This window comes from Schistocerca nitens, chromosome 4 (assembly GCF_023898315.1).
Source record: "Schistocerca nitens isolate TAMUIC-IGC-003100 chromosome 4, iqSchNite1.1, whole genome shotgun sequence".
NCBI classification, from domain to species: Eukaryota; Metazoa; Arthropoda; class Insecta; order Orthoptera; family Acrididae; genus Schistocerca; species Schistocerca nitens.
The window spans coordinates 68,864,491-69,142,044 of NC_064617.1; the positions used below are offsets into that span (position 1 = coordinate 68,864,491).

Below are 277,554 nucleotides of genomic sequence, written 5' to 3' on the forward strand. Positions count from 1 at the left end.
AGCTGTATACGAGTCGAACGCAGGTTATGTCGCACAACTGACGCATTCTGACAGAACAAAGGAAAAAATCGTCAAACGACCTGCAGCAACATCTCCCTCTCTCTCTCTAGAGTGCATCATCAGTCTACCATTAAATTATACATCGTTAGAACTCCATTTAATTGAACATCCACTCTCGGTCAGCCTTTAACGCAGAGGCAGATGGTTCTCTTTTTGACAGGAAAGCATCAAAGACAACAGTCATTATTACCTCAATGGGCATACAGTAGAATGTTGCCTCGACGAAAAAACAGACTGTTTCCCTGGTTCCCGGTGCTTCCACGTCAACGTTTTCTCGTATTCCTCTTGCTGTCACATATTCGTTCTCATGTACAATAATTGTTCTGCACCAAGCACAGGACATGGAAGTATTCCCTCAATTTCACTGCCTTTCGACGTATTTTCTCTCAATTTATAAGTATTTCCCATCATTTTTCGTAATTTTATCTATTTTAAGTCACTTCTACCCACGCAATCATGACATCACTTCTCATTCCGTATTCTAAAATTGCTTGTAGTACAGTTGCCAACAGGTAGCGCAAATGCACTATTTTTCTGGTCTGGCGGCACAGAATATCACTAGTACCTCTCCGCATTCATTGTGGTGTTTTGAGGCAGTTAGTGAACGAGCAAAACCCCCTGAGAGTTCCCAAAGATTAAGATTGTTGCCATAAATTTTCGTGCCAAATGTGTGACTTTTGCCTTGCGCGACCATTGCCTGACGTTTTGCCTCAGATGTCGAATGATGCACGTAGGTCTCATCCCCAGTGACGAGTCGGTTGAAGAGCAGATCTCCCACTTGTATTCGAATGCATCCATTCTCCTCCAAACACGTATTCTACAATTGCATCGCGTTTGCTCTGTTTTCTGTATGTCTGTGTCGTGGAAGGCTCTCACAACCCGGTCTTTCACAAGAAGTAACTATACTTAAGCTACGTGAAAATGCGTGTATTGTCTGATTTCTTTTATCTTCAAAAGTAATTCGTATATACTGGAGGAATCGTCCGCCCAGATAGATGAGTGGTCAGCGTGACGGATTGCCGTCCTATGTGCCCGGGTTCGATTCCCGGTTGGGTCGAGGATTTTCTCCGCTCAGGGACTGGGTGTTATGTTGTCTTCATCATCATTTCATCCCCATCCGGCGCGCAGGTGGCCCAATGCGGCGTCGAATGTAATAAGACATGCACCAAGGCGGCCGGACCTGCCCCGTAGGGGGCCTCCCGGCCAATGACGGCAAACGCTTTCCATTTTCCACTGGAGGAATCTACATTTCGCTTGAGAAGTTCGAGGCGTATGGTCAACATCATCGCTGCCTCGGATTGGGTAAAGTAGATTTCTATGTGGGTATGGGGTTGATTAGAACTACTATATAAGTCTAAGCTGAAGCTGCTTGTTTCGCAGTGTACTGCAACTGTCTGCAAGGGCGGTCACGAGGAGTTTGCAACCGGAAGTACCGGATTAGCTCAGCCTTTGACGTGTACAAAGAGTGCGCCTACCTGTCTTATCTTGCCGCAGCAACGAGGACTGGCGAAGTGACCATTGTGGTGGGTGATCGCAACAGAAGCAGACGTGTGTGTTATGTGAGAGAAGATTCAAAATGATGTACAGGGTGTCCGAAAAGTCTTTCCCTGATTACATAAATTGATAACTCAGGCTAAAAGTAAGATACAAATATGAAACTGGTGTCTAATTGTTTACAAATTATCAAAGTTTTTTCTTACACATCAGTAAACTTCCACATGAGCACCCTTGGTAGCACGTAGCACATCTAGGCGATATTCAATTTCCGTCCACACATTAGCCAACATCACTGGAGGGATCGATTCAACGACTGTGGTTATCCGTTGCCGCAGTGTTTCAAGATCTGGTACACGTGTTCGGTCGACCTCGTCCTTGACATAACCCCATAAAAAGAAGTCTAATGGGGTTATGTCAGGAGAGCGTGGAGGCCAAACCGTTGGCCCATCACGACCAATCCATCGCCCCGGAAAGGTCATATCGAGATAGGCACGAACGTCCAAACCCCAATGAGGCGGTGCACCGTCTTGCTGAAACAAGACATCGGGGTGATACTGAAGCAGCTGAGGAACAGCATACAGTTGCAACATGTCCAGATACATTGCAGATGTGATGGTAGCCTCAGCGAATAAGAATGGCCCGATAATTCGATCGTGCAATAGCGCGCACCAAACATTCACCTTTGGACTGCCTCTGGTGCACTCCATGACCTCGCCAGGGCGTTCTGAACCCCAAATGCGCACTTTATGGAGATTCACTGCTCCACTGACAAAAAAGGTCGCTTCGTCGGAAAAGGCAATTCGTCTGAGATAACCATTATCGTCCTCAATACGTGATAGCATTTCGACCGCAAAGTCATATTGACGTGTACTGTCATTGGGCAACAAGGCCTGAACGATTTGCACTTTGTATGCACGAAACAATAAACGTTTGTGTAAAATGTCATGGAGAGAGATTTTTGGCCTCTGTAATTCACGTGAGGCCCTGCGCACCGATTTCTTCGGACTTCGCAGAAAAGACTGCCTTACAGCTTCCACCCTGTCTGCTGAGGTTCTTGGTCGACCAGACCTCGGAAGGTGAGCAACGGATCCTGTGTTCTTGAACCTCTCATACCAGGCTTTAATGCTCTTCACATCATCAAACTTTAGTAGTCTTCAACCGGTGTTCTTGGTGTTTTCCGGTGAAATAACTTCAGAAGAAATTTTTGCGAACTGCTTTCAGTTTCGTTACTGTCATTAGACGTTTGATTTTCTTTTTTGTGTTAGTATTTTGTTATATTCTCATTTGTTGTTGATTAATACTGTCAATAATAGTAGTTACTTCCCTTGTAGAGCAAGTTTGTGATTATTGTAGTCAGTTTTTAACATCTTCTTATTGTAGTAGCGGAACTTAGATAAAGATGTTTTCTTGTTTCAATAATTGTAAAATTTTACCATGAGTGAGAAGTGTGGGCTATGCCGTAGGTTCGTGAGTAGTGGATTGCGGTGTGAGACTTGTTCGAAGTTTTTTCACTGGGGGGAATGCAGTGGGGAAGCCAGTGGGAATTCTGGTGAGATCCTCTCCTGGAACTGCAGGTTATGTAGCAAGAGTAAGTTGATAGAGGAGCAGGAGCGTAAGATCTGTGCCCTTCAGGTGCAGTTGAAAAACGCACAGGAGGAGCTAGATAGGATGAGGAGGGAGAAGGGGGTTGGGGAATGGGAGCTGGCTGTTGGCAAGAGATCTGCTAGGAGAAGGAGATTTTCAGATAGTTTTACTATTGGTGTTTGTAATAGATATGACCAACTGTCAGAGTCTAGTGGAGAGGAATCTCTAGTAGCTGTAGATGTAGGAAGTATGCAGCAGACCTCAGCAGTTACGGTGGCTATAACAGTTGCAAAGTCTAAGAGAAAGAAGAAGGTTCTGCTGTTAGGTAGTTCTCATGGCAGAGGTGTAGGCCAGCAGTTGCAGGAAGTGCTAGGGAGTGAGTACCAGGTCACCAGCATTGTGAAGCCTAATGCAGGATTGGCTCAGGTGACTTTTAACATAGGGGGGTTATGTAGGGATTTTACTAAAGAGGATCAGGTAGTGATTGTGGGTGGGGCTGGTAATAGTATTGATAGGGATGGGGAGTATGACATAGATGGTGACCTGGAAAAGATAGCCACTAAGACTGGCAACACAAATGTGCATTTCGTGGAACTGTTTCAGCGTCACGATCGGCCTCATCTTAATACAGCCATCAGGCGTAATAACATGAGACTTGGGGCTGCGCTGATGACAGAAGGCATGAGTCACATTTCAGTGGTGTCGGTGGAGTCTATCAGCAGGACGGGTTTCACTAGACATGGCCTGCACCTCAACAGGTATGGGAAGGGGAGGTTGGCAAAACTTATAGGTGACAGCATAGGTGGGGGTGGTGGGATCACTCATGGGAAAATTCCGGTAGTTGTGGGTGTTAGAGCTGTACCTTTTTTAGATTGAAGTCAGCTGATACGTATTCCTGCTTAAGGGAAGTCTCTCTAACAAAGAAACCACTTTCTACGAAGCTTGTGTATCCGATTAATGAGGGAATTAGTATATTTCATCAAAATATACAAGGTATTAGAGATAAAGTTAGTGAACTGCTTATAGATGTTGACTCTGAAATTATTGGTATATCTGAACACTTCTTAAATAAGGAGATAATTCAGAGGCTTCCTTTACCAGGATACAGGTTGGCTGGCAGCTTTTCTAGGAGCTCTTTGCGGTGTGGGGGAGCAGCCATGTATGTGAAAAACGGCATCCCATTTGAGTCAATTGATGTTTCAAAGTACTGCACTGAAAAGGTGTTTGAATGTTGTGCAGGTGTGATTAAATTTAGTGGAGCTAAACTTCTTACTGTTGTTATTTATAGATCCCCAGACTCCGATTTCACAACATTTTTGCTAAAGCTAGAGGAGGTTCTTGGTTCACTTTATAGGAAATACAAAAAGTTAGTTATATGTGGTGACTTCAATATTAATTGTATAAGTGATCGTGCAAGGAAAAGGATGCTGGTAGACCTCCTTAATTCATATAATCTTATGCAAACCGTATTCTTTCCAACGAGAGTGCAAGGGAACAGTAGAACAACCATAGACAATATTTTTGTTCATTCGTCATTATTAGAAGGGCATTCTGTTAGCAAAAAGGTGAATGGCCTTTCAGATCATGATGCACAAATTTTAAGTCTAAAAGATTTTTGTGCTGCAACACATGTTAAATATAGTTACCAACTTTTTAGGAAAGCTGATCCAGTTGCTGTACAGACTTTTGTAAACCTTATCAAGGAACAAGAGTGGCAAGATGTTTATAGTGCTGATACAGTAGACGATAAATATAATGCTTTCCTCAAGACTTTTCTCGTGCTCTTTGAATGTTGCTTTCCGTTAGAACGTTCAAAACAGGGTACTAGCACAAACAGGCAGCCTGGGTGGCTGACTAATGGGATAAGAATATCTTGTAGAACAAAGTGGCAATTATATCAAAACGTTAGAAACAGTCAAAATCTAAATGCAGCAGCCCATTACAAACAGTATTGTAAGGTGCTTAATAAAGTTATTAGGAAGGCAAAAAGTATGTGGTATGCAGATAGAATAGCTAAGTCTCAGGATAAAATTAAAACCATATGGTCAGTCGTAAAGGAAGTGGCTGGTCTGCAGAGACAGGTCGAGAATATAGAATCAGTGCGTAGTGGGGATGTCCGTGTTACTGATAAGTCGCATATATGTACAGTACTTAATAATCACTTTCTGAATATAGCAGGTGAACTAAATAGAAACCTAGTCCCAACAGGGAATCACATAGCGCTCTTAGAAAAAAGTGTTCCGAGACTGTTACCTGAAGCGCTCCTCCATGATACTGACAAGAGGGAGATTGAGTCACTAAAGACCAAGAACTCTCATGGATATGACGGGGTATCTAGCAGAATACTGAAGTATTGTTCCACGTATGTTAGCTCAGTACTTAGCCATATCTGTAACTTTTCCTTTAGGAGTGGTCGGTTTCCTGACCGATTAAAGTACTCGGTAGTGAAGCCACTTTATAAAAAGGGAGACAGGGATAATGTTGACAATTATAGACCTATTTCTATGCCATCGGTGTTTGCTAAAGTTATCGAGAGGGTTGTATACACAAGGTTACTGCAGCATTTAAATTCACATAATTTGCTGTCAAATGTTCAGTTTGGTTTTAGAAATGGCTTAAAAACTGAAAATGTTATAGTCTCTTTTCTCTGCGAGGTTTTGGACGGATTAAATAAAAGGTTGCGAACGTTAGGTGTTTTCTTTGATTTAACGAAGGCTTTTGACTGTGTTGACCACAAAATATTACTGCAGAATTTGGAACATTATGGAGTAAGGGGAGTAGCTTACAATTGGTTCGCCTCCTACTTTAAGAACAGAAAGCAGAAGGTAATCCTCCGCAATATTGAGAGTGGTAATGATGTTCAGTCCCAATGGGGCACTGTTAAATGGGGCGTTCCCCAGGGGTCGGTGCTGGGGCCACTGCTGTTTCTTGTTTATATAAATGATATGCCTTCTAGTATTACAGGTGATTCAAAAATATTTCTGTTTGCTGATGACACCACCTTGGTAGTGAAGGATCTTGTGTGTAATATTGAAACATTATCAAATAATGTAGTTCATGATATAAGTTCGTGGCTTGTGGAAAATAATTTGATGCTAAATCACAGTAAGACTCAGTTTTTACAGTTTCTAACTCACAATTCAACAAGAACTGACATTTTAATCAGACAGAATGGGCATGTTATAAGCGAGACGGAACAGTTCAAGTTCCTAGGCGAACGGATAGATAGTAAGCTGTTGTGGAAAGCCCATCAGGATCTTGTTCAGAAACTAAATGCCGCTTTATTTACCATTAGAACAGTATCTGAAATAAGTGACATTTCAACACGAAAATTAGTATACTTCGCATATTTTCATACGCTTATGTCATATGGTATTATTTTTTGGGGTAATTCTTCTGATTCAAAAAGGGTATTTTTGGCTCAAAAACGGGCTGTTCGAGCTATGTATGGTGTAAGTTCGAAAACCTCTTGTCGACCCCTATTCAATAGTCTGGGAATTTTGACATTGCCCTCACAGTATGTATTTTCTTTAATGTCGTTTGTTGTTAGCAATATTAGCTTATTCCCAAGAGTTAGCAGCTTTCACTCAGTTAATACTAGACAGAAATCAAATCTGCATGTGGAATGCACTTCCTTGACTCTTGTGCAGAAAGGAGTGCAGTATTCTGCTGCATCCATTTTCAATAAGCTACCACAAGAACTCAAAAATCTTAGCAGTAGCCCAAACACTTTTAAGTCTAAACTGAAGAGTTTCCTCATGGCTCACTCCTTCTATTCTGTCGAGGAGCTCCTGGAAGAGCTAAAAAATTAAGCAAATTCCAGTGTTACATTCTTGATTTTCTTTATTTAAACTAACGACTTGTCGCCTGAATATGTTTCTTATATTTCATTTTATCTGTTTCTACAATCGTGTTATAATTTCATGTATTGACTCGTTCCATGACCATGGAGACTTCTCCTATATGTGGTCCCACGGAACAATAAATAAATAAATAAATAAATCAGGTGGATTCCTTCCAAATGTTGTCTGAAGAGGCTCTGCACTATGGTTGGTGATCGTGTCTCGTGGTACCACAGGACACACTGTGCCTTCTCCTGATTGCTTAACATGGCTTCTTGGGCTCTGCACCTCATCCACTACTTACGTACTGCGAAAGTAAAACAGAAAAAAAACTTTGATAGTTGTAAACAATTCGACACAAGTTTCACATTTGTATCTTTCTTCAAACCTGAGTTATCAATTTATGTATTCAGGGAAAGACTTTACGGACACCCTGTACATTGGCGTTAGACGTATTGATAACATCTGAATTCTACCACTCCAGTCACCCCTGGATGTCCTATAAGGCAGGGGGTGGTGCACTCTGGCATATATGTGCGTCCCCGATTGCTACTGTGGCCGTCGCAGAAATTTTAACGGACCTCCTTACATCAGCGCTGGCGGTGTACATGGGGACAGGTGGCGCCGCGTGTGGACCTTGGGACAGGAGCACGAGGTGATATGCGAGAGTTTCTAGTTGTTTCCGACATCTAGCCCTGACAGCTTATTGCTACAGACTAGATTGTGGTTTAAGTGTGTCCTGTTTATTGCTTCTCAAATCATCGCAGTGGACTCTGTCTTGCCATTATATTTGATTTTGTCTCTATTCTATCCCGCAGTAGAACCTCCCTCCCTCCCTCCTTCCGAATGTAGTGGAGAGAATAAATTTACGCAATCTATAGCAGTTTTAAAAATCCAATCTCGACGTCAAATTCCCGATTGATCAATTTATTGCTTCCCATAGTTGTATTGGGTGCACGCATGCGTTCGGTGCGGGCGAGCATGGCCGGTGCAAGCGTGAGTCTCTCTCTCCCAGCAAGTGCAGACGGGGGCTACCCTGTAGTCAGCTGGCGGAGCGAGGGCGCCTCGCGATCGCTAGCTTGTGTGACCGTCAGGATATATTTAGTGGAAACGTTGTGGTGGAGGAGCGCGCGTGCGAGACTTCGGATGTATTTAGCGCTACGAAAAATGTTGAAAATATAGAAAATGTTCTGTTACGAAGAAGAATCATTATAAGGTGGAAGTGACTGTTTTAAGCGGTCTGTTTGACTACAGTAAATTTTCAAACAGTTAATCTGACAAGGCCGAAGAACGGCGCGTTTCGCCATGGGATCGGTTAGCAGGCAAGAAAGCGTTACGAAGATGCTAAGCAAACTCAGCTGGTAGACGTTACAATAGAGGAATTGTGCCTCACGTAGAGATTTACTATTGAAATTTCGGGACGGCACTTTTCAGGAGGAGTCGGACAACATATAAAATCCCCCCCCCCCCATAAATCTCGCGTATTGACCACGAGGAGAACATTCGAGAAAATAAGAGACAATACAGAGGCTTATCGACAATCATTCGCGAGTGGAATAGGGTTGGATGGATCAGATAGTGATACCGAAAGTACCCTTCGCCACACACCATTAGGTGGCTTGCGGAGCATGATGTAGATGTAGGTAGTGCAAATGGAATTGGTCACTCTATTTTTTATATCGAAATTGCGTCAGCTTTCTCTTTGCCTCCAGCTTTAGCCAGCAGGGATGTGGTATTCTGAGGAGAGATGAAAACTTCCATCTTCGTATTTCCAGACTCTGGTTCACACAGACAAGCATGGAGTGGCTTCTTGGGAGCGACGGGGACAGGAAGCGAGTCTGGAATTTGCCGATTAACAGAATGCTGCCACTTGCTGCTTTCTTTCACAGCCGCGAAATCAAAGGAGGCCGATATCCGGTCCGTGGTAGGTTGTATTTGGTAACCTGAACTGTAAATAGGACGTTCGCCTGTTCTGGCTTTCGTGGCGACGCCCTGGTGATAGGCAGGCACGTGAGAGGGGCCAAACTGTGGCTACTATACCGCACTTCATTCCATTCACTTGTGATTACAGTTATTACATCATGGGGTGCACGGGTAGGAGGGGGGGGGGGAGGTGCATGCTCTCGATGTCTGCCCAAGTTAGGGAACCCCGTCTCCCGCAAAGTGATTAAATAAAGAAAGAGTGTCATATGTTATTGACTGATTTGTCTTTCGTGTCATAAGATCCTTCTTCTCCAGCACAGAGTGAGTCTTTTTCCTACCAATTTTTCCTGTGAGGAGTTGGAGGGAGGGGCTGAGGGGAAAGGGGGATGTCCTCTGGTGGCAACATTGTGCACTAGCTCAGTCGATCCCTGCATGTCAAGGTGAGCACACACAGGAAAATTTTCCAATAAGACGACACCTTCAATCTGCCAAAGTGTAATTACGTAATCATCTTGGGATGTAAGCTCTTTTTTCGGTGTTTGCTTTAGTAATACATATGTTTCTGGATAGGGTCCGCCTTTACCAAACCACAGTTTTGTTTTTTAACCCAAATATGTTTCACTGCAGTTGCAGCTTCTTCAGTGGATTTTTATTTTATGGCTGTCAAAAGATAAAGAATGTTGTTTACTGTTTGTATACATGTAACTATTAGTTTTTAAACCGTAATTAGAGATATTCGAAAAAACACGTAAAATTATGAATTCATACCTTTTTGCAACATGGTGTGGTTTTTCTGATGTATTGTGTTTCTGCAGTGACTGTTTTGTTTCCCAGTTTGTCATCTCCAACCACTTACACCTTAAAGTAGATACATTGTTTAAGCCAAAATTACGATTTGAAAATTGTTATTTCTTTGCCTTAAATTATATATATATATATATATATATATATATATATATATATATGTGTGTGTGTGTGTGTGTGTGTGTGTGTGTGTGTGTGTGTGTGTATTTACATTATGTTTCACTTACGTTTTCTTTTTCCTCATCTTCATCATTGTCAAACACTATATATTGAACTGTCTTTGTCACTGTCTCTGTTTCACTGTTTACCAGCTGTAAAAAACAAACATAGCGGCATAGCGGATAGTGGAACAGATGAAGGTGTAAAAACAAGATGGCTGATGGTGGAAAAGTTGAAGGTGTTCCTGGCGGTTGTTCTGAATCTTTCAGAGATGTCTGTGCATTTTGTCTTTGTGTGTGTATGTGTGTGTGTGTGTGTGTGTGTGTGTGAGAGAGAGAGAGAGAGAGAGAGAGAGAGAGAGAGAGAGAGACAGACAGACAGACAGAGAGAGCAGGTTTATCTACTTTAAGGTGTAAGTGATTGCAGATGACAAACTGGGAAACAAAACAGTCACTGTAGAAACACGATACATCAGAAAAATCACACCATGTGGTAAAAAGGTATGAATACGTAATTTTATGTGTATTTCAAATATCTCTAATTACGATTTAAAAACTAATAGTTACATGTAGACAAACAGTAAACAATATTCTTTATCTTTAACAGCCATAAAATAAAAGCCCACTGAAGATGCTGGAACTGCAGTGAAACATGTTTGGGTTAAAAAACAAAACTGTGTTTTGCTAAAGGCGGACCACATCCAAAAACATATGTAATGTAATTACGTAATTAGGACATGTAGTTGCTGGATGTGAGCTTTTCCCAATTAATAAAAGTCAGACCCAGTCCCTGCAAACTGAATTTTATAAATAAACAGTATACCCTATGCTATATAATTGAATTTGCTATTATGAGATTCTTTTTCTACAATACTCCACACATTGCTTAAATTGTTTAAACAATATTCCGTACATTGAAATCGATTTCCCTCCAAATGCCCTATCAACTGAGTCTTTTTCCTGCCAATTTCCAGGAGGGCTAGGATTGTGGGAGGGCTGTGGGGTTTACCACAGATGGAGGGGTTAATTTATTGACGGATTTAATTAATTAGTCGATCAAATTGATATAAAAAGTGTGTTTGTGGGATTTCCCACAAGAATTGGGGAGGAGGAGGAGGAGGTGGAGGGGAGGAGGAAGAGGGGGGTTGGGAAGAATAGGTTAAGGACCTGTCAATCAAAAGGAGGGTTTATCTCCAGAGGTCATAACTTGTCAGTCAAAAGGAGTTTCCTTGGCTAATCGCGGGTTATACATTCGTGCTACATGGCCTTAAAATTTCACGCTTCTCCTTCATCTAATGTAACTAAATCTCTCAGACTCTGTTATTACATCATCATTAATGGTCAGTATCAGTGACATCGAGAAAAGGCTACGAAAATATTGGGGCAAATATTCGGACTCGACGAATATCGTCTTTTACGTAGAGTCCGAATATTCGCCGTAATATTTTCGTTGCCTTTTCTCGATGTCACTGGTACTGACCATTAATGATGATGTAATAACAGATTCTGAGAGATCGACTGTCTGACAGTGTCGAAGTTTGGCTCTGATGAAAATAGATTTATTTTTAAAGATATTATATGCGACCGTAAGCTCTGAACAATTGTTATGCATTGGTTCTATAGACAACTCCGTCACTTCCAGAGTTTCCGATAATTACACATAAGTACTTGAAGTCGAATGCACAGAAATGTACTATCCGAGTCGTCAGCTTTGATCAGTTACATACGACAAACGCCGTACACCGACATGACGATTATAACTGTCGTTATTGGTGTCTTTTTTTTTTTAATGGGATAAGCTACAGATCAGTCTGTCATCACAACCAAGTCTCTTTTTAGTATCACATCCGTTGGTTTCGCCAACTCACAAACAAACTCTCACCTTCGAACCTAACCAGGACCTCGGACAAAGGTACAGATCTTTATCAATATCAATGAAATTCTCCGACAGCCTTGTAGCTAAGATGTTTCTTAGCACTTGTGAAACGGTTTGAATTTACGAAACCCAGGGATATATCGCACTCTATGGCATTATGGTTTATTTTGAGAGATTTATATGGGGCCTGAAGATGGTATAGTGGAATGCCTAAACTGGTTGTCCTCAAAAAGAAATAAAATAACAGCTTAGCTACACTGCTATTAGAGAATTTCATTGATATTGACAATTAGTTAACCAGCTGATGTCCCCCGTCCGTGATGGATCAACGGAGATTAAAGGTACAGATCAGTCACCTTAACTAGGTATTTTTACTCTGTCCGCGGGTCGTGGTCGTGCGGTAGCGTTCTCGCTTCCCACGCCCGGGTTCGATTCCCGGCGGGGTCAGGGATTTTCTCTGCCTCGTGATGACTGGGTGTTGTGTGATGTCCTTAGCTTAGTTAGGTTTAAGTAGTTCTAAGTTCTAGGGGACTGATGACCATAGATGTTAAGTCCCATAGTGCTCAGAGCCATTTGAACCATTTTATTTTTACTCTCAAATTCGTTGGCTTCGTCAACTCACAAACAGACTGTTACCTTTCAGCATAACTTATACCTCGGGCTAGCCGGCCGGTGTGGCCGTGCGGTTCCAGGCGCTTCAGCCTGGAACCGCGTGACCGCTATGGTCGCAGGTTCGAATCCTGCCTCGGGCATGGATGTGTGTGATGTCCTTAGGTTTAAGTAGTTCTAAGTTCTAGGGGACTGATGACCATAGATGTTAAGTCCCATAGTGCTCAGAGCCATTTGAACCATTTTATACCTCGGGCTAAGCTGCAGATCAATGTGTCACCACAACCTGTTTTTTTTTTCCACAATTCTTGGCTTCTTGGCTTCAACAACTAACAGCAAAACTGAATACATGCCCCAAAAGGTGACTGGCAGTAGCCATTAACACTACGTTGCTGGCCAAAGTCGACGACGCGTATGGAACATCCGAGAGATTTGGAGGCCAGTTTTAACAGCAGCTCATGAATCCTCCATGTGATGTGTATGTCTTCAGTAGTTGTCTTAATGGATAGTACTACTTCATGTTTAAGCATTACATCTTCATCTACATAAATACTCCTCAAGCCACCGTGCGGTGCGTGGCGGAGGGTACCCTGTACCAGTACTTGTCGTTTCCTTTTCTGTTCCACTCGCAAATAGAGTGAGGGAAAGCGACTATCTATATGCCTCCGTATAAGCACTAATTTCTCGTATCTTATCTTCGTGGTCCTTTCGCGCAATGTTTGTAGGCGGCAGTAGAATCGTTCGGCAGTCAGCTTCAAATGCCAGTTCTCCTCATTTTCTCAATAATGTTCCTCGTAAAGAACGTCGCCTTCCCTCCAGGGATTTCCATTTGAGTTCCTGAAGCATCTCCGTAACACTTACGCGTTGTCTGAACTTACCGGTAATAAAACTAGCAGCCCGCCTCTAAATCGCTTCGATGTCTTCCTTGTTTTCTTATATTATGTTCCGTTCAATTGTGTTTCTACTATTTTAGAAAAGGACCTAATAGATTTTGTGCCTCTTAGCGTGATATGCAACGCTTAACGTAAGACCTCCGGCTCTGCCCTGAATATGAGATAAAAAGTATTTGTCCCAAGGGTGCGTACATTAGAGCTACACTTTCCGCTGCGGTAAAGTGTGACTTGTGTAGCTCCATCGTCAGGTATTCTTAGCTTCCAAGAATTTGGCAGCTGCACTTGGTGTATTTTTAACGTTTCACGGATAGTCGGTTTACCTCTTTCTCGCCGACGTAAGTTGCCGTCAATGTCTCTCTTCTTCGAGTCTATACATAAATTTTACTTAACATTGTACTTCTTAATGCTCCTCGACTAAGGTACAGTATACCGAATGAACGGTTTGTGAATTTAGCAGCCAGAACTGTAAGTTAAAGGAAAGACATAATTTTCCTGTAATTTTTAACTTTTGTTACTTCTGTTCTTGTGTATGTGTCTGAAATATTATTGTTATCAGTTATTATTCTCTAAGCGGTAAAGTAACTTATCGAAAAAAGAATCAGTGAAAAAGAGGAAAATGTGAACGAATCTAGGATCGACAAAAAAATTGATCATACAGTGAAGGCTTCCAACGACTGGTTGTTTTATATGCTGATGAGTCTTGCCGACTCAACGGAACTAGACCGTCAGGAACAAAGAGTTTCATGTATCGCGGCCATACAACCCACAAGGTTCACCAGCGAGTAATCAAAATTTGTGTCTTCATATACAGCGGAAAACTACTCCATCCACAGTATTATGATATAGCATGCTACTACTGTACTGCTGTACTGAGCGCCAAAAATGCGGGAAACTGAAATTGCGCTGAGGCATATTGACCAACAATTCTGGAAGTTGAACCCGTGAACAGTGTAAATGATGACGAGAAAGTATTAACAATCGTAATGGAAGAAGTAAAGAGTACAATAGCTGCAGTGAAACATCGGAAAGCAGTATGTGAGGTACAGTACCAGGAGAAATACTAAAATGTTTGAACCAAGAATGAGAAAGAGAAATATTGAGGTTATATAAGAAAATATGATAGTGACGAATGGTCCGAGGACTTTCTAACAACAGTAATGATTCCGATGCCAAAGAAACAAGGAACCAGGAAATGAAGGGAGCACAGGACAGTTACCCTCATTTCACATGCAACCAAAGTTATAAGAACCTGTAATAAAAAAGAGGAGAAGGTAATGGAGGAGAATGTGGCTGAAGAAAAATTTTGTTTTAGACTGGATACAGACACAAGAGATGCAATAGGGATCTTGAGAATTTTGGTAGAGAGGTTAACTGAAAAGGAAAATACCTATATACGTATTTTATACGCCTGAAAAAGGCCTTTCATTATGTGGCTTGGGATGAGCTCGCAGTCATAATGAGGGAAAAAAGAGTAGACTGTAAAACCGGACGACTTATATAACTGGATGTAGGTTGTAAAAGGAGTAAGATAAGGCTGCTTTCTGTTTCCTACCCTTCTCAATCATACTTAGGAAAAATGATTGACCACTGTCCTCTAGATGACAAGGAAAGGAAGAAGAACATGGTGTTCGAAATTTGCGGACGATATGGTCCTTCTAACAGCAGGTGAAACGCAATTACAGAATATACTGCACATCACTGAAGTTAAAGGAAAGACTTATGGAATGAAAATGAATAAAAAATAAAAGTAATGCTACTATGAGGAAATAAAAGGGTGAAGGTAACGCTGTATAGATAAGTATGAGAACGTGTGCAAAGTTTTAAATACCTCAGAAGCAGAGTAGAAACGGATTGGAAGAGTAGCACAGAAATTAAAACCAGCACAGTAATGGCGAAATAAGCAGTTTTGAAGAAAAGGAGAATTTTCTGCTGCAATGTGTGTTTCGTATGGAGCGTCTTCTTGTATGGTGCCGTAAGATGGACACTGAGGAGAAAGATAGAGCAAGGCTGGAGGCTTCTGAAATGTGGACATGGCGGTGCATAGAAAGAATGAACTGGATGGATAGAGTGAAAAATGAAAAGGTGCTGAGGAGAGTGGGAGGGCAAAGACAGCTACTGGACGTAATAAAAAGCAGGAAACGAAACTGGGTTAAGAAAGAAGAAGGGGCTCATAAAAACAGAAGGGTATGTGGAAGGGGAGAGGAGGCGAGAGAGGAAGAGACTTCAGATCGTGGACCATGTAATGGAAGGCAGCACATACAGCGGCATTAACATGAAAGCAATGGATCGCGTGAAATGGAGGTGCAAAGGACCAGATAATACAACAGAAAACTGGTGATGGTGATACTAAATTATTAAATTTTTGTTGTGTGACAGGTTTGATCGTTATCTGTCAAACCGAAAATCACCTCTTCGCTGAAATAAGACTTCAAAAAAATGGGCAATAGATTCGGATAACTGAGAGGTGAACAGGGATAGTCACCTCCAAAATCAGTTTATTAAAACAAGGAAGATACATAGAGTGTTCAGGATCTTAGTGCGCTCTGACTGGGCTGACACGTCTCAACGAATGAGCTGTGCTTCTCAACCACTCCTTCTGTCAGCGGCCGACGGCGGGAAATTGGAGGTTGGCGGGCGTCGGCGACGTGTGTGACGGACAGCCGTCTCAGCTGGTTAGCGCGCAGCGGGTGATTCACTGCTGTCGTCAGCGTAACTCTTTTGTCGTTCTGTGCGAGTAAAGCGGATTGAGAGCATTGTCCGTTGGCCGAGGCTTCTTGACCGGCATTCCTCACCTGATGAACCCGTTCTCTTGTCATTAAGATGCTGCTTTAGGAAAGAGTTGTGAGGTCGTCTTGGAAACAGAAGTGGGACTAGAAAGGTCGACGATGGAATGGAGTGGAACTATGCATGGAGCGGAACTGCACAAGCAGCACCAAAGGAATCGCACTGGAACAGAATGACGGTGCGAATGAGAATGACTTGTTGGCGGCACTGTCAAAACATGAATCAGTACTGGAAAAAAAAAAAAAAAAGGAAATGAGCGGATGGCATCGTTGGCCGGGAGGCCCTATTCGGGGTAGTTCGGCCGCCAAGTGAAAGTCTTATTTCATTCGACGGCACACTGGGCGACTTGCGCGCCGGTGATGAGAATGAAATGATGATTAGGACAACACCCAGTCCACAGGCGGAGAAAATCTCAAAAAAATTTACCAGGAATCGAGCCCGGGCCCGCTGCAGCTTTTTTTTATCTCATTTTGTTCCTTATTGTTCGTTGCATTTATTCGGGGCAGACGTCTCATAACATCCTTTCAATTCCATCGTTGCCGGCCGCTGTGGCCGAGCGGTTCTAGGTGCTTCAGTCCGGAACCGCGCTGCTGCTGCGGTAGCAGGTTCGAATCCTACCTCGGGCGTGGATGCGTGTGATGTTCTTAGGTTAGTTAGGTTTAAGTTTTTCTAACTCAAGGGGACTGATGACCTCAGATGTTAGGTCCCATAGTGCTTAGAGCCATTTTTTTCCATCGTTGATCCATTCACTCAGTTTTTCTTTTTTTTTTATTACAGGGGGTAGCTAACCCTCTGACCCAACACGCTGAGCAGGCGGCCATTCTAACGGGAATTAGTTCAGCAACGGAATAGATTCGAGTGAGTAGCGGATAGGAGCAGCACGAAGTATTGAAGATGATGTGTTTCGAGATAATGTCCCGATACTAACTGCATTTCCACCCTACCTCTCAGGGGTTTTGACCCCCCACCCCAATCTCTTGCTTGCATAACACCGAACTTTTGTCGTCCAATCTTACAATTGCCTGGCGACATATCGCTGTCAGCCAATAGGCCCTTCCTCCCCAGCAGTTCTCTCCATTCCAGGGTGCCAACTTCTTGCTGGTCTGTCTCAAAACTACCTAAAATACAACGTGTTTGAAAAAGAACTCCCTAGTTTTAAGTATAAATTTGATGGGGAAATTAATGAAAAATTACATCAGTGAGTACATATCATGAAACAGAATTCCTTCAAGTTTTGTTTAATGTTAGTAGACTTCAACGTGGGATCAATTTGTTGCCCTGCACACGTTGAGACGATATTCCGCTTCTCGCCATGTATTCACCGACATTTCAGGTGTAACTGTCCCAAACGTCGCGACGATTCTTTCCCGTAAATGATTGATGTCTCTGATCTTTTCACCGTGCACAACATTTTTTACGTGGCCCCAAAAGAAAATTTCCAGTGGGGTTAAGTCTGGACTTGGTGGTGGGCAAGGTATTGGACCAGCCATGCCTATTCACCTGCCTGGAAAGCGAGTGTCAAGAGCCGCATGCACATGGTTACTTTAATGAGGTGGGGCGCCATCTTGTTGGAAAAATACAAGCCCCTTTTTCCGCCTTAATATCGTTCGTTTGGGGAAAGACGTACTCTGTCAACATGTCACAGTAAACGTTCTCGTTTAGTGTTTTTTCTACAAAGATGAAAGGGCCAATCACCAACGTTAACTTTGGGAGAGTCACATTGATGCTGAATGACTTCATGTGGATGCTCTGACCCCCAAATTCTGCAGTTATGACGATTAATTGTTCCACTGACATGAAATGTAGACTCATCAGAAAAGAGAATCTTTTTTAAAAAATTGACATCATTATCAGTTCTGTGTAGAAAGTCGACAGCAGACTCATCTCTTTCGATTTTATCAGTAGGTTTTATTTTATGTAACGTTGCAATTTGTAGGTGCGCAACTGAAGTCTTTTATGAACAACATCATACACAGCACCTTTAGGCACTCCTAATGGTAGATTACGTCTGGCCAATAACTTCTTAGGGTTCCGAACACACGTAACACGGATCTGTTCAACAACGTCTTCAGAAGTTCTCGGCCTACCTGGTGATTTTGCTTCTTAAACACGACTGGTTTCCTTGAAAGACTTTTGCCAATGACGGATAGTTTATGCTGTAGCTGGTATACCACCATATTGTCGTCTAAAATTACGTTGCAATGTTATAACTAACTCAGTTTTCACAAGCCAAATAACACACTGCACTTTCTGTTGCGGAGTACACATTCTTGCTGAGTTACTCTGTACTGCATGCACCCCTGGACTGAATTGATGGAACAGAGGAAAGAAACAGCACTGGTGCCGTCTCACGGTCAAGCAAACCTGCCAACTGCAGGGGACCCAAACCTGGAGAATGTCACTTTTGTACAGATTCTAGGACACATTAAAACTAGGGAGTTCTTTTACAAACACACACTACTGTATTTGTGGTCAGCTGTTCTGGGCTGTCGCTCCTCGTGTCCCACTAACATCCTCGCGGTGTTGCATTTCTGGAAGGGCTGTCCCTCGCCGTCAGGCAGGTGGCTCGTGGCGAGTACCTAGCAAGCTTTCACACCTGAGTGGTATTGAGTGCTTATGGTGTGGCTGAACACATACCCGAAAGTAGCATGCCCCTTGTGTTTCTCAAGAAGGTGCCAACTTAGCAAAAGCACGTATTTCCTAGCATAGAAAGCCTTGAGGCTCTTGAAGTCCAATGGCCAAAGCCCCTCCCCTGCATTGTACTAAGCCGCTGGTGCGTTCCAAGCCTATCACAGGTGGTGGTGGTGGTGGTGGTTAGTGTTTAACGTCCCGCCGACAGCGAGGTCATTAGAGACGGAGCGCAAGCTCGGGTTAGGGAAGGATTGGGAAGGAAATCGGCCGTGCCCTTTCAAAGGAACCATCCCGGCATTTGCCTGAAACGATTTAGGGAAATCACGGAAAACCTAAATCAGGATGGCTGGAGACGGGATTGAACCGTCGTCCTCCAGAATGCGAGTCCAGTGTGCTAACCACTGCGCCACCTCGGTCGGTAAGCCTATCACAGAAAGGTTTGGACAGTGGGGAATGATACGCTGTCAGCACGCCCACCCTGCCTGTTACTCGCCATCAGTAGGGCAAAGAGAGTTCTGTCACACTTTCGATATCAAACTGATGTGCTAATTAATGGGACCTGGATAAACTGAAAAAACCAGAGGTTGTACAGAGTTTCAGGAAGAGCATAAGGGAACAATTGACAGGAATTGGGGAAAGAAATACAGTAGAAGAAGAATGGGTAGCTCTGAGGGATGAAGTAGTGAAGGCAGCAGAGGAGGATCAAGTAGGTAAAAAGACAAGGGCTAATAGAAATCCTTGGGTAACAGAAGAAATATTGAATTTAATTGATGAAAGGAGAAAATATAAAAATGCAGTAAATGAAGCAGGCAAAAAGGAATACAAACGTCTCAAAAATGAGATCGACAGGAAGTGCAAAATGGCTAAGCAGGGATGGCTAGAGGACAAATGTAAGGATGTAGAGGCTTGTCTCACTAGGGGTAAGATAGATACTGCCTACAGGAAAATTAAAGAGACCTTTGGAGAAAAGAGAACCACTTGTATGAATATCAAGTGCTCGGATGGAAACCCAGTTCTAAGCAAAGAGGGGAAAACAGAAAGGTGGAAGGAGTATATAGAGGGTTTATACAAGGGCGATGTACTTGAGGACAATATTATGGAAATGGAAGAGGATGTAGATGAAGATGAAATGGGAGATAAGATACTGCGTGAAGAGTGACAGAGCACTGAAAGACCTGAGTCGAAACAAGGCCCCGGGAGTAGACAACATTCCATTAGAACTACTGATGGCCTTGGGAGAGCCAGTCATGACAAAACTCTACCATCTGGTGAGCAAGATGTATGAGACAGGCGAAATACCCACAGACTTCAAGAAGAATATAATAATTCCAATACCAAAGAAAGCAGGTGTTGCCAGATGTGAAAATTACCGAACTACCAGTTTAATAAGTCACAACTGCAAAATACTAACGCGAATTCTTTACAGACGAATGGAAAAACTGGTAGAAGCGGACCTCGGGGAAGATCAATTTGGATTCCGTAGAAATGTTGGAACACGTGAGGCAATACTAACCTTACGACTTATCTTAGAAGAAAGATTAAGAAAAGGCAAACCTACGTTTCTAGCATTTGTAGACTTAGAGAAAGCTTTTGACAACGTTAACTGGAACACTCTCTTTCAAATTCTGAAGGTGACAAGGGTAAAATACACGGAGCGAAAGGCTATTTACAATTTGTACAGAAACCAGATGGCAGTTATAAGAGTCGAGGGGCATGAAAGGGAAGCAGTGGTTGGGAAAGGAGTGAGACAGGGTTGTAGCCTGTTATTCAATCTGTATATTGAGCAAGCAGTAAAGGAAACAAAAGAAAAATTCGGAGTAGGTATTAAAATTCATGGAGAAGAAGTAAAAACTTTGAGGTTCGCCGATGACATTGTAATTCTGTCAGAGATAGCAAAGGACTTGGAAGAGCAGTTGAACGGAATGGACAGTGTCTTGAAAGGAGGATATAAGATGAACATCAACAAAAGCAAAACGAGGATAATGGAATGTAGTCAAATTAAATCGGGTGATGCTGAGGGCATTAGATTAGGAAATGAGACACTTAAAGTAGTAAAGGAGTTTTGCTATTTAGGGAGTAAAATAACTGATGATGGTCGAAGTAGAGAGGATATAAAATGTAGACTGGCAATGGCAAGGAAATCGTTTCTGAAGAAGAGAAATTTGTTAACATCGAGTATAGATTTAAGTGTCAGGATGTCGTTTCTGAAAGTATTTGTATGGAGTGTAGCCATGTATGGAAGTGAAACATGGACGATAACCAGTTTGGACAAGAAGAGAATAGAAGCTTCCGAAATGTGGTGCTACAGAAGAATGCTGAAGATAAGGTGGGTGGATCACGTAACTAATGAGGAGGTATTGAATAGGATTGGGGAGAAGAGAAGTTTGTGGCACAACTTGACTAGAAGAAGGGATCGGTTGGTAGGACATGTTTTGAGGCATCAAGGGATCACAAATTTATCATTGGAGGGCATCGTGGAGGGTAAAAATCGTAGAGGGAGACCAAGAGATCAATACACTAAGCAGATTCAGAAGGATGTAGGTTGCAGTAAGTACTGGGAGATGAAGAAGCTTGCACAGGGTAGAGTAGCATGGAGAGCTGCATCAAAGCAGTCTCAGGACTGAAGACCACAACAACAACAACAACATCAATTAAATGATCGCTCTCCCCTTAACATATCGTTCTACTAAGTGGTTTATGACTCCTGAGGGTTGATTTGTGATCCTCTGGTGATAGCCCATCTGAGAAACCTCCACTCCTTCACCTCCCCTCCCCCCCCCCCCTCACCTCTGGGGACAGAGACACATTTTCATTTCTCAGCAACTTTTCCTCCTCCTGGGAAATCCCCCAGACCTCCCCTCCCCTCCTCCACGCCCCTCACCCACACCTGCAAATTGGTTTGAAAGAGAGACAGTCTGTGGTGGAGAGGAATGATCTTGTGACACTAAATTCAAATCAATGTCAATAATATATTGCTGCATATTCCCCTAGTGGGGAATAACTCAATTAGGGCACCTGCACTCTTAAGATGCTATCTCACATCCTGTAGTTCAACCATGCCTAGACGGTCAACACAGCGGTTCGATCGCGTCCGTATTGTTACTCTGTGCCAGGAAGGGCTCTCAACAAGAAAAGTGTCCAGACGTCTCAGAGTGAACCAAAGCGATGTTGTTCGGACATGGAGGAGATAGAGAGAGACAGGAACTGTTGATGACATGCCTCGCTGAGGCCGCCCAAGGGCTATTACTGCACTGGATGACAGCTACCCACGGATTATAGTTCGGAGGAACCCTGACAGCAACGCAACCATGTACAAATGGGCCCAACAACATGCCGAATGGACCGCTCAGCATCACGTTCTTTTCACCGATGAGTGTTGCACATGCCTTCAACCAGACAATCGTCGGAGACGTGTTTGGAGGAAACCTGGTCAGGCTGAACATCTTAGGCACGCCACCAGCGAGTGCAGCAAGATGGAGGTACCCTGCTGTTTTGGGATGGCATTATGTAGGGCTGACGTACGCCACTGGTAGTCATGGAAGGCGCCGATATGTGAATGCCATCCTCCGATCTATAGTGCAACCATATCGGCAGCATATTGGCGAGGCATTCGTCTTCATAGACGATAATTCGCGGCCCCGTCGTGCACATCTCGTGAATGACTTCCTTCACGATAACGACATCGCTCGACTAGAGTGGCCAGCATGTTTTCCAGACATGAACCCTATCGAACATGCCTGGGATAGATTGAAAAGGGCTGTAAATGGACGACGTGACCCACCAACCACTCTGATGAATCTACGCCGAATCGTTGTTGAGGAGTGGGACAATCTGGACCAACAGTGCCTTGATGACCTTGTGGATAGTATGCCACGACGAATGCAGGCATGTATCAATGCAAGAGGACGTGCTACTGGGTATTAGAGGTACCGGTGTGTACAGCAATCTAGACCACCACCTCTGAAGGTCTTGCTGTATGGTGATGCAACATGTAATGTGTGGTTTTCATGAGCAATAAAAAGGGCGGAAATGATGTTAATGTCGATTTCCATTCCAATTTTCTGTACAGGTAACGCAACTCTCGGAACCGAGGCGATGCAAAACTTTTTTTGATGTGTGTATATCTGAAGACTTATATGCACCCACGCATGATTACACAAGGACCCTCTTCCATCACCACAACCCATACCCAGGAAAAAGGCTTCCAATCGCATCTTTACACCGACCACAAGGCAAAGGTGACGGGAAACACAGCTGCATCAGCTACCTCACTTATGCCCACGCATTCAGTTCAGGAGACAGGCCTGCATACCAGGGCTGGGCCACTGTGCAGGAGACAACTTTGTCCTATTCCAAGACTGAATGAACCAGAGGTGTTCGTATAAGGTAAGAAACGAGTTTAACTATACTTTTAACTAATTTGTTTCTATACTTTTCAAGGTCATACCCCTCTTAAAAACCGCTCACCCCATCCAGAAGGCACACTCATAGACCCTTGTAAATGGGAAACTTTCTTAGGATATTTGACTGGGTAGAGAATACGAAAACAAATATTCCTGTAAAAAATCTTTATTAATTTCTAAATATACATTTACACACAGAAAACAGTTCTTCCTTTAGTTTTGTTTAGTGTAGTTTTAATAACCATCAGCTTAATTTTTAATTGACAATTTAAGTCTACATCTGAATCGTATATATCATTCGCCAATCAATAATTTAACAAGTGCAAAGAAGATTTGTTCTCGAATTGTAATACATATCTAGTTTCTTTCCTGTAAACTATCTCCTTTGTGACTTTAACAATTAGTTCTTTTCCTTCTTGCAGTTCTTCTACCTGAGTGCACTCAGGGAGTTTAATTTCCCCCCTTATCTCTTGCATAGCACTATGGTTATTGTGGAACTTCCGTATAGATTTTTGAGTTTACAACTTTTCCAAACGAATTAACATTAAATGTTGTTATTCCATTGCTTTTAAGCTCTGCAGGCGGTTATTCTGTCGCTAGGTGTACAATATCTAGACCAGCGCATTTAGATACGATGTAACCATTCTTTTTAAGCAGAAGCAGGTGGAATGAAGCTTTATAAAGAGATTTTTCGTGTGCTCATTAATGTAGTAAACTTTCTCGATGCCGTCATTTTCGGCCAGTACTCCAACATTTGGCCACTTACCACTGCTATTTACAGTAAATGCTGGTATCTTATATTCGCCACTTGTATCCAGGCTTTTCCAGACTCTTTGTTTAAAGCAATATTTTAGTCTTGCCTGCACATCTACAATGGCTTCTTCTTTTTCCAGTAGCAGTTTATACTCCTCCTTTATGACAATTGTTTTCACCGTATACACTAGTTTTCCTTTTTGGCTTTCCAGTCAATTTTCGGGTTTTCTTATTACCTCAGTAGAAAAACCGCAGAATGTTGTTAAATACTACACACCAGCTGCCCTGCAAGCTATTAATTAGCTGACACAACATGAATGTGATTGTCACAGTGTACAGTGGAGCACATTGAAAATACTATTTGCTAGAGTTTAAAACAGCTTGGCACAGGATCAAACACACGATCCATTCTGTAGTTGTATATTGTAGCCCCCAGTCTGGTGACACCATATTGATTAGCCAAGGAGGACATAAAAGTTTCTCGTAGTCGCATGTCTGGACACTTTATAAAATCCATAAGGTGATTACCGATAACTTTGTTCACGCCTGGGCTTGCGATTAGGCATATAAATTAGTTATAAATCTTTACAGTTTATACCAACTGTCTCATCGCTGTCCACAATCACACTGCTGCTTCCCTGGTGGTCTACGTCCTTGCACAAGTCGTGGTTTGATAGTAGTAGTCGCACATCTCGATTTTATCAAAAATCCCAGTGAAATCTCGTAATAGTCTTTTACAAGTAGCGGTTGCATTATTCCGTACAGCTCTTCCATTAGATCCTCCATTTTAATGTCTACTAATTCCTTTTTATATGGTATAGCTAAAGAATTTTTATATTTCTTCGAAATGGTTTCCTGTGCTTCCATGCCGATTTTATCCAGTATTCCTTGTGCTGTCACACTGTCGCTTCTGCATAGGTGAAATGGTAGCTTCTCCTTGATACCACGTCTTACAGTGACGAACTTGGAGAATTTGCTACATAGATAATAGCTAAATAATCCACATATCTCCTTTAACATTACTGATCGTCCCTTCTCTAACTGCTCTTGAAAGTCCATTTGAGCACAGATCTTAACTAGTATAATGTTACCGCAGAACGGTTCTGTAATAGGAGTAAGCACTTTTAAATTCTTCTTGATAAGGACGGTACGATTGTAGGTGTAATTTATGTTGCCAATGTCAGAAACAAGGTTGTCCAGGTTCTCCAGTAGTAAACGTAAACCAAAGCGTTCGTCAGTTGGTTTCATCCTCCTCTAGCCGGACGTTGTTGCCGAGCGGTTCTAGGCGCTTCAGTCCGGAACCGCGCTGCTGCTACGGTCGCAGGTTCGCATCTTGCCTCTGGATGGATGTCTATGACGTCCTTAGGTCAATTAGGTTTCAGTAGTTCTAAATCTAGAGGACTGATGACCTCAGATGTTAAGTGCCATAGTGCTCAGAGCCATCTGAACCATCCTCCTCCCTAATAGCTGAGACATGTTAAGCACTTTGAGGGAATCCTTGTTAACACTTTCATCTACCACAGAAGACTGATCGGTTGCAACTGTCAAGCCTCTTTTTATACTCTAGACATGCAAGATTGTGGCACTTCCAGTAACGCGATCTTCCAGTCATCGACTCTAAATTTGGTTTTATTTGAAATCTTTTGTAAACTCCTATCCCAATTACGCTATTTTGTGTGCAAGTTGTCTGTGATCAGCCTGGAGGAATGCCATGCCAAGGGGCACGGGTTACATTCCTGGCTGGGGCATGCGATGTTCTCTGCTCAGGGTGAAATCAATTACTGTTAGTTATTCAAGAACACACACAACTTCATTCCCCAAACCAATGCACAGCTTTCTCTGTAAAACATTAAAGATCAATTCATGGCTGAGGGCCCAAGTAACTTCTCCAGAATAAGTTGAAATGATTGCTTTTAAAACACCAGGATTTAGAGTAACGGCTGAAGGCCTTACTTAAGTAAAATTACAATATCTTCTCGGCTTAAGGCCGAAATAATATTTCAGATCAGCTAAGAAAATTCTTTAAAAGTCAAGCATTTACAAATTCCGGATAAATATCATATTAAGAAAAATTCAAGTTAATTCTTCAGCTGAAAGCCCAATTAACAAAAATTTTCTTTACATGATAAAACAGAGACTTTAAAGATAAGCCATTACACAGTACAACAGAAAAACATCTTAAGAAAACTTGAAGTATCTTGTCAGCTGAAGGCCCAAGCAATTACTCAAGAATAATTAAAGACAACCTTAAGATAAACATTTACAGAACACTTCTGAAGGTCGTTTCAAAAATTCAAAATACTTGAAGAGAAACCTTATAGACAAGGATTTACATATTAAAGCCACAGATTCCGAAACAAAAGCGGCTGAAGGACTAAATACAGAGCAACACAAAATTTAAATGAAACACTTCTGAAGGCCTAATCTTAACGCTGTTATGAAGTTCGGCTGAAGGTCATATACTAAACGTAAAACACACAATATTAATACACAGCTGAAAGCCTGGCACAGTACCTGCGACCAAATAAAATGACAAACACAAACAACAAACATTGGTGCTCAGAAGTGTTCCAGGGGTTGGCCTGGGGAGGAACCTCTAACCACAGCTTAGGTGAGACAGGCAGCCAAGCATAACACTGAACAATGGGTGGCAACACGGCTTAGGGACGGCTGAGGAACCAACCAACCGCCTAATCAATACCGCTCCACCTGACCAACAGCAAGACAACCAAAGCACCAGCGAAGAGGAGGATCGCAGCAGCATTATGATTTAACAATTGATGTATTAACACAGTCAAGGCACAATAAACACTCAAAGAGAAAAGGAGAACAACACCAAGTTGTCGAACTACACGCTTTTCCGGACATCATCAACACGGAGAGGAAAACACACTGCCACAAAACTACGCTAAAGACCAGGGCAGGTAAACGGTACACTAACGGCCACAACGCAGAAGATACCGCTGGTGTACTTCACTAATAAATTACTGACACACACAGTGGTTACGGTTACTACAAGCCACACCACAAGTTGGGAAACGGGGCCAAATTTCTAATAGTTTACAGTCGAGTTGAGATTTTCACACACAAATGTTTTATTTATATCTTACAGAAACTACCAGGACGGCAATCAACAACCTTTCAAAACACGCCGCTAACGGCAATCAAGTAATTTATAGCAATACCACAATTCAAAAATTTCTTTTAAAGAAACACACAAGCTAGCAGTGCGGCAATAACAGCCTTTCAAAACACGCCTCTAACGGCAATCAAGTAATTTATAGCAATACAACAGTCTTAAAAAATTCAAGAACATTAGTAAACAGGCTACTAAACTAAATACAGAACTTTGTTAATAAAGTACGGTAAGGTAGTGAAGCTACCAACAACGCCATTAAAAAAAAATCAAAAGTCTCAGTTAACACACGATTACTGGCAATAAAGGAATGGAGGAATTTAAAAGTTTTTAAACAAAAGTGTCCTAGAATATCATTAGAACGTAACAGATGTGACGGACGTGTAAGGCAGCCACAAAATCACACACTCAGGTATGCTCAGGATAGGCAGAATACTGACCAATTTAAATACGCCCGTAAACACAATTGCCACTCTCAGTGTGGTCACTGCACCGACTTTTAGCCAGCGAAAACTTGTAATAAGATGGTTTAACTTGCTGACAGAATTAGAGCTAACCTCGTGCAAGGAAACATTACACCACAGAGTTCTGAATGAGCGACCACATGATCAACCAACAAGAAGCAAGAATTTATTCATAACACACGACAGAATAGCGAAACAATTAAACTGCCAAAACTACACCTCCCATCGGGCAGTAACGAGAGGAGGAGGAAAGATCACTGTCTTCAATTACACCGGTGCCGGGGACAGGAAACCCGATCGCCGGAGGCCACAAGGCAGAAGAGACACTGGTTACACAAACTTATTACTTAATGTAAGCGTAGGCTTCCGCGGCCGTTGTCTTCTTCAATAAAATTCTTCAGGGTATCAGACCGCATCGTCATAATTTAAAATGCGCCAACGTTTCGGCCAGCGTTGCAGCTAGCCTTCATCAGGGCCTTACGTTAACTGCTAAATGAACACACTTGGTTCCTTAAATAGCTGCACGAGAAAACCGTGTCGTTACTTGATTGGCTGTGAAAGGATTAGTCTACATAGGTGAGACGGGACGTCCGATTAGCACAAGGCTCTCGGAACATGAAAGATATATCCGCCTGAAACAACACACTAAGTCAGCAGTGGCGGAACACCGAGACGAGTGCGGGAAACCAATATTTTTTCAAGAAGCCCGCGTCCTGGCGAAACAGCCTCTCACTTTCAAAAGAAAGATTAGAGAGGCGATAGAAATAGCCAAAAGACCCGCCAACATGAATAGAGAGGACGGGTACAAGCTTCCGAGGTCTTGGCTGCCTGCAATAGCAGGGCTACGGAGCGGCGGCAGAGCCGTGGCGGCCCATGCAGACACGCGAAGAGCCGCAGTAGTGGTCGCGAGCACACAAAGCAATGGCACGCCGCAGCCGGCTTCTGGACAGCATGGAAACAGTGTGACGTCACAGCCGTCACCTGTTCGCTATTCGTCCGTCTCCTCCAATGGGGTGGATTAATATAAAGACCAATAGAAAACAGCTATTTCAGCCAATGACAGATAATAAAGGAAACACCAATAAAGCATACCTTTCACCCCTTCTCCTCCTCCTTTTACAGCCAAGTAACGACACGGTTTTCTCGTGCAGCTATTTAAGGAACCAAGTGTGTTCATTTAGCAGTTAACGTAAGGCGCTGATGAAGGCTAGCTGCAACGCTGGCCGAAACGTTGGCGCATTTTAAATTATGACGATGCGGTCTGATACCCTGAAGAATTTTATTATTACTTAATGATTAAACCTTCCACTAACTTAATTTGCAGTTATGCTCGAACAGGCAGTACACGAACTCCGATGGCAAGGATCCACACATCCGACCGCGCACGCGTCGCTAGTGTACCCAACACGCCACGGTCACGCGACAACACGCTCTGTCACCGGAGTTCACGTCTTCTCTGCAACGTTGACGGGTACTGACCGCTCCTTCATGTTAGGTGTCTCCTTTTTAAACTCCAGTGCTGAAACGGACCAAGGTGAAATGAACAGCTACTACTCGTGGGGCGATTCTGTATACAACCAACTCGCGGGGAGCTCTTCCGTCAACTCGACTCGCTCGTTACACACAACCGACATACATCACGTGGCGACTCGGTACAACCGACCACGCCTGCTTCGCGCTGGAGAGGCACACTGCCCTCCCGTGTCCATCAGACTCTCTGAGCCCACCCCTACTTCTGCGCCATCACACGAAGTTACCACCGGTCAAAGATCTCGCTTCCTCCATAGCAGTTTCCCGGAAGCAAACGCAGATATCGATAGCAGAGAGAAAAGACAACCAAGCAGTCGCTCAATGACAGACAACATATCAAACAAACATGTCAGGGGAAGAAAAGGAAAGCCAATGCAATCTAAACACAAGGTGTAGCACGAGTCGATACACGGCTCAATTATAATAATTCCAAAGGTTAAACACCATCCAGGGAGATGGCTGCAAAATTATGCCGACTCAAACACACCATCACGTTGCTGCTTGCAGCGGGGACAGCCCAGGATGCAACAACCAGCAATCAACGAAGAGATGTCACAACGGTTGAGCTTTCATGACAGGTTCACTGATTACTCAACTCCAGTATGCAGGTGCGGTGGGCGACGAACTTAGCAGTTCTCGGAGCTAGTGCCACACATCTCCGACCGCACGTGCATGCCATCCACGGCCCCGGCCTGATCACACGACGCAGAGACTTCCTCGCTACTCCGCCGCAACCGACCAGCTGCCCACACACATATAACTGCCACACCAAAGAAGTTACAGCAGTACTAGTATCGATAAACGCTGCCGTTGCCACTGATGGAGGCAAGTGAGCAACTCGTTCACAACGAACTGAGGGAGGAATAAGACGCCACTCGACGGTGACAAAATGCCCAAAAGGAAAAACGGCACTAACGCGAGCCGACCACGGCTAAACCTACCCCTCTCAAACACCAACCTTGGGGGGGGGGGGGGGGGCGTAACTCGATAATCGGGCTAACCAAATTTAACTTGGTTAAGGTGGACGCGGTACTGTTTACTAGTGCAGTTATCCTTAACCAGCAGGTGCACTGGGCCCAAAACACTCACAATGGTGCAAGGCCCGCAAAAACTGGGAGTGAATTTACTAAGATTTCCAACACGCCCCTGCCTCCTGGGAAAATTGCGTATATAGACCTGATCTCCTGGCCTTCCCTTAAAAGCTCACCAATTACGATTATAAGACTCAGCTTGTTTATTAAGGGCCTTGAGTATATTACGCCTTGCACGGTTCCAGTTTTGCCTGACGAGGGGTGATATCGGCCGGAATCAAATCTCGAATTCCCCAAAACTTCGAAAGAGGGGAATTGACACGATAGACAAAAATCAAGGAGCCTGGTTCAAAATGGTTCAAATGGCTCTGAGCACTATGGGACTCAACTGCTGTGGTCATAAGTCCCCTAGAACTTAGAACTACTTAAACCTAACTAACCTAAAGACATCACACACATCCATGCCCGAGGCAGGATTCGAACCTGCGACCGTAGCAGTCGCACGGTTCCGGACTGCGCGCCTAGAACCGCGAGACCACCGCGGCCGGCAAGGGGCCTGGAGTGGCTTTTAAGGCCTCATGGTTGGCGGTATTGAAAGCAAAACTAAGCCAAAAACTACAAGAACACATTGACACCGGTGTGTCAGACCCACCATACTTGCTCCGGACACTGCGAGAGGGCTGTACAAGCAATGATCACACGCACGGCACAGCGGACACACCACGAACCGCGGTGTTGGCCGTCGAATGGCGCTAGCTGCGCAGCATTTGTGCACCGCCGCCGTCAGTGTCAGCCAGTTTGCCGTGGCATACGGAGCTCCATCGCAGTCTTTAACACTGGTAGCATGCCGCGACAGCGTGGACGTGAACCGTATGTGCAGTTGACGGACTTTGAGCGAGGGCGTATAGTGGGCATGCGGGAGGCCGGGTGGACGTACCGCCGAATTGCTCAACACGTGGGGCGTGAGGTCTCCACAGTACATCGATGTTGTCGCCAGTGGTCGGCGGAAGGTGCACGTGCCCGTCGACCTGGGACCGGACCGCAGCGACGCACGGATGCACGCCAGGACCGTAGGATCCTACGCAGTGCCGTAGGGGACCGCACCGCCACTTCCCAGCAAATTAGGGACACTGTTGCTCCTGGGGTATCGGCGAGGACCATTCGCAACCGTCTCCATGAAGCTGGGCTACGGTCCCGCACACCGTTAGGCCGTCTTCCGCTCACGCCCCAACATCGTGCAGCCCACCTCCAGTGGTGTCGCGACAGGCGTGAATGGAGGGACGAATGGAGACGTGTCGTCTTCAGCGATGAGAGTCGCTTCTGCCTTGGTGCCAATGATGGTCGTATGCGTGTTTGGCGCCGTGCAGGTGAGCGCCACAATCAGGACTGCATACGACCGAGGCACACAGGGCCAACACCCGGCATCATGGTGTGGGGAGCGATCTCCTACACTGGCCGTACACCACTGGTGATCGTCGAGGGGACACTGAATAGTGCACGGTACATCCAAACCGTCATCGAACCCATCGTTCTACCATTCCTAGACCGGCAAGGGAACTTGCTGTTCCAACAGGACAATGCACGTCCGCATGTATCCCGCGCCACCCAACGTGCTCTAGAAGGTGTAAGTCAACTACCCTGGCCAGCAAGATCTCCGGATCTGTCCCCCATTGAGCATGTTTGGGACTGGATGAAGCGTCGTCTCACGCGGTCTGCACGTCCAGCACGAACGCTGGTCCAACTGAGGCGCCAGGTGGAAATGGCATGGCAAGCCGTTCCACAGGACTACATCCAGCATCTCTACGATCGTCTCCATGGGAGAATAGCAGCCTGCATTGCTGCGAAAGGTGGATATACACTGTACTAGTGCCGACATTGTGCATGCTCTGTTGCCTGTGTCTATGTGCCTGTGGTTCTGTCAATGTGATCATGTGATGTATCTGACCCCAGGAATGTGTCAATAAAGTTTCCCCTTCCTGGGACAATGAATTCACGGTGTTCTTATTTCAATTTCCAGGAGTGTAGAATCCCACTTACTAGGCGTCTTCTGATGGTAAATAATCAAAGCGGATTTAAGATTTCGATTGACCCTCTCCGCAAAGGATCCCTGCGGATAATACGGCGTAGTACTGATGTGCTTAACACTATTCCAAAAACAGGCCTTAAAGGGAGCCAAAAGGAAAGCGGTCGCATTATCACTAACTATTTGTTTGGGGGGTCCAAAAACACTGAAAAAATTAGTTAAATGCGAAATACTGGTGGTGGCAGTCACGTTACGGCTCTAAAGGAGTGAGGTAAATCTAGAAAACGCATCGGTAACAACCAATACGTACCGATTACCCCTCTTAGTACGAGGTAAGGGCCCTACGTAATCGATATAGAGTTTGTGCATAGGACAGGACTCGCGCTCGGAACTCAACAGACCCCGTTGAAGAGCATTCTTAGGTTTGGCCACATTACACATGCGCCACCGAGAAACCATCTCTCTTCCATCACGGTTCATGGAGGATCAAGTCAGATGCTCTTTAATTTTTTGCACAGTCTTATAAGTTCCTAAGTGGTCACATACCAATGAATCATGAAAGTAACAGAAAACTGGGCGCACCAGAGCTACTGGCAAACAGATTTTAAATTGCTTAGCACGCCCCGCTCTTTTACAGAAAATGCCCTGCTTGATCACATACTCATCCGACTGTTCCCCAGCCAAGAGGCGTTGCTTAACGGGTGCACAAGCGGGGTCATGATCCTGATGCTAAACAACATAATCAAACAGAAGGGGAATCTCAGCTAATACACTGCAACTGAGGCTGCCTGCCTCCGCCTCTGGGATGTGCTCACTAGGTGTAGACTCAGTGAACATGCGGCTGAGGACATCCACAAGGAGATTTTCAGTGCCTTCACATGTTTAACTTCAAATTGAAAAGCAGAAACGCGTACTGCCCACCTGGCAATGCGGCCAGTTTTACGTGGCCTGGCTAACACCAAGCTCAACGCCTGATTGTCGGTTTCCAGCTGAAAAACCCGATGCTCAAGGTAGAAGCGGTACTTCTCCAGTGAGAACAAAACAACCAACGCCTCGCACTCGTAGACGGAATATTTAAGTTCGGCACCAGTTAACCGATGAGACGCGTAGGCTAATGGCTGCCTCTGACCCTCGAACTCCTGGAGGAGCAAAGGTGAAATACCGGCATTAGATGCGTCAGTTTAGACAATAAACTTTTTATTAAAGTCCGGTTCTCTGAAAACGGGAGGGTTGGCTAAAGCTGCCTTAATATGCTCAAACGCGGCCTCCTGGGCGGGTCCCCATTGAAAACGCACTCCTTTACGGCGCAATTCATTTAATGGGGCCGCCAACTGAACAAAATTAGGGACAAAACGCCTAAAATAGTTAGCCAAGCCTATGAACCCACCAGTTCCAGGTTTATCAGTGGACGGAGGCAGAGCTCGTAATGCTTTAGTTCGCTCCTGGTCGATGCGAATACTCTGACACCAGGTGACCTAAGAAGGATACCTGCTGTCTGGCTAACGTCACCTTACTGTTTTAATAGTTAACCCGGCTCCTTGTAATCTCAAAAAAACTTACTGGATATGCTCCAAATGGTCCTGAAACGAACGGCTACAAATAACTAAAGTCGTCAAGATAATTATAGACACACACTAATTTCCATTCCCCAAGAATATTATCCAGCAAACGAGTAAGAACGGCTGCACCGCAGCCAAACCAAAGGGAACCCTGTTAAACTCAAACAGATTCCAATCTGTACAAAATGCAGTAACATGTTTACTTCCTCGGCTAATGGAATCTGATAATAGGCTTGGTTCAAATCAACAACAGTAAAGCAATTAGCATCGGCAAACAACGTAAAGGAGCTATGAAGATCAGGTAGAGAAAGAGACTCGAGGAGAACCTTAGCATTCAGGCGTCGCTAGTTAATAACAGGCCTGAAATCCCGCCCCTGATCCTTAGGGACAAGGAATATGGGTGAAGCATAGGCAGATGTCGAAGGCCTAATAACCCCTTGCTCAAGCATTTTGGATATTTTACTCTCAGTATTTTCACCTTAAGGGATGAGAGGCTATATGGGGACTGCCTAACAGAAATATCGTCAGGTAGACGGATATGGTAATTAAGAACATTAGTAAGCCCCAACCTATCACAAAGAAGCTCAGGGAAACTCTGTAGCAAATTCTGTAACTGAGAGGCCTGATGTGGGGAGAGATGGACGAGATCGAACTCATTAGGCACAGCCTCAACCGCCAGGATCCCGGTATCTCGATGCACAGAACGTTTAGCACATTTACAAAACCCAAACTGCACTTCAGAAACGTGCTTCTTACCATTGTCAGTCTACATTTTATATCTGCTCTCCTTCGGCCATCATCAGTTATTTTTCTGCCCAGATAGCAAAACTCGTCTGCTACTTTAAGTTTCCTAATCTCATTCTCTCAGCATCACCTCATTTCATTCAACTACATTCCATTATCCCTGTTCTGCTTTTTATTTCTCTTCCCTGAACTTTTATTCCTACTGCAAATTTTTCTTTGGTTTCCTTTACTGCTAGCTCAGTACTCAAATTGAATAAGATCGGGCATAGGCTACAGCCCTCTCTCACTCCCTTCTAAACACTGCTTCCCTTTCCAGCCCCTCGACTCTTGTAACTGCTGTCTGGTTTCTGTACCAGCTGTAAGTAGTCTTTCGCTCTCTGTATTTTACGCCTCCTGCCTTCATAATTTCAAAGACAGTATTCAACTAGACACTGTCAAAAGCTTTCTCTAGGTCTACATATGGTCTATAAATGTAGGTTTGCCTTTCCTTATTCTATTTTCTAAGAGAAGTCGCAATATTGTCTCGCCTTTCCCTTTATTTCTCCGAATACAAACCGATCTCCCTCAAGGTCGGCTTCTTTTTCATGGAATTCGTTTTGTTATTTTGTACCAGTACCTTATAAAACTGATAGTTCAGTAACATTTCCACCTATCAGCACCTGCTTTCTTTGGAATTAGCACTATTACATTCTTCTTGAAGTCTGATGGTATTTCGTCTTTCTACTACATCTCGCTCACCAGATGGAAAAGGTTTCTCATGGTGGCTCTCCCAAGACTATCAGTAATTCCCACGGAATCTCGTCTACTGCCGGGGCCTCGTTTTGACTTAACGTCTTAAGTGCTCTGTCCAATTCTTCTCCCAGTAGCATATCGCCCATCTCATCTTCATCTACTTCCTGTTCTGTTTCTATAATGTTGCCTCCAAGTGAACATCCCTTGTATAGGCCCCGTACATACTCCTTCCACCTTTCAGTTTCCTCTTCTTTGCTTAGTTCTGGTTTTCATCTGACCTCAGTTTCTTTAATTTTCCTGTAGACCGCATCTATCTTTCCCCTGGTGAAATATGCTTCTAAACCTTAAATTTGTCGTCTAGTGATTCCTGTTTATCAGCTTGGTACTTCCTGTAAACTCATTGTTTCGTTTACTGCATCTTTACATTTTCTCCTTTCATCAATTAAATTAAATATCTCCTAAGATATCCAAATATTTCTACTAGGCCTTGTCCTTTTATGTAATTAAACCTCTGCTGCCTTCAGTTCTTCGTCTGTCAAAACAACTCATTCGTCTTCTACCGTATTCCTTTCCACTGCGCTACTCAATCGTTGTCTAATGCTCTCTCTGAAATTCTCAACAGTCCTTCGTTCTGTCAATTTATGCATGTCCAACCAACTTAATTTCCTATTCTTTCTCCAATGTCTTCTGTTTTAAACTCTAGTTTATAACCAATAAATTATACTCAGAGTGCACATCTGCTCTGGAAATGTCTTACAATTTAAAATACGGTTTAGAAATCTCTGTCCTACCATTATGTAATCAATCTGGAACCTTCAGGTGTCTCCACGTCTCTTCCGTGTATACAGCCTTCTTTCATGATCCTTTAACCAAGTATTAGCGATGATTAAAATGTCCTGGGCTACATTCTAGCAGACGGCTTTCTCTTTTATTCCTTTCCCCCAGTCCATATTCGACTACGATCATTTATTCTCTTTCTTTACCCACTGTCGAAGACCCGTCCGCTAAGACAATCAATTTTTCGTCTCCCTTAACTATCTGAATAATTTCTTTTATCTCATCGTATGTTTCTTCAATCTCTTCGTTATTTGTGGAGCGAGTCGTCATACAAAATTGTACTACAGTGGTGTGTGTGAGCTTAGTGTCTGTCTTGGCTACGTTGGCGCGTTCACTATGCTGTTCATAGTAGCTTACTCGCATTCCTATTTCCTTATTCATTATTATACCTACTCCTGCATTATCCCTATTCTATTTTGTGTTTGTTGTTGTTGTGGTCTTCAGTCCTGAGACTGGTTTGATGCAGCTCTCCATGCTAATCTATCCTGTGCAAGCTCCTTCATCTCCCAGTACCTACTGCAACATACATCCTTCTGAATCTGCTTAGTGTATTTATCTCTTGGTCTCCCTCTACGATTTTTACCCTCCACGCTGCCCTCCAATGCTAAATTTGTGATCCCTTGATGCCTCAGGACATGTCCTACCAACCGATCCCTTCTTCTAGTCAAGCTGTGCCACAAACTTCTCTTCTCCCCAATCCTATTCAATACCTCCTCATTAGTTACGTGATCTACCCACCTATCTTCAACATTCTTCTGTAGCACCATATTTCGAAAGCTTCTATTCTCTTCTTGTCCAAACTATTTATCGTCCATGCTTCACTTCCATACATGGCTACACTCCATACAAATACTTTCAGAAACGACTTCCTGACACTTAAATCTATATTCGATGTTAACAAATTTCTCTTCTTCAGAAACGCTTTCCTTGCCATTGCCAGTATACATTTTATATCCTCTCTACTTCGACCATCATCAGTTATTGTACTCCCCAAATAGCAAAACACCTTTACTACTTTAAGTGTCTCATTTCCTAATCTAATTCCCTCAGCATCACCCGACTTAATTCGACTACATTCCATTATCCTTGTTTTGCTTTTATTGATGTTCATCTTATATCCTCCTTTCAAGACACTGTCCATTCCGTTCAACTGCTCTTCCAATTCCTTAGCTGTCTCTGACAGAATTACAATGTCATCGGCGAACCTCAAAGGCCGGCCGAAGTGGCCGTGCGGTTAAAGGCGCTGCAGTCTAGAACCACAAGACCGCTACGATCGCAGGTTCGAATCCTGCCTCGGGCATGGATGTTTGTGATGTCCTTAGGTTAGTTAGGTTTAACTAGTTCTAAGTTCTAGGGGACTAATGACCTCAGCAGTTGAGTCCCATAGTGCTCAGAGCCATTTGAACCATTTTGAACCTCAAAGTTTTTATTTCTTCTCCCTGGATTTTAATACCTACTCCAAATTTTTCCTTTGTTTCCTTTACTGCTTGCTCAATATACAGATTCAATAACATCGGGGAGAGGCTACAACCCTGTCTCACTCCCTTCCCAACCACTGCTTCCCTTTCATGCCTCTCGACTCTTATAACTTCCATCTGGTTTCTGTACAAATTGTAAATAGCCTTTCGCTCCCTGTATTTTACCCCTGCCACCTTTAGAATTTGAAAGTGAGTATTCCAGTCAACATTGTCAAAAGCTTTCTCTAAGTCTACAAATGCTAGAAACGTAGGTTTGCCTTTCCTTAATCTTTCTTCTAAGATAAGTCGTTAGGTCAGTATTGCCTCACATGTTCCAACATTTCTACGGAATCCAAACTGACCTTCCCCGAGCTCGGCACCAGTTTTTCCATTCGTCTGTAAATAATTCGTGTTACTCTTCTGCAGTTGTGACTTATTAAACTGATAGTTCGGTAATTGTCACATCTGTCAATACCTGCTTTCTTTGGGATTATAATTATTATATTCTTCTTGAAGTCTGAGGGTATTTCACCTGTCTCGTACATCTTGCTCACCAGATGGTAGAGTTTTGTCAGGACTGGCTCTCCAAAGGCCGTCAGTAGTTCTAATGGAATGTTGTCTACTCCCGGGGCCTTGTTTCGACTCAGGTCTTTCAGTGTTCTGTCAAACTCTTCACGCAGTATCGTATCTCCCATTTCATCTTCATCTACATCCTCTTCCATTCCCATAATATTGTCCTCAAGTACATCGCCCTTGTATACACCCTCTATATACTCCTTCCACCTTTCTGCTTTCCCCTCTTTGCTTAGAACTGGGTTTCCATCCGAGCGCTTGATATTCATACAAGTGGCTCTCTTTTCTTCAAAGGTCTCTTTAATTTTCCTGTAGGCTGTATCTATCTTACCCCTAGTGAGATAAGCCTCCACATCCTTACATTTGTCCTCTAGCCATCCCTGCTTAGCCATTTTGCACTACCTGTCGATCTCATTTTTGAGACGTTTGTATTCCTTTTTGCCTGCTTCATTTACTGCATTTTTATATTTTCTCCTTTCATCAATTAAATTCAATATTTCTTCTAATACCCAAGGATTTCTACTAGCCCTCGTCTTTTTACCTACTTGATCCTCTGCTGCCTTCACTACTTCATCCCTCAGAGCTATCCATTCGTCTTCTACTGTATTTCTTTCCCCCATTCCTGTCAATTGTTCCCTTATGCTCTCCCTGGAACTGTGTGCAACCTCTGGTTTTATCAGTTTATCCAGGTCCCATCTCCTTAAATTCCCACCTTTTTGCAATTTCTTCAGTTTTAATCTACAGTTCATAACCAATAGATTGTGGTCTGAGTCCACATCTGCCCGTGGAAATGTCCTACAATTTAAAACCTGGTTCCTAAATCTCTGTCTTACCATTATATAATCTATCTGATACCTTTTAGCATCTCCAGGATTCTTCCATGTATACAACCTTCTTTTATGATTCTTGAACCAAGTGTTAGCCCAGTATTCCTCTGACAAGAAGCCCTGTTCCTAATGCTACCGAACATCACTAATTCGCACTATATCTAGCTCCAACCTATCCATTTCCATTTTTAAAATTTCAAACCTACTTACCAGATTAAGGTATCTAACATTCCACGCTCCAGCCCGTAGATCGCCAGCTTTTTTTTTTCTGACAATGACATCCTCCTGAGTAGCCCCCGCCAGGAGATCCGAATGGGGGGACTATTTCACATCCGAAATATTTTACCCAAGATGATGTTATTATCATACAGTACATACAGAAGAGCTGCATTCCCTCTGGAAAAATAACGACTGTAGTTTTCCCTTGCTTCAGGCGTCCGCCGTACCAGCTTAGCAAGGCCATTAAACTGATGTTTTTTCTTACAACTACGGAAAAGGCTGCCGCCCCTCTTTAGAAACCACACGTTTGTCTGGTCTCTCAACAGGTTACCCCCCCCCCCCCCCCCCCCACATTGTGGTTGTATCTACGGTACGGCTACCTGCTACTCTATCCTGTGCAAGCCTCTTCATCTCTGCATAACTACTTTACTGCAACGTACCTCTATTTGAACCTGCTTACTGTGCTCAAGCCTTTGTCTCCCCCGTAGTTTTTACGCCCACGCTTCGTTGCATTACCAGATTCACAATTCCTTAAATCTTAAGACGTGTGTTATCAACTGATCCCTTCTTTTAGGCAAGATGTGCCACAAATGTTTTGTCTCCTATTCTACCCAATACCTCCTCATTACTTACTGGTTGTGCCCATCCAATCTCTATCATTCACTGCAGCACTACAGTTAAAAAGCTTCTGTTGTCTTATTTTCTGCGCGCTTTATCGTCCACGTTTCACTTCCATTCAAGGCTATGTCCCAGACAAATGCCTTGAGAAAGGATTGTCTAACACTTCAGTTTATATTCTATACTGACAAATCTCTCTTTTTTAGAAGCGATTTTCTTATTATTGCCATTATGCATTTTGTATCCTCTCAATTTTACTTTTCGTCAGTTATCTTGCTGCCTAAATAGCCAAACTTCCCAGCTAGTTTTAGTGTCTCATTTCCTAATCTAATTGTATCAGCACACCAGATTTAATTCGCCTACATTCCACTATTTTCGTTTTACTTTTGTTGATTTTGATTTTGAAACCTCTTTTCAAGACACTATCCATTCCATTCAAGCGTTCTTCCAAGACCTTTTCCATCTCCGAAAGAACTGCAATGTCATCGGCAAACCTCAAAGTTTTTATTTTCTCTCCCTGAAATTTAATCCTCTTTCAAAATTTCTGCTTGGTTCTTTTCTCCTTGCTCAATGTACAGACTGAATAGTATCGAGGAGAGACTACAACCCTGTCTTACTCCCTTCTCAAGCCTTCTTCCCTGTCGTATCATTCGACTCTTATAACAGCAATCTGGTTTCTGTACAAGTTGTAGATATTTTATCCCCGTCACTGTCAGAACCTCAAAGAGTGTTCCAGTCAAGATCGTCAAATGCTTTCCCTAAATCTGGAAATGTTATAAACGTAGGTTTGAAGAGAAACATCCACTAACTTTCTTCCACAACGTTAAAGGTACACCATTTTAATCTGCCGTAGACAATTTTGCTGCTTCGGTGACACCGAGACATAATTCCCGTTCCCTCAGCCCGGTCCCAACAGTTTAATTCGCAGCCGGACTATGTGAGCCCGAATAACAGCGTGATGGATGCGGCACCGTTCTAGGTAGTAAGCACGAGTATTTATAGACTCTCAACGCCATTGTACGGCAGTCAACTGGCGCGCTCATACCACAGCGCCTGCGCATTTTATAGAGGAAGCCAGAGTCACTTTCGAAGGACAACCGTGCCAGACGTGTGCACGGCGAACTGCGCAGTTCTTTTAATAGTGGATCCAAGCCAGGGCACCCACCACAGCGGAAGAGAGAGCGCGGCGTCTCTAAACTTAAACTGTCGCTTGCGAACCTCGTTTTACAAGAGATCAGGACATCCAGATTGGCTACAAAGGAGGCTTTCGAGAATGAAGGAAATATAGCATTTCCGTTTCCAAATTCTGTGGTACCTCTTCGTTGGTCCGTATATTGTCGCGAGTAACGGTTGACGTTAAATTCTGGTGCAATAGAAACGGTCTGACTGTCTGCATTAGGCGTCGAATGAATTCTTTGCAGAACCGAAAGTTACTTAATGTATAGCTGCCCCTACCGATGCCAGTTATACAACGCGAAATATTACATCTGGCGTTTATAAACTGTGTGCGAGATTTTCCTTTTCTCTCGCTCGCTAAGCGCTAACTATTAGTTCTTCAGAAAAAATGAACGGAACCTTTTTGTAGGAAATTCAGTCTAGTTAATTTTTGTACCGCTTTATACAGGGTGAAAAGTATTTAAGCCTACAAACTCTGGGAGGTTGTAGGGGACATCAAGACAAATATTTTTCCCTAATGTCACTTTTTCCTATGAGGATTATTTAAACCGGTAGAGGCCGTATTACGCTCTTCAGTTGTTGGAGGTCTATTACGATCTTCAGTTGTAGGCAACTGCTATCCACCAGTGTAGTAGTGTATTGTCTCTGTTTACTAATGGAGCGATACACCTGGAGTGAGTACACTGATATGGTTGGTGCGTACTACGTAGCGCACCACAACGGACGAGCACCACAGCGGGTTTATCAACAACAATATCCTAATCGCCGTATCCTACATCATACGACCATCGCTGCTGTGTCCAAACGTCTGCGTGAGACCGGGTCATTTTGCAGATTACCTGGACAAGTTTATATGCCAACTAGCTCTGCAGATGACGAAGAAATTGAAGAAATGCATGATGAGATAAAAGAAATTATTCAGACAGTGAAGGGGGACGAAAATTTAATAGTCATGGGTGACTGGAACTCGATAGTAGGAAAAGGAAGAGAAGGAAACGTAGTAGGTGAATATGGACCGGGAGTAAGAAATGAAAGAGGAAGCCGCCTAGTAGAATTTTGCACAGAGCATAACTTAATCATAGCTAACACTTGGTTCAAGAATCATAAAAGAAGGTTGTATACATGGAAGAAGCCTGGAGATACTGACAGGTTTCAGATAGATTATATAATACAAAATTGTTGAGGCTTTCGTGGCCACTTGTTGACAAACTGCCTGTTGGCTTCTGTCTCGGGTTCTTCGGCCGACGTTCATCTAATGATTTTTCTGACGTTTCGCCAGCACGAGCGACTGGCATTGTCAAAGCTTCACCCTCCATTGCCGGTGGTGAACTGGAGCCGAGCTCGCGGGCGCAGACTATATGTACCTGGCGCGCCAACGTCCGAGGGCTTCTCCGCGGTCATTTCCGGTGCGGTTCTCCTCTTGCTACCTGCGACGGTCGTTCGCTGCAGTACGGGAAGCCAGGATCCGTTTACCTTAAGGCTTTCCTCTTTCTTGTTCAAACTGTAAACGGATCCTGGCTTCCCGTACTGCAGCGAACGACCGTCGCAGGTAGCAAGAGGAGAACCGCACCGGAAATGACCGCGGAGAAGCCCTCGGACGTTGGCGCGCCAGGTACATATAGTTTGCGCCCGCGAGCTCGGCTCCAGTTCACCACCGGCAATAGAGGGTGAAGCTTTGACAATGCCAGCGAAACGTCAGAAAAATCATGAGATGAACGTCGGCCGAAGAACCCGAGACAGAAGCCAACAGGCAGTTTGTCAGATTATATAATGGTAAGACATAGATTTAGGAACCAGGTTTTAAATTGTAAGACATTTCCACGGGCAGATGTGGACTCTGACCACAATCTATTGGTTATGAACTGTAGATTAAAACTGAAGAAACTGCAAAAAAGTGGGAATATAAGGAGATGGGACCTGGATAAACTGACTAAACCAGAGGTTTTACAGAGTTTCCGGGAGAGCATAAGGGAACAATTGACAGGAAAGAAAAAGAAGAAGAAGAATGGATAGCTTTGAGGGATGAAGTAGTGGAGGCAGCAGAGAATCAAGTAGGTAAAAAGACGAGGGCTAGTAGAAATCCTTGGGTAACAGAAAAAATATTGAATTTAATTGATGAAAGGAGAGAATATAAAAATGCAGATAATGGAGCAGGCAAAAAGGAACACAAACGTCTCAAAAATGAGATCGTGGGAAGTGCAAAATGGCTAAGCAGGGATGGCTAGAGGACAAATGTAAGGATATAGAGGCTTATCTCACTAGGGGTAAGATAGATACCGCCTACAGAAAAATTAAAAAGACCTTCGGAGAAAAGATAACCACTTGTATGAATATCAAGAGCTCAGATGGAAACCAAATTCTAAGCAAAGAAGGGAAAGCAGAAAGGTGGAAGGAGTATATAGAGGGCCTATACAAGGGCGATGTACTTGAGGACAATATTATGGAAATGGAAGAGGATGTAGATGAAGATGAAATGGGAGATAAGATACTGCGTGAAGAGTTTGACAGAGCACTGAAAGATCTGAGTCGAAACAAGGCCCCGGGACTAGATAACATTCCATTAGAACTACTGACAGCCTTGGGAGAGCCAGTCCTGACACAACTCTACCATCTGGTGAGCAAGATGTATGAGGCAGGCGAAATACCCTCAGACTTCAAGGAGAATATAATAATTCCAAACCCAAACAAAGCAGGTGTTTACAGATGTGAAAATTACCGTACTATCAGTTTAATAAGTCACAGCTACAAAGTACTAACGCGAATTCTTTACAGACGAATGGAAAAACTAGTAGAAGCCGACCTTGGGGAAGATCAGTTTTGATTTCGTAGAAATATTGGAACACGTGAGGCAATACTGACCCTACGACTTATCTTAGAAGATAGATTAAAGAAAGGAAAACCTACGTTTTTAGAATTTGTAGACTTAGAGAAAGCTTTTGACAATGTTGACTGGAATACTCTCTTTAAAATTCTGAAGGTGGCAGGGATAAAATACAGGGAGCGAAAGGCTATTTACAATTTGTACAGAAACCAGATGGCAGTTATAAGAGTCGGGAGACATGAAAGGGAAGCAGTGGTTGGGAAGGGAGTGAGACAGGGTTGTAGCCTCAATCTGTATATTGAGTAAACAGTGAAGGAAACAAAAGAAAAATTCGGAGTAGGTATTAAAATCCATGGAGAAGAAATAAAAACTTTGAGGTTCGCCGATGACATTGTAATTCTGTCAGAGCAGCAAAGGACTTGTAAGAGCAGTTGAATGGAATGGATAGTGTCTTGAAAGGAGGATATAAGATGAACATCAACAAAAGCAAAACAAGTATAATGGAATCTATTCGAATTAAGTCGGGTGATGCTGAGGGAATTAGATTAGGAAATGAGACACTTAAAGTAGTAAAGGAGTTTTGCTATTTGGGGAGTACAATAACTGATGATGGTCGAAGTAGAGAGGATATAAAATGTGTACTGGCAATGGCAAGGAAAGCGTTTCTGAAGAAGAGAAATTTGTTAACATAGAGTATAGATTTAAGTGTCAGGAAGTCGTTTCTGAAAGTATTTGTTTGGAGTGTAGCTATGTATGGAAGTGAAACATGGACGATAAATAGTTTGGACAAGAAGAGAATAGAAGCTTTCGAAATGTGGTGCTACAGAAGAATGCTGAAGATTAGATGGGTAGATCACATAACTAATGAGGAGGTATTGAATACGATTGGGGAGAAGAGGAGTTTGTGGCACAGCTTGACTACAAGAAGGGATTGGTTGGTAGGACACATTCTGAGGCATCAAGGGATCACCAATTTAGTACTGGAGGGCAGCGTTGGGGGTAAAAATCGTAGAGGGAGACCAAGAGATGAATACACTAAGCAAATTCAGAAGGATGTAGGTTGCAGTAGGTACTGGGAGATGAAGAAGCTTGCACAGGATAGAATGGCATTGAGAGCTGCATCAAACCAGTCTCAGGACTGAAGACCACAACAACAACAACAACAGCAACAATAACTTGGTCGGGGACGCCGTCGCACGGTAAGAACGCTGCAATTTGAGGAAGCTGTCTTGCAGCATGTGGAGCGGGATCCTTCAATCAGCACTTGTGCAATTGTACGTAACATGGGGACGAATCAGACGAATGTAAGAACAATCCTTCGAGAGCAATTGTTACATCCATTTCACATACAGCGTGTCCACAACTTGGAACCAGTTGATTATCCACCCGGAGCACAGTTTTCGCAATGGTACCTGGAACAGTGTGAAATGCATCCTACATTTCCATCCTCTGTATTATTTACCGATGAAGCAACGTTCGGGCGTGATGGAGCCTTCAACATGCACAATTCTCATGTTTGGAGTGAGGATAACACACATGCCACAGTTACTAGCGCCCATCAAGTGCGGTTCTTCGTTAATGTGTGGGTCGGTGTTGTTGGGAACTGTTTAATTGGGCCGTATCTGCTACCTAGGCCATAAATGGCAGGCACTATTACAATTTTCTCGCCAGCGCATTGCCAGAATTGCCGGAAGACGTCCCGCTCCCTACAAGATAACGCATGTGGTTCCAACATGACGGTGCGCCGGCACATTTCAGTCGTCGTGTGCGTCGATTCCTGGGCCAACGGTTCCCAGAAATGTGGGTTGGCAGACGTGGTCCTGTACAATGGCCTTTTCTATCCCCAGACATGTCCCCTCTGGACTTTTTGTGTGGGAAGAGATGCGCAACCTTGTTTACGCAACTCCTGTTGCATCAGAAGAGGATCTAGTTGCCTGGATAGTAGTAACAGCAGCAGCAGCAGCAGCAGGAACAATTCAGGGTACTCCTGAGGTTTTTGCCCGTGTCAGACAGAACATGATCCAACGGTGTAACCTTTGCTTACGTGTCAATGGAGTTATTTTTGAAAATCTACTCTAATTGAAATTGGGTTGTGTTAATGTGTTGTCTCTTGGTCATAAAAAAATGGAAAAGTGTTTATTGGTTCAATTAATTTGCGCCAAAGAAATCTTCCTCTACCGGTTTAAATACTCCTCATAGGGAAAAATGACATTAGGGAAAAATATTTGTTTTGATGTTTCCTACAACATCGCAGAGTTTGTCGGTTTAAATACTTTTCACCCTGTATTTTCGTTAGAGGCCGTAGTTTTCGAGTTATTCAAAAAAAAAAATTACCTTCACACACACACTTCCACCTCCCACACTCGTCCCTCACCAGCCAACATTTGTAGTTCGCTGTTCGCGGCGCTCCCTCCTAACACTGTACAAAAATTTCCGACTTCACGGACTGTTTCCGACATTCGATCTTGTTTGGTCTCTATTGTTGGGGCTGTTACACCACCTTCACAATTGACTATTTTGTTGACATTATTAACTTAAACATGCCCGTAAGAGTAATGAAAGAAACGATTTTTGTAAACGTTACGCTAAAACAAATTACGTTGATAGTTCGATCCAAACTTAACCATTATAAGCACAGTAAAAAAATGGCTGTGAGCACTATGGGACTTAATTTCTGAGGTCATCAGTCCCCTAGAACTTAGAACTGCTTAAACCTAACTAACCTAAGGACATCACACACATCCATGCCCGAGGTAGGATTCGAACTTGCGACCGTAGCGGCCGTGAGGTTCCAGACTGTAGCGCCTAGAACCGCTCGGCCATATAAGCACAGTAGTTTTTAGTGGGCAGAAGACTTGACGAATACAACGATGTAATTGTTTATTTTATACTGTTTGTAGTGGGCTGACAAGGCAGCCAGTCCACAGTGACGGGTAGCCGAGAGGGCACAAGTACACACACGCCGACTGGCGCGAAGTCTGGAACAGGATTCGTAATGAATGTGATAAAGAAAAGAACGTAGCTACTAGAACACTTAACTTTTATATCGTCCTTTGGTATACAGCATTCTTGATGATACAAGTGAGACTATCTTGAGATACATGCAATGGTACAAATGGCGCCTTGCTAGGTTGTAGCCATTAACTTAGCTGAAGGCTATTCTAACTGTCTCTCGGCAAATGAGAGAAAGGCTTCGTACGTGTAGTCGCTAGCAATGTCGTCCGTACAACTGGGGCGAGTGCTCGTACGTCTCTCTAGACCTGCCATGTGGTGGCGCTCGGTCTGCGATCACACAGTGGCGACACGCGGGTCCGACATGTACTAATGGACCGCGGCCGATTTAAAGCTACCACCTAGCAAGTGTGGTGACTAGCGGTGACACCACATTCCTCCCCCGCAAATCGGCGAACGGTCGTGTTATAAGGCTTCCGCCCGCCGTGGGGAGGACCCCATGTTGACGTATGCGATGAGGTGGGGAGCCGAACAACAGGCGAGGCTGTGCCACCCGCACCCGGCCATTCGGTCCGAGGGGAGCTAGGAAACGCCTGAAAACCTAGTCCAGGGTGCACGTCAACATGCGGTGTATGCGCCCGTAATGAGACAGAAGGGGCCGAAGGGTCGACCTCCATTGCGTCGGGGTATCCGACGCGCGAAGACGCCATGTGGTCCGGAGCGGGCAAGAGTTCCATGGCGGAGGACAGCTGGTCACGGGAAGCGAGCGGCGGCGCGTGACCCAGGGAGGCGCTTGGCGGCTGCAGCGAAGCGTCCACTGCGGGCGGCGCCGGCGGGAGAACAGGCGGCGGCGGCGGCGGCGGCGGCGGCGGCATATCGCCATGAGGCAATAGGGAAGGCAGCGTCGGTAACACCTGGGGATGAGGCGAGCCAGTAGATGGGTCCCCAGGGCGCTGACCGGACGGCACCGTCGCTGAAAGCAGACGGGGAGCAGCAGAACCCAGGCGACGACAGAGGCGCAGCTGATTGAGATGCCGACGCACCTCACCAGAGGCCCCCAAAACCAAATACATCGCGCGGCCGAGGCAGCGAAGAATGCGCCCTGCGAGCCAATGCCGTGAACCGCGAAAGTTGCGATAGAAGACAACGTCGCCAGGAGCAAAAGCAGGAGTCTGCCGCTGCACACGAACCTGATGCGGCGGATGCAGCAAAGACATCAAGGTTCGATGAGGACGACCGTGTAGCAACTCAGCTGGCGAGCGACCATCGCGGGGCTGAGAGCGATACGAGGATAAAAAGAGCAATAACGCGTCCTCCCGAGAATGCAACTCTTTCAACTTCAACATCTGTGACTTGAAAGTCCGGACCAATCGTTCAGCGGCACCGTGTGACTGAGGCGAAAACGGCGCGGATGTCAGATGTTGAATACCATTGGCCTTGCAGAATGACTGAAATTCTGCAGACATGAATTGTGGGCCATTGTCTGAAACAATAGTCTGTGGAAGACCTTCAATGCAAAAAATAGATAACGCTTGGATGGTGGCAGATGGCGTCGTGGAAGACATCCGGACAACGAAAGGAAAATTACTGAAAGAACCGACCACAACCAACCACCGAGCATTCCAGAATGGGCCAGCAAAATCGATGTGCAAGCGTTGCCAAGGAGAAGTGGCTTGCGGCCATGCAAAGAATTTCCGCGGCGGCGCGGATTGTTGTTCGGCACACGCCATGCAAGAAGAGCACATAGTCGTAATCGCAGCATCGATTCCGAACCAAGTACAGTGCCGATGAGCAAGTTGTTTCATGTGCACTATACCCCAATGCCCTTGGTGAAGGAGCCGTAAAACAGAGGACTGTAACGAACGTGGGACCACGACTCTGGACTGATCATTATCAGAACGCAACAACAAAACACCACGTCGTACAAAAAGTCTCTCCTTGTGAGCAAAAAATCGGCGAACCAACGGATCCTCGATCCGTGACGTCGACAAGGGCCATTGCGTAGCAACAAAACGCAAAACAGTAGCAAGGACAGGGTCGGCAGCTGTGGCTGTAGCTACACAACGAAAATCAATCGGAAACGATTCGACCACGTTATCGGTTTCGGCATCAATGAACATGCAAGCAAGTTCGGAAGAATCGAATGCTTTATCCTCAGCAACAGGCAAACGGGACAAAGCATCAGCGTTGCCGTGCTTAGCAGTGGACCGATACAAGATATCGTAGCGGTTGGCGACCTCATAACACAATGCGTGGGGAACATTGCACGCTCTGAAAAATTTCGGTTGCGCGTTTACGTTCAGGTCCAATTGTGCTTCCTAGTTCTTAGCGCAACCAAGGCCCGGTGCGAAAATGTCTGCAAATGCGTCACATAGACTAGAAACACTGGCTGAAGGCACAGTCTGATTCACTGATAGGACCTGATTGACGATAGACAGGTTAAACAACTGAAATAAATCTAAACCAAACAAGTTCACTGCCGAAGAAGAACGAAGAACATAAAAAGAAACAAGTTTTTTTTGTCCCTTGTATGTTGCAAGAAGAGTGCACTGTCCTAATACAGGGATAGCTTGTCCGGAATAACTATTTAACTTAACAATTGCGGCACGCAACGGAGGTGCGCCCAGTTGTTTGTACGTGGCGTGATTGAGCAATGAAACTGCAGCTCCGGTATCGAGCTGGAACGGTATCACTTGTCCGGCAAAGTCCAAATCGACGAAAAGTTTATTGTCCTGCTGACGACAAGAGCGACTGTTTTGTGCAACTTGAACAGACACTGGAACAGAATCACGCGCGACGTGACGGGACTTCCATCGACGTCGACGCACACTTTTTGTGGGACGAACACAGTCACTGTTAGCGAGAGGAACACTGGACGGGGTGGAATTAACTACATGAATGTCCATGGGCGAAGGTTCACGAGCCCGATTGTCCTTTGTTCGATTCCAGCGCGAAGCAAAGGGCCGGGAATGGTTGTGAGTGTCTGATCTGAGCTTTTTCTGGCAAACACTTTGAACATGCCCTTTCTTATTACAGAAAAAGCAAATAGCTTGGCGTGACGGGCAATTCTCACGCGAATGTCTAGTTGCACACTGCGGGCATGATTTCACTGCATTTGCTTGCTTGCGCGGGGCACGTGGCTGCGCGGACGTGCACGAGGGCAGGTTAGCGTTCCATGCAGCGGGCCCAGTGGACCGGTTAATGTGACACACCGCTGGCGAAGGTGCAAATGAGTCCTGAGCAAAGTCAAGTGTGTCTTGCCTATCCAATATGTCTATCACTTGTTGAAGGGAGGGATTGACGACTTTCAAAATCTGTTCCCGTATGCGAACATCAGAAACGTTCTGTGCTATTGCATCACGCACCATAGTATCTGAATAAGAGAGTCCACAGTCACATTCAAATGCACAATCCCTAGTAAGTCCTTGCAAAGTTGCAACCCACTCCCTATTAGTCTGACCGGCCGTACGTTTTGTACGAAAGAACGTATACCTTTTTGCAACGCATTTACTGTTTCTTTGAAATAGGCATCTAAAGCTGACAAAATTTCTTCGGAGGACAGAGTTGCTACGTCGCGTCGGGGAAACAATTTCACTATCACACGGTAGGTGGACACACCTACACACGAAAGCAAAAACGGCTGCCGCTCATTACCTTGAATTCTGTAGGCGGCGAGATGAAATCCAAATTGCCGGGACCATTCTGTCCAGCTTTCGTCGTCGGGACGAAAAGCACGGAACGGCGGTGCAACTGCGGGTTGTGGCTGCGGTAGCGATGAAGCGGCGGCGGCCGCATCGTTGTGCAGCGCACATTGACCCTGGACGAGCTGTCCAAGGGCATCCAATAACGCCTGCGTCTGCTGATTCTGCAAGCGATAAAATTCGGACAGCACATCTGGAGAGTGTGGCGAAGCCATGACACAAGCAAATTAATACAATACGAACGCTAAAGTCCCTTTTGAGACTCGTCGCCAATGTAGTGGGCTGACAAGGCAGCCAGTCCACAGTGACGGGTAGCCGAGAGGGCACAAGTACACACACGCCGACTGGCGCGAAGTCTGGAACAGGATTCGTAATGAATGTGATAAAGAAAAGAACGTAGCTACTAGAACACTTAACTTTTATATCGTCCTTTGGTATACAGCATTCTTGATGATACAAGTGAGACTATCTTGAGATACATGCAATGGTACAAATGGCGCCTTGCTAGGTTGTAGCCATTAACTTAGCTGAAGGCTATTCTAACTGTCTCTCGGCAAATGAGAGAAAGGCTTCGTACGTGTAGTCGCTAGCAATGTCGTCCGTACAACTGGGGCGAGTGCTCGTACGTCTCTCTAGACCTGCCATGTGGTGGCGCTCGGTCTGCGATCACACAGTGGCGACACGCGGGTCCGACATGTACTAATGGACCGCGGCCGATTTAAAGCTACCACCTAGCAAGTGTGGTGTCTAGCGGTGACACCACACTGTTAAAATCCACAAAATTACTAGGTAAAATTTACCGATCTTGTAAGTGCTCGACTAAGCCGGTGGCCTTATTAGGCCATAAATGCAGTGCCTGCCGTCAGACCCTACACCCCTTTCGAAACAAAAAGGCGTGTTGTGCAGCGGTATTGCACTTCTTCGCGAAAACGCTCACCTGCGTCGACAAAAGGTTAGCTACTGCTGTTTAAGTGGAAAGTTTTTGAACATCCGCTTTATAACCGACATTTGGTGCAAAGTGATTACCATCTTGTTCCCAAACTTAATAATTTTTCAGACGGAAAACACTTTAGAATTGACAGTGAACTGAAAGAGGGAGCTAGTGACTGGTTAAACAACTCCGCCGGGAACTGAGGATGGAGAAGGCGTAGGGAAGGTTTTGGAGCGCTGCAATAAATGTCTAAATCTGAATGGCGAGTACGTAGAAAAGTAGCTAGGATTTCAAAATATTTTGTAAAATAAGTTCCGTTTCATTGTCTTGAATAAAAATGTCGGGAGAAAGTAACGTTTCTAACTTTTACATTGTTTATTGTATAAATAAATGATGTAGTGGACACCATCAGAAAACCCCTGAGGCTGCTCGCATATAATTCTGTTGTTTAGGGGAAGGTTGTAGCGCCAGAACACTGTATCGAAATGTAGAAAGACCTTCAGAGGACCAGAGGTATTGGCATTTGATTCTGAACATAAATAAGTGTAACAATGTTCTTAAATAGGCGAAGCGATCAGTTGCTGTTCGATTAAGGTGTTGACGGTAAATCACTGGAAACACCAACAACAGTAAACTATCTACAAGCAGCGCACTAATCACTGGAACGAATCACTTTTATCTTTTCGTTCTGTGTTGGGAAAAACATGACTGCCGTCGTCGTCGCGTTAGGCAGAGATATTACGCACATGCCTGCTCCGTCTTCACAAAGTTGTTGTACATCGCTCCCTTGGTCGACCTGTGTCGCTACTTCATTTCGTGTCGTAATTCATCATTTTCTCGGGTAGACTGTCATCTTTCCTCATATTCTCATCTTTGTTTCCAGTTCTCTCTGTATTGAGTTTTTCCTCATTAACGGCTTTTGTATTCAACTCATTTCCGACGTCTTCATTCCAATTAAATCTCCTGTCGTGCAGCCCTTCACTCTCTTCAAGAGTCTCATCTCTGCTTCTTGAATTTTGCTGTCTCTCTTTTTGTTTATCTAACTCTCGCTTTCGAACATGGCCTTTGTATCGCCATAATTTTATAAAATAATTTTTTTTGTATCATATCCGGTTTTGCAGTTAACTGTTGTGTTTATTGTTCCACATGCTGCTTGAAGTCGGTTTAGTTTGTCGTCTACTGCATTATGATAATCAAAACTCGCGTCGCAGCCGAAATACGGAGTGTTTATAATTAAGCTTTCGCAACTTGAAAGAGCCCCCATGAAAATCAGATGATCAAAAAAGGAGAATGGGATTTAGTGGAAATATTTGTAAGGACAGGTGGAATAAACCACTGGTGGAAACACATTTTAATTTCAACGTGAAAAGGTAACATTTATTAATTGCGTACCATGTTTACATTCCAGGTTACAAATGTTTCCCAGTGTGACGACCAGCTGCATCGACGATACACTGGAATCGAACTAGAGATTCCTCTACTGCTGCCCGAAACATGTCAGGAGGGATGTTGGCTACCTCCCTCACTATGTTTATTTTCAGACGCCACCGTGCGCTAGTGTTCCGTTGATAAACCCTTTCCTTGAGGTAACCGCACAGACAAAAATCACACGTGTTCAAATCTGACGATCTTGGTGGGCACGCAGTTTGGAACGATCGTACAATGATTCTGTTTCCTCCAAATGTGTGACGTAGTAACTGAGTGAGCTCATGAGCAATGGGCATCAAAACCGTTGAGCCCGAAGCACCTCTCACTCATAGAACACGGGTCACGGGTTGGTAAAACAGTTCACTGTAACGTGTGATGTTCACGCTACATGTCCTTGATCCTTGGGATCCGAGTTCCTCCTACGTCGCCGTACCAATACCGGCTCCTAATGGTAAGTCATGACATCAATACTACTAGCAATGCAAACCCTACAGCTCACCATCTGAACATCATTCCTATAAAGTTGGGTACCCATACGGTAAGTAGTTTTCCGTCTACACTAGCTCAAGTAGCGAAAGTTTAATTATAACAACCCTGTATTTAAAATGCGACCCCCGTTCAATTATTTTGTTGTTAACCACTACTTTCGGCAGAACTGGGTATTAGTCTTGGAGCTTCATAACATTCATCGTATGTAATGACGTTTTTGTACTCCACTCTGTACATATTCGGTGTAGCCAGTGTTCTTCAAATTGGTGCTTGTCTTCACTTTCTTGTATTATTACTTTATCATCTGCGAACAGTAAAGCACTTAATTCCAGATGTCCAGTTTTTAAGAATTTTGTCAATATAAATGTTAAAAAAGAGCTCCAAAACTTAGTTACAGACCTTGCATCGGAATGTCAGCTGGTTGGCTTGAACATGAACCTTTCCAAAACAAAAGTAATATCCAACAAATGGGTCCCAGCTGGAGATGTGAAAGTCAAGGACAGTCTACTAGAAGAGGTCAGTGAATATATCTACCTTGGCCAGATTATAAATATGAAGGGAGACATAAGGCCAGAAATCTATCGACGCATCAAGCTTGGCTGGCAAGCATTTGGGAAGAATTCAAAAGTATTCAGATAAAAAATGCCAGTAAATCTGAAGAAAGCAGTATTTGATCAATGCATTCTTCCTGTGATGTATGGCTGCGAGACATGGACACTGAACTCATTCACAAAAGGGAAACTTAGGACAGCACAGAGAGCCATGGAGAGATCAATGCTGGGCTATACAAGAAAGGATACGAAAAGGGCAGATGACATCCGGTCTGTGACGAAGGTTAATGACATCTTAGAGAGAGTAGGTTCGTTGAAATGGCAGTGGGCTGGCCACGTTGCAAGAAGAAAAGACAACAGATGGACGAAGCTACTACTGGAGTGGAGTCAGAGAGAGCACCGGAGGCCTAGAGGAAGACCACCAGACAGATGGGACAAAGACATCAAGAAGATCGCTGGTAACACCTGGCAGAGAACTCACAAGACCGTCCCACTTGGAGAAGACTTCTGAAAGCCTACCTGAATCCACAACTCGAAGAGGCCACATCATCTAATGATTGAATTGGCTGATGATGATGATGATGATGATGATGAAATGTTAAAAACTGTGTATGAAACACGCTCGTCTCACTTCTTGATTGGCTTTATCTCATTTGTCTTTCTACCATCTCTATTTATTACCATTTTTGTTTTACGTAAAAAATTTGACACCCTTGTGAAGTTTGGTGAATAGTCACTGTCATTCATTATTGATCCATAATTTAGTTCGATCAATTAGGTTTTTCAAAACCTGTAAAAGCTCGTCATGTTTCAAGATTAAATTCTCTTTGTTGTTCGTGTACAACGGCCGTGCTCGAGATAAAAATCGCTTCCGAGCTCGAGTATACCTAGTGTACGTAGCGTACAAGCTCTCAGGCGACCATGATGTGCTGGATGCAACGCAGGCGACGCTAACACAGAAACACAAATATTATTGCGCAATTTTGTTTGCCCTGTAGAACGATCAGTGAGCTCCAGCGAACGTTGCAGACGAAATAAATACTCCAGAACTCCAATCAAGAAAACCACCAACATGACTAACTTACAAGCATATATTCGCGGCATAGCGAAGCAGCTTCTTAAATCTCTTATTAAAGACAAGGCCTCCGGTCCAGACTGTATACCAGTCACGTTTCTTTCAGAGTGTGTTGATACAATATCTCATACACAACCATTCGCTCGTCCAAAGATCCGTACCTAAAGAATCGACAGTTGTTCAAGTCACACCAATACCCAAGAAAGGAATAGAAATAATTCGTTGTATTACTAACGCAAATCACTAACATCGATTTGCAGTAGATTTGTGGAACTTATACTATGTTCGAACATTATCAATTACCTCGAAGAAAATGATTTATTGAAAAAAAAGCCAACACGAACTCAGGAAATATCATTCTTCTTTATTCTCGAGAAGTAATGAGTGCTATCGACAGGGGATGTCAAACTGATACCACATTTCGTAGGAGCCTTTTGACACCATTCCCCGTAAGCGACTTCTAATCAAATTACGTGCCTATGATGTATCGTTTCAGTCGTGATTTTCCCTCTGAAAGATCAAGTACATAGCAATTTTCGGGAAGTGATCGACTAAAACAGCAGTAATATCTGGCGTTCTCTAAGGGAGAGTTGTAAACCCTCTGCTCTTCCTGATCCACATAAACGATTTAGGGGACAATCTGAGCAGGGCAGCCGCGGGCAACAGCTAGTGTCCTTTACTGGAGTTGCTGGCATCCATAGCGAAGTATACAGTGTCTGAAATGGAGGAATTACGAGGGGGCGCTGAAAAGTAATGCCTCCGAGTATTTTTATGTGAAAACTATCAAAGCTTTTTAAATAAAACAGACTTTATTAACATTCTACATCTTTATTCTTCATGTCTACACATTTATTTCTCGACATAGCCACCCTCGCGACGAACGCATTGCTCCCAACGAGAGACTAGTTTTTTGATATAGTCAGTGTAGAACTTTTGACTTTGTTGACTGAGCCACAACCTCACCTCTGCTTGCACCGCCGCATCACTATCAAACTGAAGTCCTCCAAGTGTTCTTTAAGTTTTGTAAACAGGTTAAAATCGGATAGTGCCAAATCGTGACAGTATGGAGGATGTCGCAGCGTTCGTGTGCAGTCTGGCGTTGTCATTCTGAAGGAGATTGATTACAGCACATTGTTTCTCAAGTACCGACATATTTATGCTACACACTGCCATATTACATTCTGCATTTAGGATCCGTGACAAAGGCTGCAAATACGTGTATATAGACATGAAAAATAGAGATTTAGAATGTTAGTAACTTTTCTTTTATTTAAAAAGCTTTAAGAGCTTTCACGTAAGAAATTCGGAGGTATTTATTTTTAGCACGCCCGCGTGGATTCACCTTTAGCACTAAATGAATAGAGGGGTAAAAGTAACACTCTACGGCTCACATTAGTTCGTACAATACTATTACAACACATCGAATGTAAAAGTACTGGAATTTTCGTAGCATTTAAGAGATGCGCCTATAGCGCGTCTTCTACAGTTTGACAAATCGTATTACACACCCTCTACTCTTTGCGTCGAGACGAAGTCGTTTCTTTCTATAAAAGAGAATTGTTCGTGTCGTTCATATATGGAGCAAGTATTTATACTTAATACCAGCTTTGAATGGGAGAAAAATAACTCAGTCTGCTTAAAAATTGATACATATTCTGAAAATGGAAGAGCAAGTGCGTGTATGTGTGTGTGTGTGTGTGTGTGTGTGTGTGTGTGTGTGTGTGTGTGTGTGTTCCACATATCTTAAACTACTGGGCCGACTTCAAGAAAATTTGGCACACTATCCTTTACTGTCATGCAACAATTCTTGTGGGGGTAAGAATCATCTACCTATCACAGTTCAGAAGATAATAAGGTCATAAACTACGAGATGCATGAAAAACTGCCGCATTGCGCACGACGTTTCAATTTATTACTTATTTTCCATTTACTCTGTTCACAAGTTATTTCGCTAACAGTATTCACGCACGCCGCTGAATGTACCTACACAGATATATCGTTTTAAGACAAATATTTCAATACATACTACGTCATAAACACTGAGATCATGAAAAAATGCCGCATCATACGTGAAGTTTTAATACATTTATCCTTTACTGCTAGACACTCCTACAGTCAAGTCAGCTTAAGGAAATCCCCGATACCAGGCAACGCTCTTGACAGCTTTCCATTGCGGAGCTTTAGGCGAAAAGCATAGCCGTCTATAGAGCTCTGAAGGGGCGTTGCCATAGAGACGTTTACAAAAATGCTTTGTAGACACGCGAATAGCTATGTCCAGCGTACAGATACTGTTCGCAGTCGTGTTTCTTAATTTGGATACTGTACTTATAGATTTGTACATTACACATATTTCTTTGTACCACTGTTTAATAATTACGAAGTTGTTTTCATGAATACATGAAAATGAAATTTTTCGATACTTCTCTACAAATACAGTTCAGTTTTTGTTTTCTTTTCCAACAGAAAACTGGCAAAAGGTATACCGGGAAGTGCTGCTTTTGTAAGGTAGTATCTTTATAAAATGGTGAATATGGACTAAGATTTGGCAAGATAGTAGTAATGAGTCGTCTCGAAAAATTATCTTAAAATGCAAGTGGACAGTCCGCAGCTCGTGGTCTCGCGGTAGCGTTCTCGCTTCCCGAGCACGGGGTCCCGGGTTCGATTCCCGGCGGGATCAGGGATTTTCTCTGCCTCGTGATGACTGGGTGTTGTGTGTTGTCCTTAGGTTAGTTAGGTTTAAGTAGTTCTAAGTTCTAGGGGACTGATGGCCATAGCTGTTAAGTCCCATAGTGCTCAGAGCCATTTGAACCATTTTTTGCAAGTGGACAATTGGAAAGCACTAAAACAAGATGTCAATACAAATGATCTGTCTTAGACAGTGCAATATGTTCCACACAATTTAAGAATAGGAGAGGGGATATATATATATATATATATATATATATATATATATATATATATATATATATTTAAAGGGTAATGCCCTGTCGATGGCCACGCGGGCCAGCCGCGCCGTCTTGGGCACATCGCCACGGTTCGCGCGGCTCCCCCCATCGGAGATTCGAGTCCTCCCTAGGGCATGGGTGTGTGTGTTGTCCTCAGCGTAAGTTTAAGTTAGATTAAGTAGTGTGTAAGCCAAGGGACTGATGACCTCAGCAGTTTGGTCCCATAGGAACTTACCACCACCACCTTGTCGATGCAGCCAATCTCTTCTGTCCATAGCTTTCTTTCTTTATCATATAAGACGTAAAATGTCATTATTTACATTATTTTTCTCGTCACCTTTCTCAAAATACTGTCTGCAACTTCAGTAGAGAGTCCGTTGCGATAAGCAGTTTCTTTTAAAATTTATAATTCATCAACTCACGTTAGAAAAAAATTCTTATTTATACTTTCGAAGGTGGTTCGAATCAATGACAATGATGACATCAGTAGTATCAGGTTTTGTCAATATCGCAGATACTACATGTCTGCCTCGCTTCTTACAAGTCTACTGCGATATGCCAGGAGGTCATAGTTCGCTTTCTAGGTGGCTGTGAAGAACTGTGTTGAATATGCAGAAGTGAAGGAACACGGCATTGGCCCAGTCGCCGTTCTGCGTGTCATAGCGACCAGAAACCACAGACTGCAATGTCAGTGACAGATTTATAATGGAACCTGGATATTTCACGGTTCTTTCACATTAATGTAGTCACCATCTATGTTCGACGTCAGTGTGCAATAAATACTCATATACGGCCAGCGGCAGCAATAGCAGAAGACGGTATATTAAGCGTGTCAGGGGACACGAACAACAAGCCGCGCGGGATCAGGCGAGCGGTCTTAGGCGCTGCAGTCATGGACTGTGCGGCTGGTCCCGGCGGAGGTTCGAGTCCTCCCTCGGGCATGGGTGTGTGTGTTTGTCCTTAGGATAATTTAGGTTAAGTAGTGTGTAAGCTTAGGGACTGATGACCTTAGCAATTAAATCCCATAAGATTTCACACATTTCTCGAACAACAATGCAATAACTGTCGTAATGCGGTAACGGAGCGATTTATCTGACGTCCCAAAAGAGCATGATCATTGCATTTCAGGCTGAGGGTGGAAGCATTTCCGAAACGGCTAGGTTTGTGAACTATTCGCTTGCCGCCGTGGGTCAGTATACCACAGTCCGCTCCCTGTAGCTGAGTGGTCAGCGCGACAGATGTCAATCCTAAGGGCCCGGGTTTGATTCCCGGCTGGGTCGGAGATTTTATCCGCTCAGGGACTGGGTGTTGTGTTGTCCTAATCATCATCATTTCATCCCCATCGGCACGCAAGTCGCCCAAGTGGCGTTAAATCGACTTGCACCCGACGGACTGTCTACCTGACGAGAGGCCCTAGTCACACGCCATTAGAAATTAGTATACGACGCAAGGCAAAACGACGCTATCTAAAACTGGCGGAGCTGTGGTGCATCACGAGACATGGATAACAGGGGTGGATGACGTCTGCGCAGATGTGTGCAGGCGAATAGACGTGCAACTGTTGAGCAACTGACTGTCCAGATCAACCAATGGGCTACCAACAGTGTCTTCCCAAGAGCCGTTCAGGGAACGCTGCTGTGTGTGGGCCTCCGCAACCGGTACCTGGTCCATGTACCTGTGCTGACTGCTGTTCGTCGATGACGAAGACCGGAATCTGGACGCCAGTACCGTAATTGGACGTCCGCTGAGTGATGACAGGTGGCCTTTTCGGATGACAGTTGACTGTTGGTGTGTGTGCCGTGGTAAAAATTGCTGTTTTGAAGAGCGCGCCGCAGCGCGTAGTGTGAAGCAGTCGCCCTCCGTTTCTGGCGGTGGCGCCGGTGTAGCAATCGCAGCTTTGGTGTCTCCCTCTGGTGGGAAAGGGGAAAAGTTGCTTGTTCACGTGCATTTAAGGGGCGCTGTGAGCTCGACGAATGGTCACTCTGTCAGTCTGGGCGAGTCTGGTCAGTTGGTCAGCCAAGTTAGTCTGGGTCTGCCTCTCGTCCACATTGGTGAGGCAGTTAGTGTCTGTCTGTCGTCCGGAGTGCTAGTATGTGATAGGCCGCCAGTCTGCTCGAATTTGCTCAGGCGATGGTCATTGGCGGTTGGATCGATCGGTTGGTCGCGCACTGAGACACAAGATGACTTGCCCGTCTTGAGCGTCGGCGCACGTGAGGTCGCCACGTGAGTCCAGTGGGCCGCGGCGTATAGCGAGGAGTAGTGGCTTCGCGGCCGACACGCGAGCAACAGGAGTCAACCCACGACATCGGTCTGGCCGGGGCGAGCTGCGACGCCGTGAGACGGGAGATCGGCGCGCCTTCCTGCGTCCGTTGAAGAGTCTGGCAGCGGACGGTTCGGGAGAGCGTTTTTGGGGTGCTGCGCCCGGTTTTGCCAGAAATCGCAGTTTATTAGAAGTTAAGTGATTCGTAATATGTTGTTTCATTTACTTGTTAAATTCTATTTGTGTTTTTTTGGTCAGTCTCTCGTACCCAGCTTGCCCGTCTGTCTTTCGTCCGTTAGGCAGTTAGTGTCTGTCTGTCGGTCTGCCGTACGTTAATGGCTGCCTCTGTCATGTTTGTCGGATTCGGTGTTCACGAATTTATTGCTTGAGGTGTAAAGGCCAAATTCATGAAATATGTTTTTATCTTGCCTATCATCTTTAGAGGTGGTATATGTGTAATGTAGAGCATGTTTGTACATTTTATGCAAGATTGAATTTCGTGGGTTTTTATTTAAATGGTCATTTTAGTATATAAAGTTGCCACCCTTCCACCGTAAGAGGTCTTTTAAAAACAAGTTGCACATTCGGTGGCAAATAAATTTTAATGTGAGTGTTTTGTACCATTTCCATCTCTCTTATAGGGTGCATAGTTTATGTGTTTGTGTGAGTTGTTAAAATTTTTAGTTTAAAGTAATCTGGTGTGTTGAAGATTTGCACCAGTGTAGTCTTTCAGAGGTTGTTGTGAGCGGTCGTGACTACGGCCGTGTTAAAAGGGAGCGGCAAGGTTCTCAGGCCGAAAGCACATACCATCAAAAAAAAAAAAAAAAAATCTGCCTCTAAATAAACTGTAACTTGATATTTACAAGGTGCTTTCTGATTATAATTTTAAATCTGTTTTACAAAAAAGGGCTTTTAGGAATAAAATTTCCATTTATTGAAAAAAAATTAATTTATTTTCATCAGTTACCCACTGGCAACTACTTCCACGCTCACACAGTGTGATTAAATTTGTTAATGTTCTTGATGAATCGCTAGTAAATAAATTCTTTAAGAAAAGATTTTGCAAGTAAATTCATGGTTCAGTGTATGCTTCGTGAAACGTCTGAAAGCCAACACTGTTCACAATAGTCAGAAAGGTGCAGGCCAGAGGAGGGAGTCTTATGGTCTGGGGAATTTTTCTGTGGTATTCTCTGGGTGATCTTTTCATTCTGGAAGGCACAATGGACCAATACAAGTATACATATATCCTCGGGGACCATGTGCACTGTTTTGTGCTGTTTGTTCATCCTTGGAACTGAGACATCTACCAGCAGGACAATGCAACGTGTCACACAGCTCCCAGTGTTCGTCAGTAGTTCGAAGACCAACAGGATGAGTTTACCAAACTCTCCTGACTTCAAATTCCCTGTGTTAAAACGCAATAGAGAATCTCAAGGACCACTCTGATTGGGCTGATTGCACCATGGATCTTCAATTGAGAAACCAAGAACAGCTGACAACGGTACTGACATTCCTGTCAGCACCTCCAAGAACCTCACTAACTCATTTCCTGTATGTATCACAGCGGTATACGCTGCAAATGGTGATTATTCAGGGTTTTTGGCCTTGGGTTACACAAGGTGTGTCAGTATGGCTATCGACTTCTTAAAGAGTTAAGTATCATTGGATGATCAGAATGTGTTACACAGTAGCTTGTTGAGTGAATAACCAATGAGCTGCTAAATAGTTGAAATCAATAATAACAAGAACACTGGCCAAAAAAACTAGTCATCCTCCAGGAGACATCATGCTAATACAGCATGACACCATCTCTAGCCGATATAATTGCTTAATTTCGGCGAGATGCTATGCCCAGACAAATCCTCTCACGGATGATTAGATTCTGTAGAGCTATCGAATTGCGCAAATCTTCATTCTTACAGTCTACTCACAGTTTCAAATGTTCCCAGACAGTTTTTAAGCAACTGAGATCGGGTATTTCAGCTGGCCACGAACAGTTCCTGGAGCCCTTTGAATACGACTGTTGTCATCTTGGAAACAGAAATGTGGAAGCATACTCATTGCAAAAATGTAGAAGGAAAGGAAACACTTTAAATTTTCCATACTGCTTTGTCACCCATAAATTGTTTAAATAAACGGTATTCTGTAAAGAGCATTCAATTTCCTAACAAGTTCTTTAACTAAATAAATAAACTATATTGCAAACATTGCCATGTATCCTATAAATTGTTTAAAAAAGCACTATTTCACAAATTTCCTTGTGTACCAGAAATTGTTTGAACAATATTCCTTACACTGGAATCGATTTCAGTCCAAGTTCTTCAAATACATAAATGAATAAATAAACTATAGTCCATACACTGGAATAGATATTCCGCCAAATGACCAATAAAGTGAGTCTTTCTCCCTCCAATTTCCAGGTGAGAGAGGGAAGAGGGAGGGTGAGTTAGTATTGCAGAGAAGGAGGGGTTAATTAATTGATCGATTTAATTAATTAGTCAATCAAACTGATCTCAAAAGTGTTCTTGTATTGGGGAGAGGAGTTCTCAGAGGGGTGGAGGAGGAGGAGGGGGATGGGTTGGTGTTTCTTGGATGGATGGATTATCCCCAGGGTGTCATAATCCACTTAGCTGAACAATAAGTTAAAGACCTGTCAATCAAAAGAGAACAATAGGTTTGCCTCTGAATGTAAGCTTGCCCCTGATGTAGGCAAACTGCACTAACAAATCGCGCTGATTCTCTCTTTACCCTACTACTGCACAGGGAATACTGAAATAAATATTTCAGTTCATGTTCACATGCAGGTTTAGCACCTAATTGATCCGTCACTGCACTTGACACCTTTCATCATATTGTACTGGCACTACCCAGTATTTTAGGTAAAAATATTAAATCTTTAGTGTGACTGAAAGTACCATGGAGGCTGCTGTGAAGTATTGCGGTAACAGCGCTGGCTGCCAGCCACACTATGTCACCACATAGGGCAGCCGGCCGCAGTGGCCATGCGGTTCTAGGCGCTACAGTCTGGAGCCGCGCGACCATTATGGTCTCAGGTTCGAATCCTACCTCGGGCATGGATATGTGTGATGTCCTTAGGTTAGTTAGGTTTCAGTAGTTCTAAGTTCTAGGGGACTGATGACCAGAGAAGTTAAGTCCCATAGTGCTCAGAGCCATTTGAACCATTTGAACCACATAGGGCACAATAACAGATGCGCAAATGAGTTGCGAAGCGAGGATAGCTGGGTGCAGCAGTAAACTGTCCCACACAGCTAAGAACAATATATTAAGTAGGTCATTGCCACTACACTCAACCAAGTCTCTTTGTTATTGGCGAGGTGACTAGACACTAGGTTTTAAAGAAACAAATAGGCAGTAGCGGAGTATAAATGAGCCTCAGTTTATGGACAGGATGTCGTTCGATTCAGGGGCTTAGTCATCAATGAGCTGCCGCACCAGGACACAGGAGCACCAATGGACCACTGGACGACTGGGCAGCGCTGGCAGCAGCCTCCAGTTCGAAACCAGGCTGTGTCTGCTGCCGCAATGGGTCCTCCACGGCACCTCGTGCCACAGCCCCGCCGGCTTGCTATCCGGGCCCAGAGAGGGACTTGGCGTCCAAGGGACGTGGGTCGAGACCGTCGCCTAACTGCCTCCGCCATTGCGGAGCGAAGAGCAGCGGGGCAGCCGAGCTGCCCAGCGTGTCGGTCCACCAGGAAGCACCGCTGTCACAGCTGGCCGTGGCCTGGCCTTCGACGCCGGGCCGGAGTCCTGATGCAGCACCGCCAGGCGCCGTCCTAACAGCCAACACCAGTGGCACCATCCAGATCTCACGAGGAGAGGTGTGACTGCCTCATGCAGAATATTGAAGATATAACGAAGTTGTATTGTTATATTGTCCACAGCATTTCCACTGGCTCTCCACCACCACCAGAATCACCACACAGGCACCATCCACTACAGAGGTGCCACTACAGAGTGGTCTGTGCAATACGAAAAGAGACAAAATTACGGTTGGATATGCCACACTACACACTTACAGCCATATACTGTCCAATTTATGAGATGCTTGATCCACTGAAGATGTACTGGTTTGTGTACCATTGTTCCCTTTTATGATGTGCCTTAGATCAAATTTCCAGTGCATTATTCGCCTGGAAACTGTCTGAAATGAACCTGCATGCCAGATGGGATTGGAATTGGCTGCCATTCATAACCGTGACACTCCTGTCCCTGTCAGTTTGGATCTTTTTACGACCACTGCTCGTGCGCCATGTTACAGGGCTGTGAGCGGTACGCTGCTCCTTCTAGACACGTTGAAGAGTCCGCAGTTATGCACCAACGCGTACTTCAGGTGTTCCATAATCTTCTATAACACTAGTCTGCTAAGTATCAGATGATCGAAAACTAATATGTGACACTGCCTCGACTTTTTATGATGATGCCAAATCTCTTTTCAGTTATTTTCCTATCACGTACAGGTTTTGCGCAATCTGACTTCAAGGATATATTGCTGTGCCAGTGGGTTATGCGTATTGTTGGAGGGAAATTTCTCCATATGGCCCTGCAAATCTTTATGTCGTTATACCTGTAGGCGTTAGTTGCTGCTGTATGACCATGAAAGTGTTGTTTATCTCACAGGCGTGCGTTACCAATGCTATATTGTTATTATTTAAGAAAGTATTAATATAATAGTCCACCTATTGTTTGTCAGCACACAAGTGTGTGAGCAACCCAGTTATTTCCTGATGCATTTGTGGAAATTATACAGTGGCAAAGGAGAGAACGGTTGTAACAGACTTTGTGAAAAAGCTTACCATCCTCATTTTAAAATGAAACTTGGTGACCCATCCAAGGAACTGGCGCCAAAGGCAGTTTACCAGTACTGAGTTGAGAGGTTAGGGTTGTTGACAAAAATAAGGAAAACATGCATGCCATTTGCGATTTGAAGGAGACTAAAAAACACGTTAAGCGCTGTTACCTCTGTTTAGTTAATGTTCAGTGGTGAAATTCGAAAAATAAGAACCAAATTGGGTATCCAAGGATTGATTCAACCATTAGGCCATATAGATCTGACTGCTCCACTTCTTTCAGCTGTTTTAGAGAACATGGCAGAAGACGATGATGAAAATGAATTTGATGCAATTACCGAAGAGACAGTGATGTCCGCCAGCCTGAATGCGACTGTTGTGTCAGAGTAAACTTAATTATCTCGTACGAGATTTGAAGTTGCCTAAGGAATCTGCGGAACTGCTTGGCTCCTGGTTTAAAAGTAAGAATCTTCTATGATCAGCAACACAGTATTAATGGCACAGACTTAGAGAAAAAGAACTGTTTCTTTTATTCTCACTGAACGAGTCCTTGGTTTACTGCAATAGCATAAACGAGTTAATACACTTCTATGGCACTGAAAATGACCCTGCTCAGTGGAGACTTTTTCTAGACTCGGCAAAGAGGAGCCTGCAAGGCTTGTTGTTGCATAATGGGGAACATGTATGGGTCAATTTCTATGGCGCATTCAGTTCAAATGAAAGAGACGTATGAGAACATCAAAATACTCTTAACAGGTATCCAGTCTGAGGAAAACAAAAGGCCTATCTGCGGTGACTTCAAAGTCTTCCAAATATCATTATGACAACAAGCTGGGTTTACAAAAATGCCTTGTTCTCTATGCGAATGGGAGTGCAGGGCATGGAAAAGACAATGGACTGTGAGAGTCTGGCCAGAGCGGAGATATTTTGTGCCACTAACTAAAAATATCCAGCACCAACCGCTCTTAGAACAAAAAAGAAAACATCTTGCCTCCACCACTACACATAAAATTGGACTTGATGGAACAATTTGTAAATGCTCTACCACAGGATGGATCCTGATCCAAGAACCTTTCCAAGAAATTTCCCTTCATCATACAAGATAAACTGAAAGCTACAATTTTTGTCAGTTTTGAAATAAAGAAATTGATAAAGTATGAAGATTTTGATAAGATGAAGACCAAGAGAGAAAAAGACGCATGGACCGCCTTCCGGTCAGTTACTGAGAACTTTTTAGGGAACAATTTCAGGAAGACGGGTCCTAACATGAGTGTGAAAGTCCACATTCTGCACTCCCTTATCGACTACTTTCCGGAAAATTTGGGACATTCTAGTGAAGCGAATGGTCAACGTTTGCACCGAGATATTAAGGAGATCTAGAGGAGCTGTCAGAGTAACTGGAACGGAACTGTGATGGCCGATTACAGTTGGACGTTGAGGAGGGACTGTCATCAAAGATCTGCAAGGAAGTCAAAGAGGAGAAATTTTAAAAATTAATGGAGCTCTGTTGACTACTAGTTTTTACACAAGGTAGTCACAAAACAGATTCAGGGAGTTCTGGAGAGTATTTTTAAACGTATTTTATTTTTAAATGTGTTTTGATAAAAAAAAAACTCACCTGAGAAGTGGTGTTTGAATATACTTATGCCTCAGAAGCTAAAATCGTCAAACTATTACTTCTTATTTCGTGTAAAAACATGACGTGGTAGACAAAAACGAAAGCTGTTTCTACAATCAGCATAAAAACTGATTCAAGAACATCTACTTTCAACAAATCATCTGACAAAACGTTTTAAAATGCAGGCTAGTGTAATCTGAAATAGACATGATGCAAGACCTGGAAATTAAGCGTCGGTGGCAATGCAAGAGTCCTTGCTCATGTCCGGAAGTGTAATATTTTTGAGTGGACAGAGGCATCCTTAATTTTATTGACTGCTACCTGACATTCCGTCCAATAACAGCCAGAATTCTTTCCTAATAACTTCAGTAAATTATTGCCGTTCAATAGCTGCTGGGACGTGAATATTGAAAAGAACAGGACGAGAGCCAGAAGAGCTTCCGGTTGCTTTCATGTTGTTGGTGGTGGAAAATCGTTGATTGCATTGATCTTATTTGGGTCCTGTACAATGCCTTCTGGTGATATGACCTAGAAATTTGAGCTGGTCTCTTCCCTAGGTTTACCTTTACTCCGGAGTGCAAAAATTTATGCAGTACATTTTCTGTTATCTGCAATTGCTCTTCGCATGTATATGTAGCTAGTAAAAAAGTCATCTACGTAGAGCGTCACCTTATCCAGCAATTCTGGTCCTAATATCGTGTCCATTGCTCTAATAAGCACTCTGACACTAACATTTAGGACAAATGGAAGTACGCTAAATTGATAGTTTGGTCACCAAGAACTGCAAAAACAGGAATTTACCTTGGTGGAACAATAATCTTGAATGAACCAAGGGAGCAGGTCAGCAGACTGTTCAGTTTTCAAGAAGGGAAGGACAATGAGCAAGATATCGGGAGGCCATACCCAAATACAATCTTGCTATTAAGCATGCGCAGCGGTCACCCAGGAAGGTATTCTGTGAGGAGGTGAAACGTACAGTTTTCGGGGCCAGTCTTCACAAAATTCTCACAATAATATCAACCAACCCTGGAGGCACACTAAGGAAGGAGAGTGTTGAGTATACAAGGAAAGCGAATGAGATGCTGGAGGTGTTGCTCAAGACTCACTTCCCTCAATGCACTCTGGCAGATGATGCAGACCAAGATTCAGTCCCGGTGACGTATTGGTTCACATGTAACTTGTGAGAATTGGGAATTTGCTGGAGAATGTGTTGACTTCAAGAAAATTCAGAAGGCAGTGAGACGATATCAAACGTTCAGGTCAACAGGCCCAGATAAAATTTTTCCGACTGTTCAGCAACAAGCAGAAAATTGATTCCTCTGACTTCTGTGCAGACTGTATGGAGTCTGTCTAGCAGCAGGAGTCGTTCCTATTGCTTGAAGCACACTGGAGGTTAAATATCTTCAACATTTCGCGGCCCTGTCAACAACTGTATAAGTATTAATTTTAATTTTAATAATCAACAGCCTCAGTTGCACTGTTTACCTAGAATTTACCCAGGTTTCAGTCGGGATAACCCAACCTTCTTCAGAATAACAGTAACTACCGTTTGTCCCGTAATGCACTCGTAGCTGCCGCATCGCGGTCGCGAAGTGGGGCCGAGGCAGTTTCTACAGTCTGACGATAATTTATGGATTTGTAGTTTTAACTTGACGATGTCCACTGTGGACAAACGGTAGGTACTGTTATTCTAAAGAAGGTTGGGTTATCCCGACTGAACCCTAGGTAAATTCTAGGTAAACGGTGTAACTGCGGCTGTTAATTATTAAAATTAACATTAACATTGGAGGTTGTCTTCATTCCAAACCAGGGTGAACTGATGATACCAAGGCTAAGGTTACGAAATCAATCAGTCTTTCCTCCTCCCTCTCTTTTAAAGACATTACAAAAACTGGTTAATAAGCATGTCAGAGAAATGTTTACGATCATGATCAGGCCAGCTGTAACGCAGGGTTATGTGCAAAATCTCTGGAGCAGTTCAGGATACAAGTGGTTTCTGGAGATCTAGAACGGACGCTGAGTTGGGCTGCGTCATAGAAGGAGCTGACATTGTAAGATTAATACAATGTAGGAGAACAGCCTGGCTTGGACATGTCCATGGAATGAATTTTGAAAAGCGAAAGCAGTGGATAGATAGTGTGGGAGAAAATATAAAATCTCAGAGACAAGACAGCGGAGAACAGCGCTGTAGGTGGACATAATGGAGGAAACTTGCTGTAGAGGCGAAGATTCTGTGACGTATCAAAGGATTTTATTGCGTTTGGTGTCAGGGTAATAGTATTCCCTTAACTTGACGACTGGATATAAACCGTCATAAGGAAGGGTGTTCATTCATGTGCCATTATAAATATCTGCTTATATGTTGTTGTTCAAATATATACTGTAGCTACAAAAGGAACGAGGGCCGCTGCAAAATCGATTGCCTACAACTCGAGAGCACCTCAAGCGGCAACGACGTTACAGCACGCGTAATAATATACTACTTGTCAAAAGTGCTGATAGCACTGTACATTGGGTGCTCATTGGATCAGAATAGGCACTGATCATACATTGAAGTGACAGAAGTCACAGGATACCTCCTAATATCGTGTCGGATCGCCGGCCACTGTGGCCGAGCGGTTCTAGGCGCTTCGGTCCGGAACTGCGCTGCTGCTACGGTTGCAGATTCGAATCCTGCCTCGGGCATGGATGTGTGTGATGTCCTTAGGTTAGTTAGGTCTAAGTAGTTCTAAGTTCTAGGGGACTGATGACCTCAGATATTAAGTCCGATAGTGCTCAGAGCCATTTGAAGCATTTTTTGTCGGACCTCCTTTTGTCCGGTGTAGTGCAGCAGCTCGACGTGTCAAGGACTCAACAAGTCGCTGGAAGTCCCATGCAGAAATATTGAGAAATGCTGCCTCTACAGACGACAATAACTGCGTAAGGGTTGCCGGTGCATGATTTTGTACACGAACTGACGTAACGATTATGTCCTATAAATGTTCGATGGGATTCATCTCGGCCGGCCAGATCATTCGCTCGAACTGTCCAGAATGTTCTTCAAACCAATCGCGAACAATTGTAGCGCGTTGACATGACACATGGTCATCCATAAAAATTCCGTCATTTCTGCGGTTGTTTCACCCATTATTGCTTGTCTATTAGCACTAACAACTTTATGCAAATGCTGTTGCATCTCTCGAGACCTGGTCACTGCCAGCCGCTTCGCACTACCCCAGTTCTGGGATATACGAACACTACTGCTTATGATGCCATAAACATCAAATAGGAAAAAAAAGGTGGCTATTGAACTCAGTTCACGAACTGAGATAACTACTTTAGTGCAAACGAGTGGTTCGATGTCAGCTGTAACTAGCATTTTAAGGGAATATATATATAACAATTTCAGGCTAAAGATAAATTTACGAATATATGCCCTAAAATGTATGCATGATAAAGGGCTAAGTTGCCACATTTATTTAAATTTTGTTGACCAAAAAGTACCGTGCTAGAAGACAATAATAAACAAACAAAAAAGGAGGAAGCTAATATTATACCTCTGACCAGGAAGGTAATTTGATCTTTGCTTAGCACAACTTATACAACAAAAGAATGAATGTATGAAGTTCGTAGGCATACTTGGTAAACTATAAGCAAAATAATATATGTTATCGCGAGATTTGCACCAACATTTAACCGTAGATAAGCCGCGATACCGAATCTTTCGTGAGTAGTAAAGAAAATGAATTGCATTATCCGTGCAGTTCAGGGATATAGTTAATGTCCAATTCCGCTTTCAGCCTTACATCAATTATTGTTGCATTTCCTGTGTTAGGATATCCCCCCTCCCTCCACACACACACACACACACACACACACACACACACACACATACACGATGGGCCTTGCTGTTGGTGGGGAGGCTTGCGTGCCTCAACGATATAGATAGCCGTAACGTAGGTGCAACCACAACGGAAGGGTATCTCTTGAGAGGCCAGACATATGTGTGGTTCCTGAAGAGGGACAGCAGTCTTTTCAGTAGTTTCAGGGGCAACAGTCTGGATGATTGACTAATCTGGCCTTGTAACATTAATCAAAATGGCCATACTGTATTGGTACTACGAACGCCTGAAAGCAAGGGGAAACTACAAAATCAAATGTGTGTGAAATCTTTTGGGACTTAACTGCTAAGGTCATCAGTCCCTAAGCTTACACACTACTTAACCTAAATTATCCCAAGGACAAATACACACACCCATGCCCGAGGGAGGACTCGAACCTCCGCCGGGAAGCTACAATCGTAATATTTTCCAAGGACATGCAGCTTTACTGTGTGGTTAAATGATGATGCCATCCACTTGGGCCAAATATTCCGGAAATAAAATAGTGCCTCATTCGGGCAGGGACTAGTCAGGAGAATGTCTTCACCATGAGAAGCAAAACTGGCGTTCTACGGACGGGAGGGCGGAATATCAGATCCCTTAATCGGGCAGGTAAGTTAGAAAATTTAAAAAGGGAGATGGATAGGTTAAACTTATAGTGGGAATTAATAAAGTTCGTGGCAGGAGAAACAGGACTTCTGGTGGTCAGGCGAATACAGAGTTATAAATACAAAATCAAATAGGGGAAATGCAGGAGTAGGTTTAATAACGAGTAATAAAATAGCAACGTGGATAAACTACTACGAACAGCATAGCGAACGCATTATTGTAGCCAAGATACACATGAATCCACTCCCACCACAGTAGTACAAGTTTATACGCCAACTAGCTCTGCAGACGAAGAAGAGATTAAGGAAATATATGATGAGATACAAGAAATAATTCATATCGTTCAGGGAGCTGAAAATTTAACAGTCGTGGTGTACTGGAACCCGACAGTAGCAAAAGGAAGAGAAGGAAAAGTAGCAGGTGAATATGGACTGGGGGAAAGGAATGAAAGAGGAAGCCGCCTGATGGAATTTGCACAGAGCGTAATTTAATCATGAGACAAGATTGTATATGTGGAAGATACCTGGAGACACCGGAAGGTTTCAGATTGATTGTATAATGGTTAGACGGAGATTTAGGAACCAGTTTTTAAATTGTAAAACATTTCCAGGAGCAGATGTGGACTCTCACCGCAATTTTTTAGTTATGAACTGCACAAAAAAGGAAGAAACTGCAAAAAGGCGGGAATTTAAGGTGATGGGACCTAGACAAACTGAAAGAACCAGTGGTTTTAGAGGGTTTCAGAGGGAGCTTTAGGGAACAATTGACAAGAACAAGGGAAAGGAATACAGTAGAAGAAGAATGGGTAGCTCTAAGAGATGAAATAGTGAAGGCAACAGAGGATCAAGTAGGTAAAAAGATGAGGGTTGGTAATAATCCGGTATTTAATTTAACCGTTGAAAGGAGAAAATATAAAAATGCAGTAAATGAAGCAGGCGAAAGAGAGTAAAAACGTCTAAAAGTGAGATCGACAGGAAGTACAAAATGGCTAAACAGGGATGGTTAGGGGACAAATGTAAGGATGTAGACGCATATTTAACTATGGGTAAGACGGATACTGACTACAGGAAAATCAAAGAGACCTCTGGAGAGAGCTCAGAAAAGAAGGGAAAGCAGAAAGGTGAAAGGCGTATATAGAGGGTCTATACAAGGGACATGTACTTGAGAGCAATATTTTGGAAACACAAGAGGACATAAGGAAGATGAGCAGAGAGATACGATACTGCGTACAGATTTTGACAAAACACTGAAAGACTTAGGTCTAAACAAGGCCCCGGGAGGAGACAACATTCGGTTAGAGCTGCTGATAGCCTTTGAAGAGCCAGCCATGACAAAACTCTTACATCTGGTGAGCAATATGTATGAGACAGGCGAAATACCCACGGACTGCAAGAAGAATGTAATAATTCCAATTCCAAAGAAAGCAGGTGCTGATAGGTGTGAAAATTACGGAACTATCAGTTTAATAAGTCACGGCTGCAAAATACTAACACGAATCCTATACAGATGAATGGAAAAACTATTAGAAGCGGACCTCGTGGAAGATCAGTTTGGATTCCGGAGAGATGTAGGAATACTCGTGGCACTACTGACCCTATGACTTCTCATAGAAGATAAGTTAAGGAAAGGCAAACCTATGTTTATAGCATTTGTAGACTTAGAGAAAACTTTTGACAATGTTGACTGTAATACTCTCTTTCAAATTCGAAATATGGCAAGAGTAAAATTTAGGGAGCGAAAGACTATTTACAATTTGTACAGAAACCAGATGGCAGTTATAAGCGTCGCGTGCACGAAAGGAAAGAGGTGGTTGAGAAGGGAGTTAGACAGGGTTTACCCTGTTCAATGTGTTTATTCAACACAGGGAAAGAAAGAAAAAATTGGAGTAGGAATTAAAGTCCATGGGGAAGAAATAAAAACTTTGACGTTTGCGATTACCGTAATTCTAGCAGAGACAGCAAAGGACTTGGAAGAGCAGTTCAACGGAAGGGCAGTATCTTGAAAGGATGATATACGATGAACATCAACAAAAGCAAGACGAGGATAATGGAATGTAGTCGAACTAAATCTGGTGATACTGAAGGAATTAGATTAGGAAATGAGACGCTTAAAGTAGTAAATGAATTTTGCTATTTGGGAAGCAAAGTAACTGATGATGGTCGAAGTAGGTAGGATATCAAATGTAACCTGGCAATGGCAAGAAAAACGTTTCTGAAGAAGAGAAATTTGTTAACGTCGAGTGTAGATTTAAGTGTCAGGAAGTCCTTTCTGAAAGCATTTGTATGCAGTGTAGCCATGTATGCAAGAGAAACATGGACGATAAGTAGTTTAGACAAGAATAGAATAGAAGATTTTGAAATTTAGTGCTACAGAAGAATGCTGAGGATTATATGGGTAGACCACGTAACTAATGAGGAGATACTGAATGGAACTGGGGAGAAGAGAACTTTGTGGTACAGCCTGACTAAACGAGGGAATCGGTTGGTAGAGCAGATTATGAGGAAACAAGGGTTCACCAATTTAGTACTGTAGGCAAGCGGGAGAGGGGGGGGGGGGAGGTGAAATCGTTGAGGGAGACCAAGAGATGAATACAGTAAGGAGATTCAGAGGGATGTAGGTTGCAGTAGGTACTCAGAGATTAAGAGGCTTGCACAGGATGGAGTAGCACGGAGATCTGCATGAAACCAGTCTTTGGACTGAAGTCCACAACATCAACAACAACAATAAGAATACTTGATAAAGAAAGAATCAACGCTCTTAATAATATTGTAATGACGCTAAGCGTTAGTAAGACGTGAATTACGGTGTAATAATGAATTATATCGGTAGCTAATGATATGCTATGTATTTTTGCGCTATGAAGGACACCAAGATATATTAACTGCTCAGCATTGTTTTGCGGGAATGTTGACAATTTCTTTTGAGTATTAACAAAAGGATACAATATAGGTGTTACCGTAAGTATAAAAAAGGAGATGTATTAGTTTTAGTACTTTGGTCTGCATAGAATGAAATTCTAGACTTCATTTTAGAAATTTAAACATATTCACGCAACCCTTTAACGATACCTGCCTCTTCATATATTATATATAGTTAGTCAAATGAGAGACTGCGTAATGTTGCATGTAGGTACTGGAAAGGAGTAATATTGTCACGCATAATAAGGTGTAGCTAGATGAATGACGAACATTAACTTCACTTAACGAAGGTTTATTCAGCACTTGCACATACAAGAGCGCCGAGCGAACATTCTCCGGCCAGAACACATGCTGTATATATACAGGTACTGAACATTCCAGTACAATGATTCTTGACAGTTGTGGATGCTTCTAGAATGTACTCGAACCGAATATAGAAATTAAAATAGTACACGCCAGGCGAGTTTTGAACTCACGACACTCCGTGCAACAATTTAGTAGCATAGCCACTTCACCACAATGCTACTCAGCTTTTCCTGCGACATTGCTCCCTCCTTAAGAGAACAGCGTCTCGGTGTTACGTCCTCCTAGTCCGAGAACGAGTTACCGGTCCTGCATTCCCGATGACTGATGCTCGCCCTGGCGGTGATCTTCTTGGAACTTCTTTCGCCGCTACGCTCTTCGCCACCTTTCCTCTTGTTGCCTGTCGCTAGAGCTTCGAATTTACCCTGGGTTGCAGGATCCTTATAGGGCTTCATTCGAAGGACGTGGACCGTATCTCTGATCTTTCGTCGTCTTGTGTCGGGGTCGAAAGCTTCGGCTTCATAAGTAACATCAGACAACTGTCTTACAAACTTATAAGGTCCAAAGTGGAGCTTCTCAGAGAATCCAACCTTCCGAACAAGAGTGAAGATCCAGACGAGGTCACCAGGCTGGTAGACAACAGGGCGGTGGCTCGCGTCATACCTTCGGTGATCGTTTTCTTGAGCCTACAGCGTGCGGAGTCGAGCTAACAGCCGAGCTTCCTCAGCTCTGGTTAAACCTGGCCGATGTAGTCGTCGTCCACGTCATCCGGATGTATCCATCGTCGTAGTCGCCTCATGCCCATGCACCAGGAAAAATGGTAAAAATCCTGTGGTGTCTTGTTTGGTGGTGTTGTGGGCAAACGTGACGAAAGGTAGCACCTCATCTAAGTTGCTCTGCTCAACATTGATAGCATGTCGGCCAAGGTTTTATTAAGGCGTTCAGTAAGCCCGTTAGTATGTGGATGGTAGGCAGTCGTCATGTGATGAGTAATGTTGCACCGACGGGTTATCTCTGTCACAAGATTCGACTGAAAAACTTCCCTCGATCCGCGATTAACGACGTTGGGGCACCGTGTTTTAATACAATGTCTTCCACGGCATTTGTAATGGCATAGCGTGTCAGATAATCAGTGCAAACAATAATCCATCTATTGCCACTAACAGACGTTGGAAATCGTCCGAAGAGGTCAATCCCAACACGCTGCAAAGGCGTTTCGGCTGGTGGAATTTGTATGAGTCGGCCAGGTGGTTTCTGAGGAACTGCCTTTCTCCTCTGGTTCAAATGGCTCTGAGCACTATGGGACTTAATTTCTGAGGTCATCAGTCCCCTAGAACTTAGAACTACTTAAACCTAACTAACCTAAGGAGATCACACACATCCATGCCCGAGGCAGGATTCGAACCTGCGACCGTAGCGGCGGCGCGGTTCCAGACTGTAGCGCCTAGAACCGCTCTGCAACCACGGCCGGCTTTCTCCTCTGGAACTCTCGACAGTGCGACACATAGTGACGGACACTCCTAAATAAACCTGGCCAGAAAAATGTCTTGCAGATCCTATTGTATGTCTTAATAAATCCTAAATGTCCGGCCTCAGGTGTGTCATGGATTTTCTGTAGAATATCTAAGCACATATGTTTAGAAATCACGAGAAGCCACCTCTTTCCAAATGGATCAAAGTTTTTCTTGTAAAGTAATCCATTAACTACCTTAAATTTTCCTTTCACATCCTCTGACCGATTTAAGGCAAGCATAATTTGAGATATCTTGGCACCCTTCTTCTGCTCAGCAGAGAGATCCTGGAGTGCAGCGGGACAGTTACTATCTTCACAAAGTCTTGATGGTCTTGCACAACGTTTCTTGAGAGACAGTCGGCATCTTCGCGTTTTCTTCCACTTCTGGACACTGTGGTAATGTCATACTCTTGAAGACATAGTGCCCACCTGGTGAGTCGTCCTGTTGGATCCTTAAGACCTCTTAACCAACAAAGTGAATGATGAATAACTGTGAATGGCCTTGCATAGAGATACTGTCGAAATTTGCACATGGCCCAGATCACAGCAAGATGTTCTCTTTCTATAGTTGCTAGTTTCTCTCGGCTTTTGTAAGTGTCCTAGAAGCACCTTCTCTTTTCCATCCTAAATTTGCATCAGAACAGCATCGATCCCATTCCCACTGGCATCTGTGTGTATTTCTGTAGGTGCTCTCTCATCATACAGACCACGTACGCGGTCAGTCGTCAGAGCTTTTTACAGCACATCGAAAGAATCTCGATGTGTACCACCCCAGATAAATTTAGCATCAGCTTGTAACAACTCTTGGAGTGGCCTGGCTTTGATACAAAAGTCTTTGATGAAACAACGGTAATAAGAACATAATCCGAGGAAGCTTCTCACATCTCTAATACTTTTAGGAATAGGAAATTCTGTTATAGATCTCACCTTTTCTGGGTCTGGCCACACACCTTCGTTTGACACAACGTGTCCAAGTATTTTGATTTCTTTTGCTCCAAAGAGACTCTTTCTTGGATTAAGTTTCAGACCGCCTTATTGGAGACACTTAAGAATGGCCCTCAGTCTTTTTATTATCATCATCATTTAAGACTGATTATACCTTTCAGCGTTCAGTCTGGAGCATAGTCCCCCTTACATCTTTTTATATGTTCATCAAATGTCTCTGAGAACACTATAATGTCATCTAAATAACAAAGACACATCGTCCACTTCAGCTGACTTAGAGGATTATTCATCATCCGTTCAAAAGTTGCTAGTGCATTACACAAACCAAATGGCATTACCTTACTCATACAGGCCCTCAGGGGTGATGAATGCCGTTTTCTCACGACCAGCCTCATCTACTACGATTTGCTAGTATCCTGAGTACATGTCCATGGCTGAGAAAAACTTAGCCCCTTCAGACAATCTAGTGTATCGTCAATTCGTGGAAGAGGGTAAACATCCTTTTTAGTTATCTTTCTAAGCTCCCTGTAATCAACACAAAAGCGCCAACTGCCATCCTTCTTCCTGACGAGGACGACTGGTGACGACCATGGGCTCTGCGAAGGCTGAATGATGTCATTCTTCATCATTTTCTCTTCCTCGTCGTGAATTATTCGACGTTCCGTTGCTGACACAAGGTATGCTCTGTGGCTTATTGGTTGATGGTCTCCAGTGCTAATCCGGTGCTTCACCGCCGATTTGTCTAATTGCTCTTCACCTGTGGATTGAAGCATTCAGAGAACTCTTGAAGAATGGCAAGTAGCTTCTTCTGTTGTTCCTTACTGAGATCTGGTGATAGTCGAGCTAGAAAATCATGTAGTGGTAGCGCCAATTTCGCCCACAGACTCGGCATGGGATGTTTCTATGACGCTCAGCTGTTCGGCACTTAACGGCTCATCTTTTGCTATGCACATGCGTCCTGGAAGCATCTGCGGTTCTCAGTGACACTTAACTATCCACAATTCACCGAATCCGTTCTTAAATGAGACGACAGAGGCCGGGATAACCAAGCGGTATGCTTCTCTTACATTCCACTACAAGATCCATGGATTGATGGATGGCGTGACACATGACAGTTACCTTCCTAGCGCTGACTGCAGGAATGATCACTTCATCCAGCACACGTAGTCTGCTGTCCACAATATCTCATCTCGTCTAGCATAATCGTGGAACGACCACAATCTATAATTGCCTGAGAAGCTTTCAAAAAGTCCCATCCGAGAATGACGTCATGACTACACTCTTGTAAGACGATGAATTCTAAGGGCCACTTATACCCACACGAATGACACATCCTCCTGTAGGTTTTACATATTTCCCATTAGCCAGCTTCGGCAGAGATGTTTTGCTGTCGACGAATACGGTTTTCTGCATCTGGTGACGGTATTTCTCCGAAATGAGTGAATATGATGCTCCAGAGTCCACAAGAGCTTGGGCTGGTCGGCCATCCATTAGGATATCGACTTAGTTTCCCATAATTTCTGTAGTAATCGACGGTGGAGGCTTTTCTCTTCGGCGGCCTCACCTCCAAGGAAGGTCGCACCCTTTAGTTTTCCAGGTTGCGGCGGCTAGGTGACTGGCTGGAGCTTCTAAGCGGCGATGGAGACCTTGATCGGCGTGTTGGGGAGCGTCCTCTCGAGCGGCTAGCTTGCGGCGTTGGTGACCTACGTCGTCCTGCACCCGCATCTTTGTGTTCATCTTCGTCGTCCCAGAGTTGGCGACGGCTAAGAACAGTCTGCTGTCTTCTGGCGTGGGCGTCATCAAATATCCGCCGCCTTTCTCGACAATAGCGCACCACATGTCCCGGTCGTCCGCAGTGTAAACATACTGGTTGGTTATCCTGGATCCTCCAGACATCATTCTTCCTTGGTTCCCAAACAGGTCCCTCATGCGGCATTATAGGAACGTAACTCCCTCTCGGTCTCGACGTTTTTACTGTTTTTAATGGAAATGAAGACCGAGAGATTGGGTTCAATGTCTGTTCCACTTCCTCCCTCATGACCTCTTGGAGCGTTTCGGTTTTTTGCTCGCCGTGCAATCCAAGTGCCTTCTGAAATTCCTCTCTCACTATCTGACGAAGAATACTTGTGAAATCAGTTTCTTCCTTCATCACAGACATCAATACGACGTTTGGAAGCCGTTCAAAATTCTTTCGTGTAATTCTTTTTTGATGCATTGTCTCGATATACTGGCACCATTTTATGAAGTTGTCTGCTGTCGAAACCTCCTTCAGGAGTAGGGCTTGATACATATCCTCAGCAACACCCTTCATGAGATGTGCAACCTTATTTCCTCCTTCATTCTAGGAGCCACTATTTTACACAGCTCCAAGACGTCTTGAATGTAGGATGCTGTAGTTTCTCCTGGACACTGTGCCTTGCACTTTAATTTATCTTCAGCCTTGCGCTTCTGTCGCCGAAATACTTGCGCAGTTCCGCCTGGAACACTTCCCAGCTTCTGAACTTCTCCTGGTTGTTCTCATACCATTGCTTGGCAGTGCCCTCCGAGTAGAAAAATATGTTAGCCAAACACACGCTGCCATTCCATTTGTTAAATTTGGCTGTAAGCTCATATACCTCTAGCCATTTGTTTGGATCTTGGTCATCGTGAGCAAAGAACCCGGAAGGATGTCTCATGTGGTGGCACACCGCTTCTGTCATCATAACGTCTTTCTCCTCTTCTGTCTCCGATCGTTGGCGGTCTGTTGAATACGGCTCGAACTCGGGCTTCTCGCCACGTAAACATCGGTTCTGTCGTGGCCTGATGGGAGCCACGGTGTCGTGGTTAATGTGCGCTATCACAAGTTCCAATACCCAGCGTCTCCGCCAAAATAATGTCACGTAGAAGACGGTGAAACTAGATGAATGACGAACACTAACTTCACTTACTGAAGGTTTATTCAGCACTTGCACATACAAGAGCGCATAGCGAAATGCCTCCAGCCAGAACACATACAGTATTTATACAGCTATAGAACATTCCAGTACAATGATTCTTGTAGATACTTCTAGAATGTTCTCGAACCGAATATAGAAATTAAAATTGTGCAGTCCAGGTGAGAGTCGAACTCACGACACTCCACGCAACACTTCAGTATCACAACAACTACACCACGGTGTTGCTCGGCTTCTTATGCGAAAATTTAAATGGGACAGAAACAGGGCATTTAATCACAATTTACGTACGTAATCGGTGATTGCTTACGAAATATTTCTTGACAAATTACGTGTACAAATACTACTCATACTATACCGCAGCTGTACAACTCACGCAGGGTTGCAATGCCATGGTAAAAATAAGAAGAAGAATAACAAGAAAAGCGTTTGTGAAAAAGAGACATTTGTAGACATCGAATATAAATTTAAATGTTACAGAGTCTTTTCTAAAAGTATTTATCTGAAGCGAAGCCTAGTACGGAAGTGAAACGTTAACGATTAGCATTTCAGATGAGAACAGAACAGAAGCTTTCGAAATGTGGTGCTGCAGATGATTGGTGAAGATTATCCAAGGAGATACCAAACTGTATTTGGGGAAAAAAGGGAATTTATGGGAAGCTTGAATAAAGGTGTGTATCTTCATATTTTCGCGGCGCAAATACTGATGCATAAAATTTAGGGCGTGCAGCCGCATAAATTTGACTTCTTCTTCTAATATTTCGGGTGAATACCAGCCATCTTCAGAGTGAGCCGAGGTGACTGACACTCCAGCACTTGCTCCGTCCTTTTATGAAGATACACGTCAAGTACCTCTTCGGGCAGGAAATGGTTTTAAGTGTTCGCCGATTTGCATAAGTTAAAACACTTGAGAGCGAGGTTACTGAGCTTTTTAAGTTTATTATTAAGATGCCGTGACCATGGCATAGTTCCAAAGTTTGCCAGGTTAGTACATTTTATAAAGTCGACTGTCATGAATAAGATTTTAAGGAAAGTTGGTACTGCTACTGTTAGGGAGAGGATCCGTTTTACCCCCAGAAAATTGGACCTGGTTTCGGAACAACTCTATCGCCTACATCTAAAGATACATGTGGAGATACCCTACAATTCATGGAACTGGATCGATGGTATAACGTGGGCCAAGTCAGACTGGATTCGTGAGGCAACCACATCGAGACAGACGGCAAAGTTTAGCTGGCTTGAGACGTCTTCGCAGCAAGAAACTGTTATTCGACGCTCCGTCATTTATATGACGGATAAAGATTTGGACGACGCTAAGAGGATGGTTTTAGCTAAAGGACTGAACTTTTCACACACGCCGTAGGTTTTACCAATACCAGCTTTCATCAGCGCCGTGGAAGAAGCTGTTCGTCCTCTTTGTACAGAATCAGCAGAAGAAATAAGATGCGAAACTTGTCGAGCAGTTATGAAGGCTCGGCCACAAAGGAGTAACATATCTGTGGCCGAGAGGGCTGCACTACGTAAACTTCGCCAGGATACCGAGATGGTGGTTCTTCTAGCTGATAAGGGTAATGCCACTGTTTTAATGTCTCAAAATGTACAATTTACTGAGTTACAGCACATACCGGAAAATCAGTAAAGACACTACCAACCAGGTGGTTAGGAAGGCTGCTTCGCTTCTGAACGCCTCCCCCCTTCCACCAGAAGTTGTGCGAAGATTGAAACCAAGTGGTGCGGTGCCTCCAAGGCTTTGTGGACTTCCAAAGATCCACAAGAATGGTGTTCCTCTGCGTCCGATAGTGAGTAACATCGGCTCTCGAACCTATGATTGTGCCAAACACTTAGCATTGTAATAAGTTTCCTTTAATTTATGTCTATGGTCACAATCTTTTCTGTTTAACAGTTTGCCGGTTTCGGTCTTTAATGACGGTCTTGATGATGGTCATTAAAGACCGAAACCGGTAATCTGTTAAACAGAAAAGATTGTGACCATAGACGTAAATTAAAGGAAACTTATTACATATACGGGTCACTGTGTTTTTTCGCGACGATGTCGCAGCTTGTGGGACTTAGCATCGTTATTAAGGCCTCTGGTGGGGAAATTCGCTCATCATATACGTAGCTCTGTGGACTTCATTGGCAAACTGAAATCACTCAGACTGAGCAATTCTGATATGTTAGTTTCAATGTAGTGTCGTTGTTCCTCTTTCGGAATCTTTGTTTCTCATTGGAAAAAGTTTCGATAAAAAGATTTCAGCTTTGTTTGAACATGTTTTGACCTCGATATATTTTTTATTCAATAACGAATTTTATGGACAGACTGGCGGTGTCGCCATGGGTAGTCCTTTGTCGTCTTTGGTGGCCAACTTGTTTTGTGGAGGGCTTCGAGGAGAAGGCGCTGGAATCTGCAAGCTTGAAGTCGACAGTGTTTTGGAGGTATGTTGACGACACGTTTGTAGTGTGGCCCCATGGTGAAGACAAGTTAAAAGGATTTTTAGATCATCTGAACTCCATCCACAGACAAATTCAGTTCACGATGGAAATCGAAAAAGATGGATGCCTTCCATTTTTGGATGTGCTAGTACGGTGTAAAGATAATGGCACCTCGGGACACGCGCTTTATCGAAAACCGACACATACGGATTTATATTTACGCGCAAATAGCTGCCACCATCCTTCACAGAGGATGAGTGTACTCAGAACTCTAGTACACAGAGCACATGTCACTGCGGACGAGAGCAGTCTGGAGAACGAGCTTTTACACCTGAGAAGAGTTTTTCAAGCCAACGGGTACTCACAACAGCAGATACAAATGAAACCAACTGGGGGTTTAAGAAAAGTAGAAGAAGACAAGGAAAGTTTTAAATCGATGGCTTTTCTGCCATACATGGGAAGCCTATGGTCAAAAATAGGACGGATCCTCAGTAAGCATGAAGCGAAAGTCGTTTTTCGCCCTCCACCAAAGACAGCAGCACTTCTGGGTTCCGTTAAGGATGATTTTGTGCTTCGTAAGCCTGGGGTTTACAAGATCCCCCGTGAGTGCGGCCGTTCATACATCGGACAGACGACACGTACTATCCTTGAGAGATGCACAGAGCACCCAGGTACACCCAGCTCTTACAACCTAATAAATCTGCGGTGGCCGATCACAGTATTGATACTGGGCACTCTATGGACTATGATAACGTCAAAATATTAGCCTTGACTTCATCCTTCTGGGACTCAGTAGGGAAGGAAGCAATTGAAATTCGCTTGGCGGCGAATTTAATTAATAGAGATAGCGGTTTCAGCTTGGACAAATCTTGGGATCCGGCAATTTCTGTAATGTAATCACGAAGACGTCGCGACGGTGCATCTCGCTGTGATACATCGATATCGCCGTGTGGATCGACTGCGCAGCCACAGATCTATTTCCACGCATATGCCATACGTCTTTGCCGCCGATTAACGTCTCTGTTGCCTTGTGTATCTGTGGCCGCATGTGCAGCGGTTCGGGCCACGGCTTCAAAAGGACGGAGCAAGTGCTGGAGCGACAGTCACTCGGCCCACTCTGGAGATGGCTGCACGGTATTCAGCCGAAATATTAGAAGAAGAAGTCAAATTTATGCGGCTGCGTGCCCGAAATTTTATGGATTTGAATAAAGGGTCAGTCGGTGTGAGACATGAAGGAACCGTCAGTTGAGTATTGGTGGGAAGCGGTGGGGTGGGGGGGGGGGGGGGCATTTGTAGTGCGAGTACGAGGGATGAAAACAGTAAAAAATGACAGTCAAATGACATTGTCGGCTGGAATATCCCATGGGGTGGGTTCAGCCGCCTATCGGAAAGGAAGTTCTTCCTCCTCACAACTGGTCTCTTTGAGCCGCGCGGACCGAGCGAGGTGGCGCAGTGGTTAGACACTGGACTCGCATTCGGGAGGACGACGGTTCAATCCCGCGTCCGGCCATCCTGATTTAGGTTTTCCGTGATTTCCCTAAATCGCTGCAGGCAAATGCCGGGATGGTTCCTTTGAAAGGGCACGGCCGACTTCCTTCCCCATCCTTCCCTAATCCGATGAGACCGATGACCTCGCTGTCTGGTCTCCTTCCCCAAACAACCCAACCCTTGAGCCGCGCGGGATTAACCGAGCGGTCTTAGGCGCTGCAGTCATGGACTGTGCGGCTGATCCCGGCGGAGGTTCGAGTCCTCTCTCGGGCATGGGTGTGTGTGTTTGTCCTTAGGATAATTTAGGTTAAGTAGTGTGTAAGCTTAGGGACTGATGACCTTATCAGTTAAGTACCATAAGATCGCATACACATTTGAACATTTTCTCTGTCGTTGAGGATGTATGATAACTGTGTCGCAATAAGCTGGTGCAGGTGAACGCAGGTGGCCGTCGTTACGTGGAGATGGAGAGGCTCGTACAAGACAGGCTAGAGTGGAGACGTTTCTCTTCTTATTTCGCAGTTAACCCCATTACCGTGTGACTATTCCAGTATGCGCAATCCGTGGATGACGGCTGGCAGTTACGACTAAGGCCGATTTTACGCTCGGTGTGTTTCAGTTCAAAGTCTTGCATCAGATGATGGCTTGAACTCAGACATATAATTTGAAACTTCCAAGCAGGTTAAACCTTGCGAGGGACTAGAAACTAAGACCTTTGTCTTTGCGGGCAAGTGCTTTACCGACTGACCTAACCAAGCACTCATGACATGGTTTTTCAGCTTCCATCGTGCTACTACGTTTTTCTTACTTCCAAACATCAGACTTTCAGATCAGCGCACATTCTGCAATGGCGTGAAAATTCATTCTGGAAACAATCCCCTAGGCATTTCTCCCCAACCCCGAAAACTATGCAGGAGAACTTGTGTGCTGTTCGGAAGGTAGGAGAAGAGATACTGACGGAAGCGACTCTGATAGGGCTGATCGTAGGTCATACTTAGATAGTTCAGTCGGTAGAGCACTTGCCCGCGAATGTTAAAGGTCCCACGTTCCAGTCTCTGTGCAGAACACTGTGTCATTCTACTCGCTGCACGCTCTGCTTCAGAGCGAAAATTCATTGTGGAAGTAACAAATTTGTTTTGCTATCCAAACGGAAAATAGATTTTAATTTTTTATCTCGGGTATTCTGATACAGAATGGACGTTGTCATTGTTCTGCGTACTTCTTGTGCGTTGCTATAGGGCGAGGTGGTTCTCCGATAAGACAATGGACTCGTACTCCGGAAGAGGGCACCTCTAAGCCCCGTCCGCCCTTCCAGATATACACTACTGGCCATTAAAATTGTTACACCACGAAGATGACGTGCTGCAGACGCGAAATTTAACTGTCAGGAAGAAGATGCTGTGATATGCAAACGATTAACTTTTCAGACCAATCACACAACGTGCTGATCTGATGAAGGTTTCCAACCGATTTCTCATACACAAACGGCAGTTGACAGGCATTGCCTGGTGAAACGTTGTTGTGATGCCTTGTGTAAGGAGGAGAAATGCGTACCATCACGCTCCCGACTTTGATAAAGGTCGGATTGTAGCCTATCGCGATTGCGGTTTATCGTATCGCGACATTGCTGCTCGCGTTGGTCGAGATTCAATGACTGTTAGCAGAATATGGTGGGTTCAGGAGGGTAATACGGAACGCCGTGCTGGATCCCAATGGCCTCGTGTCACTAGCAGTCGAGATGACAGGCATCTTATCCGCATGGCTGTAACGAATCGTGCAGCCACGTCTCGATCCCTGAGTCAACAGATGGGGACGTTTGCAAAACAACAACCATCTGCACGAACAGTTCGACGACGTTCGCAGCAGCATGGACTATCAGCTAGGAGACTATAGCTGCGGTTACACTTGACGCTGCATCATAGACAGGAGCGCCTGCGATGGTGTACTCAACGACGAACCTGGGTACACGAATGGCAAAACGTCATTTTTTCGGATGAATTCAGGTTTGTTTACAGCATCATGATGGTCGCATCCGTGTTCGGCGACATCGCGGTGAACACTCATTGGAAGCGTGTATTCGTCATCGCCATACTGGCGTATCACCCGGCGTGATGGTATGGGGTGCCATTGGTTACACGTCTCGGTCACCTCTTGTTCGCATTGACGGCACTTTGAACAGTGGACGTTACATTTCAGATGCGTTACGACCCGTGGCTCTACCCTTCATTCGATCCTGTGAAACCCTACATTTCAGCAGAATAATGCACGACCGCATGTTGTAGGTCCTGTACAGGCCTTTCTGTTCGATCGCTGTCCTGGCCAGCATATTTTTGCTTGTTTGGCTTCCTTGGGATGGTTACTGCACTGTAGTGTTCATTCCAAGTTCACCAGAAGCTCTGTTATCGAATTAGAAGGCGATTTGTGATAAAGTGTCTCCGAAACCGATTCACAGAGGGATGAAAACTATCGACATCGCGGCCAATGTGGTAGAATGTAATGTCTAAGACGTCCTCATGAAACTTATGAAAGTGCTCGAATTTGAGACTGGACTAGCTTCTTACAACTTCTGCACAAAAACGGGACGTAAATCGCATCGAGAGAGCTGAGCAGCGGATGACAGAAGCTGCGGAAAAAGACCCGCAGGATCGCCATTGCCACGAAGAATGTAGAGGAGGACCTCCTTTTGGTTTTGGAATTTCTGACTAGAGGTACTATATGAAAAAAAATTGTCATAACTTCTGAACGGTTTGAGTTAGGACGTTCAAACGGCACTGTTGGCCGCGAGGCATGGTGGGAAATTGTATGCGCGTGCGCGACGAAGCCCTCTTTCATTTGGACGGGTCCGTCAGTAAGCGAAATTGGCGCATTTGGGGGAAAAATGGTTTAAATGGCTCTGAGCACTATGGGTCTTAACTGCTGAGGTCATCAGTCCCCTAGAACTTAGAACTACATAAACCTAACTAACCTAAGGACATCACACACATCCATGCCCGAGGCAGGATTCGAACCTGCGACCGTACCGTTCGCACGGCTCCAGACTGTAGCGCCTAGAACCGCTCGGCCGTTCTGGCCGGCCATTTGGGGGACTGAGAATCCGCATCTCGCGATCGAGAAGTCTCTTCACCCTCAACGGCTGACTGTGTGGTGTGCAATGTCCAGTCACGGAATAATCGCTGCGATATTCGTTTATGGCACGGTGACTACCGAGCGGTATATGAAGCTTTCGGAAGATGATTTCGTCCCCATTGTCCAAAGTGAGCGGTTAATGCAAGACGGAGCTCGACCCCATCGAAGCTGGAGAGTGTTTGATGTCCTGGAGGAGCACTTTGTGGACCACATTCTGGCATGGGCCTCGATTGGTCGCCATATTCTCCGGATCTGAACACGTGCGACTCCTTTTTGTGGGGCTACATTAAAGATAAGGTGTACACCAATAACCTCAAAATCATTGCTGAGCTGAAAGCAGCCATTCAGGTCATCGACAGTATCGATGTTTCGACACTTCAACGGGTCGTGCAGAATTTCGCTATTCGTCTGCGCCACATCGTCACTAATGATGGCAGGCACATCGAACATGTCATAACCTGCATTCGAATGTCTGTAGTGACGTTTACAAGTCGAATAAAGTGTTGGCGCGCGCCCTAGTTTGTAACTAATTTACTTTTTTCCCATATAGTTCAATAATTGTCACGCTGCATGCTTAACTGCGAAAAATGTAACCCAAAACTTTAAACGCGTTTTTTTTTATACGGTATTTCTCAGATTGGCGGGAAACGTACGATTTGATGCTGGCAGTCTAAATTGAACTCTCTATCAACGTAAGTAGCAGTTATTAAGATATCTTCAAAATTCTATTTTCGATCCATGCTTTTGTCTTGATTTTTTGGGCGAAAAACATGACATTCATTTCAAAAGGTCACCATTTTGTTAGGACTCGGTATTTTTCAGTTATTATATGTGCACTGTCAGAAAATATATTGAGAATGACATACAAAACTATTGTGTTGCAGGTCCAGTAGGAGGGACTTCGGAATTTTTGCCGATGACCAATGTTCCGGATGCGTGCAGTCCGGCTACAGGGGCCTCCAATGCGGACACAAAAATGATTTTTAAAGATAAAAATGTAAGAAATAAAATTACTTCATCATATTTAGCATTCATTTTTATTTTACTTGAAAAAAATCACTAAACTCGCCAATTTTTCGAGCGTTCAAAGAGGATTAGGCTCTCGAAGCGAATTCCGGGAGGATTCCCTTAAAGATACAGGGTACTTTTCCGGCTCAATGTTATGTAAAAATCACCACCTATTTCTTTCAGTCACTGTTTATAATGTATATGTTTTACAGATTTTTTGTTGGTATCAGGTAATGTAGCACACTTTCTAAACAATCAGAAGTATTTTGAATATTTTTGGACCTGCTTAGGGTTATTAAAAAAATTACAAAGAAATTGATGCATTTTTTTTCCAAAATGCTTCCTTAAGTTGAGGTACCATTCAATCCAATGTTATACATTTTAAGCATACCAATTTTTTACCAGATATGCATGACATGGTGACAGTTTAATTCCACCTATTATGTATATTACAAGGATAAAAAAAATATCACATCTTACATTTTAATTTTTATAACTTTCTTCCTAATAAAAATTTCATGTTTTCTATAATTCAGTTGATTCTGCAATAAAGCTATGGTCTACTACATAAGTACGGACTACCGCAAGTTACAGAAAAAAATTAGAGCAATGCTTTATAAACTTTAGGAAATATTTGTACCTGAATTCTGAAAAATACAGCGTGTGGGAAAATGGGAATGAACTGTGCTTCAGAACATTCTTGAAGCATAGCCTTCATCCTGCAGCATTTCTTCATCTTCAAGCTTCCTCTTGGCATTCCTTTTAGCACTTATTGCTTCTTTGGTAACTTGAAGAGCGAATCTTTCACCTTCATGTACCCGTTGTCTCTCACACGCAAGCAGTTGAGCCTCCGTATTAGAGCCACATTTTATGCCTACATTTCTCATAACTTCCAATCTTCCTATCACTCCATCATTGAAACATATCACTGCATCTAGTACACCAACTTCTAATGTATTTAGTCCTATAAAAACATTCTTGGATAATCTTTCCCATATGCAATGGTTGAAACTTTCATTTGTATTCTGAGTGCCCCCATGAAGACATTTACTAAGCAAAACAGAGTCACTCAGGTCTCTAAAAATTGGTTTCATTTCATTCATAACAGGCTTAAGTAGAGAATGCTCATGATGGTATATTTGACCACTTTCTTTTGCTTTTTGGTAACCACACCAAGAATATGCTCCTTTACGGCAAAGTCCGTGAACAGGGTGGTCATCTGTGGACAACTTATGAAAGCAGGTGTCCATACAGCTTTTATCATTGCTGTAACATCATTCAAAGGTGCAGTTTGTCTAACGGCCAGTCCATAATAACTCTGAAGAAGGTCTATTTCAGTTTCTGTCATTCTGCCTCGGTCAAAAAGAGATTTTCCGTCAGATAGCAACTTTCATTTCTCTTCGTAGCTTCCTCAATCGAGCACCCATCCTCTTTTGCACATGTCCACAACACTCCAGTTTTGTTACCAGGGTATCACCATAAACATTGAACTCATTAATTTTACTGAAAGCTTTAGAGTCCCCATCGCCTAGGTACTTCGTATATCTAACGTTATAAACGGGCACCGACAACTGAAATATTTTTAGATCTCCATCACACACCATACCTCCACTGTAACCATCATAATTCTTAGAACACTGATGTTCAATATGTCCTTCAGTGTTACCAAAACAGGTGTGGCAGTACTCAGATAAGCACTCAACATCAATAAATTTTCCATTCTGCAGAGAAGTAGCACTTACACCATGCAAGGAACAATGGTCTCGACGTTGCCATATCCCATCTAGTGCAACAGTAATGTCCCTGGTTCCACTAATATTTGCAATTTCTTCTACTGCACTTTCATAGATGCTTTAGACACAACCGTCAAGGCACCTAAAAATATTTTTATGTATTTACTGAACCTACTGGGAGGAGGAGGAAGGTCCATCAAACCACAAACCAATTGCACGCAGTGCATACACAAACTTCAAATTCAGGTCATATGAATTATGCCCAACGTTCGAAGTCAGTTTCGAGGTAGATTTATTGCAGGATCTACACAGAACAACTAACTTTGACGCTAAATCTTTCGTGCTACTTTGTTGATCAGTTATTTCCAGACAGCCTACACCATCACATTGTTTACATATCGCCACTTCCTTTATCAAAGAAGATAAGATGCCCACATTAACAACAACAAGTCCACTACAAACAGCGTCATTGTTAACACAAAAGTTTGAATCACCAGGAGGCGTGCCATGTGGGAGTTTCTTCCCTGAAGAACTGATCACAGGTTACCTTCAACAGTGTGGCTTGCTTTGTTTGTGAACCGGTTACTACGGAATTTCCTTTTATTGAATTTCTTGATGTGTGGCATAGTTCGTATTTATTGCACACTAAAGGATATGTACTTCCACAAATATATGTAGCACTTGGGCAACAAACATTCAGTAACACGTGAACAAACCGCTTCAGCGAAACAAAAGTAAATACTAGCAAAGATAATATTTTACAGACACTAGAAACCTGTACTGTTACCAACATATACAATGTAACATACGTACAATCATTGGAAACAGAAAGTTGACAGTTCTTTTCGAAATAATACTGGTTTCTGTAACAGAAATAAAGGGGCATGGCGGCATACATGACTGTAGCTTTAAAATTTGGTATATAGAGGTCATTTTTCATTTGAAAGCCTATAATATATACATCAATGTAATCAGGAAAGACTACAGAATTTAATAAAGTCATAAAAAGTTTCGATTTTTCCACCATTTATAAGTACCCTGTATCCTAAAAGGGCACGGCCGATTTCCGTAGCAGACCCTTCCCAGCGCAAGATCGCTGGGAAAGGTATGTACCCTAATGGTCGTTCCTCGCCTATTACTCCGTATTACCTCAAAGAAAACGTTGTAGTGACACGCAGACAAGACGGATTTAGAAAACATCACTCCTGTGAAACACAACTAACTCTTTACTCGCATGAAGTGCTGAGTGCTATTGACAGGAGACTTCAAATTCCGTGTTTCTGGATTTCCAGAAGGCTTTTGACACTGTACCACACAAGCGGCTATGGAATATCGTCTGAGTTATATGACTGGATTCGTGATTTCCTGTGAGAGAGGTCGAAGTTCGTAGTAATAGACGCAAAGTCATCAAGTAAAACAGAAGTGATTTCTGGCTTTCCTCGAGGTAGTGTTATAGGCCTTTTGCTGTTTCTTATCTATATAATTGATCTGGGAGACAATCTGAGCAGCCGCAGATGACGCTGTCGTTTATCGACTAGTATAATCATCAGAAGATCAAAACAAATTGCAAAATGATTTAGAAAAGATGTCTGTATGGTGTGGAAATTGTCAGTTGACCCTAAATAACAAAAATTGTGAGGTCATCCACATGAGTGCTAAAAGGAACCCGTTAAACTATGGTTACACGATAAATCTGTCAAATCAAAAGGCCGTAAATTCAACTAAATACCTAGGAATTACAATTACAAACAACTTAAACTGGAAGGAACACAAAGAAAATGTTCTGTAGAGGGCTAACCGAAGACTGCGTTGTATTGGCAGGACACTTAGAAAATGTAACAGATCTACTAAGGAGACTGCCTACACTACGCTTGTCCGTCCTCTTTTAGAATTCTGCTACGCGGTGTGGACTACTTAGCAGATAGGACTGACGGAGTACATCGAAAAAGTTCAAAGAAGGGCAGCACGTTTTGTACTATCGCGAAATAGGGGAGAGAGTGTCACAGAAATGATACAGGGTTTGGGGTGGACATCATTAAAACAAAGGCGTTTTTCGTTGCGGCGGAATCTTCCTCACGAAAATCCAATCACCAGATTTCTCCTCCGAATGCGAAAATATTTTGTTGACGCCGACATGGGTAGGGAGAAACGATCACCACTATAAAATAAGGGAAATCAGAGCTCGTACGGAAAGATATACAGGGTGGCCCATTGATCGTGATCGGGCCAAATATCTCACGAAATAAGCGTCAAACGAAGAAACTACAAAGTACGAAACTTGTCTAGCTTGAAGGGGGAAACCAGATGACGCTATGGTTGGCCCGTTAGATGGCGCTGCCATAGATCAAACGGATATCAACAGCGTTTCTTTAAACAGGAACCGCCATTTTTTATTACATATTCGTGTAGTACGTAAAGAAATATGAATGTTTTAGTTGGACCACTTTTTTCGCTTTGTGATAGATGGCGCTGTAATAGTCACAAACATATGACTCACAATTTTAGACGAACAGCTGGTAAGAGGTAGGTTTTTTAAATTAAAATACAGAACGTAGGTACGTTTGAACATTTTATTTCGGTTGTTCCAATGTGATACATGTACTTTGCGAACTTATCATTTCTGATAACGCATACTGTTACAGCGTGATTACCTGTAAATACCACATTAATGCAATAAATGCTCAAAATGATGTTCGTCAACCTCAATGCATTTGGCAATACGTGTAACGACATTCCTCTCAACAGAGAGTAGTTCGCCTTCTGTATGTTCGCACATGCGTTGACAATGCGCTGTCGCATGTTTTCAGGCGTTGTCGGCGGATCACGATAGCAAATATCCTTCAAGTTTCCCCACAGAAAGAAATCCGGGGACGTCAGATCCGGTGAACGTGCGGGCCATGGTACGGTGCTTCGACGACCAATCCACCTGTCATATGCTATTCAATACCAATTCAACCGCACGCGAGCTATGTGCCGGACATCCATCACGTTAGAAGTACATCGCCATTCTGTCATGTAGTGAAACATCTTGCAGTAACATCGGTAGAACGTTACGTAGGAAATCAGCATACATTGCACCATTTAGATTGCCATCGATAAAATGCGGACCAGTTATCCTTCCTCCCATAATGCCGCACCGTACGTTAACACGGCAAGGTCGTTGATGTTCCCCTTGTCGCAGCCATCGTAGATTTTCCGTTGCCCAATAGTGCATATTAATGCCGGTTTACGTTACCGCTGTTGGTGAATGAAGCTTCGTCGCTAAATAGCACGCGTGCAAAAAATCTGTCATCGTCCCGTAATTTCTCTTGTGGCCAGTGGCAGAACTGTACACGACGTTCAAAGTCGTCGCCATGCAATTCCAGGTACATAGAAATATGGTACGGGTGCAGCCGATGTTAATGTAGCATTCTCAACACCGACGTTTTTGAGACTCCCGATTCCCGCGCACTGGTGTGTGGATTAGCCGCGACAGCAGCTAAAACATCTACATGAGCATCATCATTTGTTGCAGGTCATGGTTGACGTTTCACATGTGGCCGAACACGTCCTGTTTTCTTAAATGACGTAACCATCCAGCGAACGGTTCGGACACTTGGATGATGATGTCGTCCAGGATACCGAGGAGCATACATAGCACACGCCCGTTGGGCATTTTGATCACAATAGTGATACATCAACACGATATCGACCTTTTCCGCAATTGGTAAACGGTCCATTTTATCACGGGTAATGTATCACGAAGCAAACACCGTCCACACTGGCGCAATGTTACGTGATACCACGTACTTATACGTTTGTGACTATTACAGCGCCATCTATCACAAAGCGAAAGAAGTGGTCCAACTAAAACATTCGTATTTCTTTACTTACTACACGAATATGTAATAAAAAATGGGGGGTTCCTATTTTAAAAAACGCAGTTGATATCCTTTTGACCTACGGCAGCGCCATCTAGCGGGCCAACCATAGCGCCATCTGGTTTCCCCCTTCAAGCTAGACGAGTTTCGTTCTTTGTAGTTTTTTCGTTTGATGCTTATTTCGTGAGATATTTGGCCCGGTCACTATCAATGGAGCACCATGTAGATGCTCGTTCTTTACGCGCGCTATACGAGATTGGAATAATAGAGAATTGTGAAGGTGGTTCGAGAAATACTCACGTGGTTTAAATATTAGGACGCACTACCCGAAAAATCCCGGGAAAAATCGATCCAAAGTTTCTTACGTGCCGTATAAGAATAAAATTTTAGGCCGTTGCCGACCGGCTGTCTGGCGTAGTTGTTTAGGGCTCGGACTCTTACGCCAGAGGTCTCGGGTTCGATTCCTCCTCTGGCACCTTTTTTTTTCTTTTGTTATTGCACCAATTATTCATAAAGTTTCCCAAACCTACATTATCTTTAACAAATTAGTTACGTTATTGAATAAAAGTTATTTTCTTTTTGTCCAACAACACAATTCATGGCCGTGAGTTTTCCATTTTTCATTGTAAAGTATGTGAGGAGAAACATTGGGTTTTTAATCAGAATAACAAAGTCGATTGGGAAACATTCAATTTTTATACATGTAATAATTATAAACAAGAACCGCAGAGATAATTATCGTAAAAACAAAGCAATAATTTTTGCGACATCTTGCGCAACATATAAAAGCGAATTTTTTACAATCACAGGGCGTTTGCAATAAATCTGTACAAAAACATGCTCCATTAACATTTACGAAAATGTTTTGAGTTTCTGATAATTTTGAGGCAAACCAGGCATATTGAATCATGTCTCGGAATATTGGTGATGATAGTTGATGGTGAATTATAGAATGAATTTTTATAGAATCTTCCCGGGAATTAATTTCACGATTCTCCTGTAACAGTGCGCTGCAATTTTGCAAGCACTACAAGAAAAAAAAAAGAAGTGCCGGCGGAGGAATCGAACCCGAGACTTCTGGCGCAATGGTCCGAGCCCTAAACAACCCCGCGCCGGCTGCAACTAGGCCAGACAGCCAGTCTGAAAAGTGCTAACATTTTATACTCATAAGGCGCCTAAGAAACTTTGGATCGATTTTTCTCGGGATTTTCCTAGTAGTGCGTCCTAATATGTTAACCACGTGAGGTGTTACGGGTCCTCTTTCACCACACAAAATTGCGGACAAATCCCCGACCGCACGGTCGTGCCGTCTCCTCGTTAGATGTGATTTGCAGAGCATCCGTGTAGATGTGGATGCGGCGCGCGCGGAGGTGCGGCCGGTGCAGCTGCCGCAGCTGGGGCGGCGCCTTGTGCAACGGGCAGCGCGCCGAGAAACCAGATCCAGGGGGCTGCCGCGTCCTCCTACACCCCGGTCGCGTTTCGGCGCCGGGTATTTCGGCCGGCCAATGGGGAGCCGGCGCGGGGCTCGCGTCGCCGCGCGGCGCCTCCGCCGCCGCCAGTCGGGCTCCAACCCACCTCCTGGCAGGTCACTCGTGCTCTGTCTGCGGCCGACTCCCCTCATCCTCAAGAGCAGGTGAGTGCCGCTGCCGAGCACGCCCGTACAGTCCACACAGTCAGTGGGGACGCAATAACGTATCACTGCGAACAGCTAAGATACCTCAACACTCGATTTAACGAAAATGCAGTGACAATGAAAAATTTGTTCTGAGGCGGGACGCGAGCTCATATTTCCTGTTCATTGCGAGCCGTCGTCTTAATCATTAGGCTACCTGACAACTCCTCGTTCAATGACGTTACATCTTTATCGCTCCATTCATTCCACTTCACACATATTCCTTGTGGGGCGGTAGAACTCCGCCCACCACCGACTCCGTTTCTCGACTGGTGCTGATCGCACATATCCCGCGAGAACCTCCAGGTAGCAGTGTTCTTTCTGATATCGTATGTAAAAACACCAGTAACAATGAAAGTTCGACTGTCGACGACCATCTGAAAGAACGCATCCCATACAACTACGGCCGGCCGGGGTGGCCGAGCGGTTCTAGCCGCTACAGTCTGGAACAGCGCGTCCGCTACCGCCGCAGGTTCGAATCCTGCCTCGGGCATGGATGTGTGTGGTGTCCTTAGGTTAGTTAGGTTTAAGTATTTCTGAGTTCTAGGGGACTGATGACCTCAGAAGTTGAGTTCCATAGTGCTCAGAGCCATTTTTTTGAACCAGACAACTACTGTCTATTGTGACAGTGAAAGCAATTTAATGCCGACAGTCTGACGAGTGAAAGGAAATCTGGGCTAAAACTCTGCACCTCGCCGCTGGAAAAAAAAAAAAAAAAAAAAAAAAAAAAAAAAAAAAAAAAAACCTCCTGCTGCTAAGGGGAACGGGCCCTTAACTATAGCTGTGTTTTCGTCTCGTCCCTTAAAAAGTTGATTTGACATCAATCAGAAAACATATTTGTGCTGTATGAGCCATCTTACGATGGCTCTGTGCGGTTTCCTGAACGTTAGCAGTAAAGGTACGTCTTGTAAATCCACTGTACATAATCGCGCGCCTAGAAACTACTGCACGAATGAGAATTGAATCGTGCTGTTAAAACGCACAAATTATACGCATGAGCAGGTGTTGATAGGTATTCATACGCTACTGTGCAGTCGCTTCTATTCAGCCAAGACGTCGGATAGTACAGTGTTGAATGACTTCAAATCCTAATAGTGGCCCACACCGTAAAATTTCCTTCTCAAAGACGACGTTGTTCTCCTTAGTTCCAATGGTTCAAATGGCTCTGAGCACTATGGGACAACATCTGAGATCATCAGTTCCCTAGAACTACTCAAACCTAACTAACCTAAGGACATCACACACATCCATGCCCGAGGCAGGATTCGAACCTGCGACCGTAGCGGTCTCGCGGTTCCAGACTGAAGCGCCTAGAACCGCTCGGCCACACCGGCCGGCGTTCTCCTTAGTGCCTGATACTGTCGTAAGATGCTCACCAAGACGTCAGGTACTGTTAGTAATGTAAAATCTTTCTGCCTTGCTCGAAAAGTATTTTTGTTTATATATGAGCAGTTCCAATGGCTCACACACTACCATCATCAGATGTAAAATACCTGACTACAAACCGCGTGTCAGTGTCATAAGAAGCATACGAATTGAGTCTGCCGCTTATAATAATGCAGTTCATAGTGATATGCTCTTCGCAACCACGTATTATATATCTGGTGGTTGTTAATAAGGCATTGAAACCAGACATATGTTAACAAAAATATGTTGCGAGCTGAACACGACATTTTTGTATCACTAAAAGTATTAAAATCGCTACAATCCACTGACGATGCTACCATTTGAGATATTCTTGTTGACTGAAAAATTTCGGAAGAAATATTTCAGGGCAGCATATAGCTAAAACCATGACTAGTGAAATAAGCCAAGGAATCGTTGCAGCGACGTGCGAAAAATGGGGTTTTCTTCCCAACTTATAGCCTGATACACATAGTATTAGCCTCTAGCTCATCTTCACATTTCTTTTATTTTCAAAACGATACGAAGCGTTAAATGTGTTAGTTTACTTAATGATGCACCAAAACTTTAAAACGCATTCTCTGTTTCGTGTATGACAAGCAAATATTTCATTCTGTTGTACGACTATAAATTTTTGGAAGGAGTTTTCAGTTGTGGAAAGCAGTGTTCACTGAAGACGTCTCTATTGCTCGATTTCCCTCACACAGTTTCTCGAAGACTCGTGCAAAACACAACGGAAGGACTGATACTAGTTTCTTTCCGGATAGTGATTACAAGAAGGTTTAAAGAGCTGATGTCGCAAAATCCAACTTCCCGTCTTACAATAGTAAGCCCAGTTGCCTGAAACTAAAGAGTCCTGCGGAAATATAGTTTTACTACACTTGGTCTTAATTTTGCACCGAATTCACACAAGAGTTTTCTTGCTATGAATGTCATATGGTCCGACGAAAATATTTACTTTCTGGGCTGCGAGTGAGCAACAATCGGTTCTGCAGCCTCCCCACGGTTAAGATTAGTTATGAGTGTATTCTGTGCCGGTGTGTTGTGCCAACATGTGTGTGAAAAAAGATAGAGGGCTATGGTTTTTCCTTATAAGCGTAGCTGTTGGTCGCCGTAGCAGTCCATTAGGCGGTAGTGTTGATGGCAGCCGAGTATTTCTAGATACAGGCTCGTCACACATTGCACACCTTTGCACATAACTTCCGTCCACTTCTTTACCGCTGTGAATTGCGATGGATTTCGCATCTGACCGTTTCCTGCTGCAAGTCCAATACGTATATGTCTTTCTTTGAAACGGTTACGTATATGCGGATCTTTTTCTTTGACTGTCTCAAACATATTTGTGGACGTTTGACGAGGTACTAACAAGCAGTACTCATTGTTGCTCCTTTACCTATAACCTATGGTTCTCTCTGTACAATCAGCATTTGTTACTGATTTTTCTCTCCAGATGCCGATGGTAGTAGACAGACAACGAGTTGTCACTGAGATAACGCCAGCTTTGTTGTGCTTTCAGTTTGCCGTAAAGAACAAAGATCTTGTGTCCACTGCAGAGAGAAAGCGACCTGCAGAGAGTCATCGCCGAATACCACAGTGGTGCTTCAAAAATTCAAATCTCATTAGAGCGTCGTCGTTCTAGGTAGTTATTTTCTTTCACATGGACCGTAATATGTTCTCAGATGGCTGAGTGGTACAGAGCTGCTCGATAAAGGCAACAGTCAGCATCAAATGCTGGTCAGATGCACGCGCTTAATCATATCAGGGTAGGCTCCACCGAAGCGAACAGCCTCCTCTCAAACGTCCACTCTTGTGTTGCTTTCGCTAATTACTCATGTTTGTAAAAAAAAAAAAAAAGATTCTCCGACAGTGAAGAGGGACGAACCATTTGGGCTATTACCTGATGAGAGATGACAGCTAAATCACCTTCTCTAACGAACTCGTTACAAAAGCAACGTACATTTTAAATGCGGTCTTCTGTTCTCTAGCACTATCATTATACTGTTCCTAACAATACGCTACAGTGCAAAGGAAATGAGCATGGTAAAATTCGCTGAAGAAAAAAGAAACGAAGTGGCTTTCTTCCATCATCGAAATGTCTGCTGTTGATTACAGAAGATCTACAGGGTGTTTCAAAAATGACCGGTATATTTGAAACGGCAATAAAAACTAAACGAGCAGCGATAGAAATACACCGTTTGTTGCAATATGCTTGGGACAACAGTACATTTTCAGGCAGACAAACTTTCGAAATTACAGTAGTTACAATTTTCAACAACAGATGGCGCTGCGGTCTGGGAAACTCTACAGTACGATATTTTCCACATATCCACCATGCGTAGCAATAATATGGCGTAGTCTCTGAATGAAATTACCCGAAACCTTTGACAACGTGTCTGGCGGAATGGCTTCACATGCAGATGAGATGTACTGCTTCAGCTGTTCAATTGTTTCTGGATTCTGGCGGTACACCTGGTCTTTCAAGTGTCCCCACAGAAAGAAGGCACAGGGGTTCATGTCTGGCGAATAGGGAGGCCAATCCACGCCGCCTCCTGTATGTTTCGGATAGCCCAAAGCAATCACACGATCATCGAAATATTCATTCAGGAAATTAAAGACGTCGGCCGTGCGATGTGGCCGGGCACCATCTTGCATAAACCACGAGGTGTTCGCAGTGTCGTCTAAGGCAGTTTGTACCGCCACAAATTCACGAAGAATGTCCAGATAGCGTGATGCAGTAATCGTTTAGGATCTGAAAAATGGACCAACGATTCCTTTGGAAAACATGGCGGCCCAGACCAGTACTTTTTGAGGATGCAGGGACGATGGGACTGCAACATGGGGCTTTTCGGTTCCCCATATGCGCCAGTTCTGTTTATTGACGAAGCCGTCCAGGTAAAAATAAGCTTCGTTAGTAAACCAAATGCTGCCCACATGCATATCGCCGTCATCAATCCTGTGCACTATATCGTTAGCGAATGTCTCTCGTGCAGCAATGGTAGCGGCGCTGAGGGGTTGCCGCGTTTGAATTTTGTACGGATAGAGGTGTAAACTCTGGCGCACGAGACGATACGTGGACGTTGGCGTCATTTGGACCGCAGCTGCAACACGGCGAACGGAAACCCGAGGCCGCTGTTGGATCACCTGCTGCACTAGCTGCGTGTTGCCCTCTGTGGTTGCCGTACGCGGTCGCCCTACCTTTCCAGCACGTTCATCCGTCACGTTCCCAGTCCGTTGAAATTTTTCAAACAGATCCTTTATTGTATCGCTTTTCGGTCCTTTGGTTACATTAAACCTCCGTTGAAAACTTCGTTTTGTTGCAACAACACTGTGTTCTAGGCGGTGGAATTCCAACACCAGAAAAATCCTCTGTTCTAAGGAATAAACTATGTTGTCTACAGCACACTTGCACGTTGTGAACAGCACACGCTTAGAGCAGAAAGACGACGTACAGAATGGCGCACCCACAGACTGCGTTGTCTTCTATATCTTTCACATCACTTGCAGCACCATCTGTTGTTGAAAAGTGTAACTACTGTAATTTCGAAAGTTTGTCCGCCTGAAAATGTACTGTTGTCCCAAGCATATTGCAACAAACGGTGTATTTCTATCGCTGCTCGTTTAGTTTTTATTGCCGTTTCAAATATACCGGTCATTTTTGAAACACCCTGTACATCCACATCTTCTTCCATACTCTGCACACCACTGTGAATTACGTGCAGAAGGTACCTCACATTATGTCCCCAGTACGTTGTCCTCGATGGTGAGTGTTCATCGGAGATGAGTGCCCCAGGGAAGTGTAGTAGGCCCGCTGTTGTTTTCTATCTACATAAATGATCTTCTGGATAGGGTGGATAGCAATGTGCGGCTGTTTGCTGATGATGCTGTGGTGTACGGGAAGGTGTCGTCGTTGAGTGACTGTCGGAGGATACAAGATGACGTGGACAGGATTTGTGATTGGTGTAAAGAATGGCAGCTAACTCTAATTATAGATAAATGTAAATTCACGCAGATGAATAGGAAAAAGAATCCCGTAATGTTTGAATACTCCATTAGTAGTGTAGCACTTGACACAGCCACGTCGATTAAATATTTGGGGGTAGCATTGCAGAGCGATATGAAGTGGGGCAAGCATGTAATGGCAGTTGTGGGGAAGGCGGATAGTCGTCTTCGGTTCATTGGTAGAATTCTGGGAAGATGTGGTTCATCTGTAAAGGAGACCGCTTATAGAACGCTGGTGCGACCTATTCTTGAGTACTGCTCGAGCGTTTGGGATCCCTATCTGGTCGGATTGAGGGAGGACATAGAAGCAATTCAGAGGCGGGCCGCTAGATTTGTTACTGGTAGGTTCGATCATCACGCGAGTGTTACGGAAATGCTTCAGGAACCCGGGTCGGAGTCTCTGGAGGAAAGGAGGCGTTCTTTTCGTGAAACACCAATGAGGAAATTTAGAGAACCAGCATTTGAGCCTGACTGCAGTACAATTTTACTGCCGCCAACTTATATTTCACGGAAAGAGCGCAAAGATAAGATAAGACATAGAGGGCCATAGACACGGGTTCACAGGTAGATGCCGTGTTTCTTGACTTCCGCAAGGCGTTCGATACAGTTCCCCACAGTCGTTTAATGAACAAAGTAAGAGCATATGGACTATCAGACCAATTGTGTGATTGGATTGAAGAGTTCCTACATAACAGAACGCAGCATGTCATTCTCAATGGAGAGAAGTCTTCCGAAGTAAGATTGATTTCAGGTGTGCCGCAGGGGAGTGTCGTAGGATCGTTGCTATTCACAATGTACATAAATGACCTTGTGGATGACATCGGAAATTCAATGAGACTTTTTGCGGATGATGCTGTGGTATATCTAGAGGTTTTAACAATGGAAAATTGTACTGAAATGCAGGAGGATCTGCAGCGAATTGACGCATGGTGCAGGGAATGGCAATTCAATCTCAATGTAGACAAGTGTAATGTACTGCGAATACATAGAAAGAAAGATGCCATATCATTTAGCTACAATATAGCAGGTCAGCAACTGAAAGCAGTTAATTCCATAAATTATCTGGGAGTACGCATTAGGAGTGATTTAAAATGGAATGATCATATAAAGTTGATCGTCGGTAAAGCAGATGCCAGACTGAGATTCATTGGAAGAATCCTAAGGAAATGCAGTCCGAAAACAAAGGAAGTAGGTTACAGTATACTTGTTCGCCCACTGCTTGAATACTGCTCAGCAGTGTGGGATCCGTACCAGATAGGGTTGATAGAAGAGATAGAGAAGATCCAACGGAGAGCAGCGCGCTTCGTTACAGGATCATTTAGTAATCGCGAAAGCGTTACGGAGATTGTGGTGTCACCGCCAGACACCACACTTGCTAGGTGGTAGCTTTAAATCGGCCGCGGTCCATTAGTACATGTCGGACCCGCGTGTCGCCACTGACAGTGATCGCAGACCGAGCGCCACCACACGGCAGGTCTCGAGAGACTTACTAGCACTCGCCCCAGTTGTACGGACGACGTAGCTAGCGATGCACACTGACGAAGCCTCGCTCATTTGCAGAGCCGATAGTTAGAATAGCCTTCAGCTAAGTCAATGGCTACGACCTAGCAAGGCACCATTAGCATTACATAGCTTGTATCTAAAGAGTCTCACTTGTATCGTCAAGAGCGATGTACCACAAGGATGGATTAAAGTTAAGTATTCCAGGAGCTACGTACTTTTCTTTATAGCATTCATTACGTATCCTGTTTCAGACCTATCTATTAGCCTGCGTGAGTTATCGCGTGCCTTTCGGGTACTTCCGAGTGGCGTGGCTGTCTTGTTACGCCACAACAGAGATGATAGATAAAGTCCAGTGGAAGACTCTAGAGGAGAGACGCTCAGTAGCTCGGTACGAGCTTTTGTTGAAGTTTCGAGAACATACCTTCACCGAGGAGTCAAGCAGTATATTGCTCCCTCCTACGTATATCTCGCGAAGAGACCATGAGGATAAAATCAGAGACATTAGAGCCCACACAGAGGCATACCGACAATCCTTCTGTCCACGAACAATACGAGACTGGAATAGAAGGGAGAACCGATAGAGTTACTCAAGATACCCTCCGCCACACACCGTCAGGTGGCTTGCGGAGTATGGATGTAGATGTAGATGTAGATGTACAGAGGCATATAGGCAGTCATTTTTCCCTCGTTCTGTTTGGGAGTGGAACAGGGAGAGAAGATGGTAGTTGTGGTACGAGGTATCCTCCGCCACGCACCGTATGGTGGATTGCGGAGTATGTATGTAGATGTAGATGTCACATATAGGGTATGAAGCGCGCGAAGGTTGTCGTGGTATACGTAGCGTCTGCCAGTTCACATTTTTGCCATATCCGTGGGGCATGCTGCCGGTGGTCCAACTGACGTGTCACCATTCGTGCTGCCCCCTTTTGTGAAAGTCCAATAACCCCTGTTGGATCTGTTTCTTACGGATCCCACACAAGCGGACAAAATTCCAACATGCATCGCACGAGTGTTTTTGTAAGTAATCTCCTTTGTGGACTGCGTTTTCGCTTTATTCTGTCAAGCTGTGCGCCTGCTTCACCTACGAATGAGGCTATGTGACAAGTTCGTTTCATATCGCCACAAACTGACAGATCGAGGTATTTGTATGGGCTGACTGATTCGAATGGTGACTCACTGAAATTGCAATCCCCGTGCCAACTTCGAAATCTTATCAAGATCTGAATGGATTTTGAGCAGATTCGTCCAGATAGTACTTCATCATAGATAACTGCACCATCTGCATGAAAGGTGAGGTATTAATATTGTCTGCCGTGTCAGTGGTACGCGACGCGAACAGCAGGGGTGCCGACACGCTTCCCGCGGGCCGCGGGCACTCCTCGAGCTGCTTCCACATCTGTCGATGACTCGCCGTCCGAGGTCGGCTATCGCGGGTTGGGTTGGCCACCTCCGGCGCCCGCTGGCCGTCCGACGCGCAGCCTGGACGGCGCGCCGTGCCGATTGCTAAAGTTAGCGCCAACAGAAATATATCGCGGCCGCGAGTCAAAAATGGCGGCCGCCCGCGCCTGCGGCTGGAGAACCGGGGAAGGGAGACGGTGACGATCGCCGCCCGCCACCCACCGCCCACGCACAACCGCTGGAGACACTCCCGCCGCCGCCCCGCGTAACAAGCCGGCTCCAGGCCGACTGCGAGGAATCAAACTTCTGGCGACAGCATGTGTCCGCTGCGGAACCGCCGTTGGCTTTGAGTCCAGAGACACTACGTCACGCGGACTTCTCTCTCATTTCAAGATTATTTTCTTATATTTACATGTTTTGACGGTGCCATTATGGCCTTATCACTTTAGGACATGGTGTAAAAAAGATCTGAGGATCGTCATTACGGACTGAAACCGGTCATCGTCTAAAGAATTCATATAGTGATCAAAGACTGGAATAAAAAACATTTGACAGTATTAGATCACTGTTTGTATACGCGACCATGTCGCAGTTGGTGAGATTAGTTTCTTCTTCCTCTTATTCTTCTTTCGTATACATATATTACGGCAGGTATCGGGTGGATGTTCTCCATTTTCGTCTGCCCTGTGCCTCTTCCTTAACCTCCCAATAACTTGGTCGTTTAAGAGCAGTAGTTAAAATTACTAGTCTTTTTCTTCCCTCTCCATTCTCTTCTTCGCAATCTTTCCATTAACGACTATTCCTTCGCAATGTGTATGCCAGCCATGACGATTTCCTCATTATAACCATTGCATTAGTTTCGTTTCCTCTCATATTCTTAGAAGTGTCCGCCCCCGGTAGCTGAGTGGTCAGCGTGACAGACTGTCAATCCAAAGGGTCCGGGTTCGATTCCCGGCTGGGTCGGAGATTTTCTCCGCTCAGGGACTGGGTGTTGTGTTGTCCTAACCATCATCACTTCATTCCTATCGATGCACAAGTCGCCGAAGTGGCGTCAAATCGAAAGACTTGCACCAGGCGAGCGGTCTACCAGACGGGAAGCCCTCGTCACACGACATTATCATTATCTTAGAAGTACTCCTCATCCGCTATTCTATCAGCCAGCTCCATTTTCAGCACGTTTCTTCACAAACACATTTCAAAACGATCCAAGCCTGTCATAGTTTTTCCTAATTTTAGAAGTCAGTCGTCTAGAAATGTCTAAATGATAAAACCTCCTATGTTTAACCGATTTTCTATTTAGGCCGTAAAGCCATTCTCAAGTGATTCATTATTGTCCTATGGCACTAAACTCACATTCGAGGGCGCCCATACCCGAGGAAGGGAAAAAATATAGTGTATTTTTTTTTCTTTTTTTTCACATGGCTGTACGTTCAGAGACCGTGGATAGTTACAATTGAAAGATAAACAGCCCTCGGTCAATATATTTTGAACAAATTAACCTGGTTTCAACACTGCTAGGAGTGTCTTCTTCAGAATTTAAAACAAAGAATGATCTTTGTTCTCTAACATGGTCACAGAATAATGACTAAAAACGTATGATAGGGTATATGTACGGAATCATCGTAAAAGACTGACAGTACTTATATGTCATTTATAAAATAATAAATATGCCAAAAGGGCATTAGTCACAAAGCTATTTAAGATAAAGAAAACTGTAATGGCGAGCCACTAAGGGCTGCTCAAAAAATGGTGCAAATGGCTCTGAGCACTATGGGACTTAACTTCTAAGGTCATCAGTCCCCTAGAACTTAGAACTACTTAAACCTAACTAACCTAAGGACATCACACACATCCATGCCCGAGGCAGGTTTCGAACCTGCGACCGTAGCGGTCACGCGGTTCCAGACTGTAGCGCCTTCAACCGCTTGGCCACCCCGGCCGGCAAGGGCTGCTCGTTACTTGCGTGGTGCAGGTTGCAAAACGGACTTATGCGCTTTTGGCATATTTATTATTTTATAAATGACATATAAGTACTGTCAGTCTTTTACGATGTTTCCGTACTTATACCCTATCATACGTTTTCAGTCATTATTCTGTGACCATGTTATAGAATATAGATCATTCTTTGTTTTAAATTCTGAAGAAGGCACTCCAAGCAGTGTTGAAACCAGGTTAATTTGTTAAAAATATATTGACTGAGGGCTGTTTCTCTTTTAATTGGAAATATAGTGTAGTCAGGTGTTTTTCTTTCAGTATTGCACACGTTTTCAACTGTGTCGGAACTCGAACTTTTTTGTGGCTACTTACAAGTCGCCATTCGTTTTGCTGTGTAATAGAAATACTCCATACCCCCATGTCTAGGAACTCTCCCCCCCCCCCCCCCCCTACAAACTATCTTATAGGCGCCCTTGGCCACACTGCATGCCGCAGCACATGTCACGAGTATTGCATGTGATGTTCTTGAACTCTACTACGATGTACAATGTGACGCCTCAGTACCCTATGACAATAATGAATCACTTGAAAATGGCTGCAGACCCAGAATTACAATACTCTCCAAGAGGAGACGAAACAACAGATGCAGAATGTTTTGTCATTTTTACTGTCAAATATCGTCCCTGCCGGCCGGTGTGTCCGAGCGGTTCTAGGCGCTTCAGTCTGGAACCAATCGACCGCTATGGTCGCAGGTTCGAATCCTGCCTCGGGCATGGATGTGTGTGATGTCCTTAGGTTACTTACGTTTAAGTAGCTCTAAGTTCTAGGGGACTGATGACCTCAGATGTTAAGTCCCATAGCGCTCAGAGCCATTTGGACCATTTCTTGCGTTTTGCCTGTCCATGATTCGCTGCCGTACGATATTGCACTCCAGACAGAACATTTCGCGAATCTCTTCCTTATTTTCATCGGAACTATTGTTGCTGTCAACAGGCCTATCATCTTTTCAAATGCTGTTTTACTCATAGACATTCCATTTCTTATTTCCTCCACATAGCTTCCATTTTCTACCGCCAAACTTTCTAAGTTTCTAAAACACTCTACTTGTTTTTGGGGTCGTTCCTACGAATGACATTTTGACGGGACCTTCATGTCTGATGATTCTGATCATTCTTCCCACAATTACAAACCTCTCCATCATAAATTGATAAATTGTACCTCTGCCTCTGCTTCAGCCAATACTGATTGATCATCGCCATACCTAATTGTCTTTATCCTTTTTCGATGCGGATACAGATGAGACTCGTGTTAGAAGAGGCGTTAAACAACGACGTTGTTTACCATCAACGCTTTCCAATATTTCTGCTGAGAAACTAACGGATAAGGTATTATAAACGGCAGAGGTATAATAGTAGGACGAACATAAGCATCGGTCATATATTCTGTCTGTTTCTCATCCTTGAAAGATATTACTCCTGCCGTCCGCAATTAGCTCGATACCGTACCACGACTTTTGTGGACTAGCGGTGTTTCTCGTCTCGCCCCAGGTTTCCACATCGATTTTTTTCCGCTGTAGTTGCTGGGAATTTCAGTCCAGTCCCGTTTTGCGATACGTGTACAAACTTTTTCTGGCTCAGGCGTAGGGTTTTGTGTTACACCATACCTATCCATAATTACATAGCTTTCGTCGTAATTTCAGTTATATTTACGTTTCTAGGTACGTCAGTAGTTTTTACACCATATGCTCAAAAGGGAGGGAAGAACGCAGTACTAGAATTTCGCGTCTCATTGAGAAGGGGCTCATTCGAGTTAAGCCACTAGTTAAGTTGGACAGAGACGCGTCAGGCGCCAGCGATGGTGATCCTCAAGCAATTTTCCCCGGCTGTTTCCGTGAAACTTACAAAAACACCTAGATTAGGACAGCCGGAAGACGGATGGTTTGACCCCCTCTCCCCACAACGTCTTACTCAGTTTGCTACTTTTCTTTTCCCTCCAATAGTCGTCTGTGAGATCTCACTGGAAGGGCACGTTCCATCATTCCACGCAGACTAAAACTTTTTCGGCTCGCCGGCAGCTTGGCACATTTCGTTTTTCCACAGGTTATCCATCCAAAACATTTTTCGTTATATTTCAAACTCTTTTTCCTTTTTGTCATTGTTGTTTATTGTGCTAAAAATACGTCTCCATTTTTGCCGAATATCCATCTATTTCTGTTGTATATATGTTAGTTATGAGGGTCTTTTTGGATATCTATACTTTTATTTTCTTTGCTTATAACTGCCGTTCTCACAGCATAATGGTCGAAAATATTTGCGTACTGAATAATGTAGAGAATAGTACAGACCAGGATGGACCTATTGACAAAAGAAGCCACATCTTGAGGATACTAAGACACTGAAGTAACTGCCGTTTTCACTCAGCTGTGCCGACTTGAGAGACCATGAACGGAACTAACTATCGCTCCTAGAGGTTGTGGTGAGCCATTGTCAGTAGATAGGCCCGAGAAGGAATACTCCGTCTGCGACAGAAATTTGGTTGCCTTCTCTTCGGGGCTGAAACTCCCTCCAGGTCACCCGATTTTACGTCTATACAGTTGTCATAAGCCGTTCAGCGTGAATGCAGGGATAGTTCGTGAAACAAAGACCACAATCCATTCCCGTGTCTATTCTTGTCCAAGAGACATCGAAATCATCTGGAAGCCAGACTCTGCTATTACTTCCACCCTTCGTTTCGTTTCCTCCCCTAGTTTCTTCGTGCTGAAGAAGTGTGTGCCTTTGCAACAGTTATAGCCTGCACGCCAGAAGAGTAACAGAGCTTTCTCGAGAAGGCATATTAGCGCGAGATGATACCCACTAAGTGGATAGCGTATAGTAGCGACTAATAAATAATAAATGTCGTGTGACTAGGGCCTCCCGTCGGGTAGACAGTTCGCCGAGTGCAAGTCTTTCGATTTGACGTCACTTCGGCGACTTGCGCGGCGATAGGGATAATATGATGATCATTAGGACAACACAACACCCAGTCCCTGAGCGGAGAAAATCTCCGACCCAGCCGGGAATCGAACCCGGACCCTTGGGATTGACATTCTGTCGCGCCGCCCACTCAGCTACCGGGGGCGGACATAGTAGCGACTGAAAAGGAGAAATTGCAGAGTCAAGTGAGCAAGAGAAAGGCTTGCATTAGCAGCAGCATCATCATATTGTACTAATAAGATTCTAGTTTTTTCGTTTTGTGAAGTTTTCTGGGAATTTAAAGCCTTATCAAGATCTGCCTGAGTATTTGTGCAGCTTTATTCAGATAATACTTCAGTTTGTCATCATGTTCTAAGGTTGTGAGAATAGTTTTGTGCCTTGATGTAAACTTAACTTAAAGACCGTTAGAATACGTACAATAAAATGAGACACTGGTCACTAATAACTACTAGACAACGAGCCATATATCGCGCTCTAAAATAGCCGCACCGTTTCTATCGCTCGAAGAACTGTGCCACGTAACAGCACTTACTCTGATGGCTTTACGCGTAACTTGTCCAATACCAGATATACACCAAGATATACCCAGGTACTGTTGCATACACAAAAGTATACGTAAGTGCTGTGCGTTTGCTGATCCGTGTTTGCTAGTCTCGTATCACAACTGCAGGTTGATAAATGCTTTCTTTCCAGCGAATAAGAATATATAATCACGAATATTATAAAAGAGCGAACATTAAAACTCATGGGAAACTAAATTTGTGTTATCATCCCTGCTCAAACAACGCTGGTATAATATAAAACAGTTCACTGCCCCTGAGTTGCTTGAAGTTTCGACAGTGGATATTCCCCAATACATGTGCTTCCAAAATGACTAGACATTATCATGTTTCCACCTCGTTTTTATAGTTTGCCAAGAGAGGCATTCCTGTGGTAAAACATTGGACCTGGCAGGACCGTTGTTCGTCCTGGTTTGGGTTTCCTGTGGTTTCCCTAAACCGCTTAAGGGGAATGCCAGGATGATTCTTGAGAACAGCATAGCCAGTTTCCTTCACCATTCTTCATCAAGCAGAGCTAGTGCTCCGTGTCTAACGCGGCGTTAAATCCTAATCTTCCTTCCGTTCAGCTTTCTACAGCTGTGTGTATATTCCACAATACACCATACAGTGCATGTTCAAGGCTACTTTCCACTAGTATTAGCCACTTCACGTAACATTCGCGAAAAGAGTAAGGGTAAAAGAAACTGTATACAAGCCTCGGCAAGTGCGCCAATCTCTCTTGTATCATGATCCCAACATATGATAGAATCATTAAATGCCGTAATCTCTCTTATGTCATGATCCTGACATACGATAGAACCAGAAAAATTATTGAAAATTCCTCCTCGCACACCGATTCTCTAAATTAGTCAACATGATATAACGAGAACAACGTCGCGTTTCTTCAGAGATCCTCATCTAAATTTCTTAGGTGCTTCTGATAGACTTTCGTGTGTCTTTAACCGAGCTGTTACGATCCTAGTTCCTTCAACGTCTTCTGACGGGCCCACTTCATGACTCCAAATACTGGGGAAGCGATGCAGAATAAATCGCACGAACTTCTTCCGTGCTGTTTCCATTAAGGAAGCGCTACACTTCGCCATAATTCTCCCAACAATCTGTCTCAGATTAGCTATTCCTGCTAGAAGCTTTTTGCCCTCGTTTCATTTCATACCACTTCATAGTAACACTCCAAAGATACCACAATAAGTATTTGGAACAGTAGAAATATCATGTAGGTTGTGTTATATTTTCTAGGATCTCTCAATCTAGTTTCTCTATTATCATTCTCATATGTCTCCTGAGAGCGATATTCCCTTTGAAACTTGTAAATTACGACATAATTATGGTTCTAATTCTGTTTGCAATTCAAGAAACATCTAATGTATCCTATATTTCGCAGACGATATTATCAGCTTTTCTTAAACAGGTTCTGCAATGAGATCATTACAGATGAAACATAAGATCATTTTTGTGAGTTTTAAGACGGCGGAAATTCAATTTATTGACATATTACAGTCCACGGTTCAGATGCGTGCTACAGAAAAGAGGGCACTTGCATATATGTATCGATAGTTGTGTCCTTCACTGCCTCTAACAAATTCTAAGAAACCTATCACAGAAGTTAATCTTTACATCTTACAGTAATGGGCCTGAAAACTGGTACATACTAGAACTGACTCTAATAATATATGACACTCAAAATTGTGAGAAAGCGTTTCAAAAGCGCTGTTGTGATTATCGGTTCAGGCATGCGTGTTATCTTTCAATGTGGAACGAAGAATGTACTATGGAGCTCTGTTTCAGTTTGGGAAAACAGTACATTTCTTGTTCTACTTTCCGCAGAGAAATCTCAGGTAAATGTCAAAAACTGTTCCGCATCCATCTGTTCGGGAGAACACGTCTAGATCACGATTAATAAAAGTACCGCAGGGTTAATCTGGCTACTACTGAGCGCAAAGCTTGCCAACGAAAACGCAGTCTTCTTTTTCATGTCTGATCTGACGTACATTCAGAACACGGGAAGACCATTCTGCAGTTCCTGCTGGCCCTTATTACTACAGTCCCTTGCGTTCAGTTAAAAACTCTGTCTCTACACTCGTTGTGTCCTTGACATGCCAGTCTCTGCATGGTGATCACATTCTATGACTAATCGAGAGAATGATGACCATTCGCCTATGAGCCGCTGACATCGTGTGAAAGCGTTTAATCTATTCGGCCTTACTCAGACGATGACACAAAATGGTCCAAGCAGCGCATTACCGTACGCTCAGATATGCAGACATGGTGAAGCACCAGTATTTCACTTTTTTTTTAGTGTAATACTTTTTGAAGGACCCGTGACTCAACGTTATTCAAGCAAGAGTGTCGCACATTTGGTCTATCCGGTACCACCCAAAGACCACATGCCGGGCCAATATACTGTAAGAAAGAATTAGCTTAACAGACTTGTGAATATACTTACCAAAACTCGCGATAAACACAGTGAAATCATTATTCTTAAAAATTTAAGGCATGTCCCTAGATTCCGCCTAAAAAGGGGTGGTGTTGCTGTGGCCTTCAGTCCCGAGATTGCTCTAATGCAACGCTCCACACTGGTCTATCCTGCGCAAGAGTTAGTCTCCCTCTACATGCATTACTTGCTCCCCCTCCCTGCATTGTCAAATATACCAATCCTCGATGACTCTGGACGTGTCCTATAATTCTATCCCTTCTTTTACTCACCTTGCGCCTTTTCTCCCCATATTCGACTCAAGCACCTCTTCATTGATTAGCCGATCTAGCTGTCTAACTTTCAACATTCTTCATAACACCTTTTCTCAAAAGGCTTCTGTTCTCTGCTTCTCTGAACTGTTTATCGTCCACGTTTCACTTCCTTACAAGGTTACACTCCAAACAAATAACCTCGACTTCGGCCATAGACGGGTTTCTACTGTCCAAGTGGCAAAACTCATCCGTTACTTTCAGTGTCTCATTTCCTAATCGAATGTTCTTACCATCCTCCTAGTTAATTAGATAACGTTCCATTTTCCCTGCTTTGCTTTTGTTTATGCTCATCGTACAACATGCTTTAAGGCTGTATCCGTGGTGCTGAAGGAAGCTCCCCAGTTATTTGCCGTCTCTGACAGAATTGCAAACAAAGTGTTTCATTTCTTCTCCACCGACGTTAATTCCTTTTCAGAATTTCTCTTTGGTTTCCGTTACTGTTTGTGCTACATAGTTCTATATAAAGGTTGAAAAACGTGAGGTTTCTCTCTTCTGAACTACTGCCTGCCTATCATGCCCTCAACTGATACAACTGGTTTCTGATTTCTGTTCAGGCTGTACATAATCTAAGTGTAGAATATAAGGGACGTGATTTTTGTACTATGTATACTTACTTTATTTACTGTCTGAATAACTGTCTCCGCAGCCGAAGCAGCTGGTGTGTACTGTTACTGCGGCCTGATGATACCGGTTCAAATTCTACTGAACAGATGAGAGAAAGAACGATTTCTGAGTGCCACACTATTCTTCAGTGTCTCATGTAGTAACGTCATTTTATATAACTGAAATTTATCCGTCAGTCGGATGGAGACGTTTAGCGCGGAGATGCCGCTGGTGCTATCGAAGTGCAATGTGTTGGCGCCGTTCGCCTTCGACATCACACCCACCACACTTCAGCGAGCTCTTCACAGACTTCTACATAGGTCCGCTAGAGACACAACACATACACACCGAGAAGAAAATGTGCCAATGTGAGTGACGGAGAAATCGTTTCTACTGAGACAGTTCAACAATCCCTCATGAGTCTTCCATTCACCTTAAGCGACTTAGGGAAACCACGAAAAACCGAAATCAGGACGGCCTAACGGGGATTACAAACGCCATTCTCCTAAATCCCGTTATATTGATCTAGCAGCATTTAATGACGTGATGGTGTGGTAGACAATAGACATATGATTCGAGTTTTGGCAGTGCGAGTGCATCATCAGACTATCAGTCTAAAACGAGGTGACGTTGCTGTCCAGCTCTCAGGAAAAGACAATATTTACTGTGGTCAGCTAAATCCACTGTCTACCCATAAGAATAATATTCGCACTTGTTTGGCACGGTTTATAGTTTTATCTACTGTCGTTATCTGTTCGTAAATGCGATAGCTCTCACACAAATTTAAGAAATCATCAGAGTCACCTCACTTAAGAGGAACGGTGTACAAAAACAAACGAGTAACATATCTAGAGTAAAAGAGATTTCACAGGAAAATAATTTTGAGGAAACAGACTACTGTAGAATTTGATCAGCTAAATATAATTTTGAAGTGATAGATTGTTGCAACACGACTTCATACTTCTGACATATGTCCTATAGTACGAGGGCAGTTCAATAAGTAATGCAACACATTTTTTTTCTGAAACAGGGGTTGTTTTATTCAGCATTGAAATACACCAGGTTATTCCCCAATCTTTTAGCTACACAACACTATTTTTCAACGTAATCTCCATTTAATGCTACGGCCTTACGCCACCTTGAAATGAGGGCCTGTATGCCTGCACGGTACCATTCCACTGGTCGATGTCGGAGCCAACGTCGTACTGCATCAATAACTTCTTCATCATCCGCGTAGTGCCTCCCACGGATTGCGTCCTTCATTGGGCCAAACATATGGAAATCCGACGGTGCGAGATCGGGGCTGTAGGGTGCATGAGGAAGAACAGTCCACTGAAGTTTTGTGAGCTCCTCTCGGGTGCGAAGACTTGTGTGAGGTCTTGCGTTGTCATGAAGAAGGAGAAGTTCGTTCAGATTTTTGTGCCTACGAACACGCTGAAGTCGTTTCTTCAATTTCTGAAGAGTAGCACAATACACTTCAGAGTTGATCGTTTGACCATGGGGAAGGACATCGAACAGAATAACCCCTTCAGCGTCCCAGAAGACTGTAACCATGACTTTACCGGCTGAGGGTATGGCTTTAAACTTTTTCTTGGTAGGGGAGTGGGTGTCGCGTTACTCCATTGATTGCCGTTTTGCTTCAGGTTCGAAGTGATGAACCCATGTTTCATCGCCTGTAACAATCTTTGACAAGAAATTGTCACCCTCAGCCACATGACGAGCAAGCAATTCCGCACAGATGGTTCTCCTTTGCTCTTTATGGTGTTCGGTTAGACAACGAGGGACCCAGCGGGAAGAAACCTTTGAATATCCCAACTGGTGAACAATTGTGACAGCACTACGCACTGAGATGTCAAGTTGAGCACTGAGTTGTTTGATGGTGATCCGTCGATCATCTCGAACGAGTGTGTTCGCACGCTCCGCCATTGCAGGAGTCACAGCTGTGCACGGCCGGCCCGCACGCGGGACATCAGACAGTCTTGCTTGACCTTGCGGCGATGATGACACACGCTTTGCCCAACGACTCACCGTGCTTTTGTCCACTGCCAGATCACCGCAGACATTCTGCAAGCGCCTATGAATATCTGAGATGCCCTGGTTTTCCGCCGAAAGAAACTCGATCACTGCCCGTTGTTTGCAACGCACATCCGTTACAGACGCAATTTTAACAGCTCCGTACAGCGCTGCCATTGTCGGAAGTCAATGAAACTATACGAGAAGAAGCGGGAATGTTTGAAAATATTCCACAAGAAATTTCCGGTTTTTTCAACGAAAATTGGCCGAGAAAAAAAATGTGTTGCATTACTTATTGAACTGCCCTCGTAAACTAGTATTCGTTTCGCTCAAACCGTGCTTGTCATCGAAATGCAACAAATACAGAACACTTATTTTATTAAAGCTATTGTGGGAATCAGACCAATTGCCTCGATTCATATACGAGGGCTGTATTAGTTGGAAACGGTTTATTTACAACATTTAGCTACGCCTTCCAACAAATCCTCCACATAGTCACCGCTTCAACTTAGACATTTGTCGTAGCGAGGTACCAACTTTCCAATACCCTCTGACAAAAGGTATCTGCCTGTGACTTCCGCCAGTTCCCTACGCTAGTCTGCAGCTCGTAGTCCGTGCCAAAATATTGTGCTCATAGCCAGCGGTTCACGTGAGCGAAGAGGTGAAAATCCGAAGGGGCCAAGTCCGGGCTGTATGGTAGTTGATCAAACGCTTCTCATCGAAAACGCTGCAGGAGCGTCTTCATTGCCCCTACGAAATGCTGCCGAGCATTGTCCTGAAGAAGGAAACCCATGACAGTTACGCAATGTGCGCCGCGTGAAATCAGATGGAATCCCTCAGCAGGCACAGCATTCTTAGCGGAAGACTCTGTTGTTGCAACCATCTTTACGTCTCACTGTGCTCTCAGAACTGAAAAGTACGACGTGACGCGATTGATGGGCTTACTAGAGATACTGTTCAACTCATCTGCGCCAGCCCTCATCAGATTTTCAGTGTGGTTTTAATTTCGCGATTGATCAGAAGTTGGAAAGAAATAGTCCTCGTAATTTTATGAATTATGAGTGCTAAAATTCCAAAGTACGTCTTTTGGTTTTGCCAACTGTAGTGTAATTTGCCTCGTTCATTTCTCAGGAGACCTTCCTTCGAGTGGGGTTTATGGAACACGGTCAGCGAATGTTGGCATGTGATCTGGTTAATGTGGTTATTGAAACTGTTGATCTGGTGGAGTGCTGAAATTTTTCTGGAAAATGAGGTATTAAGAAGCATGAGTTGCAATATTATTCTGGAGACACATTGCACGAGTGTAGAAGTCAGCCAATACAGAAAAAATGGCTCTGAGCACTATGGGACTTAACATCTATGGTCATCAGTCCCCTAGAACTTAGAACTACTTAAACCTAACTAACCTAAGGACAGCACACAACACCCAGCCATCACGAGGCAGAGAAAATCCCCGACCCCGCCGGGAATCGAACCCGGGAACCCGGGCGTGGGAAGCGAGAACGCTACCGCACGACCACGAGATGCGGGCAGCCAATACAGAGCCAAAGCAAAACTGTAGGACTTCTTCACTCACAAAATACCTTTATTTTCAATCAAGCAACTCGGTATCCATCTGCATATACTTCTGTGTCTAAAACGTGTATATCCATTTCAGTATTATTTATTTATAGTACTCACTAGGGACACAGTATAAGCCTTGTGGCTTAGATATTTCGGTGGGAAAAATCAGTCTGCATATCCAAACGTTCTGGGTTCGAGTTATAATCTGTAGGAAGGTCTTGCTTGTGCTAATAGTTTCCGTATGTGGGAAGACCAAGATGCAATATGGTTCATATTCTGCATTAAACTGTATGTCCGGTTGAAGGAAAGTAGCATCCTTCTTCTAGTTGACGACTGTTTGGAACTTTCCGTAAAACCTTCAATTTGTTAATCTCTGCAGCCTCTGTACTATATACAAACTGCTTTTTATTGCCAAGCATAAGGACTCATATATCAGAAGACGCAAAGACAACGTCTTGTTAGGAGACAAAATATTAACTCAATTTGTTTCTCCGTAGCATTCATCAGAAAGAGGGCAATATGCTAACCTCTTAGACTCGCAACTGGTACAGTGTAGACCAGAGGGCATTACATAACTAATGCAGGCGAACTAGTGTCGTGTTTTGCCGAAACTATAAACGAATCTTAAATGTGCTCGAAAATCGTAAAAGAGGGTACTTCTGTGTTAGCTGTATCAGCCAATTTTTTGACGTTATGGACGATGCTACTAAATTAAAAGGTTGTTAAATATTGAATGAGACTTTTATTCTGTCTCGTTTCTGGGTCTCGCAGAGCGAAACACAAATGTACGTATTTAGTGCCGTTTCAGAAACATTCACAACGGGACCGTCAATACAGAAGTAGTAAAATTAGGAGGCAACTTACAGGTTTATTGAAATCAAATTATCGGTCAGTTCTTTATGAATGGGTTGCACCGCTATCGCGTCTCTAGAAGATTTAAAGACGATAAGAAGGGTATACTAAGACTCTCTTGCTACAAGTAAGCAAATGAGGTAGGGAAAGAACATGTGGGAGAAGAAGCGAGAGGAAAGTGAACATATAAGAAAGGCAAAGGGCAAAGGACGCAAGAGGTTGAATGATATACGTATGTTTCCCTGTGCAACCTTCAGATTGCCTGCTATTAAAGATCGTGTAGTCAGTGTAGCGGGTGAAAAGCTTTGAAATCTTTTGCCTGCCGTACACCCCCTGACAAATGTTAAAACAGCGTCTTTTGGAAGAATTGAAAATCTGAATCAGTTGTCAATATTGACAAAATGCCGGTCTTCCAAGCTCGTGCGCAAACGTCTCATTATTTTGTTTTCGTTTCTGAAAGGTCCCAACTGTCTACGAAGCTCTATTCGAGTAATCTTTTACTGAAAAACCATCAGTCGGGAATGTCACAATGGATTCGAAGACACTAATTTCGCAGTTTTCTCTCTTATTATGTATCATGCCCTTCCTAGTCCCCCTAATAACAACACTGTTCTTTACACAGTGATGTAGTGAAGTCACTTCTAAAGAGGTGTACAGCACGCATAATGTAGAAGTATTACATGGAAGCAAATTTGTGTCTTAGTTATTTATTTAATACGATGTGGAAGTATTACATGGAAGCAAATTTGTTTCTTAGTTATAGTTAGTTAGATCCCAATTCTTCCACATATTTCATCATTTCTAGACTCTCTCTCTCTCTCTCTCTCTCTCTCTCTCTCTCTCTCTCTCTCACACACACACACACACACACACACACACACACACAACACACTCACACACACGACATTATCCCACTCACAGCAATTCACTCACTTAGCTTCACATGCAAAATCATTGATGCTTTTCGCCGACTTCACTTCAACAGCAGTTAGGTAATCGACTGCACTGAAACAACGACAACACGGAAGCAGCAACAGATTTTTCTTTATACGAAAGACGTAGTATATACACCACACATACCTTTTCACAAAATGATTGACCTGTGTCAATGTGAGTAATATATTAAGATTGGTAAGCAGTTGTTGTGGTAGGGTGTTCCATTCCTCCACAACCCAGCTGGATGACCGCTGGTGCATACGGGCGTGTTTCGAAACGTCTTCCCAATACATCCCACGCGTGGTCGCTGGGATTTAAGTTGGATGAACTGGTAGGCCAGTCCATCTCTCGCTACGACAGCTCCTCCACTTGCGCAGTTCGATGCAGTCGCGCACTGCGATCCACAAGAAATGAAGTCATGGCCGAGTGCACTCCTGAAAAGGCGCCCTTGGGGAAAGACTATTGAATGTACCGTGTATAAAGATCTGGATGTCAGTGCGACCATGCAACATTACGCCTCCCCACACCGTAACATCTAACCACCAAAACGGCCATGTTGACTATGATCCTGGATGCATTACGCGTTCTCACATCTACCCATATGAGGGTATATCCATTTTGCTGGTCCAGGTATTGTTGTGTGGGAAGGCATAATGTTATTTGGGCGTACTGAATCTTCGATCACGGTACAGTCAGTAGTCGTCGTTATTATGGCACTGTACTGCTTCCCTGTGAGCGTCGTTTCGGCGGTGCAGTCGTGCCTGATTTCATTTTTTATGAATGACAATGCACGACCGCATCTAACTGCGCAGATTCAGGAGTTCTTGGAACGAGAGGATATTCGGCGAATGGACTGACCTCTTCGTTTCTCATCTGCTTCGCATGGGATGCGTTGGGCAGACATATTGCAGCACGTCCACGTGCGCGAACGACCATCCAGCAGTTGTCAACCGCCCTGGTGGAGGACTGGAACGCCCTACCTGATGATGATGATGGTGATGTTTGGTTTGTGGGGCGCTCAACTGCGCGGTCATCAGCGCCCGTACAGAGTCCCAATTTTTACAAAGTCCAATCCAGCCACTGTCACGAATGATGATGGTGATGAAATGAGGAGGACAGAGAAAATCCCCAACCGGCCGGGAATCGAACGCGGGATCCCGTGGTCCACAGGTAGCAACGCTAGCCACTAGACCACGAGCTGCAGACACGCCCTACCTCAAGAACTCCGTACCAACCTTGTAGCCCAGCAGGTGGGCACGTCGCAGAGTGTGCAGTGCAGTCCGTGGTAATCACACACGTTATTAAGAACCACGGCTTGCCTTTTGTAACCTGCAGGGGACAACTATGAATCGCGGTGCCTTCAGGGTAATTCTTCTCTTTGAATAAAACTGTCATTTCTGTTCGTCTCATTGCGATTTCGTTCAGTTACCTTCTGTATTGTACTGTAGCAGTCCTGTGTATCTGCGGCCCAAGTTTCATCGACCTACGAGGTGCGGCTAGAAAAAAACCGGACTGATGCTGGAAAAAACATTTACTTACAATTATTTACAATTTCATGTTATCTCCTTCAATGTACTCTCCTCCTCGGTCTCTACACCGCTCCATACGAATTTTCCACTGTTCATAGCAATGCTGCAGATCATTTTCGGTAAGTCCATACATTACTTCCGTCGCTTTTTCTTTTACTGCTTCAACAGTCTCAAATCTAGTTCCTTTCATAGCTGACTTGACTTTAGGGAAAAGAAAAAAGTCACAGGGGGCCAAATCAGGTGAGTAGGGTGGATGATCTAAGATGGGAATGTTGTGTTTTGCAAAAACGTCTTCACTGACAACGCACTGTGAGCTGGGGCATTGTCTTGGTGAAGGATCCATGACTTTTTTCTCCACAAATCGTTCCGTTTTCTCCGTACTCGCTCACCTAGGGTAGCCAGGACGCTAATGTAGTAATGCTGATTCACTGTTTGTCCCTCTGGTACCCAATTAATGTGCACAATCCCTTTGATGTCAAAAAAAACAATCATCATTGCCTTGAATTTCGATTTTGACATTCGTGCTTTTTTTTGTCGTGGAGAACCAGGAGTTTTCCAATGCATCGATTGGCGTTTAGTTTCGGGATCGTAAGTAAAAAACCACGATTCATCGCAAGTAATAACATTTTGTAAGAAGGTGGGATCACTTTCAATGTTTTCCAGGATGTCAGAACAAATCATTCTTCGGCGTTCCTTCTGTTCAATTGTGAGACACTTTGGAACCATTTTTGAACACACTTTGTTCATGTTGAAACTTTCATGAAGAATCTGCCTAACACTTTCCTTGTCAACTCCTGTTAACTCAGACACTGCTCTGATTGTTAAACGGCGATCTTGTCGAACAAGTTTACCGATTTTTTCAATGTTTGCATCAGTTTTTGCTGACAATGGTCTGCCAGTGCGAGTGTCATCACTGTAGTCTTCGCGGCCATCTTTAAATCGTTTAAACCACTCAAACACTTGTGTTCGCGATAAACAATCATCGCCGTACACTTGTAACATTACAAACGTTTCACTTGCAGATTTTCCTAGTTTGAAACAAAATTTGATGTTAACACGCTGTTCTTTCTGTACACTCAACATTTTCCGACGCACAGACAAAACGTCAACTACTTAAAACAGACGCCACGGGCAGACTGAGTGCAGGAGGCAGATGAAACTCGAGCAGTAGGCGGAGCGAGAGTCACGTGACAGGCCACGCGACTTTCAGCCTTATTGCATTCGTTTTATTGTTTCACCAGTACTAGTCCGGTTTTTTTCTAGCCACACCTCGTATGTTACATAGCAATGACACATCATGTGAAAGTTACTTTCGTCCTTCAGTTTTGCTCACCATTGCATGTTTCCGACTACGATCCGTCTGTCGGAGGGGACGTTACATTACGCCGTCTTGAGTCTGTGGATTGGAGTAGACTTCGTGCCCTATTCCGTTTCTTTCCGTAATCATTCATGACAGTTCTTGATTCAACTGCATGCCACAGAATGTCTGTTATGTCCCAAGATCACTCGAATAAATGAGGAACTACACTAAAACATAAATCTAGGATGAGAAAGAAATGTGTGAGGAAGACGTCCAGCCGGCCGCTGTGACCGAGCGGCTCTAGGCGCTTCCGTCCGGAACCACGCGGCTGCTGCAGTCACAGGTTCGAACCCTGCCTCGGGCATGGATGTGTTTGATGTCCTTAGGTTAGACTGATGACCTCAGATGTTAAGTCCCATAGTGCTTAGAGCCATTTGAACCATTTTTCCAAGACCTCCACTACATATCTCAGCAGCACAGTTATTACCGCTAGGTAATCTACAACGGATTCAAATAACAACAACAACAACAACAATAAATAATAATAATAATAGTAGTAGTATGAATAATAATAATAATAATCACATTCATAAGAATGTTGTGACAATGTGACGTGCCAGTTCTATAAACGACACCCATGTGCTGGCTCCAGGTGACAATAATGCACCGCATATACGAGGTGCGGCTAGAAAAAAACCGGACTGATGCTGGAAAAAACATTTACTTACAATTATTTACAATTTCATGTTATCTCCTTCAATGTACTCTCCTCCTCGGTCTCTACACCGCTCCATACGAATTTTCCACTGTTCATAGCAATGCTGCAGATCATTTTCGGTAAGTCCATACATTACTTCCGTCGCTTTTTCTTTTACTGCTTCAACAGTCTCAAATCTAGTTCCTTTCAAAGCTGACTTGACTTTAGGGAAAAGAAAAAAGTCACAGGGGGCCAAATCAGGTGAGTAGGGTGGATGATCTAAGATGGGAATGTTGTGTTTTGCCAAAAACGTCTTCACTGACAACGCACTGTGAGCTGGGGCATTGTCTTGGTGAAGGATCCATGACTTTTTTCTCCACAAATCGTTCCGTTTTCTCCGTACTCGCTCACCTAGGGTAGCCAGGACGCTAATGTAGTAATGCTGATTCACTGTTTGTCCCTCTGGTACCCAATCAATGTGCACAATCCCTTTGACGTCAAAAAAACAATCATCATTGCCTTGAATTTCGATTTTGACATTCGTGCTTTTTTTTGTCGTGGAGAACCAGGAGTTTTCCAATGCATCGATTGGCGTTTAGTTTCGGGATCGTAAGTAAAAAACCACGATTCATCGCAAGTAATAACATTTTGTAAGCAGGTGGGATCACTTTCAACGTTTTCCAGTATGTCAGAACAAATCATTCTTCGGCGTTCCTTCTGTTCAATTGTGAGACACTTTGGAACCATTTTTGAACACACTTTGTTCATGTTGAAACTTTCATGAAGAATCTGCCTAACACTTTCCTTGTCAACTCCTGTTAACTCAGACACTGCTCTGATTGTTAAACGGCGATCTTGTCGAACAAGTTTACCGATTTTTTCAATGTTTGCATCAGCTTTTGCTGACAATGGTCTGCCAGTGCGAGTGTCATCACTGGTGTCTTCGCGGCCATCTTTAAATCGTTTAAACCACTCAAACACTTGTGTTCGCGATAAACAATCATCGCCGTACACTTGTTGTAACATTACAAACGTTTCACTTGCAGATTTTCCTACTTTGAAACAAAATTTGATGTTAACACGCTGTTCTTTCTGTACACTCAACATTTTCCGACGCACAGACAAAACGTCAACTACTTAAAACAGACGCCACGGGCAGACTGAGTGCAGGAGGCAGATGAAACTCGAGCAGTAGGCGGAGCGAGAGTCACGTGACAGGCCACGCGACTTTCAGCCTCATTGCATTCGTTTTATTGTTTCACCAGTACTAGTCCGGTTTTTTTCTAGCCACACCTCGTACAACCAAACTACGAGTGAAGTACGATGTAGCAAAAGCACATGTCAGGCTAAGGCTCATAGGAAGAAACCTAAGTAAATGTAAGTTATCTATGGAAGTAGTAGTTTACGGAAGATTTGATCTACCGATTCTTGAGTATTGCTCATCAGTTTGCGAGACTGACCAGGTTTTTCCAAAAGAATATAAGAAATATCCAACGAATAGCGGCGTGTATCATCACAGCCTCATTTATTAAATGCGGCAGTTGCTAAGATACTCAGAATCTTCAGAGATGGACGCTACGAAAGAGGTATTGTGCATCAGGAAGAAGTTTGAAATTCCGAGAGCGTACGTTATAAGAAGAGTTGACCAACATATTACAAAGGAGGACACGTTTTAAATTTACGGGCTTCCAGCCGCGTCAAGTGGTTAATATGCCACGAGCTTTCGAGCCAGTACTCCTTGGCCGTTGTCAAGTGGAATGACTGCTGATGGGCCAATGGTAAGTCCTTAAATAGTCTCGCTGCCCGCTGTGACGTCACTGGTGTTCGCAAAATCGTCATATATGGGAATACGTACACACTGCGTTTGACGTGACCACTTCAAGATCGCGATCCATGGATCCCACGCTGCGATAAGCTGCAGACCGCCATATCTATTAAGGCTGTTGTCAGTGATTTTTATTTCGGTATCTTCTTTAATTAGATAGTCCCAGAAGCCCTGAGATTTCGTCAAATTTGAGCCGGTGGCAGTTTTCTAGAGCAAGCTCAGCTAAAACGGATTTTTCGGAGTAGCGTAGAAGATAAAATCTCTCGTGGTCCTTCTTCCGTTGTTCCACAGGGCACACTCTTTGTCTGACGCAAGACTGGCAACACTAGCAAGGTATATTGTAGACTGCAGATGTTCCGAGACCTACCGCATGTTTAACTGGTCTCAATAATCGCTAGGTTCTCGACGAAGGTCTGAAGATCGATAGGATTTTGTGTCGTTGCAGCAGACGGCTTATCTCGTGCGACACGGAGAAACGGAACGGCAAAAAAGGAAATTTCTGCTCCTGTTTCTCGTCGTTGGTCTTATTGTCATCTTTACTTAAGATTACTTCACTAAAAATGGCCAAGGAGTGCTTGGTTCGAAGATCGTTGTGTTTTAATCACTTGACGCGTCTGGAAGGTCGGGAACATTCAGTCGATGTTACTGCCGCGAGAAACTACTTTCTTAGGATATGACTCTCTCCTCACAAGCAGTCGCAGACGTACGAAAATAAAAGGGCATGCACAAAAATTTGTGGAAAGAACTCTTGTACGCGGCAATGTTCTCGTGTCCACAAGTTTCCTCATTGCGCAAGTAGTCTGCTGTGGATCTCCTTCTTTGACAGGGAGCTTGCGGTGCGTTTATTATGATGAGATGGTGACAGGAAAAGAAAACGCAAAAGCGACTACAGGTAAAGAAGTATCTACACTCCTGGAAATTGAAATAAGAACACCGTGAATTCATTGTCCCAGGAAGGGGAAACTTTATTGACACATTCCTGGGGTCAGATACATCACATGATCACACTGACAGAACCACAGGCACATAGACACAGGCAGCAGAGCATGCACAATGTCGGCACTAGTACAGTGTATATCCACCTTTCGCAGCAATGCAGGCTGCTATTCTCCCATGGAGACGATCGTAGAGATGCTGGATGTAGTCCTGTGGAACGGCTTGCCATGCCATTTCCACCTGGCGCCTCAGTTGGACCAGCGTTCGTGCTGGACGTGCAGACCGCGTGAGACGACGCTTCATCCAGTCCCAAACATGCTCAATGGGGGACAGATCCGGAGATCTTGCTGGCCAGGGTAGTTGACTTACACCTTCTAGAGCACGTTGGGTGGCACGGGATACATGCGGACGTGCATTGTCCTGTTGGAACAGCAAGTTCCCTTGCCGGTCTAGGAATGGTAGAACGATGGGTTCGATGACGGTTTGGATGTACCGTGCACTATTCAGTGTCCCCTCGACGATCACCAGTGGTGTACGGCCAGTGTAGGAGATCGCTCCCCACACCATGATGCCGGGTGTTGGCCCTGTGTGCCTCGGTCGTATGCAGTCCTGATTGTGGCACTCACCTGTACGGCGCCAAGGCATCAAGGCACCAAGGCACCAAGGCAGAAGCGACTCTCATCGCTGAAGACGACACGTCTCCATTCGTCCCTCCATTCATGCCTGTCGCGACACCACTGGAGGCGGGCTGCACGATGTTGGGGCGTGAGCGGAAGACGGCCTAACGGTGTGCGGGACGTAGCCCAGCTTCATGGAGACGGTTGCGAATGGTCCTCGCCGATACCCCAGGAGCAACAGTGTCGCTAATTTGCTGGGAAGTGGCGGTGCGGTCCCCTACGGCACTGCGTAGGATCCTACGGTCTTGGCGTGCATCCGTGCGTCGCTGCGGTCCGGTCCCAGGTCGACGGGCACGTGCACCTTCCGCCCACCACTGGCGACAACATCGATGTACTGTGGAGACCTCACGCCCCACGTGTTGAGCAATTCGGCGGTACGTCCACCCCGCCTCCCTCATGCCCACTATACGCCCTCGCTCAAAGTCCGTCAACTGCACATACGGTTCACGTCCACGCTGTCGCGGCATGCTACCAGTGTTAAAGACTGCGATGGAGCTCCGTATGCCACGGCAAACTGGCTGACACTGACGGCGGCGGTGCACAAATGCTGCGCAGCTAGCGCCATTCGACGGCCAACACCGCGGTTCCTGGTGTGTCCGCTGTGCCGTGCGTGTGATCATTGCTTGTACAGCCCTCTCGCAGTGTCCGGAGCAAGTATGGTGGGTCTGACACACCGGTGTCAATGTGTTCTTTTTTCCATTTCCAGGAGTGTAAATAACAGAGGTACGAGAAACAGAAAGTGACTGCAACATTTTGTTTGCAAATTTCAGATGGAGGTCACACCAAGAATTTAGATTTTCTGCTTGGGAAACTGCAGCGATAAGGCAGGAAATAACATTTCATTAGCTGGTAACCGCCTATTTATATACGAGTTTCAACTATTTATTTCGCATTTAAAAATGAAGCATTTCTGTTATTATTCCTGAAACTGAGAAATTCTTAGGGGATGTTCTTAATCTTTATATGAAGATTAATTAACGTCCAGTGCGTTATACAACTTTAATCATGGAAGATTAGGCTACATGTAGGTTCACATCTTCAGACTCGACTAATTTTGGAAATTCATGGACCCCAGAATCTAGTAGAACAAAGGTTGTGTTTTTCAATTTTGTAGTTTTTGTATCATCAATGTCCTTCGTTTCTGTTTTAGCAGTTTGTTGACGAGTTATACATATATCATCATTTCTATTGCACAAATGTCACGCTTCTTAGTTGTTGCGCAATTAAGCCGCATACCATGAATATTCGTCCACAGTTTTCATATACAGTTTTTAAAAATTTCTGGTTTATTTTTCTCCGTTTTCCTACTTCCAATCTTATGATATCTCTGTCTGTATAGTAAGATAATCGGAGACTTTTTGTCTGATATCTGACACTCAGGACATCGCGCCTCAAATTTTTACTCCAATAGTCTTTAAAAGTGGCATTCCATACGACTTTTCTTTGTCGATAATCATCTATAGATTTAAGTGCGCTTCATTAGCAGCACAACAGACATATTTGCTCACAAATCGCTTCACAGATTAATCTCAACACACTGTAAATCGTACACGGGCCCCTTCTTCCTATCGTCTGCGAAAAAGCGCGAACATTCCCACCGAAGGTGGAAAGCAATGCACTTTACGCACGGCCTCAATTTCCGGGGAGTTACGCAAATATAAATGCGTATGTTCTGTTGCACTGCTGGGAATTTATGCGCATGCGCAAAGTTGAACACAGAGGCATCGCACCTTTACAGAGAGACTGCAGCTCACACTGAGGCTTGTTGCTCCTGCTTCATGAAACAGGGAAGGGGCGAATGATACCGCCCGCCACACACCGTGTTTTGCGGAGTGCAGACGTAGAATGCTGTAGGCGCAGTCCCAGGACCCAGCAGCCAGCACCCGACACTGTAGACCGGCGCGGCTGGCGGCCAGCGCCCCAAATTTGGCCGCGTCTATTTCCGTCCCCAGCGGCGCTTCCCAGCCCTGCCTAGCCACAGCACACCTCGCCGCCGTTCCTTTTGTCATCTCGCAATCGCCACCCTGCTTTTATATCTAATTCTGTTGGCAGAAATCAAAGGTCGTCTTCGCATCAAACGGTTTTTAAAGTGTATGCGTTGCTGAGATACGTAGTCACTACAGTTCTTTTCCGTTCGATTGGCAACGTGTTGATCTATTAATGAACCATACTATTAGATCAGATTAAGTGTCTCCTTTCTCCTCATAACTCTTACTTGTTTCTCCTCTCATATTGCTACTCATAAACCTCCATCTGCACTTTCATCAACCTCTACAGTCACTTGTCCTCGATCAGACTGACAGTTCTAGTCCTCAGAATTCATCTTGCTCTTAGATACCTTTCTCATATTCCTCCTCCTTCTTCCCCTGTTATGTCTTACATTTCTCCTTCTTCTTCCTCCTCCCCTTCTCCTCCTTCCCTTTTATCCCAACCACACTTCAACGCCAGTGGTGCGAGCGCGAGTTTCCGCAGTCGTTGTCACCTACAGTGTAACTTTCCCGTTGTGTGACCTCGTCGACATCTTGTTTCCCGGACGAACGTTTCGACTATTGTCGCAAGTGGCCTTCAGCAGGTTGCTGAATTTACTATTAGGCCAGTGCCGCGTTCCGATTTATATGGTGTAATTTCGTGCCACTTGCAGAGCCAGTTTGTCAAAAACTGCAAGCAATATAAAACGCCGCGCCTCCGTACTTCTACAATCCGACCCAACGACCTTTTTGACAAACCGACTTTACATTGTATAAGAGGTGAACGTGGTACTTGCCAGGTAGTAAATACGTCACCCCGATTAAGTATACTTGAATCAGTGGCCGAAACGTTGTTCCGTAAGGCAATAGGGTAATTAGATCACATTGACGGAAAAGTTTTACTAAATGTCATTGCCAGTTTTTTGCGAGTGACACTTTTCTCCCAAATCTTCGTTTGTTGGTGTTCCTACAGTTCGCACTTCTGCTTTAGTTTAGCAACCAGAAGGAGAGAAATACTCCCATACTCCCACTGCTTCCGTACGCTATCATTTAAGATTAGGCTACATCAAGCTCTGTGACAGAGCAGTGAACATGTATAACAGCCTTGTGACATGTATGAATTTTCGACGTCAGGTCCCATCAAGAGTCACCGTCTTCTGGGTGGGAATCACAGCCTCGAAAAATTTGAAGAAAGACACCGTTCCATCGGGCTGTATTATAAAACAGTACTTTATTAAGCACTATTAGTTTCGAGCGTAGCTAGTCGTGCTTAGAGTACTGTTTTACAATATAGCCCGATGGGACGTTGTCTTTCTTCAAATCCCATCATGACATTTTTCTTGGCGAGACGGCAGTTATATGGTCCATTCAGAGACATGGGAACGCAAGTAGCGCCTTTTATTTCTAAATGAGATATTAATGGCCAGGAGAGAGATGTGATAACAACATGCTACCTCCCACCCTTTCCCCACTTTCGAATGACGCTTCCTTAGGAAAAGGATGAAGCAAACTATTGGTGGTGGTGGTGGTGGTTAGTGTTTAACGTCCCGTCGACAACGAGGTCATTAGAGACGGAGCGCAAGCTCTGGTTAGGGAAGGATTGGGAAGGAAATCGGCCGTGCCCTTTCAAAGGAACCATCCCGGCATTTGCCTGAAACGATTTAGGGAAATCACGGAAAACCTAAATCAGGATGGCTGGAGACGGGATTGAACCGTCGTCCTCCCGAATGCGAGTCCAGTGTGCTAACCACTGCGCCACCTCGCTCGGTGAAGCAAACTATTGGTCAGGTTACATTAGATGAACTCTTTGTTCCGTACACCCACATTGAGGAGATCCTCCTGGATGTGGGACACCTCAGCAGAATGCCCTGTATAGGGTTAACGAAAAGGTACGGTCAAAATTTCAGGAAACGCATAGAAACCGAATGTACCAGCAGTACATTAAACGTTTTCTAACGCAAAATATTCAAAATACGCTCTTGGTTACATCTGGTTAGAGTGCACAGTAAGTAATAGTTCTTAGGCTCATCGCCAGTGTTTGGTGTTCCAGTTGAACGCAGGAAGTGCTGACATGTGCCTCACTTCATTGCTTGTGTTGACATGCTACTGCTACCCACCACAATATTATTGCACTTGGCCTACCATGGCCGTTATCTGAATCATACGGTGTTGCTACAGTAAACAAGTACAGCGGTGATTAAGAAAATTGCGTCGCACTGTGAGTGCTTACAGGACACTTGTGCATATACTACCAAGTGGTTCATCGTGTACTCGTTAAATACCACGATGAAAACCCACGATTAACGAACCGAGGCGCCCTTACTGCCAGGTTTAAGAATATTGTGGTCAACTAATAACTTCCTCGCTCTACTAGTATCAACCACGTAGCAACGGCTGTTTAGTGTTCATCACGGACTTGGTTTCCTGTAGAGTGGAATGGAAGTGCACTCAAATGCAAAGATGGCGTATGCCCATTTGCTGTACCGATTAGTAGATAATAATGACATGGGGTCAGCGTTGGTACCGGGAGAGATTTCTAGAATGATGGTGTCCCGAAAGGAAATGGTTTCAAGCGATTGATTGTAGTCTTAGGGAGCATTCAGTGCGAAGGCGTGTTGAAGCTAGTATGCTTGCTAATGGATGGCATTTTTAACATTTCATTTACGAATGAGTTTCATACTGTGCGGATACGCTCTTTCCCTGTACGTTTTCCACTATAAATTTGTAGAAACTTCGCTGTAACATGGAAATTGAGGATTTCTCGACCCACATCCATACAACGTATTTTCTTCCTCTGCGCCTGCGGAATGTTTTCTTAAAGTTTGGTCGTACCTTTTTATTACACCCTGTTGAATGACAGCATCGGGGAATTACTCTCTTCAGATAGCTGACTGCGTAGCACCTAATAAGTATGAGAACACAGGCTTTCTCGACTAATGCAGTACAGCTACCACTGAAATAACCATGAAAACAATTCAAATGATAATTTGAGAGCTTTCGATGCACTCACATTTATCTTCCAGTAAAGTTCCACTCGTATATATTTCACTGCCCTGATTTATACGTTTTAAGTTGCTGTGATAACTCAAAGAGGTGGCTTAGCAGCTGAGGCATCAGACATATTCGTGTAGACAGAAATTGCCGTCCTCGTTTAGGTTTCCATTGGTTTCTGCAAGTCATTCCAGGCGAAAGCCGCGATGGTTCCGTTAAACCGACCGCGGCAGACTCATGCCGTTGCACTTCGTCTCTAATGATTTAGTTCTCCATGACATGTTGAACTGGAACTACCGGTATCCTCAATACAATGATTTACAGTTGAAACAGCCAACATGGCACTGCAATGTCTATCTGTATATTTACCAATAATGCACTTCACTCCGCCATTTATTTATCTTGTTATGAAGAGCTTTTCAGGAGGGACAGTAAATATTTGGGTGCGTAACAATATGGAAAAAACATGAGATATCAAACTCCCTCGGAGGACTTGCAAGTATATGTACTGCCACCTCTTGTGATATCAAACTTTATAGGCCTGCTGCCTGTAAGTAAACTTCTCTCGAAGCCCTTTATTTAGAGGGAACCTTGACATAAAAGTGTAGATATTCGCTCAGTCCACTCTTCACAAAGTAACATTGCTTTACAAAATTTTCAGAGTAATTTAATTTCTTGAAAATCTAATAATAGTCACTGAAAAAATGAGAGACTAGCAGAAATACAATGCCAGGAAAAAAATAGTACATCCTTTTAGAGGTTTCCAGTTAGCTCAAGATTTATTGTTGCAACAAGTAATATAGAGTACATGAAATGATTACATTTTCATTTCAATAGCACAAGCGGTTCTGAGGTACCAGGTATCGACCCATGCTGAAACATCCATATTACTATGTGGTGTTGCATCCACAGGCGGCAACGCTGGTGCTGACTATGGCATCCAGTCGATTGTACTGATGGCGAATACTGTCCTGAGATACGTTATGCCACGCCTGCTCGAACTGTTCACGTAGTTCTGTAAAACTTGGTTGACGAGTCGCACAAGTCACTTATCATCCCATCATGTGCTCGATTGGAAACGAGTCTCGAGATCATGCTGGCTAGGAAAGTCGGTACGCAACTTGCAGAGCACGTTGACTTTCATTTCACGAGCAGTGCTTTGGCGAGCATTCTCCTGTTAGAATAATCCATCACCTTCCTGTTGCAAGGGCAGCAAAAGAACGGGTCTAACAACATCCTGCGTGTGCCGAGCGCCGGCTAGAGTCCCCTCCAGAAAAAAACAAAGATGAACGAGAGCTGTAGTTATCGCACCCCAAGGTCTCCGGTGGGGCCAGTGTGTCCGAGTGCACTCTTCCATCTTCCAAGTGATCCTCTGGCAGCATCAGTCGAACCACAAACGTTAATGATGTGGCGTGAGTGGGAAACGGGCTAGAGGTGTGCTTAACCATAGTCCCACTGCTAATCACTGGTTCGCAACAGCTCATGTTGACATGTTTGGGCTCACCTGTGCTGTGCTAGCTGTACGATCTGCGACTGCCGCCTTTACATTACAACGATCCTGGCAGGCGTCTATGCTACGTGGACGTCCAGAATCTCGTCTGTGGGTCTATGTCCACGGGACCACTGATAACTTGTGTGGTAATTCTCCGAAGGCACCATCCCGCATTATTGCACAATTGCCTGGTTGCTTCACACATTTGCACCACACTAAGCCTTCTGCGAGCATTCCCTAGTAATGGATAGACACAGATAGAGCTCTGGTGATTATCCCGCTACGCTATCCATCGGAGGGCGACGTTGAAACCATGATAAGTACGTCAGCTATCCCTCAAGTGGCAAGTGCTGCCACCGAATCAAAATCGATGTAGTATTTCCAAGTGTACTAATCTCCTGGCAGTGTAGTTAAGACAACTAAGAAAATTATTGTTGGTAGACAGTTTCAAACCCATGACAGTTAGTAATTAAATCTGTCCTTTCCCAGAGCCATGGTCGATTTGCTGGCAATAGTCTAAATTAAAACTTTGGTATTTACGATGTTTTTGATAGTATCATCTCCATTAGAAATGTAAACAGTTGCAAACAAGGTCTAACTTGCGAAAGAAGCTGGGGGTTGTCTATACTACAACATATTTCATTGTCACTAAATTCTGTGTTCACAAGCTTCGTAGTATATGTTTGAGTGTTCCTTAATTAGAATCAAAGGAAGCAACTGCATAACATTTTAATGGCAGGTTGGTAGAAAAGTGCACACCAATTGAAAACATATGTTATTAACAAGGAGTGCAAATCGCCATATTCCAGTAAATTCATTTAAACGTGACATATCATAACACAGTCGTTACACCTGGTCGTAATTTTTTTCATAGACTACTCAACTATGATCTGCATTCAGTAAAACAGAAACTTTCCCTTTGAATATTGAATAAGTTTCCGGTGAAGTCCCAAAAAGTTCCAACCCTCTATGCAGACATGTGTAGTCCTATGGCATGTCGGTAATTGGAATGAGACACAATTCATCAACCACCTTTTGATAGGCTTTTAAGGGCGCCAGACTTAATTTTACCTGAGAAGATAATGACCCCACCTAGCAGTAAACAGAAAAGAGAAAACACAAGTCAAAGAACAAGGAAAATGATGACATACCCACCACTCATCACATCAGTTATAGCTGTGGAAGGAATAAAAGTGCTTGGATTCAGCACTGTGCTTGTATGTGACTGTTCCACGAAACTTGGCAGTCCATCGATTCAGCTGATGATATCGTATTTATGTGCAATATTTAAGCATATGTTGGTGACAATGACGCAAATGCTGAAAAGTGTGCTAGTTGAAGTGTAACTACCGTAGATATGACGGTATAAAGCACATTATCGCGAAGTTAAGCACACAGGTCACAGACTTAGGTATGCTATAACCAAATTTGGTAGCTCGACCACATCGTTCGCAGAATTTCAACTTCAACCTTTTTGAAATTCTTAGACATTCTTCATCATTGGTTAGTTGAACAATGTATAGATTTCTTACATGCGTGTTATGTTTTTGATAGAGCACCGTTTTGTTTGGATTACTCATTCACAAGCATTAATATCGGTACCACAAAGTTAGATAAGTGTACCGTACTCATTCTGTTCCAGATTCTGAGTGCTGAATTTTATGGTTCATGGTGTACTTGTACTCTGTTATCAGTGTCTACTGTAACTCATTAGTGCATGACACTTGTTCCCTTGATCCATGTACCCAGTGGCAGTTTTCCTGTGTCCATGCTGCTGTCTCTGCCATATGATGTATGATAAGCAGAGGTATATGTATGGGCAGTGGTGTCTGCACAGTGAGTAAGTGGTTCTGGATGCTTGGTTGTCACCAACCGTTGCTGTGCAGCATTAATTTGGTAAGTGATCTGCTCCACAGTGGTTGTCTATCAGCTGTCATAATGCAGCCTTTCATCAACACACTGTTGACTGTGGCAGTGAATTGAGATAACCACAGTACACTATTGGCACAAAGATACAGAAAAAGCACTTAGCCTGCACAACCGTTGAGATTGCTTGCCCATGCATCAAGAACCTACACTCTGATTGCAATCATGTTCACGAAACAGGTATCACATATCTTGCCCATCCTGTTGTTAACTGTCATGTTGGTATGTATGAGGCTTGACAACAGCTCACTCACATGATACACGATTACTTCACATTCCATTGTGATGTGAGAGCTCTCTCTACAGCACTGCAGCTGTCTGTAATTCATTTGTTTATGAGTACATATGAGGGAGAGGTGAGGGCTGCCACTAGTTACAGTACATAAATCAGATGCAAACTCATTTCCTGGTATCTTTCAGTGTAAATCCACATTCTAATCCCTATGACTTAAAAAAAGAGTGAAACCAGCTGTATGTTATTAGGAAACATTGATATATGTAAATTTCACTCTGTTCTTAAAGCTTGTTGGAAATTGTTACGTTACAATAGTTATTATTGTCCTCAATAACTTAAAGATTGACCAGCAGGCTTTCTTATGACAGTCATGGTCCCATACCAAAGAACACAAATGTAAACGAATGCAAGATGCGGAACACAGGCCTCTCATACTGCCAAAGCCTTGACTGATATAATGCTGGGACGAATGGAAAGAAAAGAAATCATATAAAATGATTTAAATGCAGTGAAATACCATAATCTGATCACTGTGGATGAAATCCACGAAAGGTAATGATATCAGTGCAAACTGTTTATGTATGCTGAACCTGCAGTGTAACAAATATGTTGAAAAAAGTATATTCATGCCATCAACTGTACTATTGTTTGATTGTTCTCCACTGGTTTTAGTTACTACAACCATCTCCACAGGTTAAAAACATTGTATACATCAAGAGATCAAAAATACATTTTCATCAAATGTGATACAACCAAATGTAAAACACAGGTTACTGTCATAATAGTCTTCCTGAATATAGACCACATAAGCATGTTGTGCATTGGCACAATTACAGTTATGAACAATTGTTGATAACTCCACAAGTATTTTCTCACACATCATATTCAAGAAAGGACCAATGAAGGTAGCATGCTAGTATGGCACTTAACTTTTATTCAGGAGGATGGTGATTCAAAACCGCATCCAGCTGTCAAGATTTATTTTTTTTTTTTTTTAATCTCTTGAGGTGAATATTGGGATGCTTCCTTTGATTTCCTTCCTCATGCTTCCCCAGTCTGAGCTTGTGCTCACTACTAACACTTTTGTCAACAGGGCATTAAAGCCTAATCTTCTGTCTTCCTGTTTATGAAAGACAATGCACTAAATTCTGTAATGTTGCTGAAATTCAGCAAATTCTTATATCTAATGCACAGCAATTTGATTTATACATTAATGTACTTGTGGATTGTATTTTCAGGAATAGGATGATTGACACTATACAAAGACCACCCATAGCATACTGTCACTGATGAGTCAATACAAAGTTTCCATCTTCATATTAATTATTATCTTTTGAAAAGGTAATGTTAATCAGTTAGTGCACATCGTACATGATTTCCAAAACTTCAGCACTGATTTAGTAGACTTTATTAACATGTACACAGAAAAACTAGAAAGAACAGTGATCATAATGTCTTAGTTATCTTATTATTAGAACATGGTTCAAATGAGCATCATCTGAAACCACTGTAACAGAAATTCTGTGGTAGAAATGGTGATTTTTGTCATTTATTATACTGGTGACGAAAATTAAAGCAACAAACAGAAATTTTGCAAGTTTGTGTTTATTTTTACCACAAAAAATATAAACAGGTGATAGTAAAGCAGAAAAAATGTAAAGAATACAGAACATAATCAACTGCAGGATGCATAATGGTAGATAAAAATGCTCTTAATTTTTTTCAAACATAACAGATTTGCCCACACATTCTGACAACTGGTTAATGTGCTCAGTATGGGATGTGACTACCTCTGGCCCCAATACAGGCCTGAAACAATGGCACATGCTGTAAATGATGTCCTCAATCTCATGTTGAGGTAATAACACCCATTCATCCTACATAGCTGCTCACAAGTCTTGGAGAGTGGTTGGTGGATGCTGACATGATGCAACCCATCTCCCTAGTGCATACCAGACATGCTCTATGGGATTCAAATTGGGAGAGCGAGCAGGCCACGCCATGTGTGCAGTGTCTTCTGTTTCCAAAAAAACATCAACCACCTGTGTTCTATGAGGTCAAGCATTATTGTCCATCAATACAAAGTCTGGGCCCACAGCATATCACAACCACCATGCATGAGATCCCAATATCTCATGGTACTTGACAGCAGTTAAATTTTGCTGATTCACCCATACAAGTGGTCTACATAATCCCTGCCTGCACCATTAGAGATCCTCCTTGATATCAGTCTCTTTCTACAATGTTTGTATCCCAGAACCATGTTTCACATCACTCCAGATGTGAATCCATGAAGAATCATTCTCCGGACCAAATTGGGACTCATCTGTGAAAAGAACATTGGCCTGCTGTTCAACTGTCGAGGTTGCGTGTTGACTGCTCCAATCTATAGACACTTCCTTCTGTGAAGACATGCCAGAGGTAAACAGACAGCAGGTCTCCAACAATAAAGGCCAGTCTGCTGAAGCCTTCTATATACCATTTGCCTCAATACATCAACTCCATGGGATGCTGTGAGGACAGATGCCAGTTGCAGTGCAGTACTAAGGCGGTACCCTCATGCCCTTACAGCCAAATAACAGTCCACTCCTTCTGATATCACTCCTGGTCTCCGAGATACAGTTTCAGTCTCTATAAACCGTCTCCTCATCTGAGGAACAACAGAACGATTCACATTAAGTCATCGGGCCACATCAGTTTACAACTCTCCTGCTTCTATTCTTCCTGCAGCCCTCCACAGCAGAGTGTCTGTAGGCATCTTGCCTGTGCCATACTGCACAGCTGTGCCCATGTGCAAAGTGATTGTGGATGTGGGACTACACTGCAAACACTATCCCACTTGGTATGTGCCCTGACATCATTGCTGGAATGGTTGTCCATTGATTGGAATGCCATCTTACATGCAGAACACTAATGTAATGATATCTATTGACATTTTGAATGATTATATCATGAATTGGACACAGGATGGGGAAATAGCAGTTTGTTGCTTTAATTTTGGACACAAGTGTATACCAGACACAATAATTCAGCATTAGATCTCTCAATTCTTTCAGACATACTAACTTTTTTAACCAAATATGTATTTTCTATTAACCACTATGCTAGAAGATAATTGTTTATTTCATTCAGCATGTTAATTTATAATGTAAATTTCTCTTCTTTAATCAATGTTGTTGCAATTGTTTTAGGTTTAGGAAGAAAAGTCACGTGATCAAACATGGCGGACGATGAGGTGAGGTGAGTTACAAACAATTCTTGTATTCCCAAAGGACTTGCAGGCCATGGGTAATAAAATCAGTTTTTGTTTATTTTTGTTAGCAAGTACAAACTCCAATGGGCCCTACTTTACAAATTGAAACCTTTCTTGCTAATTTCTTCTATGAGGCATACATATTTGTGTCTTATGTGTGTTAACAATAGTTGTGCATATGTACAGATCCATATAATTCAACTTCATTAAGTTTTATATAATGAAATATAGGAGCTTCTATTTTCCAATAATTACATGTTTTCATCAAACAAAAATAAATTGGTTCTCTAATCTTTTTTTTTTCATGGTATCATCTGCTGTGTACAACAAAATTAATGATGGACATCGTCTCGTTGGTGCATTCATCTGTGCAGTGAAACAAGATACAAAATGAAACAAAGGTACAGTATTTGTGTGCCCTTTGCATGTTGCCTTTACTAAACTACACTTATGACAACTACCAGTATTGGTGAAAGCAAAGAATTTACTGTTATTTCACCATTAGGCCTATTTCTTTTCATAAATTTCAGTTATTGTCAGCAATACACAATGAAACATTTTAAAGAAATAGCTTCTTTCAGATTTCACCTTTCAACAACAAAATCATATATTAACAACATAAATTATTACATATGGCATATCAGAGCCAAAAAATGGTAGATGTAACATCATGTTACATAGCTCTTCAATGATGATTTCTCTATAATCATAATTCCTGTTGTTTGAAACATAATGTTTTTCACAACACTCTTGTAAATCTGAAATGATTTACTATTTCTCAATATGTTTTTCCCATAATATCAGACAACAATAGTGGATTTTCACAGATCAGAAATTTTTGTCAAGTATGTGTAAAATATATTCATGCTACTGATAGCAATCTTATAGGTCCTACAGAACCACATGAAGAACTGGTGAACTTTCAAGAAAGACAGTAAGCCACATTATGAAACATATACGTAACAAAATAACACACTACATGTTTGCCATGTAACTGTTTTTGTCTTTCAGATATGCAAAATGTAACTGTTCATTTATTAAAGACAATGTGTAGAGACACATGATGCAGCTTTTAGTAAATTTCAGGTCACATATTTCAATTTAGTTTGGTATACAAAGAAATTGTAAGGTAATGTGTTATAATGCCACTAGAGGTTCTGCCATTTTTGAAGAAAAATGTGAGAGCTTTGCTTGTAAGTTTGTGAAGACTTTCATCATATATTATTCATCCAGTGAATTTTCTGTTAATAAGAAAATACAGGCATGCATCATGTGACTCAGGGTTAATTTTTCTTTTGAAATGTTTATTTTGATTCATTTAAGTACACTCACTCCTCTTAAGTATGCTCTCCAATTTTGCATTGCTAATTTTGCTAAAACAGTAAAGAAATATTAAATTAAATTTATATCTTGCATATAAATTGGCTCATCTGCCAGTCCAGTCTTTAAATAAGATAAGGCTTGCTGTGATGTATTATAAACACAACATAAGCTAAATTACTGTACATTAAAATATATGTGTCTCACTCCTTTTTATCTTTCCTGACATCCATTTCAATCTAAGAACTTTTGTAAATAGTTCTTCTTTATTTATTATGCTCTGTCATGAACTGACAATTTAACTAACTATTTTCTCACGTGATATATTAAATTCTTTGGTAATGGAAAGGACCTCTTAAATACAGTAACTGAAATATGTTTGCATTTGTTGGTAATACCTAACTGCATCAGTTAATCTTTTGTATGCACGAAGACTTGTTAACTGAAAAGCAATATTTTCAAATTTCTATCAGATAATTATCATTGGAATCAAACTTCAAATCTTCTAATTTTTTGTATATGTTGAAATGATTGGAGAACAGAACTCATTTCAGAAATTTCAGTTGTGTTGTCTTTGTATCTTATAATGCAAACCACCTTTACTGACTAGCTTTTCTTTTTCCTTTCAGAGAAAGCGTCTCGAGGAGGCATGTACAGAATTTGGGACCATGAGGATGAAGCTTTTCCTTTGGATCTTACTATCATTACTAACAAACGAAATACCAGAACAAAATATGAATAATCCATTTGATAAGTCAATCAAAAGCTTCCTAGCCTAAGTACTTTTAGAAACTCCAGCACTATTAGTCCAGCAACTAAAAATTATTCTACAACATATCAATAGCATGCAGAATGCTCAAAGATGGAACAAATAAATAAATTTTATGTTAGATCCTTCATATTAATAATTTTCCTTATGTGCCGGTAGTGCATATACTTTTCATGGATCCTTTATCTTCTGCCATTGTGGTAACATATCCCACAATGTAACTGCAGAAGCAATTATATTCCTGAAAATAAGTATGAAGTGAATGTGACCAAAATATTTAAAAGTATATCCACTGCTGTGAGTAATGCATCTGTGGAAAATTGCTTATAAAGAAGTAATATAGGTTATATTCCATCTTTTGCAGCTGTACCAAGTCTTTTTTAGACCATAAGTGCTTCACTGTATTCCAAAGCATCTTCAGTGGTCAGATTTTTTGCTTCCTGCTGCATTCTTAATGTATGTTCTTCCATACACTAAGAAGCAAAACATCTGATCACTGAAGATAATTTGAAATAAAGCGAAACATGTATGGTATAAAAAAGACTTTTATTACAGCCACTAAGGATGAAATATATACAACCATATAGCTTGTGTGAATGCAATTCCAAAAAAGATACTTAAAAACAAAAAGAAAACTTTTAATGAGCATCAAAAGCCAGGAACTTTAGTATTACAGCCATTAGTTGAACAATAAGTTTTATTCTCTTACTTTCTGTGCTGAGGAAGTGTACCTGAACGGATCTTTTTTTATACAAATAGAAATGCATTTTTCTCAAATTCTTAGTTCTAAAAAAACTTAGAACTGTATCAACTTCAATTTTAATTTATGAATGCTGAATTTTGATATAATATTTCAGCCAGAACTATGCTTAATGTATATTGACCAGCCATTGTTATACAGTCCTGAAAATAGTAAATGAAAAAAAAAATTTTGATTCTTGACTAAAGTTATCTCATCATAAAGAAATGAACATAAAGAACAATTAAGTGAAGAAAATTCAGAAGTATAACACTCATGTAAATGTCAACAGAATGCTCAGGAACACTGTTGCACAAAAGTAAGAGCAAAATGTCAGAATAAATTGCTGAAAATTGATGCATGCTCCAGCCATTTTGAAACACATCTCCCTTAAGACTAGTATAATGTAATTGTAGCTGTAACATTCAAATGTGTACAGTTCTTAACTCGTGTTTTCTTGTTCCCTATGTACTGTATAAACATCCTTCTGTTGCCCCTTTGGTATACCTACTACTCATTGACCAGTGTCAATATAACATGTCTATAGCACACAACACAGTTTCTCTTGCCTTGTATTTAAGGAAGTACATTTCATGTGACATTGGGTACGTCTACTGCCGTCTCACTTGACACAGTGTTCATTATCATTATCACGTCTAACCACTGCTAAAATATTAGAAATTTGCACAAGGTAATCTGTTAATCACCATTCCCATCTGAGTATAAATCATAAAGATTGTTGTTATGAACTGGTCACTACTGGAAAATAACAGCTGCATGCACAAACATAATCCAAAGGAAGAAGATGGCTTCCATTTTTTAGAAATTAAATGGTCATCATGTTCACTGAGAAAATTTGCAACATTCCTACAGAACTCATAATCATAATGAAACACATCAACAAACAGATATGCCTATTGGCCACCTTATCTAAGGCATGGAAATAATTGGCTGAAACTAAGTATCTAAGTCCCATTTGCCATCTTGAACACTTAAATTGACAGCTAGGTTTACAAAACAATTCTGTGTGCCCTAAAAAACATGTCCTTGAGTACCTACCACCATTTACATTTTCCATCTGTTCTATATTAAGCAGTAACTAGCCCATACAAACCTTCCAATGCAATGTATATAAGCTTATATTCCACCAGCTTCAACTAATGTTATATTTTCCAATTAACATCATCTGTGTTACTGATCAAATTTGTTTGTACCAAAAAGACAAAAATATTCATCCAAGGTTGATGAATAATTAATTTAGTGATAAGTACATCACAGAGCTATATCTTTAATACGACTTAGAATAATTTAAAGCAAAATATAATCAGTCAACAATCATTACAAATAGTTTTATGTTCTTTCTGTAATCCAAACTAGAATGTTTGTTATGTGTACCTAAACTGAGTAATTTTTATTTCCCAATAGGCAAAGAAAGCCAAACAGGCTGAAATCGACCGCAAGCGCGCAGAAGTGCGCAAGCGGCTCGAGGAGGCATCTAAAGCCAAGAAGGCTAAGAAAGGTTTCATGACTCCAGAGAGGAAGAAGAAACTGAGGGTAAGTATCAGTTTTATGTTCTACACACACACACACACACACACACACACACACACATATGTCTTTTCTTATGAAATTAGAGCATGTTCACATTTGAGTTCCAGAGTAGGTAATTTTTTGTTTTCCTATCTTTTTTGTAAAGATATATATATTTACATTAACATCTGTTTAAAATATAAATCAAGAGAAATTGTCCACCTCAAGACATGATGTACCCATCTCAATCATGTAAATTGTGCTTTCAATGGCTTGTTTTACTGTTGACAACAGTTACTGCTGAGAAAGAAAGCAGCTGAAGAACTGAAGAAAGAACAAGAAAGGAAAGCAGCTGAGAGGAGGAGAATCATTGAGGAGCGGTGTGGCAAACCAAAGAACGTTGATGAAGCCAATGAAGGTATGAAAGTATACTGTCATAATGTACATACGCATTTCTCTGGTGCACATTAGAGTCAATAGGTCATTTGTGTTGCCAATATTTTCCCATTATTGGCATAATTAAACAATTCTGAAATCTCCAGTGACATGGCTCCTTTAGCATATATGTTACATGAATTTATGCACCCAGATAGCAAAAAATTAGAGCACAGCCATCACTTGAAAAACTTTTGTTAGTCAGATGTCAATGAGTTATTCTGCAGAAGATTGTGTGCTGAGTGAATCTTCACAGCTGTTAAAAACTGTGTATAGTGCCTGCATTTGAAACTGGATCTTTAACTTTTTTAATTGTTGGAACACAGTAACACATTTAAACCTTTGAGTCCATATTTGTATTGTGTACAAGAAGTTTGAAATAGTACAGCATAACAAATGAAATAAAAAGATCCTGGTTCAAATTTCTAATTAACGTATAGATTCAGTCGGCACAAACATCATGATGTGAAAATTCTTATATTTCAAGATTCCATTCAACATACATTAAAATATTCTTGTTGCTGATGTGTTGTTTAAACTCTATGTTGGTGTCAAACATGGCATCTAAATCTGCAGTATTCAGAGTTCTTTGATTTACTGCTTGAGAGGAAAATTGAGTCAATACAAATTTACAGGACAATATGTCAATGATTCAACTACCTGAAAAAGATCACTGTGTTACAAGATCTTATGTTCATATGCACAGAAGTTTTATATAATATCAAATTTTTTTCTGGATATGAACTTTGTGAAAATGCCCATAAAATTAAGTTAATAACCTTATTTTTACATATATTGATTTGTAATGTGTTGAAAAGTTTTCTTTCCAGTATTTAAATTAAACTAAGAAGTCATCCAGTCATCACTGAAACCAGTAAATATTTTGGAAGTTTCTCTGTGTGTACACATTTCAGTTTCCCAGCAGTACATTTGAATGTATGCTTATACTGGGTCCAGTACACTAGTGGTGCTGGGTCTCAAAGAAGGTGAATGTTTCTCAGTATTCATGTTCACAGTTAAATCAGTGTATCAAAATTATTAAGAGAAAAAGATCATTTCAAAAATTCATTTTAGCATGTATTTTTTAACTATTCGGGCACAAGTGTGGTTGAGTGTTCTTCAGGTATTCACACCTACACTAAACATTTATATATATGAATAAAGATTGTAAATGGCTCTCATTCCCTTAGGTAACATCTCTTCTGTTTCAATTATGATTTACTTTCCTCACTGGGAGGAGTACGGCAGTCGTGCTGTATGCATATATATCTCTACAACAGTTTTCTTTCTCCTAGTCAATTTAAACATTTGGTACTCCATTTGTTACTCAACTTTGATGGTCTAGACCATTAATTGACTATTTCATTATCTCCCACAAGACATTTGTTTTCAGATTTTGCATGGAACACTCCACCTTTTTACTGTTTGTTTACAATTTTCAGTGATCAAAGTGATCATGTAAGTCTTTCTCACCACAAAGACCAATGTCTCTAGAGGTAACATCAGTATCTTAACACCATACAACTCATTTGTTTCTTCATGTTCCTACAGATACAGTTAAGCGTGTGCTCAAGGATTATCACGCTAGAATCCAGAAGCTGGAAGATGAAAAGTTTGATCTGGAGTATGCAGTTAAAAAGAAAGACTTTGAGGTAGTGAAAAATAACAAAAACACAGGCAAAAGTTATTCAGTTTCCATCATTCAGTTATTCATCTTCCAACACTGACTTCCTTAATATTAGTCTTTGTGTTAATACTTTCATTTAATGTGTTTTAACAAAACTTTTTTCTTCATGTCCCCCAAAAAATATTGCTCCATTTTACATCCTGCTCTTTTCTAGTATTTCACAGAATTTTCATTTCTTAGGAGTGCTCGCATTAATGTAAATACTTCTGTAACTATACAACTTATTAATACAAGAATGGTGTAAAATGGCAGTGTAAGCTAGCTTTATACAAATTAAATGCTTTGGTGTTTTGATTCTTAACACAGCAAGGTTTTGATGCTAAAGCTGCATCCTAACATTTACGCTATTGTGTAGTTTTCAGCATCAGTTCTCAGTGTGGAACTCAGAAGTTAAAACTAATTTTGTAAATTCATTTTTCTGCAGATTCTGTAAGTGCATTTCTTCTTCTGTATTTGATTTTGCTTTTTCTGCTGTGCACCCTGTTTTCCTTTTATTTTGTGTTATTACTATTTTTATTTTTAGCCTGAACCTGCAACACATTCAAAATAATGTGCTATAATGTGTTTATTGTTTCATTTTATCATGTATTCCCTTCATTCACAAAGGAGATCCATTCTGTAGAGTGTGTAGTCATAATTCTGTAGAGCATCCAATCATAATAGTTGGCAGCAACTTAACTGACCTTTAAAAATCAGTATTGCTCTAATGTAGCCACATCTCACTGTCACAAAAGGGAAAAAAATAGAAATCTGTAAGTCTCCACATATGAAGACTTAAAATCTAAAATGTGCACTTCCTTGTAGCAAGAATCTATCTTGGTAGAAACAGCTTACCATTTGCAATGTAAATGTTCATCATTAACCCTGTGTCACAACTGCTTTTTTTATTTGCATACTAACAGAGAATATCTAATGAACTATTCTGTTATATACATATATATCTCAACAATCAGATGCCACAATTTGCCAACAGCAGTTATTTGTGTAGTTATAGTTTAATATGTGATTTTGTCATGAGAACAGTATTGGATACCTTGGAAGGAATGGTTGTAATAGAGTGGAACAAATCATGTCTACAGCACGTGAAAAGAAGAGTATGTATGATTATAATATGAGGTACTTGTGTTTCAAAAACACTTGAATGCAATTTTGGGTAACATGTATACAGACCACACAATTAGAACATAATCTTGATTTATTTAACAACAACCATAACTTAGATTTCATGAGAGCCATAAATTAGTACTTCACATTGTCATCATATGCAAGTTAAATATCATAATGAATGCGTTAATGTCCCATGTATGTGATGCAACTGTTGTAAAGACTTGCACAGAAAACTGTAAATCTTTGCCAGTTATATCAGATATTTTGTGTCATAGCAACCCTGAAATCCATCATCAACACTTACCACAAACGCATCGTGAACTTAGAAGGAGAGAAATTAGACCTCGAGTACGAAGTGGCAAAAAAGGACTTAGAGGTGTGTACAGCTCTTATGAAAGCATGAGTGAGATCCAGGAGAAGAATGTTGTGCAGTAGATGATAATGTCAGTTTTGCACTTTAAAGGCAGGAATACACAAAAATAGGATATTAGATGTACATTATTTAACTGAAGACCGAAAAAATACTCAGGGAAACTTTACATAAGGTGAAGAGATTTAATATTTTATTGCAGCTTGCTCGCTGACATTATCATCTTAATTGCTTTTAGGTATGCCTTTCTTTCACACAACAGAACAGTACATGGTGCATTAAACAACAGAAACATATTTTTCTCCTGGATTATACAGATTTTATGCATAAGAGCTGAGCATGGATATCATTAGGTTAAAATGGAATCCATTGCTTCAAATTGTGTATGCAGCACTTTCAGTAGTAAAGATTTGGAGGATCAAAAGGCAAAATCATACCACTTTTTAACAAATTTTGACACCAAGGAAATTCATACTCACATTCTGCTACTAAATTATGTACTAAGCTGTTTTTATTCTAGTGACAGCCTTCTGATGACAGAAAGCATGAATCAGTCTATTAATCCATTCTACGAGTTCAGTTAGGGCTGTGATTCCACACAAAACATCAGAAATTCTCTTTGGGTATTTATTAATAATGTTAGGAAGCCTTTTTCTGGCCAGTTGGAATGTATTGTTCTGTAACATCTCTTTGTACCATTAAGATGTGTGTACTAGATCTCATTGTGCCTATGTTAGCACTCTGTTTCTTTCTTTTATAATTCAATTTTCTTTCCTATATCATCTCAGTACTAATCTCAGATCAACCAATGGATTGTCACAGTGCATGCCAAGAAACTGCTGTTTCCTGACACTTTATATTTTAGACATTCAACATTTTTTTAATTGTATAGTTAGTCAGAGTCCACTAAGTATCATTATAAACAGCACCTACAGTTTTTCAAATTACCCAAGAAAAACAATTTTCCATACATAAGTAATTTGTGACAATTGCTTGGCTTAAACAATTTCATATTTACAGTGAAACTGGAAAGTGATAATACGTCTAAGGGATTTTCAACACAGTTAAATGCTGGGTAGCAGACTCTTATTGAATCAGAGTTAATGCAAAAACCACTGACAGCACTGAAGTCAGTAAGGAGTACCCACACCAGTGAAATATAGGCTATAAAATATACAGAGGCATAGAAGCAAAAATTGGTTATTAAAATACTAATACACCAAAGCTAAATTAAATTCTTCATAAATATTTTATGGAATTAATATTTTTTCAAAAACATTTGCACTTTTCAAATTTAATGCATAAAATTTTTCATGAAAAACATTTACTCTATTTGGCACTAAGTAGAGTATATGCCATTTTTAACTTTTGGTTACCTTTTTTTAATTAAAAACAGAATTTAAGGCTTAAAATTGCAGATTATATTAGTGAAGAACAAAGACAAAAATACATAATTCTGAATGTGGAACACATGAGATATTGTTGACATACGTAAGAAGTATAAGCTACCCTCAGTGCAAAGGTTGGTTTGAACATAACAGTGCTTTATTAAGCATGGTCTTATGGAATGTGGAACATACTTGCTTTAATTAGGCCTTGAACTGACAGCCAGTTACATGTGGGCCTACACATGGACTCAAAATCATGATGCACCTTGGTATTTTTTACATATACAAATTATTGCCATAGCAACATAGTCCATCCTGGACTTTCCATTCTTTAATTATTGCCATAGGGGAGAGGAGTGATAAGTGACAGAAAAGAATCCTAGAACTCGCTGAGTGTTCAATCGTGGACCTTCAGATTTGCGTCTGACACTTATCGACAACGGCATTGAGCCACACAAACTTGCAAAATTATGGATCTTTCTTTGACCCTTTTACTCATATTTCCTGTTCTAGTTCCATTACTTCTCCAGGCATTTGAACTCAAAGTCATAGTGGTGGTGGCGACATTTATTCCAGGATCTCTGGGTTAGTGTCACATACTATATCACATTTTTCCCAATCTTAACTCATCTTTTACAGTTTTGATAACAAGTGTTTTCCTCATTATTCATGAGTCTTCATCAAGTCATAGTGCCTGATTTCTGCTTCTCTCTGACGTTAGCAACAAACAGAGTTAGTCGTATCTACAGTCTGCATTGGTTGTAGTAATCTGGTTGCAATATAATATGTGATTATTACAAACTACTAGGAGAAGCAGATATTAAAAGTGAGACACTTCAAAAAATTTTGTCTTTTGGTCCCACAGTATTCAGCTGTAGGCAAGATTTATAGTATCAGTACAGCTGTTAAAATGCTTAGGCATTAGTGAGCATTACTGACAGATTTGCTTAATGACATAGTTGCAGCTAATGTAAAATAAACTATTTTATAAATGCTTATTTATTGCAGATTATTCTTAAGTTTTAACATAGTAATGGCTACTAGTTACACACTTTGTTTCATTATTTTGATCAGTAATGTGTAGTTTCACATTTATAGTGTATTATTCATTATTTTAAATTTTTGTTGATATTATCACTACATGTTCCAGGCTTTTAAATATTTTGATTTATTCACTATTCAAATAGAGTCAGCCTTTAGAATAGTTATTTTTTATGAGTAACTGACATGTCACACATACCAAAACATATATCATTTTTCTTTTACTCTTATATCACTTTTGAGACATTTTTACTTAATTGTCCCTCAGACCTGTTTGGAATAGAGGTGTACATGAAAAACTGTAATGTGTTAGCACACTAAAAAAGTTACCAGTTGTTAAATGTTCAGTATTTACATGCGGTGTTACATATCAGTGAAGATTTAGGAAGAAATATAAGATTTTGTATTCTGAACATACTCTAAAGGAACAATGCATCTTAATTCACTTTCCAGTAGTGTCTACTCTTTTATAATTGTCCAGTATCCATGCATAGTTTACTATTTCACCTGTTAACGTAGTTCATGTTCCATGGCAGTAAAGAATGGTCTTGTTTTACTTTCATGCATAAATTATGCATTCATAAATGATATTTCTGAGTGCTCTATTTCCATTTCAATATCACTAGGCTATGGTTTCTTTCTCTATTCACTCCTGCTCACATGCTTTCTAAGTATGAAATTTGGTGAAGCAGTTCTCAATTTCATTATAGTTCATTTGCAAAAGTGAAAATAAGTATTCTGACAAACACATATAAAACAAATCTGATCTTGTATTACAATTTTGTGTCTCTTTGCTGCATTGAAATGTATGTTTCATTGTTGGTGAAATGTTATTATGAACTATAGAAACTTCTACCTAAGTTCTGTTTCATTGTCTGACTATAAACTATTATTAATAACGAAGACCATATTTACTTGTAGAAGTAAAAAAAAAGTTTCATTCAAAGTGTGTACACTCTTTTTGGCATTCCATGGCATTAGAAAAGCTTTTTTGTAGAATTATTAATGTAAACAACATGAAAGTGAAACATTGGGCCTTCTTAGGTACAGAAAGTCTACTGTACTTATCTGTGTAGTTATGAATTCAGTAAAAAGTTATGGACTACATAAAAAATTATAACATTTAAAGTCTGAGCATCAAAGACTGAAAAAACACGCACTGTGAAAACATTAGTTTCCTTCAGATTTTGTATAAGTAGCTATGTCTGGTGGAAGTATGAATAAGTTGCAGTAACATAATGTTTCAAAGTCTAAACTAAGGATTATAATCAGTCATTGAGGCATTTGAAAATTTTAAGTGACATTATTCTGTTGTAACTGCTTTACCTGTAGTTTGGTTTCATAATGGATTGTTGACCCATATACTGTGTGCTTGTTTACTTCATAAGTGCATTACTGCAACTGGTGAGTATAGTGATAACCATCCTGTAAAAGACCCTGGAGATTAGAAATGGTAGTTAATATCCAAATGCTGTGTTTCTCCTTATTTTACTGTTGTTTATGACACTTTGGGTTGCTTGTACATGAATTAATTACAATTCCATGTTGTTTGAGCAAATATGTAGAAATATAGATCATCTGTTTAACCAAAGTAGTGATTGCCCCCATGATATGCAGTTTGATTCAGAAACAAAAATCCCCTTAGTCATCTATGTGACATCATCCTAGCCCTGACATATTTACCTGTACCTATTGTGAATAATGCTTTTCTAATGTAGTGAACTGGAATTTTATTTATTTCAGATATATGTGATCATATAAGTGCCTTTAAATTACATGCTTTGGATTTGTGCAGATTTATCCATGTTCCAGTGAACTTTCCCATATTTTGTGTAATATATGTTACCTGTGTAATTTAGCTATTTAATGGTGTAATACCACCTGTAGATATACATTTTGTATGTATTCCATAGTAGTAAATGTCCTGCTATGTATACTCCACTGCAAAGAGAACCTGCTCTCTCTCTCTTTTACATGTCATGTAACAGTTACAAACTTGACACATTTGGAAACTCTGTGAAGTATCTAATGATTCAATAAAACCATTCAAATGTTGTTGATGCTGTTGCCTTCATTTACAAATAACAAACAACATTCACATTTATACATAGTGAAGCTCTCAAACACTCATTTTATTAAAAGAGTAGAGCAGTCACAAGTCACTTCTAATGAAAAGTTATATGTGACTTGTGCATAAGCTACAATTTTAATTTCTAACAGCCACTGCTCCCCTGCAAGAATGCCTGTGCTAGCATTCATTTTATTGTTGACAATATCTGGCATATCTGTTCAACTCTGTTCTCTTTCTTACATGAAATAAATATTTTCATAAATATGATCAAAAGATGATACTTATTTTAGTCCAACATCCAATTTGAGGTTTTTTGTTGAGATCGTGCTTCATAAAATTTCAGCAATGCTCATTTGCTCAACTTTTTCTGTTCTTCAGTTTAATGTGAATGACATTAATGTTTTTATCATTTAGTAATGTAAAAGACAGTTTCAGATCATCTCAGTTGTAATGAGTTGGGGCACAAATTAACATAAACATGTAGTTATTTACATATTTTTACACATTTTTTGTCAGCAGCTGTTCCTCAAAACTGATAAGTCATATGAAATGTTATTACAACACATTGTACCATGTTTCAGATTGTAGTCACTGATTAGCACCATTTATTGGCTTAAGGTATGTGTAATACACTGAAAATGTCAGCATTTCTTTAAATAAATCTCGTATGTCATTTGCTAGATGTTCAGATGTAACAATGTTCATTGATCCACACTTTTAATGTATGTCATACTTTTCAAAAACTAAAATAACAAAAGAACCTTAAAATTGAGCATTGCTGTTTGGCACTGGATGATGTACCCATGCACCTGTGATTTATAATTTAACAAATTCCATTACACAGGAGACATGCAACTATTCAAGTCTGGCAATAAAGATAAAAAAACTCAAGGCAATACAGCAGCAACAACAGGAAGGCAAAAGATAAATTAATGTAAAAGAGAGATCTATTTTTATTCTTCTGTTTGTTAAATTATCCTTGTAGATTAGTGCAATGTTCTGTGTGTCCCATCTATAGAATTGACCTATTGTGTATGAGAATCTGAGACTATTGCTTACGGAAAAGAGAATTGTAGATTGTGTTCCTCCTGATGGAAAATTTTTTGGTCAAGATACATTGTCTGTTATTGCATGTTTTGGCTATAGAAGAAAAGTTAAATTGCAAAAGAAATTCATGGTTTAAAATTTAAAATAATGTCTTCCCTTAGGTAGGCACAGCTAGTACAGGCTACTTGCCAGATGGCCCTACTGTACACATTCTGTGCATGCATAAACCATACGGCACCCCTACCTCCATGCACTAGATCAGAGCAGTAATTATGGGCCTGCTCTTTGCCATGAGGACTTGGATGAGCTATCTAAACATACTGAAAGCATAGTCACATTCAGGATGTCTTTTTAAGGATTGGATCTTGCAAATACGTGTTGTTCACTTCAAGGGCAATCAGTTTTGTGTTGTCATGTACTGCCAGTAGCAGCTCCAGCATAACCATGTCAAACACTCGAGAACACCTGGGCACTCTTTTGTGAGTAACATTGGTGCAGAAATATTGAACATTTTCATTAAACATTCATTTGTATTTGTTGAGAGTGGTGGAGATAAAATTTGCAGAATTACAATGTTAAGAAGACATTTATAATTTCTAGACAAACAGAAAAAGAATCATGAAAGATGATTCTCAGATCTCTAGGAGTTGTATACTCTTGTCTTTGCTGTAAGTAAAAGTTCTCACTGACATCAGTTACGTTACAAAACATTATGCAATTCTGGTTCCATACGTGATAGTCCAGTAACAGTGGCCCTTCGCTTTGTAGACACCTTATAAATCTGTGTGTGTTTTTGTTTGCTTTTAGCTGAACTCGTGAGCGTTTGCAAAATGTACTACGACAGACTAATGAAACTTGCAAGTGATGCGTACGATCTTGAAATATTAATAAGTTTCAAAGATAAGGAGGTAATTCAAGCCCAAAGTTTTTATTCAAAATTAGTTTTCAGCTTATTTCTTCTTCCAGACTCCTATTTTATTTTATATTCTTCTGACAAGTTAACGAATTTCCTCTATTTCTGTTTATATATTTATAACTTTTAATTGATTTTCAATACTGCACGATTTATTTTACGTTTGCAAATCTAAAATAAGAAGTTTTTTTTTTTTAATTTAGTCACAACTGCAATTAATTTGATAACAAAACGGGTTTTCCTGTAGCATATGAATATGTTACAGAACCTAATTGCACTGTGTGGATAAGAGGTAAAGCTTTGAATATATGCAAGGAAATTACTGATCCTTCCATGCTGTGCAGTTTAATACATCACAGTAATTGTTACTCTCATTCAGAGTTCTTTACATGAAGGTGAAGTCGAATTTCCACTGTTTTCTTTTAATGTTCAGAGCTTTATCTCCCAGATGTTCAAGCTGTATTTCAGTTACAGAATTCTGATAATTTGAAAATAACAATACATAACAAACATGAAATTGGTAAGTCTGTTTTTTTTAATATGATTTGTTTGCTTAATCATAATAAGCTTTTGTTTAAGTGATCATCATGAGGAAAGATCACATAAAACATGATGAGGTGTACCTCATTTTTATGTGATCATTCCTTATGCAATACACTTTAACAATGTTTCAAGTTTATGTTGACTGCCAGAATACATGGGCAGCTTTTAATTATTATTTATTTGTCATTTTTATTTTCTAAAATTTATTTTATTCACTGGAGCATATGTTTTGGTCATACTGTGTAGACCAGTGTTGTTATCAAAGTTTAAAATTTTTAACACAGTATACACATTCTACAATTACATTATTACAAAACACTATATTATACAAAAATATGAGGTCTGGAGTTCTTGGACATACATGAGAGGCTTCTGGCCATGCACACCAATGAGTGTCTGTTTCCTGTTTCCAAAATTATTTACAGAGTCTGAAGAGTATTCTAGGATATATGAAATGTACTTTTCATCCTGTAGCCTCTTAGCTCTCCCACTATAAGCATCACACAGAAATAACACCTGTTAAACTGTAATTGCTAATTTGATTTTCTAGCACAACTCAAGGCTATCGTGAAGGAGTATTATGATCGTGTTTATCTGTGCGAAGGTCAGAAATGGGATTTGGAACGTGAAATTCGAAGTAAAGATTATGAGGTATGATGGCAAAGCTTGTACATGTATTTTTAGAAAAGGAATAAAAAGAAATCCCCTTAGAAAATTGGGATGTTGAATACTTCTTGAAGAGTGAAGTGAAACAAAGCCTTAGAAACAGTTTCCTTTTTCATTTGTTGTTGTTGTTATAATTATTGCTACTGCTGTTACTGTTGTTCCAATCACAGAAGCCGTTTGACCATCATGCACGAATTTTCACCTTCTACAGATTCATGCAAATAATTGGACTGATCAGTGAAGCCAAAATCACTTTATAAAGCAGAATTAATTAAATAAGTCAAACATAAAAAGGGTAGGATTAATTAAAATTACATTTGTTATTCACTAGAGCACATAGTGTAATCATTGTTAAATTGCAGCTGAATGCAGTGTCAAATTATGCCAACAGATGAAGAGCAGTTAGGAGATTCCTTATAGACTGCACATTAATACTAAAGACAACTAACAGGCTTAAATAAACACCCAACGAAAAACAAAAATTAACGTTTATTAATTATGTTCACACTTTATATAATGAAACTTGTAAATTCTGTTTTGGTATTATTTGAAAAAGAAGGCATCTGATATGGTTTTGAAGAGTTCTTGCACAAGAAAGGCAGGATAAATAGTTAAGACTACATGAATAGCTGACGAATCATGTACGCTAATTCTTTCTTTTGTTTATCAGTGAATTTGAGGTGCGATTAGAAATATATTCAAATTAATATAAAATTTGGGCCATGTATCAAATGTCATTGATAGTAATTTAAAAAACATCCATTATATGATAATAAAGTGAGATTAAGAATAGAGTAGAATGGATATTTTTTTAAAGTAAAAGAATGTGAGAAAATATGTATCCCATACTGGTGACAGCAGAAAGGAGAAGTTTTTCCAAAGAGTTTGGAACTCATGTGACAGAGCAGTGTGAAAATACTGCTGATATGTAGGGACCACAGGATTGAAGTTTTTTCATTTAGTCTCATATAATGAAACTTAAGAAAGACAGAATAATTTTGAAGAAAATTTCAGTCTAGCTTTCACAAAGTAATAGAAATTACAAGAATGAAACACACAGTATATTTGTAGTTGACTACCTCATTTGTTTTACACACTTTTGTCTTCTGCAAACTAATATGTCAATAAATGACAGTGTTTGTCTGGAAATTAACTAGTATTAAAACTTACCACAGTGATGTTAATAGAAATATGAAAATAGGTTGTGTTGCATCAAATTCAATGTAGGCAGCAGTGTCCACCAACTTTTTCAAATACCCAAGATGCAAACCACAGCTTCTTGCAAGAATTCATTTAGAACAATTCATAAAACATCTCGCATCCACTCCTCCATGCAGTTTGCACAATTTTTCCAGTACACATTTACTTTTACCCAACCCCTGTCCTCTTAAAGTAATCACTGCACCAACAAACATCCTATGAACTTTGCATCCAATGAGACACATTTGGGAGGCACGTGGTCTTGCAGCACAGTGTGGTTCTTCATTAAAGTTTTCCCAGTCAAATAAGAGGGATTACGCAAACCATTTTCCTTCTGAAGACAACAACTAGCATTCATGATGTCATGTGCCAGATGTTGGCAGATTGCTGTAAAGGCTGTCATTTCACACAAGATGCTCATTTTGGAATGGTTTGTTCCTTTTCTACTATTATCTTAGGAGTCTGTTCGGACCTGCAGTGGCTGATGTATCTCTTTATAAAACCAACGAAATAGTAAAGAGCCCCATTGGACCACAGACTGTTTCCAAACACATGTTGCCCATTCTCATACTAGTTCAACATCAAATACATGAACTCCGTGCTGTGAGTTCAATTCGTGTGTGTAAGTTCCTGTGCATTATGGTGTCCTCTCTCATAAATAGCATAATGTATTAGGGTATGGGGAAAGGAGGGCAGGGGGACAACAAACTTTGTTTTCTTTGGACCATAATGTCAACATATGGACACATCCCCACGCATTCCTCATTGGTGGCGAAATTGGAAAGGCAGTTTCTGCTGTATAGGGTGTATTGTTGCTGTCTTCTCCTCAGACATGCATACCTTTTTATTCATGGTACAAAAGGAGAGAAACAAGAATTGACAAATTTTTAAAATCCTGTTTAATAGTCTATATACACACAAAAATGTATTCAGATTTCAGAAATGTTAGATGAACTATAATGTGATTTAACATCCATTTGATTTCCAGACACCTGGTAAATGTACTGTTTCATTCAGTCCAGTTTCTTATGTGTCCATGCCATTTCCTGTTTATTCAAACACATTTCAAGACCTGTTTCAGTAGTGAATGACTTCTATTCAGGCCTCTATAAAAATATGGAATAGTATCTCGTCATCAGAAATCAGCTACGCCAGTGTCCAAAAATATCTGTGTAGTGAGATGCTGTATTTAGCTGTCACACTTAATGCCATGTCAGAAAGTATTTGTGTAATGTGATGCTGCATTTGGCTGCCACACATAAAAGGACTGAACAATATTCTTTTGCTAATAACTAATTCACATGAAGAATTTTAGTGCAAATATTACTGTAACTTAATTTCCTCTAAATGCACAATTAAAACAGGAAATGATTAGCTCGGCTAGAAATCAATATTTTCTGCACTAAAGATACAGTTTATTGATACTATGAATACAAAATCATACATTAGTCTCTTTCCAATAAAATATAAAACAGAGAAAATAATCAACTGGAGTCTGGACGTAAGCTTATTCTCTTTATTAAAAATCATATGAATGTAGCACTCAAATTATGCTATTAGTGTTTGTATAAAGTTTTCTTTGGTATAATGACACAGTGAATAGTAACACTTTTCCAGTGGAGTGACTGCTATCTTCTTCTTTAGTTATTTCATCTCAATGTCATTAGTTAACTGAAGGAGATTGCTGTAATAATAGCCAAAACACTGAAAATGTGTCATGTTTTTATTTTGTGCTTTATCTAAGAAAACTTTATATATATTTTGACACTAGCCATCAGCTCACACTTCTATGATACTTTGTTTTGGACAAAAAAAGCACCATCAATTTTAATAAATGGGACTCATTAAAATTTCCATAATATATCATTCAGATTATATGAATCATTAAAATTGGCTTCATAAGAAAATGTTACAAATTTCCAATGCATTATTTTCTAAATTCCAGAGCTTCTAATTTATATAAAATACAGAAATTCTTTATAACAATGGAAAATTGAGGATGGAATTTTAAAAAATTTGAATTTGGATAGATTGCTATGCACTACATAAAGGAGGGACTGAGTGGCAGAAAGGTCCATTTAAAAGTATACTATTGGATATTATTATGCTATCAAAGTCCTTCATCAGACATGTGTTTCTACATCTGACAAAGGACTTTGACCAACAGCTTAGTAACATCCAACTTTTAAATGTGCCTGTCTGCCACTCAATGTATCTTCTATGTGGTGAGTAACAATATATATGTAGACAATAATTCATATTTTTATTAGAATTTATATTTACTTTTACATCTTAAAAATAATATCTGACCATAAAAATAACATCAGGCTTGTCTTAACACTTTCAGAGAAGCAAATAATACTTTGAACCTTATTATATCACCTATATTACTGAATGAAAAGTTACTACATTGATACAGTCTCCCATGTTCTATTGTTTTCTGCAGATCATCGCTTTTGTTTCAATTCCCTTTACATAATTATTCATCCGGGCTGTAGTGATAGTGTTTACATCTATCTGTGGTGCAAAGTCCTGTCAAAATGAGATAATACTAATTATTTGATGTCAAAGCCAGAACATATATATGTCCTTTAAGTTTTTAAATTACATTGACCATTCCAATACCTTTGTTGTTGCTTCTGTATCATTCATAATTTACTGTGTAACAATGGAAAGGTGTGATTTGGCAAATGTTACTTACAGAGGCAACTGTAAAATGGTGATAGATCTTTATTAACTAGTAACTATGAAGTAGCTAAACAGAGTAACAGTGTTGTGTACCAGTTTTGATATAGATGTACAGTGCATAAGGTGCACAGGCTAATCTAAAGAGCTTCTGTCGTGGCTGACTTACTTAAGACATTTCCATCTCCATACAGTGCCATAATTAGTGGCCCTTAATTAATTACATGCAGCTACTCTATAGCCTTCCTAGGTTTACTACTTACACAAAGGACGAAACGGTATTGTGAAGCCAAAAATTTCTGTTGTTAACACTCATTCCCCTCCCCCCTACTCACTTAAACAAAAGTGGCTCTAATAAGCTCACAACAAAAGTGAATATGCTATGCAAATAAAAGTAAAAATCCATACCAGTAGAATCAATCTTAGAATTACTGAGTGACTGTTCAGAGCATACTTAGTATAATATGGAGAGTGTTGAAGAGTTTATGAGCATACTATGGAGTGTGTTATGCATCACTAGACCAAGTGCCAAAATGTCATGAGTGATATAATGGAGCCCAAAGTTTCGATTCCCTTAAAAATGAATTGTTGAATTTCCCCAATTTTTAGTACCAAAGAAAGTGTATTATTGTTTCACTTAGTAGTGGAACCTCAGTGTAATTAAATTATAAACAACATGAAAAAATAAAAAAAATTGTCATTAGCCTACTGACATTCATTGCTTATAATTATGCATCAGTAGACTAAAAGAGTTCACAGTCATTTGGTCTCATTATGCTTAAGTGAACAATACAATGGGGTTATTATAACAATGAAGCATTAGTAACCTATGTGCCTTTCACAGCCTGAAACAACTCGATGAGGCCAGTTTATAGGAAGTGAAGCATAAATAAACAGCAAATTATGTCTTGTAAGCTCACCATTGTTGACAAATTTGCTGAAGGTAACAAAACTGCAGTTACTGTAGCATGTATTTAACTTTTATTGATTGTTATGAAACAAAAAACAATTGCAACACTGCAAGTAACATTAAAGACATGTCATGGAAATTCTGCAAAAGTCAAAAGGTAGCATTCCTTATATCCAAAATGGAAGTAAGTGTTACTAACTGTACATCACAACAGGGTCTACTGTATAAACACAGTAAAATGAAAGATAATGAAACTTATACAAACAAAAAATTGCAATATTTTGTCAATATTTTCATCCTGTTTTGAAGTCATATTGTCCATTGAAATTGTGTATGTCACCTTCCACATTAGTAGCACTTTGAAAAGACCAACACATCTGTCTTGCATCTTTCGGGATCAAAGGCACAAGGGACTTCAAGTCTTGAAGTTTTTCTTTACAAATCTATTTTCCCCTGACCACAGTAGAATTGTGTGTTCACCCAGTTTCAATGGGTAGGAAGAAGGTTTTCCTTTTTTTGAATGCTTATTTGAGCAGCAGTTCCCTGGTCAAAGCCTCTTTTTATAAAACTGCTTAGAGGTTTGTCCTTCCTCATTCCAATTTCTCAAGTTTTCAGCCAGTTTATAATGCATTGCTCTGTGGTAGGTTTACAGGTTTTTTTTTTTTTTTTCAGCATTTGTGTTCCAACAAATTCTCTCTTTTTGACTCTGTGGACAACCAAAACATTCTTTTCATGAGTTACTTTCATGACATTCATAATATCATTGACACTATGCAACCATTGTTGTAGCTTCAGTGCACACTCTATGTCTCCAAAATTACTATCACTGGTAAAAAAGCTTTTCCCTGTGAGAACATAGAGTAATGTGATTTTCCAACACCATTTTAAGTATCAGCACTATTTATGTAAGATTTTGATCTCCATGTGAGTTCCTTTGCGGTAACATATTGTAGCATGTGGATTCATGATGCCAAACTGAAAATCAAGCATGGTGAAATTGGCACTTGGTCTTTTCCAGTATTTCATGACAACAGTAATAATGGTGACTTTTTCCCAAATAGGTTATGTTGTTTCCCAACAGAATGCAATCACACAAGGCAAACCAAAGGAAAGAGGCTTGTTCTAGTGATGCATAGTGAGGTTCATGTGATTTATTGCATAGATTACATAGGAGGAAGATTGAGACTACTTAAGGACAGAGCATGCTTCACTGCTTTATAGGATAGATTACTGGTTAATGTGTCAGTAAATCAGGTTGATTTTTCATCCCAAGACAGCCATACTCTACATATTCTATTCCATACAGGTTGTTATTCTGGGATGCTGGTCGCTATCTCTCTTTCTGAATGACAAGTTTTCATAAAAATATTGCATTCAGATTAACAGATCTTTTTTTCTCATCTTGTGTTTCCATTACCTGCTTCAAGCGTCATTATGTCCAAAGAAGGTCTTCACATTTCTCTGAAAATATGCTTTGTAACCCGATTTTTCAATTGGTTTACGATGGTGATTTATCATCAACTGGAATGTACTATGTAAAATGCTCAACTCTTCATCACATACATCTCCATCAGTTACAGGACAAAAGTACACGACACACCCTCAGAATTTTGAGTAGTTAGAGGCTTTTAGTGATTAGTTGACAACTGGCAAGTATTCACTGATGAACAAGGTGTTAATAGCAAAGAGATGCAGGATTTTGCACCTCAGCATGATAGTCCTTTTTAATTTCTTACTCTTTCTAGATTTTTTTTATTATTAAGAAAGTTTGCAATGTGCATAGTTTATTTTTCATGTATGTTGTTTTTCACACAAGAGGAGATTAAAGTACTAAATAGAATCATGGAAAGCAATCAAATGCATATCACTTGTATCATAAAACTACCTGTCATAACAGCACATATTTTGTTGATTTACTGTCAACAAAAATCATATACCCCCTTTTCATTATGCTGTATTTTGCTTACAACCAGCAGTGTATATAAATTACAGATACCTATCTGATTTTTCCCGAGGACATGCAGCTTTACTGTATGATTAAATGATGATGGCGTCCTCTTGGGTAAAATATTCCGGAGGTAAAATAGTCCCCCATTCGGATCTCCGGGCGGGGACTACTCAAGAGGACGTCGTTATCAGGAGAAAGAAAACTGGCATTCTACAGATCGGAGTGTGGAATGTCAGATCCCTTAATCGGGCAGGTAGGTTAGAAAATTTAAAAAGGGAAATGGATAGGTTAAAGTTAGATATAGTGGGAATTAGTGAAGTTCAGTGGCAGGAGGAACAAGACTTTTGTTCAGGTGATTACAGGGTTATAAATACAAAATCAAATAGGGGTAATGCAGGAGTAGGTTTAATAATGAATAAAAAAATAGGAGTGCAGGTTAGCTACTACAAACAGCATAGTGAACGCATTATTGTGGCCAAGATAGACACAAAGCCCATGCCTACTACAGTAGTACAAGTTTATATGCCAACTAGCTCTGCAGATGATGAAGAAATTGATGAAATGTATGACGAGATAAAAGAAATTATTCAGGTAGTGAAGGGAGATGAAAATTTAATAGTCATGGGTGACTGGAATTCGTCAGTAGGAAAAGGGAGAGAAGGAAACATAGTAGGTGAATATGGATTGGGGGGAAGAAATGAAAGAGGAAGCTGCCTTGTAGAATTTTGCACAGAGCATAACTTAATCATAGCTAACACTTGGTTCAAGAATCATAAAAGAAGGTTGTATACCTGGAAGAATCCTGGAGATACTAATAGGTATCAGATAGATTATATAATGGTAAGACAGAGATTTAGGAACCAGGTTTTAAATTGTAAGACATTTCCAGGGGCAGATGTGGATTATGACCACAATCTATTGGTTATGAACTGCAGATTGAATCTGAAGAAACTGCAAAAAGGTGGGAATTTAAGGAGATGGAACCTGGATAAACTGAAAGAAACAGAGGTTGTACAGGGTTTCAGGGAGAGCATAAGGGAACAATTGACAGGAATGGGGGAAAGAAATACAGTAGAAGAAGAATGGGTCACTTTGAGGGATGAAATAGTGAAGGCAGCAGAGGATCAAATAGGTAAAAAGACTAGGGCTAGTAGAAACCTTTGGGTAACAGAAGAAATATTGAATTTAATTGATGAAAGGAGAAAATATAAAAATGCAGTAAATGAAGCAGGCAAAAGGGAATACAAACGTCTCAAAAATGAGATCGACAGAAAGTGCAAAATGGCTAAGCAGGGATGGCTAGAGGACAAATGTAAGGATGTAGAGGCTTCTCTCACTAGGGGTAAGATAGATACTGCCTACAGGAAAATTAAAGAGACCTTTGGAGAGAAGAGAACCACTTGTATGAATATCAAGAGCTCAGATGGCAACCCAGTTCTAAGCAAAGAAGGGAAGGCAGAAAGGTGGAAGGAGTATATAGAGAGTCTATACAAGGGCGATGTACTTGAGGACAATATTATGGAAATGGAAGAGGATGTAGATGAAGACGAAATGGGAGATAAGATACTGCGTGAAGAGGTTGACAGAGCACTGAAAGACCTGAGTCGAAACAAGGCCCCGGGAGTAGACAACATTCCATTACAACTACTGATGGCCTTGGGAGAGTCAGTCATGACAAAACTCTACCATCTGGTGAGCAAGATGTATGAGACAGCCGAAATACCCACAGACTTCAAGAAGAATATAATAATTCCAATACCAAAGAAAGCAGGTGTTGACAGATGTGAAAATTACTGAACTATCAGTTTAATAAGTCACAGCTGCAAAATACTAACGCGAATTCTTTACGGACGAATGGAAAAACTGGTAGAAGCGGACCTCGGGGAAGATCAGTTTGGATTCCGTAGAAATGTTGGAACACGTGAGGCAATACTAACCTTACGGCTTATCTCAGAAGAAAGATTAAGAAAAGGCAAACCTACGTTTCTAGCATTTGTAGACTTAGAGAAAGCTTTTGACAACGTTAACTGGAATACTCTCTTTCAAATTCTGAAGGTGGCAGGGGTAAAATACAGGGAGCGAAAGGCTATTTACTATTTGTACAGAAACCAGATGGCAGTTATAAGAGTCAAGGGGCATGAAAGGGAAGCAGTGGTTGGGAAAGGAGTGAGACAGGGTTGTAGCCTCTCCCCGATGTTATTCAATCTGTATATTGAGCAAGCAGTAAAGGAAACAAAAGAAAAATTCGGAGTAGGTATTAAAATTCATGGAGAAGAAGTAAAAACTTTGAGGTTCGCCGATGACATTGTAATTCTGTCAGAGACAGCAAAGGACTTGGAAGACCAATTGAACGGAATGGACAGTGTCTTGAAAGGAGGATATAAGATGAACATCAACAAAAGCAAAACGAGGATAATGGAATGTGGTCAAATTAAATCGGGTGATGCTGAGGGGATTAGATTAGGAAATGAGACACTTAAAGTGGTAAAGGAGTTTTGCTATTTAGGGAGCAAAATAACTGATGATGGTCAAAGTAGAGAGGATATAAAATGTAGACTGGCAATGGCAGGGAAATCGTTTCTGAAGAAGAGAAATTTGTTAACATCGAGTATAGATTTAAGTGTCAGGATGTCGTTTCTGAAAGTATTTGTATGGAGTGTAGCCATGTATGGAAGTGAAACATGGACGATATATAGTTTGGACAAGAAGAGAATAGAAGCTTTCGAAATGTGGTGCTACAGAAGAATGCTGAAGATAAGGTGGGTACATCACGTAACTAATGAGGAGGTATTGAATAGGATTGGGGAGAAGAGAAGTTTGTGGCACAACTTGACTAGAAGAAGGGATCGGTTGGTAGGACATGTTTTGAGGCATCAAGGGATCACAAATTTAGCATTTGAGGGCAGTGTGGAGGGTAAAAATCGTAGAGGGAGACCAAGAGATCAATACACTAAGCAGATTCAGAAGGATGTAGGTTGCAGTAGGTACTGGGAGAAGAAGAGGCTTGCACAGTATAGAGTAGCATGCAGAGCTGCATCAAACCAGTCTCAGGACTGAAGACCACAACAACAACAACATCTGATTTTTCTGTTCTAAACATGTGTTCACAGTATGCACTCTGTGGATATACACATATCAAAAAAAGGTTTTGCATCACCCTGGTTCCCACAACTCCTGAAGATAGACATTGACTGTGGATACTGTATCACAGACACAGTCCCTTTGACTGTTCACAGACGTCACTAAACCCACCCAAAGATGTAAACAACCATGCATGAGCAGCACCCATTAGACGGAGGGGGTCTGACAGCTGATCAGTTTCAGTCATTCCACCAGGAAGGAGGTACATGGCTCATGTTGTCTGTAGTTCCACCATGCCTAGAAGTTCAATACTGCATTTTGACCATGTCGTCATTGTTGCTCTGTGTCAGGAAGGGCTCTCAACAAGGGAAATTTCCAGGCATCTCGGAGTGATTAGATTAGATTAGATTAGTTTTTGTTCCATAGATCCGTGCTGAGGAGATCCTCGTGGATGTGGAACACGTAATTCTTTTTTTTTATTAAGTTGAAATAACAATAATAATAGTATGAATATATACAATACATCATTTGTTTCTATTAAAAAATTTGTCAATGGAGTACAAGGAGTTGGCCACAAGTAAGCCTTTCAGGCTCCTTTTAAACTGATCTTTATTTGTAACTAAATTTTTTATTTTTACTGGCAAATTATTGAAGATGAGAGTTCCTGAGTAGTGGACCCCTTTTTGAACTAAAGTAAGTGCTTTTAAGTCCTTGTGCAGATCATTTTGTTCCTGGTATTGTATGTATGAACTGAGCTGTTTGTTGGAAAAAGAGATATATTATTTAGGACAAATTTCATTAATGAGTAAATATACTGAGAGGCAGTAGTTAGTATACCCAGTTCTTTGAAGAGGTTTCTACAGGACGTCCGTGAATTTACTCCACAAATAATACGTATTACATGCTTTTGGACTCTGAAAACTTTTGTTTGACTTGAAAATATTATACCATATGACATTATGGAATGAAAGTAGGCAAAGTATGCAAGCTTTTTTCATTTTTATGTCGCCTATGTCTGCTAACACTCGAATTGCAAATACAGATTTGTTAAGGCGTTTCTGCAGTTCTGTGGTGTGCTCTTCCAAACTGAATTTATTATCAAGTTGTAAGCCCAGGAATTTAACACTGTCAACCTCTTCTATCTGCTCTTCTTCGTATTTTATGCATATGCTGAGTGGAAACTTCTTACAGGTTCTGAATTGCATATAGTGAGTCTTTTCGAAGTTTAATGTCAGTGAGTTGGCTTTAAACCATTTATTAAAACCACAGCGATGTTTTTTGGACATGGAGGAGATACAGAGAGACAGGAGCTGTTGATGACATGCCTTGCTCAGGCTGCCCAAGGGCTACTACTGCAGTGGATGACCACTACCTACAGTTAAGGCTTGGATGAACCCTGATAGCAATGCCACCATGTTGGATAATGCTTTTCGTGAAGCCACAGGACATCATGTTAAGACTCAAACTGTGTGCAATAGGCTGCATGATGCACACCTTCACTCCCAATGTCCATGGCGAGATCCATCTTTGCAACCACAATACCATGCAGTGCGGTACAGATAGGCCCAAGAACAGGCCAAATGGACCGCTCAGAATTGGCATCATGATCTCTTCACTGATGAGTGATATGCCTTCAACCAGACAATTGTTGGAGACATGTTTGGAGGCAACCCAGTCAGGCTGAACACTTTAGACACACTGTCCAGCAAGTGCAGCAAGGTAGAGTTCCCTGATGTTTTAGGGTGGCAGTATGTGGGACCAATGTACACTGCTGGTGGCCATGGAAGGCAATGTAATGGCTGTACGATATGTGAACGCCATCCTCTGACCAATAGTGCAACCATATCGGCAGTATATTGGCAAGGCCTTCATCTTGATGAACTTGTCGACAATATGCCACGACGAATACTGGCATGCATCAATGCAAGAGGTTGTGCTACTGGGTGTTAGAGGTACTGTTGTGCACAGGAATCTGGACCACTGCGACTGAAGGTCTTGCTGTATGGTGTTACAACATGCAATGTGTGGATTTCATGATCAATAAAAAGGGCAAAAATGATGTTTATGTTGATCTTTATTACTGTTTTCTGTACAGGTTTTGGATCTCTCAGAACAGAGGTGATGCAAAAGTTTTTTTTTTTTTTTATGTGTTTATGAATGGTTGTTGCACTGCTCAGAAATGTATTCAAAAATGTATAGTTTAAGACAGAACAGAAAGGGATGTATATATGATGCAACAATATGAAAAGTAAAAGAAGGTTGTTCAGGTAGTGCAAATATCACTCCAAACTTTTTTTCCAACAGATATATGTGGTTCAAAAGAAGAGTTAGATGACTATACGAGATATTTTTTTTAACTTTTCTTCTCTCTGTCTATCTCTTTGTCTTAATGAAGGATCTGATGTAAATAACCAAATATATAGGCTCAACATCATAATTTTTTATTTCAGAAGTTAATCTTTTCACTCTGTTTAAGAGTATAAAACCTGAGTCACAGTACCCTCCTCCTTCCTGCTTCTCAGTTCTTCAATTACAACTGTAAGACAATCAACATTTTATGAGAATGGCTTTCCATGATAACTATCAGTGTGCTTCACTTCTTAGTTTTTTTTACTGGCATTTGTCAGTCAAAAACTCCAGGCAGACAAAAACAGAAATTGCCTGCAGTGGAACATAAGTAAAGTATTTAGCTCAGTTTTCAAAAATTACCAGTACTTCAACCAATTATGAGTGCAGTTTGGTATTGTAAAACAACATATAAGTTAATATAAATTTCAGATGTTAACATCAAAGCAAAGGTTTCACAACTACTTGAATTTTTTCAGGTACAAACACACATGTCAGGTCTAGGAAACTATGCACATTGTAGACTTGCAGAAAATCTTTGAACAGTAGTAACAAGTTTTATGTTTTCTGAAAGATATGCAACATATGGTGAAAGCTGAACATGACCAGAAAAAATGATTTTGGTTCCACGTTAGAAAGGCTACAGACCTAATCTGCATAGAAAGTGTGATTTACTTTTACAATGTGACCTGTAAAATGCAAATACATATTATACAAGCTGCAGTTCTAATCTGTACAGGTTAGTGTGATTTTCAACCTTCTTCAACAAGTATTTGGGTAGAAAATATGGGGTTGTGCTCTCTGCCAAAGACCTACACCAATCTTAAAGTGAAGTTTTACTGTCTTTAACAGAAAAGGATACAAACATGGAATTACAAAATTCTTGTTATGGCCTAGATTGAAATAGAGGTCCACATTTATTGCATTTTCCAGCATAGAAAATGCCCAGTTACATCTTGGCCAGCCATCAACTTTCCCTTAAGGAGCGGAACCTGCTTCATGCATCAATAATTGGTAGATGACGTCATAGATCTAGCAGGACTGAAAGTGTGTTGCTCAACATAAACAAACCTACCTGTAATAGGACAACATAGCCACAAACATAATGAGAAAATAGCTACAAACCTGTCAAAGTATATTATAAGATGTCGTTGAAAATCACAGTAACTGAAAGAAATGTATTTTAGCTATAATATAGAACTGTTAACAAGGTCCTAATGGTTTTATCTCTAACTTTAACTGCTGATAATTACAGAGATATAGATAGTGTTACTGTTATGAGGTGTCAGCTTCTCAACTTTAGCAGCAGATGAAATAATGAATATTCAACACACATTGTGCATTATACTCAGTGGGCATGATGAATCAATTGTCACTTCACCTATGAAGGAAAGGGCTAAGTATTCATTATTTTACTATACTCAGTTATTTACACTCAGTCCTCTTATGTAAATGATTCTGTCAGTCGAAAGATGTCATGGTAAATGCGGAGACGTGAAGCTTTGCAAACAATATTTGGATTTTTGTCTATTTTTATCTTACTTGAAATTTTATATTAAACTTGTTTAATACTCTACATTGTTAGGCATTTGAAGTTTATATTTGCATTTATGATCATTCCTGATGTTTTCTGACCTCAGTGGCTACTAGTGAAATTTTTGATTTAATTTCGAAATCTACTGTAATATCATACTTTGTTTTATTTTACATAGCAGTGAAATTTTCAGTTAAGATACCACAGAATATATTATAAAGTGAGATACTGGAAAGAAAATGAAATATAAAAATATAACAGAATAGAAATGTTAATGTTGCTGCGCATTTCAAAATAACGCAATCTGCAACATGTAGTTTGCTTTCTTGTACAATTATTAACACCTGCAATATGCTTTAGTTGACTATAAACAAGTGCACAATTATTTTTAAAGGTCAAATGTCTTATCTGCTTATATTCTTTTCATGAATCTGTGTCTCACAATCTCTTATACAGACTATTAATATTTGTTTCCATTCTTATTGTTTATGTTACATACAACTTGCATGAGTATGTATAACTACACATATGCTTGCATGCACAGCTTCTTCTGCATGATGATTTTATAAATGTATTTCTTGTAAATTTTGTTTGTACTTATGAAATCAGATAAATCAAAAACAATAATTCTTTGGAAATTTTATTAAAATATTTTTTTTTCTCAGATTATGAAAAGTATTTAGTCATATTTATCAAAATTACAAAAATACAGTAACTACAGATGGATTAAATTAGAATTGCTCAATATTCAGTATCAACGTTTAGACAGAATAAGAATATGCATTTACCAAATTATTTGTTTAATAATAAGTTTTATGCACTTTTTGACAGATTTCCGATCTGAACAGCCAAGTAAATGATCTCCGAGGAAAATTGTAAGTATAACTGAAGATGTATTACAAAGACCTTATTTATTAGTATTTATAGTATTGAATACTGACATGCAATACTAATAATTTGGTAATTTGTTTCAAATAAATCCTTACACAAATTCATCGTAGCATGATGTAGAGACATTACTAGCTGGAGAATTTAGGCTTATGTCATAGTAAGATTCTGGTTTTCAAGATTCCCAGATCAGTACAGTGATTGAGAGATTGTTACACATTATTTGTATTGTAATACATCAGTTTTGCAATTTTTGACACTGTCTATCCAGTGGTAGTTGGTGAATGACATAGACTTGATAATACATGGTAGTAATAAATGGTACGTAGTATTAATATTTGTCAGTAAAATCTGTATGTTTGACACATTAGTGCCAAAGCTTTTGAGAAAGAAATAATTAGATTTGTCACTGCACTTAAAATTCAGTTATTTGTGGCTATATATCATCATCATTAACCATTCTCCTTCACATTCTTCTTTCTTCTTGAATTTTATTCATTTATTACATTTTTGCGTAAATTTTAGTACTTACTTAACATCTTTGAATTGATACAGGGTACATCTATCATAGTATATCTGTCATGTATTTCTCTTAGACTACACTCATGGAAATACCTTCCAATATCATTATTGATCTCTTAGAGCTGGTGAGAGACTGTCACCCATACCTAATGAAAACATTTTGTTCATGATTTAGAACACAGCCATAAGATGTGAAATTTGGAGCTTTACCATTACTAATGTGTTCTACTATAGCATTTTCTGATGGTTAGACAGGATCGGCAAAAAAAGGCAACATTCCATAGACCATTTATCCCTTAGTAGTGAAAGCATTATGTACCTATTTTTATCGAAACAGAATTATTATCAGAGTGAAAGCATCACTGCATTTTCAGTGATTTCTGAAAGACATACATCAAATATCTTCCTTGCCTGTTCTGATTCTCACTTTATTTGTCCCTCTAATGATCACCATGGTACCATTGCAGTAACATAAGACTTTGAGCAACAAACTTGCCTGTCATTTACTATTTTTTATTGGTTGTTTACTGGAATTAGCCTGACATTAGTTAAAACAGAGTATTTTGTCTAATCCTAACTAGACATAATGCTTTTCTCCACCTGGAGCATTAATATCAGAATCAATAACACAATTTTTTGAAAAAATACCAATTTTTTGTTATTCAGTCACCTACTGATTTTTTTAAGTGAAAGAAATAGTTCTCATTGCATTCATCTTTCTTGTTGTTGTTGTTGTAGTCTTCAGTCCTGAGACTGGTTTGATGCAGCTCTCCATGCTACTCTATCCTGTGCAAGCTTCTTCATCTCCCAGTAGTTACTGCAACCTACATCCTTCTGAATCTGCTTAGTGTATTCATCTCTTGGTCTCCCTCTACGATTTTTACCCTCCACGCTGCCCTCCAATGCTAAATTTGTGATCCCTTGATGCCTCAAAACATGTCCTACCAACCGATCCCTTCTTCTAGTCACGTTGTGCCACAAACTTCTCTTCTCCCCAATCCTATTCAATACCTCCTCATTAGTTACGTGATCTACCCACCTTATCTTCAGCATTCTTCTGTAGCACCACATTTCGAAAGCTTCTATTCTCTTCTTGTCCAAACTATATATTGTCCATGTTTCACTTCCATACATGGCTACACTCCATACAAATACTTTCAGAAACGACTTCCTGATACTTAAATCTATACTCGATGTTAACAAATTTCTCTTCTTCAGAAACGCTTTCCTTGCCATTGCCAGTCTACATTTCATATCCTCTCTACTTCGACCATCATCAGTTATTTTGCTCCCCAAATAGCAAAACTCCTTTACTACTTTAAGTGTCTCATTTCCTAATCTAATCCCCTCAGCATCACCTGATTTAATTTGACTACATTCCATTATCCTCGTTTTGCTTTTGTTGATGTTCATCTTATATCCTCTTTCAAGACACTGTCCATTCTGTTCAACTGCTCTTCCAAGTCCTTTGCTGTCTCTGACAGAATTACAATGTCAATGGCGAACCTCAAAGTTTTTACTTCTTCTCCATGAATTGTAATACCTACTCTGAATTTTTCTTTCGTTTCCTTTACTGCTTGCTCAATATACAGATTGAATAACATCGGGGAGAGGCTACAACCCTGTCTCACTCCTTTCCCAACCACTGCTTCCCTTTCATGCCCCTCAACTCTTATAGCTGCCATCTGGTTTCTTTACAAATTGTAAATAGCCTTTCGCTCCCTGTATTTTACCCCTGCCACCTTCAGAATTTGAAAGAGAGTATTCCAGTTAACATTGTCAAAAGCTTTCTCCAAGTCTACAAATGCTAGAAATGTAGGTTTGCCTTTTCTTAACCTTTCTTCTAAGGTAAGTCGTAAGGTTAGTATTGCCTCACGTGTTCCAACATTTCTACGGAATCCAAACTGATCTTCCCCGAGGTCCGCTTCTACCAATTTTTCCATTCGTCTGTAAAGAATTCGCGTTAGTATTTTGCAGCTTTCTTTTTGCATCTTTCTTAGTACTTAGATTTCAGCCTGGCACAAGCTACAAATCTGTCAGTATCTTATTTGTTACACATTTTTCACACTTTCCTCATTCCAAGCTATCTCTCACAAAATATACATCTCACTTCAGAGATGTTACGTTCTCAGTGCAATGTTGCCAGAACCATAGCAATAAATATTAATTTATCATTTTGTTATTACATTTTTCCTGCCACTTTAGTACTTCCTTTCAGTGTATCCAATTAGTATGTCTCTTAACAGCACTGGTGCTTTAAGATCATGTTAAGCAGTTACCCTGTTTATCATGATCACGTATATACATTTTAAAGAAATCTGTTTTAATGCTGAATGTAGGGTTCAGTGTGGTCTTTATACTGTAGTCAAAAGATCTTTTGTGTCTAGCAGCTTTTTAAAGACAAGTAATTGTGGATCAGAAATTTTAAAGAACAGTAATCTATATCTTACTATTTCATCATAAAATAACAGTAATCAGATATCTAACTATCTTATCCTAGATTCAAAAACGAAAAAAAGCCTGTGTTAATAGCATGATATACAACAATAATTATTGTAAATAGGTCTGGGCTCTATTGTAACAGTATGTCTGACATCCATTATCACTGTACTCTCATAAATATTAATCTAACAACAGTAGATGAATATCAGAAATGGAAAAGAAGTTCTTTCCTCAAATGAATGGCTTTTTAACTAATTGTAGTAAGTTAATGTATAGTCAACAGTTAATACATTCTGTAGAAATAGTTCCTTTGTTACTCTATACCAGTGGTTGTTTTAATCAAAAACTTATCCATACTGAAAAATTATCACATTACCTGGTCAATGATTACATTTACATAACTAAAAAATCAGGCTCAAACTACGCCACAACTGGACTGTGTTGCGTCTGCGAGTCTGAATGGAGAAGACAAGCTGTGCACATGCTAAGCAGAGGCTCTTGTGTGCCACAGATTTATATAGTAATCCCCTCACAGTGTTGGCAACTTGCATGTCATTGTACCACGGGACTTACTACATTACATAAAGTGCCATAAATAAACAAAAGGTTATGGACGACTGCTCTAGACCATGACTTGGTCCACTTTCCTAAAGGTTCAAATTCACAGTTGGATCCACAGCACAGAAAAAAATGAATGAATAAATCACTATATAAGTAACTTATATTCTGAAAAGTAACTTTCAGTGATATGAAAATCTTAGACAATTGCTAGCTTAGTCTGACTTCTCTGTAACCCTGTAGTTTTTTGTATATGATTTACACAGAAATAATGTAAGTCATTACTGATTACTAATCTCTTACAATGCAGCATGAAGCCAACACTCAAGAAGGTGTCCAAATATGAAAACAAGTTTGCCAAGCTGCAGAAGAAGGCTGCAGAATTCAACTTCAGAAACCAGCTCAAAGTTGTCAAAAAGAAAGAATTCACCCTTGAGGAAGAGGACAAGGAGGTAACAAAGATATCACAATTCATTATGTAATGACTTTTTATACATATACATTATTTTCCAGGATATCTGATACTTTCTTATTCCTCTGAATTTTTTTCAACAGTTTCAATCTCTTCTATTTCTCTTTAAATGAAACTGCATCATACATAAGATACTGATAGACAATTTAAGCTTTCTCAAAGTCACAAAAGTAAAAGTAATTATTAAAAATAGCAGGTTACTTGATAACCTCACATTTCAATTATTTTCTTGCATTCACAGCCCAAGAAATCCGAGAAGGCAGAGTGGCAGACGAAGAAATAAGTTTAGGGATATATACCAATAACACATTTCATATCCTCATTCAGTGACATCCAGTAAATGTAATTTATGTTTTGTGATGTTCCCAAATATGAACAACTGTATCTGAGATAAACTCTAAAGCTGATTCTTTTTGAAGTTTTGTACATAAGTTCACTTAAAGCTCAGAACATTGGGACCTATGTTATCTAAAGATTTTTAAATGCAATAAACTCTTATAGAAATTTTAAGCATTTCTGCTTCAAATTAACTACTACCCTGAATTTTAAAATAATGGACTTTTTACACATATGCCATGATAAATTCTTTTTTACACTTTGCAATGTTTTTTGGTAATATTTTTTTCCTTTGTGTAGTTGATGACATGTTTCCAGGGATGGTGTACTTAACTGTCAACTGTGGTTTTTGCCATCATCACAAGTTTTGATATTTTGTCCTTTTATTATTGTGAAGAAGATTTTCAAAACATTTTTGTGTTAATTTTTTTCTGTACTTGTGATGTCCTGTGAATTTTTTCTGGTGAAACGTCTGCCTGTATCTCTTTTTTCCAAATTTTGTGTTGTAGCTCATCCATCTTAGTGAAAAAATGTTCAGTAGTTCGTAGTTTTAACATACTGAATGCATTTTAATACGTATTTTTGAGCACTAAATTTTGATTTTCAATTTTTGTGGGATCAAATTCACTTTTATTTTGGTCCTAACATATACTTTCATATTGCACATGCTCCTCTCAGTACAATAGGAAATAACTCCCCAGCATACAGCCTTTTATTCATTACAATACTTAGGAACACTTCTGATTTTCTACCAATTCACAAAAGGACCTGCAGTTATAACCATTAAAGGAGGTGAGAAAATGGCTTGGCATGCGACAGTGTCTCTCTCATACATTAATCTTGAGAAAATAAATATTTTCAAAGTGTGATTTTATTGAGGGTTACACAAATTATTATTAAGTGTGAGTTTGTTATTACATTAAGAAAAGCATTATTAATTATTTAACTGCTTCTTTAACAGATTGGAGAGACTTTTATTAACAACAGTTAAATCTTTAGTGGAAGCTTACTGCCAGAGAGTAAAGCAAAAATAAAAATCTTAACATGCTACTTGCTGGTAAATAAAATGTAACATTTATGCAGAATCTCTCCAGGGTATTGATAACCTATAAAATATATCTTTCTATCTCTTAATTTCCCTCTATGAGCCCCTACAAACAGCTGTTGAATCATCATCAACTTAGTCCACAAAAAATTATATCATCTCTCGATTCTTAATCAGAATATTTTAAATAGTTGTTAATATCACTGCCCCCTAAAAACATTTCTACGAAGCCAGTTTCAACTCATTCATTTTGAACTGTCTGTGATTACTGTAACTCGAAGATCCAAGTTAACTCAAGAACATTTCTGTTTTACATTTAAGAGCTTCAGATAATAAATTAATTTGTAGAAACACACAACACTCATACAATAATGTCGCAAAATTTTTGTAGTCCTTGAATCAGAAGAACAGTTAATACTGCTTTTGGTTTGAACTATTTTATGGTAGTTACTTTACCCAGAAAACCTGCCATCAAATTGTTTTTCGTGCAACAAAGGAGTATGAGAACTGCAAATAGCTAGTTGTCAATTGTTACACTCAATGTTTACCTTAAATGTGCATGTATATTTTCTTTATAAACAACCCAGATATTAACTTGTTGTGTGAGTTGATTCATAGTATGATCAGGTTATATGCTGTTTCACATTAACTAGAATCAAAAAGTGCCAGTTAATAACCAGTTTTAAAAATTATTTTCCCTCTTCCAGTAGCAAAAAACAAGCTCATCCCTTGTTTTTATGTGTGTCTATAATAGAGGAATTACAGAGGGGAGGATATAAATACATATAAGGACTCCATAGGTAACTGTCTGACTGCCTAACAGCATGGGAAAAGATGGTTGTCTAACTCTTTATAATCATGCAATGTGCTTCTGTATACTGCTGTCCAGTTTTCTGTATACATGTGAATAATCCTCTAAAGTCATCTACAAATTTGTTTTTTAAACTCAGAAAATATCCTGCATTTTAAGACTTTTATTACTCTTTTTTTACCAGAAAATGTATATTTTTATTTAAAGGTGCTTGTGATGATAATATTAGACATTTTCAGTGACGCTGAAAGATTCTTACTGTGTTGCAATGTAATGGTCTGTAAGTCAGTAAGATTAAGTAAATGTCATACTATCTGATCCTCAAAGTTGTGATGCATATTGTAATATTTATTTTCTTTCATTTTTTGCAGAAAAAACCAGATTGGTCCAAAAAGGGAGACAAGGTAAAGGAAGAAGAGGTGGAAGCTTAAACTTACGTTTCTTACTCATGCTTCAAGTTGTGTGTCCACACATATGGCACAGTTACTTCATACTTCCTAAAAAGGGTTTAATAGCTGAAAGACCTTAAGCATTTCAACTTTTATTAATTTTGTATGAAGTATCTTGTGTTAAAAAGGTACACCAGTTCATCATACCAAATGTAATATACATTGCTCAGCATGAATTTGTTATGTCATAGTGAAGTGCTTTGATGGTGTAATTTTCATAACAGAGAAGACAATATTGATTTTCATACAGAATCCATTGAAAATTCAAAATTGATTGTGCATGAGTGTAAAATCGTCCATAATAGATATTGTAGACAAAGGGAGGGTTTCTACAATATTTGTGATGTAACCAGAAAGACTGCAAGAGTGTTCATAGCATCTTGTGTGTCTCCCTGTTGTCCAATTAGACAACCTTCCAGATTACATAGCAAGAGAACTACATATGTGTGTAAACATCAGTGAAAATTTATGTATATGTACCACGTATTCCTTTGTGTTATGTAACAATACTGTGTACCATATGTGATTATAGATTGATGTACAATCCATAATAAGTGTAATTAAACAAGAACTGTTTACCTTCCCATTTATTTCCTTCTTGTGGATAACTCCTTTCCAGAAAATAGTATATGTAATGTTGTTCATTTGATAATGATTAGAAATAGAGAAATGCAATATGTACATATTCATGTATGTGCACCCCCTTCCTTTCAAACACATGCACACATATGCACACTACTGTGAAAACTGATCCAACTATCCCATTTGAGCATAGGTCTGTCTGTGTGATTCTCTGGTGATGCCTTTGTTTTAAAGCATATTTATGACTCACAGTGGAAATCGCACTTGCACTCATGCAGAAACTATTATTTTTATAGGACATGATCCAAAAATGTTAAAGATAAAATAAATGGTAGCTACTGTGAATATAGAATGGAATTAATATATTTAGTTACCAAACACTTCATGCATTTCAACTGCTTGGTTGTTACACTCAGTCAGTTACGAATTTCATATTCTATACGTATATGTGTACGATCAGTTCCTGTATTTACATCACTTGGTTGTTGCACCCCAATTAGTTATCTTTTTCATATCCAATATGTATACAACTTAACTTTGTAATCTGAATGTGTCAATGGGAACCTCAGATAACTAGACAAAAATAACTGCTACAAGAGCATTCTGCTGTCACCATGTTTGTTATGTCTTAACAGTTCTTCTTTTCTAACAATTCCACATTTTACTGAATGAAATGCATATGTGCTAATTTTTACAACAGTAAAAAAATTGCTGATTTATTGCAACACTGGGTTTGTGGATCACTATATATAAGCTGTTACAATACTACCTTTCCTTTATGTGCCCCTTGTCCAGCCAAGAATGGGTCAGAACTAGTATGGTACTTCTCCAGTTTTGTGAGAACCAACCATACCCATATACAGCCTTACAACTGGTTTGCTGCTCCCAAAGGTATTGTAAAGCTAGTGCCCACACTTGCCCTGTCCCATCCCAAGAAGGGATATGGTATATGGAAAATCATAAAAACCATATCCAGGCTGGCTGGCACACCTGACCCCACCATTAATCTACAAGGCAAATTCAATCTGTGGACCAAGCACCTCCTTCTGTCCCAAAAGTGGGCCTTTTAATGCTCTCAGCTATCCAGATAGGTGTTGTTACAATCATTATGTACTAACATTACAATCCACAATAGTAATGTTTGAAAAGACTGTCATAGCAGTCCAAAATCTTTCTGTTTGTTGGATATCAGTTTTTTCTTAAAGTTGGTGACATGATGGCCATTTTCAGCTACTTTCATATTCAACATTGAACAATATGATTACATGGGAAATTTTAAATATTGCATGTAATTATATTTTTTGCTTTGGATGAGATATAAAAAAGAAAAACATAAAACAGATGCTTCCCATTTATATACACACAACAAATTCATTCAATCAGGAAATGGAATGCTACTATTTTTTATGTTCATGAGCATTTCTTGGAGTTTCTTTGTTTCTTACTGTGGCTTGTTCAAGCTGCTCTGTGCATCTCATCACCACCAGCACTGCCACCATCAGCCATTTGATATCTACTACTGGACAGAGATAACAGATATCCTTTACCATGCATTACAGTTCAGCTATAAATGTCCAAGCTGCTCCTGCAAGTTTTCTATTGTAATCAACTCATCTTCCATTACGTAGTGGTCTTGCTCTTCTATTGTTTCTCAGAACTCAGCACAATTTCTTCAAAGTCATAATTTCATCTTCCACTCTACATCTATGCACTGCAAATCACTGTAAAGTGCATGGTGGAAGGTATTTCCCATTGTGCTATGTATTAAAGTTTCTTCACATTCTAATCACAGCCAAAGTCCAGGAAGAATTCCTGAATGCTTGTTTGCACAACATGATTAGTCTTAGGGTGGTTGACACAGGGGGTGGTACAAATAGTATATTGCAGTATATTCCTGGACTCCTCACTTAATACTGTTGTTTTAAACTTTGTTAGTCGGTTTTCACTGGGCAGTTGGCATCTTATACAAGGCTCTGCCAGCTTAGGTTTTTTTAATACCTCTGTGACACTCTCCCATGGAGCGAAAAAACCTGTGTCTATTTGTGCTCCCCTTCTTTGTTTATGTTCAGTGGGTGTCCCACTCACTTGAGCATAATTCTATGATGAGTTGTATGACTCTAAACACTCTTCTTTGTAGATTCATTACATTTGCCCAGATTAATAGCATTGATCCAAAGTCTGCTACCTGCTTTTCCTATGACTGGGAATATGTGATCATTCCATTTCATATCCCCACTGTTATGTGAAAAAATTTGCTGAGTCCAATTGTCATCCACTGATATTGTTGACACAGAATACTCCATTCATTTATTTGGTGAGGTGCAAAATCTTAAATTTCTGAATGTTTAAAACATGTTGCCTATCTTCACATCTCTTTCAAATTTTATCAACAGCTACTTTAATATCTGTGCAGTTTTTTTTTTTTTTTTCATGCAATATTTCAATAGAGATAACTGTATCACATGCAAAAAGTCTATGGTAGTACTTATTAATATTATCTGCTGGGGATATTAATATACAACATGAGCAGCAAGGGTTCCAGTACCCCCCCCCCCCCCCCTCCCAGATTATCTGAAGTTACATCAGGTTCTGTGAATGGCTCTCCATCCAAGATAACATTCTGTGTCCTCCCTACCAAGAAATCCTCAATCTTGTCACAAATTTTGTTTGATAATCCACTTGATTGTACTTTTGTTAATAAGTGTTGGTGTGGTACTGAGTCAGTGAATGCTGTAGCTTACTGACTTTGGATCCCTGGCCTCAAGACGCCATGTGAGAAAAGCACAAATTAGTTATTGAATGCTGGATGTTTGAAGAATTCATGTTGGTTGGCATGGACAATTCATTTTGTCCAACATAGCTTGTAATGTTTAAGCTCTGAATAAGTTCTAAGATTCTACAATGAATTAATGTCAAAGATATTGGTTGGCAGTGTCACTTCTGCCACCCTTCTTGTAGACAGGTGTGAAATGAGCTTTCTTCCAAAATTGTGCAGAGTTGTCTGAAAGACAGACAGCATAGTATGGTTAAAGGAGAGGCAAACTCAGCCATAAATTCTGTATAGATTCTAATAAGGATTCCCTGTGTCTTTGTTCAATTTTTAATAATTTCGGCTGTTTCTCTACACAGTTGAAGCTAATATCTACATCATTCATTTTTCTTGTGGTCTGAGGTTAAACTAGGGTAGTATCCTACATTTTTCTTTGTAAAGGAACTTTTTACCTCTAGCACTTGTAAAAGCCTCAGTTTGCAAGGAAAAAAAAGAATGTCCACAAGTTTTTCTGGTATGCCATATCTGGCTGAATCCACAGTGATGATTAGATCCCATAAAGCTTCCAAATTACAGTGATGTTGGTTGCTAAGTTTCACCCACTTCGCCAAACAGTCCAAGACAAGACAGAATAATTTAGCAGGCCAGTTGAACTGTAGTATCTGAGTGTTCATCCAACCTGGAATGTACATGTGCAACTGTGTGAACATGTCTGATGTCATATTGGAAAATGCAAGTATCCACAACATACTAACCATGAAGAGTTAAAAGAAGGTGCAATAACTGATCATCAAGGATGTTGAAATAAACATCATGATTCAAGTTCACAGTGATATGTAGGAGTGCAGCCTAGTCACAGCATGAACAACATCACACAACTACATCCAGCCCCCCCCCCCCCCCCCCATGCACAAACATACACACACATTGTGAGTTACACACTTCACTGAGCCTTCAGTGCACTCAGTACTTTGGATCATTTGAAATGAGACAACAGAATGGGGTTGCCTCATAGTCAGTTACTGTCCAGTTCTTGCGTTTTTTTACCAACTGAGACATGCAGCTTTATGTGCCATTGTGAGCCGACATCAAATGGCAGTGGCATGCCATTCCCTTCACAACTGTCCCATTCAGTTAGGATCTTTTTAAGTCCACTGTTCTTAAGCTGTATTACATTGCTGCAAGTGACGCAGCATTTTTTGAGACTTCAACAGTTCATGTTGATAACCGACACATTGGCAGATGCATTTGCAAAGTGGAAATGGGCACATCCAAATATGATAGCTCCTTTCTGCCAGCCTGTCATGTTGACTGATCTTACTACGCTGGTTGTAAACTGCTGACTGCGACATAAACACCATTTCACTGCCATAAGTTACATCAGTCTTGAAGGGACATTTGACTATCTGCTACAACAGTTATTAAATACTTCAAAGTGATCAGTGCGCTCTTTTAAGGGCATGACTAACATCTTGTTTGGTGAACCAATTAATCCAGTACATGGCCAACTACTCTTCTAAACACTAGCCACAGCATTTCTAGATGCTCTTGCACAGAGTTAAACTTTTCATGTTCCTCTTTAAGATATGACAGTACTGCCTGTTACCTACTCCAGTCTGTTTCCAGTACAATTTCTTCCCCTCCCGTAGTAATTTCTAACATACATCTTCTCATTCCTTGCTGGAGTATCACTTGGTTTTCAAATGGTTTTTACCTTAAAAGTCTGTATCCGACTACAGGAAGTGATAATTGATATTATGCTCTGACTATAAGCTTTATCTCTCACACACAACCGAAGCTTAATTTTCAAAACACTATTTAGGTTATTAATAGCACTCTGGGCCACTTTTATTCTTCTGTTTATTTCATTTGTTGTTCATCCAGTCATTGTCTTCAACTGCCCTAAATACAAAATTGATCTTACAACTTTGCTGTTAACAATCTTTTTGTGTGTCTGCATTAGAGGCAAACAATTCAGTGGCATAGTAAAACACAAGGGGTTCATATATGTTCCAATAAAACAATGGTTCACAATTTGGTGTTAATTACCCCATGAGGTGTAAAATGAAAATTTGTGAGGGTTAAAAATAAAATGGGTTCAATAAAGATTTAGTGGCCACTCTAAATTAATTTGTTAAAAATAATCTCTATTATCAAAATTTTTGTAGATTAATATATGACATATCACATCACCAACAGCAGCATCAGCTATCTGACATGCATTTCTGGATAAAAGTCTCCTCTAAATACCTCCATCCACTGCTGTCTACAGCAATACAAATTAGTGTTGCTCTGGCACATTTTCCAATGATGTCAACCTACCTTCTACTTTCAGTCATTTTGTATTTCCTGGAATTCAGAAAAGAACTCCCTTTGGCCATCTACTATCCATCTTCCTGAATATTATCCAACCAATTTCCATTTTTTTTAATGACTATCACAGTTATCTCTCATTGTAGATGTGCCATAATCCATTTCCTGTCTCTCCCACTAACTTGCAACATGCATCTCTCCATTATTCAATGTTAAAAGATCATGCCTCGCTGTCATGAGACAAAATGATCTGACTTTTAACATTCAATGTCATACACTTTAAAAAAGTTCATTTTGAAACTTCATTTCGTTTACCAACAGCAATCAGTGGAAGCAATGACCTGTCACAGCAATAGCTTCTAACAGTAAGTTTTTTTTAAGATTTTGAAAACTGATGTGTGTTGTAAGGCCATTTTCAGCGGATAAAGTATTTTCAGTGAAATTACAGTTTCTTTTACTTTATAAAGGCAGCAAATTTTTAACAGATTTTTCAAACAACAGAACTGATGGTTTGTTGTTAGTAGCTGTTATTACTGAAGAGCTCTTATGATTACTGATTCCATTCACTGTAATTTGCAAGTTTTAAAGTAGACTTTCTACTGCAGCAGCAAGAAAAATGTGAAGAACTGAACAAATTTGGTACATGACTTTCGAAGTGCAGTGGTAGACACCAAACCAAATATGAAAAAGTATTGTAACAAATAAGCAGATGCAGTAGACATCCCATTGATTCATTATTTTTTGGTTTACTGAAAAATGTAGAAAACATGTAGGTTTCAGTTGTTTGAATTAACTTGTTACTTTAAAAATAGGATACTTTTGTTACATTCTAATGTTTAAGTAGGCCATAAACATTGTTTAGGGTATTGGATAACACCTGATTTCACTCAGGGGTAGTCATCTAAAAAAGATTAGGAACCACTGAATTAAAATATATTCATCCTTCTTTCTCCCAGATCAAGGACCTGGAAACCTCCTACAGAAATTCCTAGAATCCCATAGTCTACATATAGTTAATTTAAAAATTGTAATAGTATTCAACTTTACACAAAAAGTCATAATAATAATACATTACAAATATAACAAAACATAGCATACATTTACTTTGAAAATATTTTGTCACTGCATGCACACACAATAACACACACACACGTGTGCGTGTACATGGCTTCCTCGCCCCCCCCCCCCCCCCCCCCACACACACACACACACATCCGACTGGCTTGTGGTGACAGCTATAAGAATTTTTCTTACAGTATCTTCATATGTATTCATTCATGCATCACTGAATATTTCATTTCTGCAGGACACATACACATGAATTATATTCGTCAATGACCATCTTCTACCACTTATCTTGTAATGTAACTCCTATGAGACAATCAGTTTTAGCTTTCATTGCATGCCCTACCCAGAAACTCACTTCCAGTTTATGTCTGTCTCTAATAATCTTCAAAACAATATATTCTTGTCCATAAGAATTTTATAATCATTTGTTCCACTTCATTAAAAAGAATCACACAAATTGCATATATCATCACACAAAATAAAATGCATCTATTTCTTCGCACCTTCTCAAACTGGACACAAATTATATATGTGTTAACCAGAAATGAAACTAAGTTGACTTACCCATTATTGTGACATTTAGTAAGATTTCCAGTTGTCGTGTAACAGTCGATAAACATTAGAAGCTAGCAAGTAATTACAAGAAATGAACACAACATGAATTTGAGTACATAAATCTAATTGTGTACATAGAATTAGAAATTAGCGTAAGCTGTATTAAAAACCATTGCACTCCAGTGAATACTAAAATATATGCTGATTATTAAACTTGACCATTTTCTAAACATGACAACACTAAAGTGTGATTCTTCATGCTTTCTCAATCAAACTGATAGTTTACAAGGTTTTGGGGTTATGTGCTATTTTGACAACTTCCCTTGTTGTCTTCCTCAGGTGTCAAGTGCAGATTTTGTTGCTTGCTGTTGCACCCCAATTAAACTGTGAATGGTCTTTTCCAACACCATTAAATAAGAGAAACAGTCGACATAAATTCAAATACAACAGAAACCATCATTTGAATTGGAATTTATCTGTTGACTGTTTTATTGCTTAATAGTGCTGGAAAACAATGCTGGAGTGGTGTGCCACAAAGGAGTCTGCACAGCAAGCAATGAAATCTGCACAGCAAGCAATGGAATCTGCACTGGACACGTGATGAAGATGACTACCGAAGATGTTGAAATATTATGCAAAGAGAAAATGACAACATGTATACAAAAACTATTTAACCAGCACTAAAGCTATAAATATAGAGCCACCAAAAGGTCTCATCTTAATCCACACTACATTCATTCTCTTCAAACCACTGCAAAGTACATGTTAAGGTAGGTACTTCCCAAATACTTGTTACTGGGGCTTCTGCCTGTTCCATTCATGAATCAAACTTGGGAAGAACAATTACTTAAGTGGCTCTGTATGAGCTGTAATTATTTTAATTCTGTCCTCATTATCGCTATGGACGTGGTACTATGGAGCTGTAGTATACTCCTAGGTTTATCATTTAAAGCTGGTCCTTGAAACTTTGTAAGTAGGCTATCTCGGGATAGTACGCGTCTATCTTGAAGCATATGCCAGTTCAGTTTATTCATCATCTTCATGATATTCTCTCCAGCTTCAAACAAAACCATGACTATTCATGCTGCCCTTCTTTTTACACATTCTTTTTACATATTCTATGATAGGTCACATGAGTGTTTTGTGAACAATCTCTTTTGTAGACTGATTGAATTTCCCTAGTCTTCTACCACGAACCTGTTTTACCTACAACTGAGCCTGTACTAATGAATTTCTCTAGTCTTCTACCATGAACCTGCTTTACCTACAACTGAGCCTGTGTGGTCATTCCATTTCATATCCCACAAATTGTTACACCCAGGCATTTGTGTTAGTTGATCAGTTTGAATCGTGAATTGTTTATATTGTAGTCACTAAGTACAATGTTTTTCTGTTTTGTGAATTGCACAATTTTTCATTTCTTAACATTTACGGTTGTATTTTTGTTAATAAGTATTGATGTGGTACTGAGTCAAATGCTTTTAAAACTAATACTGCATCTGAGTGACTGTCTTGATCCATGGCTCTCAGAATGTTATGTAAGAAAAGTGTCAGTTGGTTATGGATGATCAATATTTACAGAATCCATGTCGATTGTCTTAGACATATTCACTCAGTTCAAGATACCTCGTAGTGTTTAAGCACTGAATATGTTTCAGGATTCTACAACAAACGGATGTCAAGCATACTGGACAGTAGAATTGTGGGTCACTTCTGCCACACTTCCCTTAGATGAGTGTGAAATATGCTTTCTTCCAACAACTGGGCAAAGTTTCTTGTTTGAATGACATATGGCATATAATGGTTAAAGGAGGGGCTAACTCAGCTGGAAGTTCTATACAGAATCTGATATAGATAAGGTCCTAGAGCTTTGCACAATTTTAGCAATTTCACATGTTTCCCAACATCACTGACACTAATACCTATATTATTCATCATTGCAGTGGTGCGAGAATTACATTGAGGCACTACTCCTGGCTTTTTCTTAGTAAAGAAATGCATGAAAATGGAATTCAACATTTCTGTTTTTGCTTTGCTACCCTCTATTTTGGTCCCTATTTTGTTCACTAGTATGTGGGCACTTACTTTGGTACCACTAACAACTTCCCCATGTGATCAGAATTTCTTTGTGTTTCAAGAGAGATCTCTCAATAAATTCTATTGAAGACTTACAAGTTGCCCTCTTGACAGCCACATGCATTTCATTCAGCATTACTCTATCTATAGCCCTATACTTTGCTTTTCACCTGCTGTGTAGTAGTCTCTATTTTTAGAAGTTTCTTTGCAGTGACTGCATGAAATGGACAGCCCTTCCTATCATGATCTGTTCTAAAAGATACATATCTAGCAAAAGCATGGTCTGCTGTTCTTTTAAGTCTGAGCCACAGTTATACTACATGTTCCTCTCCAGAGTCAAATGTTTTGAATTCCTTCTGGATGTAGGACACTATTGCCTCTAAATTTAGTTTCTGAACATATAAATCCTTCTCTGTGTTGTAGTTGGTCTTTGTATTTTGGTACTCATTATTGTTACAACTGCCTCTTAATCACTGATACGAGTTTCAGAGTGGACATCCTCAAGGGGGTTAGGTTTTCCTCTAAAATTTTCAGTTACATCTGGAGGCAAAAAATGATAAAATCATAAGTTGACAGCCACCACTGATACTGACTCTTGCCCAAACAATCTTGCAAGAAGTTTCAATTTTTATTTAGGTTCATCTGATTTTCTTCTCTTTTTGGACAAATACAACAACATTAGCCTGTCCTTTTGATATACATTTAAATTTTCACAAAAATGTATTTTGTGTTTTAACCAGATTTCTGAATCTAGTATTACATGAGGACCACTGTTGTTTTGGAGCACTTCTAATTCTGGAACTTTGTTATGCTTCCACAGTTAATCACTAGGATTTTAATACCCTCACCTGTAGAGGACATTTCCTCACATCTTATGCTGGCATTCCCAGGTCTCCTGTAGCTTTCGTTATCTAGAATGGATGGAGAGTTTCTCAATCTGAAAAAAAACCTTGTGTACATGCTACAGTTAATAACTGTAAGACTGAATGCATATGATAGGGTGACCTCACTGAAAAAGTATAACTATACTTACACTTTGTAACAGTACTGATATCTTACATCCAGTCTATGACAACAGTATGATAAACTATGGCACAAATAAAAATACTATCCATTTACTTAAACTGAAAAGTTTGCAGCAAATCAGGATACTGTTCTTCAATGCTCTGTAAAATCAATACAAATCATCAAGTAAATTCAACACCCAATTCACTGAAGTGGTGTCAAATAGAAAGACTTGCACCCGGCGATCGGTCTACCCGATGGGAGGCCCTAGTCACATGACATTTACATTTTATCAAGTAAATATGGTAAAGGAATAATTTAAGGAGTAAGGATGACAACTCAGCAAATAGTAGAGGCACTGAGCTGTTTAAAGGCATATCAATGAGACTGAGAATTTTCTTAGTTTTCAAACAAACCCATAAGTGCACACAGATACACACAGCTACTTTGTGCTGGCTGAATACACTGTACCAGAACTCCTGTTCAACGGCTCTAATGGGGTGAGAGGCTGAGTCAGGTACAATGGGCAGTGGGAGGCAGGAAGCAGGAAGGAGGATTTTAGAAGAATGTCTGACAACTGGGAGGAAGAGGTAGCAAGTGCATAGGATCTGAAAGCATGATGGAGAGGCACAGGGTGTGTGGAGTAGGAATGGGACAAGGCAAGGGACCCTCTGAGTTTGCGCATCATGCTGTATTAGGGAAGTTAGTGTCCTAGGGCAATGGTGGAGATGGTTGTGGTGCCGGGGCCTAGTGGAGATCAAGGCCACAAGGACTACAGGATCTGTTAGCACCCTGCCCCACACCCCCCTCCCGCAGCCACTCGTCCACAGTCCTCCTTCCCACTCCCTACCTCCTTTGTTCCCTTGTGTACTCCATTCAACATGACCTCTCACTCCTGTAGAACTGCATTTTCTGCAGTGGTTTTAGCTGGCACAGCAATGTAGTCATACAGGTGTTTGTATGTGTTTGTGTATATACATGTGTACTCTATCCCAAAAAGAGATTTATCTGAAAGTTAGTGAAGTTCTCAGTCCTGCCTATGTGCCTTTCAATGACTCAGCAGCTGAACTATTTGATGAGTCATTACGCTCACTAGTTGAATTATATAACTCTTCAAACAGATATTCCATACATGGGTTAATATTTTGTCAAGCCAATAAAAAGGTGCTTAGTACTACCCAATCATTGTTAACAAACAATTTTATTCCTTACACCTTTTACTTGTACAGAAAGGATGATAGGATTCCTTCATTGTACTAAAGAGACAAGAATCTCCAATAGTCAATTTGACAGTTTGGTGCTTTCGTTTGAGACTCACTACCATATGTGCAGCTTCACATGTCGATATTAATGATAGATTTTGCCAGACGAAATTTCTTTGCGCTGGCCTTGTTAGTATAGGTCAATTTAAGAAGAGTTGTTGACAAACAGAGGTCACATTTTGAGTTCCACTATGTGTATGAGTGTGTACATTCTTCAAATGCATTCTTTACTGGTTGTGGCAATGACCAATGCTGACTTCTTCATCATAGACATCGAGACTTGACATCCACAAAAGTGGCCCAAGGGGAAAAAATTCTCTATATCAGGAGGTATATGGACAAAATGACAAAGAGGGAAAGAAAAATATTATATGCAGAATTCCACTTACTATGAAAGGAAAGATTGCTGGTTCAAGTGTAAGTTCTTTACCAGTAATAGGTCATTATACTTTCAAATGCAGTCACACTTCGGTGGCAAGCAATGAGTAACTTAATAATTTGTTCACCACAACATTATTTCTAAAAGCATGTCTCCATGAAATTAGTAACAACAGACATTGGCATGGATTGTTCACACATTTGACTTTGACCAACATTTTCAGAAACAGTGAACAAGCACTTTAGAAAAAATAGCTTAATGAATGCTGAAATTTGTATTGTTTAACAGTTTTATGAATTTTTGTTCCATAGTCTCCCTCTAGTCAATTGTCAACAATAACACAATTATCATCTGCATGTAAGGATTTTGCAGTGGATCTTGTTTTTTGTTCCAGCAAAATTCCATTTTGTTTAGTTTATTTTGAAAATGTTGATTTACACATATGTAAGTGTACCTCCAACAAAAACAGAAATGCAATGCCATTCATTTCCATTTTTACGTGTATGAATTAAGAATTTGTATGCTCCTCAAAAATTGAATGAACTGAGTAAACCAGTAGATGTACTGCAACTATGTATGTATAATTAGCTCTCATTTTTAGTCATAAATAAATTGACACCACATTGCCATTAATGTCAAACAGGTGTAGGAAATTAATGAATATAACAGAGGGAAACATTCCACGTGGAAAAAATATATCTAAAAAGAAAGATGATGAGACTTACCAAACAAAAGCGCTGGCAGGTCGATAGACACACAAACAAACACAAATATACACACAAAATTCAAGCTTTCGCAACAAACTGTTGCCTCATCAGGAAAGAGGGAAGGAGAGGGAAAGACGAAAGGATGTGGGTTTTAAGGGAGAGGGTAAGGAGTCATTCCAATCCCGGGAGCTGAAAGACTTACCTTAGGGGGAAAAAAGGACAGGTATACACTCGCACACACACACATATCCATCCACACATACAGACACAAGCAGACATATGTCTGCTTGTGTCTGTATGTGTGGATGGATATGTGTGTGTGTGCGAGTGTATACCTGTCCTTTTTTCCCCCTAAGGTAAGTCTTTCCGCTCCCGGGATTGGAATGACTCCTTACCCTCTCCCTTAAAACCCACATCCTTTCGTCTTTCCCTCTCCTTCCCTCTTTCCTGATGAGGCAACAGTTTGTTGCGAAAGCTTGAATTTTGTGTGTATATTTGTGTTTGTTTGTGTGTCTATCGACCTGCCAGCGCTTTTGTTTGGTAAGTCTCATCATCTTTCTTTTTAGGTGTAGGAAATTATTTAGTTAAAGCTGTTATGGCTTCAGTATGACACAGATGGGTTATTTTCTGTTACAATGCAGCTTTCCTTCTATGAAAATGTTTTTTTAGAAGCGGTAGAAGTCTGTAAGTTTCCCCCAATTAAGGAAAAATTTAGTATAACTATATAGCCTGATATTTGACTGGCTTCATGAGCCATATCAAAGATACACAAGAGGGATGAGATTAGCACTCCTGATGTGTCATTTGAATTAATATTTTCCAATTTCATCAGCTCATTCCATTATTACCCATATTTCATGTTCTCTTAAAATATAGTTCTAAGTTGTTGTCATGGTACGAATAGCACTCTTATTGAACATACAGATAAGCTTTGTCACTAAACTTGTGGCTAATGACAAAGTGCTAAGTTGTTGTCATGGTACGAATAGCACTCTTATTGAATATACAGATAAGCTTCGTCACTAAACTTGTGGCTAATGACAAACCATACATAAACCACAGTCTCCTGTCATAAATTACACAGTAATAATGATGTACTCAACTGAACAACACTCATCTGGTATTTGTCAAGTCCGCAGGTGTCCATGAAACTGAGCCAGTGAGTAATTTGATTCACCATTCCATATTAGACACCTCCACTGACAAATTATTTTGCATCTTTGTTCATTCATCCACACATTTTTCCTCTATATTCCACCATAAATGAGAAGCTTCAGGTCTGTGGAATGAATCAAGTTATACATTAGCGGGTATAAGTAGCCATCATATGCAAGTTCTGTAAAATGCACTGACATCCAATTATGCTAGAGCTAAGTAATTGCACTGTTATTTATCTGAAATAATTCTATATTACTTTCACACATAAAGATTTTATTCCTTGTGTTTCTAATAAAAGCTTCCAGCTCTTCAATTTGACATTTTTGATGCATTTTCTTGAAATGAGTAAACCGACTAGGATAGCATAACTGATGCATTTTCTCCATCACATGCATGATGCTCACACTGGAAGCTACAAGTATCCATCTCTTCCTTAAATGCACTCCGCCAATAAACAGCAATTCTCATGAATTTCTGCATTTCAAATCTGCCATGTAGATTTTATGTGATATTAATTATGAGTGATAAAAAATTATAATAGGTTTTGATATTGCACATTCGATCCCTCCCTTATCAGCAGAACTAAGGTCTGGATTCATCCAACAAGCCTCATGCCTGGGTACTTATTTAACCAGTGTGACACATTTTAGGTTCAAATGGTTCAAATGGCTCTGAGCACTATGGGACTCAACTTCTGAGGTCATTAGTCCCCTAGAACTTAGAACTAGTTAAACCTAACTAACCTAAGGACATCACACACATCCATGCCCGAGGCAGGATTCGAACCTGCGACCGTAGCGGTCTTACGGTTCCAGACTGCAGCGCCTTTAACCGCACGGCCACTTCGGCTGGCACACATTTTAGGGGTGATAGGGAGTTGTGTTGTCTACTTGAATTTACAGGGATCCAGTTGGCCTCTGTGGACAATAACTACTAGAAGAATATGCTTGCAAGAAACTGTAGAGTACTTTCTGTGAGTACCATTCCATCCCATATGTTTCATTGTCCATATGCAGATACCACCCAGAGTCTGAACTGTATCCCATTGGCAAGAAAGATCCATCACTTCATTTTAGCTGAATTAAGCTATTCATGGCAAACTGGTGAAAAGGTGGGGCATGAAACATCAATCAACTGCATGACTGAAGATGCAGGATATCAGGTAATAGAAGAAGATATTTTTGAAAAGATGACTTTGAATCTGGAATGTAAAGATTAAGAGTATTAGTAATAAAATAGGAGCCTACTTAAAAATGCTGATTACAGCTAATGATGTAAGCTACAGAAAGAGAATATAAAGGGAAATGAAGTATGGAGTATTAAAGTTCAATATCTCATTAATAATAAGGTCATTAAATATACTGTGGAATCTCCAGTTCAACAAGGATGGAGAATAAAGGTGTCCATATCACTTTTCAAAGCAAATTATATTTTGAGAAGCCAAGAAAAACCTAATCTACAGCACCAGAGGGCTGTGACTCCCACTCCTCCCAAATGTGAATCAAGAGCTTTTTACCTCAGTGCCAGTATCACAAAAGAATCATTAACAGTATTAAGTATGATATGGAAGTCTGTATAGAGGATACTATGTATTGTGATATTTATTTAAACAAAAATGAAATGCAATATGCCTGAAAATAACAGCATGTAAAATAAGGAAAAAGAAAGCAATCATCTATAGCAGATCAATGTGAGGAGTGCAGACAGATACCCAAAGGTACACTCCCATGTACTTATGCCTGGAAAAATACAACATCTCAAAAGCTAGTGTGAAGGCTGTTGCTTGTTATGTTTCTCTGTGCTCCAAGCATTGATCCACTACAAGTGAGTGGTTACTTTCCCCTTATTTTATGTATTCTCCATTATGAAATTTCCATTATTGTTATGAAAATAACATCAGACAACGAATAGTCAACTTAATTTAAACTGGCTGGACTAATAATGGAGGAAAAAATGGAATAAAAATCCATCCAGTGATCCCACAGACACAATGGTGTTAAAGCTGTAAAGGCTATGTAAATGCGGACTAGAAAAATATATCAACATAAACATCATTTACACCCTTTATATTGCTCATGAAAACCACACATTGGATGTTGTACCACCATATAGCAAGACCTTCAGAGATGGTGGTCCACATTCCTGTACACACCAGTACCTCTAATACCCAGAAGGAGGTCCTCTTGCAATGATGAATGCCTGTATTCATCGTGGCATACTAGCCACAAGATCATCAAGGTGCTGTTGGTCATTCACAAAAGGTGCTTGATGGGGTGCAAATTGTCATCCAGGAAGATGTATGCCTCGCCAAAATTCTGCCAATTTGGTTGCAGTATTGGTCGGAGGACAGCATTTAAGTATCGTACAGCTGTTACGGCTCCTTTCATGAGCACCAGCAGGGTATGTCAGCATCACATTATGCCACCAAAAAACAGTGGGGAACCTTGCTGCACTTGCTGGACAGTGTGTCTAAGGCATTCAGCCTGACCAGGCTGCCACCAAACACATCTCTGACAATTGTCTGGTTGAAGGCATATGAAACACTCATCTGTGAAGAGAACATGATGCCAATCCTTAGCAGTCCATTCGGCATGTTGTTGAGTGCATCTGTACCGCACTGCATGGTGTTGTGGTGGCAAAGATGGACCTCGCCATGGATGTCGGGAGTCAAGTAGCGCATCATGCAGCCTATTCACACAATTTGAGTCATAACATGACATCCTGTGGCTGCACAAAAAGTATTATTCAACATGGTGGCATTGCTGTCAGGGTTCCTCCAAGCCATAATCCGTAGGTAGCAGTCATTCACTCCAGTAGTAGCCCTTAGGTGGCCGGAGCGAGGAATGTCATTGACAGTTCCTATCTCTCTGTATCTCCTCCATGTCTGAACATCATCACTTTGGTTCACTCCGAGATGCCTTGATGCTTCCCTTCTTGAGAGCCCTTCCTGGAACAAAGTAACAATGCAGACACTATCGAACCACGGTATTGACCGTCTAGTCAGACAACACAAGCCGTGTACCTCTTGGTGGAATGACTGGAACTAACCAGCTGTCGGACCCCCTCTGTCTAATAGGTGCTGCTCATCTCTGGGTGGGCTTAGTGACATCTGTTAACAGTCAAATGGACTGTGTCTGTCATACAATATCCACAGTCAACATCTATCTTCAGGAGCTCTGGGAACCGGGGTGATGCAAAACTTATTTTGAAGTGTGTATTTTCACAAGATTTATTTGCTCAGTTAACTAGATAAAGAGGCTGTAATATTGTATCTCAAGTGAAAACCTCAAAACCTGTAGCTCAGGAAAGGAGCATATAGAAGAACAGTGAGAGGGGCCCTCCTTGGTATACAACCAATATGAAGAAATATCTAAAGAAACATATACTACTGCATGATAAGAGTAAAACAAATCATAGGGCTATCATTAGGCAAATGCTAAATAAAATATGGTTGGTTGTCAAGATGACAAGGCATAAAGTCTTCAATGACTGCCCTGGAAGAATATTATCAAAGGATCTCTCACAAAACACATAAATACTGTTAGTGGCACCAAAGCTAGTGAGTGTCCAGTCACTCATGGACAAGGCAGGAACAGAAACTGAGATTAGTAAAACAAAAGGAGAAATGCTTACCTCCATTTTTAAAGGCCCTTTTCCTAAAGAAAATACAGGGGTACTGCACCATAGCAAAGATGAGTTGTATAATTATTAGTGGCACTGATGAGAAACAGGTTAAATAGCTAAATCCGAAAAAAGTTCTAGGGCCCAATGAAATTCCTATTAGAGTTTGTACCATATTCAAAGCTAAGTTAGCCCATCTCTTAATCATAAACTGCCATAATCCCTCAGACAAAATACCGTGTCCAGCAGTTGGAAAAAAGCACAGTCACATCCATCTACAAGAAGGATAGCTGGAGTGACCCACAAACCTACCATCCAATACCCCACACATCCATTTCTTGTACGATCTTATAACATAATATAAGCTCAAAGATAATCACGTATCTTGAACAGAACCATTTCCTCCAAGCCAACCAGCATGGATTCCAAACTTAAAAATCATGTGAAAACCAGTTCACATTATTCAAACATCACATCCAGAAAGTTATGGATCAAGTAGATGTAGTATTTCTTGATTTCCAAAAAACATCGGGCTCAGTACCACACTTCCACTTACTAATGAAAGTACAATCATGCGAGGTGTCAGCTGAAATTTTTAGATAGATTAATGGTTTCTTAATAGGGTAGAAACAGCATGTTACTTTCACTGAAGAGTCACGGCTAAATGCAGAAGAAACTTTGGATGTGCCCCAGGGAAGTGCTGTAGTTGTAAATTGTCGTAGCTGTGCTGGAAATGTATCAGAGCTTCAAGCACTGATAGAGAGCACTGTAGCTGAAATCGTTATAGGAACAGAAAGCTGGCTAAAGCCAGAGATAAATTCTGTCAAAATTTTTACAGTGGTGCAAACTGTGTTCAGAAAGGATAGATTAAATAAAGTAGGTGGTGGTGTGTTTGTGTCTGCTGGTAGTAATTTATCTTGTAGTGAAGCTGAAATAGATAGTTCCTGTGAATTACTATCAGTAGAGGTTATACTCAACAGCCGAATTATTATTTAATGATTGGCTCCTTCTACCGATCCCCCGATTCAGATGCTATAATAGCTGAATGCTTCAAAAAAAACTTGAATCTCATTACAAATAAGTACCCCACTCATACAGTTATAATTGGTGCAGACTTCAATCTACCTTTGATTTGTTGGCGAAAATACATATTCAAAGCCTGTGGTAGACAGAAAACATCTTCCGAAATTGTACTAAATGCTTTCTCTGAGAATTACTTTGAACAGTTAGTTCATGAGCCCAAACGAATTGTAAATGGTTGCGGAAACACACTTGACCTCTTAACACAAATAATCCTGATCTAATAGAGAGCGCCATGACAGATACAGGGATTAGTGAACACAAGGTCATTGTAGCAAGGCTCAAAACCATATCAACCAAAACCAGTAAAAATAAGTGCAAAATATATCTATTTAAAACAGCAGATAAAAATTTGCTTGATGCCTTCCTAAGAGAGAGTCTCCATTCCTCCCAAGCTAATTATGTAAGTGTAGACCACATATGGCTCAAATTCAAAGATACAGTATTGACAGCAATAGGTAGATTCATACCGCCTATGTTAATAAGAGATGGGACTGATCCACCATGGCACACAAAACACATCAGAAGACTGTTGCAGAATCAACAAAAAAAGCGTGCCAAATTCAGAAGAACACAAAGTCCCCAAGACTGACTAAGTTTCATGGAAGCTCAGAATTTAGTGTGGACGTCAACGCGAGATGCTTTTAATAGTTTCCACAATGAAATATTGTCTCAAAATATGGTAGAAAACCAAAGAGATTCTGATCGTACACTCCTGGAAATTGAAATAAGAACACCGTGAATTCATTGTCCCAGGAAGGGGAAACTTTATTGACACATTCCTGGGGTCAGATACATCACATGATCACACTGACAGAACCACAGGCACATAGACACAGGCAACAGAGCATGCACAATGTCGGCACTAGTACAGTGTATATCCACCTTTCGCAGCAATGCAGGCTGCTATTCTCCCATGGAGACGATCGTAGAGATGCTGGATGTAGTCCTGTGGAACGGCTTGCCATGCCATTTCCACCTGGCGCCTCAGTTGGACCAGCGTTCGTGCTGGACGTGCAGACCGCGTGAGACGACGCTTCATCCAGTCCCAAACATGCTCAATGGGGGACAGATCCGGAGATCTTGCTGGCCAGGGTAGTTGACTTACACCTTCTAGAGCACGTTGGGTGGCACGGGATACATGCGGACGTGCATTGTCCTGTTGGAACAGCAAGTTCCCTTGCCGGTCTAGGAATGGTAGAACGATGGGTTAGATGACGGTTTGGATGTACCGTGCACTATTCAGTGTCCCCTCGACGATCACCAGTGGTGTACGGCCAGTGTAGGAGATTGCTCCCCACACCATGATGCCGGGTGTTGGCCCTGTGTGCCTCGGTCGTATGCAGTCCTGATTGTGGCGCTCACCTGCACGGCGCCAAACACGCATACGACCATCATTGGCACCAAGGCAGAAGCGACTCTCATCGCTGAAGACGACACGTCTCCATTCGTCCCTCCATTCACGCCTGTCGCGACACCACTGGAGGCGGGCTGCACGATGTTGGGGCGTGAGCGGAAGACGGCCTAACGGTGTGCGGGACCGTAGCCCAGCTTCATGGAGACGGTTGCGAATGGTCCTCGCCGATACCCCAGGAGCAACAGTGTCCCTAATTTGCTGAGAAGTGGCGGTGCGGTCCCCTACGGCACTGCGTAGGATCCTACGGTCTTGGCGTGCATCCGTGCGTCGCTGCGGTCCGGTCCCAGGTCGACGGGCACGTGCACCTTCCGCCGACCACTGGCGACAACATCGATGTACTGTGGAGACCTCACGCCCCACGTGTTGAGCAATTCGGCGGTACGTCCACCCGGCCTCCCGCATGCCCACTATACGCCCTCGCTCAAAGTCCGTCAACTGCACATACGGTTCACGTCCACGCTGTCGCGGCATGCTACCAGTGTTAAAGACTGCGATGGAGCTCCGTATGCCACGGCAAACTGGCTGACACTGACGGCGGCGGTGCACAAATGCTGCGCAGCTAGCGCCATTCGACGGCCAACACCGCGGTTCCTGGTGTGTCCACTGTGCCGTGCGTGTGATCATTGCTTGTACAGCCCTCTCGCAGTATCCGGAGCAAGTATGGTGGGTCTGACACACCGGTGTCAATGTGTTCTTTTTTCCATTTCCAGGAGTGTATGTAAGGTACACCAGTGGCAAAAAACAGTCAATACCATCACTTCGTGATAGCGATGGAAATGTTACCGATGATGCTAAAGCAGAGTTACTAAATACAGTTTTCCATAATTCCTTCACGAAAGAAGACAAAGTAAATATTCCAGAATTCGAAACCAGAGCAGCTGTTAGCATGAGTGACATAAAAGTAGATATCTTAGGTGTTGCAAAACAACTCAGATCACTTAAGAAAGGCAAGTCTTCCGGTCCAGATGGTATACCAACCAGATTCCTCTCAGAGTAAGCAGACACAATAGTGCCTTTCTTAGTAACCATATACAACTGCTCACTTGATGAAAGGTCTGTTCCTAAAGACTGGAAAGTAGCACAGGTCACACCAATATTCAAGAAAGGAAATAGGAGTAACCATTGAATTACAGACCTATATCACTGACCTCAATTTTCAGTAGGATTTTGGATCACATACTGTACTCGAACATTATGAATCACCTTGAAGAAAATGACTTATTGATACTTAACCAACTCGGATTCAGAAAATATCGTTCTTGTGCAACACAGCTAACTCTTTATTCCCATGAAGTAATGAGTGCTGTAGACTAGGGATCTCAGATTGATTCCATATTCCTAGATTTCGAGAAGGCTTTTGATACCGCTCCTCACAACTGACTATTAATCAAATTGCGTGCATATGGAGTATCGTCTCAGTTGTGTGACTGGATTCATGATTTCCTCTCAGAGAGGTCACAGTTCGTAGTGATGGGCGGTAAATCATCAAGTAGAACAGAAGTGATATCTGTCATTCCACAAGGTAGTGTCATAGGCCCTCTGTTGTTCCTGATTTATATAAATGATCTAGGTTATAATCTGAGCAGCCCAGTTAGATTGTTTGCAGATGATGCTGTAGTTTACCATCTAGTAAAATCATCAGACGGTCAATTCCAATTACAAAATGAATTTCTGTATGGTGCAAAAAAATGGCAATTATCACTAAACAAGGAAAAGTGCAAGGTCATCCACATGGGTACTAAAAGAAATCCGATAAATTTTGGGTATACAATAAATCGCACAAATCTAAAGGCTGTCAATTTGAGTAAATACCTAGGAATTACAATTACGAGCAACTTAAATTGGAAAGACAACATAGATAATATTGTGAGGAAGGCAAAACAAGGACTGCGCTTTGTTGGCAGAACACGTAGAAGATGCGACAAACCCACTAAAGAGACAGCCTACATTATACTTGTCCGTCCTCTGTTGGAATACTGCTGCACAGTATGGGATCCTCACCAGGGAGGATTGATGGAGGACATCGAAAAAGAGCAAAGAAGGGCAGCTCGTTTCGTGTTATCTCGCAATAGGGGTGAGAGTGTCACTGATATGATACATGAGTTGGGGTGGCAGTCACTGAAACAAAGGTGGTTTTCTATGCAGCAAATTCTATTTACGAAATTTCAAATCAGCAACTTTCTCTTCCAAATGTGTAAATATTTTGTTGACGCCCACCTACATAGGGAGAAATAAGCATCATAATAAAGTTAGAGAAATCAGAGCTCGAACGGAAAGATTTGGGAGTTCCTTTTTCCCACCGTCTTTCAAGAGTGGAATGGTAGAGAAGTAGTACGAAAATGGTTCGATGAACACTCTGCCATGCAGTTAAGTGTGAATTGCAGAGTAATCATGTAACCATGTAGATGTAGATGTAGATGTAGATCCTTGCTGTTCATGTTGTATGTTATTGATCTTGCAGACAATGTTAGCAGTAGCCTCAGACATTTTGCAAATGAGGCACCCCTTATTCATAACAAAGTACTATCTAAAAGAGCTCCACAATTACATCACTAGGATCTTGATAAAATTTCAGAGAGGTGCCATTCAGGAACGTAAAATTGTGGGTTTTCAAAATGACTACAATATCAACATTTCACAATATAGGAATCCATCAACTCACACAAATACCTTGGTGTAGCAAATGTAGGGATGTGAAATGAAATGATTACACATGCTCAGTTGTAATAAAATAGGTGGCAAACTTCAGTTTATTGTCAGATTACTAGGGAAACAAGGAAATACAATCAGTCTACAAAAGAGATTTCTTACAACATATTTGTTGATTCAACCTAGAACATTGTTCAAGCGTGTATGACCCATACCAAATAGAACTAACAGGGGATATTGCATACAGAAATGGATAGCATCATTTCTTACATTTTTGTTTGACTCATGGAGAGTGTCATGGAGATACTGTAGAAACTGACAGATATTTGAAGACAGAAAACATAATCTCACAGTAACTTCTTGTGATGTTTCAAAGGCCAGCTTTTGGTATGATGAATATAGGAATGTACTACAACTGCTTATCTATTGTTCCCAGAAGGATCATGAGGACAAGATTAGATTAATTACAGATGGATTCAGGTAGTCATCCTCCTAGGGCTCCATACATGAATAGAACAGAAAGCAGCTCTAATAACTGGCACAATGGGAATTACCCTATGTCATGCACGTCACTGGTGTTTGCAGAGTACAGATGTAGATGCGTATGTAGGGAAACCTAACACACAAGGGTAAGTGAACAGTACAGAGTATTATTGATATCATTTTTCAACACAATCACCCAGCTTTTCACTACACTTGGCCCACCACTGCACAAGCTTTCCGATAGCCTCTGAAAGAAATGGTTTTGGTTCCACAGCAAGCCACTTCCTTCAGCTGCTGATCAGAGTTGAATCAATAGCCTCTTAAAGCATCTTTAAGTGGGCCATCTCCAGCGATGATTCATTTCAGAAACATTTCACTTTCGTTAGCTTGATGGACAGGTAGTGGTCTTCATCAGGTTGTTTTGAAACCCATCTCACACTGACTTTGTGAAAGTTGAGCCAATTATGCATGATTTTATATGCTGAACTGTGACTACTCTGCCTGACATTTGACAACCATCAACAATCACTTCCCTGCTTTCAGCATCAAGGGATGAACTTGTTCAATATCGGCATCAGTTGTGGCTACAGCTGGATGCCCCACTGTTTCTTCACACTGTATGCTCATTCAACCACTTTTTAACTCTTCAGTCCACTGGAAAACACTTTGTTGTGACAAACTATGTCCCCATATTGTGCTGAATGTCTTTTATGGATTGCCGCCCCTGGTACACTTCCAAACCACAATATCAAAGGTCACAAACATTGCACCATGTATTTGAAGTAAACCTGATTTGCATCCTCATAGTGGCACTACTAGTGCCACTCTTCTGTGACGGACTTGAAATCTGAATGGAAATTATCTGTCAGATGTAGAAACATGCCTGCCAACTTTTGTTTATGTTGCACAAATCCTTCTTGGTGTTGCAATTTTTTTCCTGTCAGTGTATATTATAGTAGACAGCGTCATGCTTCCATCTGCAGCATTTCATCAAATGACACCTCAGCCATTTTTTCATCACCTACTATGATAGAACTGTAGATAACCTGGTGGACCCTATTAGTAGGAAGCTGAAATTTACTCATTAGTTAACAGGATCGACTTATCAGCTATACACTCCAATCAAATAACGAGCCTCCCCATACTATCTGGCCGGGGTTTGACTTCTCATCAACTCCTACAGTGGTCCTGGATGTAGCCACATGGAGTGCACTACTTGGACCTTCACAGTACTGTCCCATTAACTGGGAATACTGACCAGCCCTATAGCATAACATCGCAAGAGACATTGGAATCCAGAACCCCCAATAGAGAAATGAACTAGGAACCCTATGCTGTGCAGCACAGGAAACCTGACTTAAAGACACATATCCCAGAATATGTGCCCAGGCAAGTTGTTAGTGTCCAGCCTAACCATCCTTCCTACCCCCTTTGTTCTCACTGGATTCATTGCTCTGTGACCAATCAGCCTTACTAAGGTAAGTGTTGACTCCCTCATGCTCCACAGGTGTCTCCTGCTGACTAGTTCTTCCACTGTATGTATTCTGAATACTTCTTTACAGAAGGAGTCTCAAAAGGCTGACACAGCAGTAGCTCATGCCATTCCCGTAACTAGACGTTAGTTGGCAACAGCAGATTTTTATGGCTTATCTAATCTTGTGTGATAACTATGCTCACTGCATCACTCTTGAATGATCTGGCTTGTACAGTAATTCTCATACCTACAAGGAACCTATATGCTGCTTTTTTACCTTGTAAGAGAAAGTAACCCAAATTATCAACTTTGGAAAATTATATTCTGAAGTTTGCACCTTTCTCTGTACATACTTTTGGCACAGCTACCAGTTATGTCCATGCAGTGTCTTAGGTCACATATAAATACATCTCCATCTACATACATTCTTTGTAAACCACTGTGAAGTGCATGGCACAGGATACTTGGCATTTTACCCCATCTGAGAGTTTCTTCTCATTCTATTAGTGTATTGAGGACAGGAAAAATGTCTCCAAAATGCTTCTTTGTATGATGCAGTTAGTATAATATAATTTTTGTGCATCTTCTGGGAGCATTATGAAGAGTGTATAAAAATATCTCTATTCTTTTAAAGCTGGTTCTTGAAACTGTAAGCACACCTTCACAGGATAATTGACATACATCTCAAGGCAGCTTCCAACTATGATTTTTCAGCATTTCTGAACTGCTCTCTCAAGAGTATAACATACTTGTGAGCATTCATACTACTCTTCATAGTCCTATCTGATAAGGGACCTCACACACTTGAGCAACATTCTAAGATGGGACACACAAGTCATTTTTAAATTACCTGCATCTCCCTAGTATCCTCTCCATGAACCAAAGTCTGCCTCTGCCTTATCTATGACTGAACCAATGCAACCATTCCAATTCAAGGCAACAGAAACTGTTGCAACAAGTTATTTCTGTGGTTTAACCGATTCCAATTGTGACTCATTGATGTTCTAGTCAGAAAACTACTTTTCTGCATTTTGTGAAGTGCACAGTTTTATAGTTCTCTGTATTTAAAGCAAGCGGATAAGGCACTAGAATACATCAAGTTGAACAAACTTTATGTAATATAATTTTGCAACATCAATATCAATTAGGATAGACTGCCACACACCACATAGAGGATGTCATGAGCAGGAGATAAGCAAATTTAAAAGTAAGCTCTTGAGTATTGAACAGGCTACTTTTAAATGTGCCTGTATGATACTCAATGCCTCTTCTATGAGGTGAGTGTCAATATATCGCAATTCATATTGTTAAATCGTGGTGCACTAATTAGAGAGACCACAAGTATATTCATCCAGTCCTTGAAAATGAAAGCACTTAGCAAATTCCAGAAAACTTTACGACTAATTTCAAAGCTTTACAAAACCTTTTCTCATTGACACTTTCCACAAAATGATGAAAGGAAAAGGTTTATCACTTACCATATTTTCACTGTTCATGCAATGGAACTGCAACATTGGGCATGATGTTTTATTAATTTATTACTTCTCTATTTATTACTTCTTTACTGCTAACTGAATTTACAACACTTTTGCAGACTGTATTCACACAAAGGATGTTCAGAAATTCCCTTTCAAAGTTCTAGGACTTGTGAAGGGGAGTGAGTACATAATATTTTGAATAGGAACCCATGTCCAGAAATGTACCATTTCTATTCTACAAGAGTTTCAGTTCAGATGTGTAATGCATCCACATCTGCTGTGGGAAAGAGAAAAGTCTCACAGTTGCTTGTGCCGGTATGCAATATGGTAGAGAGGATGAGGTGCACAATATCTATAACAACATTGGTGGTCATCACATCAAACTGCTGTTGTAGTGCATCATTACCATTCTGTGCGTACAGTATGCTGGGTTCGTTTTTGTTTTGGAATAATGTAAATACATAATGTTTAAGTGTCAATACAAACACATAGACCTGACTTCTTTGAGGATTTCCACATCAAAACTGGTATTGGTGACCACGACGCAGTTGTGGCAACAACGATTACCAAAGTACAAAGGACAATTACAACAAGCAGAAGGATATTTGTGTTCAGTAAACTAGATAAAAAATAAGTAATATTATATTTCCATGAAGAACATGAAACTTTCAGCACAGGGCAGGGGCATGTAGAGGAACTCTGGCTCAAGTTTAAAAGAATATTAGACTGTGTATAGAGTAGATATGTACCCAGTAGAACAATTCATAATGGGAGGGAACCTCCATGGTATACAGTCACTGTAAATAAACTTATAAGGAAACAGTGATTACTGCATAATAGGTGCAAAACAAAGCACAGGGAGATGCTGAATGAACTACATTTGGCAGTCAAGAGAGCAATGCGTGATGCCTTCAGTGACTACTGTAGCAGAATATTGTCAAGTGATCTTCCACAGAAATCAAAGAAATTCTGTTCATATTAGAAGACCATTAGTGGCATCAAAATTAGTGTCCACTCCCTAGCTAATGAGGCAGGAACTGAAATTGAGGGTAGCAAAGCAAAAGCTGAAATGCTTAACTCCATTTCCAACTGTTCCTTTACAAAGGAAAACCTAGGAGAATTGCCCCAATTTAATCTCATACCATTGAAAAGATGAACGAAATAAGTACATGTGTTATTCGTGTCAGTAAGCAGCTGAAATCATTAAAACTGATGGAATCTGTCAGATTCCATACTGCATTTTGCATTGGATCCTAGCTATAATCTATCTTAGATCCCTTGAACAAAAAACCATGCCCAGTTCTTAGAAAAAGATACATGTCACATCCAACTACAGTACCATCCAAAATCACTGACATCAATTTGTTGAAGAATCTTAGAAAATATTCTGACCTCAAACATAATGAGCTATCTTGAACAGCATGACCTCCTCAGTGCCAATCAGCACGGATTCTGAAAACATCAATCATGTAAAACCCAACTTGCACTTTTCTCACATGACATACTGAAAGCTTTGGATCAATGCAGCCAGGTAGAGGTAGTGTTATTAATTTCCAAAAAGTATTTGACTCTGTGTCACACCTACACTTATTATCAAAAGTATGATCATATGGGATATCAAGTGAAATTTGAGATTTGATTGAGGGCCTTTTGGTAGGGAGGAGACAGCATGTTATCTTGGATGGAGAATCATAGTCAGATGTAGAAGTAACTTCAGGTGTGCTCCAGGGAAGTGTGTTGTGACACTTTCTGTTCATGTTGCATATTAATGACCTTGCAGACAATATTAGTAGTAAAATCAGGCTTTTTGCAGATGATGTAGTTAACTATAATGAAGTACTATCTGAAAGAAGCTGCATAAATATTCAGTCAGGTCTTGATAAGATTTCAACATGCTGCAGAGATTGGCAACTTGCTGTAAGTGTTCAAAAACGTAAAATTTTGCACTTCACAAAATGAAAAAAATGTACTATCCTATGACTATAATATCAGTGAGTCACTGCTGGAATCAACCAACTCATACAAACAGCTGGGTGTAACACTTTGTAAGGATATGAAATAGAATGATCACATAAGTTCAGTCATGGGTAAAGCAAGTGGTAGATTTCCACTTATTTGTAGAATACTGGGGAAGTGCAATCAGTATTTGAAGGATATTGCTTACAAATCACTCATGCAACCCATCTTAGAATATTGCTCAAGGGTGTGAGATCTATACCAGATAGGACTAACAGGGGTATTGAACATATACACAGAAGGCAGCACGAGTGTTTTTTTGTTAATTTCTGAAATAGTGTCACAGAGATATTGAAGAACTGAACAGGGAGACTATTGAAGACAGACATATACTATACCGAGAAAGTCTATTAACAAAGTTTCAAAAACCAGCTTTAAATTATTATTCTAGGAATATACGACAACCCGCTATGTATCACTCACACAGGATTTCGAGGATCAGATTAGATAACATTAGAATAGTTACTGCATTCTAAACAACCATTCTTCCTGCACTCCATACGTGAATGGAACAGGAAGAAACCCTAATAAATAGTACAAAGGGATGTACCTTCTGCCATGCACCTTATGGTGGTTTGCAAGGTATAGATGTAGATGTAGAGGTAGATGTAGAAATGTGCTTCACAGGTAAATGGATGTTTTGTTATGCTTCCTTTCGAACTGATACCAAATAATTGTACTGTGCCATGCTTAATTTAGTTCCTCAAGCAGAAGTGGAGGAGTTAAATATCTGAACTGAAACCATCGTAGATCACTCCACTCTACAAGTCAAATAAGTTTGTAACAGAAATTTCTGAACACCCTGTACACCACAAAATGTACCTGCAAAATTATATAATTACAGGACACACAGTTCAGAAGATATGACATTTTATACATGGGAGTTAAATTCTTAAAAGAATGGGGGGTGGGAGTTACTGTAAATTAAAATAATAGTAATAATAATCACCATTTTTAATGAGAAAATGCTCAAATACAGGGATCTGGCAGCCTTATGGAAACAGAAGTTTGTGCGCGTCATCCAAACAGTAATTTGAAAAATAAATAAATTTGCGTCTTGTCACATTTTTTCATTGAGAAAGTGTATTACAACTGTAAAATTAACTTGTTCCACATCATAGTCACAGGTAATAATTATTGATAGAACGCACAAATAACTGTGATTTATTTATTCCTGACAAAAACTAGCTGAGGGATAAAGAGTGCTTTCAGGGACATACTTTGGCATTTCTTGGATTTTCAATAACGATGTAGAAGACTAATGGAAAATTCCAGATGGAATGTAATGAGGATACATCACTAATCACTACACAGAAGAGGCGCCAAGCAGTGTCCAAGGGTGTAGAAGGGGCGAGAACTTATGCAGCTTAAGAATGAATGAACACACACACACACACACACACACACACACACACACACACACACACACACACAATTCAGGGAGAGAGAGAGGGAGAGGGAGAGGGAGAGAGAGAGAGAGAGAGAGAGAGAGAGAGAGAGAGAGAGAGGGAGGGAGAGAGAGAGAGAGGGAGGGAGAGAGGGAGAGAGAGAGCGATTTAATTGTAAATATGGCCTTTTGTCTGAGAGTGTGCAGTTTATTTTCCTTTCTATGCAGCTGGGTGGTTCACTTCTATTTAATCTATCCTCATATACATACATGTTACAGATGCTTAGACAAATGACTAGCATCACAAGTTTGTGTTCAGCAAACAATAAAAATAGCATATTTATTGGTGAAGGCACAATTGCAATAGTGGGGTACCCACTGTGTGTTCCACCAGCTTCATTCAACAAAACTTTTCACTTAGATATAAAGGTAAAAAAACTGTAACAGGTCAGTCAACCCATCACTTTATGTGGGACAACCAAAAGACAGATGTGGGTGGCAAGGGGAAGGGGAGGCAGATATTTTGATAAACATACAAAACTAAAAAATATTTAAAAAACATTTTACTGACAGAAAATGAACATTTATAAATTACCTTGTAAGAGAAAGTAACCCAAATTATCAACTTTGTAAAATTATATTCTGAAGTTTGCACCTTTCTCTGTACACTTTTAGCACAGCTACCACTTATGTCCTTGCAGTGTTTTAGGTCAAATGTAAATACATCTCCATCTATGTACATTCTCTACAAACCACTGTAAAGTGCATGGCAGAGAATACTTAGCATTTTACCCCACTTTAGAGTTTCTCATTCCAATAATGTATTGAGGACAGGAAAAATGACTCCAAAATGCTTCTTTGTATGATGCAGTTAGTATAATATTATCTTTGTGCATCTTCTAAAAGCATTACGAAGAGTGCATAAAAATATCTCTATTCTTTTAAAGCTGGTTCTTAAAACTCTGTAAGCAGACTTTCGTGGGATAATTGACATACATCTTGAAGCAGCTTATGATTTTTCAGCATTTCTGAACTGCTCTCTCAAGAGTCAGACATACATGCAACCATGCATACTGCTGTTCTTAGTCCTACTTGACAAGGGACCCCACACACTTCAGCAACATTCTGAGATGGGACACACAAGTCATTTGTAAATTATCTGCATCCTCCTTGTATCCTGTCAATATACCGAGTGAGATGGTGCAGTGGATAGCACACTGGACTCACATTTGGGAGGATGATGGTCCAAACCCGTCTCCGGCCATCTTGATTTAGGTTTTCCGTGATTTCCCTAAATCATTTCAGGCAAATTCCAGGATGGATCTGTTGAAAGGGCATGGCTGGTTTCCTTCCCAATCCTTCCCTAATACGAGCTGGTGCTCCGTCTCTAATGACCTCATTGTCTATTGGTTGTTAAACACTAATCTCCTCCTCCTCCTGTCCATGAACCAAAGTCTACCATCTGCCTTATCTATGACTGAGCCAATGCAATCATTCCAATTCATGTCAACAGAAACTGTTGCAACAAGTTATTTCTGTGAGTTGACCGATTCCAGTTATGACTCATTGATGTTGTAGTCATAGAAAACTACTTTCCTGCATTTTGTGAAGTGCACAGTTTTATGTTTCTCTAAGGCAAGCTGCCAATCTATCCACCACCCTTGAGATTTTTTTCAAGATCTGACTGGATAATTCTGCACCTTTTTTAGATAGTACTTCATTATAGATAATGGAATCATCTGTGAAAAGTCTTTGTGTTTGAGCTACCTCATTATGTTTGACCTCAGAAGCTGTGCTAGCATTCTGGAACAATGGATGTCAATTAGATTGAATGAAATTATTGTGGATTATTTCTGCTACCCTACATTTACAGCTATACTCTTCAAACCACTTTGAAGTGCATGGCAGAGGGTACTTTGCACTGCACCAGTCATTTGGACTTCTTCTCATTCCATCTGTGTACAGAATGTGGGAAGAATAAATGATTAATGCCTCTGTGTGTGCTTTTATTAGTCTAAGCTTATCCTTACAACCCTTACAGGAGCAATACGTACGGGGTTGTAGTATATTCCTAGCTTCACTTAAAGCTAGTTCTTGAAACTTACTAGGGAAGCTTTATGGGATAGCTTGTATCTATTTACAGGCATGTTCCAGTTCAATTTATCCAGCATGACCATGATGCAGTCCCAAGTGGCAAACAAATATGTGATCCTTAATGCTTCATTTCTTTGTATAATTACATTGTGCCTGGTTAGGCCTGTATTGCTCTATCATATTTCTTTGTCAAAGTTTATATGTCAAATATTTGATGGTGTAATAGGGAACTTTGTCAAATCTCACCCGTTGTCAAATAAATACGATCGAATCTAGGGCCTTACCATAGGTTTGATCATAGAAGTCGTTCATTTTCTGTTCACTGCTATGTGAAATGTAACTGCTTGGACTGCTGGTGTCACTACAGTTATTTGATGTCTCTGTAGCATGTTTGTAACATTGCTTCAAAGTTGGTGTTTTATATATAAACTTTCTGTGACTAGGAAGGGGGTGAGTAAGGGGCACAGTACATGCTATTAATTGTGTGTTGATGGGCAAGTGGAATATGCTGAGGCAACTTCATGTCCAAAATCCCAGCTACAGCCATCCACCTCTACATCTGGAAACACCCAGGCATCTTTTCAGTAAGCTGGAATAGATGATGTGGTCATACTATAAAATAAAAAAATTCTCTCTTTTCTTTCCAGTCTACTTTGTTTATTTTTGAGCTCTGGATGCCACAAGTTAAAAAGTGCTTTATCTGTTTCATACTTTTCATTATTTTTGTAGTTATTGGAACACTAATTCCATTTATTAAATTATTCAAAACTAAGAATAGTTCTTATCACCCTTATAGAGTACTAAATATTTATTTACCTTCACAGATTCCCCATTCAGTGCTTTATAAATAGCTTCACACATTTCTGGAATTATTTTGGTTAATGTGCAATGTGATATTCCAGTGCTATGTTGTAAATTAGAGTAGCTCTCTCCTGTATCAAGAAATTCCAGTGTCATACTTTGCCTGTCTTCTGCACATATAGCATTTCTCAAGAGACTATTCTGTTTTGTAATATGAGAATCCACTTTACTGAGCACATGCTGAAATATACTCTCATCCATTCATAAGTAATTTATATATAAGACTCGATGTCCTCCACTAGCAGCTACTGTAACAAATTTTTCTGAATGCAATTTCCTTCTTTTCCGCCACTGTTCTTCCAAATACACATAGTGCGATTGTGGTATTAGCGACCGCAGTGCATAATAACAAGTAGTAGTCTGCCATCTTGAAATCTGATGAAAAATATGATGACAGTGTAATATCCCTTCTCTAGCATCACATCAAAGATCTTTTTCAAAAAAATTTGATGAATATTTGATCATATTTCTTTGTCAAAGAAATATGATCGTGTAATACGCCCTTAGCCCTGTTTTGTAGTATCTCAGTGGATTTGAATTTCTTGTTGTAAGAACTAAACATACCAACACCATTTCCATTAACCTGTCCTTTCCTAACACCCTCAAATTTACCCCGAAAATCACTGCTGTCTATTTTGGGCTTTAGCCAGCTTTCCATACCTAGCATTATATGAGCTACACTGCTTTTCACAGCTGCTTCAAAATCTGGACTTTGTTGCAAATGCCTCAGAAGTTGGGCACTAGAATTTTAATCATTGCATCTGTTGAGGTCATTTCATTGGGTCTTCCACTAATACTTTGGGGTCTTCTGCAGCTCTCATTATAACTGGACTTAATGGACAGTCACCTCAACACTATTGTCCATCCCACATGGAGTCCACCATCTAGGTAGCAGCATGTGACATGCATCTCTGGCCTGATTAGGTCATCATGACAAATCTCAACCCTAAGAGATGGGATACGACCAGGATGCTGCAGTCTAGCTTGTTACAGAAACTACAAAGTGTCTGGTTCAAGCATTCTATTCATCACAGAACCAGAGCACCCCAATAAGTTCTGAGAACAATTTGCACATTGTGAGTATACCACAATGTGGAGTTGGTTGTACATTGAACCATAATGGCAGCGGAAATAGCCTCTTAGACATGCTGGCAACAGTGTGCACCAGGTGACCCTTCACATGCCTTAATGTCATTTCCTAAGAGGTACCACAATTCAGCATTTATTTGAACTGCTGATGAACCCTGGCAAGAGACACATCAGGCTTCTCAACAAGTGAAGTGTCTCTCACTGGGTCAGTTACAATGAAAGACAGCAATTAAAATTTGACGGTTAGTGAGAGTGATGTAATATCCAAAGCTCTCCCTTGTGACTGCCTCCCCTGTACATGAGTCTAGACCTACCATTCACATGCCACTCACAGCTGAGAGCAGTGACAGATCCTGTACTTCCTGCAGAGGAGACTGTATCCATCACAGATGATAGTACTTGAAGTACCTCGGATACCTCTGTGACACAACTCTCGGCAGATTGCCTGACACACCCATTTGAAGCTGCTTCAAATTGCTTGACAGCAATCAGAGCAATTTCCAGCAGCTTACAAAGAGCAACTAACTCATTTCACATTGAGAACAGCATTCACGGTGTGGCCACCCAGTGCAACGTTCATCTCAATACTAAACAAATAACTTTAATTTAGCCTCAGTGCTATTGCTTTAACTCAGGATCGATTACATAAGAATGATTTCAGGTTGTGACACCCAAGAATATTGTCATGTAAATAACAAAAGAAAAACTGGACATAAAACTTACTTCATATCTTGAATGTTTGTTGAGTTATGTTCACTGACAGATTAGTGTAACAATGTCATAAACAGTAAAGATGTATGAGAAATGTCAATGGTATACACTACTGTTGAAATCGAGAACTATACCAGAACACAATATGACAGTTACAATGTATACAAATCTCAAGTACCTACACTGTAATAAAGGGGAAATGTATTCCTGAAAAGAAGTCACTGAGAGATTTACACAATACACACAATGCTCATGAATGTACAAGTATTGTCAAAAATGTAACTTTCATCAAGTAAATATAGAATGAAATTAGGGAGAAATGACTGCTTTGAATGAGGATACTGTTCCCAAATGTTTCTAAAGAGCACAGATATAACTCCCCAGCATATTAAAACTGTATGCTAGACCAGTACTCAAAAAAGGTCGAGGTCCCAGGTTCAAATTCTGGTCCAGCATACAGTTTTAATCTGCCACGAAGTTTCATTTCAATACATACTCCACCACAGAGTGAAAATTCATTCTGGATCACAAATTAAATTAAAACTGTTTGCCAGTCTGTGACTTGAACCCAGGACCTTTGCCTTCATGGGCAAGTGCCCTACTGACTGAGCTGTCTCGAGTACCTGGTCAGCAAGGATATATGATATACGGAAAATACACTTGAGAAACCATAAAATTATGAGACAGAATTTCTGGCCAATACTTATCTTCAGGACGTAAAATAACAGTACTGCCAAGAGGCACATATAAACATATATGACACTTTCCTCACTCTCAGAACCAATAGTTCATTCCTCATTGTGGAGACAGGGATAAAATTTTAATTTCGTTTCCCTCTGTATTTTGTTCTAGCTGCATACATCTGTTGATTTCTTAATGTCAGTCAATCATCTTGATGCTGAATCTACATTCCCAAAAAACATCCAAGTGATTGTCTGGATTTTTATCTGTCATCATCATCATCATCATCATCATCATCATCATCAGTAGCAGCAGTAGCAGCCATTTACTATCCACTCCTGGTTATACACCTCTTACAGACTTCTTCGTAACAATGATCATCAGTTTTTTGGATCCATATTTGTCCAGATTGTTTCTTTGATCTTCAATTGGATCATCCTCTAGGTCTTTTCTTGTCATGGAGAATCCAGTGCAGAATCTCCCTAGTCCAGTTTTCCATCATTTTGCCTCTCCATATGCCCAATCCATCTTCATTTCATATTTGTAAAGGTCACTACCAAAAAATGAACTCCTGTCTTTTCTGTGATCCATTTGTTTGTTTTTCTGTCCCTTCTTGTTATGCTTGACTCACATCTTTCCACTGCTCACTAAGCAATTCTCAGTTCTGGAAATGTTTGCGTAATAAATGTTAGCACTCACAATATATACTAGTTACAGACTTCCTTTTTATGAGAAGTTGGAAATTTACTGAGTACAGCATTTAGTTTCCCAAATGGACTGCTAGCAACTTTTACCCTCCTAATTATTTCTTCAAGTGTTTATCCACTTGTTTTCAGTTGTCCTAAGTTCATACATTCATCAACTGTTTCTATAATTTCATAATTTATCTTTACTATTTTCGTAGTGGAATACTGATTATGCAATAGATTATTTTGTCTTACTGTAATTAATCTTCAGGCCTGCTGCTGTACTTGCTCTGTTCAGTTTTACCATTCTTTGCTGATGTTTTCTTGGATCTGAGGAAAACAAAACAATATCATCTTTAAGTTCAAGGTGGTTCAGGTAAGATCAATATTCACTCCATTCTAGTGATATGAAAACTTCTTCTAAAGCTACAGCTACTCACTAGCTGTAATCATATGAAGCATCAGCAAATTCATACATGTACATTTTATTGCTTGGTTTTCAAGCGTTGGCAGCACCAATTTTATTGTTAATGTTTGCATTTGTTTTCCACAGTTGCTAATAATAACTTCCAATTACGTTTTATTGATAAGGAAAATTCCATCTTTTGCACTTGCAATTAATTCTGGAGTGCCAGACATGTTTCACTTATTCATGTTATGCATTTTCAGTGCTCTGTAATACAAGTAAAATTACTCAAATCAAACTCCAGCATAGAATGTAACAATATTATGAAAAGGATAGTTGCTACTCACCATATAGCAGAGATGCTGAGTCACAGATAGGCACAACAAAAAGACTGTCACCAAAGAAACTTTTGGCCAACAAGGCCGGTGTGTGTGTGTGTGTGTGTGTGTGTGTGTGTGTGTGTGTGTGTGTGTGTGTGTGTGTGTGTCTTTTTGACAAAAGCCTTGTTGGGTGAAAGTTTATTTTGTGACAGTCTTTTCGTTGTGCCTCAGCATCTCCACTATATCATGAGTAGCAACCATCCTTTTCATAATATTGTTATAAAATTACTTAATTATACATATTTTTATATGAGATTTGTAGTGACTCTTTGATTGTTTGGATCTACATATTTCTATTTACAATTATATGTTTGTGTTTTTTACTTACATTCATTTTTGTGTCCCGTTCATGCACCCATTTACTGTTCTATAAATGATAAATCTAAATGGTACAGCTTTCTTCCAGTAAATATTTATTTGCCCTAACCCATGATCCAGAAAACTGCACATGCTTGCACTGCTCCAGAGCTGAGTCACAGCTCATGGGAACTGACTAACAGATCATGGGAGAGTGGAGTTGGGTCTTGGGGATGGGATGGAGGAATGGCGGGTGATAAGTCACTGTGTGTGCATGAGTAAATTTTTTAAAATACATTTTTATGGGAAACTTAATTTAAATACTGGTCTTCTATTGTTGCTCTTTTGGACATTGAGAATATTTTCATTTTTATTTTTGGCCTTCTGTATAAGATACTCTTTGTGTAGTGTGAGCATTCCATTTATTTTGTTATTATGGGAAAAGATTGCCATGTCTTTTTTCACTCCAGTGTGATGGTGGTTTTCCTTTATTAGATGTTCAGCATATGTGGAGAGGGTACATTCACTCTTCAATGCCTTTATATGTTCTTTATACCTTATGTTGAAATTTTTTGCAGTCATTCCAATTTATTTAGAGCTGCAGCTAATACATGTTAGTTCATCTATTCTTGTGTTTCTATATTTCTCTCTCTCATTTGTCACAGAACTTTTTATTTTATTTTGTAGTGTGCTGTTTTCCTCATAGTTTTTGAAGATGTTACTAATTTGTGTGTGAGCTGGTTGTGGTATGTCATGGTGGACCATTTTTTGTTGAGGGGTCATGTTTTCTGGTGTGAGTGTGCACACTGTCTGAATTGCTCAGTCTGCTCCTTCTAGTACACTTTCATGCTTCAACCCAGGTCAAGACATAGACATCACAGGATGTAGCAACAGGGCCACCAGCCTGCCAGGTCTGAAGATTTGGATGAGACACATCAAGCACTAAAACTCAGAACAGCACTGCTTACACAAGTTTTACCAATCTCCAACTGTTTCTGAATCTCAAGGAACGGCAGCCACATGAACTATTTGCATGCTGAGCATGTGACAGCAAAGAGTCATCCAGTTATAGTTAGTCAATGTCAGTCAGTTTTCTGCTGCAGAGTGTAATGAAATTTGTGTGAAAAGTTGCAGCTCTTCTCCCCACACTGTTTGTGATGCAGTTTGGAGCGCTTCCTTTTTGTGTCTACTGACCAAACTTAAATCTTCTTGGGTCAGAGTCACATATGACTGATTAAGGTGGGCAGAATGAGACATGAGAGTTGTGGGACAAACTTTGGTTCACCTGCTGGGACCTGTCTGCCATGGAGCCCTACCAATGACTGTGCCACAGCCAGTTTAGCTCTGTGTATCTCACATAACAGTTGTTGGTTTCTTAGGGACTAACCCTGAGCTACATGTATCACCATCATCCGTTTCTTTGTGTATGTAGTTTCATGAAGCAAGTGAGGTCTGGCTTGCTTCCAAATTTCGCTAAGACCCTCTTGAGATCTGGTTCTAATGCCTTGGACACTTTCAATCTGTGGAATTTTGATAACCTTCATAAAACTTCACAAACTTTTGTTCATCTAACAAACTACTCATTATGTACAGGTTTCATACTTAAATTGCAGCAACAATAAATGCAGATGTAGTAGTGTCAGAACATGCTGTACGGCTACACTAAACCTTGAAAAAATACACTATATGCAGTTCAGAACTTGTGGATGGTTTGATGCCAGTATATGTCTAAAATATGATGACAAGCACATAAAGAAGTTGATAGTGTTAAATTTTGGGATTAAAATTCGATAATAAACTTAACTGGGAGGAGCTTACCATAGAACTGCTGAAGTGCCTAAAAAATCTCTATTTGCCGTGCGAATGTCATCACACATAGGTGGTATAAAAATAAAAAAGCTGGTGTACTATGTTTACTTTCATTCAATAATATCATACAGGATTACTTTCTGGGGTAACTCATCAAGCCAAGGTAAGGTTTCTCAAGCCCTAAAATGTGCAATAGGAATTACTCGCAGTGTTAGCTCAAGAATGTCCTGCAGAGGGCTGTTTAAGAAACTGGAGATACTAACTATTGCCTATTCCTTAATGCAATTTGTCATTAAAACTACATCTTTTTGTTTTTTAAACCAACAGGTCAATTCATGGAATCAATATTAGAAATAATAACGTCCACAAAGATTGAAGATCACATACTTTGGTTCAGAAAAGTGTCCACTATTGAGCAACACAATTTTCATAACATGCCAACAGCCATAAAAAGTTTAACTAATGATAAAGCTCAATTTGAGGAGAATCTAAAGTGTTTATTGGTAGCCAACTCCTTCTATTATGTAGATGAATTTCTGAGCAGCATCTAACAATGCATGTATGTTATTAATAATATCGCATAATGTGAATATTGCGTACAATCTGACATCTATACAGATTTTGTGCAGTAATGCGGTCATTGTAAATAAGCATCGTAAAATATTTTTTATATTTGTTGTTTGATGATGCAGTGGTACAATAAGATAAGAACTGTCATATGCACCTATTTCCAATTATCATTTGCACCTATATCCTTTTAAATGTAAATGTGCTTAAGAATTTTTTTGACTGGTTCCACATCCACAAGAGTAATTTCATTTGGGATCTGTGAAAGATACATTAGCATATCTGTTCTTAGTTTGTAAATATCCATTGTGCGTTCTTAATTTCTGACATGGTCCACATCCCAGAGGATCTCCTCACTATGGATCAATTGGAATGAAAAGTACATATTATAAACCCAATCTATATTTTTCACCATAGTCCATATCCTTCAGTTGCCTATAATGGTGATCTGTGAAATGAGCTATAAACTGACCAACATAACTGTCGCTAATGACTCAATAGTCCAATTTCCCAACACTATTCTGCAACCTGTAAAATATATTTTCAGTTTTCTCCATTGTCAGTTTTTAATTTTTTTGTTTTTCAGGGTGAGACTGTACCACAGACTCCAGTGTCCACAGAAGCACCGCCACTTCCAGACGTGGCGGCAGGAGAAGGAGCACCTCCAGCAGAGGGACAGGCAGCTCCTGCAGAGGGCGGAGCTCCTCCAGCAGAGGCTGCTGCACCACCAGCTCCAGCCGAAGGTCAGCCTCCAACCGAAAGTACAGCTGCTGCCGGCGAGCAGTCACCTGCAGGCACCGCTCCCACAGAGGGCGAACAGGCTCCCACTGCGGATACCCCCGCACCTCCCGCAGATACCCCCGCTCCTGCCACTGATACCCCCGCCCCTGCCGCCGATACCCCAGCTCCCGCCACAGATGCCCCTGCCGGGGATACCCCAGCTCCCGCAGCTGCGCCTGCCACCGCAGAAGGTGCCGAGGCCCCTGCTGCTGCGCCTGCTGGTGCAGAGGGTGCTGCACCTCCGGCCCCTCCTGCGGAGGGTGCACCGGCGCCTGCTGCAGATACCCCTGCTCCTGCTGCAGATACCCCTGCACCTGCTGCAGATACCCCTGCTCCTGCTACAGATACCCCTGCTCCTGAAGCTGCTCCAGCTCCAACTGCAGAAGTTCCAGCTCCAGCTCCAGCTCCAGAAGGTTAGGCAAAATGGGTGACAGTCACCCTTTTTTCATTTTTGCACTTTCAAGATTTTTTTGCACAGTAGTTCAACTGCAGTGCCGTTCTGTTTTGTTTTAACTGGTTTTTAAAAGCATTTGATTTTTGTCTGTGAAACAATTCTGACCTTAGTCTTTTCTTCTGTTTTTGTTTTCTTATGTCATGAGATTTTGGGTGAATGAAAAGACAATTGACTACTTATTAAAAATAAAAATAACAACTAGTCACTATTAATTACTCTTATGTATTCAAAATAGACCCCTTACTGTTTTCAAACTGACAAATTCTTCATCAAATAAAGCAAATGTTTTGTTTGACATGTTACTTATTGTGTTCAAAGCCTAACTTCAGCATTGTGACTTGTGACACAGCCACAGTAACTTGCAGTGGGGACTCATCACATAAATTTGAAAAGTCTGGTATCAAAATTTTCCATATTGCTCAGAAAGATAAAGAAAAGCAAGCACTTTTTACAGCACTTTTAGAAATACACTCAAGAGCTGAGCATTACACAGGCCTCGACAACTCGAGGCGCGTCCAGTGCTGTATGTCAAGCATTTTTCCCAATTTCAATGAAATAATGTTCATTTTCATTTTTATTTCATCTGATTTTGATCAGGACATCAGTCCTTCAGAGATGACCCATAATTTTCTATGGTACAGCCTTTAAATGACACTTAGACATAGTAGAAACCTGCTGATGTTCCACTGTCAGCACAATGTAAAAGACATCACGTAAAATATCTTCTGTTACCTGAAGATGGTCCTGTCTCTTCAGAACTACTAATGACTGGTTTTGAATCCATAGAGTAATTAACAGTGGCTGCTTTTTTATTATTATCAGTCAGGAACCACTTGTATTGTCATTAAATCAATACAAGGAAAGTGATTATGATTTGTTTTTAACTGTTTTTGTTTTTTGTCTTTTTGTGTTATAGTAATAGATTTTTTTTAATCTTTGATTTTTATACAGAATTGCAATTTTGAACATTTTCAGATCAATACCACAAAAGTATTTTTAATCAGTGCTTTTTATCTGAAACTCTCCTTTTTTCGTACTTCTTACTTTTCAATTAGATGGGAGTCCCAGGCTGTTGTCTAACATGAATGATCTTTATTCTGGAGAAAAGAACTCTGCTGTGCAGTTATTCCTATCATGAGTTTGCAATTCTATAACACTATTCCTCTTAGATTAACTTATATAAACCTCTCAGTTAATAACTTTAGTGTAATTTATGTACCAAGGCCACTATCCATCCAGGTATTGCACTCATGAAGATCACCAGATTTCCACGTGACTTAAATTCTGAATTTCCCTTTTTAAGATGGTATCAGGTACAGTTTCTTGTCATGACATGAAAAATAAGAATGACAGACAGGGACAGATTAACTTACAAATTTCAGCAATGAAAAAGATAATATTCTGAAGGATTCTGGTAAATAAAACTTTAGGCAGGAAATAACATTGCAAGATGAGAAAAGGAAAGATACAGCAACTACTATTGGTTAATAATGGGGTGAAAATGAAATTTAATAACAGAAGCTTTAATGAAAAACACATTCAATGAAGTGCAGAACACATAATAAATTCAGTGAAAGATAAAAAAAATTATAAAATAAATAAGCATACATATAAAGGAAAGATTAAGCTGTTCAGATTTTCAAGATTATCAAATGATCTACTATTCACTTCACATTTACCAGAATACATCATAGATATCACATGTAGATGTACTTGAGTGGTGATGACACAGACCCTCTCACTTCACCTTACCGCATAGAAGCTTATAGGCACACCCCACACATATATTTAAATCATACATAACTGTAAACACAAGTAAGATGATTCATGTTATACTGTATTATTACTTAAACTTATTTATTAGTTATGTAAACAAATTTACCTTTATTCAGACAAATAACAGTTTTAAAGCCACAGCCTCCAGCTGAAAGTTTACTAAACCATCCTCATCACTTGCTGTTGACAGTCATAAAATGAACCCTCAACCACTTTTTAAAATGTTTTATTTTAAGAAATTCAGTGTTAAATCGGGTGAGTAGATTCTTTAAATCTGTATACTTCTGCCTAAGTTGTTTTATTCATATTTCCAGAAATTCTAATTTTTGCCACACTTGCACATGGATGAATTTACAGCATTGCTTATTTTTATACTTAATGTTTTCTCTGCTAGTAGTTTCGTCATTATTTGATAATATATTTACAAATAAACCTCTTCTATCTCTTTAAGGTAATTTCATTTTTGTGCCCAAATTTTTCTATGATTGTCGCACTTGTGGTTATCACGTGATGCTGATCAGTAACAACACACTTTAAATATCGTAAATTAATTTATTAGACATGAAGCAAGAAGAACAAAACATGGCAGTACACAGGTTGTGTGCTGAGTGAGACATAGAACAAACCAGTTCAAAGAGATCAGAGACGAAGATAAGGCACTCTGCGCCAGAGACACCAAAGGCTTATAATAAGTCCTCAAAATCAATTCTGGAGGATGAGGAACATAGAGCTGGAACAGCATCAGGCTTCACTTGTGTTTCAGAGGGAGATTCAACAGTTTACTTCTCAGGGTGTATACACGGACAACAAAAAATAAATCCCAGATTTCCTGGTTAAAAATACATGGAAAAACCATGTTAAATGGCAGTATACTTTCTCTCAGAACTGTAAAACTTATCAATCCCTTGAACGGTAAAGGTTTTGTATAATTCATAACGTAATTCATCTTGCATTAGAGGAAATTTACTTAGAAAGCAATGCTTTTCAAAACAGCTGTTAGCAATATTTTCCCACAACCTGTTAGCAATAGGTTTGTTTCAGCAGTTGCTAGAGTGCCAGAAAACAAACATTCTGCACGTGCGAATCTAGGTTGACATGGGGAGCCTGTATATTCATACATATGAAGCATTAAGATATCTTACATATGTCATAAAGGGAACAGGGTAACAGAGGATACTCTGAGAGAGATGGAATTTCGAAAACCATACTACAATGCATGATTTAGTTTAAAGTGCACACTCATATGTCCAGATTCATAATGAAGTAGGCCACAACCTAACACTAAGCTTTTCAGTGTGACTTTCGCGGAGTAAACTTTCTTGGGGTACCAATACTGTATTACCGCCAACCGCAGTGGTCTCGCGGTTCTAGGCGCGCAGTCCGGAACCGTGGGACTGCTACGGTCGCAGGTTCGAATCCTGCCTCGGGCATGGATGTGTGTGATGTCCTTAGGTTAGTTAGGTTTAAGTAGTTCTAAGTTCTAGGGGACTGATGACCACAGCAGTTGAGTCCCATAGTGCTCAGAGCCATTTGAACTGTATTACCTTATATTTGGTTCTTTATTATGGCATAATGCCATATGTGCCAGAAGATGAAAATGTGCACATGAAATTCAGAAAGCAATTGAAACTAGCCAATAGTGTGGAATGAAACACTTTGTTCCAAATAAATTGACTGCCTCAGCAGAAGAGATTAATGAAAGCCAAATTTCTTTAGCAAACTGACAAAAATGACTTCACTGTTCTGCAAAGTGATTAATGCTTGACTGCCTAAAATGTGGAAATAAAATAAGATCACAAAACTGAAACTCATAACATATATTAGCTGCCTGTAATTATCTGAATGTGTTTTAATTCATATGATAGCTCCTGGCCACACAAATACATTTGTTTTCATTTGGCGTGAGAGCTGTAAACAAAAAGAAAACACCAAAATCACTAAAAGTAAACATGGATCATGTAGAGACTATCGCCTTCCCTCTACAACCCAGACTGCTCCACACAAGTAGAAATCTGGCAGCTTGGGCACACTAGAAAAATTTTTGTGGGTAGCATCTGGCTACTTGTTGTTGTTTATTGATGAAAGGAGAAAATATAAAAATGCAGTAAATGAAGCAGGCAAAAAGGAATACAAACGTCTCAAAAATGAGATCGACAGGAAGTGCAAAATAGCTAAGCAGGGATGGCTAGAGGACAAATGTAAGGATCTAGAGGCTTGTCTCACTAGGGGTAAGATAGATACTGCCTACAGGAAAATTAAAGAGACCTTTGGAGAGAAGAGAACCACTTGTATGAATATCAAGAGCTCAGATGGCAACCCAGTTCTAAGCAAAGAAGGGAAAGCTTAAAGGTGGAAGGAGTATATAGAGGGTCTATACAAGGGCGATGTACTTGAGGACAATATTATGGAAATGGAAGAGGATGTAGATGAAGACGAAATGGGAGATACGATACTGCGTGAAGAGTTTGACAGAGCACTGAAAGACCTGAGTCGAAACAAGGCCCCCGGAGTAGACAACATTCCATTGGAACTACTGACGGCCTTGGGAGAGCCAGTCCTGACAAAACTCTACCATCTGGTGAGCAAGATGTATGAAACAGGCGAAATACCCTCAGACTTCAAGAAGAATATAATAATTCCAATCCCAAAGAAAGCAGGTGTTGACAGATGTGAGAATTACCGAACAATCAGTTTAATAAGCCACAGCTGCAAAATACTAACACAAATTCTTTACAGACGAATGGAAAAACTAGTAGAAGCCGACCTCGGGGAAGATCAGTTTGGATTCCATAGAAATGTTGGAACACCTGAGGCAATACTGACCTTACGACTTATCTTAGAAGAAAGAGTAAGGAAAGGCAAACCTACGTTTCTAGCATTTGTAGACTTAGAGAAAGCTTTTGACAATGTTGACTGGAATACTCTCTTTCAAATTCTGAAGGTGGCAGGGGTAAAATACAGGGAGCGAAAGGCTATTTACAATCTGTACAGAAACCACATGGCAGTTATAAGAGTCGAGGGACATGAAAGGGAAGCAGTGGTTGGGAAGGGAGTAAGACAGGGTTGTAGCCTCTCCCCGATGTTATTCAATCTGTATATTGAGCAAGCAGTATAGGAAAGAAAAGAAAAATTTGGAGTAGGTATTAAAATCCATGGAGAAGAAATAAAAACTTTGAGGCTCGCCGATGACATTGTAATTCTGTCAGAGACAGCAAAGGATTTGGAAGAGCAGTTGAACGGAATGGATGGTGTCTTGAAGGGAGGATATAAGATGAACATCAACAAAAGCAAAACGAGGATAATGGAATGTAGTCGAATTAAGTCGGGTGATGCTGAGGGAATTAGATTAGGAAATGAGACACTTAAAGTAGTAAAGGAGTTTTGCTATTTGGGGAGCAAAATAACTGATGATGGTCGAAGTAGAGAGGATATAAAATGTAGACTGACAATGGCAAGGAAAGCGTTTCTGAAGAAGAGAAATTTGATAACATCGAGTATAGATTTAAGTGTCAGGAAGTCATTTCTGAAAGTATTTGTATGGAGTGTAGCCTTGTATGGACGTGAAACATGGACGGTAAATAGTTTGGACAAGAAGAGAATAGAAGCTTTTGAAATGTGGTGCTACAGAAGAATGCTGAAGATTAGATGGGTAGATCACATAACTAATGAGGAGGTACTGAATAGGATTGGGGAGAAGAGGAGTTTGTGGCACAACTTGACCAGAAGAAGGGATCGGTTGGTAGGACATGTTCTGAGGCATCAAGGGATCACCAATTTAGTATTGGAGGGCAGCGTGGAGGGTAAAAATCGTAGGGGGAGACCAAGAGATGAATACACAAAGCAGATTCAGAAGGATGTAGGTTGCAGTAGGTACTGGGAGATGAAGGGGCTTGCACAGGATAGAGTAGCATGGAGAGCTGCATCAAACCAGTCTCAGGGCTGAAGACCACAACAACAACAAACAACTGGGGTTTGTCCTGGATTTCCTGGGGCATGTGCATCCTGATTTCTAAAATCCTTTTTTATAATCTGAAGCAACAAATATTGTGTCCAAATAAGCACTAGTAACTGAAATGAATCAGCACACTTGTAAGCCATTTGTTCCACTTCATTGTTCTTAGGAATTGTACGGAACTTAACTCCTATCTATTTCCATTCTTTGCAGTGGTTAGTACAATTTACAATCACACAGTGAACCACTATCTTCACTGAAAAAATTCAAAACATACTCTCAGAACCCCTCAATACATTGATAACTGTAGCATAACTTCCCAATCAATCGTCACCCACAGATGATGCAGTTCCATATAGAGACATCGCAACATTAAAAACTTGCGTCATAATGCCTGGGACAATGACCCATGAACACATACTAGAGACTTAAAACACAGTCCAACAATGACAGCACATACAGTATTTGCTTATCAATATATGAAAATAGATAGTAAAAAATCATGCACAGAAGCATGCAGATTCCTGTCCTTTCCTCACACTTACATAAACAGTCATCACATAAAATGCTATTATAAAAAGACAGTTAGCTGGGAAAAAAGTACTGAACGTTATTTCCTGGTAGATGTGGCTAGCTGATCCCTCATAAAACATGAAAATTACAAACATACGTGGAATAAAATCACAAAACCAAGAAGGAATTGAGTGACATAAATGAAAATACAGGGTGACAATTATTGAACTATATGAAAATAAAATGTAAATTACTTACAAACTACAGCGTGTTCACACTTTATTCAACATCTAAACATCATTACAGATGTTTGGATTTAGATTATGACATGTTTGGTATGTCTGCCATCATTGGTGATGATGTGGTGCAGATGAATAGCTAAATTCTGCATGACCAGCTGAAATGTTGGAACATCAATGCTGTCGATAACCTCCTGAATGGCTGCTTTTAGCTCAGCAATGGTTTTGGCACTATTGCTTTACAACTTGTCTTTAATATAACCCACAAAAAGGAGTCTCATGTGTTCAGACATGGAGAATATGGCAACTCATGCCAATGGCCTCTGTGTAGTCCAGAGCCAGAATATGGTCCCCAAAGTGCTCTTCCAGGGCATTAAACACACTCATGCTTCGATGGGGACGAGCTCCATCTTGCTATAACACATCTTGTCAAAATCAGGTTCACTTTGGATAACAGGTATGAAATCATCTTCCAAAACCTTCACCTACCACTGGGTAGTCACCATGCCATCAAGGAATATCGCACTGATTATTCCATGACTGGACATTTCACACCACACAGTCACCTGTTGAGGGTGAAGAGACTTCTCAATCATGAAATGCAGATTCTCAGTCCCCCAGATGCACCAATTTTGCTTATCGATAAACCCATCCAAATGAAAGTGGGCTTTGCTGCTAAACCAAACCTACAGTGCATATAATTCCCACCATGCCCCATGGCCAACTGTGCAATTTGAACCATTCAGAAGTTATGACAATTTTATTTCATATAATTCAATAATTGTAGGTGTGCTTCTACGTCTGAAAGATGATATCTACTCAAATTTCGCACCAGTCACATAAGAGTGGAGCTAGTAGCACCACTATTAGGATGAAAATCAGGTTTGGTTTAAATACACACTGTAGTGGTCATGAGCATTAGTTACCTTTGAGATTGGAGATGGTGAGTTGATGTTAGTCAAGAATGCCTTCAAGATGACAAACACCCCAATATCTGCACCTCGCTGTGTATGAACAAGGTCATGTAATAGGACTACAAGAAGCTGGACATTCCTTCTGCAGTGCTGCAGAAAAACCTGTCAGTAACGTAGCCACTGTACATAATAGCTGACAGTGGTGGTCACAGGAATGTACAGTCGCAAGAAGACTGTGCTTCAGACACACAGTTCTGCTGAGATGGAAGACCACTGTGTCTGGCACATGACTCTGGCTTACTAACTGCAGCTGCAGTTCGCACCACTGTCACGGTCCGCCCCCGGTAGCTGAGTGGTCAGCGCGACGGACTGTCAATCCTAAGGGCCCGGGTTCGATTCCCGGCTGGGCCGGAGATTTTCTTCGCTCAGGGACTGGGTGTTGTGTTGTCCTAATCATCATCACTTCATCCCCATCGACGTGCAAGTTGCCGAAGGGGTGTCAAATCGAAAGAGCGGTCTACCCGACGGGAGGCCCTCGTCACATGCCATTATTATTACCACTGTCATGCAACAAATTGTTACAACTCAGTTACTTCAAGGACAGCTGCCAACAATACTCCCTGTAGCTTGCATTCCACTGACCCCACACGCCCACCATCTGCGACTTCAACGTTGTCAAGTGAGACTTCACTGGAGACCAAGGAGGACGTCTATTATGTTTTCTGATGAAATCTTGGTTGTGCCTTGGTGCCAGTGATAGCCAAGCATTGGTTAGGAGGAGGGTCTGCAGCCAACCAGTCTGTGTACTAGACCCACTGAACCTAAACCTGTATGGGGTGTGATTTTGTACCACAGCAGGAGCACTCTCTTGGCTATCCCACACACCTCAACTGCAAATTTGTATGTCAGTCAGGTAAGTTGACCTGACGGTGCCACCATTCATGAACAATATTCCAGGGGGTGTATTCCAATTGTATAATACTCACCCACATACTGCTGTTGTAACCCAACATGCTCTACAGTGTCATTATGTTGCTTTGGCCTGCTCAACCACAAGGTCCGTCTCCAAACGAGCATGTATGAGACATCATCAGACAACAATTCCAGTGTCATCCACAACCAGCATTACCCTTCCCTGTATTAACTGACCAAGTGCAATAGTCATGGAACTTCATCTCAGAAACTGGCATCCAGCACTTGTACAACACATTGCATGCACCTCTGCATACATGCATTCAACATTCTGGCAGTTACACCAGTTATTAATGTACCAGCATTTAAAATAATGACTTATCTCACATTTACATTAACCTGTGATCTTATAAATGTTAATCACTTAAACATGTTACCTAGACTAATGTATTCCTGAAAAGGCACTACTCTACATTAATTATTTTTTGGTGTTGCACTTTTTCTGTCAGTGTGTGTGTGTGTGTGTGTGTGTGTGTGTGTGTGTGTGTTTTATGTAGGAAAAGAGAGATTCCACTTACCATAAACAAGACACATCAAGCTGCAGACAGGCACAATTTAAAGATGCTTACACAAAGCTTGTGGCCACAGCATTCATCAACAAATGAGGAGCACACACCATTCATATGCACAAGCAAGCACACCACATATACACATGCCTGACAACTCTGGCAGCTCAGGGTGGAATCATTCTGGTCCAAGCTGCTGGAGCTGGTGGACATGTGTGAGGTGTGCTTGCTTGTGTGTATGAATGATGCATGTCTCTCTTTTGCTGATGAAGGCTGTGGCCAAAAGCTTTGTGTAAGTGTCTTTTAATTGTGTCTGTCTGCAACTTAATGTGCCCACTTTATGGTAAGTGGAAATCTGTCTTTTTCCTACAGTGTTGATATTCCTACCTGAAGTTTCCATTGTTTGACTGTATACATGGACAAACTGTCAAAATTTTAAAACTTCCTCAGATAATCATAGCTGGTTTGATCACTGAATATAAAAGGATGAGCGAGCCACTCTCAAACATATTAAAACAACCTAACCAGTAATTTGGGCTGGAGTCTGCACAATATACAATACCTTAAAACTTTTTCCAAATTCATCTTATTTTTAGAGTTATTTTCCCTAACTTTTCAGTGATGCAAGTGGTAACCATTGCTAAAATGTATTCAGTGTTCATCTGCATTCTGCCCACCAATAGCCCAGTGGTGTTGCTGCAGCTTATTCCATTCTTCCTGTTAAAGCTATTACGGCCACATACTTCTGCGATCCCCTTGAGTAAATAACCAAAGTAAATTTCAACTTCTGTGAGAATTCACTTGTTACCTGAATGGATGAATCATAGTTGAAGTTTGTTTGTCCACATCAGAATTCTTCATCTACCCTATCTTTCATTAGTGCTCTAGCATCTTAGTAATGACTCATTTAGAGAATACAGCTGGTATGCTGCATCTTCCTTTCATGTTTTTCCAGCTCATGTAAGCTGGGCTATAATGGTGATTTAAATGCTTGTGCAGGTATTGCCACAAGTGGTTTTGGTTCCTCATTTCTGTGTGGGTACGCATTCTTTTATTTAGTGATTTGATGATGGACAAGACCACAGGCTTCATGTAATTGTTCAACATTATAACTGTTGTTGTGGTCTTCAGTCCTGAGACTGGTTTGATGCAGCTCTCCATGCTACTCTATCCTGTGCAAGCTTATTCACCTCCCAGTACTTACTGCAACCTACATCCTTCTGAATCTGCTTAGTATATATATCTCTTGGTCTCCCTCTATGATTTTTACCCTCCACACTGCCCTCCAATGCTAAATCTGTGATCCCTTGATGCCTCAGAACATGCCATACCAACCGGTCCCTTCTTCTTGTCAAGTTGTGCCACAAATTCCTCTTCTCCCCAATTCTATTCAATACCTCCTCATTAGTTATGTGATCTACCCATCTCATCTTCAGCATTCTTCTGTAGCACCACATTTCAAAAGCTTCTATTCTCTTCTTGTCTAAACTATTTATCGTCCATGTTTCACTTCCATACATGGCTACACTCCATACAAATACTTTCAGAAACAACTTCCTAACACTTAAATCTATACTCGATGTTAACAAATTTCTCTTCTTCAGAAACGCTTTCCTTGCCATTGCCAGTCTACATTTTATATCCTCTCTACTTCGACCATCATCAGTTATTTTGCTCCCCAAATAGCAAAACTCCTTTACTACTTTAAGTGTCTCATTTCTTAATCTAATTCCCTCAGCATCACCCGACTTAATTCGACTACATTCCATTATCCTCGTTTTGCTTTTGTTGATGTTCATCTTATATCCTCCTTTCAAGACACTGTCCATTCCATTCAACTGCTCTTCCAAGTCCTTTGCTGTCTCTGACAGAATTACAATGTCATCGGCGAGCCTCAAAGTTTTTATTTCTTCTCCATGGATTTTAATACCTACTCCGAATTTTTCTTTTGTTTCCTTTACTGCTTGCTCAATATACAGATTGAATAACATCGGGGAGAGGCTACAACCCTGTCTTACTCCCTTCCCAACCACTGCTTCCCTTTCGTGCCCCTCGACTCTTATAACTGCCATGTGGTTTCTGTACAAATTGTAAATAGCCTTTTGCTCCCTGTATTTTACCCCTGCCACCTTTAGAATTTGGAAGAGAGTATTCCAGTCAACATTGTCAAAAGCTTTCTCTAAGTCTACAAATGCAAGAAACGTAGGTTTGCCTTTCCTTACTCTTTCTTCTAAGATAAGTCGTAAGGTCAGTATTGCCTCAGGTGTTCCAACATTTCTACGGAATCCAAACTGATTGATCTTCCCCGAGGTCGGCTTCTACCAGTTTTTCCATTCGTCTGTAAAGAATTCGGATTAGTATTTTGCAGCTGTGACTTATTAAACTTTTAGTTCGGTAATTTTCGCATCTGTCAACACCTGCTTTCTTTGGGATTGGAATTATTATATTCTTCTTGAAGTGTATGGGTACTTTTTTTTTTTTTAGGGCGCAAAACTGCTATGATCATTAGCGCCTGGTCCATGACTTAGGAAACAATAGAAACCGAAAATGGAAACCAGCAGAAATGGGAACAAAACTCAAAAAATTGGAGAAACTAAAAGCAGAAAGGAGGCTTAAAAATCCACAACAGAAAGGGGTGGTGGTCCCCAAAAAAAGCTTCAAATGACTGACATCATTTCACTGGCACTAATAAACTCGAGAATGCGATCGGCCAAGCGCGTGTCATCTGCTAAAATTGACGATATATCAGGCGACAGCTGTAGACGGGCGCGTAACGGAGTAAAATAGGGGCACTCAATTAAAAGGTGTGTTACCGTCCACAGCTGAGAGCAGTGGGTGCACAGTGGGGGAGGATTGCCGCTTAAAAGATGTCGATGGCTAAAAAGACAGTGCCCTATCCGGAGTCTAGTTAAAATTACCTCCTCCCGACGATGCGTTCGGGAGGAAGAGGTCCAAGCACAAGGAAGAGCTTTCACTTCCCACAATTTATTATGGGGAAGTATTGACCAATGTGCGTACCATAAAAGAACAACTCGACGACATAAAACGCTCCGTAGATCGGTGAAGGGAATCGACTGAATAGCTGGCTGAAGAAGAGAGACTGCAGCCTTGGCCGCTGGCCGCCTCATTTCCACAGATACCAGCATGTCCCAGGAGCCAGAGGAACGCCACCGAAACGCCCCCCAGGTGGAGCAAGCGCAGACAGTCCTGAATCCGGTGGACCAGAGGGTGGACAGGGTAAAGAGCTTGGAGACTGAGGAGAGAGCTGAGAGAATCTGAGCAAATAACATACTGTATCCGCTGATGGTGGCGGATGTAGTGGACTGCCTGGAGAACAGCGTAAAGCTCTGCAGTATAAACCGAACACTGGTCGGGAAGCCGAAATTGCTTTGGGGTGTCGCCAACAATATAGGCACTCCCTACACCTAACGATGTTTTCGAGCCATCAGTGTAAATAAATGTGGCTTCCTTCATTTGTGCACATAGAGCAGCAAATGCCCAACAATAAACAAGTGAAGGGGTACCATCCTTGGGAAATTGACAAAGGTCACGGAGCAGGCAGATCCGGGGATGGAGCCAAGGCGGTGCGGTACCCCAAGTTTTCAAGAAGGTTTTAGGAAAGCGAAAGGAAAGAGAATGGAGCAGTTGACGGAAGCAGCCTCCCGGTGGTAGTAGGGAGGAGGGGCGTCCTGCATACCCTATCTCAAAGGAGGCGTCGAAAAAAATGTCATGGGCTGGATTAGCAGGCATGGAAGACAGATGGCTAGCATAATGACTCAGAAGGACTGCTCGCCGATTAGACAGCTGAGGTTCAGCAGTCTCAGCATAAAGGCTTTCCACAGGGCTGGTGTAAAAAGCTCCAGACACTAAACGTAATCCACGGTGGTGGATAGAGTCGAGACGACGAAGAATAGACGTCCGAGCAGAGGAGTAAACTATGCTTCCATAGTCCAATTTCGAGCGCACTAAGGAGCGATAGAGGCGGAGAAGGACCACTCTGTCCGCTCCCCAGGAGGTACCATTCAGGACACGGAGGGTGTTAAGGGATCGCAGACAGCGAGCCGAAAGATAGGAAATGTGGGAGGACCAGCACAGTTTTCTGTCAAACATAAGACCCAAGAATTTAGCGACGTCCGAAAACGGAAGATTGACAGGTCCTAGATGTAAGGAGGGTGGAAAAAACTCCTTACGTCGCCAAAAATTAACACAAACGGTCTTACTGGGAGAAAAGCGGAAGCCTGTTTCGATGCTCCAAGAGTGCAGGTGATCGAGACAGCCTTGAAGACGTTGTTCAAGAAGGCTGGTCCGTTGAGAGCTGTAGTAGATCACAAAATCGTCCACAAAGAGGGAGCCCAAGACATCAGGAAGGAGACAATCCATAATCGGATTTATGGCAATGGCAAACAGTACAACACTCAGTACTCCATTTTCTTGGGAGAAAGTACGGGAGAGAGTGGTGTTCACCCGCACTCTAAATGTGCGCTCTGCCATAAATTCGTGAAGAAAAAGGGGCAGCCGACCTCGAAAGCCCCAAGAGAACAGTGTGTGGAGGATGCCTGTCCTCCAACAGGTATCGTATGCTCTCTCCAGATCAAAAAATATTGCTACTGTTTGGCGTTTCTGGAGAAAATTGTTCATGATATAAGTGGAGAGAGCAACAAGATGGTCAACTGCAGAACGATGCTTTCGGAAACCGCATTTGGCAGGTGTTAAAAGACTGCGGGACTCCAGCCACCAAGCTAAACGGCAATTCACCATACACTCCAAAACCTTACATACACTACTCGTGAGAGAAATGGGGCGATAGCTAGAGGGGAGATGTTTGTCCTTTCCAGGTTTCGTAACATCGCCATCGTCTGGGAAAAGTACTGTCGGTCCAAATTCGATTATAGATGCGAAGGATGTGACGCAGACTATGAGTCGATAAATGCAGCAACATTTGGGTGTGGATACCATCCGGTCCTGGGGCGGAGGAGCGAGAAGAAGAGAGTGCATGTTGGAGTTCCTGCATGGAGAAAACAGTATTATTGCTTTCGCGATTTTGAGAGAAGAAAGCAAGAGGTTGCACTTCCGCTGCATGTTTCTTCAGGAGAAACGCTGGCGGGTAATTTGAAGAGCTCAAAATCTCAGCCAAGTGTTTACCCAAGGAGTTAGAAATTGCGACGGGATCCACTAACGTATAACGCGTGACAGTGAGCCCAGAGACCGGGGAGAAACTAGGCACGCCAGATAACCGTCGAATTCGACTCCAAACTTCCGAGGAGGGAGTGAAGGTGTTAAATGAGCTAGTAAAGAATTTCCAGCTCGCCTTCTTGCTATCACAGATGATGCGACGGCATCGCGCACGGAACTGCTTATAGCGGATACAGTTGGCCAAAGTAGGTTGGTGGCGGAAAATGCGAAGAGCACGTCGCCGCTCACGTATTGCATCATGGCATGCCTCGTTCCACCAAGGAACTGTTGGGCACCGGGACAATTCGGAGGTGCGTGGTATTGAACGTTCCGCAGCTGTAAGAATAACGTCGGTAAGATGTGTGACCTCATCATCGACACTAGGAAAGTGACGGTCATCGAAAGTCACTAGGGACCAAAAAAGTGTCCAATCGGCTTGGGCAAACTTCCAGCGTCGCGGGCGCATATATGGCAGTTGAGGCTGCAGTCTAAGGACACATGGAAAGTGGTCACTCGAGTGTGTATCATCAAGGGCGAACCATTCGAAGCGCCGAGCTAGTGGAACAGTACCGACCGAAAGGTCCAAATGAGAGAAATTTGTCGTTGAGGCAGACAAAAATGTAGGGACCCCAGTGTTGAGGCAAACTAGATCCGCTTGGTGGAAGACGTCTAGCAATAGTGAGCCACGTGGACAAGGATGTGGAGATCCCCAAAGCGGGTGGTGGGCATTGAAGTCCCCAACCAGCAAATAGGGGGGTGGAAGCTGACCAAGAAGATGAAGGAGATCAGCTCGTGCCATTGGTGTGGACGATGGAATGTATACAGTACAAAGAGAAAAGGTATATCCAGAAAGGGAGAGACGGACAGCGACAGCTTGGAAGGAGGTGGTTAAGGGGATTGGGTGATAATGGAGAGTATCATGGAGATGAATCATGAGTCCACCATGGGCTGGAGTGCCTTCAACAGAGGGGAGATCAAATAGGACGGACTGAAAATGGGGGAGAACAAAGCGGTCATGGGGATGCAGCTTTGTTTCCTGAAGACAGAAGATGACCGGCGAGTAGGATCGTAAGAGGATCGACAATTCATCCCGATTGGCTCGAATGCCGTGGATATTCCAGTGGATAATGGACATCGGGTAAACAGAAAATGGAGGAATGTGACGAAGGTTGCCGTCAACTCAACGACTACTCAGAGCTTGCGACCGACAGCATGGAATGGCATTCAGCCGAAGGCAGAAGATCCTGATCCATAGGTTGGTCAGGAGCAGCTCCTGCCACCAGCGATCGGCCGGTTGATCGGGTGCCAGCAGTGCGCCTCGGCGACACAGAAGGTGGCCGAGGGCAATTTCCGCCAGGTGGTGCTGTAGATGGGACACGCCCTGGTGGAGAAGGAGATGAACTGGGCTTCTTATTAGCCTTCTTGGAAATATGAGGTTTAGATGAAGGAGGAACTGATGGTTGTGAAGTTGGGGTACGTAAAAAATCTTCACGAGTATGCTCTTTTTTCGAAGTCTTGGTGTCTGACTTGTGGGCTCGAGATTTAGCAGAACCCGATGAAGGCTGAGCCATAGAGTGGGCAGGCGAAAGTGGTGAGGTTGAACGGGCGATCTTTGCGCTGGCCGATCTGACGACCGTGGCACTAAAGGTGAGGTCGCAAGTCTGCGTGGCCGCCTCCTTTGTTGGCCGAGGAGAAGCAAGGACAGTGCTGTATTTTCCTGTCTGAGGCCTGAGGCACGGCGGGTTGTCGACTGGCGAATAATTTTCGAGCAGCAAAGGTCGACACCTTTTCCTTCACTTTGATTTCCTGGATGAGCTTTTCGTCCTTAAAAATGGGGCAATCTCGAGAGGAAGCAGCATGGTCACCCATACAGTTGATGCAGCGAGGGGATGGAGGTGGACAAGCACCCTCATGGGCATCCTTGCCACACGTAACGTATTTGGCCAGATTGGAACAGGACTGGCTGGTGTGACTGAACTGCTGACACCGGTAGCAACGCGTAGGGTTTGGGACATAAGGGCGAACGGAAATTATCTCATAGCCTGCTTTGATTTTCGATGGGAGTTGAACTTTGTCAAATGTCAAGAAGACAGTGCAGATTGGAATGATGTTCGTGTCAACCCTTTTCATAACTCTATGTACAGCCGTTACGCCCTGGTCAGAAAAGTAGTGCTGAATTTCTTCGTCAGACAATCCATCGAGGGAGTGTGTATAAACAACTCCACGTGAGGAATTTAAAGTGCGGTGCACTTCAACCCGGACAGGAAAGGTGTGGAGCAGTGAAACATGCAGCAATTTTTGTGCCTGGAGGGCACTGACTGTTTCAAACAACAAGGTGCCATTCCGTAATCTGGAACAAGACTTTACAGGACCTGCAATTGCGTCGACACCTTTCTGAATAATGAAAGGGTTGACCGTGGAGAAGTCGTGACCTTCGTCAGACCGAGAAACAACAAGGAACTGTGGCAACGATGAAAGAACTGTCTGTGGCTGAGACTCAGTGAACTTACGCTTGTGAGCGGACATAGTGGAGGGTGAGGAAACCATTGCAGAAGAATCCCCCATGATTACCGGCATCTGCGATGGCGCGCTCCTCCCTTGTGAGGGCCCTCTCTGAGGGCACTCCCGCCGTAGGTGATTGTTCACACCTCAGGTCACACCTCCTGACAAACGGACAGAGGGACCAATCGGCACTTTCGGAAGGTATCAGCTCAGGTAATCACCCCTCCCTGGGCCTGGCCGTTACCAGGGGGTACGTACGTGTCCTACCTGTCTACCCGGGGCGGGGAATTACGCGTTACCCCGTCACCGGCTACGCATAGAAATGTGTGGGTCGGCCTTCAGACACACACAGGGAGGAAAAAAAAGAAAGGGAAAGGAAAGAAGAGGGGTCTCAAACGCCGCAGCGGAGAAAACGGCAGAGAGAAGAGGTAAGGAAAAGAGAAGGACAGAAGAAGGACGAAGACTTACAAGCGGAGAAAGCAAAGAATTTGTTACTGTTTCGAGAGTCCGTCTCCGGACGTAGGCACAAACCATACTCCCAGAGGCGGAGAAAGGGAAGGAAAGAGCCAGAGGTGAGGGGAGGGGGGCGAAGACGGGGAATAGGGAAGGATATGGAAAAGGAAGGTATGCAGCCCGGAAAGGAAGGAAGGCCACATTAGCTCGGGGTCCCGTGCTTGCTACGCACCTATCCACAAAAGAGTTGTGGACCCCCTGGGGGGAAGTCTGAGGGTATTTCGCCTGTCTCATACATCTTGCTCACCAGATGGTAGAGTTTTGTTAGGACTGGCTCTCCCATGCCGTCAGTAGTTCTAATGGAATGTTGTCTACTACCGGCGCCTTGTTTCTACTGAGGTCTTTCAGTGCTCTGTCAAACTCTTCACGCAGTATCGTATCTCCCATTTCATCTTCATCTACATCCTCTTCCATTTCTATAATATTGTCCTCAAGTACACCGCCCTTGTATAGACCCTCTATATACTCCTTCCACCTTTCTGCCTTCCCTTCTTTGCTTAAAACTGGGTTTCCATCTGAGCTCTTGATATTCATACAAGTGGCTCTCTTTTGTCCAAAGGTCTCTTTAATTTTCCTGTAGGCAGTATCTATCTTGCCCCTAGTGAGGTAAGCCTCTACATCCTTACATTTGTCCTCTAGCCATCCCTGCTTAGCTATTCTGCACTTCCTGTCGATCTCATTTTTGAGACGTTTGTATTCCTTTTTGCCTGCTTCATTTACTGCATTTTTATATTTTCTCCTTTCATCAATTAAATTCAATATTTCTTCTGTTACCCAAGGATTTCTACTAGCCGTCGTCTTTTTACCTGCTTGATCCTCTGCTGCCTTCACTACTTCATCCCTCAGAGCTACTCATTCTTCTTCTACTGTATTTCTTTCCCCAATTCCTGTCAATTGTTCCCTTATGCTCTCCCTGAAACTCTGTACAACCTCTGGTTCTTTCAGTTTATCCAGGTCCCATATCCTTAAGAATTCCCACCTTTTTGCAGTTTCTTCAGTTTTAATCTACAGTTCATAACGAATAGATTGTGGTCAGAGTCCACATCTGCCCCTGGAAATGTCTTACAATTTAAAACCTGGTTTCTAAATCTCTGTCTTACCATTATATAATCTATCTGAAACCTGTCAGTATCTCTAGGCTTCTTCCATGTATACGACCTTCTTTTATGATTCTTGAACCAAGTGTTAGCTATGATTAAGTTATGCTCTGTGCAAAATTCTACCAGACGGCTTCCTCTTTCATTTCTTAACCCCAATCCATATTCACCTACTATGTTTCCTTCTCTCCCTTTTCCTACTCTCGAATTCCAGTCGCCCATGACTATTAAATTTTCATCTCCCTTCACTACCTGAATAATTTCTTTTATCTCATCATACATTTCATCAATTTCTTCATCCTCTGCAGAGCTAGTTGGCATATAAACTTGTACTACTGTAGTAGGCATGGGCTTCGTGTCTATCTTGGCCACAATAATGCATTCACTATGCTGTTTGTAGTAGCTAACCCGCACTCCTATTTTTTTATTCATTATTAAACCTACTTCTGCATTACCCCTATTTGATTTTGTATTTATAACCCTGTAATCACCTGACCAAAAGTCTTGTTCCTCCTGCCACTGAACTTCACTAATTCCCACTATATCTAACTTTAACCTATCCATTTCCCTTTTTAAATTTTCTAACCTACCTGCCCGATTAAGGGATCTGACATTCCACGCTCCGATCCGTAGAATGCCAGTTTTCTTTCTCCTGATAACGACATCCTCTTGAGTAGTCCCCGCCCGGAGTTCCGAGAGGGGGACTATTTTACCTCCGGAATATTTTACCCAAGAGGACGCCATCATCATTTAACCATACAGTAAAGCTGCATGCCCTCGGGAAAAATTACGGCCGTAGTTTCCCCTTGCTTTCAGCCGTTCGCAGTACCAAAACAGCAAGGCCGTTTTGGTTAGTGTTACAGGGCCAGATCAGTCAATCATCCAGACTGTTGCCCCTGCAACTACTGAAAAGGCTGCTGCCCCTCTTCAGGAACCACACGTTTGTCTGGCCTCTCAACAGATACCCCTCCGTTGTGGCTGCACCTACGGTACGGCCATCTGTATCGCTGAGGCACGCAAGCCTCCCCACCAACGGCAAGGTCCATGGTTCATATGGGGGGAGGACATTATAACTATAATTCTAACTTAAAGATATGACATTATAACTATCATATCTTTAAGTCAGAATTTTATTTGTTGTAATTTCAGTTTTTATTAGTCATCATTTTCATGCAACTGGATGTATACTGTAACTCCATGGAACACATTGTCTTTTCCCAAATCTTTATATGTAACCTATATATGGTATCCATTCCACCCCAAGAACACTGTTAATTTACTGCTCAAACAGTACATACACATTGAAGACAAAGTACAATACAATCAGCAACACTCAAGTGGACAGCAGAGCCACATGTCTGAATAGACATTAGTTCCCACAGGGGTGCAGCCGGCAGGCTGCGCACACTACTACTGTCATATTAGCAGGCCAGATGGCCTCTAGTGTCTGAATAAATCACAAACTTTGCACACAAATTACAAAGTAGTGTTCACACAAAATTGGTAATTACACCAGTTTGAAAATGGCAAATGATCAAAGCTGCAATCAAAGTAAATAAAAATACTGACACTTGTAAATGGTAATCATAATGTTTAACATTGTATATTTCTTCATAATGAGAATGTCAAGGAAGGATAACTGGTAATTCTCTGTCTCTACCACAATGGAGCAACAGTGCGTTGAATTCTGAACTCTGTAGTAATTCATTCTCCGTCATTGTTTTATGTGTTTATCGGACTGTTGGCCTTCAGTGTGCTGGACATCTTATTCTTTGTTCAGTTTATTCCTCTATAATAAGGCATTTATTTATTTTATTATAACTGGGGCACAAGTTCTGACTGGACAAGGCTGGAGAAGACCATGGCCAATCACAAAGTATTGTCCTGTTATTTACTACAGGCAATAGAGGGAAATCTAAATACTGATGATTATTTGAACCCCAATCCCCAAAATTGAGTCCAGTATCTTAAACATTCCACCATATTTTTTAATTGTAAATCTACATTTGGTGTTGTAGGTATATTGCATCCCTCCTCCATCTAAGAAAGCTTACATTCAAATTAAACAACCATCTGTAAACACAAGAGGTCTTGAACTCAAGTAGCAATGGAAACAGGCACAGTTGAGGAATAGTTTTAGAAAGACTGATTTACTTTAGTAACTAGCAAGTCTGGCTACATTCAGTAATTAGCACCTTTTATCCATAGACATAACACTGTCTTTAAAATAAAGGAACATAGTCTAAAAATAAATTAAACATGTGGGCTATCATTTCCTCAGGTTTCTATCATTGAGTTATAAATAAAGACTATATGCAACATAATCGATCAATTCACCAATAAAGTAAACCATCTACACTGAAGTCTAGCACAAGCCTCAGTCTGGGTTTTAACAGATGAGTGGTTTTCTTCATGACAAACTGAACATTTTTGGTGTACGACCAGCTATTGTCCACTTCACAAATGAGTTCCCTATTTTCATATTGTTTTAAGTGCATTGACATCAACAGAAAAGCATTTCACAATTGAGATCTATTTAGGAAGTTGTGAGTTGGCAGGTATAGATGAATAATTCATGAATTGTGTACACCAAGAGTACTCCCCAAAGTGAGTATGTTGCCCCACAACACAAGGTGCCATAGTGAGTAAGAAAGGCTAAAACTGTGGAAGTCACAGAATGAGATTTTCACTCTGCAGCGGAGTGTGCACTGATATGAAACTTCCTGGCAGGTTAAAACTGTGTGCCGGACCGAGACTCGAACTTGAGACCTTTGCCTTTCGCAGGCAAGTGCTCTACCACTGAGCTACCCAAGCACGACTCATGCCCCGTCCTCACAGCTTTACTTCTGCCAGTACCTCGTCTCCTACCTTCCAAACTTTACAGAAGCTCTCCTCTGAATCTCGCAGAACTAGCACTCCTGAAAGAAAGGATACTGCGGATACATGGCTTAGCCACAGACTGGAGGATGTTTCCAGAATGAGATTTTCACTCTGCATTGGAGTGTGCGCTGATATGAAACTTCCTGGCAGATTATAACTGTGTGCCGGACCAAGACTGGAACTCGAGACCTTTGCCTTTCGCGGGCAAGTGCTCTACCACTGAGCTACCCAAGCACGACTCTGCCAGGAAGTTTAATAGTCAATCTACCTCAATTTACAAGTCACCAGGTAATTCCTCCATGGTACCATAACTTTTGTGTCCAGCAACGCATGTTATTAGTGGGGGCTTTGCTTACCAAAAGCAGTTTCTGTCTCTCTTTTTGCTGTAAATCTATTTGGAGGTAATTTCCACCACTAGTAAATATAGCCAGCTGCATATCCCTCATGCTTTATCTATGATATAGCTCTGTACTATAATGTAAACTGACAGTGTTCTCATGAGAAAGTCGCTTTTCCTCAACTGCAACACATACACCATTCTCCATGGACACTAATGAACATATAACAATGTAAACAACATATATAGTCTTCTTTAATATCTTAATGATACTTTTCTAAGCTGGCTGTAAGTTACCACCTATTTTCTTGTACAGCACTTACCTTTACCAAGCTTTGTGGAACATGATGTCAATTTCCCCAAATTTTTTATTATCACTTCACTGTAGCCAAAGTGGCACATCTGATACTACACGTTTTGCTGGCCGCAGTGGCCGAGTGGTTCTAGGCACTTCAGTCCAGAACCGCACGACTACTATGGTCACTGGTTCGAATCCTGCCTTGGGAATGGATGTGTGTGATGTCCTTAGGTTAGTCAGGTTTACGCAGTTCTAAGTTCTACGGGACTGATGACTTCAGATGTTAAGTCCCATAGTTCTCAGAGTCATATTTTTGATACTACATGTTTTAACACTAACAACACAGGTGCATCCTTATTTATGCATCTTGTAAAAACTGTGAAGTGCATGAAGCTGCATGAACAAAATATTTTAAATGTCCTTTTTTGTAATGTTGTGGACTGTTAATTTTAATTAAGTGTGCTGTTTTTATGTTATTGAAGATGATAATTGCTAAGCCATGGAAGCCTGTTAAAAAACTGATTGATGAAAGCTTTGGCTTACTCTCATTATTCAGTCATTCAGCAGTCAACCAAAATGCAATTGTTGTGGGAATGGTATAAATAAGCACCTTCACTGTCAAAGACAAACTACTGCAGGGTTCAAGAACCTGTTGTTCCAGTTTGGAGAAACTGGAATTACAGATACCACTGAGAGCAGTGTTATCAAAGATAGTAATGATGATAAGTGCTTGACTCATGCATGTTGGTCATCTGTAACTGCAAGGAGTGTGGTTAAAATGAAAAGAAAGTAACATTTAATTTAAATTACTTTTTATTCCTCATCTTTCACATCTACATGAAAGAAATGGAAAGTTTATGTTGAACAGTAACACTGGGCCCCCATTCTCTGCCCCGCCCGCCCTCCCTCCACGTCAAGGCAACAAACTTATGAAGATATTAAGTCTTAAAACCTGTCTTCAGTTCCACAATGACAATCAAAGACAGTGACCAAAATCCAGTTGAACACAGGCATTTTCTCCAAATGAATAATGAAACTGAATCTGTTAAAAAGTCACGTACTGCAACATATCTTCACAATCATCAAACATTGGTGGAATCTAATACTGAATGAGGCCATTATATGTTAGAACACATTGTGCCATTCTCAATAACACATGGGTGACCGCTTTCTAATTGAATAACTAGAAGGGCATTCTGTATCTTAGCTTTCTAATTGAATGACTGGAAGGACATTCTATATCTTAGTGTCTCCCTACAGGCACTCTTATCAATCACTCAGTTACTTACCATCTCAAAAATCCCTCGTATCTCATGCCCCTGCTATTGTAAAACAAGAAGCTGAGCTGAATTTCTTGCATCTTGTTTAGCCAGATATATCGCCTTGGCATAATACAGAGCATCAGAGTAGATCACAGAATCTATACTTTTATGATTTTTGCATCTCTTCCAGTGTGCTAAAGATTGTAACTCTTAGGTACACAATTACTGTGAATATGATTTGTATGTAGATCCTGGTGAGTCAGTGAGGTAGTATGATAGCTGTCCTCTGCTTCAACTTACCTGTGTAAACAACATTATAATTATAAATTAAGGTATCTGCAAAGAACTATTAGGGAATAGCAACCACTTTCTTGTAGTTGATACATGTTTGTGCATAGATACACCTGTAACAAGTGAGGAAATGCAATAGACTCCTCTGAAAACCACTTGGAATGGGTATATCAGAAGCCCACTCATGGCAGAAATATATTAGATCTAATGTCAACAAACATTGAAGATTTGCACATTGAAACTTGTATCAGTGAATGTGAGTCAGCTGTAGCTAAGATAATTACCAGAAAACAAGAGCAAATCACAACAAATAGGAAGTTTTATGCACAGTGTCCTAGGAGGAATGGTCAACATTCAACAGTAAGACAGAAATGATCACTTGAAGCAACAAAGTTCAGTAAACATGTGCTCTAATGTGTATATCTTTATCTTTGATACTGTGAAGCAAATTTCTTCTGTTTGCAAGCTCTTTGTTTTCCATATTTTGGGAGGAGGTGCTATGGACCAAAACAAAACAAAAAATAGTCTCGTAAACATTGTCTCTGAAATGCTTCTGTTAAGAGCTATCATCACCTTTTCAGTAGAAGAGATGTGTTTCACAGTAGTAAAGGTGAACAAGTGCTTATTGCTCTTAAGGCATGCATTTAGAGCCCATATTTACTGGACATTTTTCTTGGTTTGCGCTATATCAGAGTAGTGCAGAAAGGCCTGCCGCACCACAGTCTGAGCCAGAGGACTTCTCCAGCCGTTCCATCGCATTCAACATGGACCTCATTTACCCCTTGGCTCTGGGGTGTCTCAGCCTGCTGTAGCCCACCACAGTGGGCGAACTACATAGTGGTGTGAGGAACACAAGGTGGACACACCGCAGAAACACTTTGCATATGTCACTGAATAGAGGAAGGTTCAAAGTTTTATATTCACACAGACACTATACCATGAGCACCATGCATTGCTCGAGAAACATTGAAGCAGTAGTCCATTTCATTCCACACATGACTCAAAAGGTTTATTGAATTGACAGTTTCAACAATTTGATTTCTCAGCTCTTGAAGAGTAGCTGCCATAACTGGGACAAAGACTCTGTCTTTTGCTTGTCCCCACAGAAAAAAATTAGAAGGTGTGAGGCCTGATGACCTGGGAGGCCAAAAGCAATGAACATGGTCTGGTTGTTCACCACTTCCAATCCAATGTCATGTGATGGTATTGTTAAGATAACTCCACACCTCAAGATGAAAGTGAGGCAGGGTGCCATCATGCATATAAACAATATCATTGCAAGCTTCATGAAGTCGAGAAAACAACCAGGTTTGCAGCATGTCGATGTATGACATTCCTATCACAGTTTCCTTGTGAAAAAGAAAGGTCCATAAACTTTGTGAACGAAAATGGTACTGAATACATTTAGTTTCAGCGAGACTCATTTATGTTCAACGATGATGCCGTGATGTTGTGACCCCCAAATTCTTACACTATGGAGGTTTACTTTACGTGATACATGAAATGTCAATTCATCTTAAAAGATGAGCCATTCATAAACTGTGCCCTGTGCCATATCCTGGAGGACTGAAATTCAAACTTCATACCTTCTGTTGTGGTCCCCCAGACACAACTGCTGCAGTGACTGCAACTTGTAAGCCTTCATACGGAGGTGTTGTTTCAGAACATTCCAAGTCAGGGAGAAAGAGAGAGAGAGAGAGAGAGAGAGAGAGAGAATGATGCAATTCATAAGCTTGTACTCACTCACTCATCATGCAATATGCTAATTTTTTGTTGTACAGTACTTTGCAATAAGCCAGTGGGGGCCAAGAGATGGTAAATGAAATAATAAATAATACTTCAAAATAAACAAATAACTGTCTAACCAAATAAATAAGTACTTCCTGCCACAAGCAAAGATTCGAACCCAGAGCCTCAGGGGCCTTAGTTGTGCACGTAGGCCTGGAGCCACACTGATGAGAATACTTAATTTGGAGCAATGTGCAGCACTGCCCCCTACTGGTGAGGGTAGGATCAACAAGCACAACCGCTGCACATGCGATGAGGTATGACATCGAGGCCCATGAGAAAGGTAGGCCATAGTGCATAAATCACAGAATGTGATACTGCCAGTCTTAAAAGTGCCAGCAACCACAATACTTGACTGCATGTTTAAACGCTTGCAAGTTCTTGATAGTGAAACAGCAAAGTTAAGACCTTTAGTGGGTATCTTTACAATTAAATATTGGTTTCCTGTGGGTCCTGCATGGAGCTGAGCATTCACGAAGTGCGAAAGACAACAGACTAGTGTGACATCACAAATTCGTTGCAGAGCCCATATATCTCATTGGTCCTGGTACATTATTTACTGACATCACATGTTCAACATTTGTCATCAACTTCTTGGTATTTCCCAAATTTGGGGCCCCACATGTCTATGTTAAATTCTTTATCTGACTGTCATATACACTAACCCCCCCCCCCCCTCTTTTTTTTCCCTGACTGGAAAAGTACAAAAGCTCTTTATTACATCATTTTTCAAATCCACATCAATAAGAGCTCTATTCTGAATATGAAAGTTGATTGAAAATAAAACCAAATGTATTGTTGTTGAAGGTATTTGAACTATTTCATTCAGTTTCAGGGATCTGTCAGGGTTGTTCACATATTTGATGAGCCGAGCTGATAAAATGTTCTCATATATCCAGCTATTCTTTAAGCAAAGGAATGTCAACTCCGGACCTATGAGGCTTATACTTGATTCTTTGACAAACCTCACTTTCGACTGAGAGGCATTAACTCCCTTTTGAGCTGGCCACTGTGGAGCTATTAACATAGCAATAAGTGGATTCTACATCTTACCTTTGCTATGACTTCATGCCTACTATCATCAGCTATCATTTTTAAATGATGAAATGGTGGCCAGAGAAAATTGCTACCTCAGGGAACCTCTGGACAATTAACTTTTCCTCAAGTGTAACTGGGGGCATTTATGTAAAGACCTATTTCAGAGGCTTCTCTGTTGTGGGGCACTGACTCAAATGCTGTAATAGTGTCATCTTCCATGGAAACAGAAGGTGCAATGTAAGTGACTTCTCCAGTTCTAATTTCTTGGAAGCTTCTTTGAAGGACTACAAAAACCTTCACATTTTAAAAGCTATAAAATAAATGATAACATATAAGAATTACAGTAACAGAATAACATACATAGTGTGAGAAGAGAAATTAGTTATTTCAGCAGTGTGGTATCAGTTTCTTCAATTCGAGCATTTCTATCTTCTCAGAGAGCTTTTCACACAAAGAATAATATAAAGCTTTCTACCAATTCTATCACTGTTGGCTGCATATTCCAGCAAGTAGTCAGATTGTTCCAGTGCTGTATTGAGAGCATTAAGAAGAACACTTATCTTTGCATAAGTAATGAGTTTTTCCACTGCAGTCAGGAGACCACAAACTCGTGGACAACTGATGCATATATACTCTGCATTAAAATAATTTTGTACCACTGTATTCAGCATATGGCAGGAACAATTCAGTCATGAATAATCATGCAGTGTAGCAATTATGTTGGCACCTTGATCAGTCACAAAATGCATATCTTTCAAAGCAGAGTCATGGATACCAGGAGATGTAAATGGTCTCAACAATTCTGTTTGAATGTTATTGCCTGTTTTTGGTATCAGTTGACAGCCCGACCGTATACCAGTGCAATTTCCTAAGATGATATGTGTATCTATGTGCGATCCATCTATCAGCTGCAGGCAAGTAGTTGCTTTTACTGATTTTGTTTTTAGTTCAGTCCTAGAATTTTTGTTGATGTAATATTAGTTAGAATGTTGTAAAACATGGTGTTGCAAAATATATTCCAAAAAACATACACTAGATAAAAAAATCTACACACCAAGTGGTGGCAGAACACACTCATAAAAGAAAGTTAGACAAGTTTTTGGAGCCTCTGGCTTCTTCTTCAGGCAGAAGGGTAGAAGGGGAAGGAAGAAGGGTGAAGAAAAAGGACTGGAGAGGTCTAGGAAAACGGGTAGATTTCGGCAAACTCACCCAGAACCGAGCGTCAGGGGAGACTTACCAGACGGGATGGGAGGGAAAGACCGATTGTTGGGGACTGCATCAGATGAGATTTGAAAACCTGAGAGCTTGAAGGTGGAAGACAGGGTAATAGGCAACACAGGGATTACTGCTTAAACATAGAGCAGGAGTTAATAAGAGTGAAAAGCTAAGTACACTGTACATAACAGAGATGGGAGGAGGGCAGTGAAAAATAGACGGGTAAGACAATGAAAGATAGGGAACACTGAAACAGAGTGAGGAAAAGATAGTTAACATGAATACATGCTGAGACAGAAGAAATGAATGTAAATGAGGGCCATGTGGGTGGCGAGAAGCAAGGACATGTTGTCATGCTAGTTACCACCTGTGAAGTTCTGAGCAACTGCTTTCTGGGATAAGAATCCAGATGACATGTGTGGTGAAACAGGTGCCGAGATCACAATTCTCATGTTTTAGAGCATGCACTACAATAGGATATTGCATGTTTCCAGTATACGCCCTCTGTCTAGCCCATTCATTGTAATTGATAATTTGGTGGTAGACTTGCTGATGTTAAATGCGGAACAGTGTTCACATAACAGCTGGTATATAACGTGTCATTTCACAGGTGGCTCTCCCTTTGATAGTATATGTTTTTCCAGGTACAGGGCTAGAATACGTGGTGGTGGGAGGGTGCACCGGGGGGGGGGGGGGGGGGCAAGTCTTGCAGTGGGGATGGTCTCAGGGGTAGGAGCCATAGGGTATGGAGATGGGTGCAGAAGGAGCATAGGGTCTGACAAGAATATTGCAGAGATTGGGAGGGCAACAAAAAGCTTTTCTAGGAGTGGTAGGTAAAATTTTGCCCTTTTTACTGAGACATGAGTTACTCACTACACCCGCTAATACCCATGTCCTATACAGAGCTCCGTACTACTCATAATGAGTGAGACATGAATTATTCACTACAAAACAAGCTAAGAACTTTAGCTTGAACACATACACATGCTAATATCTGTGTGCTATACAAATATGGAGCTCTGTACTACCCATAATGAATGAAAAAATATTGTTACATGGATGTACGTACACACTTCTCAAAGCAACAGTACTTGTCACTGGATGATAGATGGAAGACAAATGTGTATGCTAAGCTTTCAAATTGAATTCAAAATTCACATAGCCAGTAAACCTGTTAGGTTTGCCCTTTAAGGTTCAACCTGAAAAATCAAATCTACAATGCCGCTGCACAAGTTATGTCCTATTTGCTGCAGTGAGCATGGGAAGAAATTGATTACCAGTGGGACACTTGCCACATCCCAAACAGTAGCCACATTGAACCAATACAGCACTTTACACTTTTAAGTGGAGCTTTTGGTTGTTTGTTACAAAATGACTCATCTACCAATTCTGTAAGGTATCTCAATAAATTTCTGTTTAATTCGAAAGTTGTACAGTACTTTTTGACTTACCCTGCACATGAAATGTGTCACTAAGAATTAATCTGCTGAACTAATTGCAAAAATGAATTAATTTATCAAATTTTCAACTTGAGGATCTAAAAACACACTACAAGATACTCAGTGTAAGACAAACTATGATTTATTACAACATTCTATGAGTGTACAGCAGAAACATATCTGTCCCCATTATGTTTATTCTGTGCTCCATTTGAAAGTGTTAAATTAGCTGACAAGATAACGTGCAGACTAATAGATCAGAATCATTGAGATACGTTTCCTGTCAGCACTCATCATTAACAATGTTTGATTTCCTTACTTCCTAATCTATTGTACTTTGCAGTTCACAAAAAATTAAGTGTCAAACATTACTGTGACACTTAATAGTCATTTTATATGTCTGTTGGTTCAGTAACAGTGCATAATTTCCTTAGTGTCTCAGATTTTTTTATTTCCACTTTCAAAATTTGTACTTAGTATATGACAAGGAATTCATGGTTTCAAACATTACTGCAATAATTAACAGCCATTTCATATGTCTGTTGGTTTAGCACAGGTTTTGTCTTCTAATAAGAGTCTCTAATCATATTTGTTACTGATACTGTTACTTTCATTTGCTGTAGTTTTTGACTTTTAAAGTTATGTTTATCCACAAGTTAAAAATACAGAAATGTACATAAAATCAATTTCTGTTTCAGTTCCAGCATGAGCAACTTTATCATCAAATGTGATCTCTTCAAAAGAGAGCAAGACACTGAAACAATCGCAGTTAATGACAACTACTCCTGCATATATACTTGCAACACAAGTAAATTTCCTATGGTTGTATGTTTTTATTAGAATGTATGTAATTTATATGTTTAGGAGTACAATCAGAACACTAACAGTACAATGTAACATTTAAAACAGAAAGAATGAAAACTGATTTTTTTAATTGTCAGTAATAACAATGTTGTAAGAACTGAGTTTATATAATTTATTATATCAATTCTGATTTTATGATGTTTGTTACTTGAGCCTTAAACTGTTCTTTTTTCCATATGGCTACAACATGTATTTTGTCTGTTGGTAAATAAAATTATTCACAAGTGATCTACAATAAATATATAGTTTATACTTACCAGCATATGTGACTATAGTATTAAGCTGTAGTGAATCTTATGTTAATTCAGAGATGATGAGCAGCAAGAACAGTCTGTCACAAATAGAGTTCTGCCACATGACCCAGTGTTGATGGTGACAGTAATAAAAAAAGAAATAGCATTGTCCTCCCCGTTATCAGCTTCTTCTCTGATACAAACTGCACACTGACATGAATGAAAACTGATACAATGTAACCTTGTTTCACAGACAGTGACATAGATTGTTTAGGGACTTGAATATTATTATTTCACAGCCATAGTCTTATTTCTTAAGCTGGCATAGCTGGGAATGGAGGACGAGGTATAGCAAGATGAGAAATAATTGACAGAAGGAAAGCTGTTACTCACCATATAGCGGAGTTGCTGAGTCACGACAGGCACAATAAAAAGATCCACACAATCATAGCTATCGGCCATTAAGGCCTTTGTCAGTTACATACTATGGTGAGTAGCAACTTTCCTTCTCTTGTATTGTTACATTCCATCCTGGATTTTCCATTGTTTGAAATAATTGACAGAGTACCATCAAACACATAATAGCAATGGTGTGCATCCAAGATCCCTCCCACGTTCTGATGTTGCTTTTTTCTTCCAACTCCAGGAGAAATAAAAAATCGTTCAGTATTTGGATAGTCAAACTCATGTTGTTTAGTGGATGTATCTCTCACATTGGGGACTTCACTTTTTGCTGTGAAAACAGCAGTTCAGATAGCAGTGAATAACTAATTTCACACCAGTGCAATTATTTTAGTATTTCTGTCACATCTATGAATGTAAATATGATAATAAAACATTAATTTTGGTCAAATCCCAAGAAATCTGCTATTACAATTAACAGTTTTACAGGCTGAACAAAACAATAGCGCTTTTTAATGGGAAACAAGTGCTCTTCAATCAATGGGAAGCGATACATCTCTGGTTTCCCATGATTATAATAGTGAATTAAACATGAAAAACATAACCAAAATTTAAATCTTCAGTTCATCCTGTCTTTTTCAGATTATGGCAATAAGTGCAGTTATTTTATACACCTTTAATGCAGTTTAAACTGTTACAGTAGTTTTGAAACTAATGTCTGTGGACACGGCATCATCAAGAATGTGCCATGTGACTGAAATAAGCTTTTATACCACAGGTTAGGTAAGTTACATGACATCACATAAAGGATTAGGACTGGAGAACTACACAGTATGTTGGATAAATGTTTTGTAGCCCAGAAACAATGGATATGTTTCTAGGAATTCTGCCTGCATATAGAATGTCCACAAGACATCAATAGTAGTTGCTGGAGAACAGCAATGAACATGTGGAATTCAATGAACAACATAATAGCCAAATTTGCAGGCCACAAAAGCAACAATAGCCTCTGCTCTTCAAAAATGCTATGTCATCATTGCAACAGGTGATTGCATGACACCCTGCTGAAATATGACTTGGAGACTATCCTGATAGCTGAATAGACATACTTCCTACTCCATACATTCTTAGTGAGGGGATCCTCAAGGATGTAGGACATGTCACAAAGACAAAAAAATATGTATGTTAATTTATAGCATATTATCATGGCACCATCAAAAGCTGTTGTAATAATATATACTCACAGGCAACTAGTTTTTGTTTGTGAATAAACATAATTACCCCAATTTTTGGTTGTTCATTAGTGCCATGTTGAAGCTGAGCAGCGCTGTCTACAGAAGATATGCTAATGTTCCTTCCCCTGATCTTAAGAGAAATTGTTGTCAAGATTGTGGAATAAGTGATAGATCTGAAATATGTTTCCATTAAAAGTTAATATCAAATTTGTCCAAGACATCTAAATTTATATACATTCAAGTGCTTAAAATAATTCTTTTGGTACTCTACCTAAGATTCAACAAAAAGAAAGCACATTACAGGAAAGGCAGTACGTTGGATTTTCTGCTCTCTGATGAAACCTTATTTCATTCATGTTTGGCTGTTTTAAGGAAACCTGTGACTGTTTATGACAAAAGATAAAATAGAACAGTTATACAAATAAATTTTCCCTCAACTGAAGTGGTGCTAAAACAATTCTGGGGAAATTTCTGAAATGGCTAAGTTTGTAAACTGTTAGCATGCTGCCATGGTTACAGTATACCATGCATGATAAACTGGCACTATCCAAAACTGGCACTGAGACAACTGTGGTGCACCACAGATGGTGGTGAACAATGGGTGTGGAGATATGTAAGGCTGAACAGATGTGCAACTGTTGAGCAACTGACTGCCAAGATGAAGCAAGGGGCTAAAACAGTGTCTCTTTAACAACTATTCAGCAAACACTGCTGCACATGGGCCTCCGCAGCAGGCACCTGGTTCAAGCATCCATGTTGACTGTTGTTCATCTGCAAGGAAGGCTAGAATTTGCACATCAGCACCACAACTGGACTCCCACTAGTGGAGACAGGTGGCCTTGTTAAATGAATCATGTTTTTTGCTTCATAGGACAAGTAGTGTGAAATATCTGAAAATAAGCAGCCTGCAAAAACTGTTGGAAGTGTTATGGTCTGGGGCATGTTTTTGAGGTATTCCCTGGCTGATATCATTCTGGAAGGCACAATGGAGCAACACAAGCATGCATCTATCCATGGGGATCAGGTACACCCCTACATGCAGCTTTTTTCTTTAGCACAACAGCATCTACCAGAAGGATAATGCAACATGTCACACTGCTCACAGTGTACATGCATGGTTTGAAGAGTACCATGCTGAGTTTACCATCCTACCTCAGCCTCATAACTCCCCAGATTTAAGACCAATCAAGTACATGTGGGACAACCTTAATCGAGCTACTCATGCCACAGATCCTCAACTGAGGAGAAACAAACAAAAAAAAAACGGTAAAAAATACGATTGTCAAACTGTCAAAAAAAGGTACAACATTCTCTTATTAACAGACAGCCATGGGAGAAATATGGCGAGTGTTTTACAGGACAATTACAAAGATACCCAAGCAATAGGAATAGTGAAACCAGGTGCAAGTACGAAATCTGTTACTGATGTCGACCTGCAGGGAAACAAGAAAGAAGAGAATGAATATGTAGTGTGTATAGCTGGTGCCAATGACATCGCAAGAAATGAAGAACGAAATTGCCTAGCAAGCCTGGAAAACTTCCTAGAAGTAAATAAATCACGAAACACCATTATTACAGTGCTGCCTCACAGGTATGATCTCATGTACAATTCGTGTGCAAATAAGTTAATTCGAAAAACAAACATTAAAATGAAACAAATGTGTGCTCGTTTTGGCAAATGTAAAATATTAGATATAGGCAAACTGAAAAGAAGCCTACATACCAGACATGGTATGCACCTAAATTTTGAAGGCAAAAAATTCTTGTGTGACAAAATATGGGAAATTATCAAAGAAAAAGATGATTTAAACAGAATTCTCAGTCACAAAGTAGACAATGATGTTTTTTTAGAGGAAAGCATAATAAATTAATCCTTGCATATCAGAATGTCCAGTATGTAACTAATAAAACAGAGCAGCTGAGTGTTTACGTAAATGAAACTAAGCCACACCTCTTCCTAGTGAGAGGTTGGGATGCAAGTAAGAGGAAGCATATGGTTACAGGCTAAAAAATTACAAACTTATAAACTTGTACTGCAGAAAGACACACAAAAGTGGTGGGGTAGGCATTTATAGTAAAAATTATGTAAAATGTGAAAAAGTTAAATGGATAGATGATCTGGGTACTAAAATTGTATTTTAGGTTGCAGCAGTAAACCTGAAGTATGGAAACAACAGCCTTATTATAGCAGCACTGTATAGGTCACCTGGAAGTAACACAGAAATTTCTGAATTGCCTATAGGACTTGCTGGCGGGAACAGCAATGTATAAAAAACACTTGTTGCTTGTTGGAGACATCAACATAGACTCATTAAATAATAGTGTTAACTATTTGCACTATATGGATGTATTACAGTGTTATGACTTTAAACAAATGAACTCAGAACCTACAAGAGTCACTGCAAATATGAAGACATGCATTGACCATGTTCTCACAAATGTAGGAAAAGAGAAAGTAAATGTAAACACCTTAGAAAACTACATTTGTGATCACAGAGGCCTTACTATGGAAATTGATGTAGGGAACATAGATGTAACTGAAAGTGATACAGTTATATATAAAAGAAAATTTAATTATTCTAAACTTAAGATGGCACTAGGGAATGAAAAATGGGAACCAGTGTACAATGCAACTGAAGTGAATGAAAAATGGGAATATTTCTATAAGCTATTCAGTAACACTTTAAATGAAACCTGTCCTTTAGTTAAAGAAGTACATAAAGCTGTAAACCATAAAGCTGAGAATCTCCCTTCTGAAATTATTGAACTGAGGGAGAAAATGAAAGATTGCTATATGCTTTTTAGAGATACTAAACTACAATATTTCTCAACAAAATATAAACTGCTCAGAAAACATACAGAGAGTCCTTGACTAATCTAAAAGCACAGAAATATACCTCTGAAATAAGGAACTCTAGCTGTATCAGTAAAACTGCCTGGAAAATAATGCATAAAGAAAGTGGGAAACAGAATTCCAATGGGCACAGCAACATAACATTAAAATAAAATGGTGAAGAAATAAATGACCCAAAAGAAGTGTGTGAGAAATTTATACAAAAGTTCAGTACAGTTGGTACAAATGAAGCTCATGTCAAGCCACAAAATTTTAGTCTTGGAAAATCTAGCCAGTACTTTTATATCCACGGCATTACTGAGAGGGATGTCCTAGCAATCATATCAGCACTTCGACCAAAAATGTCTTGTGGCTGGGATGACATTTCACCTAAACTGCTAAAGGAATGTAGGGATGAATTAGTGAAACCCTTGACTCACTTGATAAATCCTCCCTCAGAAATGGAGTATTCCCTGACCTTTTGAAAATTACTGAAATTATACCAGTGCATAAAAAGGGATTAAAAACTGGCACTAAAAACTACAGGCCAATATCATTAACCTCTGAACTAGGCAAATTGTTAGAGAGAGTAATACTAAATCAAGCTGAATCATATTTCACCAAACACAATCTGTTAAACAACCTACAACATGGATTTAGAAAAGGGAGATCTACTACAACAGCAGTAGCATCTTTTATACATGAAATATTAAATACTCTGGACAAAAGTGACAAGGTAATAGGCACTTTCCTAGATATGAGTAAAGCCTTTGATACCGTTAATCATACCATTCTTTTGTGTAAGCTAGAAGAGTACAAGTTGAGAGGACTAGCCTTGAAACTACTTACCTCCTATTTGAAAGACAGGAAACCGTGTGTGAAGCTAACTTATCAAAATAATGAGCAGCTCCTAACAACCAAATCAAACTTCAGGACACTTCAATGTGGCGTGCCTCAAGGAAGCATACTATGGCCTTTTCTGTTCCTTGTATATGTAAATAACTTATTTGAACCACAAAATTGCATCGTAAGCTATGCCGATGACATATCCTTCATCAGCTATGGCAGTGATATGCCGTCTGCAGCTAACTGTACCGAGATCAGTTTCAATACTCTGTCCGCATACCTTACAGCAAACAAGCTTCTTGTAAATAAAGACAAAACGGTAATAATGAAGTTCGTCCACAGTTATAATGCTGCCATAACTGATACTGTATTTACATCCCCATTTGGTCTTGCATATGCAAATTCACATCAATTTTTGGACATCGTTGTTAATGAACACTTATCATGGAAAGACCATGTAGATAATATTTGCAAGAAAATCAGTAGAAATGTGTATCTACTGAAATGGGTCTCAGCCTTCTTGGACCATGATACTTTAAGGCAAATATATTTTGGGTTAATTCATCCGCACCTTCATATGGTATTGAGATATGGGGTGCGGCATCAGCAGTTCGTATAGATAGACTTTTTAGATTACAAAACAAGGCAGTAAGAATGGTAGCCAAGGTAAAGAAGAGAGAGTCTTGTAGAGACATCTTTAGAAAATATAAAATTCTTGTGGTGTACTCCATGTATATACTGCAGACAGTCATGTTTGTGAAACAAAATCCTGAATTTAATATGAGAAACAGTAATGTACACAACTATGACACACGGGGAAGGGAAAATTTTCATAGAATTGTGACCAATAAAAAGGCAACGGACCACAGCCCACACAGAATGGGAGCAATTTTCCACAATGCACTACCCTGTGAACTCAAGAAAGTAAATCTAAATATGCTCAACAGTAGACTGAAGCAATTATTAATAGAGAAGTGTTGTTACTCTATAAAGGACTTTATGTTGTAGTGCCATCTTGGAAAATAGTGTATATCGACAATGTCTCCGGCCTATCAGTGGTATGAAAGAATGTAATTATACACTGTATTATGTGTACAGTGCTATTATAAATATAAGCTAAATTGTGTTACACTATAGAGGAACCAACTTGTAGTGCCCTTTTGAAAAATAATGTGTACAGACATGTGTCTGATCCGTATGTTGTTATGACAGAATATAAATACAGGGCTATTACAAATGATTGAAGCAATTTCATAAATTCACTGTAGCTCCATTCATTGAAATATGGTCACGACACACTATAGATACATAGAAAAACTTATAAAGTTTTGTTCGGCTGAAGCCGCACTTCAGGTTTCTGCCGCCAGAGCGCTCGACAGTGCAGTGAGACAAAATGGCGACAGGAGCCGAGAAAGCGTATGTCGTGCTTGAAATGCACTCACATCAGTCAGTCACAACAGTGCAACGACACTTCAGGACGAAGTTCAACAAAGATCCACTAACTGCTAACTCCATTCGGCGATGGTATGCGCAGTTTAAAGCTTCTGGATGCCTCTATAAAGGGAAATCAACGGGTCGGCCTGCAGTGAGCGAAGAAACGGTTGAACGCGTGCGGGCAAGTTTCACGCGTAGCCCGCGGAAGTCGACGAATAAAGCAAGCAGGGAGCTAAACGTACCACAGCCAACGGTTTGGAAAATCTTACGGCAAAGGCTAAAGCAGAAGCCTTACCGTTTACAATTGCTACAAGCCCTGACACCCGATGTCAAAGTCAAACGCTTTGAATTTTCGGCGCGGTTGCAACAGCTCATGGAAGAGGATGCGTTCAGTGCGAAACTTGTTTTCAGTGATGAAGCAACATTTTTTCTTAATGGTGAAGTGAACAGACACAATGTGCGAATCTGGGCAGTAGAGAATCCTCACGCATTCGTGCAGCAAATTCGCAATTCACCAAAAGTTAACGTGTTTTGTGCAATCTCACGGTTTAAAGTTTACGGCCCCTTTTTCTTCTGCGAAAAAAACATTACAGGACACGTGTATCTGGACATGCTGGAAAATTGGCTCATGCCACAACTGGAGACCGACAGCGACGACTTCGTCTTTCAACAGGATGGTGCTCCACCGCACTTCCATCATGATGTTCGGCATTTCTTAAACAGGAGATTGGAAAACCGATGGATCGGTCATGGTGGAGATCATGATCAGCAATTCATGTCATGGCCTCCACGTTCTCCCGACTTAACCCCATGCGATTTCTTTCTGTGGGGTTATGTGAAAGATTCAGTGTTTAAACCTCCTCTACCAAGAAACATGCCAGAACTGCGAGCTCGCATCAACGATGCTTTCGAACTCATTGATGGGGACATGCTGTGCCGAGTGTGGGAGGAACTTGATTATCGGCTCGATGTCTGCCGAATCACTAAAGGGGCACATATCGAACATTTGTGAATGCCTAAAAAAACTTTTTGAGTTTTTGTATGTGTGTGCAAAGCATTGTGAAAATATCTCAAATAATAAAGTTATTGTAGAGCTGTGAAATTGCTTCAATCATTTGTAATAACCCTGTATTTTACTGTATATGTGTAATGTAATCTAAATTTTTCCTGACAATGTCCAAAAACTTTTTGTTATATGGACAGAAAATAAATAAATGCAGCTGGCCACAGCACTGGAGTTGGCATGGTTCCACATCCCTGTTGGTACCTTTCAGAATCTCACTGACTCTTCCACACACCTCCAGCAGTCTGATCTGAAAAGGTGGTTACTCAGGCTTTTGACAGGTGGTCACTTTAATATGACTGGGCAGTGTACATGTAGCAAGCAGATAACTAATGGTCTATGACATATGTCAGCGATACCATTCAAATATTAAGGTAGTTATAATTATGTGAACATCACTGCAAAGCTCTTTCCCAAGAAAAATCCCAAATTACAGGTGAGCAGTCCAACTGGCTAAAACATATTTAATAAGTTGTAATAATAGTTCAAAAAACTCTCTATCAATTTTGTAGTAAATACTAACTAGCAATAATACCTTCTCTGACTTCATAGTCCTCTTTTCTAGTCTTAGCTTCAGACATGCAACAATATGTTACTTATAGAATAATACAAAGTTGTATAACATTTGTGCTCTTTGCATAATAATTTCAGGGTATTAGTAGGTCTTCAGTAGATGGCTGAAAATGTTGTGTGAAGCCTACGACAGTATTGGCCAAATTTGAGATGTTTAACCTGAAATTAGTAGCAATTTAAATGAGCTATTTGGATTAGCTCTTCATAGTGTCAAAACTTCAAGACTACATAAAGTCAAAGTTGGAGAAAAATCAATCATGACAATTTTTCCACCATTCTGCAACTGTAGTGTGGTGTGATGTCATCAGCTGCTGTTCACTGAGCAGAATACTCCCAAAATTGTAGAGCAGTGTGTGTCTTATTCAAACAGCTTCTATTTGATATTGTTAGTAAGAGCAGCGTGGTAATTGGTTTCAACATAATTTGCATGTTCTGTGAGGTAGTAATGACGTGTGTGTGTGTGTGTGTGTGTGTGTGTGTGTGTGTGTGTGTGTGCGTGCGTGCGTGCGTGCGTGCGTGCGTGCGTGCGTGTGTGCATGCATGCATGCGTGTGCGTGAGTGCGCACGTGCACAGCTGCATGTGTTCACTTTCACATGTAGACCAGTGTAAGTCATCTGTACCTTGGTGAAGACACACATGTGCGCGTGCCCACTGCCCACACACACACACACACACACACACACACACACACACACACACACAGGCCAACCAGTGCAACTACATTGCGCTGGAAGAACACATAATGTTAGGTGCATTGGAGTGAAGATTTGTGTTGGGTGGCGTATGTAAGGGGAGTAAGAGGTGGGAAATGACAGGAGGTGTTGGAAAGGTATGACTAGCAGCTTGGAGTGAGGCAGCTGGTGTGTGGGGTAGGCGTGCGGGAGGGAGAAGGAGTCGATGCTCAGGCACCAGAGCCATGGAATTTGTGCAACAACAGGCCCGGGTGTAGACAACATTCCATTAGAACTACTGACAGCCTTGGGAGAGCAAGCCCTGATGAAACTCTGTCATCTGGTGAGCAAGAGACGCAAAATACCCTCAGACTTCAAGTAGAATATAATAATTACAGTCCCAAAGAAAGCAGGTGTTGACACATGTGAAAATTACTGAACTATCAGTTTAATAAGTCACGGCTGCAAAATACTAACACAAATTCTTCACAGGTGAATGGAAAAACTGGTAGAAGCCGACCTCGGAGGAGATCAGTTTCGATTCCGTAGAAATGTTGGAACACGTGAGGCCGTACTGACCCTACAACTTATCTTAGAAGATAGATTAAGGAGCGATAAACCTATGTTTGTAGCATTTGTGGACTTAGAGATAACTTTTGACAGTGTTGACTGGAATACTCTCTTTCAAATCTGAAGGTGGCAGGGGTCAAATACAGGGAGGGAAGGGTTATTTACAATTTGTACAGAAACCAGATAGCAGTTATAAGAGTTGATAGGCATGAAAGGGAAGCAGTGGTTGGGAAGGGAGTGAGACAGTATTGTACCCTATCCCCGATGTTATTCAATCTATATATTGAGCAGGCAGTAAAGGAAACAAAAGAAAAATTTGGAGTAGGAATTAAAACCCATGGAGAAGAAATAAAAACTTTGAGGTTTGCCAATGACATTGTAATTGTCAGAGACAGCAAAGAACCTGGAAGAGCAGTTGAATGGAATGGACAGTGTCTTGAAAGGAGGATATAAGATGAACATTAATAAAAGCAAAACAAGGACAATGGAATGTAGTCGAATTAAGTCGGGTGATGCTGAGGGAATTAGGTTAGGAAATGAGACACTTAAAGTAGTAGATGAGTTTTGCTATTTGGAGAGCAAAGTAACTGATGATCGTCGAAGTAGAGAGGATATAAAATACAGACTGGCAATGGCAAGGAAAGCGTTTCTGAAGAAGAGAAATTTGTTAACATCGAGTATAGATTTAAGTGTCAGGAAGTCATTTCTGAAAGTATTTGTATGGAGTGTAGCCATGTACGGAAGTGAAACATGGATGATAAATAGTTTGGACAAGAAGAGAATAGAAGCTTTCAAAATGTGGTGCTACAGAAGAATGCTTAAGTTTTGATGGGTAGATCTCATAACTAATGAGAAGGTATTGAATAGGATTGGGGACAAGCGAAATTTGTGGCATAACTTGATTAGAAGAAGGGATTGGTTGGTAGGACATGTTATGAGGCATCAAGGGATCACCAATTTAGTATTGGAGGGCAGCATAGAGGGTTAAAATCGTACAGGGAGACCAAGAGATGATTACACTAAGCAGATTCAGAAGAATGTAGGCTGCAGTAGATACTGGGAGATGAAGAAGCTTGCATAGGATAGAGTAGCATGGAGAGCTGCATCAAACCAGTCTCTGGACTGAACACCACAACAACAACAACAACAACAACAACAACAACATGAAGACGATAATGTGGAGGTGTGTATTGTGAGCGGGTGGCAGGACAGAGGAAGGGGAGACTGTTGGATGCAGGGTGCTGGAACAGCAGTGTGGTGAAGATTGAGTACAGGAGAATTACAGGAGTGAAGGATATGTTACGAGGATAATTCCCAACTTTTTGGTTCAGACAAGAAGGTGCTGGCAGGGGTGGGGATCCCCATGATATGGGTAGTACAGAAGCTATTGCACCCTAGTATGTTGTGCTCAGAAGTGTGTTCTGATAATGGGTGACCAACCCTGTTCCAGGCCACATTTTGGCAGTGCTCATTCATTCTAGAGGGCTGACTGGTAGTCATGCTCACATAAAGTGCTGTGCAGAAATGGCAGCAGACCTGGTATATAACAGGACTGCTTTGAATGTGGCCCCATCTCTGATGGGATAGGCTAAAGCTGTAACAGGAGTACAGTAGTATGGGCTAGATGTGTGGATCATGCAGGCCTTGCAAATGGGTGTTCCACAGGAACATGAATCTTGATACAAGTGGTTGGGAGAGCGAGTGGTATAGTGATGGATCATGATGTTGTGTAGCACGTGTAATTGGTTGAATATCACTTTAAGAAGAGTGGGAATGATCATGGGAAGGATGTTCCTCATTTCCAGGCATGATGATAGACAGTCAAAGAGCACATCATTCAGTTGCTCCAGTCCAGGATGATAATGGGTGATGAAGGGGTGCTCCTTTGCTGCTGGATCTTGGAAGTGCTGTGAGGATTAGGGGGTGTGAGGATACGGTGCAGGAGATCAGTCTGCAGTTTAGGCATGGGGGTTTAGGGCACGTCTGTGAAGGCCTTTGTGAGACTTTTGGTACAATGGGCCAGGATGAATGGGAGAGATGTTTTCGGGTGGAAGCTGTCAAAATTCTGGTACTGTTGTTGGTTGGTACACTTGATATGGACTGAGGTATGGATGGAGCCTTTGGAGGGGTGGTGGTTAAATGTCCAGGAATGTAGCACCATGAGCTGAGGAGGATTAGGTGAAGTGGATGGGAGGGAAGGTGTTGCCATTGTGGGGCAATGAGTATAAGGTCCAGACCATGAATACCAGGTGTACCGGTATGAAATGAACATTAAGATACAAATGTGTCGATAGGGAACATTTGGTGTGAACGAGCCTTAATTTTTTTTGTTTGGTTGGTATGACGTCTGTCAAAGATATTTAGTATACATCAAGTCATGGAACAAACAACATCATATGATTTCATCGTGTTAACAATGTTTAATTTTGAACCAGAAAGTGATGATTTGTGGAAATCATTAATTTTTTGTTTCCATTTGAAAAAAAGTACTGCAGAGTTGCATCGAATGCTTGTCAAGGCATATGGTGATCATGCTCTATCAGAAGCAACATGCAAAAGATGGTTTCAATGGTTCAGAAATAATGATTTTGATGTAAGAAATGAAGAACATGGAAGACCACTAAAAAAGTTCGAAGTGGCCAAATTGCAAGCAATATTGGATGAAGATGATACTTTGAGTCAGAAGCAAATGGCAGCAATGCTGAATGTTGCACAACAAACAATTTCTGAACGTTTGAAAGCTATGGGAAAGGTCCAAAAGTGTGGAAAATGGGTGCCACATGAATTGAATGAAAGACAGATGGAAAACTGAAAAACCATTTGTCAAATTTTGCTTCAAAGACATGAAAGAAAATCAATTTTGCTTCGAATTGTTACTGGTGATGAAAAATGGATTTATTTTAAGAATCCTAAATGGGAAAAATCATGGGTTAATCCAGGACAACCATCAACATTGACTGTAAAACCAGATTGATTTGGCAAGAAGACAATGCTCTGTGTTTGGTGGGATCAGAAATGTGTGGTGTATCATGAGCTTCTAAAACCCAGTGAAACTGTGAATACTAATTGCTACAGACAACAAATGATCAATTTGAACTATGCATTGATGGAAAAAAGACCAGAATGGGCCAGAAGACATGGCAAAGTAATTTCTTTAAACGACAATGCACCTGCACAAAAAGCAAAACTGGTTCTGGATACAGTCAAAACATTTGGCTGGGAGGTGCTACCCCACCCGCCGTATTCACCTGACTTGGCCCCTTCTGACTACCATTTGTTTTCATCAATGGGACACACATTGGCTGAGGAACACTTTGATTCCTACGAAGAAGTCGAAAATTGGGTGTCTGATTGGTTTGCTTCAAAAGACGAACATTTCTATTGGTGTGGTGTCCACAAATTGCCAGAAAGGTGGTCAATATGTATAGAAACCAATGGCCAGTACTTTGAATAAAATGTTTTTACTTTTCAATTCAAAATTAGTGTTTCATTTTCACACAAAAAAAAAAAGCGCTCATTTCATACCGGTACACCTGGTATATCAATGAACCTGAATCAGACAAGTGGTTTGGGGTTTTCACAGGCTAGAGAGGCTAGGATGGTTTCTTCTAGTTGGCTCATAAATAGATTTGCACAGAAGGGTGCTATGTGGGTGCCCATAGCTCATAACTGCACTGTGGATTTGTTTCACAGTCCCTCTCAAAGTAGAAGCTGTTGTGGGTGAGGATGTAATTTGTTAGACTATGAGGAATGAGGTAGCATGTGTGGGGTTAGCAGGATGTTAGGAGAGGTGACATATGAGTGCAGCAGAGCTATGGGCATGAGAGATGTTGGTTTATAGGGAGGTGGCATCAACACTCATGAGTAGGGACCCAGGTGATAATGGGGTGGGGATGGTCCAGATTCAGTGTAGGAAAACGGTTCGTATCTTTGATATGAGAACCTAGGTAACAAGCAATTATTTGGAGGTGTTGGCCAATAAGAAACAGCATTCTTTCAGTGGAAGCATGGTAACTAGCTACAATGGGCAACCCAGGATGGTTGGAATTATGAATTTTGAGAAACGTAGAAGTTGGATGTTTAGGAGGTCATTGGTATGAGGTGGGAGCCATCAGGGGAAAGATTCTAGAATAGTCCTAAGGATATGAGTAGTGACTGGAGGTTATGTTTTCCAAAAACTATCTTGCACAGCTAATTTGACAGCCCATATGTTGTGTACATATTTTAAATCTGTTAGCTACAAACTGGCCTGACATTACCAACAGTGTCAGTATAGAGACAGCAACCATGATGTCATCATAGCAAAAAATAAAGTTAATAAATCCATCAAGAAGGCTTGATGAGCAGTTTTTCTAAACAGCATATAAGCAGCTGTTAGCATACCACTTAGAGAATGAATGGACATCACTTAATTCCAACATGATGCAGGTAGAAGAATTACAGGCAAAGTTTTAACAGATTGTGATTCCTGCTATGGAGAAGTATGTACCTAGTAACTGGATTAAGGATGGAAAAAACCCACTGTGGTTCAGCAACAAAACTCAGAAAATGCTGTGGAAGCAGAGATTGTTGCTCTGGTACAGTGCGCCGCAGAATTTGAATCCGCGCCAGATGTCATGGACGTCGAAGACCCATAGAGGTCGCTGCACCGTAAGCTGTGGTGGCGCGCGCCTCCTTGCCCGCTTTTAGTGTGGGGGCGCCACCAGTGGAACACGTGGTCCCAGCAGCCAATAGCAGCGCCCCCAAGAGCATACTTAAGCGCCGGTCACTCGCACATCAAGTCAGTCTTATCTCGCTTACGTCGGTTTGCAACTCGCTTGCGCTAGACTGCTTTCTTCCTGGTTCGTGTACAAGTTTGTTTCCTTGTGACTCTGTTGTTCGGTCTTGTTGTATTCATTCTGTCCTACATCGGTCATGTCTGTCCTTTTCCATTGTGTTGTTGTTTGCGGGCCTCTCCACAGGTCCCGCCGCGCCTTTCGTCAGTGCTACCCCGCGACCGTCCTGGTCGCAGTTACAACATTTTGGCAACGAGGTAAATAGTGGTAGTTCTTGGTATGGAGGCAAAGTTGGTCTGTCTGCTGGAGCAACAGCAGCAGCTCATGTAGCAGCAGCAGCTCCAGTTAGACATCTTACAAAAGCCGCTGCAGTTGCTAATGGACAAAGTCGATGCCCGGGACTTGTTACCACACCAACTTCAGGGTCCTCGGGTGTCCAATGCTTCCCCATGTCCACCATCGTTTCCACCCTTTAATGACGCTAAAGAGGACTGGGAAACCTACTTACATAGGCTGAAACAACATTTCATGGCTTTTCAAGTCATGGACGACTCCTTGCAGTGGTCGTCGTTTTTGTCTTGGGCCTCTCCGGACACGTTCTTTCTTCTCCGCAAGTTGGCACCGTTGTCCAATCCTGTGGCTCTCTCTTTCCAGGAGATCTGCCTTTTCCTGACTAACTATTATTCCCAACGCTACCATGTAGCCACCTCGTGGCTGGAGTTCCACCAGTACCATAAACAGCCTGGCCAATCGTATTGTTCCTGGATCACAGACTTGCAGGGTCTCAGCCGTCGATGCGATTTTACGTGCACCAATCAGCAGTGTGAGGCTTCGTATGCAGACTCCCTGATCCGGGATGTCGTGGTTCAGCTGGCTCCCAACCGTGAGGTCCGTACTGCGGCATTGAAACTCGACAACCCATCCTTGGAAGACATTCCCTGCATTGCCCACTCCTTTGAAATTGCTCAAGCAGCTAATGAGCGTCTTATGGCGTGACCGCAGGTGGCAGCAATCGCGTCATCCCGGCGGATTCCGCCCTTGTGATGTCGATGTGGCCCAGCCAACAGGGGCCAGCGCCATCGGGACTCCTCGTGTTCCCACGTCTCTATGGCGTCGGCGCCTTCGGTCGCCCCTCGTCGCCGGTCGCGCGGCCCCCTTCCTTTACTGCCCATTCACGGGCTGATTGTCCCCACCGCTGGAAAACGTGCACGCTATGTAACAATGAGGGCCACATCCGATCAGTTTGTCGTAGTCGCTCAACTCAATCCATTCCTGCCCCTCCTGGTCCTCAAGATACCATCCACGCTTTGCACTCGGTCGTCCCACAGGATGATCCATCAGCGCGGAAGCTTTTTCTCACACTCTGCATTTTCACTTAGGATGTCAGTTTTCAGGTCGACACTGTGGCCACCATCTCCCTGATTAATATGGCGACATATACACGGCTGGGCTCTCCTGTGGTGTCGCCTCTCGCCGTTTGGTCACCTACAGCAACGGTTCCATTCCCCTTCGTGGGCAGTTCGTCATCCAGGCGATATACAAGCATGTGCCGTGGCTCCTTCCCTCTTTGTCGTCGACCATCCGTCGGCTTCGAATATTTTTGGCCTGGATGCGTTTCAGCTGTTTGGCTTTTCAATTTCCGATGAAGTTAATGTCGTTTCCACGGCTGTTCCCTTTTAGAACTTGGACAATCGGTGCTCCACTTTTGCGTCATTGTTTGCACTGGATCTCAGATGTGCTTCCGGCTTTCAGGCGCACATCACCCTCCGGCCGGATGCACAGCCTCACTTTTTCCAGGCCCGCCCCTTTCTGGTGGCCTTATGGCCAGCGGTCAAGCAGGAACTTGATCGGCTCCAGGCCGCTGGCGTGCTGGAACCTGTAACCTATAGTGCATGGGCAACACCTCTGGTGGTCATACGGAAACCCAATGGTTCCCTTGGGCTGTGTGGGGACTCCGGCACTACAGTCAATGCTCAGTCCCTTGTTGACACATACCCCATTCCCCAACAGGAAGACCTGCTTGCCAAGCGTGCCGGGGGAGAGTATTTTTCCAAGATCGACTTGGCTGAGTCATACCACCAAATGCGCTTGGATGCCGAATCTCAGAACATCATGGTTATCAACACGCCTTTCGGATTGTATAAGTACAAGCACCTTCCCTTTGTTGTCTCTTTGGTGCCGGCCATTTTCCAGTGATTCCTGGAGCAGATTACCCAGCCTATCCCTGCACGTGTGAATTATCTGGATGACATCTTGGTCACTGGGTGTTCCCGCCAGGAACATTTGCAAAACCTCAGCACCTTATTTCAAGCTCTGCAGTCTGCTGGTCTCCGCTGTCGGCTGGACAAGTGTTGTTTTTTTCAACCGGAAGTGGAATACTTGGGCCACTGGCTTAGCGAAGATGGCATTCGCCCTTTGGGTCGTAATGTCGCGGCCATTGAGGCCCTTCCTCGTCCCAAGGACTTATCGGAACTGCAGGTGTTTCTGGGCGAGGTTACTTATTACTTAAAGTTCTTACCCCAGGCAGCCTCCGTTGCTCAACCCCTCAATCACTTGTGTCGCAAAAGGGTACCTTTTGTTTGGTCTCCTGCCTGTGACCAGGCTTTTGTCCATTTAAAGGCGATGCTGAAATCCGCCCCTTCCTTACTCCCTTCTCTCCGGACCACCCCTTGGTTGTGGCGGCTGATGTGTTGGCATACGGCATTGGGGCCATCCTCGCGCACCGGGATGCCGATGGCTCTGAACAGCCCGTCGCTTATCTCTCTAAGACGGTGACCCCGCCATAACGGAACTACTCCCAGATTGAAAAGGAGGTCCTGGCAATCGTGTTCGTCGTCAAAAAATTTCATTCCTATCTCTTTGGGGCAAAGTTCACCCTCCTGATGGACCATAAACCCTTGGTTACACTTTTTGGGCCACACACTCACCTTCCTGAGCGGACGGCTCAACATCTCCAGCGCTGGGCGTTGTTTTTACGTAATTATGTTTACACCATCTGGTATAAGCCCACCGCCCACCATGCTAATGCAGACGCTTTGTTACATCTCCCAGTGGGCCCCGATCCTGCCTTTGACCAACAGGAGGTCCTCTGCTTTCACATTGATTCCGCCCACTGGGATGCGCTCGATGGTCTTCCTCTTATGGCTGCTGACGTTGCGGCGGCTACCCGCCGCGACCCTGTCATGCGGCAGGTTCTCAACTACGTGGTCGACGGGTGGCCATCCTATGTTACTCGTCAGATGCAGTCCGATTTCAGCCCCTAGCGCCACCTGTCCCACAGGCACTCCGTGGTCAATGATGTCCTTCTGTTGGCCACGGAGTCAGATGCCCACCAGGTAGTCATTCCTCCAGAATTGTGGCTTCAGGTGCTCAGTTTGTTACACCGCGGGCACTGGGGTATGTCCCGTATGAAAGTTTTGGCTTGCCGGCATATGTATTGGCCCAGCATCGATGACGATATTGGGTGCCTGGTCCGTGGCTGTACTGTCTGTGCGCGTCACCAGGCAAGCCCCCCTCAGTTGTTTGCGCCCTGGCCTGTGCCTCACCAGCCCTGGGATCACATCCATGTCAATTCTGCGGGCCTGTTTTTGGGGTCCATGTGGTTACTCATCATTGATGCCTACTCCAAATACCCATATGTTGTCCAAATGGCATCTACCACCACGGAGGCTACACTCACAGCCCTGGCCCACCTTCTTGCTATTGAGGGCCTGCCCCACACATTGGTCTCCGATAATGGCCCCCAATTCACAGCATCCTCCTTCCACGACTTCTGTCAGGCCAACGGTATCAAGCATATCCATAGCCCCCCTTCCACCCTTCTTCCAATGGCATGGCGGAGGGCTTGTCCACACTTTTAAACACCAGCTGACTAAGGCAGTAGCCACATCTCCAACCATGTTGGCCCTCACCCTGTTTTTGAGCACCTATTGCACTATGCCAATTGATGGTCGCAGTTCGGCAGAGCTCCTTCATGGGCGACAGCCGCGGACCCTGCTCCATTTGCTGATGCTGTCTTCCTCCCGCCCCCACTCCCGGACCTCGCAGCGGTATGCCCCTGCCACGGCCATGTGGGCCCACGACTACGGGCGCAAGGCGGGCTGGACACCCGCCATGGTCATCGCAGCCCATGGGCGGCGTGTTACTTCGGTGCAGATGTCGAAAGGGTTGGAGCGCCGCCATCATAATCAGCTCCGCCCTCGTGCTGACACGGGACTCGCACCGCCGCCTCTTTCCCTACCTCCTTCGGGTATGGACGTGGTCTTCGAGTCACCGTCCCAGCCCCCAGTTGCCATCACTCCGTGGGCCTGCCACCAGCCCTCTCCACCTTTGGGTGGATAGGCAGCTCCCTCCACCACCCTGGACTCTGGATCGGCTGTCATGGATACCTCGGGTGGCCCTTCCGCCCCGCCACTAGCGGTTGATACGCCCAGTTCCTCTTCCCACTGCCGCCCACCTCAGCACCGTCTGGGGTGTTTCCACTCCTACGCGCAAGTTTCAGGGAGGAGGGATCTGTAACTGCACAGCGCAAAATTTGACTCTGGGCCAGATGTCATGGACATCGAAGACCCATAGAGGTCGCTGCACTGTAAGCTGTGGTGGCACGTGCCTCCTGGCCCGCTTTTAGTGTGGGGGTGCCACCAGTGGAACACGTGGTCCCAGCGGCTAATAGCGGTGCCCCCGAGAGCATACTTAAGCGCCGGCCACTCGCACATCAAGTCAGTCTTATCTCGCTTACGTCGGTTTGTGCCTCACTGGCGCTAGACTGCTTTCTTCCTGGTTCGTGTACAAGTTTGTTTCCTTGTGACTCTGTTGTTCGGTCTTGTTGTATTCATTCTGTCCTACATCAGTCATGTCTGTCCTTTTCCATTGTGTTGTTGTTCGTGGGCCTCTCCGCAGGTCCTGCCGCACCTTTCGTCAGTGCTACCCCGCGACCATCCTGGTCGCAGTTACAACAGTTGCAGTCTCTGTTCAAAAAATAATGTGCAAATGATGACAGCCAAAAGTTAGTAGAAATTCATGCAACTGTATAAAGATCAATGTGCAAAGCATTCAACAACTTTCACCATCATACCATATCAAAAGCTCTTACTGAGAACCCAAAAAAAATTGCTATATGTGTACCAGTCCTGTGTGGCAAAGAAGATGGCAAAAAGAAAGCTGAATTTTTATATTTCACAAGTAAGAAACCATTCATGCAGGTGGATGTACAAACATACTGTCATTTGACTGTCACACTGACTCCCGTATGGAGAACATTACAATAAACATCCATGGTGAAGAGAAGCAACAGGAAGGCAACAGGCAGATTGCATACCCCTAGATTTCCAGAAATCATTTGACACAGTGCCCCACTGCAGATTGAAGTTCCAAGCATATGGATTAGGTTCCCACATATGTGAGTTGTTCAAAGACTTCCTAAATGATAAAACTCAGGATGTTGTCCTTGATGGCTAGCGTTCATCACAGACAAGGGTATTGTGAAGTGTGCCTCACTGAAGTGCGACAGGACAATTCTTATTCTCTATAGACATAAACATTCTGATGAACAGAGTGAGCAATAATCTGCAGCTGTCAGCTGATGATGCTGTGGTGTACTGGAAGTTGTCATTGTTGGGTGAGTGAAGAAGGTTACAAGATTCCTTAGACAAAATTAGTAGTTGGTGTGATAAATGGCAGCTTCTCTAAATGGAGGAAACCATAAGTTGATGCAGATCAGTAGGAAAAACACTCCAGTAATGTTCAAATACCGCATTTGTAATATGCTGCTTAACATGACCACATCAATTATATATCTAGGTGTAATGTTGCAGATTGATATGAAATGGAACGAGCATGTAAGGATGGTAGTAGGGAAGGTGAATGGTCTAATTAAGTTTATTGGGAGAACTTCAGAAAAGTGTAACTCATCTTTGAAGGAGATCCCTTACAGAACACTGATGTGACCCATTCTTCAGTAGTGCTCAAGTGCTTGGGGTCCCCACCAGGTAGTGTGAAAAGAAAACATGAAAGCAGTTCAGAAGCAGGATGCTATATTTGTTGCCGATTGGTTTGATCAACACATGAGTATTACGGAAATACTTTGAAAACTCAAATGAGAGGAAAGATGACACTCTTTTTCATGAAACACTATTGAGAAAATTTAGACAACCAACATTTGAAGCTGAATGCAGAACAATTGTACTACCACCGATGTACATTTTGTCTAAGGATAGTGAAGATAAGAAAAATTAGGGCTCATACAGAGGCATAAAACAGTTATTTTCCCAAAGTTACTTGCTGTCATGCACCATATGATGGTTTGTGGAGTTTGAATGTAGGTGTTGATATATTGGATTTCTGGAGTGGGACCACTATTGCAGAATTTGTAGGTGGAGAAGACAGACAGTTGGAAGACACCTTTTGTCAGGTAGTCACTCTAATTCATCTCATTAGTGGTGGAGGCTTTGTCTGAAAGGAGGAGGATTAAAGCAGGGTTTGTCTTAAGGGGGATAGGATGTCAAACGGGCCAACTTGGAGCAGGAGAGGCATCTCAGGACATTTTAATTTCCACTGTCTATACTTTTACAAACAAAAGTCATAAAACTTTGTCAGCATCACCAGCAAGGATTCAGGATTCAAACCCATTGCAGTGGACATTCGAAAACATAACAAAATAATTTTTTTTTACGTGCGAAATTTCATCATTTTGTCACTTACTAATGGCTACATTTGTTGCTATAGGTACACTTTTCTTCATAAGTTAGAGAGATTCTTCGATGAATTTTGCACAGCATACATACCATACTCACAGGTGTAGGAAACTCTAGAATTTATTTAATTTATGAAAAAACGAATGAACTGTTATATTTTAAACTTCATGTTTAGAAAAAACACAAATTTTATAGTTAATTACCTCAATTTTTACCACAGTTTTTAATAGATTTGGAAAATTCTAGAGTTTCATACACCTTTATGTATGGTTTGTATGCTGTGCAAAATTCATTGAAGAATCTCTCTTACTTATGACGAAAAGTGTACGTATAGCAACAAATGGTGCCATTAGTAAGTGAAAAAAAGATGAAATTTCACACGTAAAAAAAATTACTTCATTATGTTTTAGAACTTGCACTGCTATGAGTGTGAATTCTGAATCCTTCCTGGTGATGCTGACAAAGTTTTATTAATTTATTTGTAAAAGTATAGACACTGGAAATTGAAACATCCTGTGGTGCCTCTCCTGCTCCGGCCCGTCTGACGTCCTACCCCCCTTGAGAAGGGAGCTGGGGGAGGATGGAGAGGCTAAGTTGGAGGTAAGGAATTGCTGGAATGTTTCCAGGGGGTGTTGTATGGGAGGCTGGAATGTTCATAGTTGGATGGTGGTATGAACTAGGAGAGGTTGAGTTGACTACAGTGTTCTGGTTTCTTTTTAGGTTTTGAATTTCATGTAATGTTGGAATGGAGTTTTGGAAGGTATGAAAAATGGAAAAAGTCAGCGAGGCAAGGTCAGGGAGCTATGAAAAGTTGAGTGCGTCGGGGGGTGAGGGGGGGGGGGGGGCAGTAGGGCTACATTTTGATGGGTAGTGGTCCTCAAACATAGGAATAGGATGACAATAAAATAGATAATTTTTGGAGGTGATGTCAGGAGCTGCTCTAGGTGTATGTGGGCAAAGGTTTCAATTTGAGAGATACATTGCAGGTAGTTGAGCTTTCGCAGTAACAGTACGTTGCGGTGGGAGCAAAGATGTTTTTGGCATGCAATTGGCAGATTTGTTTCTGTAGTACCATGTTTGTAAGGGATAGGGACTAGCAAAATCTTTAAATCTGAAAGTGATTATGAAAAGAGAGATGGGATCCATAGAAACAAATGTTTGTGGTTAGGTCACTGAGGTGGATTCCATGGCTTAGGTAATATCTAGGGAACAAGATGTGGGACTGATTGTGAGTTTTAGTTAGGGATAGCTGTACATTTCTGAAATGGAGCAGACAGAAGGAGCAGGGTTTCAGCTGGGATGCGATGTCACAAGGAACAGAAAAAATGATGTGAAACAGATAGAGAAAATGGGCCAATGAAGGCATTAGACGGTTGTTAATGGTCCTATGGATAACAAGGCTTGGATGTGAGAATGAAAACATTGACAAAATTGTGCTGAGGGCTGTAGGATAACTCTGTGATGTGAGGATATTTGACTGCATGTGATATGAAGGTGAAAGAAGAAAAAAAAGTACTATAAGATTGTTATGAGAGTGATGGGTATGGAGGGGTGGTTTGATGTAGATATGAAATGTAGTGATTTGTTACTTGTGTAATGTTTAACAGTGATCACAGTGATGGGTGGTTAGCAGAATAATGTTTACTACAGCCAAAGCAGACATAACCAGTTTTATAGGGTGTCACAAAACTAATGTGACCACGATAGTCAGAGTTGGTAATGCACATATGTAACAAACGCAAGAAGAAAACCATAAGGAAAAAGACAGGTGGGCGATACAAGAGAGACAAAGCAGGTGTAAGTTATGAGTCAGTAACAAATTTACAGCCGACATGAGGCAGAGCATGGAAAACAGTAGCTGGGTGATATACATATGCTAAAGAAAGTTCTGGCAGAATGTAAATAATTTAGGGGTAAAGGAGACCACTCATCAAAAAGTAGAAGCACTCAGTTGTTGACAACCATACAAACAAGAATGATAACTTTGCTAGCTTTGGATGAAGCTAGAGTACACATACACACATACATTGCGCCCCCCCCCCCCCCCCCCCCCCCCCCCGCCCAAGCCCTCCATCCACACACACACACACCTCTGTGCAACTGTGCAATTATACTGCATTGTCTGAAAACACAGTGCTGGGACTGCAGTTCTGAAGGTGGACTGGGTGATGGGTTGTGTCAGGTGGCATAGACAGCTGGCTGGTGGTCAAACACACAAAAAATGCTAGGCAGCAACTACACCTGAGATAGTATGTGACATGGCTGCTTTCACAGGTCACTCTATTTAGTGTAACCACATATCAAGACAGTTGCACAATGTCTTCTACACTCAGTTTGCAGGTAATAATATATTATATGAACTATACATGTATGATTTTTTTTTTTTTTTTTTTTTTTTTTTTTTTTTTTTTTTTTTTGGGAGAGTGCCACTGCGTGACTATCTTAAAGATAGATGTAAACTATTCTGAGGAAGTCTTCTATCAAAGTTTCAAGATTTGGCTTTAAGTGGTGACTCTAGAAATATTCTACAACCTCTATCACTCACATAGGGATCATGAGGACAAGATTAAGAATATTTACAGCATTCACAGAGGCATTCAGACAATAATTCTTCCCATGTTCCATACATAAATTGGTTGGGTAGAAACACCAACAACTGGTACAATGTACAATGGGACATACCTTCTGCCATGCACGTCATGGTGGTTTGCAGAATATAGATATAGATGTAGTCATCATCCCTGATAGATGTTGCAGCCTACATTAGTTTGGCATTTTGATGTGCTACACACAAACAAACTGAATGTGTACCAAACCCTTCTTTAGGTGCTGGTCAACAGCATATAAAAAATTTTACAAAATGCATTACACTGTGCTGTCTGCGACAATGATATTTATTCTGCTACCAGTTTCGGTCTTGAACCATCTTCAATAGGAGTTGTACAACTTACAAAAGTTGTGTGTTGTACAGCTGCCATTGAAGATGATTTAATACCAAAACCAGTACCAGAAAATATATCATTATCACAGACAGCACAGAGTAACACATTTTGTAGAAGGAGTGCATACCAGCCACAACAACTGTAATAAACTACTTTGGTCCAAGTTTAAAAAAATTCGATAGGCCCAATTCAAGTTACAAAATAGAAGGCGTTTTGGATTATGAAGCTTTTGCAATCAACTATTACTGCTACAAAATCAGTTGTGCATGGGCATGGCCATGAAAATTTACCATCTTCAATAACAATAACAATAATAGTAATAGTAATGCTTTGATATCACAAAAACTTTCTAAGAGCAAGCTAATAAAGATATCAACACCAAAGAGGAACTAACAGTTTAAAGAAAATATATATTCCTTCAACAATTGTATAAAAACATTTTGACAGTGTGTTCAGTAATGTCTTAAATAATATTCTAAGAAAATCAGTAATCTATGCTACTATTTAAAGACATGACTTTATCTAATGTTGTTACCAAAAATCTCAAAATATTGTTGAGTGAACGTCAAATTTTCACACAAAAATGTACAGGTTCTCTGTAAAAACTGATTGTGGGAAGGAAAATGCTATGCTGTGAAAATAGGCACTTTAATTTTCTTTCTCATAGTCAGTTTTAACTACGATAGCAAGGCACTGAAACCATTATATAAATTCTTTCTTTCATTTATACTGTATCTGCTCAAATATAATTTGAAACAAAAATTGTGTACACAACAATTTGGTGTCTCGTTTTCTTCCTCACATTCAATTTTAACAGAAAACGAGAAAGTTGTACTTAAGGCTTTTTGGCTTATGATAATAATACTACTACAGAACCTAAATCATCCGAATGTTTGAAATCCTACCCATCAGCAGATTAAAACTAAACAAAATACTGCCACTGAAACTACTATCCTAGCAGATCCAGAAACTGGAGAGGTCTCTCTCATATCCCATATACCAATGTTCCCAACCCATCTACCCATGCACTTTACACAACTTCAATTTCCATAGCAATAAACAAGCTTCAGGGTCAGAGGGAGGGGGAAGAGGCAGTGTGCAGAGAGGTGGGGTAAGAAATGGGTATAGAGGGGGAAAGGAGAAGACAGACAGAGGGGGGGGGGGGACAGAGAGAGAGAGAGAGAGAGAGAGAGAGAGAGAGAGAGAGATGAGAGGGGTAGGGGGACAGTGATAGGGGAAGGGTGTGTTGGACAGAGAGAGGGGGAGGAGGAGATTAGAGCATATATCTAATACCAATACAAATTTAGCAATTGCAAAGCATTGTTGAGTTTCGGTAGTAAATTTACAAAACCTTTTGGGAGCTGTTTCATCCTTAAGTAGGCACAGGTCTAAAATTAAACCATATGGCTTCTGTAGCTTAACAGATATTCATCCAGACACAGCATGAACTTCTAGAGCTTTAAGGTTACCCTTTCTAGAAACATTATTTAATTGAATAGATAAAAAATCTACCCACCATGTGGCGGCAGAACACACACGTAATAGACTGTTGTGACTGGCAAGCTTCCAGAGCCAGACACTGGAGAGGTCTAGGAAAAGGTGTAGATTTTGGGAAAGTCATCCAGAACCACAGGTCAGGGGCAGTAAGATTAAATCAATCCTCTAACAGTGTCTTGGCAGTGTATTCAACGATGTTTTCAATAATGTCTTAAATAGTATTGTATTAAATTTCTTCAGGGATGAATTTACAAAGACTTTTGGGGGTAATTTCATCCATAAACAGGCATGGATTTGTTTTATTGCTGTTTATTGCTTGAAGATGACTTGCACATTACTACATTTGTATTTTTATTAATGTAAAAGTAGTTTTCACTTATTTTACTTTCTGTATACTCATTAATGCCAGTATGTGAAAAGTTATAGCTTTGACTGATATTTTTCATCCATAAACCAGCATTGGTGTAAAATTCGACTATATACCTTCTAAAGCTTAAATAATACTCTTTCTAGATATAGCCAGATATAAAAGATTTAAAGAACATACTGCTGAGATATGTTCCCCCAAACACACCCAAAATTTGGCACCCAAAACATTTTCATCAATTCTGCAGATGGGCATATTTTGATAGAGAAGCAAAGAGGTTATTATATGAAAGGTATAAGAAGACAATATTGTTGTGTCATATTGCAAATTCTTGGCTGCATCTCTCCATACTATTACAATTTACAGCTGGTTAGAATTGGATTCTCCAAGTAACACAATGAATTTTCTGTGCTTTTTGAAAAAGTAAGCCATAGCTGTTACTAGATATGAGGGCCATGTTTTTTTTTTACCTCCGATAGGTTATAAATAAAAGATAAGTTCATAGAAAACAATTATTTTATTACCAAAAGTTTTGTACACTTATGGTTACTTTTCAACATAATCACTGAAAAGATGGAGTCCTTTATCGTACCTCTGGACAAGCTTTGCAATACCCTCTTCAAAAAATGTTGCTGCCAATGTTTTCCAAAGTGAATTGACATTGTTTTGAAGATCTTCATTGGTTTGAAAGTACTGCCCCTCCTAGCCATGTCTTCAGTTCAGAGAAAAGGTGAAAGTCGCTGGGTGCCAGGTCAGGACTGTATGGTGGATGATCAAAAATGTCCGACTGAAATTGTTCAAGGAGCTGTCGGGTTGTGCCAGCAGTGTGTGAATGAGCATTGTCATGGATCAACACAGTTCCTGAAGTCATCCTTTGTTTTGAATGACTCACCGCAAATGTCGTAAAGTTTCACAATAAGCAGCTGCATTGATAGTGGTTCCAGGCTGCATAAACTCTACAAGCAACACACATTTGTGGCCCCAAAACACAGCAGCCATAACCTTTCTGTTGTTGAATGTTTGTTTGAATTTTTTGGTTTGTTTGGTGAACTTGGATGCATCCATTGTTGTGACTGTTGTTATGTTTCCGGTGTGTCGTATTGGATCCATGTTTCATCTCCAGTAACAGTTGATTTCAAAAAGTTCTCTCCTTCATCATGATAACAGCCAAGGAAATTCAAAGCCGACACCATTTGGTGACTTTTGTGGGTGTCCTCATGTCCAGACAGCAACAGCTTAATGATGTCTGACTATGTATCAATTCACATGTATTGAAGATGACACTATTTAGTTAAGCATTTTGTCTGGTAGATTTATCACTGAGTTAATAAAAGTCGTTTGAGCTTACAGTATCTATAATCAGTCCTGTTTTAGCATTCCTCACTAACCCATCTGCATCAGTATCACCAATGACTGAAATGAAATGATCGTACGGCATTGTTGGCTGGGAGACCCCATGCGGGTTGTTCGGCTGCCGAAATTGCAAATCCTTTTTAGCTGACACCACCTCGGTGACTTGCGAGTCAATGATGATGAAATGATGATGAAAGACACACAACACCCAGTCATCTCAAGGCAGAGAAAATCCCACCGGGAATCGAACCCGGGACCCCGTGCGCTGGAAGCAAGAATGCTACTGCAAGACAACGAGCACTGATGATATTCTATACAACTTATATTTAAACAATGACCAAAACAGATTTTCCATGCACTTCATAAATTCTTTTAAAGTCTATTTTGGGTGGACAGCATACAGACATACCCCCTTTCCATCATCTGAGATCTACAGTGAGCACTTACAGTTGTCCAGCCAGCTGAAGTTTACATCATGCAGCCTTCTTTCTTAAGCCAGTGTTCATTCAGACACAATATTTCATACTCTACCTTTATCTAATAATTCTGTTTCCAGTTCAGGGAGTTTGTTGCTCAGAGACTGTAGGCTATATTTAGATAAGTTAAGGTTCATTATGCATACATGTTCTGGTGGATCCGACTTAGATTTTCCAGCTTGACAGGATTTCTGAAAGATTTACACCAAATTGCTTTTTTCCAGTAACATACAAATAATTATAACCTTAAATATTGCTTTAATCATGCCATAATATTTCAAAGTCTGGCAATGAAATTCATTTATAAAAGGTAATATAAATTATTTGTGAAAAATAAGTTTAAGGATAGACTATATTGATTAATTTGATTTTATAGGATAGTTTGTTTTGACTAAATAATTTGATTTTATGGATCATTTACAAACCCATAATATCCACTGTTACACATACTGTACATGCAGTGGCTGATGGGCACAACTGTAAAGGCATTCCCCATTTACAGTCGCTCCCATCAGTCACTGCACTGAGTGACACCATAGTCTGCACGTATAGTACTGAGATTGACTGGTTGGTTCTCAAGCATTTGGCCTACTACCAAAGCTCAAAATGCGAAAGTAATAATTTAATGGGTACATGAATTTAGTGTTTTTCTAAAACCAGTAGCAGATACTTACTAATACACAATGCACTTAACTTACCTTTGTCAAGCAGCACTACTGTGACATATTTCTCGATAACGTAGTCACCATACAAATATCTCAGAGATAAATATTGCTAATATTGTGCCTCTGCAATGACTCTCTGTAGCAGAAAGCCTCTCATGTCTCACATTGTGGGGCACAGAGGTAGGCAGCACGCAGCATGTTCAAGTCTCGCTTGCCGTAATTACTATAATTTATCAATTTCATTGTAATAAGTTGAATCCCATCCACCAAAGGAACAGCAGCCACCAACAGTGAATCTTGGCCCCTAGCTTATAAGTAACATGAACGGGCTCCCAACTTTAAGTGCCCAGCAAGGCAAGACACATGGAGCTCGCCACTGCGAACAGACTTTATGGACACACTGTATTACTACTCTAGCTGTGGTACCATGTTAACGCAGTGGTGGATCCATATGGGGGGCCACGGAGTGTGTGCTCCCCCCCCCCCCATCCCCCCTCTTGTGGGGTCGCCCACATTGTCATTCCCCCCCTAACACCCCCCCCCACCAAACACCCCCCACCGAACACCCCCCCTACGGTCACCCCACATGCTATTCTTTTGTCAATTGACTCGATTTAATCGAGTTATCAAATAATTGTACTTTCCTATGTAGCACGCACATCCATGTTATCGTATTTTGTACATTTCTGTCTGGCACATAGCTAAACATACTTATGAGAAAAGTCACGGCCATTCTACTGATCTCGATACATTATTCTGTCTTGCATTTGTTTGAGAAAAGTCATGAACATTCTACTGTTTTCTTGTACAGAGAACCTTCATTACATAGCATTATAATTACTGACTATTTGCTGAATAGGAAGCTAGTTTACATTCAGAAGCAGAAATATTCAGACTGAAGAATGAATAAGTAAGAAGTCCTAGTTGTAGCAAGTGCAAGTGTGAAGATTAGTCAAGAGTGAGAATGATCAGTTGATTGTGAAGTATTAATAATAGTAATTCACAGTAATTTCTCAGTAAAAATACTGTTACAAGACTCATAACAAATCAGTTTAAATAAAACTTTCTTAAAATTTGAATGGACTTGATTATTTTTTATTACAGTAAAAGTAAAGGTAGCTCAAGATAGCTTTTGCACATGCTCCTTGAGGTTTTTCTATATTCACCATTGTGATAATGCACTGATGGTACAATCTCCCCATCATTTCACCAAAAGAAACTGTCCTGAGAATTATATATTTTGTTGAGATCTTTATTGATTGCTCAATATCTGATGTGCTATACCATACATGTAGAACTTATTGGACCAAATAAAAAATAAATAAGAAAAGGAAGCATCCTAGAAGGCATTCTGTGAGGAAGTGGAGGGCACGGCTTCTCAAGCCCTACTTTAGAAAATCCTCACTAGTGTGCCACCTAGTTCAGGAGGTATGTTGAGGAAGGAGGATGGGGAATATACAAAGACAGCACATGAGACGCTGGAACAGCTCCTCAAAACTCATTTTTTCTCAATATGCTCAGGCAGATAGCATAGACCAGAATATGATCCCCAAGAGACAATAGTTCTCAGGCACTCCAAGAGAGGACTGAGAATTGGCCAAGGAGTGTGTCGACTTCAGTAAAATCCAGTGGGTGGTGGGAAAATTCCAACTGTTCAAGTCACCTGGCCCAGATGGAATCTTTCCAGCTCTCCTGCAACAGGCAGGAGAGAATCTTATGAGAGTCCTATGCTGGTTGTTCGGGGTTAGCCCAGCAACAAGAATCATTCCCAATGTCTGGACGGCAGTGAAGGTTGTCTTTATTCCAAAGCCAGGGAGAATTGATCATACCAAGGCCAAGGATATGAGGCCAATCAGTCTGTCAACCATTCTTAAAACATTGGGAAAACTGGTTAATTTACATGTTGGGGAGAGGAGGCTAACTAGGGTTCCTCTACATTCAAATCAACATGCATATCAACCAGGTAAATCATGTGTGCTCATTGGGAGGATGGAGAAAACACTTCACTTTCAAGAAATAGCCCTCTGCTCTCTTCCTGGACATCAAGGGAGCTTTTAGTAACACAATCTTCAATTCCATGGTTAGGGCAGCAGAGAGGTGCATGACCTAGGGATCCCTACATGTAGGTGGACTAGGGCCATGCTTAGTGGAAGGAAGGCCACCATGATGAATGAATGAAAAGATGGTAATTAGCACAACTAAAAGTTGTCCACAAGGAGGAGTTTTGTCCCATTTATTGTGGAATCTAGTGGTGAACGAACTCATTGAGGAACTAAACTCCAGACAATGCTTTTGCCAAGGATATGCAGATGACCTTGTCATAGTAATACTTGGCAAATTTACTGACACAGGAATATGGCACAAGGTGTGCTGGACATTGTGCAAGACTGGTGCATTAAACAGGATCTAAGGGTTAATCCTAAGAAGACTGTTGTGATACCAGTCACGAAGAATATGTCCAACACTCAAGTTGGAAACTAAAGCTTTTCAATGAAACTCTACCTGTGAAGGGAATAGTGAAATATCTAGGGGTGACCTTAGATCATAAAAGAAGGTTGTATACCTGGAAGAATCCTGGAGATACTAAAAGGTATCAGATAGATTATATAATGGTAAGACAGAGATTTAGGAACCAGGTTTTAAATTGTAAGACATTTCCAGGGGCAGATGTGGATTCTGACCACAATCTATTGGTTATGAACTGCAGATTGAAACTGAAGAAACTGCAAAAAGGTGGGAATTTAAGGGGATGGGACCTGGATAAACTGAAAGAATCAGAGGTTGTAGAGAGTTTCAGGGAGAGCATAAGGGAACAATTGACAGGAATGGGGGAAAGAAATACAGTAGAAGAAGAATGGGTAGCTCTGAGGGATGAAGTAGTGAAGACAGCAGAGGATCAAGTAGGTAAAAAGACGAGGGCTAATAGAAATCCTTGGGTAACAGAAGAAATATTGAATTTAACTGACGAAAGGAGAAAATATAAAAATGCAGTAAATGAAGCAGGCAAAAAGGAATACAAACGTCTCAAAAATGAGATCGACAGGAAGAGCAAAATGGCTAAGCAGGGATGGCTAGAGGACAAATGTAACGATATAGAGGCTTATCTCACTAGGGGTATGATAGATACTGCCTACAGGAAAATTAAAGAGACCTTTGGAGAGAAGAGAGCCACTTGCATGAATATCAAGAGCTCAGATGGCAACCCAGTTCTAAGCAAAGAAGGGAAGGCAGAAAGGTGGAAGGAGTATATAGAGGGTTTAAACGAGGGTGATGTACTTGAGGACAATATTATGGAATTGGAAGAGGATGTAGATGAAGATGAAATGGGAAATAAGATACTGCGTGAAGAGTTTGACAGAGCACTGAAAGACCTGAGTCGAAACAAGGCCCTGGGAGTAGACAACATTCCATTAGAACTACTGATGGCCTTGCGAAAACCAGTCATGACAAAACTCTACCATCTGGTGAGCAAGATGTATGAGACAGGCGAAATACCCACAGACTTCAAGAAGAATATAATAATTCCAATCCCAAAGAAAGCAGGTGTTGACAGATGTGAAAATTACCAAACTATCAGTTTAATAAGTCACAGCTGCAAAATACTAACGCGAATTCTTTACAGACGAATGGAAAAACTGGTAGAAGCGGACCTCGGGGAAGATCAGTTTGGATTCCGTAGAAATGTTGGAACACGTGAGGCAATACTAACCTTACGACTTATCTTAGAAGAAAGATTAAGAAAAGGCAAACCTACATTTCTAGCATTTGTAGAGTTAGAGAAAGCTTTTGACAACATTAACTGGAATACTCTCTTTCAAATTCTGAAGGTGGCAGGGGTAAAATACAGGGAGCGAAAGGCTATTTACAATTTGTACAGAAACCAGATGGCAGTTATAAGAGTCGAGGGGCATGAAATGGAAGCAGTGGTTGGGAAAGGAGTGAGACAGGGTTGTAGCCTCTCCCCGATGTTATTCAATCTGTATATTGAGCAAGCAGTAAAGGAAACAAAAGAAAAATTCAGAGTAGGTATTAAAATTCATGGAGAAGAAGTAAAAACTTTGAGGTTCGCCGATGACATTGTAATTCTGTCAGAGACAGCAAAGGACTTGGAAGAGCAGTTGAACGGAATGGACAGTGTCTTGAAAGGAGGATATAAGATTAACATCAACAAAAGCAAAACGAGGATAATGGAATGTAGTCAAATTAAATCAGGTGATGCTGAGGGGATTAGATTAGGAAATGAGACACTTAAAGTAGTAAAGGAGTTTTGCTATTTAGGGAGTAAAATAACTGATGATGGTCGAAGTAGAGAGGATATAAAATTTAGACTGGCAATGGCAAGGAAATCGTTTCTGAAGAAGAGAAATTTGTTAACATCGAGTACAGATTTAAGTGTCAGGAAGTCGTTTCTGAAAGTATTTGTATGGAGTGTAGCCATGTATGGAAGTGAAACATGGACAATAACCTGTTTGGACAAGAAGAGAATCGAATCTTTCGAAATGTGGTGCTACAGAAGAATGCTGAAGATAAGGTGGGTAGATCACGTAACTAATTAGGAGGTATTGAATAGGATTGGGGAGAAGAGAAGTTTGTGGCACAACTTGACTAGAAGAAGGGATCGGTTGGCAGGACATGTTTTGAGGCATCAAGGGATCACAAATTTAGCATTGGAGGGCAGCGTGGAGGGTAAAAATTGTAGAGGGAGATCAAGAGATGAATACACTAAGCAGATTCAAAAGGATGTAGTTTGCAGTAGGTACTGGGAGATGAAGAAGCTTGCACAGAATAGAGTAGCATGGAGAGCTGCATCAAACCAGTCTCAGGACTGAAGACCACAACAACAACAACCACCTTAGATGAAAAACTAACATGGACCCCTCATATTAAGAGCATCTGTTCCAAGGCGAAAGGTACTCTAGTGAGTACCAGAAGGGCTTGTGGCAAAAACTGGGGCCTAAGCCACAGAGGTGTGTACTGGGTATACACCACAGTGGTTAGACTTAGGAGCTCCTTTGGGGCTGTAGTGTGGTGGAAGAACAGCAGGTCGCAGCTAAGGAGCTCACTAAGGTGCAGAGACTGGCCTGCTTAGCCATAGCAGGTGGAATTAGCAGCACACCAACCACTGGGATGGAAGCCATGCTGGACATGCCTCCACTCCTAAGGTTGAATAAAAAGTAATACCTCCACCTTCATTAATTGCATTTGGATGGGAATATTTTAATAAATCAAACACAGAAATAATCCTTAGAATGTGATCTTTAATTACCAATATTCACTTTTATACATAATCACCAGCCAATTGAATACATTCCTGCCAAAGACGAATATGTTTTCTGAAGCCGTCACGGAAGAAGTTGACACTCTGTTTCCACAACCACAGTCTCACAGTTCTCTCAACGTCTTCATCAGACGCATAATGATGTCCCCACAGATCATCTTTCATTATCAGGAACAGATGGAAGTCAGACGGTGCTAAATCTGGACTTTATGGAGGATGCCATATGGTGGTGAGATTCAGTCTCTGAAGTTCTGCCGTGGTGCACATCCAAACTCTTTGTTTGTCAGTCAGGTCAGTTGTTTCTGCCTCAACATCTTTAAACTTACTCGCCCAACAATGCACAGTACTCACATCAACACAGTCACCATAAACTGCTTTCATTCTCTGATGAATCTCCCTTGGGGTGTCACCTTCTGCTGTCAAGAATTCAATAATGCACATTGCTTAAATTCCATTGACTGACCATCTGCGCAGGGTTCCATACTTTACACTGTAACAACACAACCATTCAATGCTAAGGCTTCCCACCAACTGAAGTTGTAGAGAAGAGGCTACGGAACAAGCCAGTACTTGCCATATACCAATGCTGCCAACTGTTGCAGAGTTACGAAGGTGGAGGCATTACTTTTCAGTCAACCATCGTACCCCTTTGGGTCAAGATGAAGGCAGCAGCTGGCGCATACAGACTCAAAACTGGTAAAAACTGAATCTCATTGGGATATCAAGAATCACACACGAAAATAGTGAGTGAGAAAAATATAAGAATGACTGGGGAAATGTCGGCTGAATATATTACAACTCCCAACTGCTTCAACAAGCCTTACAATATAATAATTGGAAGCAGGGAGCAGTGGCAAAAAACAGTTCAACACCGTATGGGGGGACATTGACTGGGTCA

The 277,554-nt window shown here is 41.2% G+C and overlaps 1 protein-coding gene across 4 annotated transcripts; it reads left to right on the plus strand.

Annotated features, from left to right (window-relative positions):
• The first annotated feature begins 94,568 nt into the window (after nt 1-94,568).
• Nucleotides 94,569-242,989, plus strand: LOC126251499 (troponin I). 4 transcript variants are annotated; one of them, XM_049951973.1, is made up of 11 exons: nt 94,569-94,684; nt 135,973-136,016; nt 137,984-138,001; nt 140,288-140,416; nt 140,687-140,810; nt 143,897-143,997; nt 166,196-166,239; nt 170,085-170,226; nt 172,810-172,842; nt 212,535-213,141; nt 242,585-242,989. In XM_049951973.1, exons 2-11 carry the CDS (start codon nt 136,002-136,004, stop codon nt 242,593-242,595), a joined length of 1,224 nt encoding a protein of 407 aa, XP_049807930.1. In that variant the 5' UTR covers nt 94,569-94,684; nt 135,973-136,001; the 3' UTR covers nt 242,596-242,989. The 4 variants fall into 4 exon arrangements, with proteins under 4 accessions (XP_049807930.1, XP_049807929.1, XP_049807931.1 ...); XM_049951972.1 differs by lacking the exon at nt 143,897-143,997 and adding an exon at nt 151,545-151,645; XM_049951971.1 differs by lacking the exon at nt 143,897-143,997 and adding an exon at nt 142,379-142,479 and having other exon boundaries at nt 94,591-94,684.
• Nucleotides 242,990-277,554: the final 34,565 nt, after the last annotated feature.

What these genes read in the sequence shown, in the direction of transcription:
- LOC126251499 (XM_049951973.1), top strand. An exon ending in TTGAGGAAGAGGACAAGGAG is followed by an intron (nt 170,227 to 172,809) that starts GTAACAAAGATA and finishes CATTTTTTGCAG; the next exon opens with AAAAAACCAGATTGGTCCAA. An exon ending in GGTCCAAAAAGGGAGACAAG is followed by an intron (nt 172,843 to 212,534) that starts GTAAAGGAAGAA and finishes TTTGTTTTTCAG; the next exon opens with GGTGAGACTGTACCACAGAC.